This window comes from Salvelinus namaycush, chromosome 15 (genome assembly GCF_016432855.1).
Source record: "Salvelinus namaycush isolate Seneca chromosome 15, SaNama_1.0, whole genome shotgun sequence".
Taxonomy (NCBI): Eukaryota; Metazoa; Chordata; class Actinopteri; order Salmoniformes; family Salmonidae; genus Salvelinus; species Salvelinus namaycush.
In genome coordinates, this window is record NC_052321.1 from 29,722,564 (window position 1) to 30,010,921 (window position 288,358).

The window sequence follows — 288,358 nt, forward strand, 5'->3', positions numbered from 1 at the left end:
CATAAACACTCTAGTTGAAAGTCTCCCTCGTACTGTATATCTGATAAACAAATGAGCTACCATGAGCCGACCTGAGAGGGAGCATGACTTTGCTTGGGTTGCAGAGGACGTTACGTTAGTGATCAGTGGAGAATAGCATATTAATTATTTCCTTTCTCTCTCCTCACAATAAGAATGATTGAAGGGGCTCAAGGGAAATTAAATGGTTTCTACTCCAGAGACAGAGAAGACAGAGGTTACAGTTCCATCCTATTTCCCTGTTCTCATAACTGTCCCCTAGCTCTGCAGTCTGTCTGTCGGTCTGTTTCTGACACCGCCCAACTCTTTGACCTCTGACCCCTCAACATGGGTTCTCTATCTTGTCAGCCAACAAACACACACACACACCAACACCGCACTGCATGACTTCATGTCCTGAAATGAGGATGTTGGAAGGGAGGGAGCACACCCATGTAGACTAACTGATCATAGATGAGAGAGTGAATTTCAGGAATGCCAGCTGACAGCTTTATTTAACTCCTAGCTGCTCCGCCTGCCACGCCTCTCCCCCTGCACTTAGCCCCTCCTTAAAACACCCCTGCACCCTGCTGCCCCCAACCCCCTACTACCACACCAAAATGGGTCAACCCGATGAGGGAAACTAAGGCTGTTAGCTAGGGGATAGGGTTAAGCCAGGGTGTGGACATGAGAACTCAGAGGGGTCACATGCAACGGTTCAATGACAGGGAAACAACAATAAGAGGAAGACCAGGGTTAAATAAGTGCTAAGGGGGAAACAAGTAGAAACAAATAAATAATAATAAAGCATGCAAGCTGGATCAATAAATTAATAGATAAATGATAATAAGTAAAGAATATAATGAAAAATCATACCAAGGGAAAAGGGGATTAAGTGATGCAAAAGTAAGTGCTATGTTAAAGTGCTTAATATAAGAAAAGAAAATCAGGGAGTGAACTTTATTTATAATAAGGTTTACATGGAGAAAAACAGACTTCTATAAACCCTCCCTGGACGCTTAAAAACAAATAAGTGACATTTCTCTATTCTCAAAATAATAATTAAAACAAAGTGGATAGCAGAGAACATGTCTACTGTTTACCCTCACTTCTTGGTGTCACGCCCTGACCATAGAGAGCCTGTTATTCTCTATGTTGGTTAGGTCGGGGTGTGACTAGGGTGGGTCATCTAGGTAATTATATATCTATGTTGGCCTGGTGTGATTCCCAATCAGAGGCAGCTGTTTATCGTAGTCTCTGATTGGGGATCATATTTAGGCAGCCATTTCCCCTTTGTGGGATCTTGTCTAGGTATAGTTGCCTGTGAGCACTACTCTGAGCTTCACGTTTTGTTTGTTCGCATTATTGTTTTTGTTATTTGAGTTTTCTCTTCCTAATAAAAAGGATGGAAACTTACCACGCTGCATTTTGGTCCACTGCTTATGAAGATCGTGACAGACCAGAGCCTTAGATATGCAGTTTTAGAAACTAAGCATTGCATGGCAATACAGGACTTTTGTTGTTATGGGTTTGCAGACCACTGTAGACAACAGTAGGGGTGGAAAGATCTCCTTTATAGTAAAAGCATTGCATGAATCGATCATTGTATTTGCAGGTCAGAGAAAAAAAATTGCCTTTAATAAACATTTCATGCAATTCTACTTAATTTGACATATTAGCAGAATCGTTTTTTATAGCACACAAATTACCGAAATTCCAGGCTAAGAATGGACAGAGAGATAGGCCTATGTGTTCATCTATTCATATTTCTCCAATGCCACATCAGTATGTCTTGTTTGCGATGAAACTGTCCCTGTTGGCAAATAGTTCAATCTGAGATGTAATTAAGAATCTGAGCATGGCCTCCTGAGTAGTGCAGCGGTCTAAGGCAGTGATAGATCAGGGTTTGATCCCAGGCTGTGTCACAGCCGGCCGCGACCGGGAGACCCATGAGGGGCACAATTTGCCCAGAGTCATCCAGGTTAGGGGAGGGTCTGGCTGGCCAGGATGTCCTTGTCCCATCGCGCTCTGGCGACTCCTGTGGCTGGCCTCTCTTCTTCCGTGGCTTAACCCAACGAGAGAAGGTCACAAGTGTTTCCCTAAAATATTTATGGGTTTAAACATCTTCTATTGTATAGAAAGTGAATAGCTTAATCAATTAATAGTGACAAAATTAGATTACTTTCCAAGCAAAGTCTCCTCGGCTATAGAAGGTTGTAGATCAGCCTCTGAATGTCAAATAATCAAAACAATGATATCCCTTTATGCATCAGAGTCACGTATTTCCCGGGTATTTTACAGCTTGTTTCTAGCATAAAGTTATAGATCACTTTATATGATCAGATGTTTTATTTTCTTCAAAATATTAAAATAACAAGGATCAGGCCTGTTTTTATTTATACATTTTTAATTTCACCTTTATTTAACCAGGTAGGCTAGTTGAGAACAAGTTCTCATTTACAACTGCGACCTGGTCAAGATAAAACAAAGCAGTGCGACAAAAAACAACAACACAGAGTTACACATGGGATAAACAAAAGTACAGTCAAAAACACAATAGGAAAAATCTTTATACATTGTGTGCAAATGGAGTAAGGAGGTAAGGCAATAAATAGGCCACAGTAGTGAAGTAATTACAATTTAGCAAATTAATACTGGAGTGATAGATGTGCAGATGATGACATGCAAGTAGAAGTACTGGTGTGCAAAAGAGCAAAAAAGTTAATAAAAACAATGGGGATGGGGATGAGGTAGGTAGTTGGATGGGCTATTTACAGATGGGCTGTGTACAACTACAGCGATCGGTAAGCTGCACAGATAGCTGATGCTTAAATTTAGTGAGAGATTTTTGCAATTCGTTCCAGTCATTGGCAGCAGAGAACTGGAAGGAAAGACGGCGAAAGGAAGTGTTGGCTTTGGGGATGACCAGTGAGATATACATGCTGGAGCGCGTGCTACGGATGGGTGTTGTTATGGTGACCAGTGAGCTGAGATAATGCGGAGCTTTACCTAGCAAAGACTTATAGATGACCTGGAGCCAGTGGGTCTGGCGACGAATATGTAGCGAGGGCCAGCCGACGAGAGCATACAGGTCGCAGTGGTGGGTGGGGCTTTGGTGACAAAACGGATGGCACTGTGATAGACTGCATCCAGTTTGCTGAGTAGAGTGTTGGAGGCTATTTTGTAAATGACATCGCTGAAGTTGAGGATTGGTAGGATAGTCAGTTTTACAAGGGTATGTTTGGCAGCGTGAGTGAAGGAGGCTTTGTTGCGAAATAGAAAGCCGATTCTAAATTAAATTTTGGATTGGAGATGCTTAATGTGAGTCTGGAAGGAGAGTTTACAGTCTAGCCAGACACTAGCCTGTGCTTTTTGCCATTTTCTTTAATAAAAGGTAGGCATACCCTCCCATACCCCCTCAATTCAAGTCTTGGTTTTAACAGACATTCACATGGAGGTAGGCTATTTAAAGAGTGCATGGTGGGTGGAGGAATTTACCTACAAATTTGGATATAGCAGCTGGTAGCCTAATTCCGTCTGTCAAACAGGTAGGCCTACCTCTTATTTCTTAAAAAGGAAGAAATAGGCTCCAACACAAAGCCCTCGTTGTTACTAAAGTCAAATTAAAATGAAGACGGTTTAAATGTAAGTAAGTTTGGCGACTCTCTTCTTTATCTCCAGCTCTGCTCTCCACTACTCTGCTAATCTGGGCGGTGCTCACTGCTCAGAGCCCTTCCTCCTCTCTCTCTCCGTTGTCTGGGCTCCCATAGGATTCCCTTGCCCCTCCCCCTCCCTCCTCATATCCCTCCCTGTACTCCTCCCATCCCCCTACTCGTCCATCTGCTCATCCTCCTCCCCTGTCCCCCGGCGTCCTTCCGGGATAGGCATTAGGGCTTGAGTCGCTCCGCATCACCAAACCCACATATGCCTGGAAAGGGCAGTCCCACACCCAGCACACCATAGCCCCCCAGGGAAGGGGGTTAGTTAAGGAGGGGAGACCGGGCTGTAACATCCATGTGTGTCAGTGTCCTTAAAACTTCTTGTCAATAGGGGGCGCTGTTTTCACTTTGGAAAAAATCGTGCCCAAATTAAACGGCCTCGTACTCTGTTCTAGATCATACAATATGCATATTATTATTACTATTGGATAAAAAACACTCAGAAGTTTCTAAAACTGTTTGAATTATATCTGTGAGTAAAACAGAACTCATTTGGCAGCAAACTTCCATACAGGAAGTGAAAAATCTGAAAACGAGGCTCTGTTTCAGGGCCTGCCTATTCAACTGGCTTTTATTTATCGATATGTATGCACTTCATACGCCTTCCACTAGATGTCAACAGGCAGTGGAAGGTGGAATGGGGTGTCTAGCTTGATCTGAGGCCGAATAAGAGCTTTTGGAGTGGCAGGTCCGGTATTTTGTTTGTTGTCGACGGCGCGCGGGGGACCTCGACATTGTCTTCTGAAGAGCGTTCGGTATACACGGCGAATTGCTCCGGCTCTGATTTTATTTGATACATATGAGAGAAAAACATCATAAAGGATTTTTCAACCGAGTTGTATCAGTTTATTCAACGTTTATTGGGACTTTTGGAATTTTCCGTTCTTTGCGCCAAGAGTTGATGGGCATGTTCGCGCCACATGGCTAGCCAAGGTTGCTAATTCGACAGAAGAAATGGACATTCTAAAACCAAACAACGATTTATTCTGGACCAAGGACTCCTTGCACAACATTCTGATGGAAGCTCAGCAAAAGTAAGACACAATTTATGATGTTATTTCGTATTTCTGTGGAATATGTTGACCCAGGGTGGAGAATATGTGAGCGCTGTCTCACAATAATGCATTTTGTATGTTGTAGTAAAGTTATTTTTTAAAATCTAACACAGCGGTTGCATTAAGAACCAGTGTATCTTTCATTTGCTGTACAACATGTATTTTTTAGTAAAGTTTATGATGAGTTCTTTGATTAGATTAGGTGACTGTCCAAAATATCTCCGGAGATTTTGGTGAATTGTTGCTACATATTCACAATGTATAACCACGATTTGCAGCTCTAAATATGCACATTTTCAAACAAAACATAAATGTATTGTATAACATGATGTTATAAGACTGTCATCTGATGAAGTTGTCCAAAGGTTAGTGATTAATTGTATCTATATTGCTGTTTTTGTGAAATCTATGCTGGCGGTGGATAAATAGCTTTGTGTGTTTGGCTATTGTGATGAGCTAATATAATTCTATATTGTGTTTTCGCTGTAAAACACTTAAAAAATCGGAAATATTGGCTCGATTCACAAGATGTTTATCTTTCATTTGCTGTACACCATGTATTTTTCATAAATGTTTTATGATGAGTATTTATGTATTTCACGTTGCTCTCTGTAATTATTCTGGCTGATTTGGTGCTATTTGTGATGGTGGCTGCAATGTAAAACCAGGATTTGTAGCTATAAATATGCACATTTTCGAACAAAACATAAATGGTATAACATGATGTTATAAGACTGTCATCTGATGAAGTTGTTCAAGGTTAGTGATTAATTTTATCTCTATTTGTGGGTTTTGTGAAGGCTACCTATGCGGTGGAAACATGGTGAAAATATGCCGTTGTGTGTTTGGCTATTGTGGTTAGCTAATATAAATATATAGTGTTTTCGCTGTAAAACATTTTAAAAATCGGAAATGATGGCTGGATTCACAAGATGTTTATCTTTCATTTGCTGTATTGGACTTGTGATTTCATGAAATTATATTATATGATATCCCTGTCCCGTTAGGCTAGGCTATGCTAGTCAGCTTTTTTGATGAGGATGCTCCCAGATCCGGGATGGGTATGAAGTAAAGGTTAAAGGGTAGGTAGCATAAACGTAACCACATGTAACATATGGATTTGCATTAGTATACGCATCAAAAGTCCCAATGCAAAGTTCACTTCAATTTTCAAGTTATTACATAAAATTCCAAAGAATGCCAAAGTCATGTCGGAAAATGTTTTCCCGGGTGTGATGTAATATAGAGGACCCGGCAAGCCAGCCTATTCTCTATAATGTAAACTCCAACAGAAATAACTTCAAATGTATAACTTCAAATTAAACCAAATCGTTTGTATCGATGACTACTGGTTTCAATTACATTTTCAGCCAACTTACAAGAAAATACTTTATACATTTATTGTTACAAGCCCTACCAGTCTGTGCATGAGTCAGCCAGTTGCTATCAACATCTAGCTTATAGCTACAATTAAGTAAACCAAAGTTTTGGAAACCAAAGTTTTGGAAATACATAATGCCATCTAACCAGCTTTCAAAGAATGTTAGCTATATACAGTTATCTTAGCCAGCAAGCTAGCCAGCCAGCTAACGTTAGCTATTTAGACAACTAGCTATTAGCCTAGCCAGCCTAGCCAACCACCACGGTTACAGTCGAGTCAAGGGTAACTGCATATGTGGAGTGTGTCTGGAAGTGGATGTGTCAACAGAAGTGGGAGGATCAACAGAAGTGGAAGGATCAAAAGTAGTGGGTGTATGGAAAACTAATCAGCTAATTGGGCAGATTTGTTGCCACTCAATACCGTTTTGCGTGGCTGCTGTGTTTTGTTGAGTGTGGTCTTGGTCAGCAGAGATGGAATTTCAGTTAGGCTAACATTTTTCCATTCACTTTGAGCTGTGTCTTTGGTGTAGCTACCTAAGTTATTCGTAGATATTCATAGTATACTAGCTTTTTATTGCTGTTTATCATTGATGTGGCTATAATCTACCAAGCTAAGGTTAGCTAACCTAGTTTGTTAAAGTAGTTATCATCACAGAGGGTCCTGTTTGCTGTGAGTGACTGTTAGCCAACATGATCAACTCATCTAACTAACTAGCTAGCTAGCTTACTAAACTATTTCTCATTTATGTGTGTGTTTGACAGCATATCACAGTTTTTAAAGCTGCCTCTTGGCTGCATGGTTTTATCCCAGTGCCAGGAGTGCCGATTGTATAATTTCTCCATTATCAATCCCCGAGACTATACCAGTTTGTGGGCACACATTGAGTCTCACATATTGAAGGCTGTGCTGCGTAGAGGTAAGCACATGTAGCTACAGTAATTGCGCCATCCTATAAAAAAAATGGAATATGACAATGATGATTTCCCAGTGGGGGGTGGGTAATGATGTTACAGATAGCTACACATAGGCCTACTAGCCACATACAGCCGACCATTAGACTAGGTCAGCACCTGTCATCACATGATACCATGATTAATATAGGCTAGCCAGGCTATTTGCATCCCCTTCTATGAACACTTACTTAGTGGGGTTTTTTCCATTTCAGAGGGATCTGTGGATGCTGGTGGCATTTCTGCGTCTGAAGCCGTTCGACATGAGAGAGTGGTGGAACAGAGTCATACAGAGACCTGTCACACAGGGGGACAAGACCGGCCTTCAGAACCTACAAGCTCTGGTGAAGTGTATCACGCTGCATCGTACGAAGACCAGACGTGTGTGTGGGCAGCCTCTGGTCTCTCTGCCGGAGAAGAGCGTTAGTGTAGAAGAGGTGAAGCTGACAAAGAGAGGGAGGAATACGAGCTGGCATGCACAGAGGGATGCACCACCATCAGCAGGTATGTTGCGGAGGGGACCGTCATCAGGAACTGTGCGGATGTTCTGGCTATCCTGATCAGGCTGAGACAGTTCTGCTGCCACCATGACCTACCGGGCAAGACCACTACACACACAGGTGTGGTAGCTCTGACTCCTGCAGAGTTGAGAGAATGTCTGATAGAGAGACTGAGGCTAGTGCTAGGCAGTGGCTCTGATGAGGAGTGTGCTGTGTGTCTGGACTGTCTGTCTGCCCTTCATCACATCGCAGAGGTCATATGTGCCGAGCAGGTGTGCCTTCTGTGCAGAGGGACAGATCAAGTAGAGAACAACCTCTCAGAGAACTGGAGGAGCAGCTCCAAGGTGGAGGCTCTAAAGCAGGGCTATCCAACCCTGTTCCTGGAGAGCTACCGTCCTGTAGGTTATCATTCCAACACTAATCTAGCACACCTGATTCTAATAATTAGCTGGTTGGTAAGCTGAATCAGGTTAGTTACAACTGGGTTTGTAGCAAAAACCTACAGGAGGGTAGCTCTCCAGGAACAGTGTAAGGACTGCACAAGACAACTGCATCAAGAGTCTGCTTGTCTCTGTTCACACGCTTCCTCACTCTAACTGGAGGTCCCACTCAGGGAGGAGGGTTTCAAGCTTGTGAGTCTGGACGACACTGAGCCAGAAGAGGCTGGCTCAGGTGATCCAGGAGTTCCAGAGCGATGCACCTGGCAGCTCATTGATCATGCTGCTGTCATTCGAAGCCGGAAGGGTCGGGCTAAACCTCACAGCCGCCTGGGGCGTCTTCCTCATGGACCAAGCTTGGAACCCAGCAACAGAGGACCAGTGTGTCACTGCCTCGGCCAGAAGAGAGACGTTGTCATCACTAAATTCATAGTGAAGGACTCCATAAAGGAGAACATGGTGAGGATTCTTTCGGCCTCCCCAGCGAGAGGAAGACGTCATGCATAGATGATATAATGGAGCTCTAGACGTCTGGCTGTTTAAAGACCGTTTAGAGACTGCTTAAAGACTGTTTAAAGACTGTTCTCACTGTTCTTTTGTACTTTAATATCCTTAAAGTTTAGAAGGAATGTTTTCCCATTTGTGGAACCAAACATAAATACATACACACACACACACACAACAATGCCCATATTTTAGAGCAGTTGTTTCTAAAAATGTGTATGTGGGAATACAGTTTGTGACAAACCAGTAAAAAAGAGGGGAAAATCATGACATTCTTCTGGGAATCACCAGGGACCTCACAATACCATATCACGACAGCCAATACAATATGTATTGCGATTCAATACTGTGATTCGATGTTCCAAACATTTTGCACGCTGTACTGTATGTCTGGTGCAGAGGGACAAGAGAGACACATGAGAGAACAAGTGTTGATAAGTCATGGAAATGCTATAAATATTGCACAGTAAAAAAAAACTCTTTCATTATTTATTTCTGGCGTTCATGATTGTCATGTTGCCATGCTAAGCTAGAATTTGTACTTTGTATTGTCAGAAATGTCAAGTGTATAATAAGAGGTCTGTGACGAGGGGTGGGTTTCTTTAGGATTCAGTTTAGGCATAGACGCTTGTAATCTCCAACTGGTTTAGTCATGATGATAACACTGACATAATAACACCATGACACCTCTCCAAGTCAAGACCTAGTACCTCCTCAAATATACTCTAAATGCCATTCTGTTGGGGCGGTATTTTGTTTGATGAATATCTCCCATTAAAATGCCCTCTTCCATAATTTAATTCTGTCCTTCATTATTGTCCTACATGATACGTTTGGCTGCTGTTCACATGGGAAACCATCAGACCAAGCTAAAAATGGATGTGTGATTTTGAGAGTCCATCTATCGTTACTACATGCAAAATCTGTGGTTCAGGATTGTCCAGCTTAAGCTGGATAGGCAATGTAAACATGACAACATTATGGACAAACACATTTAAAACCACAGACACATTTTAACAACATTTCATCAGGTGTAAAGCGTATCTCAGTAGCTAATCTCAACCATCTCAATTGAGTTGAGGTCGGGTGATTGTGGAGGCCAGGTCATCTGATGCAGCACTCCATCACTTTCCTTCTTGGTCAAATAGCCCTTACAGAGTCTGGAGGTATGTTGGGTCATTGTCCTGTTGAAAAACAAATGATAGTCCCACTAAGCACAAACCTGATGGGATGGCGTATCGCTGTGGTAGCCATGCTGGTTAAGTGTGCCTTGAATTTTAAATAAATCACAGTGTCACCAGCACAGCACCCCCACACCATCACACCTCCTCCTCCATGCTTCACAGTGGGAACCACACATGCAGAGATCATCTGTTCACCTACTCTATATCTCACAAAGACATGGCGGTTAGAACCAAAAACCTCAAAATCAGACCAAAGGACAGAGTTCCACCGGGTCTAATATCTATTGCTCGTGTTTCTTGGCCCAAGCAAGTCTCTTTTTATTATTTGTGTCCTTGTTAGTAGTAGTTTCTTTGCAGCAATTCAACCATGAAGGCCTGATTCATGCAGTCTCCTCTGAACAGTTGATGTTGAGATGTGTCTGTTACTTGAACTCTGAAGCATTTACTGGGGCTGCAATTTCTGAGGCTGGTAACTCTAATGAACTTATCTTCTGCAGCAGAGGTAACTCTGAGTCTTCCCTTCCTGTGGCGGTCCTCATGAGAGACAGTTTCATCATAGCATTTGATGGTTTTTGCCACTGCACTTGAAGAAACTTTCAAAGTTCTTGAAATGTCCCGTGTTGACTGACCTTCATGCCTTAAAGTAATGATGGACTGTCATTTCTCTTCGCTAATTTGATGGACGTGTTTTTTTTAACCTAATCTTCTGTATACCAACCCTACCTTGTCACAACACAACTGATTGGCTCAAACGCATTAAGAAGGAAAGAAATTAACAAGGCACACCTGTTAATTGAAATGTATTCCAGGTGACTAACTCATGAAGCTGGTTGAGAGAATGCCAAGAGTGTGCAAAGCTGTCATCAAGGCAAAGGGTGGCTACTTTGAAGAATCTCAAATATACTTTAAAAAAAAATTTGTTTAACACTTTTTTGGTTACTACATGATTCCATATCTGTTATTTAATCGTATTGATGTCTTCACAGTTATTCTACAATGTAGAAACTAGTAAAAATAAAGAAAAACCCTTGAATTAGTAGGTGTGCCCAAACTTTTGACTGGTACTACAGTATATATTATATATACTGTAGACAATATAGACAATATATACTGTATATATACTTATTCTAAAATGGCGCCGGAAGAAATGGCAGCAGTTTTACGGGCGCCCAACCAATTGTGCTATTATGTGTTTTGTTTCGCGTTATTTGTAACTTATTTTGTACATAATGTTTCTGCCTCCATATCTTACGGCAAAAAAATAGCTTCTGGATATCAGGACAGCGATCACTCACCTGGGATTAGACAAAGATTTTTTCTACAACAAAGAAGACGCACAAGACATTCTCCAAACACCCCACAGGACCAACATCCTCGGTATTTGCAAGAGGAAGCGACGCAGGTACAGAGGACAAAGAGCAGGATGCCTGGTCAGGACCCGGCGAAGGCGACTGGGAAAGCTGCCGTTACCGTCAATATTACTCGCCAGCGTGCAATCATTGGACAATAAATTAGACGAGGTACGATCATGAATATCCTTCCAACGGTACATCAAAAACTGTAATATCCTATGTTTCACGGAATCATGGCTGAATGACGACATGGATATTCAGCTAGCGGGATATACGCAGCACCAGCAAGATAGAACAGCACACTCCGGTAAGACGGGGGGTGGGGTGTGTCTGTGCATATTTGTAAACAACAGCTGGTGCACGAAATCTAAGGAAGTCTCTAGATTTTGCTCGCCTGAAGTAGAGTATATTGTTATAAATTGCAGGCCACACTACTTGCCTAGAGAGTTCTCAGCTATACTTTTCGTGGCTGTTTATTTACCACCACAAACAGATACGGGCACTAAGACCACACTCAGTCAGCTGTATAAGAAAACAAGCAAACAGGAAACCGCTCACCCAGAGGTGGTGCTCCTAGTGGCCGGAGACTTTAATGCAGGGAAACTTAAATCAGTTCTACCAAATCTCTATCAACATGTTAAATGTGCAACCAGAGGTAAAAAATTCTAGATCGCCTGTACTCCACACACAGAGACGTGTACAAAGCTCTCCCTCGCCCTCCATTTGGTAAATCCGACCACAACTCTATCTTCCTGATTCCTGCTTACAAGCAAAAATTAAAGCAGGAAGCACCAGTGACTCAGTCTATAAAAAAGTGTTCAGATAAAGCAGATGCTAAACTACAGGACTGTTTTGATATCACAGACTGGAACATGTTCCCGGGATTCTTCCGATGACATTGAGGAGCACACCACATCAGTCACTGGCTTTATCAATAAGTGCATTGAGGACGTCGTTCCCACAGTGACTGTACATACATACCCCAACCAGAAGCCATGGATTACAGGCAACATTCGCACTGAGCTAAAGGGTAGAGCTGCCGCTTTCAAGGTGCGGGACTCTAACCCGGAAGTTGACAAGAAATCCCGCTATGCCCTGCAACGAACCATCAAACAGGCAAAGCGTCAATACAGGGCTAAGATTGAATCATACTACACCGGCTCCGACGCTCGTCGGATGTGGCAGGGCTTGCAAACTATTACAGACTACAAAGGGAAGCACAGCCACGAGCTGCCCAGTGACACGAGCCTACCAGACGAGCTAAGTCACTTCTATGCTCGCTCTCCGTAGCCGACGTGAGTAAGACGTTTAAACAGGTCAACATACACAAGTCTGCGGGGCCAGACGGATTACCAGGACGTGTGCTCCGGGCATGTGCTGACCAACTGGCAGGTGTCTTCACTGACATTTTCAACATGTCCCTGATTGAGTCTGTAATACCAACATGTTTCAAGCAGACCACCATAGTCCCTGTGCCCAAGAACACAAAGGCAACCTGCCTAAATGACTACAGACCCGTAGCACTCACGTCCGTAGCCATGACGTGCTTTAAAAGGCTAGTAATGGCTCACATCAACACCATTATCCCAGAAACCCTAGACCCACTTCAATTTGCATACCGCCCAAACAGATCCACAGATGATGCAATAACTATTGCACTCCACACTGCCCTTTCCCACCTGGACAAAAGGAACACCTATGTGAGAATGCTATTCATTGACTACAGCTCAGCGTTCAACACCATAGTAACCGCAAAGCTCATCACCAAGCTAAGGAACCTGGGACTAAACACCTCCCTCTGCAACTGGATCCTGGACTTCCTGACGGGCCACCCCCAGGTGGTGAGGGTAGGTAGCAACATATCTGCCACGCTGATCCTCAACACTGGAGATCCTCAATCCTCAACACTGGAGCTCCCCAGGGGTGCGTGCTCAGTCCCCTCCTGTACTCCCTGTTCACCCACGACTGCATGGCCAGGCACGACTCCAACACCATCATTAAGTTTGCAGACAACACAACAGTGGTAGGCCTGATCACAGGCAACGACGAGACAGCCTATAGGGAGGAGGTCAGAGACCTGGCCGGGTGGTGCCAGAATAACAACCTATCCCTCAATGTAACCAAGACTAAGGAGATGATTGTGGACTACAGGAAAAGGAGCACCGAGCACGCCCCCATTCTCATCGACGGGGCTGTAGTGGAGCAGGTTGAGAGCTTCAAGTTCCTTGGTGTCCACATCAACAACAAACTAGAATGGTCCAAACACACCAAGACAGTCATGAAGAGGGCACGACAAAGCCTATTCCCCCTCAGGAAACTAAAAAGATTTGGCATGGGTCCTGAGATCCTCAAACGGTTCTACAACTGCAACATCGAGAGAATCCTGACCGGTTGCATCACTGCCTGGTACGGCAATTTCTCGGCCTCCGACCGCAAGGCACTTCAGAGGGTAGTGTGTACGGCCCAGTACATCACTGGGGCAAAGCTGCCTGCCATCCAGGACCTCTACACCAGGCGGTGCCAGAGGAAGGCCCTAAAAATTGTCAAAGACCCCAGCCACCCCAGTCATAGACTGTTCTCTCTACTACCGCATGGCAAGCAGTACCGGAGTGCCAAGTCCAGGACAAAAAGGCTTCTCAACAGTTTTTACCCCCAAGCCATAAGACTCCTGAACAGGTAACCAAATGGTTACCCGGACTATTTGCATTGTGTCCCACCACCCGCCAACCCCTCTTTTTACGCTACTGCTACTCTCTGTTCATCATATATGCATAGTCACTTTAACCATACCTACATGTACATTCTACCTCAATAAGCCTGACTAACCGGTGTCTGTATATAGCCTTGCTACTCTTGTTTTCAAATGTCTTTTTACTGTTGTTTTATTTCTTTACACACACACACACACACACACACACACACACACACACACACACACACACATCTCCGCTTACTGCCCCCACTGCGCTGAGCATTGCTGCCCTAAATGTAAAATATTGATGTCTATCCACCAGGCTTAATTTAACCCTGGGAGGAAGGTGGGTTGTCACTCATCCAACAGACCCCGCCCACCTCCCCTCTCCTGGACCTTTTTTTTCACATTATTGGTAAGAGCCTGTAAGTAAGCATTTCACTGTAAGGTCTACTACACCTGTTGTATTCGGCGCACGTGACAAATAAACTTTGATTTGATTTGAGATTAATTTGTGAATTTAAGGTAACAGACAAGTTGCCAAACCAGGCTGAAATGCCATAGAATAGAATGCACTCTATGACAGCCTGGTAGAATATGAACATAACCTTCTGTTTGAAACCCTGAAGCTACGCAGAAAATAAAGGCGTTGTTGGACCCTTGAGCATTTGGAAGAGTGGACCTGAGTAATGTCTACATTATAGACCACCACAGGTGAGTGGTCACCAAGAGATTTGGGGTCAGAAACCATTTCCTCTGTTTCCTTGACATTTAGGATGAGGTGGTGGTCATCACACCACTGCACAAAGCTCTGTATCTCTGACCTCTGACCTATACACAGTAGTGTCAGGGTCTATACATTAGACCCAGAATGGCAGTATACTCAGAAAACATGACAATGTAGTTATTAGTGTGTGTACTTGTACATTCCTTTGTATACAGTTGGGGGGACCTTTGGGGGGACCTTAATGACCTTGGGCTCAGGCAAGGTCCCGTTCCCTCGGACCTGCTTGGTCCTGTTGAGTAAATGAGTAATACCACCTGATGGTATAGGGGTTCACTGACGCCTGTCTGAGTTTACTTAGTAGGATGTGTGTCTTCAAGATGTTCAATGCTGAACTAAAATCCACAAATAGCAGTCGTCCATAGGCCATGGGGTTCTCCAGATGAGGAGCATGAGATGCACTATGCTGAGGATTGATACATCAGTGCCACATTTGTGTTTGTAAGCAAACGGATACGGGTCCAACAGCGTGTTATGTATGTAGGACTTCATTATAACGGAGGTCAGAGCAACAGGTCTACAGTCTTTGTTTTCTTAGGGAGAAGGCTTTTGGGGAAGAGGGGTGATGATCGCCTTCTTCCGCATGAGTGGAACTGTGTGGGAATGTACAGACCTCTGAAAGACAGGGACCTCGACTGGTGGAAGTTCCTCTGCACAAAGTAGAGACGCCAAGGGGGCCTGTTGCTAGTTTGCTTAAAGACTCTTGTGGCCTCTCTAGGGTTAAACTCTAACTTGGGGTCACAGCCATCAATAACAATGGTGTTGAGCATGTTAACACACCTGTCAGCAAAGTAATGTCAGCCAAACTTTATGTAAAAGTCATTAAGTTCATTTGCCGTTGTCTTTTCGTCTGTTTTCTGGTGGGAGTCATATTAGTAATGGATTTTATTTTTAACCCTTGTCCTTGAATACTTTTCATTCTAAGCTGGCTTGCTGCCCAATTCTACAAGAGTAATTATATTGAGCCAAACACAATTTATTGTCATCATTTGATGATAGATGCCATGAGTTATAATAATCAAACATACATTTATTGGTAAATGAAAAACCTGAAGGCTGTTTGCTGCCAAATTATACAAGAGTAATTATAATAAGTCTTATTCACAAAACACATTTATTGTCATCATCATATGATAGCTGAACAGACGCCATAATGCGTTTTGGCCTAATAATTCAGATGTATTTATTTTAGTAAATGAAAAACTGGTAAATAAAGAGTTCATATTTAGGCTATAAGGGAGGTGTTTGTTGTTTGTTTTGTTAACATTCAAATGGCACATTATGATTCTCTATCAAGAATGGAACGCCTTCTAGCTCTTCCAGTCTTGTTTCACACGGTCGGAAACTGATCCAAAAATGTGTTAAGGAACGAAAAACAACATGCTCAATCAAAACCATCTAACCAATTAAAGAGCGCTGGTGTAACGCCTGTTGTTGATCCTCCCACTTCTGCAGACATGCACACTTTCAGACACACTCCACGAATGCAGTTACCCATACTTGTTATGGTTGGCAAGCTGGAGCCCAACTATTGGAGACCAGCTAGAACACAACACAACCAAAACATAACTGCAGATTAAAATCAAAGAGAGAGCAGATATACAGATTAAAACAGTGCAGGCTGAGTTACCTACCAAAGTGAGGGGGAGGCAGGCACATCGCCGGGCTGAGAGAGAATCAGGGAAATCCAAAATAGATAGATTCCAGATGTCCATCAGCTAGACCACTAGCACTAAGCCAAGGTGGAAAAAGTTACAAAACTCCTGTGGGTTTGGCAGATGCCAGGAGAACGCTACCTGCCCGAATGCATGGTGCCAATTGTAAAGTTTGGTGGAGGAGGAATAAGGGTTAGTTCAACTGAAGGGAAATCTTAAAATTACAGCATGGAATGACATTCTAGACAATTCTGTGCTTCCAACTTTGTGGCAACAGTTTGGGGAAGGCCCTTTCCTGTTTCAGCATGACAATGCCCCCGTGCACAAAGCGAGGTCCATACAGAAATGGTTTGTCGAGATCAGTGTGGAAGAACTTGACTGGCCTGCACAGAGCCCTGACCTCAAACCCATCAAACACCTTTGGGATGAATTGGAACGCTGACTATGAGCCAGGCCTAGTTGCCCAACATCAGTGCCCGACCTCACTAATGCTCTTGTGGCTGAATGGAAGCAAGACCCCGCAGCAATGTTCCAACATCTGGTGGAAAGCCTTCCCAGAAGAGCGGAAGCTGTTGTAGCAGCAAAGAAGGGACCAACTCCATATTAATGCCCATGATTTCGGAATGAGATGTTCGAAGAGCAGATGTCCACATACTTTTGGTCATGTAGTGTAGCATACGAACTCGGTAGCACAGAGTAAATACTCCATATGACGTTGAGAAATAGTGCATTGTGGTTAGTTTAGAAGATATCCAGAAGTAGATGAATAAATATGTAAAAACCCCAAAACATTATTATGTTTGTACTTATAGGTAATAGATTGTGACTACAACTAAGTTACGAGTCTTTGACTACACTGGGTTGTTACATTGGTGAGTAAAAACTCATGCTTCCTACCATTTAACTCACATCTACCTTAATAAAACCTGGCTGTTGACATTTGACCGCAATATACAAGTGTTTGAAAACAATAGGTTTTTCGGTGTCTAAAAGGGCCTAGTGTGAGTATGTCTGTGTGAATGTGTGTGTGTAATGTATGCGTGTGTATTAGAGAGAGATAGAGAGAGCTATACATGGGGCACACATCCATAGGGCTATAGACATAAAATGGTGGCAGCTTTACTGTAGCTTGTGGCTTTTCTTAAGTGTTATTGTACGACTCACTGGGCACTCTCTACAGGGCCGGGGGAGAGGGACAGTGAAAGGGTGATGCTGTTTTTAGTTTTATTTGAAGAGGGACCATAAGCGCAGACGAAGGATATCAAGGATCTGGAAAGATTGTTTATGGAGGAATGGTCTAAGATTCCTCCCAATGTTGTTCTCCAACTCATAAAACCTTTTAGAAAAGGCTCAGTGCCGTTATCCTTGCAAAGTGAAGTATTAAAAGGTATTGAAAACAGGGGTGGCAACAATTTTAACCCCTATGTTTTTTTGGGAAAAAACTATGACTTATTAAGCTCTCTCTCTAAGCAATTGTATTAGTATAAAATGTTAGGATTTCCTCATTTGTTTTGCATACAAAATAACTCAATATTTGTATGATTTATTTGATACTGTGTTTTTGCTCATCTTTATCAAGGGTGCCAATCATTTTTGACCTGACTGTACATACATCCAGTACACTTCAATCTGTCTGTAATCAGTCTCGAGAGGCGGGAGGGCAATTAAGGATGTGGCTCTAAGCGGATGCAGGGTAGGGTTGGTTGGTGTGAGAAGTTCATGGCCCTCAGGGCTGCAGTGTCACTGTGCTCAGGGGGAAATCTAAAACCTGGGCCTGGTGGTCAGGGCTGTGGCGCACACACACACACGCAGGCAGTGTGTGTGGCCCCAGCTTGACCCTGCCTCCCTGATGAGGCTGTATCCTAGGTGGTGGTGAACCAGCCAATGTGGCTACAGTGGGGGCCGTCACAGCCGTCACACAATGGGCGTCACGTCAGCACCGTCACAAACAGCGTGCTAATCCACTGATGACAGTGGCAGCGACCGCCAGGACCAGGTGCCATCCCCTGTCCATCCTCAGGTCGCGGGGTCATGCACTATGGGGTCTGGGGGGGGGATCTACTATACCTCACACACACAAACAGGCACGTGTGCGCGCGCACACACACACACACACACACACACACACACACACACACACACACACACACACAGTATGCTTGCAGTGTTTATCTTCTGCTGCTCAGAAGACCCATGGGTCTAAACTAATGGAAACACACGTCACCAACTAGCACACATAAACACTGCTCTGTTGTCAACAGGGCACAATATCTATTATCACCTAAAACAAGAGGCTGCCCACTCAGGTGGACATTTTCTAAATTAGATCATTGTACTTTACTGGTAATTAAGTTGGTGTAATAATGAACCTGTTTTTCATGTTAACTTCCATTCTGAGAAAAATATGTGTCCATCCGGAGGGATGTTGCTAGGCAGCCACTTTGTCAGATATCTTAGAAAGCAGCACTTACAGGAGGTGAGAGAGAGAGAGAGAAAAAAGAAAGAGAAAGGTAGAGAGGCGTGAGAGAGAGGAGAAAAAGTGAGAAAGAATGTGAGCGAGAATAGAAAGAGAGCGACAAACGGCGAGAGAGAAAACAAGAGAGCAAGCAAGAGAGAGACAGAGTAAATAAAGAGAGAATAGAGAGAATAGAGGTCTCTCCTGGATTCTCCTGGTTTTGCGGCTAGCTGCTCTGAGAAGCCCAGATAGAACAGCTCTATTAATACCTGGCTCAGCTCTATTCTTAGTTCACTTCTGGCTTCACACAGAGATTACATTAGAGCCTGGCTTTTATTCTCTCAAAAAGACACAAACTGCCCATCTGTCATTAGATAAGCTCATCTTTAAACCACTTCACAGGCCAAAGATCATAATACACATTTTCTCTGTAGAAGTCTTTGACAATGATTGCTATGTGTATACTTGTATATCTCCAGTCTACATGCAAGAGTCTAAATGCTTGTTAGCGGTGTTATCCATATCACTTGTCTTGATGGCAGTAGTGAACTGTTGAGGCATCAGTACAGACTGTGACACTGCAGTGACCCCAAGCAGAGATATGCACATTGTACACATGCATGTGTGCATGCGCGCACACGCACTCGCTCGCTCGCACGCACAGACACAAACAAATACAAAACACACACCATTTTGAGACATTTACTGAAAAGGCTGTATGGGGTTCCCAGGAGAGAACATATTGATCAGAAATTCCCTTTAAACACATTGATGGGATCTGAGCCGTAGGCTATCAGTGACACACAGTACTAGCACCACTATGGTTGAGCACGCACGCACGCACGCACGCACGCACGCGCACACACACACACACACACACACACACTCTGATGTACGCACAAACCCTGCCTTCTCCTCATAAAGATAAACTGTGCAGGGCCATTTCCCTGTTGAACCACTTTGTGAAGACCGCTAACATTGCAAGGCCAAGATGACGTCCCTTTGATTGTCACTCAATTACAGTACATTGGGTACTTTGTAACCAAATAAAAGAGAAGTGAGAGGGAGGGAGGAGAGAGTAAGGAGAGAGAGGGAGAAGAGAGAGAGGGGGCAGCCTCTGACTGTGGGAATATTTCAGCAGCTTGAAGATTGATTCCATAATTGTGTCCGTGATATATTTCCGGAGTGCCAGCCTAACAAACCAAAATTGTTTCTGTAAAAGTTACCAGAACATTCGTTATGTTGTGGCAAATGTTCTCATAACACAAAAGCTGTCCAGTTGTGCTGATGATTCAAGAATGTTTGTATTAGGTTGTGGGAACAGTCTGGTGAAAACATTGTGGGGACATCACAAAAGATATGGTCTCAAAACACAAAAACTGTACAATTGTGTGGATGACTCTACAATGTTTCTTTTAGTGTGCAAAAAACATTCACCTGATGTTACAATAACGTTCCCAGAACACATCTAGTCTGTTTTTTAAATGTTCCCAAACTCAGTTGCCAGAGAGGAAGGAAACCGCTCAGGGATTTCACCATGAGGCCAATGGTGATTTTAAAACAGTTACAGAGTTGAATGGCTCTGAAAGGAGAAAACTGAGGATGGATCAACAACATTGTAGTTAATCCACAATACTAACCTAATTGACAGAGTGAAAAGAAGGAGGCCTGTACAGAATAAAAAATATTACAAAACATGCATCCTGTTTGCAACAAGGCACTTAAGTAATACTGCTAAAATTGTGGCAAAGAAATGTTACATTTTGTCCTGAATACAAAGTGTTATGTTTGCACCAAATCCAATACAACACATTACGGAGTAACACTCTCCATATTTTCAAGCATAGTGATAGCTGCATCAAGTTATGGGTATGCTTGTAATCATTAAGGACTGGGGAGTTTTTCAGGATAAAACTAAACATAATGGAACTAAGCACAGGCAAAATCCTAGAGGAAAACCTGGTTGTCTGCATTCCACCGGACACTGGGAGATGAATTCACCTTTCAGCCGGACAATAACCTTAAACACAAGGCCAAATCTACACTGGAGTTGCTTACCTAGAAGACAGTGAATGTTCCTGATTAGCCAAGTTATTTTTTTTATTTTTTATTTTTTATTTTTTTTATCCCCTTTTCTCCCCAATTTTCGTGGTATCCAATCGCTAGTAATTACTATCTTGTCTCATCGCTACAACTCCCGTACGGGCTCGGGAGAGACGAAGGTCGAAAGCCACGCGTCCTCCGAAGCACAACCCAACCAAGCCGCACTGCTTCTTAACACAGCGCGCCTCCAACCCGGAAGCCAGCCGCACCAATGTGTCGGAGGAAACACCGTGCACCTGGCCCCCTTGGTTAGCGCGCACTGCGCCCGGCCCGCCACAGGAGTCGCTGGAGCGCGATGAGACAAGGATATCGCTACCGGCCAAACCCTCCCTAACCCGGACGACGCTAGCCCAATTGTGCGTCGCCCCACGGACCTCCCGGTCGCGGCCGGCTGCGACAGAGCCTGGACGCGAACCCAGAAACTCTGGTGGCGCAGCTAGCACTGCGATGCAGTGCCCTAGACCACTGCGCCACCCGGGAGGCCCAGCCAAGTTATTTTTTATTTAAATTATTTATTTAAGGGATGCGAATACTTTTTGAAGGCACTGTATAGGCCTCAATAGCATCACTGATGATATATGAGTAACAAATTATGGTTACATTTCATTTTCTATGTTAAACCTACCCTTTGGAATGACTTGGATAGCAATAGTGACTCTATTTAGTTTTTAAGTGTAGATCTCTCAACAATCATTCTCACGATATCACATTGGTAATAGTCAGTGACAAATATCATAGCTAATAAGGGCTGGGCTTGGTTAAAACCCTGCATGAGAGATCAAAGGGTACCTGTAGATCAATCAATTCTCTAGTAGGAGGTGCTGCCCAGACAAAAGAAAGTCTGATTGTGGATATAACGTTGAAGATCTGACGTTGTTTTAATGGTAGAAAATTCGACATATTTTACACAAGGGTTGTCTACGTTGAAATTTGGTTACCATGATGACATAATCCTGTGGTTGAAATATCACCCTCAAAACACAACACCCACAGAGGATCCAGGAATTAATAAATAATTACGATGTGTAGCTGTGACATTCCACAAAGATGATGAAAGGATATTCAGAGCCATATTGTTAGAGAGATTCAGTATATTATGACTGAGGATATACTGTGGGCCTGTGTGTGTCATATGTCAATGAGATTTAAATAGTATTTTATTACAGAGTTCTCCATCCAGATTAAGTGGTACCAACTTCTCTCTTTCTAAGTATACAGTACCAGACAAAAGTTTGGACACACTTACTCATTCAAGGGTTTCACTTTATTTTACTATTTTCTACATTGTAGAATAATAATGAAGACATCAAAAATATGAAATAACACATGGAATCATGTAGTAACCAAAAAATGTTAAACAAATCAAAATATATTTTATATTCTTCAATGTAGCCACCCCTTGCCTTGATGACAGCTTTGCACACTCTAGGTGTTCTCTCAACCAGTTTCACCTGGAATGGTTTTCCAACGGTCTTGAAGGAGTTCCCACATATGCTGAGCTCTTGTTGGCTGCTTTTCCTTCACTCTGCGGTCGAACTCATCCCAAACCATCTCAACTGAGTTGAGGTCGGGCGATTGTGGATGCCAGTTCATCTGATGCAGCACTCCATCACTCTCTTTCTTGGTCAAATAGCCCTTACATAGCCTGGAGGTGTGTTGGGTCATTGTCCTGTTGAAAAACAAAATGATAGTCCCACTAAGCGCAAACCAGATGGGATGGCATATCACTGCCGAATGCTGTGGTAACCATGCTGGTTAAGTGTGCCTTGAATTCTAAATAAATCACAGACAGTGTCAAAGGCAAAGCATCCCCACACCATCACACCTCCTCCTCCATGCTTCACGGTGGGAACCACACATGCTGAGATCATCCATTCACCTACTCTGCGTCCCACAAAGACATGGCGGTTGGAACCAAAAATCTCTCATTTGGACTCATCAGACTAAAGGACAGATTTCCACCGGTCTAATGTCCATTGCTTGTGTTTCTTGACCCAAGCAATTATCTTCTTATTATTGGTGTCCTTTAGTAGTGGTTTCTTTGCAGCAATTCGACCATGAAGGCCTGATTCACACAGTCTCCTCTGAACAGTTGATGTTGAGATGTGTCTGTTACTTGAACTCGGTGAAGCATTTTTTTGGGCTGCAATTTCTGAGGCTGGTAACTCTAATGAACTTATCCTCTGCAGCAGTGGTAACTCTGGGTCTTCCTTTCCTGTGGCGGTCCTCATGAGAGCCAGTTTCATCATAGCGCTTGATGGTTTTTGCGACTGCGCTCGAAACTTTCAAAGTTCTTGAAATGTTCCGTATTGACTGACCTTCATGTCTTAAAGTAATGATGGACTGTCATTTCTCTTTGCTTATTTGAGCTGTTCTTGCCATAATATGGACATGTTTTTTTTAACCAAATAGGGCTATCTTCTGTGTTCCAACCCTACCTTGTCACAACACAACTGATTGGCTCAAACGCATTAATAAAGAAACTCCACAAATTAACAAGGCACACCTGTTAATTGAAATGCATTCCAGGTGACTACCTCATGAAACTGGTTGAGAGAATGCCAAGAGTGTGCAAAGCTGTCATCAAGGCAAAGGGTGACTACTTTGAAGAATCTAAAATATATTTAGATTTGTTTAACACTTTTTTGGTTAGGACATGATTCCATATGTTTGATGTCGTCACTATTATTCGACAATGTAGAAAATAGTAAAAATAAAGAAAAACCCTTGAATGAATAGGTGTCTCCAAACTTTTGACTGGTACTGTATGTAATGAAAAAAAAAAAAAGTATGTGAACCCTTTGGAAATACCTGGATTTCTACATAAATTGATCAGATGACCTACATCTAGGTCACAACAGACAACAGTTACAACAGACACAGTCTGCTTAAACTGGTAACACAAACAATTATACGTTTTCATGTCTTTATTGAACACACTGTGTAAACATTCACAGTACAGGGTGGAAAAAGTATGTGAACCCTTGGATTTAATAACTGGTTGACCCTTCTTTGGCAGCAATAACCTCAACCAATTGTTTTCTGTAGTTGCGGATCAGACCTGCACAATGGTCAGGAGGAATTTTGTACCATTCCTCTTTACAAAACTGTTTCAGTTCAGCAAAATTATTGGGATGTCTGGTGTGAACTGCTCGAGGTCATGCCACAGCATCTCAATCGTATTGAGGTCAGGACTCTGACTGGGCCACTCCAGAAGGCATATTTTCTTCTGTTGTTGATTTACTTCTGTGTTTTGGGTTGTTGTCCTGTTGCATCACCCAACTTCTGTTGAGCTTCAATTGGAGGACAGATAGCCTAACATTCTCCTGCAAAATGTCTTGATAAACTTGGGAATTCGTTTCCCGTTGATGATAGCAAGCTGTCCAGGCCCTGAGGCAGGAAAGCAGCCCCAAACTATGATGCTCCTCCACTGTACTTTACAGTTGGGATGAGGGTTTGATGTGCTGTGCCTTTTTTCCTCCACACATAGTGTTGTCTGTTCCTTCCAAACAACTCAACTGTAGTTTCATCTGTCCACAGAATATTTTGCCAGTAGCACTGTGGAACATCCATGTGCACTTTTGTAAACTTCAGACGTGCAGCAATGTTTTTTTTGGACAGCAGTGGCTTCTTCCGTGGAGTCCTCCCATGAACACCATTCTTGTTTAGTGTCTTTAGCTGACACACTAGGATTCTTCTTAACCTCATTGAGCATTCTGCGCTGTGCTCTTGTAGTTATCTTTGCAGGACGGCCAGAGTAGCAACAGTGCTGAACTTTCTCCATTTACACACAATTTGTCTTACTGTGGACTGATGAACATCAAGGCTTTTAGAGATACTTTTGTAACCGTTTCCAGCTTTATGAAAGTCTATGTCTTCTGCGATCTCTTTTGTTCGAGGCATGGTTCACATTAGGCAATGCTTCTTGTGAATAGCAAACTCAAATGTTGTGTGTTTTGTATTGGGCAAGACAGTTCTAACCAACATATCCAATCTCGTCTCATTGATTGGACTCCAGGTTTGCTGACTCCTGCCTCCAATTAGCTTTTGGAGAAGTCATTGGCCTAGGGGTTCACATACTTTTTCCAACCTACACTGTGAATGTTTAAATTATGTATTCAATATAGACAAGAAAAACACAATAATTTGTGTGTTATTAATTCCAAAGGGTTCACATACTTTTTCTTGCCACTGTATGTAGAGCAGCCTGACACTACACTGCTAACCCAGCTCAGATTGGATTTGAAAAAAGTAACCAACAGTGCAATGTATTTTTCACATAGATTCCACGTCACAATGCGTTGACAAATGACACTGTTTGTGCCCAGTGGGTTGTTCCTACAGACACGATCTCAATGTCTTTAATGCAGCCTGACACAGAACATCACCATAAAAAATAAAGTACATTCTCATCAGTACTGTTAGTGTCAAGGGCAGGTTTCTCGTTTCTTTTCAGCAGCCAGGATGCATTGTTGCTGTGATCTGATCATTTGTGTTTTTGAGGGGGTAGTGGAAACAGAACCAGGAACAGACTGCCACGGAGTGATCACGAGACAGCTGCCAAGTCCTCTGAGCTGCCCACTCCGTATCCCAGGGTGCCCCTGGCACCTCCAACACAACACCAGCCCCTGCCAAAAAAATACTAGGCCCATCCAGCCCCTCTCTCCATAGAGACCTGGCCCTCTGAGATAACTAACAAGCAAACAAAGGAGGACCAACGTGGAGGACGGGTAGTGGTGAGTTGCTCCATACATACAGATGGGAATTCCCAAGATGGTACACAAACAGAACCCACCACAGTTATATCCATCTCAATACAAGACTCTGGTGCACACAGCACCCACAACGGATCCAGAAATGAATAAATCATTATGACATTTCACAAACATGATGAGAGGATATTAAGGGGATACCTATTCAGTTGCACAACTGAATGCATTCAACCAAACTGTCTTCCACAATTAACCCACCCTGTCAGAGCCATATATAGAGATCCAGTACATTATGACTGAGGATATACCGTGGCCATGTGTGTCATATGTCAATGAGATTTAATCAGTCTTTTATTACAGAGTTCTCCATTCAGGGTAAGTGGTACCGACTTCTCTCTTTCTAAGTATATGTAATGAACTTATCCCAGAGGGCTTGTATGTAGAGCAGCCTGTCACTGCACTGCTAACCCAGTTCAGATTCCACTGTGGAGCACTGTGATTGGGCAAGAGGTTTTTAGTGTGCCACAGTGTGGAACGCTGTGATTGGCTGGCAAACTCACGAGACTGAGCTGTGGTGTACCAGTAATCAGTCCAGGGCTGCAGGCAATCACTGTGATTGGTCGGGACGTAACGAAGCAGAGTGTGAAAGAGCTGTGATTGGTGGGTAAGCAGTTCAGCTGTACATCTGAGAGAGGTAGTTGGCAGGTGCCCAGGTCAGGGACGGACGATGGGGGAGTGGTGTGCGTGTTTGTGGGTGGGTGTGTGCGTGTGTAATTGGCTGTGTGGCTGGAGGAGACCGCCGTGCCGCATTAGCGTTGGTTCAGCGGGGAGGAAGGCAGGCAGCGAGGGAGGGAGAGAGTGGCAGCTGACAGAAAGGGATGAGCCAGCAGAAGTGATGTGGATTGGACTGCAGGGTGGGGAGAGGAGGGGTATGTGTGTGTTGCAGGGATGGAGGTCAGAGGGGAGGAGAGTCCGGTCTACGTTTCACTCACCATTCCCTGTTAGCAGCAAAGACCTGTGGGGATAGGAGGGGGGACTGCAGCAGGGCCTCTCATTCAGTCAGTCTTTCTCTCTACCCCTTCCTTGTGTTTTTAGGTTGTTACCTCAGCATAAACCCAAGGTCACTACTCTTAGTTTCCCATTTCCTTACTTACAAATAAATGAACAGATGATTGTCCAGCTCAACTGCAGCTGCTTGTGTGAGCTACAGAGAAAGCTCTAGCCACCTCTGAACTGAACTGCATTACAACCCTGTCTGGTATGTAGAAGGAAGGAAGGAGAATGAGGGAAAGGGAGAGTGAGGACGACAGGAGGAGGAGGGTTGCAGTGGAGGGAGAACTGAGTGTTGCTGTAGTGTTGCTGTGACAGGCAGGGACATGGGTGCTTCTTCTCACCTAGCAAGAGCAGCCAGGGAGGAGAGGAGACAGACTCAGTGGCACTAAATGGGCTGTCTGTATGGTTGAGGCTGCTGCCGTCTTGAGCAAGCCCACTGAGTCTATTCCAGTGTGAGTTGAGCTGTGAGGTGACTGAGTTTGAAGTCCTGGGTAACTCTGGGCAGACGAGAGTGCTGCACTGCACTGCCGCACTGCTCTGTGTGTGTGTGAGTCGCCGTATCAGATTTAGAGCAAACAGCCAGGCAGTGGGGTCTCCCAGGGGCCTTGGCACTGTAATAACGCTGCTGTCCTCACCCCCACCGCACTCTCTCTCTCAATGTTCTTAATAACCTCCTGCTCAATCACTTCTATACATTTTCAATTACAGAACACAGCCCGGCATTCCCCTGGAGATTTACTACACAGCGCCACGCCGCATGCTCCGTCCTGAGCAGAGTCGAGCCAGGCAGGGAACTCTCATTTGTTTAAGGCAGGGCTGTTGTGCATTAAATCATCCCCTTCCTCCCATTTCCTTCATTCCTCTACTCCGTCCCTCCTTTCTCCTGTCAGCCCTTCTGGTTTAATAACCCTCCCTCATCCATTATGTTCCTCCTTCATTGTTTTTTTCTGGAAGCGCTTCCTCGTCTATCCCCTCGGTTTGTACTTATTTTTGAACTCCTGAAATGCCTACATCAATCTATGATATTTTTTTAGAACTTATAACAAGGTATGCGCAAACGTACGCGTGCACATACAGTACATACACATAACAAATCAGGGAGACTCAGAACTCATCCAATATCCATGAATGGTGATGATGCTTCTCTTCTTGAAAGAGTAAAGATTAGGGGAAAATAAACAAGAGGCAACTCACTCTGCCATCACCATCTAACATGTAAGCCATTCATTCCCTGTTGAGATGGACTGTTTGTTCTTATCCAGACTGACTGCTCTGGTCTTTCTAGTACAAAACAGACAACAGTGCAGACAGAACCTGGCTGCCACTAGATCCCCAAACACACAGGCCTACGTCTTCTTAGTCCAGCAACACACAACACTGAAGTCCTGGAAATGTCTCACATCACTAGATGTTACCGTAACAACAGGCCCAAGAAGTGTCTTGCTCTCTGATGTATTTCAAAGGGCAAGGGATTCTCAACATGGATGATACACTGAATTTGTGTGTGTCCGATACATAACCATACCTGATCACATTAGTGTATATTACATTACGTCACTGTATTTATTCCAATCACTTTTTTATTGACATCATTATAGTTTGTCCAGTTGTATCATATATGTGCTATAGGACCAGACAGACAGACATGCTGTCTCAATGCTGCTGTTGGTTGGACCATATCAAACCAGAGGCCTGGGGCATACTGGCCATTCACAACGGGACATGCCATGCAGGCTCCTATTGTGGTTGCTAGGTAGATTCTGCATTCAGAGAAGTACTACAGCAGACTAGAAACATTTATATATTTACCCTATAACTGAGCTGAAAACAGTCAGCTCCTCTCCGTTGTATACTTCAAGTACAATCTACTCAAAGAAACATATTGCAGTGTTTGTGACGCCTCCGTAATGTCATTCACTGTAAAATCTCATTTAAACGTCTAAAATAATGAACATCTAATAATTACCAGTTAGAAATAATAATAATAATCTGCACTTATAATCAAGGGTAATGTGAAGAAAAAAAAGGTCCTTTGTTTTGGACAGAAAGAAACCATAGACAAGACATTAAGTGTTTTAGAATCACTGTTTTTGGCATTCACATCAGTGAGCTTGTGACCTAACTAAATGATAGAAGGTTACAGTAACTGAAATAACTACATCTGATGTAACCTAACGTAGCAGGCATTAAACACTTGCCTGAATGGGGTCCCCACATCCTGTTTCCAGGGGAAAAGGAAGCGAAGTTGAAGATACGGTAAATCAGATGTTTCCGGTCATACCGAACCCGCTGAGGGTGCATCTGATGAGCTCCTCCTCCTCGATAAACTTCATTTCAAACACAGTAGCATCACCTGTTTTTAAACTGTTGCATTTTGGGATGCAGAGGAACAGCAAAAGGACACAACCTCACGACACACGTGTGTGTGAGGCCTTCCACACTCAGAGTGTGGGATATCATGTAAACTATAGTTTCACCATAAAATATACATCTTTCAAGTGACAGTGTGTAACTTCTTTAACAGTTTTTTCCCCATGAACAAATAACGAAAAGCCTTTTGAACACACAAATGTACAAACGCACATACAAACAAGTGCATATATACACACGCACAGACACGCATACCGTACATACATACAAGCATTGTCAGGTTAAACACAGTCAGCATCATTTGGGTTGAAAGCTACAACAATGCACCAGCACAGACATGGGGGGGGGGGGGGGGGGGGGGGGTCTGGTGATGGTATGTACCACTGTGGCCAGCCATTGTCCGCTGCATAGCACTACATTGTCCATGTCATCTGGAATGCAAACCTCTGCAACTCTGTCTGCCTGAAAGTCCCTCTGCACCCTCCGTCTCCTCTCCCATCAATCAACAGCCAGAGAAAACAGATGGATCAGTGAGTAGACAGCCTGTATGGCTAACTCCCCCCCTCTCCCCACCATGTATACTGAACAAAAATATAAAATGCAACATACAACAATTTCAACGATTTTACAGTTACAGTTCATAGTTTACAGAGTTACAGTTCACACCTGTCAGGTGGATGGATTATCTTGGCAAAGGAGAAATCAGTCAATTGAAATAAATTCATTAGAACCTAATCTATGAATTTTACATGATTGGGCATGGGCGCAGCCATGTGTGGGCTTGGGAGGGCATAGGCCCACCCACTTGGGAGCCAGGCCCAGCCGATCAGAAATAATTTTCCCCCACAAAAGGGCTTTATTACAGACAGAAATACTCAGTTTCATCAGCTGCCTGGATGGCTGGTCTCAGACGATCCCACAGGTGAAGAAACCGGATGAGGAGGTCCTGGGCTGGCGTGGTTACACGTGGTCTACGGTTGTGAGGCCGGTTGGACCTACTGCCAAATTCTCTAAAACAACGTTGGAGGTGGCTTATGGTAGAGAAATGAACATTCAATTCTCTGGGAACACCTCTGGTGGACATTCCTGCAGTCGGCATGCCAATTGCACACTCCCTCAACTTGAGACATCTGTGGCATTGTGTTGTGTGACAAAACTGCACTTTTTAGAGTGGCATTTTATTGTCCCCAGCACAAGGTGCACCTATGTAATGATCATGCTGTTTAATCAGCTTCTTGATATGCCACACCTGTCAGGTGGATGGACTTTCTTGGCACAGGAGAAATGCTCAATAACAGGGATGTAAACAAATTTATGCACAACATTTGAGAGAAATAACCTTCTTGTGCAATTTCTGGGATCTTTCAGTTCATGAAACATGGGACCAACACTTTACATGTTGCGTTTATATTTTTGCTCAGTGTAGATTAGATAAAGGCTGGAGTGCAGGAGTCATAGTCAGGCACAGCAAGGGGTTGTGGTATACGATACAGTGGTCACAGCAGAGACTAGGGGGCGGAGACAGCACATTGGTGTTGGCATGGCAACAACAGTTACATTGATGTACATTATTGGACCAGATAATCAGTGTTTGGATTTTTTGTCCATGGTCCCTCCCTCCAGCTCATCTAGCTAGGCCTATGAATGGCCTCAAGAGGAGAGAGGTAGTTGTCTAATCTCATTGGGATGAAAGAGGTGGGCCCGAGACATCACAGGGTGGTTGATGGTGGCGCTTCTGAGGAAGGTTTTTGGCACCTTCACACTGGGGGGATAAAGCAGCTTGTGTGTGTGTGTGTGTGTGTGTGTGTGTGTGTGTGTGTGCGCGTCTCTCTCCCAGGTCAGAGTTGTCGTGGTATGATGGTGAAGGGGAGTATGGGGCTGGAGGCCTCTAGCTCCAGGGCGGTGAGGAAACACTCTGTAGCGGCAGCAGCATTGCCCTGAGCCTGCAGCACCTCCCCCAGGCTGTTCCACACGTCGTGGGCCGTCGAGTTCACCTGCACCGCATCCCGAAGGATCTTCTCTGCCAGGCTGTACCGCTGCAGCTGGTGCAGGATCAGACCCTAGGAGATAGGGAGAGAGAAGGAGTGAGTGAGTGACATAGTGAAGGAGTGAGAGAGGGGGGTGAACGATGTTCTCTGCCAGGCTGTACCGCTGCAGCTGGTGCAGGATCAGACCCTAGGACAGAGGGAGAGAGAAGGAGTGAGTGAGTGACATAGTGAAGGAGTGAGAGAGGGGGGTGAACGATGTTCTCTGCCAGGCTGTACCGCTGCAGCTGGTGCAGGATCAGATCCTAGGACAGAGGGAGAGCTAATACAGCCTGTAACACTGACTCAGAGAGGAGCGAGGAGTTTAAACCCTTCTGTTTATCACTGCCCAGCTGACTCCATCCTAGTGACACACACACGAGAGATAGAGAACTGTACAATCACATACTCCATTTAGTCACATCCTACACTCATGTAATCTCATCCTTTCAATTAACTTCTCAAAGCAGCCAGCCTTTAAAAACCAGGCTAAGTAACTGTTAATCTAACACAAAAGGTCAGCCGTTGTCGCTACAGTAGACAGCTAAATCATTCACAGAGCAACCTTGAGGCTCTTTCCCCAAGGCTACATGGAGAGAAAAGGGCTCAAACGGACAGACACACACACACACACAGAGAGAGAGAGAGAGAAAGAGAAGAGAGAGGAAAGAGAGATTGAGAAGAGAGCGAGACAGGGAAATAGAGAGGGCGAGAGAGAGAAAGAGCAAGAGAGGAGAGAGTAGTCAGCACAGTTAGAGGCCAAGGAGAGCCATCTCCTCCACCCTGTACCTCTCCACAGAACTCTGGCTGAATGACAGAAAGAGGTGTGTGTGTGTGTATATGTGCCCCCTGTCGCTCCCCCGAGTTGACAGGCTGTTGAGATGTGACAAGCCTGCTTATTGCAGAGACCAACGAGACAGACGCCAAAATAAATCCAAAATGAAAAGCTCAGATACAGCAGAACTGACACAGAGTGATGTGTGGCTGTGGTCCCGGCCGCAGCAAGCTGCTCTGAGCTGCTACGCTGCTTAATTAGTCAAATGTGTGTGGGAAAGCAGGACCGGCACTGTAGCCAGAGACAGACACCCCTGGGACACGCCACAAGGATAGATGGAGAGAGTGATGTGGAGAGAAAAGGAAAGAGAATACAGAAATAGGAGAAGTCTGGACCCTGCCCTTCCTGCATTAACACCAACTCTATTTAAATGGAACATTTTGAGAGACAGAGAGAGAGAGAGAGAGAGAGAGAATAAAGAAGGAGTAAAAGTCATTGCCCCTTTAACAGCATTAACTGTTAAAAAATCGTTGGCTGCTGCTGCCAGTGCGGCGCATCGTTGGCATCTTCTCAGTAGAAACAGTGATAACTACATCTAATAACTGTCCCACTGCATCAAAGAGCTGGCACACCACTGCTACAGCATCAAGCTACCGGTCTGGTCCCAACAACGTGCAACAGCTCAACTGATACCACTGTAACCTGATCGATCAAGTAGTGGTTTGCAGCGAGTTAGCATTAATGGAGAAACCCTACCCGTATAATACCACCGCCAAACTGGAAGACGTGCAGCACCATCACTAGATAAGCCCGTCTATGCCTATCAAAGAGCTCAGTAACACAGACTAGTTGGGGGATACAGGATCTGTGTTACTGTTGTTGCGATACCAGAATTTTGACTTCAATACCGATACCAGATTTAGTATCACGATACTCGCTACCATCACAATACTGGATACCAAAACGATACCAGGGCAAAAAAAGAAAGGGTTATTAGCCAAAGTCACAGAATAGAACTTGATCCAGACATAGAGTACCAGTCAAAAGTTTGGACACACCTACTCATTCAAGGGTTTTTATTTATTGTTACTATTTTCTACATTGTAGAATAATAGTGAAGACATCAAAACTATGAAATAACACATATGGAATCATGTAGTAACCAAAAAGATGTAGATTTTAGATTTAACAAGTCTAAATATATTTTAAATTTCAGATTCTTCAAAGTAGCCACCCTTTGCCTTGATGACAGTGTTGCACACTCTTGGCATTCTCTCAACCAGCTTCATGAGGAAGTCACTTATTTTAAAATGGTACTGATCAACAACATTTGCATAGAATAAGCAATCTCTTCTTTTATAAAAGTGTGTACTGTCTCTTCAAGACCCATGACGTCATTCACAAACACAGTTCGAGGTACAAGCAAATATGATCTTGCCTGGAAGAGATGTGAGGCGGGGGAGACGGAGTGAATGAAAAAGGTTTTGGTCACAATCAGCTTTGAAATCAGCAATATTTTGCGTTATAGTTTGCATATTATCCCAAACAAGGTACTAGGGTAGTGAATTGACGGAAAGTTATCCTACAAAGCTGGAAGCTACTGGTATCTTCTTGAATTTTAGTGTTCCAGCCTGTAATGGACATTGTTTTGTTAACAGTAATTAACAGTTTCAACCTTTCTACATGCCGTGTTGCATTATTGATGTGTGTTAACTTCTGTGCAGCATAAGTGGTGATGCAGCCCAGACTCCCAGTGAGGGCAGTGGTTCCTCAGGACAGCCCAGACTCCCAGTGAGGGCAGTGGCTCCTCAGGACAGCCCAGACTCCCAGTGAGGGCAGTGGTTCCTCAGGACAGCCCAGACTCCCAGTGAGGGCAGTGGTTCCTCAGGAAAGCCCAGACTCCCAGTGAGGGCAGTGGCTCCGCAGGAGAGGCCAGAGCTGGCAATGAGTAAGTGGAGCAGACACGGAAGAGGCACGGAAGGAGACACGGTGGAGACACGGAGGAGGCACGGAGGAGGCGTAATTTCTTTTATAATAATAAAACATTTGAACCGTTTTTAATGTTCTAGTATCGAAAAAGAACAGAAGTTTTGGTATACGGTGCAACACTAATTTGTGTTACCACATGGACAGACACAGTAGATCCAAGGACAGTATGGTCGTAGCCGGTCCGGAGAGGAAATGAATATCTCATGAAGATTTGAGGGATGAAATGTGGAGAGGAATCTCTAAGCCTGATTCTTGGATCCAGTCAAGAAGTCACAGCTGTATCAGCAGGACCCCTCCCTCCCTCCCGCTCTTTCTTGTGCTCTCTCGCTCCATCCCTCGCCGCGTCTCTCGCTCGCTTTCCGTTTGTCAATCAGAGTGCTGGAGTGATGCACAGCCCTCCACAAACTGGCCTGTCAAGGCAGAGGGATGGAAAGAGTGGTGGATGGAGGGAGAGGAGTATATAAGAGTGTATAAATCGTGCCATACAGTGTGCAAGACCCATTACCACGTCGCTTTATGAGCTCTGACAGACTGACTGACAAACATTGTGCATCCCAGAGGCGACACCAACGCGATACACGGCGGAACAATCACACCACCCAGCAGCCAAACACAGCACCCAACGTCATCCATCACACCAGGCAAACTAGTCCAGTCACCATCACACCAGGCAAACTAGTCCAGTCACCATCACACCAGGCAAACTAGTCCAGTCACCATTACACCAGGCAAACTAGTCCAGTCACCATCACACCAGTTACAAACTAGTCCAGTCACCATCACACCAGGCAAACTAGTCCAGTCACCATCACACCAGTTACAAACTAGTCCAGTCACCATCACACCAGGCAAACTAGTCCAGTCACCATCACACCAGTTACAAACTAGTCCAGTCACCATCACACCAGTTACAAACTAGTCCAGTCACCATCACACCAGGCAAACTAGTACAGTGACAGTCACCATCACAACAAACTAGTCCAGTCACCATCACACCAGTTACAAACTAGTCCAGTCACCATCACACCAGTTACAAACTAGTACAGTGACAGTCACCATCACAACAAACTAGTCCAGTCACCATCACACCAGTCACAAACTAGTACAGTCACCATCACACCAGTCACAAACTAGTACAGTGACAGTCACCATCACAACAAACTAGTCCAGTCACCATCACAACACAAACTAGTCCAGTCACCATCCCAACACAAACTATTCCAGTCACCATCACACCACAAACTACAGTCAGAGAGACGAGGCTCCACTATTCAGCTCAGTAAGGGATGTGTGTGTCCCCACTATGGCAGCAGTCAGGACTGCTCTCCTTAGTGTTTCTCTAGAAGAAAGAGGCTTATTTATAATTCAACAGGCGTTGGAAGGAGGTCTCCACCCAGTGATCAGCTTAGCTTGGTGTAGAAGACAAAATAAGGCATTGAAAACAGACTCGCGCATGGACACACACATTTTTAGATTTGATTTTCAGCAGGATACAGGAGCACGGTCGTTCTACTAGAACACAGTTAAAGCAGAGACTTTGAACTGGGAAATCGAACACAGAGCGAGAAGAGTTATCAGCAGAGAACACAAATCAGGTCATGGTGAATAAGGACTATTTCTTCAGTCAGTCAGCCAATAAAGCTGCTCTGCTCTTTGCTGCTAGAGGACTAATCCTGTTCCTGTCTCAGCACCACCTCATCCTAGAAACGCAAGGACACAGATCCGCACGCGCACACAGATCCACACGCGCGCACAGTTGAGTGAACAGGCACACACAATAAGACAGTTCTCCACTACAGCCCCATGCATTATCCCATTCTAGCCAGACTGTTTACAGTCACAACACAGTAGAGAAGCTCTAAACTTCTCACTTTTGCGCCAAGCTGTACAGTATATGAGAGAGAGAGAAAGAGCAAGAAAGAGTGCGAGAAAGAAATAGCGAGGGAGAGAAAGAAAGTGTGAGTGAGTGAGTGAGTGAGTGAGTGAGAGAGAGAGAGAGAGAGAAAGAGAGAGAAATAGTGAAAGAAAGAGTGAGAGAGAGAGAAAGAGTGTGAGAGAGAGAGTAAGAGTGAGAGAGCGAGTAAAAAGAACAGATTGGACAATCCCCCTGCTTGAGGTGCTGACACAGCACAATGTGGTGGTTTATTCTGCATTCACCACCAACCAATCACAAGCTTCCATTTTCAATTTCCATAATTGGGTTTTTACTATGAGCTCATCAGATAGAGAGATGCTGTGTCTCTTGTTCTTGTTCTCTCTCGGTATCTCTCCTTCTCCTCCAAAAGGCCCTTTTCATTAGGCTCAATGCAGCCTTTTCATCCCAAAAGTGTCTCGTTTGTAATAAACAGAAGGGAAAGCTAATCTGCTAACAGCATGAGTCAGACCTGCAGTCTCTCCATTCAAAGTGATGAGCAAGCAGCATGGAGGTTTACAGGGTGACAGTAACAATGGGCTTCCCCCCTCTGTCTGCACCACTTGACTATGACCTGAGAGAGCGACTCTATGGGAGGCATTATGGATACGGGACTGTGAGGCCCATAAGAGTGACAGAATGTCAGCTGTCAGACTGCATGGTTGACGTGGCAGTAGTAGGGAAGATGAGAGAGAGGGAAAACAGAACAGATGTGAACAGAGGGCTGTAGAGGTTCAGGACTCACCAGTCTCTGCATAGTCTTGATGTGGCTGGGGCTGATGATGGAGAGAGAGATAGCGAGAGACATAGAAGAGAGGAACAGAAGAAAAGAGAGACTCACCAGTCTTTGCATGGTCTTGACGTGGGTGGGGCTGATGGAGAGGGCCTCCTCGTACCAGCGTTTGGCCTCGTCCACGTTGCCCCGCAGCTCAGCCACCTGGCCCCGCATAAACAGCACGTTGTGGGACATGGGGAACAGGTTGGCAGCCTCCTGGGTGCAGGCTGTCGCCTCCGCAGGCTTGCCCATGCCAATGTACACCTCCGCTAGAGAGAGAAAGAGAAAGGAGAGAGTAGATAGGGGAGAGGAGGACCGTGAGGTGACACACTGACACAAATAACTAGGACATACACTGACTGACTAACAGAAACCGTTTCAGACAGACCCACAGACACACACTTCCTATGGTAATGGGAGGTGCAGCAGACAAGAGAGGTGATAGCTGTCTTTTGACTTAATGATTTCATCAAGAGAGGAAATGAGAGCTTCTAGCAGGTGGCAGCCAGCCTGAAAATAGGGATTTAAAGTAAAGCCCATAGATTACATTCAGACAGAGACTTGAAAGTGAGTTTTTCAAAAGCAATAAAACACAGACTTATATCCAAAGATCATATCATGTCTTCTATTTGTCTTCCTTTTGGGTGAAATAGCTGAAAAACTATAATAATTATGAGCAAACATGACCTTACAGTGGCACTGATGTGTGTGTGTGTGATTCTGATTGTGCAAAACTGTGTCTGTATTTGCCTGCCTGCCTGCCTGCCTGCCTGCCTGTCTGCCTGTCTGTCTGTCTGTCTGTCTGTCTGTCTGTCTGTCTGTCTGTCTGTCTCCAGGCAGGCTGTTCTCTAAGCAGCCAGCTAAGCCTCCAGTGCTGTCCTCATTTGTTGGTCCCAGAGAAAGGAGGTTATATCCAGGACACCATCCCCCATCTCTCTATTCTCTGGCATTTTGGAAAATGTTCATGGAGTGCCACAGCCTCCAGCAGCGTGTGTGCGTGTGGACGAGACTGTTTGGGGTTGGTTCACAAAGCCTCAGCAGCACTACTAGATAGGCAAGCAGTAGCAGCTGGCTGAGGGAGGGAGGGGACCTTGCTCTGCTCTGGCCTCCGCTTCTGTCATTTCAACGCTCGGCAGTGAGAGCAGGAGCGGATTTATCTCCCTCTCCCTGCACCCCCCCCTCCTTCTCGTCTTCTCTCTACTTGCCTTCTCCCCATTTCTCTATCCTCTCTCTACCTTCCCCTTCTTTCTCTCACCCCATTTCCTTCTCTCAATGCCCCCCTCTCCTCTCACAATGCCCCCCCCCATCCATCCTTATATCTCCCTTTCAGAGCTGATTCAAAGAGAGGCAGTTTTATTGGGAGGTGACGCCCCCTTGGTGTTATCATCAGTGTGAGTATCTAAGTATCTAAGGCTGGCAATAAGGATAATGACCAAATAAAGCAGTCAGTGTGTGTGTGTGTGTGTTCTTTCCCACCCATCGCAGGAGGACTGCAAATGAAAGGCAGTAGCAACAGTCCAGGAGGCCCTGCCTGTGATATGTTAACACTTAACAGTCAGACCACCTCACAGGAACATATCGATTCCATTAAGCTGCTGTCTGCTACCCCACCTCCCCTGAGTCAATGGATTACCACTCCCACACACACCCTGCCAATCACTAACACCACACACATGCATGAACACAAGTGCACACACAACACAAGGATATCATTCTGGATAATGGATATCATTTTTGGTACACATAATTAATGAGAGTAGGATAAGGGTAGAATACAATAACAGCAGGATAGTACAGCAGCATTATATTAACTCCCCTCTGGCTGTCCAGCCTGTGTGTTACTTACAGAGGTGTAGTGACTCAGTGTACTACCATAGCTGTGTGTTATAGTGGTATAGTGTACTACCATAGCTGTGTGTTATAGTGGTATAGTGTACTACCATAGCTGTGTGGTGTAGTGACTCAGTGTACTACCATAGCTGTGTGTTATAGTGGCGTAGTGTACTACCATAGCTGTGTGGTGTAGTGACTCAGTGTACTACCATAGCTGTGTGTTATAGTGGTATAGTGTACTACCATAGCTGTGTGTTATAGTGGTATAGTGTACTACCATAGCTGTGTGTTAGTGGTATAGTGTACTACCATAGCTGTGTGTTATAGTGGTATAGTGTACTACCATAGCTGTGTGTTATAGTGTACTACCATAGCTGTGTGTTATAGTGGTATAGTGTACTACCATAGCTGTGTGTTAGTGGTATAGTGTACTACCATAGCTGTGTGTTATAGTGGTATAGTGTACTACCATAGCTGTGTGTTATAGTGTACTATCATACCTGCGTGGAGCCAGATCTGAGCCAGAGTCATCCAGGGGTGTAGGGGTCCATGTTTGGGGGCACTGCTCTGCATGGAGGATGCCACCTCTGACAGGGCCTGTTCCACCCGCGACGCCGCCATGGATGTGGCGTGGACCGAGCCTGCAGAGAGAGGGGGAGGAGGAGAGGACGACAGGGGAGAAGAGGGGGTAAGCACAGCAGTACCAGCACCTCCTCATGGTAAAAGGATGCAACTGTAGGCTAATGTTACTCCACTCATTCTGCATCCATCGTTCAGGACATTAGCTGCACAAAACTTTACACACAGACGGCTTCATGCCTTCACAAAAAGCTTCATGTTATATAGGCTACTAGTGACAGGCAGCGTTACTAAGTCAGCAGCTATTAACTGTCTATTATCCTTGCAAACCACTGATTCACATATCCAGACGTATAGACGTACAATAACCTGGCTGTAGCTGTACAAACTAGGCCAACTGATTTGGGACTGGAGTTGGTTGAAAATACTATTTGGAGTGGATACTACTTTCCCCGGGCTCTAAAGAGCAAGAGAGCTTTCATTATTGGCTTTAAAGAGCTTTAGATTAAAGCACAAATGGTCCCTATCTTCAAATCCTGTCAAGAAGATCTAGTGAAAGCACCGGGGCAAAGAAAAGTCCTGTGATGAATTTAGGGGGGAGAAAAAATATCCCTGGCTATAAAGAGATGTTTTTGATAAGGTCTTGCGAGTTGGGAGGAGAGATTTGATTTGTGTTTAAGCTGGAATGCTGCTAAGAGGATTTAGTGAAATGGGAATCAGTCTCTGGGTTCTCAATCTGCATGGCAGGCTTTTGGTGAGGCACACACGGCCACTTCACACACACACACCACACTTTCTGCATACTGGAGCTAAGTGACTCTTTTACGCTATAGACCCTTTAACAACCAGTAGCATCCATCTATGGTCCACATGAATGCTTTAACACGTACTCTTCTCCTTAACACACGTCACTCACCATTACTACCGACTGGCCATAAAACACAACACTGACTCCTTTTATTACCTCAACACACTAGTGATGAACACAATCTGAACCAGACATAGACCGTTCTATATGGTTATAGCTCTATGATCTGAACACAATAGCTCCTCTAAGAACTCTCTCTCCTACCACTACACATCCTCATCCTTCACTCTGTCTCTCTGAACACCCACACCACAGGATTACAGGCAGGCAGGCAGCCTTTCGCGTCAAACTGCTTCACTCTTCTCTATTCTCATATCAGAAAAATAACACGTTTGCTTTCTCTCTGGCTCCCTGGTTATTGACTGAAGTGACAGTCACACAGTATGCATCTAAAAACCCTGTCAGTGTCCCAAATTGCATCCTATTCCATATATAGCGCACTACTTTTGATCAGAGCCCTATGTACCCTGGTCAAAAGTAGTGCACTGTAAAGGGAATAGGGTGCCATTTGGGACTCATACCCTGAGATCGATACTCTTCCCTCCCTCACAGCAGCACTAAGCCTACAGAGCCCCAGTCTCAGCCCTAGCGCCCACATTTAGCATGCAGACTGGAGACACCGGCTCTGTTCAAAAGTAGTGCACTCTATAGGGTGCCATTTGGGATGGATACAGCATCAACCATGGAACTCCACAGCCATAGACCACGTCAGCCAAATTGAGCGTATTGGCAAGGTCTGAAGGGCTTTACCTGTTCTAGTCATTCTATTTCTATGGACACACCAACTTGATGTGGCTGAAGAAGATTTATCGCAGAAGGAAGGAACACCAGGTTGAGTGGAGCGATTGATTGTTTTAAAAGGTCCCTGGATAGATGGAGAAAGAGCACCAGGAGCTGTACCATCAAGACAGACAGCTGTGTCACCAAGCAGGCTGTAGATACTCATTTTATCCAATGAAGTCAATTAAATGGCACCCACTGCAGGTGAATGCGTCAAATTAAGCCTGGATTAAACCGGTGTGATCTTAACCTGGATGAGTGAAAATGGTAATCCATGCAGTTAGGAAAAAGTACACAAACACTCTCTCACACGCACACACACAGCGGCCTAAAAGGGTAGCCAAAAGTGCCTTCATGCAAGGTACAAAGCGCAAGGCACTAATGGAGAGCGATGTGGAGGGTGGGTTGTCAGTTCACAGCAGCACAAAAAGAATCTACATGTTCTTAAAGAAACAGTATCCATTTCACCGGGGCATGAGAGGACAGAGCTGCTTCCTCCTCATCCATTCCCCTCTTTTGTTTTGTTTCTAGTGAAGTCCAAGAGAATGTCAAAGAACACCGGGCTGGCCGTATGACAAGAGAGTGGCCTGTGTGTGTTTGCTGTCAGGGAAGCTTAAAGGAAACCTATTAATAGTCTGTGAAAGCCTAGAGGCCCAGCAGTGAAACTAACTGGTCTCCACAACACAACAGCCAGTCATGGACAACATAGTCCATAGCCCTTTAACTAAACACAAATAAAATTACAAATGAAAAAACAAAAACAAAGCTAGCCCGTCTGGGACTGGTCTGGCTAATGAGCTCTGTATTGTATGGTGGAGGGAGCCCATACGATAAGGCTGTGTGTCTGGTGGATAGAATAGAGCAGCCAGCCAGGGGAAATGATACTGCCTCTTTAATTATGGAGCTGCCTACTCCATAGCTGGCCCACCGAGTCAGGAAGCTCAGTGAGCTAATTGTTTAGCTGTAGCACAAAGGGCCTGAGGACAAAAATAAATAAATTAAACAAAAAACTAAACAAAAACAGAAAATAAGGTGAGCTAGCGAATAGCGGCCGGACAGCCTCCAGTATGGTCCACACATGGTGGATGACTGACTGACTTTAGGAGCACAGACAGACAGAGGGACAGGCAGGTGGTTGGTGGTGACGGATGGATACATTGACTGTGGAGGAAAAATCAGGCCAAGGCCAGGAGGCGTGATACATCAGTCAGAGTCCAGCGTCAGTGGGCAAAGAGAGAGGGAGCGGAGGGAGAAAAGCGCTACTTACAAACTGAAAACATGGAGTAAAAACCATGATACTGATGAAAGTTAGCATCTGGAGGGCTGCCTTTAAAATAACAAATCAACAAACAACAAAGAACAAAGATTACTTAAAAGAGAAAATTAATTAAAGAGGGAAAATTAAAGAGATACAGCTAGGAGAAAACTTTAAAATCACTTCCACTCAACAACAAAACTGAAGTATACTTAACAGAAACATTTCAAAAGACACTAACATTAGTGAATGCTGAAGTTATTTATGCTAAGTTAGTGCCAGTGAAAATGGATCCACACAATGATTCACTATCAATGTGTCAATCCAATCCATCCTAAACTGCTTCACCCCTGCACGCGTTTGTGGTTGCTATTGCCACCAGTGCAAGCTTTTCCTTCCTTAAATCACCTTTATCATTTTCCTTATTTAAACATCAAACATACATTATGATGGCAAACACAAAAACCTTGGACCTCTATTGCAGGTGTAAATACACTGTGGTTATTTGAAATGCCTCAATCCAGCCCTTTATCGAGCAGTAAAACATAAAATGGTACAATGGAAGGTGGCGAGGGAAAGATACTAGAACGCCAAAGGACAAATGAACAGAGTGATGAATAGAAAGAGAAAGCCAGGGGACACAGAGAGCTAGATAGAGGAGAGAACATAACAGGAAGTACTGTGACGTGTGTGGAGAGTGAGCGTGCTTGAGCGAGTGCGGGTGGGTTTTTACCTGTATTGCCGGTAGAGTGTACCTGTAGTTCTAGTGCCTAGTAGTTCTAGTGTAGTGTACCTGTAGTTCTAGTGTCTAGTAGTTCTAGTGTAGTGTACCTGTAGTTCTAGTGCCTAGTAGTTCTAGTGTAGTGTACCTGTAGTTCTAGTGCCTAGTAGTTCTAGTGTAGTGTACCTGTAGTTCTAGTGCCTAGTAGTTCTAGTGTAGTGTACCTGTAGTTCTAGTGTCTAGTGCCAGAACCTCTCCTCACACTCTGTATCCTACACTTCCTCTGTTAACCCCAAAACATACAAACTCCATGCTAACTGAACTGACATCTTGTTTGTCAGAGGTTGTTGTTTCATCTGTCTTAAAACCCAGTCAGTCAGATAGATAGATAGGATACGGGGCCGTTCATTCGCCTCTCTTTCACTCTTTCTTTCTTTCCTTCTCATATCCTCCGTGTCTGCTGACTCACTCAGTCGAAGCCGGACAGGGTGGCCACTCAGGCAGATTAGGGACTTAACGTCGTCCACTCAGTGTCTCCGTGGCGATGGGATGGTGATAGGCTGACAGGATCCCGTTATGCCCACAGGACTGGACACACCTGACTCACTATTGGGCCGACCCAAATCCTACTGTGCTGGCTGGCTATGATATGTTTTCACCTTGTCCTTTCCAGCATGGTTTTTAGCACTGTTAAGGAACTATACATAGAACACACACCACACCACAGCACAGAACACTAGTACACTACTGTATCTAGGGCTTAATCAGTGAAGTCACTTTCTAAATGGCACCCCATTGCCTATAGTGCACTACACCAGAGTCAAAACTAGTGCACTATGTAGGGAAAAGTGTGCCATTTTGGACGAGTTAAAAAACGCACACTCAGCAAGCATTGTTGTGATTGGGCAGTGAGTCACGCACACCACAACATGCCATTGGCCGCACGTGGTGCAGAGGAGCATTACTATTGGTGGACTGTCGCCGAGGGGTGTGGTCACAGAAAGCATGATGGCCGCCGGCCGGCTTCGGGGGGTGCAGAGGGGGGTCGGCCTTGGGGGGTGTGATGGGAGGAGGGTGGTGGGAGGGGCCGGCGTGAAAGAGAGGGGAAGAAGGGGAGGCGGGCTCGGACCCCGAGAGAGAGGAGGAGCCAGAGACTAGAAACAACAGAAAAGTAAAAGATGACACAGATATATAAAACACAGAACATATGAAGACTGCAGCCTTTTCTTAGCAACAGCTAACTGAAAGTAGAGAAAAATGGCATAGCTGACTTAGAGAGACCTTTCGGTTGATCAGTCTGAGGAGTATTTCTGTCTTTGTGGGGAAAAACTAATTCTGATTGGCTGGGCCTGGCTCCCCCACCTCTACCCAGTCATGTAAAATAGATTAGGGCCTAATGAACTGATTTAAATTGACTGATTCCTTATATGAACTGTAAAAATGTTGTGTTTATATTTTTGTTCAGTATACTCTGATACGGTATGGTGTAACACACAGATAAAAGCCTTTATTGTGATAGGAAGGAAAAGCTGTTGGACATTGAACACTGCAGTAAAAAACGTTAATATTTAGAAAATGAAAGATGTTGATCAACGGTCACACACTTTGACAGGATGTAGTCTACAGGGTGTGTCTTCACACCTCTGACAGAGACAGAATGGGGAAATACAAGATATGATGTTAAAATGTCGGGACAGACTGCTTTAGTGACGTTTTCTAGCTGCAATGACAAGAGACCTACATCTAATCCATATGTGTGTGTGTGATTATATATATATAAAAAATTATAGAATGCTGAGGAGGCTGGTGAGAGGAGCTATAGGAGGAAGGGCTCATTTTAAATGGCTGGAATGGAATAAATCACATCAAACAAATGGAAACCACATGTTGAACTCCATTCCAGCCATTACAAAGAGCCCGTCCTCCTATAGCTCCTCCCACCAGCCTCCGCTGCTAGAATGGTATTCCTTGGCTGAATCTCCAACCCACCACTTCTACTGCTCTGATCACTCAGTAAAAGGCTGAGTGGTTGTTCGGAGGTTCAGCCCTTAACAGCAGCAGCTTGTAGTTTACTCCAGTATGGCCATAAACCCTGTAGCCATGGAGACAAAGAGCAATATACAGGTGTGGTTGTAGATACAGTAGTCATGTTGAGACAGACACAGTGTGACTACAGTGACTTGGACATGGATGTACAGTCACCGTAGTAGATACTGTGAATTTATGGAGCTGCTGCTAGAGAGGCTTTAACCTGCATGTCCCTGGGATTAATTGTAATACATTTACATGACCTACAGGCATTTGAAGGTTTCTGCTTCCCTCATAATGGGATAGCGACCATGTTAAGTAGCCTGGTCACATATCTGTTTGTTCTCTTGCCAACTCCACTGCTGTCACTGTCAAGCCCATGATGGCACAAACAGACACACACTCAGGCTACATGTTAAGTGTCCTGGGGTGAGCTGGTTTCTGCTTTATAACTCCTCTCCATTTCTCTAATGTTGTGAGGTAGTGGTAGTGAGGTGAGACTTACCCGTCTCTGGATCACTGAAGTCAGGCAGCGTCATGGCATTGAGCGTCCTTCGGTCTGCTATGGCTCTGTCCAACAGGCTGCTGCCTCGACCTGAATCACTGGACACACACACAGAGAAAATAGGTAAAACACCAACTAGACCGCTAAGTTTCCTGAAAACCCTCCCTGCCAATCTATTCTCTTAGCATGACTGCTGCGCAGGTTAAGAGCTGTGTTTTTGTCTGTCTTAGGTAAGATTTACAGTTACTGCATGGGATAGGTGATGAAACCGAGAGCAACGCTCCACGTTTAGGAAGGGGTAAGGTAGCAGGCAGCGGACTGAGTCTGCCTCTGCTACAAAGACTAATGCAAAATCCAGTTCATGAAACAGAAGGATGGACTGGATAGTCACGAATTTGGAGATATCCCCTAGTCAAATGTCACAGGGACAGTTAAACATTCTGATGCATTGGTCTGGGTGGATTACTGGTCCCTGTCTGAACTCCTGTATCTTTCTACTCATTCTGTCATATCCAGGAAATCACAGCCACGAGCGAAAGGAGAGTTCTGTTCTGTCGTTTGTTCGGGATGGTATATTTCAACAGCATTGACGGGAAACTTCTACGCACGCAGAGGCAGTAAAACTCAAAATGCGAGACAGAAGAACAGCCATAAAACAGAGCTCCTGACGAACTTTAACACAGCAATATGTTAGCTTCCAGTATATTCCTCTCCTGTAGGGTTTGGCTGAGGTAAACGCTATTTCACCGTCTATAATGACCAGCGAGTATACACAGACAATACAGTATAGGAATAGTAGGGCGACAGTAGCCTCGGCCCCTGTCTATGGGGTGTGTGGTGGGTGCAGCAGAGGACCAGGAGGAGAGGAGTCTGGTTACTTGTAATTGATCTCCGTGGACTAAACTTCTTCAGTTTAACGAGAGTCTGACACGGAAGTGAGGGACTGATCTGTCCACGGTGATTCGCTGTCTCTCTGCTGCATGGCTACCATTAGCTGCAGACGGGCTGTGTCCCAAACGGCACCATATCCATATTGTAGTTCACCACTTTTGACAGGAGTCCTTAATGTAGTGCACTAACTAGGGAATAGGCACCATTTGGGACGCAGACTCTGGAGATGTTGGGTCATGGCTAGACGAGATTCACTAATAGTAAGGAAGGGAGTCCAGTGATGTAATACGTCATTTAGCTCAATCAATCATTGTATTTATAAAAACCTTTTTATATCAATAGTAGTTACAAAGTGCCTTCCAGTACTCTGCTCTCAGGCCTGTGTTTCTCTAAGCAAAGCTTTAGTGGATTTTTTAAAGCGTCTTAAAAAGCCATGGATAAAAATCAGGGAAGCAGTGCTGCTCGATCTCTCGTGATAGTTAATTCCAGTGTTTTGCAGGAGATTGTGGCTAAAGTCGGTGCACATATTTACAAAAGGAGATCGGGATAATGCACATTTGGCCCCAGACTCAAGCCAGTCTCACTCGCTCGTCCTTTTCTGACATTCCAAAACACTACATTATACGCCATAATATTCCTGAAGGTGGTTTGTAATACTGCAGGTTGCAATGGTAGGTCTGTCCAACATATTTTACTGCTATTTTCATACACAGTTCCGTTCTATCTAGCGGACAAAACATGTTGCCTGTGTAATGGGTACTACTATACTGTACCTGGGGTTGGTGAGGTTGTAACAGGACTTCCAGATCTGCAGCATGTGTTTGCAGGTGAGCAGAGCCTCCTCAGGTCCTCGACACAACGTCTCCAGCTTCACCTTGGTGAACAACAGGCTGCGGGGAGACACCCAGGTGACGCAGTTTGAGACACGGGATGACACACTTTAAAACACAGCGACAAACAGTTATCTACAGAGTGGACTCTCTGCATCTCTCTATAATGATACAACCCAGATAAAAAACGTTGTAGTAATACAGGTGGTGGGAGAGAAATGTAGTATTTTCCACCCAGCACCTAAGCTATGTGTACACAATGTTGTGAGGTTGCAGAGAGAGGAGAGCACCCTTCACCGCCTGCTACACACTCCATCGTCAATGAGTAGCATTAGAATTCTATCTCCAGGGTGCCTGGGAGGAGCTCTAGTGGAGGAGGGGTGCATTCACCAAGAGAAGAGTAGCATTTGATGAAAGCCTATGTGGACACTAATTCGCTCCCAGAGAGAGAGCAGAGTGCGAGAGTGAGAAAATTCCATTGGTCTGGTGTGGTGGGGGTGGATAGTGCTGTGAATTAAGTTTCCATTTATAGACCCCTCCCCCATCTCACCCACCCTTTTCTCCTAGGCGAACGCGTTCCTCCCAGTGCAGCACTGTGATATAAATACAACATGACCTTACCGTCACCTCTCCATCTCCTCCTCATCCCAACATACACACAACCGCCCCCCCCTTCCCAATTTGTATTTTTTTATGAAAATAAAACACTAATATATATTGAATACATACAGCTGAAGTCGTAAGTTTACATACACTTAGGTTGGAGTCGTTAAAACTAGTTTTTCAACCACTCCACAAATGTCTTGTTAACAAACTATAGTTTTGGCAAGTCGGTTAGGACACCTACTTTGTGCATGACAAGTCATTTTTCCAACAATTGTTTAAAGACAGATTATTTTACTTATAATTCACTGTATCACAATTCCAGTGGATCAGAAGTTTACATACACTAAGTTGACTGTGCCTTTAAACAGCTTGGAAAATTCCAGAAAATTATGTCATGGCTTTAGAAGCTTCTGATAGGCTAATTGACATCATTTGAGTCAATTGGAGGTGTACCTGTGGATGTATTTCAAGGCCTACCTTCAAACTCAGTGCCTCTTTGCTTGACATCATGGGAAAATCAAAAGAAATCAGCCAAGACCTCCAAACGCCTGAAGGTACCACGTTCATCTGTACAAACAATAGTACGCAAGTATAAACACCATGGGACCACGCAGCTGTCATACCGCTCAGGAAGGAGACGCATTCTGTCTCCTAGAGATGAACGTACTTTGGTGCGACAAGTGCAAATCAATCCCAGAACAACAGCAAAGGACCTTGTGAAGATGCTGGAGGAAACAGGTACAAAAGTATCCATATCCACAGGAAAACGAGTCCTATATCGACATAACCTGAAAGGCCGCTCAGCAAGGAAGAAGCCACTGCTCCAAAACCTCCATTAAAAAAAAATCTCAAGACATCAGTCAGAAAGTTAAAGCTGGGTCGCAAACGGGTCTTCCAAATGGAAAGTGACCTCAAGCATACTTCTAAAGTTGTGGCAAAATGGCTTAAGGACAACAAAGTCAAGGTATTGGAGTGGCCATCACAAAAAGCCCTGACTTCAATCCTATAGAAAATGTGTGGGCAGAACTGAAAAAGCATGTGTGAGCAAGGAGGCCTACAAACCTGACTCAGTTACACCAGCTCTGTCAGGAGGAATGGGCCAAAATTCAACCAACTTATTATGGGAAGCTTGTGGAAGGCTACCCGAAACGTTTGACCCAAGTTAAACAATTTAAAGGCAATGCTACCAAATACTAATTGAGTGTATGTAAACTTCTGACCCACTGGGAATGTGATGAAATAAAAGCTGAAATAAATCATTCTCTATACTATTATACTGACGTTTCACATTCTTAAAATAAAGTGGTGATCCTAACAGACCCAAGACAGGGAATTTTTACTAGGACTAAATGTCAGGAATTGTGAAAAACTGAGATGAAATGTATTTGGCTAAGGTTAATTGTAAACTTCCGGCTTCAACTGTAAGTATTCATACACCTGAGTCAGTACATGTTAGAATCATCTTCGGCAGCGATTACAGCTGTGTCTTTCTCGGTAAGTCTCGAAGAGCTTTCCCCACCTGGATTGTACAATATTTGCACATTATTCTTTTTAAAATTAATCAAGCGCTGTCAAGTTGGTTGTTTATCATTGTCGACAGCCATTTACAAGTCTTGTCATAGATTTTGAAGACGATTTAAGTCAAAACTGTAACTACGCTGCTCAGGAACATTCAACGTCATCTTGTTAAGCTACTCCAGTGTATATTTGGCCTTGTGTTTTGGGTTATTGACCTGCTGAAAGGTGAATTTGTCTCCCAGTGTCTGTTGGAAAGCAGACTGAACCAGGTTTTCCTCTAAGATTTTGCCTGGACTTAGTTCTATTCCGTTGCTTTTTATCCCCCCAAAAACTCCCTAGTACTTGATGACAAGCCGATGACAAGCATACCCATAACATGATGCAGCCACCACTATGCTTGAAAATATGAAGAGAGGTACTCTTGGATTTGCCTGAAACATAACACTTTGTATTCAGGACATAAACTTAATTTCTTTGCCAAATGTTTTGCAGTTTTACTATATTGCCTGACAAACAGGATGCATGTTTTAGAATATTTTTTATTCTGTACATGTTTCCTTCTATCATTTCGGTTAGTATTGTGGAGTAACTACAATGTTGTTGATCCATCCTCACTTTTCTCCTATCACAGCCATTAAACTCTGTAACTGTTTTAAAATCACCATTGGCCTCATGGAAAATCCTTGAGCGGTTTTCTTCCTCTTTGGCAACTGAGTTATGAAGGATGCCTACATCTTTATAGTGACTGGGTGTATTGATACACCATCCAAAGTGTCATTAATAACTTCACCATGCTCAAAGGGATATTCAATGTCAGTTTATTCAGGTGCCCTTATTTGCGAGGCATTGGAAAACCTCCCTGGTCTTTGTGATTGAATCTGTGTTTGAAATTCACTGCTCGACTGAGGGACCTTAACAGGTAATTAATTGTATGTATGGGGTACAGAGACGAGGTAGTCATTCAAATATCATGTTAAACACTAATATTGCACACAGAGTGAGTCCGTGTAACTTATTATGTGACTTGCTAATAACCTCTTGACGCTAGGGGTCAGATTTATTTTTATTTTTTAAATAACGTTCCCAAGGTAAACGGACTATTTCTCAGGTCCAGATCGTAGAATATGCATATAATTTACAGATTAGGATAGAAAACACTCCAAAGTTTCCAAAACTGTCAAAACATTGTCTTTGAGTATAACAAAACTGATTCTGCAGGCGAAAACCTGAGAAAATCTAACTCGGAAGTGATTTTAAAAATCTGTGTTTCCTTGCCCGTCTTTCTTCCATTTAAAGGGGTATCAACCAGATTCCTTTTCCAATGGCTTCCTCAGGCTGTGACCAGGCTTTAGACATAGTTTCAGGCTTTTATTTTGAAAAATGAGCGAGATTTTTCAAAAGTAGTCAGGTTATCAAAGGTAAGCGATTAATTTTATTGCTTTTCTGACTTTCGTGACCATGCTAATTTGGGGCTAACTGTTCTAGCATTGATTGATACACTCACAAAAGCTTGGATTTCTTTCGCTGTAAAGCATATTTTCGAAATCTGACACGATAGGTGGATTAACAACAAGCTAAGCTGTGTTTTGGTATATTTCACTTGTGATTGCATGATTATAAATATTTTTTGTAATATTTTGCGCCCTGCAATTCAGCGGTTGTTTAGGAAAATGCTCCCGCTAAAGGGATCCGTAGCGCAGAGAAGTTAAGTATAACAAGGCTTGCCATAACAAAGGGGTTAAAGAGTCAAGACATTTCAACTTTTCATTTTTAATTAATTAGTTAAAACAATTCTAAAAACATAATTCCAATTTGACATTATGAGGTATTGTGTGTAGGCCGGTGACACAAAATGTCAATTTAATCCATTTTAAATTCAGGCTGTAACACAAGGCACAGTAAATATTCACAGAACTCACCCTCAGCGTCATGTTTTTACACGCACTCACAGGCGCGCACACACACACACACACTTCACTCTCCCCCAGGGAAAGCCGAAGCTCAATCAAGCTTGTGTAAAAACAGGGAAAAAAAAGAATACAAAATTGGAAAATGAAAAAGCGTGTTCTTTTTAATGTTATGTAAGTGGCTGAGGCAGAGATACTGAGGCACAGAAGCCAATACTGTGGTGCCCTGAGGGTACAGCAGACTAAATCTATTAGATATTGTGAAATTCAAACACCGGAAACAAACAGAGCAGGGAAAAGAGAGAGAAAAAAATTGGGATCTCAGAGTTACGTAGAGTCAGGAGTGTGAGAGGGGCAGGGTTTGTGCACAAATTAACCATCAGACAGAGGAGATGGAGAGACGGCAAAGGAAAAAGCAACGAAGAAATCATCTGTATAGCTACCACTGATTTCTATCAGTAACTAACACACAGCTCTGAAAATACAATTAATTGGAAATTGCTGTCTCTCTCTGCTGCCAAAATAACCAAGCGGATCTGTGTGCGGGTCTGTGTGTGTGTGTGTGGATGGCTGGCATGCCGTACCCACTGCCCACTCCCTCTGCCCGTCCTGGTAGCAAACCCCCCCCATCCCCAGTCATCACACTGGTCTAATTAAGGATGCCAGGTGCTGATCTCCCTGATGCCCAGGACAATGTTAATAACACACTGAGCAGAGTGGCACGCTGACTGATCCTTTGGTTAATGTGTTTGTTCACATGCCAGCACCAACGCTATAGACTAAGGCCTCTGTGATGGCCTGTGTGAGTATGAGGAGTTTAGAGTGAGTATGAGAGTCCGATGTGGAGAAAGATTCCAGACTCACATGAAGCTTTCTGGGTACTCGCTGAGCGCCATCTCGATGATGTTGAGAGCGTCGTGGTAGTGTTTCTGGGCCGACAGCAGCAGGGCCAGCAGGTGGAGAGAGTGCACGTCGTCTCCCTGCAGCTGCAGAGCCTGACGCACGTACCCCAGAGCCTCCGGGATCTACAGCACACAGATCACATACACCACCAGTCATCCACAGCCAGAGGTGCTGCTATCTGGCCATGCTGGAGAGGACACAAGTATATAGGTACCCTAAACTTCACCCCTACTACATCTGAAATCTTTATCTGGCTAAAGTTACAGTAGAAAGCACTTTCTGACCACAAATTAGAGGTCGCCCGATTAATCGGAATGGCCGATTAATTAGGGCCGATTTCAAGTTTTCATAACAAATCGATATTTTTGGACACCGATTTGACGTTTTATTTTTTATTTTTTACATCTTTATTTAACTAGGCAAGTCAGTTAAGAACACATTCTTATTTTCAATGACGGCCTAGGAACGGTGGGATAACTGCCTTGTTCAGGGGCAGAACGACAGATTTTTACCTTGTCAGCTCGGGGATTCGTTTTTGCAACCTTCCGGTTACTAGTCCAACGCTCTAACCACCTGCCTTACATTGCACTCCACGAGGAGCCTGCGTGGCAGGCTGACTACCTGTTACACGAGGGCAGCAAGAAGCCAAGGTAAGTTGCTAGCTAGCATTAAACTTATCTTATAAAAAACAATCAATCTTAACATAATCACTAGTTAACTACACATGGTTGATGATATTACTAGTTTATCTAGCGTGTCCTGCGTTGCATATAATCAATGCGGTGCCTGGTCATTTCTCATTGAATCACAGCCTACTTCGACAAACGGGTGATGATTTAACAAGCGCATCTGCGAGAAAACCACTGTCGTTGCACCAATGTACCTAACCATAAACATCAATGCCTTTCTTTAAAATCAATACACAAGTATATATTTTAAACCTGCATATTTAGTTAATATTTCCTGCTAACATTAATTTCTTATAACTAGGGAAATTGTGTCACTTGCGTTGTGTGCAAGCAGTCAGGGTATATGCAGCAGTTTGGGCCGCCTGGCTCATTGCGAACTGTGTGAAGTCCATTTATTCCTAACAAAGACCGTAATTAATTTGCCAGAATTGTACATAATTATGACATAACATTGAAGGTTGTACAATGTAACAGCAATATTTAGACTTAGGTATGCCATCCGTTAGATAAAATACGGAAACGGTTCAGTATTTCACTGAAAGAATAAACGTTTTGTTTTCGAAACGATAGTTTCCAGATTCGACCATTTTAATGACCTATGGCTCGTATTTCTGTGTGTTATGTTATAATTAAGTCTATGATTTGATAGAGCAGTCTGACTGAGCGATGGTAGGCACCAGCAGGCTCGTAAGCATTCATTCAAACAGCACTTTCGTGCGTTTTGCCAGCAGCTCTTCGCAATGCTTCAAACATTGCGCTGTTTATGACTTCAAGCCTATCAACTCCTGAGATTAGGCTGGTGTAACCGATGTGAAATGGCTAGCTAGTTAGTGGGGTGCACGCTAATAGCGTTTCAATCGGTGACGTCACTCGCTCTGAGACTTGGAGTAGTTGTTCCCCTTGCTCTGCATGGGTAACGCTGCTTCGAGTGTGGCTGTTGTTGATGTGTTCCTGGTTTGAGCCCAGGTAGGGGCGAGGAGAGGGACGGAAGCTATACTGTTACACTAGCAATACTAAAGTGCCTATAAGAACATCCAATAGTCAAATGTATATGAAATACAAATCGTATAGAGAGAAATAGTCCTATAATTCCTATAATAACTACAACCTAAAACTTCTTTCCTGGGAATATTGAAGACTCATGTTAAAAGGAACCACCAGCTTTCATATGTTCTCATGTTCTGAGCAAGGAACTTAAACGTTAGCTTTCTTACATGGCACATATTGCACTTTTACTTTCTTCTCCAACACTTTGTTTTTGCATTATTTAAACCAAATTGAACATGTTTCATTATTTATTTGAGGCTAAATTTATTTTATTGATGTATTATATTAAGTTAAAATAAGTGTTCATTGCCTCCCGGGTGGCGCAGTGGTCTAGGGCACTGCATCGCAGTGCTAACTGCGCCACCAGAGTCTCTGGGTTCGCGCCCAGGCTCTGTCGCAGCCGGCCGCGACCGGGAGGTCCGTGGGGCGACGCACAATTGGGCTAGCGTCGTCCGGGTTAGGGAGGGTTTGGCCGGTAGGGATATCCTTGTCTCATCGCTCTCCAGCGACTCCTGTGGCGGGCCGGGCGCAGTGCGCGCTAACCAAGGGGGCCAGGTGCACGGTGTTTCCTCCGACACATTGGTGCGGCTGGCTTCCGGGTTGGTGGCGCGCTGTGTTAAAGAAGCAGTGCGGCTTGGTTGGGTTGTGCTTCGGAGGACGCATGGCTTTCGACCTTCGTCTCTCCCGAGCCCGTACGGGAGTTGTAGCGATGAGACAAGATAGTAATTACTAGCGATTGGATACCACGAAAATTGGGGAGAAAAGGGGATAAAAAAAAATAAAAAAAATAAGTGTTCATTCAGTATTGTTGTAATTGTCATTATTACAAATACATTTTAAAAAACGGATTAATCGGTACCGGCTTTTTTTGGGCCTCCAATAATCGGTATCGGTATCGGCGTTGAAAAGTCATAAATCGGTCGACCTCTACCACAAATGTCATTCTAATCACTAACCCCTAACCCAATGGTTCCCATCTCCAGTCCTCCAGTACCCCAAACAGCAGTCCCGGGACAAATACCTGATTCAACTCTTTGAGGACCTGATGATTAGTTGACAAGTTAAATAGAGGTGTGCTTGTCCAGGGCAACAATGAAAATGTGTACTATTGGGGGTACTGGAGGACAGGAGTTGTGAACCACTGCCCTAACCTAATTTAGGGCAAACATCTCATATACTTGCTCAGCAGTTTTTATATACACCCCCCCCCCCCATGCCCATCTTGTGAAAACCAATTACAGACATAACACGGTTATATCTATGCTCTCACAGCTCGGGCCAATCACACTTCTGATGGAGTAGATACATGCTCAAAAACAGCTTACTCGTTAACACCTGCTTCCATCTACCCGGTAATGACTAATATAAGGTCCTTTACATTTGTCTTCCACTTCCGAAAATCAATGGTATATGTTAGCTGTGAGTGTGTGTGTGTGTGTGTGTGTGTGTGTGTGTGTGTGTGTGTGTGTGTGTGTGTGTGTGTGTGTGTGTGAATCAATACTGGCCAACAGATGGAATCTAATCAGAGACTACATTTGGTATTAGAGGCACCTGGGGGTTTTATAATAATACAGTACAATGGTTGTCCATCACTGAATGTAATTACAATTCACAATCCCTCTCTATCCTCTCCTCTCCACTCCCCTCTCCAGACCTGCTCCCGTCAGAAATGCACCCTTGACATTTCCGTCTCATGGTTTTTAAATCAATTTTAATGTCACATTATTTCCAGACTCCCCGTGTCTCAAACCAACACTTTATTTGGGTCTTTATCACCATGGAAACAGTCCTGGTCTCTGTATCAGTGGTTAGATTTCATCTATCTCCCACTCTCTGATGGGAGGATCGAGGAGAGATTACAGAGGAAGGACAGAGAGAAGACAAAGAAAAAGGAGAAAGATACACGGGGGGGGGGGGGGGGGGGGTATAGAGAGGAGAGTATAGCGTTGAGAAAGAGACAAAATACATGGAGAGAGAAACTGAATGAGACAGAAGAGGGAGAGAAAGAGCAAGATTACATTGACCTTAGATTGACCCGTGTGAAAGATGAGCACCTAAACCTCGTAGGGGGTTGAGGCACTGAGCGGACACACACACATCTATCTACAGGGAGTATCAGTGTTGCTAAACCAGCTCCGACACGCAGCGAAGCTCATTAGTCCCATCCTGACTCTGAGCCACAGTGTGTGTGTGGCCTTACCTGCCGTGACACAGCCAGCTGCAGGGCCAGGTAGAAGGCAGCCAGGTGGTCTGTGGGGGACAAGCTCTGGGCTCTGAAACAGAGATGAGGAGTAGTGAGTGAGTAGGTACATAGTGTCCTTCAAATACTATCAGCAGGCACCACTGATCCACTATGGCATTATAAAAATATATATATACACTTGCATGGCTGCTGCTGAGAATGCTGATTGCTTGCAGTTTCATAAAGCAGGGAAATGAATGCACTCACCGGGATTTTTTTTAACCACTATCCTACAGTATCAGGTCCTATTACACTGGAACCACCAGGGGACTAACCTAGAGTGAGGTATCCATCCATCCAATCCCCTACTGAACCAGCCTCCCCAAGCCCTGCCCTGTCTTGGCCTGCCCCAAACCACTTGAGGTGGGCTTACATGGTTCTCTCCAAATGATCTCTGTGCTTAAACTGGCTCTTTTACACCAGTGCCTAGTTAATGTGTCAGGAGAGGGGTGTGAGACTGAGGAGGATTCAACCTCCATTATGGGAGCCAGGGCCGAGAAGCCACAGAGGGGAGCAGAGGCAGGGACAGAGACAGGAAAGAGGAGACACGGGGATGGGATGGGGTACAGGGGACAAGGAGAGTGGTGTCAGACGACACCACCATTAGAGAGACAGCAGGGGCAGGGAGACAGGGACAGGGGAGACACAGAGAGAGGGGATGGGAGACAGGGATATCTATATTGCTGAATTCTTTAAAAACTGAGAGGTATGGGGACTCACCTCTGGAATGCACCCAGGGCCTTCCTTTGATACTCCTCCTGCATCCCCCGTAGGGACGCTGTAGGCAGAAAGAGGGAGAGAGAGAGGGAGAGACAGGAAGGGGATGAGGGGTGTGGGAGATGGAGAGGAAATGAGAGAAAAAAATGAAGAGAAAGTGGACAAACAGCAGGAGAGAAAGGAGTAAACAGAGCAGAGAACAGAGAAGGCAGCAGATGGGAGAGCCACATCAATTGAGTGAGCATTTAAGAGCGAGTGAAATGGAGAGACAGAGAGAGGGAAATGGAGTGAAGAACAGACGGGAGGAGAGGAAGGAGATTGAGAGAAGGCAAGAGAATGAGAAACAAAAAGGGAGAGAGTGATTAGGTTCAGGAGGAAGGGAAGGGTGCTTACATTAGGGTTCGTTAAGTCATAAATATTCAGCTTGTGTACGCCATATGTTACAGTGGAGATAAGCTGAATGTGGGAGTGAGAGGAGGGCAATGTAGGACTGTCATACACCAGAGATAGTCAGTGGCTGTTAGTGTGTCTGGGTGAGGTGTGACTGATAACTGTGGACATTAATGTGTTATGGGCATGTCACATTAACAATCCTTCCCCTCCTTACCTCACTCTGATCTAAAAGAACTGAGCAGATGAAAGCAATCCTACTGATTTTCCACCATTGCTTTTACCCGTCCAATCAGTTCAAACGAAAGGGAGGAGACGAGGAAAGGACATGTTTTTAAGCAATTGAGACAGAGCCCTGGCCCTAGGTGGAATACTGTACGATGTCAGTGGCTGAAAGTGGGAGCGGTCCCTCACCGTCTGTAGCCTTGAGGCTATACACCAGGCCGATGGCTAGGTAACCTTTAGCTCGGAACTCTGAGGCCTTCTCCCCCATGTCCACCACCATCTTAGCAAAACACTCTCCTTCCTCCAGCTAGACAGAACGAGAGAGAGACTATTAGAGTCCTATAATGGAGAAAGTTAATCACATGGGAAAAATAATGTAATGATTTCTATGAGAGATATGCGAGGGCCGTTGCTGGGCTTGTTGTCTCTCACCCAATGGAGTGCTCCGATGCACAGCTTGACGGCTAGCAGGGGAATGGTTGGGTCGTCGGGCTTCAGACGGATACACTCCTTCAGTACCTTTACCGCTCGGGCCGACTGTGCGCGCGCACACACACACACACACACACACACACACACACACACACACACACACACACACACACACACACGCACACACACGCACACACACACACACACACACACAAACACACGGTCAAGGACAGAGTAATGCTGTACATAAATGAAATAAGCATGATGTCACAGTAGTGATGTCAGACTTACCTTCCCAGCAGCCATCAGTGAAAGGGCCAGCTGGTACCAGAGATGGAACTCCTCAAAGGCAAACTTCATGGCCCTCTCAAGACACTGCAGACGCAAGACAAAGATCAATAACACTCACTTGATATCACATTTACATGTTAATTAAAATTGAGAAATATCTGAATTCAACATTACTCAGGCATTACAATGCTACTCAAGAAAGTAAATACATTTTGAGAGTGTTAAAGTCAAACCCATGAAAGGCTTTATTTGAACAGCCTTTGGAGCCTTAGTTTTGATGTCTTCATGTAGAAAATAGTAAAAATGAAGAAAAACCCTTGAATGAGTAGGTGTGTCCAAACCTTTGACTGGTACTGTATATGAAAAAATAAATAATAAATCACCTCAAGGAACAAGGCGAAGTACCAGGCAGGGAGACATATTTAGATCAACCCAGAGTGTGTTTGTATTTGCAGTATGTTGTGGTTGGAGGACGGCAGGCTGTGGCCACAGTAGATTGTGGCCGTAGTAGGTTGTGACTGCAGGAGGTTGCGGCAGCAGGAGATTGCGGCAGCAGGAGGCCGTGTCTGCAGCATTGCAAGGAGCTGATCTGAAAGGGTTTCTAGGCAGGCTGTGGGGGTATTAGGACTAATCACACACAAAGAGCTTACTGGGGACATTTTAATTGAACAGGGTGGCAGGGTGGCCCAGGCAGAACAATCAAAGGCAGATTAAAAGGCAGTGTAACACACACACACTTAAGAAAGCCAGAGGAAGACAAGCAAGGAAGGAGACAGGCCTGTATAATGCTCCAAGTGTGTTTCAGTACAGGCAGATGACTAAGGGCAGCATTTTAAGACACAGGGCTAACACAAACAACACAATGTTGATAATTCAAGACCATACTTTACAGAGTGTTGGCACAAAATACTCCCCCAGGCTGCTTGTTGTATTCACAAGCCAGACCATTGGCTTTCTCTGCTATCACAACCTTGATCAACACAATTCTCTCTCTCAAGGAGAAAGACAGGTTTAAAAAAAAAAGTGTTTTGGATTAGTGTTTCTGATGACTGCAGTAACAGTAGCAGTGTCTTGGAGTCTCTGCAGTTAGTGAGACTTTGTGCTTTATCTCTTGTTCAGTAAGAGAGAGAGAGCAGCGCTGGGGGATGGAGGGATTGACTTCAGAGGGCCTCCAAATCAATGAGATTAGATCCATTCAGCCATCGACCGGACCGAAGGACGGCTCCCGGTTCCAGAGACACGGTAAATGAAGAGTGGCAGCTAAGGTGTCCAGGGCAACGATAGGCCGTGATTGGTCCCAGTGGGCCCTTTCGAGTGTTCCCACGGTTACTGATGGGGTGGTTAGGGGATAGGTGTGTGTGTATGTGTAGGATAAGTGCACACACACACACACACACACACACACACACACACACACACACACACACACACACACACACACACACACACACACACACACACACACACACACACACACACACACACACACACACACACACACACACCCACCCAGTCAAAAGTTTGGACAAACCTACTCATTCATGGAGTAACCAAAAAAAGAGATTCTTCAAAGTAGCCACCCTTTGCCTTGATGACAGCTTTGCACACTCTTGGCATTCTCTCAACCAGCTTCATGAGGTAGTCACCTGGAACGCATTTCAATTAACAGGTGTGCCTGGTTAAAAAGTTAATTTGTGGAATTTAAGCCAATCAGTTGTGTTGTGACAAGGTAGGGGTGGTATACAGAAGATAGCCCTATTTGGTAAAAGACCTAGTCCATTTTATGGAAAGAACTGCTCAAATAAGCAAAGAGAAACGGCAGTCCATCATTACTTTAAAACATGATCGTCATTCCATGCAGAACATTTCAAGAACTTTGAAAGTTTCTTAAGTGCAGTCGCAAAAACCATCAAGCTCTATGATGAAACTGGCTCTCATGAGGACCGCCACAGGAAAGGAAGACCCAGAGTTACCTCTGCTGCAGAGGATAAGTTTATTAGAGTTACCAGCCTCAGAAATTGCAGCCCCAAAAAATGCTTCACCGAGTTCAAGTAACAGACACATCCCAACATCAACTGTTCAGAGGAGACTGCATGAATCAGGTCTTCATGGTCGAATTGCTGCAGAGAAACCACTACTAAAGGACAGCAATAAGAAGAGAAGACTTGCTTGGGCGAAGAAACACGAGCAATAGACATTAGACCGGTGGAAATCTGTCGTTTGGTCTGATGAGTTCAAATGAGAGATTTTTGGTTCCAACCACTGTGTCTTTGTGAGATGCAGAGTAGGTGAACAGATGATCTCTGCATGTGTGGTTCCCACCGTGAAGCAAGGAGGAGGTGGTATGTTGGTGTGGGGGTGCTTTGCTGGTGACATTGTCTGTGATTTATTTCGAATTCAAGGCACACATCAAATCAAATGTTATGTCACATGCGCCGAATACAACAGGTGTAGTAGACCTTACCATGAAATGCTTACTTACAAGCCCTTAACCAACAACGCAGTTCAAGAAATAGAGTGAAGAAAATATTTACAAAATAAACTAAAGTGGAAAAAAAATGATCAAAAAGGAACAAATAAAGAAGCTATATACAGAGTCAATGTGCGGGGATACAGGTTAGTCGAGGTAATTTGTAAAGTGAATATGCATAGATAATAAACAGTGAGTAGCAGCAGTGTAAAAACAGGGGGGGGGGGGGGGGGGGGGGGGGGCGGGCAATGTAAATAGTCCAGGTGGCCATTTGATTAATTGTTCAGCAGTCTTATGGCTTGGGGGGGTAGAAGCTGTTAAGGAGCGTTTTGGTCCTAGACTTGGTGCTCCAGGACCGCTTGCCGTGCGGTAAGCAGATAGAACAGTCTATGACTTGGGTGACTGGAGTCTTTGACAATTTGTTGGGCCTTCCTCTGACACCGCCTAGAATATACAGTTGAAGTCAGAAGTTTACATACACCTTAGGCAAATACATTTAAACTGTTGTGTCGTATGCAAACTTGATGATTGAGTTGGAGGCGAGCGTGGCCACGCATGTCATGGGTTAACAGGGAGTACAGGAGGGGGCTGAGCACGCACCCTTGTGTGGGCCCCTGTGTTGTGGATCAGTGAAGTGGGGATGTTGTTTCCTACCTTCACCCCCTGGGAGCGGCCCGTCAGGAAGTCCAGGACCCAGTTGCACAGGGTGGGATTCAGACCCAAGGCCCAAGCTTAATGATGAGCTTGGAGGGTACTATGGTGTTGAAGGCTGAGCTATAGTCAGTGAACAGCATTCTGACATAGGTATTCCACTTGTCCAGATGGGATAGGAGAGTGTGCAGTGCGATGGCGATTACATCGTTTGTGGATCTGTTGGGGCGGTAAGCACACTGAAGTGGGTCTAGGGTGTCAGGTAAGGTAGAGGTGATATGATCCTTAACTAGCCACTCAAAGCACTTCATGATGACTGAAGTGAGTGCTACGGGGCGAAAGTAATTTAGTTCAGTTATGTTTGCTTTCTTGGGTACAGGAACAATGGTGGCCATCTTGACGCAAGTGGAGACAGTCGACTGGGATAGGGAGAGATTGAATATGTCCGTAAACACTCCAGCCAGCTGGTCTGTGCACGCTCTGAGGACGCAACTAGGGATGTCGTCTGGGCCGGCAGCCTTGCGAGGGTTAACACGCTTAAATTACTTACTCATGTCGGCCACGGAGAACGAGAGCCCACAGTCCTTGGGAGCGGGCCGTGTCGGTGGCACTATGTTATCCTCAAAACGCGCGAAGAAGGTGTTTAGCTTGTCTGAGAGCAAGATGTCGGTGTCCGCAACATGGCTGGTTTTCCCTTTGTAAGCCGTGATCGTCTGTAGACCTTGCCACATACGTCTCATGTCTGAGCCATTGAATTGTGACTTGACTTTGTCTCTGTACTGACGTTTTGCCTGTAGGATTGCCTTACGGAGGGAATAACACACTGTTTGTTTTCAACCATATCCCCAGTCACCTTGCCATGGTTAAATGCTGTGGTTTGCGCTTTCAGTTTTGCGCGAATGCTGCCAACTATCCACGGTTTCCACGTCAATGTTATTCTCTGAGGCTACCCGGAACATATCCCAGTCCACGTGATCGAAACAAGACAACGCAGTCACCTTCCTGACCAAGGCCCTTCTACCCCGATTGCTTCGTTTGGCCGGGCGGCCAGCTCTAGAAAGAGTCTTGCTGGCTCCAAACTATTTCTATTTAAGAATGATGGAGGCCACCGTGTTCTTGGGGACGTTTACTGCTGCAGAAATGTTGGCGTACCCTTCCCCCAGATCTGTGCATCGACACAATCCTGTCTCGGAGCGCGAGGGACAATTCCTTTGACCTCATGGCTTGGTTTTTGCTCTGACATGCACTGTCAACTGTGGGACCTTATATAGGTGTGTGCCTTTCCAAATAATGTCCAATCCATTGAATTTACCACAGGTGGACTCCAATCAAGGATGATCAATGGAAACAGTTGAGACTCATAGCAAAGGGTCTGAAAACTTGTAAATAAGGTATTTCTGTTTTTAATTTGTAATACATTTTTAAAAACCTGTTTCGCTTTGTTATTATGGGATATTGTATGTAGATTGATGAGGGAAAACATTTATTTAACCCATTTTATAATAAGGCTGTAACCTAACAAAATGTGGAAAAAGTCAAGGGATCTGAATACTTTCCGAATGCACTGTGTGTGTGTGTGTGTGTGTGTGTGTGTGTGTACAGTTTGCATACACCTTACCTTAGCCAAATACAATTAAACTCACTTTTTCACACAATTCCTGACATTTAATCCTCGTAAAAATTCCCTGTCTTAGGTCAGTTAGGATCACCACTTTATTTTAAGAATGTGAAATGTCAGAATAATAGTAGAGAGAATGATTTATTTCAGCTTTTATTTCTTTCATCACATTCCCAGTGGGTCAGAAGTGTACATCCACTCAATTAGTATTTGGTAGCATTGCCTTTAAATTGTTTAACTTGGGTCAATCGTTTCGGGTAGCCTTCCACAAGCTTCCCACAATAAGTTGGGTGAATTTTGGCTCATTCCTCCTGACAGAGCTGGTGTAACTGAGTCAGGTTTGTAGGCCTCCTTACTCGCACACGCTTTTCCAGTTCTGCCCACAAATTTTCTATAGGATTGAGGTCAGGGCTTTTTGCCATTTTGCCACAACTTTGGAAGTATGCTTGGGGTCATTGTCCATTTGGAAGACCTATTTGCAACCAAGCTTTAACTTCCTGACTGATGTCTTGAGATTTTGCTTCAATATATCCACATCATTTCCCTCCTCATGATGCCATCTATTTTGTGAAGTGCACCTGTCCCTCCTGCAGCAAAGCACCCCCACAACATGATGCTGCCACCCCCGTGCTTCACGGTTGGGATGGTGTTCTTCGGCTTGCAAGCCTCCCCCTTTTTTCTCCAAACAAAACGATGGTCATTATGGCCAAACAGTTCCATTTTTGTTTCATCAGACCAGAGGACATTTCTCCAAAAAGTACGATCTTCGTCCCGATGTGCAGTTGCACACCGTAGTCTGGCTTTTTTTATGGCGGTTTTGGAGCAGTGGCTTTTTCATTGCTGAGCGGCCTTTCAGGTTATGTCGATATGGACTCGTTTTCCTGTGGATATAGATACTTTTGTACCTGTTTCCTCCAGCATCTTCACAAGGTCCTTTGCTGTTGTTCTGGGATTGATTTGCACTTTTCGCACAAAAGTACGTTCATCTCTAGGAGACAGAATGCGTCTCCTTCCTGAGCGGTATGAAGTCTGTGTGATCCCATGGTGTTCATACTTGCGTACTATTGTTTGTACAGATGAACGTGGTATCTTCAGGCGTTTGGAAATTACTCCCAAGGATGAACCAGACTTGTGGAGGTCTACAATTTTTTGAGGTCTTGGCTGATTTCTTTTGATTTTCCCATGATGTCAAGCAAAGTGGCACTGAGTTTGAAGGTAGGCCTTGAAATACATCCACAGGTGCACCTCCAATTGACTCAAATTATGTCCATTAGCCTATCAGAAGCTTCTAAAGCCATGACATAATTTTCTGGAATTTTCCAAGCTGTTTAAAGGCACAGTCAACTTAGTGTATGTAAACTTCTGACCCACTGGAATTGTGATTCAGTGAATTATAAGTGAAATAATCTGTCTGTAAACAATTGTTGGAAAAATTACTTGTGTCATGCACAAAGTAGATGTCCTAACCGACTTGCCAAAACTATAGTTTGTTAACAAGAAATTTGTGGAGAGGTTGAAAAATGAGTTAATGACTTCAACCTAAGTGTATGTAAACTTCCAACTTCAACACACACACACACACATATATATATACATATACATATACATATATATATATATGTCCAGTGTGTGTGTGTGTGTGTGTGTGTGTGTCCTAACCTCAGAGAGCATCTCGTACTGTCCCCGTCGGCCCAGGGCGATGGTCAGTAGGTCGTAGACCACAGAGGCACTCTGCAGGCTGATGATGCGGTCGCTGTTGTGCTCTGGAATCCTGCTCAGCACCGCATCTCTGTTGGCCTGCAGGGAGAACACACACATCATCATTTCACACACACACAGTGACAGAGAAGAATAGAAAGAGGAGCTTGTGTGCGTGTGCGTGTGTGTGGTATTACTTAACTCATGGGTACCAGAAATCCCCACAAGGATAGTATACAAGGAAAATTATCTGACGAGGACAAACGCTATTTTAAGCTTAGGGGTTAGAAGTTAGGGTCATGTTGAGGTTTAGGGAAAATAGGATTTTGAATGGAAATCAATTTTAGGTCCCCACAAGGATAGTAAAACATGTGGTGTGTGTGTGGTGAGGAGGAGAGTAGAAAGACGAGTGTTGTGTTTGACTGGGCAGAAAACAGGATGATTGGGGCCCCTGATTTTAAAAGCACCCATTAGAAGGGAAAAACTAACAGCATGGAAATCTAACACCCAATTAACTAATGGACCAAAGGAAAGAAAGATTTTTTTAAAGTAGGCCTTCCAAACATGGACTTCAATGCATTGCTTTGCCTTGCTTTGGGAGTGTGATGGGGAAACTCTACTGAATGAAACAGTTGGTGACGGAGAAAAAATAAATTAACTTTGAATGCATTAACATTTGAACAAAGGGATTTCGGTTTTTATTGTTGAAAAGGTGCGTGATCTGAAAGATTAATCAACCTGCCAGGATAGCGGGATAAAAGATGTGTGTGTGTGTGTGTATAGTCTTACCATAGATTCACTGATCAGCAACAGGAGCAGAGCCTCTTCTGTGTTTTCCTGTGGACAAAACAGACTGAGGGGAGGGAAAGAGAGCAGGTGGGAGGAAGCAAAGATAGTGAGAGAGACAGAGAGAGGAGACAAAGAGAGCAGAGACAAAGACAGTGAGGGGGGTGAACAGAGAGAGAGAAAAATAGGAAAGAGGGCAATAGAAAGAGAGGGAGAGATAGTTAGCAACCGATTGTAGGTAAACTGCCTAGAAGTGTCACATTTTGCCAATGTAGATACACACAACCTCTTCCTAACCGAGTCAGTAATACCGACAGGTTTCAAGCAGACCATCATATTCCCTGTGCCCAAGAAAGCAAAGGTAACCTGGCTAAATGACTACAGCCCCGTAGCACTCACGTCTGTAACCATTAAGTGCTTTGAAAGGCTGGTCATGGCTCACATCAACACCATCATCCCAGAAACCCTAGACCCACTCCAATTCGCATACCGCCACAACAGATCCACAGATGATGCAAATCTATTGCACTCCACACTGCCCTTTCCCACATGGACAAGAGGAACACCTATGTGAGAATGCTGTTAATTGACTACAGCTCAACATTCAACACCATAGTGCCCACAAAGCTCATCACAAAGCTTAGGACCCTGGGACTAAACACCTCCCTCTTCAACTGGATCCAGGACTTCTTGATGGGCTGACCCCAGGTGGTATGGCTAGGCAACAACACATCTGCCACGCTGATCCTTAACACTGGGCCCCTCAGGGGTGCGTGCTCAGTCCCCTCCTGTACTCCCTGTACACCCACGACTGCGTGGCCAGGCATGACTCCAACACCATCATTAAATTTGCTGACGACACAACAGTGGTAGGCCTGATCACCTACAACAACGAGACAGCCTATAGGGAGGTCAGAGCCCTGGCTGTGAGGTGCCAGGACAACAACCTCTCCCTCAATGTGAGCAAGACAAAGGAGCTGATCGTGGACTACAGGAAAAGGAGGGCCGAACACGCCCCCATTAACATCGACGGGGCTGCAGTGGAGCGGGTTGAGAGTTTCAAGTTCCTTCGTTTCTACATCACCAACAAACTATCATGGTCCAAACACACCAAGACAGTCATGAAGAGGGCACGACAACACCCTTTCCCCCTCAGGAGACTGAAAATATTTGTCATGGGTGCCCAGATCCTCAAAAAGTTCTACAGCTGCACCATCGAGAGCATCCTGACCGGTTGCATCACCGCCTGGTATGACACCAGCTCGGCATCCGACCATAAGGCGCTGCAGAGGGTAATGCGTACGGCCCAGTACATCACTGGGGCCAAGCATCCTGCCATCCAGGACCTATATACTAGGCGGTGTCAGAGGAAGGCCCAAAAAATTGTCAAGGACTCCAGTCGCCCAAGTCATAGACTGTTCTCTCTGCTACTGCACGGCAAGCGGTACCGGAGCGCCAAGTCTAGGTCCAAAGGGCTCCTTAACAGCTTCTATCCCCAAGACATAAGACTGCTGAACAATTAATCAAATGGCCACCCGGACTATTTACATTGACACCCCCCACTTTGTTTTTACACTGCTGCTACTCGCTGTTAGTTATCTTTGCATAGTCTCTTTACCCCTACCTACATGTACAAATTACCTCGACTAACCTGTACCCCCGCACATTGACTCAGTACCGGCACCCCCTGTATATAGTCTCGTTATTGTTATTTTATTGTGTTATCTTTTATTTTATATACTTTCGTTTATTTAGTAAATATTTTCTTACATCTATTTCTTGAAGTGCATTGTTGGTTAAGGGCTTGTAAGTAAGCATTTCACGGTAAGGTCTACACATGTTCTATTTGGTGCATAAAATCTGAAAAATAAAATTGGATTTGGCACATGGATTGTGTTGTCTGTACACAGGCTAGTATTATGATATGAGAATATCAATTCAAGTCTGGACAGGACTTTTTAATGCAACACAGTAGTGAAAAAGACAGGCAGAGCGAGAGAATAGAGAGAGAGCCAGTAGACAGGCAGAGGTTGGTCCATACTTCTCTCCGGAGTAGACACGTGGCCTGCGGCTGAGTGCGTAGTCCTTGGTGTAGGGGGCTCCCTGGCGTAGTAGGGGGTCATCCAGGGGGGACTGGCTGGGCGGGTCCTCCAGAGGACTCCAGTAGCTCTGCTCACACATCCCCCTCAGCAGGATCTCTGCTAGCTGTCGCGCTATGGTCTACAAAGGGTAACAGAACACACATATAGTGTTACAGCACATGGGTGCACGTGCGGGCAAGCACACACTCACACGCAGGAACAACGCACACAGGCACACACTAGTACCCACCATTCGTAGGTTCTGTGTGGTCCTGGTCTCTACAGCTCGGAGGATCTCCCGGAAGCGGCCCACTCCCCGGGTCAGGTTACTGCGGCAACAACAAATATCTTAAGGTCATGATCTGTCTCTAAAGTATGGAGGAATGTTCTGGAAATCTGAGGCCACAGATTATATATAGTACCAGTAAAAAATTTGGGACACACCTACTCATTCAAGGGGTTTTTCTTTATTTTTACTATTTTCTACATAGTATAACAATAGTGAAGACATCAAAACTATGAAATAACACACATGGAATCATGTGTAACCAAAAAAAAGTATTTAAAAAAAATCTAAATATAATTTATGTTTGAGATTCTTCAAAGTAGCCACCCTGTGCCTTGACAGCTTTGCACAAGCTTGGCATTCTCTCAACCAGCTTCATGAGGTAGTCACCTGGAATGCATTTTAATTAACAGGTGTGCCTTGTTAAAAGTTAATTGGTGTAATTTCTTCCGTTCTTAATGCGTTTGAGCCAATCAGTTGTGTTGTGACAAGGTAGGGGTGGTATACAGAAGATAGCCCTATTTGGTAAAAGACCAAGTCCATATTATGGAAAGAACAGCACAAATAAGCAAAGGGAAATGACAGTCCATCATTACTTTAAAACATGAAGTTCAGTCAATGCAGAACATTTCAAGAAAGTTTCTTCAATTGCAGTCGCAAAAACCATCAAGCGCTATGATGAAACTGGCTCTCATGAGGACCCTCCACAGGAAAGGAAGATCCAGAGTTACTTCTGCTGCAGAGGATAAGTTCATTAGTGTAACTGACAATTAACCTGTAAGTCTGTCGTCGTTTGAATTGTTTGAATTGTTTACGTGTTCGCTATGTGGGGGAAATGATAAGACAAGCGGAACTACGTGGCTAATAACTGTTGTAACGGGGATCATTATCGTAGCAACACACCTTTGGAGTGAAGGCAATCCCGCGCTGTGTTAGCTAAGTTTTCATGTCTTCGGGTGTAGTTCGTCAAGGTTGAAGTGTGTATGTTAGGATGGTAACGTTATAATAAGTAAGGATGAAGCGTGAATTCATGCCAGGAATAATAAGTGTTACGTTTTGATTTCCTCCCTTCTGTAATAAGCAGCCAATTAGGTATTCTTCCTTTATTCATGTGTTTAATCTGATACTGTTATAGCTCCGGCTAAACTGTTTATGTATGTAAGCAATTCAGAGTTATTCCAAGCTAATAAGTCACTCGTAAGACAAGAAAGTTGTACAAGTGTGCTTAACTGTATTTTCATTTACTTTATAGTTCTCACGGTGTGACGACCCTCCCACTCTGTCTGCACTATTCTCGATCTTCGCTCTTGATTCCTTACTAGGATGCCGGTTGGCGGAGCCGGGACGGTCGTCAGCGACATGGGAAACACCTGGGCCCGGGTGTGTCCCAGGATAAATAGACCTCTTCCACAGGATAAATAGACCTCTTCCACATTCACTGGGAGACTCTCTCCACGCAGACACACTATTGTTTATTTGTATATAGGTTACCTTAGTTAATAAATATATTTTTTTATTCCTTATCTCCACGTTGTCTCCTTTTTTGTTACGGGCTTCGAGCCGGTTCGTGACAACGGAAGGTGATAATTCTGACTAAAACTACAGAATAAAGCCGCCAGTTAAAATCAAGGAACGGTTGTGCTCGTGGTTACTGGAGGGAGCTACAATTAGAGTTACAAGCCTCAATAATTGCATTCCAAATAAATGCCTCAGAGTTCAAGTAACAGACACATCTCAACATCAACTGTTCAGATGAGACTGCGTGAATCAGGCCTTCATGGTTGAAATTCTGCAAATAAACCACTACTAAAGGACACCAATAATAAGAGACTTGCTTGGTCCAAGAAATGGCAATGGACATTAGACCGGTGGAAATCTATCCTTTGGTCTGATGAGTCCTAATTTGAGATATCCGGTTCCAACCGCCGTGTCTTTGTGAGACGCAGAGTAGGTGAACGGATGATCTCCACGTGTGGTTCCCACCGTGAAGCAAGGAGGTGGTGTGATGGTGCTTTGCCTTTGTCTGATTTATTTAGAATTCAAGGCACACTTAACCAGCATGGCTACCACAGCATCCTGCAGCAATACACCATACCATCTGGTTTGCGCTTAGTGGGACTATCATTTGTTCTTCAACAGGACAATGACCCAACACACCTCCAGGCTGTGTAAGGGCCATTTAACCAAGAAGGAGAGTGATGGAGTGCTGAATCAGATGACCTGGCCTCCAAAATCACCTGACCTCAACCCAATTGAGATGGTTTGGGATGAGTTGGACCGCAGAGTGAAGGAAAAGTGCTCAGCATATATGTGGGAACTCCTTCAAGACCATTGGAAAAACATTCCTCATGAAGCTGGTTGAGAGAATGCCAAGAGTCTGCAAAACTGTCATCAAGGCAAAGGGTGGCTACTTTGAAGAATCCAAAATATATTTTGATGTGTTGAACACTTTTTTGGTTACTACATGATTCCATGTGTGTTATTTCATAGTTTTGATGTCTTCACAATTATTCTACAATGTATAAAATAGTAAAAATAAAGAAAAACCCTTGAATGAGTAGGTGTGTCCAAACTTTTGACTGGTACTGTATAGTGGCGATAGCAGATACAGATGCTATACAGTGGCAATGGCAGATACAGATGCTATACAGTGGCGATAGCAGATACATATACTACACAGTGGTGATAGCAGATACAGATGCTATACAGTAGCGATGGCAGATACAGATGCTATACAGTGGCGATAGCAGATACTACACAGTGGTGATTGCAGATACAGATGCTATACAGTAGCGATGGCAGATACAGATGCTATACAGTGGCGATGGCAGATACTATACAGTGGCGATGGCAGATACAGATGCTATACAGTGGCGATGACAAATACAGATACTACACAGTGGTGATGGCAGATACAGATGCTATACAGTAGCGATGGCAGATACAGATGCTATACAGTGGCGATGGCAGATACAGATGCTATACAGTGGCGATAGCAGACACAGATGCTATACAGTGGCAATGGCAGATACAGATGCTATACAGTGGCGATAGTAGACACAGATGCTATACAGTGGTGATAGTAAACTCAGCAAAAAAAGAAACATCCCTTTTTCAGGACCCTGTCTTTCAAAGATATTTCGTAAAAATCCAAATAACTTCACAGATCTTCATTGTAAAGGGTTTAAACACTGTTTCCCATGCTTGTTCAATGAACCATAAACAATTAATGAACATGAACCTGTGGAACGGTCGTTAAGACCCTAACAGCTTACAGACAGTAGGCAATTAAGGTCACAGTTATGAAAACTTCAGACACTAAAGAGGCCTAATACTGACTCTGAAAAACATCAAAAGAAAAATGCCCAGGTTCCCTGCTCATCTGCGTGAATGTGCCTTAGGCATGCTGCAAGGAGGCATGAGGACTGCAGATGTGGCCAGGGCAATAAATTGCAATGTCCGTACTGTGAGACGCCTAAGACAGCGCTACAGGGAGACAGGACGGACAGCTGATCGTCCTCGCAGTGGCAGACCACGTGTAACAACACCTGCACAGGATCGGTACATGCGAACATTACACCTGCGGGAGAGGTACAGGATGGCAACAACAACTGCCCGAGTTACACCAGGAACACACAATCCCTCCATCAGTGCTCAGACTGTCCGCAATAGGCTGAGAGAGGCTGGACTGAGGGCTTGTAGGCATGTTGTAAGGCAGGTCCTCACCAGACATCAACGACAACAACGTCACCTATGGGCACAAACCCACCGTCGCTGGACCAGACAGGACTGGCAAAAAGGGCTCTTCACTGACGAGTCGTGGTTATGTCTCACCAGGAGTGATGGTCGGATTTGCGTTTATCATCGAAGGAATGAGCGTTACACCAAGGCCTGTACTCTGGAGGGGATTGATTTGGAGATGGAGGGTCCGTCATGGTCTGGGGCAGTGTGTCACAGCATCATCGGACTGAGCAGGTTGTCATTGCAGGCAATCCCAACTCTGTGCGTTACAGGGAAGACATCCTCCTCCCTCATGTGGTACCCTTCCTGCAGGCTGATCCTGAAATGACCCTCCAGCATGACAATGCCACCAGCCATACTGCTCATTCTGTGTGTGATTTCCTGAAAGACAGGAATGTCAGTGTTCTGCCATGGCCAGCGAAGAGCCCGGATCTCAATCCCATTGAGCACGTCTGGGACCTGTTGGATCGGAGGGTGAGGGCTAGGGCCATTCCCCCAAGAAATGTCTGGGAACTTGCAGGTGCCTTGGTGGGAGAGTGGGGTAACATCTCACAGCAAGACCTGGCAAATCTGGTGCTGTCCATGAAGAGGAGATTCACTGCAGTACTTAATGCAGCTGGTGGCCACACCAGATACTGACTGTTACTTTTGATTTTGACCCCCCCTTTGGTCAGGGACACATGATTCCATTTCTGTTAGTCACATGTCTGTGGAACTTGTTCAGTTTATGTCTCAGTTGTTGAATCTTATGTTCATACAAATATTTACACATGTTAAGTTTGCTGAAAATAAACGCAGTCGACAGTGAGAGGACGTTTCTTTTTTTGCTGAGTTTATAGTGGTGATAGTAGATAGATGATATATAGTGGTGATAGTAGATAGATGATATATAGTGGTGATAGATGACATATAGTGGTGATAGATGATATATAGTGGTGATAGATGATATATAGTGGTGATAGATGATATATAGTGGTGATAGTAGATAGATGATATATAGTGGTGATAGTAGATAGATGATATATAGTAGTGATAGTGTGGATACATATTGTACCCGTATCAGATACAGACCAAGCAGAAAATAGGTTATTCTGAGAAAATCTGTTCTCAGAATTATAGACCTGTACAAACAAGCAATAAAAAAAATCTATAGATTTCCTATAAATACTGTGAATATGCCCATATCAGTGTGTGTGTGTGTCACTGAGCTGAGGGAGTCAGTTGATGGTAGGTGTCAATACCCTGGCTCAACACTTCTCTATGGATCAGACACACAGCAATGCTGACACACCTACTCAGCTAACACTCCCCCTGCTGAACTGACAACACACACACACACACACACACCTTTCACATGCATTATCTGACTGCATCACAGCATCATGGGATTGTGTTTTTGTGCGTAACGCAAGAAAGTATCTTATGTGCCCGTGAGCATTTGTTGTGTTGTCGATGAGTCACACTGTAACTTTGGAGAGCTGCTGACTAGGGTTCAGATCAGAGTGCTAAACTGCCCGGTAACACCAGACGAGAGAGCGGCCCAGCTCCAAGCGGCTCCTCTCCGCTCTTCTCCTCCCCCATCTCCCTGTCCCAATGACCAGAGAGAAGAGAGGAGGGGTGGAAAACAGTATACAGCCCCAGGCTACGGAGGAGGAAACGCAAATAGAAGCAGAAAAATGCTGAATAAATAGCTCCAACTAAATGTGTGGTGAACAGGGGGTGATGCTGGGAGAGAGAGAGCAAAGTGTCAGCATCACTTACTGACTGTCACATCTCTGTAGAGCTAACCGATAGCTTGACCACCGCTCACACTAGAACCGCAATGTACACTTCTGAAGGGGTCATGTACAGCCGCTAAGCTAGCTTTGGTTTTGGTCGATCGTCTTTGTGTGTGTGTCTCATGAGTAAACTAGGCAATTTCTTATAGTGTGAGTTAACGTGGTGGGTAGGTTTTGCGGTCTTTCATTGGTGTGCTTGGCGCAGCTGTTCATTACATGGGAGTACATCAGAATCATTGGTGGCTTGTGTGTGTGTGGTGTGTAACGTGGTGGTGCGTATGTGTTTGCAAATGAGGGCATCACAGGCTTAATGCGTATTTGCTGTCAGGCCTCATTTTCATAAATCAACTCAAATCAACGTAGCACAGACAGTAAGGAGATAGGCAGGAAGGAATGTGCGTGTGTGTGTGTGTGTGTGTGTGTGTGTGTGTGTGTGGCTTGATAATAAGAAGTGAGGAAGCACAGACCAAGTATTCATCCCAAATAGCAACCTATTCCCCATGTAGTGCACTAATTTTGACCAGGGCCCACAGGCCTCTGGTGGAACGTAGTGCACTATATAGGGTACCATCTGGGACTCACACCTTGCATCCATCCAGTTGGTTCATTTGTACGCTAGACAAACTCTTATCCAACCAACCAAACCTTTTCCCTGTAGGAAATCAGAAATCAATCCCTGACCAAGGACAAGATGCATCAGATTTAACAACAAAACAATCTGTTCTATTTAACATGACACTTCAATAAAGGCATATTATTAAAAAGGCATAGTTTGAAGAATTGGCTTGGTCCATGCCCAGTCAAAAAGGCCGCCTCCTTATGAACTACAAAAAATGCTGGAAGATTTGTTTTATTATTTCGATCCTCAAAAATCTACGAGCAGAGAGAGCAGCACGAGATTCACAGGCAGGAACGCTACCGCATTATTCATGAGCTTAGCAGACACCTTTAGCCACAGAAAATGACCGCTACTCACAGCCTACACATTAGCCATGTACGCAGCTGGCTATTTAGTGAAGACGTTTCCTTTTTAGCGTTGGCATTCTCGAGGATAGGAAAAGCACCTTCCCACTTGAAATACTGTGGGAACTGTGTGTGGACTGTGTGAGAGATTTGTACGTAGGGTGTTTTTATGTAGTGTATATGTCTTTACACCACTATACCAGTGTGTGTGTGTGTGTGTGTGTGTGTGTGTGTGTCCCATGTTGTTTCATTAGTGAGAGTGAGCGAGAGAGAGAGCTGTGTGGAGGGGGAGGCTGAGTGTAGGTGAAGATATGTAGCTTTCAACATGAAAGAGACTGTGTTGCATCATCTATTAACTATTAGCTTCAGCAGCAGCCTTTTCTTTTTATCTCTTCTCTCTTGCTTTGAAGTGGGAAACCGTTCTCTCTATTTTCCATGGGAAAAATCGACCTTGCTCTAGAACAGTGTCCGTGTACAAAATGGCACCCTATTCCCTATATACAGTAGTGCACTACTTTGGACCAGAGCCCTATGGGCCCTCATCAAAAGTAGTGCACCATATAGAGTATAATGTGCCCTTTGGGACACAGCCAGTGTTTCCCAGGCAGACTGTGGTAAGGATAGGTCCTCCCAGGAGAACCAACCAGTCCAAATGGATGCTTGAGGAGAATTTAATGGTGGATTTAATATGTAGCTGTATTAAAATGAGAAGATCAAGTTCCGCATAACTTCCATGAGAGATAAATAATTAATGTATGGGAATTGGCAATAGCAAAAAGAGCGATTAAGAAAAGGGTTGATAATGGTGTGCATACTAAATTGCACAAGTATCTCTTTAAGGTGCATTACTTTCATCCAGAGCCCTATAGGCTCTTGGCCTTTGTGAGATGAGCTCTAAGCATGCTGGGATAGTGGAGGTCATGATGTCAGTATGGGGGCGGGGTTACGAAAAGGAAGAGGTCATCATCCACCTTCAGGTTTGATTGAAACACAGCCAGCACACACGCAGACTCAGCCTGCGCACGCACGCACGCACTCAGCCTGCGCACGCACGCACGCACTCAGCCTGCGCACGCACGCACGCACTCAGCCTGCGCACGCACTCAGCCTGCGCACGCACGCACGCACTCAGCCTGCGCACGCACTCAGCCTGCGCACGCACTCAGCCTGCGCACGCACGCACCCTGCGCACGCACGCACCCTGCGCACGCACGCACCCTGCGCACGCACTCAGCCTGCGCACGCACGCACGCACTCAGCCTGCGCACGCACGCACGCACGCACTCAGCCTGCGCACGCACGCACGCACGCACTCAGCCTGCGCACGCACGCACGCACGCACTCAGCCTGCGCACGCACGCACGCACGCACTCAGCCTGCGCACGCACGCACGCACGCACTCAGCCTGCGCACGCACGCACGCACTCAGCCTGCGCACGCACGCACGCACTCAGCCTGCGCACGCACGCACGCACTCAGCCTGCGCACGCACGCACTCAGCCTGCGCACGCACGCACTCAGCCTGCGCACGCACGCACGCACTCAGCCTGCGCACGCACGCACGCACTCAGCCTGCGCACGCACGCACGCACTCAGCCTGCGCACGCACGCACGCACTCAGCCTGCGCACGCACGCACGCACGCACTCAGCCTGCGCACGCACGCACGCACTCAGCCTGCGCACGCACGCACGCACTCAGCCTGCGCACGCACGCACGCACTCAGCCTGCGCACGCACGCACGCACTCAGCCTGCGCACGCACGCACTCAGCCTGCGCACGCACGCACTCAGCCTGCGCACGCACGCACTCAGCCTGCGCACGCACGCACTCAGCCTGCGCACGCACGCACTCAGCCTGCGCACGCACGCACTCAGCCTGCACACGCACGCACTCAGCCTGCACACGCACGCACGCACTCAGCCTGCACACGCACGCACGCACTCAGCCTGCACGCACTCAGCCTGCACACGCACGCACGCACTCAGCCTGCACATGCACGCACTCAGCCTGCACACGCACGCACGCACTCAGCCTGCACACGCACGCACGCACTCAGCCTGCACACGCACACACGCACTCAGCCTGCACACGCACGCACTCAGCCTGCACACGCACGCACGCACTCAGCCTGCACACGCACGCACGCACTCAGCCTGCACACGCACGCACGCACGCACTCAGCCTGCACACGCACGCACGCACTCAGCCTGCACACGCACGCACTCAGCCTGCACACGCACGCACTCAGCCTGCACACGCACGCACTCAGCCTGCACACGCACGCACTCAGCCTGCACATGCACGCACGCACTCAGCCTGCACACGCACGCACTCAGCCTGCACATGCACACACAAAACTTTACCACCACACCCTAGGAGCATTACTTCCATATCAACAGATCTAGATAGTCACACACACGCTATTGCTCTAACCTACAGGGGAGCTAACCGGCAGGTACCAAACTATGGCTAACTAGATCAAACCACAGCAGCTATGGACCCTGTCTCAAATCCCATGTTCAAGCCATTGAGCCTGCTGAGTCCAATCACTCTTCTTCAGGCAGGCTTGAGGCTTAGCATTTTGGCTTTGAGCTGCAAGTCAACTTGAGTCTCTATGGTACCACAAGGGCATTCATCTCTATGGGGGCTGAGGGGCAGAGAGGAGTGGAGCAATACCTACCATCTGTCCTGAGACAAATGGACCCTTGGATTGGATGAAAGAGTGTGGAGCAGAGAGGGAAGAGTGACAGTGGAGCAGCAACACACACAGTGGGTTAGTGATGATTATTATTACCAGGTGTATTCCACACACACGCTCACAAAAACGCCCACAAACACGCCCTCTGTCTCAGACACAACACGCCCTCTCTCCTACCCGTTTTTGAAGTGGATGACATGTGCCCTCTGAAGTCCAGTCTCCAGGAAGTATCCCAGCTCCTGTTCCTGTGCCACTGGGCCTGGCTTTGGACTGCGGTTCTGCATCCCCGCACTGAGGGCCTGAAACACACAAAACTGACCTGAGAACACGCAGCACAGGCAACACACAGGTCTAAGAACAGTCTGCTGTGAACGCTTGACGACGCAGAGAACAAAGTCAGCCTAGTGTTCACACTGGGCATCAACAATAGAATATCACACTGTATACACAATACATAAAATCAGCCTGCAACGCTCCAATCAGAGAGATAAGAAAACACAACCAAGATAACATGAGATAATAATAGGACTATAAGGAAAGAGAGAGAGAAGAGGAGAGTGGGCAGATTGAAGAACCTTGGCTGCTCCTCTCTTCTCACCATCCCCCTCTCCTCCCCCTCCTCTCCCTATTTTCTCTCCATCAGTCCAACCAGACGGGCCCCATTGTGTTCCAACTCTTCTCTCATCCCTGTCTGTCAAACAGATGAAATCATTTAATCCAGCAGCAGGTAGCTAGTGTCCTCACAGTACCTTGTGCTGCCTGCCTGGCACATGATCGACTGAGAAGGAGAGAGATACAGAGAGAGAGATACACAGAGAGAAATACACAGAGAGAGAGAGACAGAGACAGAGAGAGACAGAGACAGAGAAAGAGGCAGAGAGAAAAGCAGAGAGAGGCAGAGCGCTTAGAGCAGCCTGGCCTTATGTAAGCCAAAAAGAGTAGAACAGAACACAGCAGAACAAAGCGGCACTAGCCTGGTTCTGTGGAGATGAGGAGTGATAGATAGCATTACAGCCAGGTGTTTATCTAGGGCCTGTTGCCCTATTCATCTCCTGGGTGTTGTACCAGTGTCTCTCTGCATGCTGTATGGAATCCGCTGCTGGTTCAGTTACAGGGAGGCAGAGGGAGGGGTCTATTTGGGGGAGTGAATCGATGCCACTAGATTAGAGTTTCAATATTGAATTCAAATAGCCGATACAGTTTCATGAAATTTTGGAGCAACAACACAGCTCTATCTGGAGGCTTGGTCACTAAAATGACACCATGAGCCCAAAATGGGCCAAATGAGTCAACTAAGGACACAGGCCATCAATTTTTTTATATTTTGTTACAGAGAAAAATCAGTTGTCACATTTTGTTGAGTCATCACTTGCCATTAAGAATCCCATTCTGAATGTCTTGGCACTCAATGTTTAGAAAAAAATTCCACTGTCCCATAAATCCATATTTGCATCTTGTTTTAGTAAACAGCATCATTCATACATGGATTTATGGCACAGTGGAAAAACATTTCTAAAATTGAGTGCAGAGATATCATTCAGAATGGGATTCTGATGTAACATGAGTTTGTTTGGGATTGCTTTGGAGCGTTTTCAACCAAGCTTTAGACACATGTTCATAATGCATTGTAGTCAATGGCAAGTGATGACTCAGCAAAATGTGACAAACTATTTTATCTGTGACAAGGCAGAATGAGGGGGGGGGAAAGCAAGAAAGAGAGAGAGAGGGAGAAACACAGAGCATTGTCTGCATCATTTCCCATATATGGGGGATTGGAAATGATGCAGACAATTACATTGATGGAAGCAACAATCTGTAATATTAAAGCTGATCCACCCCCTAAATTAAAAATATATATATATATATTAAAAAAAACAACAGCACACAGAAAGAGAGAAAAACAACTGTAGGGGAAAAACGTGTTGGCAGAACAAATCAGAGTGGAGAAAAAAAGTTGCTGATTTAAACAGCAGCCAAGGTCAGAAAACAAGATCATCAAACCCTGGGGCAGTCTGTCGATGCTGCTGGAGACTGGAACAGCTCCAGGACCTGCCTGCCTGATGGACCTGGGCCCCTTCCACCACTACGGTACTAATACTACAGACACCAGCACTACAGATGGAGTATAGCACTACTACACAGGCAGATCAAACTCCCAAACATTAGCGGATGTGTGGTGAGCATTCTGGCACAAAATGGTTGCAGCTTTGAGCACTGAAAAAGCCCTATTTAAATCCAATCAATCAATTAATTAGTTAATTACAGCCAAATCCAATCAGCTTATTGGGGACACCAAGAATGGATAGCTATTCATTAAAAAGGTCAAACAGAAACTATCCGAGAACATTCGTTTTTTATTTTACCTTTATTTAACTAGGAAAGTCAGTTAAGAACACATTCTTATTTACAATGACGGCCTAGGAACAGTGGGTTAACTGCCTTGTTCAGTGGCAGAACGACAGATTTTCACCTTGTCAGCTCGGGGATTCAATCTTGCAACCTTCCGGTTACTAGACTAAACGCTCTAACCACTAGGCTACCTGCCGCCCCACTACTTAAGTTGCTGGTGGCTGGTCTTGGTATTTCGTATTGCGACTTAACTGTAATTTTAAAAGAGGGTGCGTTATTTTGTTAGTATTAGCCTAGATCCCCTAAAAATTATTTGGTTTGGTCAAAACTATTAGAGCATCTCCAGCTTCTCCCTCCTGTCAACACATCCAGAAGTAAAGCCAATGTCAGCCGGTTGCTAGGTTACCTTCTCTACTTCCTGTAGGTAGAGCAGGGCGATGTCTCCAGACTTCTCATAGCAGGTAATCACTTCTTGGTCTTTGTCCACGTTACGATTGGACAGGGACGGAGACGCAGCAGGGACTTTCTCTAGACACAGACCTGGAGAGAGGAAGTTCATTATGCTGTATACTGTACACACATTGTGGCCACAATGCAGCCTACCAAGGGTTAAAGTTCATGCTCAAGCTTTAGTGTGTGTGTACTTGTGTGCGTGCATACTGTACACTCATCTTTCCTCTCTAGCTACTTCAAGCCTGTCCTCAGCCACGGAAAACGTTACACACCCGGGCTGGGCCCCTGCTGCAATATGAATCAGTAGGTGATCAAGGCTCCCAGACAGCCAGCAGAGAGCCCCTGAATGTTTTATCACACGCTCAGAGGACAACGCACTAGCCTGACAGACGTCTGGAGGAGCAACCAGAAACTCAGGGTTAGGTGGCAATGGAAGTGTCTCGTTGCTCTTCTCTGTCTGGGGCCTCTAGGAGCAATGGAAGTGTCTCACTGTCCTGCTCTGTCTGGCCCTGGGGCTGGCTGGGCTCTCCAGGAGCCAGTGTATGGGATCTGAGTCAAGGACACCTCACATCAGCCAAGGACTGAAGGAGATACCTGAGACAGATTTATTTTATAGCAGTCCCCTTCCTTTCTTCTAGAGGACATTGGGACAACAATCATCTTCCACTTCTGGCTGCTGCTTGTTTTGGTTTCACAAATAAAGGCTCTCACTATTTTCTCTCATGTAGTTTCCCTGATTTTGTAACCGGCAAGGAAACAAAACTGGGGCTTTGTTGTAGCCTGGGCCCCTCGTTATAGGCAGTTTTATTTGTATACTCAAGTGGTAAGGAAAAAATAAAATAAAATCGGGGCCCTAAAAGGATACTCTTTGGCATGGGAAGAGTATCCCTGTCTGACCTTTGGGTAGATTGGGCCGTGTCTCTGTCAATCACCAGACCATTCTGTTTGTAATGAGATAATATGGAGGAAAGCAACACTTGCATTGTGGCTACACACACCTCATTGTTATGAAATCCAAGCTGCAGTTTCCGAAGCCCCCTTTTAAAACGACCATTAATAATAGATGATAGCCTTAATAACGAATTAATTATAAATAGCTCTAGTCTCTGGAATTACACAAGACTACGGCAACTGTGTGGCACTCAAATGGAGCCATTCACTAAAAGGGTCCAAACAATAAAAGCCAAACGGTTCATCCATCAACTCCCCATGATTGCTTTACACACCCTGAAACCTCCAGTACCATAGAGGTGCAGACGTCTTCTCATTATAGGACATGACTGGAACATGAATACTGCTGTGTTGAGAGAGCGATAAATGGAGGCAGAGAGGGAGATGGGGAGAGAGAGGTATACGTAGATAAACAGGAGAGCCGGCAGAGACAGAGAGATGGAAAGATGAAAATGCTCGATCACCAACTCTGGCAAGAGAGAGAGAGCGATTGAGAGAGAGAGACAGACAGAAAGACAGCGAGGAAGCAGCAGAGGGACGTCAGCGGCCAGGCCTGTCTTTGCCTTATAAAGATATACCCTTGTGGTGGTGCGGGTGGGTGGGTTAAAGACTGGAGCCTGTGGATCTTCTTGTCGTTGTGGGGTTCTGCTCTCGCTGCTGCCGTGCCACACATAACTTATTCATACCACTGTGGCACTTTAACAGCCTAATGGGCTCCTGTGTTACTCTAAACAGGCCCAGCCTGAGCTCCTCCTCCCCTCCACTCCTCTCGATTAGGACGCTCATAAAAATTTTACAGCAGTAAAGTCTTCCCATTAACCCCCATCGGACAAACAAAATGGCTGGTCCAGACAAAGTAACACAACTGACTAATGAACTCCGATGATGTGGTCAACACTGCCTCGCAAAGCCAATAAAGGACTGTATAAGAAATGACGCTGTTAGCATAAAATAGAGCTTTATCTGAATAGACTTTCATTCAAGATGTTTCAGGCTTTAGAAAAACAGTCAGCTTTTCTACATTCAGGTCAAGCCCTAAGTGTGCATCTGTGTGTGTGCCTATTTGGGGGTGGGGTTGCCTACGCAAAGCAGTCGTTCCACAGTGATGTATGCTGTATGGGCGACTGCTTGGCTTGCATCGTGCGGTGGTCTGTGTAAACCCTAGGGTATGCTGGTGTATGTATAGAGGGGGACAGGTGTGTGTGTGTGTGTGTGTGTGTGTGTGTGTGTGTGTGTGTGTGTGTGTGTGCACACAAGGCTGCTGTATTGAGGTGGACAGGCTGAGGCTCCACACTACGGCAGTGCTTCTTCTTCTTCTTCTTCTCAGCTCACAGTCAATGTAACGCTGCTGGTCTGTCAGAACTCTGATCAAAGCTCTGCAGTCCTGGCTGACACATCCACTGTGCTCTGCATTAGAAATTGAGAGAGCAAGAGTGTGTGGTATGTATGGTGTGTGTGTTTGCATGAGAGCGGAGGACTCCTCTCGCCACAACAGTGAACCTCTACCGCCACCACATGGCCAAACAACACATTGCAGGGGATACGAGGTCAAGCTGCGAGTACTGGTCCTGCTGTGTCAGTTTCCTCATTTCAGAGACAACACATTTTCCCTCCATGTCATGTACATTTTCAAATACACACTGGTAATAATGTTGTTCCAAAGCATGATTAGATGACCTATGTCACAGCTTAGGAACAGATTCAATCAAGCTTTAAAAAGTACACTCACTGTATACAGCAACGGACATTTAAATGCCGCCACTTCGCCGTCAAAACCGTGTGCATTTTACAGCAGGTCAATCCAACACATTAGCTCAGAGTTCTAAAAGGAGAGGTCTGAGAGCATCCACAGACCTGCTTGATGAGGAGATGATGGTGAGGTCACATTGTGTTCTCATCTACTAAACTAAGCGTCCCCCCCCGGTAGGCATACATCGACAGCGTCCTGGGGTGCCACGGAAGGGCAGGCACGAAGTTAGCTAATACAGTCACCCCAGCCTCAGCACTTTCTCAATGACAGGGGAAGAACAGAGGGATTCAGCACCACATATTACGTTGAAAGTTTTAATGTCACAGGCACAAGTACAGTGAAATGCCCTCCTTGACAGCTCTAAACCCAACAATGCAGTTATCAATAACAATGCAGTTCTAAAAATGTGTTCACTAATATGTGTTTTAAAGTAATAAAAAGTTGTGTGTTTGGTCCCATATTCATCGCACGCAATGAGTACTTGTGACTCCACACATTTGTTGGATGCATTTGCTGTTTGTTTTGGTTGTGTTTCAGACTATTTTGTGCCCAATAAAAATGAATGGTAAATAATGTATTGTAATTTGAGTCACTTTTATTATGACTAAGAATAGAATGTTTCTAAACACTTCTATTTTAATGTGGATGCTACCATGGTTACAGATAATCCTGAACGAATCGTGAATAATGATGAGTGAGAAAGTTACAGATATCATACCACCCTAAAATGCTAACCTCCCCTGTTATTGTAATGGTGAGAGGTTAGCATGTCTTGGGGGTATGATATTTGTGTGTCTGTTACATCTCCTCATCAAGCACCAATTCATTTCTATTGGGCACAAAGTTATCTGAAACACAAACAAAACAAACAGCAAATTAATCCAAAAAGTTTGTACAGTCACAAGCTTGATGTAATTATTGCATGCCAGGTATATGGGACCAAATACCTAACTTTTTACTACTTTAATACACATAAGTGAATTTGTCCCAATACTTTTGGTGGCCTAAAATGGGGGAACTATGTACAAAAAGTCATAGTCATTGTACCATTTCAAATCCAAAGTGCTGGAGTACAGAGCCAAAACAACAAAAAATATGTCACTGTCCCAATACTTTTGGAACTCACTGTACATACAAACAGTCAGTTCCAGTACCATATTTACAATGTGCAGGCATACTGGAGTGATAGAGGTAAATATGTATAGGGGTAAGGTGACTAGGTATCAGGATATACACTATATATTCAAAAGTATGTGCACACCCCTTCAATTAGTGGATTCGTCTATTTCAGCCATACCCGTTGCTGACAAGTGTATAAAATCGAGCATACAGCCATGCAATCTCCATAGACAAACATTGGCAGTAGAATGGCCTTACTGAAGTGCTCAGTGACTTTCAACGTGGCACCGTGATAGGATGCCACCTTTCCAACAAGTCAGTTCGTCAAATTTCTGCCCTGCTAGAGCTGCCCTGGTCAACTGTAAGTGCTTTTATTGTGAAGTGAAAACGTCTAGGAGCAACAACGGCTCAGCCGCGAAGTGGTAGCCCACACAAGCTCACAGAAGCGCGTAAAAATCGTCTGTCTTCCGTTGCAACACTCACTACCGAGTTCCAAACTGCCTCTGGAAACAACGTCAGCACAAGAACTGTTCGTCCGGAGCTTCATGAAATGGGTTTCCATGGCCGAGCAGCCGCACACAAACCTAAGATCACCATGCACTATGCCAAGCATCGGCTGGAGTGGTGTAAAGCTCGCCGCATTGAACTCTGGAGCAGTGGAAACGCATTCCCTTGAGTGATGAATCACACTTCACCATCTGGCAGTCTGACGAATCTGGGTTTGGCGGATACCAGGAGAACGCTACCTGTCCCAATGCATTGTGCCAACTGTAAAGTTAGGTCGAGGAGAAATAATGGTCTGGGGTTGTTTTTCATGGTTCGGGCTAGGCCCCTTAGTTCCAGTGAAGGGAAATTTTAATGCTACAGCATACATTGACATTCTAGACGATTCTGTGCTTCCAAATTTGTGGCAACAGTTTGGCGACGGTCCTTTCTTGTTTCAGCATGACAATGCCTCAGTGCACAAAGCGAGGTCCATACAGAAATGGTTTGTCGAGATCGGTGTGGAAGAACTTGACTGGCTTGCACTGAGCTCTGACTTCAATCCCATTGAACACCTTGATAAATTGGAACATCGACTGCGAGCCAGGTCTAATTGTCCAACATCAGTGCCCGACCACACTAATGCTCGTGGCTGAAAGGAAGCATCCCCGCAGCAATGTTCCAACATCTAGTGGAAAGCCTTCCCAGAAGAATGGTTGCTGTTATAGCAGGAAAGGGGTGACCAACTCCATATTAATACCCATGATTTTGGAATGAGATGTTCAACGAGCAGGTGTCCACATACTTTTGGTCATGTAGTGTATAATATGTAGAGTAGCAGCAGCATATATGACGATTGTATGCGAGTGGGTGTGCGTGTGTGTAGAGTCAGTATAAATGTATGTGCATATTATGTGTGTGTAAGCAAATTATGGAGTGAGTGTTTTTGTGTGTGTGTTGAAGTGTCAGTGCGCACGAGTGTGTTGGGCCATGCGAGTGTGCATAGAGAAAGTGCAAAAATCTAATTAAATACAAGGGTCAACTCTTAGAGTCCATGTAGCCATTTTGTTAGCTATTTAGCAGTCTTATGGCTTGGGGATATAAGCTGTTCAGAATCCTGTTGGTGTCAGACTTGATGCACTGGAAGCAGAGAGAACAGTTTATGGCTTGGGCAGCTGGAGTCTTTAACGATTTTCCTGGCCTTCCTTTCACACCGCCTGATATAGAGGTCCTGGATGGCAGGGAGCCCAGCCCCTGTGATGTACTGGGTTGTCCACATCCCCCTCTGTAGCACCATGCGATCGAGGGCGGTGCCATTACCATACCAAGCAGTGATGCAGCCAGTCAAGATGCTCTCAATGGTACAGCTGTAGAACTTTTTGAGAGTTTGAGGGCCCATGCCAAACCTTTTCAACCTCCTGAGAGAGGAGGCGCTGTCGCGACTTCTTCATGACTGTGTGCGTGTGTACCATTTTAAGTCCTTTGTGATTTGGACACCAAGGAACAAGAAGCTCCTTGGTCTTACTGACGTTGAGGTTGAGAGGTTACTGAGAGGTTACTGACGAGAGGTTGTTGTTCCGGCACCACACTGCCAGGTCATTGACCTCCTCCCTGTAGGCTGTCTCATCGTCGCCGGTGATTAGGCCTACCACCGACGTGTCGTCAGCAAACTTGATGACGTGTGTTGAAGTTGTGCGTGGCAACGCAGTCGTGGGTGAACAGGGACTTCAGGAGGGGACTAAGCACACACCCCTGTGGGGCCCCTGTGTTGAGGGTCAGCATGGCTGAGGTGATGTAGCTACCCTCATCAACTGGGGTCAGCCCATGAGGAAGTCCAGGATCCAGTTGCAGACGGAGGTGTCCCATCCCAGGGCCCTAAGCTTGGTGACGGGCTTGGAGGGGACAATGGTGTTGAACGCTAACCTGTAGTCAATGTGAAAATGCTGTTCATAGGAATTCCTCTTATCTAGGTGGGTGAGGGCAGTGTGGAGTGCAATTGAGATTGCGTCATCTATGGATCTGTTGAGGCAGTATGCAAATTGGAGTGTGTCTGGGATGATGGAGTTGAGGTGTGGCATAACCAGCCTCTCAAAGCACTTCATGATTACAGATGTGAGTGCTACAAGGCGGTAGTCATTGTGGCATGAAGCCTTAGAGTACTTGGGAACAGGAATGATGGTGATCATTTTAAAACATGTGGGGATTACAGACTGGGACAAGGAGAGGTTGAAAATTATAGTGAATATGCCTGCCAGCTGTTCGCACATGCTCTGAGAACGCTCCCCGGAACACCGCTGGGCCCCGCAGCCTTGTAGATGTTAAACTGATTAAAGACCTTACGTCAGCCTCGGAGCACAAGATTACCCAATCCTAAGGGGTCGGTGGCGGCCCTCACACCCGACACGATGTTGCTATTGTCGAAGCGTGCATAAAAATGCATTGAGTTTGTCTTGGAGAGAGGCATCGTTGGGCAGATCACAGCTGGGTCTTCCTTTGTAATCTGTAACGGACTGTAGCTCTGCCACATGCTGCGGGTGTTGGAAGCCTTGTCCTTTTACTCATTTGATGACTCCGCGGAGGTCATAGCGGGACATCTTGTACTTGTTCCTGTCCTCGGTCGTAGCCTCAGGTTTGGTTTCGGATTAGGCTCAACGTCCTTGGGAATTGACTGATGACACTTCCTATCGAGCTAGTCACCAAAATGACAGGAATGGAATGTGTAAAGTAGAGTAAAGCACTGAAGCAGAGTTGAGATGGAGCTGAGGCTTGGCGGTTGAATAGAAACTCAGGCTATGCAGTGTTTTCCAGAAGCGCTGGAGGTCGGCTAAACAGCTGATAGACTAATTGTCAGCCGGTTACTTTTTCCACTTTTCATTTTAAAAAAGTTTACATTTGCTAGTCAGAAAAGTCTGTATAGCCTTCTCCCACTAGAATGAACAATATGCATCTTTTAGTTATACAGTATATTGATAGGATAGGCGCCTGTCAGTCACAAAGCAAGCGATGACAGAGAAACACTGCTGGTTTGTCAGTCTGTTGTTGGTCCTGCCTCTCAGTACCGGTGTTATTTTTGTGCACTGTGGTTGGCTACAGTCAATTTTATTTTCACAGAGGGAGCCTCCGCATGATGCTTTATTGACTCCTGGTGAGTGGATTTACACGCAACTAGCAATGAGTGGAAATCCACTTCATTATTGTTTTGTGGCACATTCATTTATTTTCTTTTGCGTGTTTCATAGGCCTACAGCCAACCACGGATTCGGGGTGCATAGGCTATTTACTGTTGCTTGTGTTGACTAGTTTATAAGAGGGGACGAACTGAATAAAGTCCATCTCCTAGATCCCTTTGCTATTCATAAATCATACAACGTAGGTATATGTCTGTTGTATCGTGTCGGGACAAGTAAACTAAAGATCTTGTTTGTATTTTGCTAGGATTCAAAGACCATGTCGAGACTTGCCAGTGTCCGCTAAAGTGACTCGTCAGTGTAGACTAGTGATGGGTTGTTCGGCTCTTTTTGATCAGCACTTTTAGGTGAACGGAACCAAATTGCATCGGTGAGAGAGCCATTCATTTGGCACACTAATTTGAATACCGGTAGGCTATTACTGCTTTTTGGTGACTATCTGCAGATAAATAATGAAAACATTAGATGAAGATGTTTAATCCTCACTGTAGGAACAATAGGTAGTGGAGAGAGCCTCATTCTGGTCCAAAATATGATACAAGAAAACAGATTGAAGGTTATAAAAGCTAATGGCATGAAACTTATATGGTATTTTAGATGTTGATATAGGCTTCTGATTTAATTAAAGTGTTGACAATGGAGTAGTCAACTGCTGCTTTCTGAGTAGTAAAGCCCATGTTTAACACCTGCTTCATTCTTCAAATCATACCTGTAGGTTTATTCTTGGGTACCTGACTTTTATATATTTTTTAACTAGACTTGGGGGTGCACAATCTGGCAGAGGTAACTAAATTGCTGCAATTCTATATTGTTTCTCAACAGGGAATCCATGTTTACTTACCTTTTTTCTTAGGTCTTTGCCACAATAAATTAACTTGAAAGATAACACTACTATTTATAAATAGATTACTAATCTACTGCCTTCCTTCCGCCAAAGTCCCACCCACAGTGATTGATTGACAGGCCAAATTCTAAGGGATAGTTCAACCAAATTACATTGGTTTTCCTGTGTCCACAGCAGCAGAGACAATAAAATACATAATTTGAAGAACAAACATCAGTGGCAATTCATATCTTGTACTAACGCTGTAAAAATTACTTTAATCTCAAGATAAGACAGATTGAATGTTAAAAAAGGTTATTTTACTTAGAAAATAGTCCTGATCATATAGGTCTAAACGATATCCAAAAACACACTGAATTCATACATTTTCAGTAATTGTTATTGTAAAGCCTTTCTACTCAATACCACAACCAATTTTACCAATCTGTGAAGTAAAGTCGTTAAAGTATTCAGTAATTCACCTGTGTATTTCGGATGGAATCAAGGCATTAGAATGTACCAGCAGCCATCAAAATAGAGCACATTCTGCAACAACAACAAAAAACGGACCCCCCCCAGCCCGGAACTCCCTGGCTGGCTCGTTTTCTTATTTGGCTGGCTACTCCATGTATTAACGGGAAACACCCTAACCATACCTCTGTCCCCTTGAAACAGAAATATGTGTCTAGATTTTGATTTGGGAAATACTTGCAGGGTTATTCATGCACAGGGTATTTTGTGGCGGGCCACCCAGAGGTTTTATCACGCCTATACCACCTATGCCTCTTTTAGCCAGGAAAAACGCAGACTGGTGTAATGTGAAGGCATACTACAATTGGTACCCAAGGCTCTTACCTTTGGTAGCGTATGCCTCGGCGATCATGGAGAGACGGTAGACAGGGGCTCCCACCAGCGCCAGCTCGTCCAGGGTCACTTTGCCATACTGGTTGATGGCTTCACTGTAGTCTCCCTCCACGTAGGACAGCTTGGCCATTAACATGCTGGCCTCTTGCATGTAGTCCGGCTAGGCACGAAAGGAAAGAGACAGATAGTGTTGTTTTCTCCTGAACACAAAGATGTGTAGCTAAATGTACACGCTTCAGAGAAAAAGAGGGCATAGAAGCTGCACGAGGGAGTGATGCAGCGTTATGAGGTTATATAATTCAAAGGGGATTTGGGAAGGCAGTGAGTGTAAAGCCAGATACTGATTAAACCAGTGTTACCGTTTGTAGTATTAGAATACTGTTATAAGTCTGGCAGTTCTGAGCAATTAACTGGAACTTCAGTTATTTTTCGTTTTTTAAACAACCAATTGACTGACATCAATTCCATTTTGGGCGTTTGTTTTCTGTGAGCTCAACGCGCACATTGCACAGTTTCTCTAGAGATAATTCAGATCCAGCTTGAACTGTGAGATGTGAGATGTAGTAGGGAGTTATAGTTTCCAACAGGCCAATATTATAGGTAATTTAGTGAATAAAACCTGGTAATTAACTACAATGACAATCCATTATGCATCTCCTTGTCTGGTCTGTTTGTTTTACACCAGCTACGTTAGGTACGTGTGGGGCAGACACGGAGACGGAGAGAAGAATGCGCAATCGTGGATATAGAGCAGCTGTTGCTTCGCGAGGTATCTCTACATGAAAATACATGATCTGAGTGATTGATAGTTGGTATTCAGCAGTCATAAATGTATGCCTTATTTACTTCGAAAAATTACTAAAAGATTGATTTTGTCAGGCAGCATAGACAGGAACTCTATAGAGATTAGACAATGACTTGGAATGAAATAATAAAGTTATCAAATAAAATATCTTATTCAAGTAATGCAAATAAATGATGGTTAATAAGTGATAAGCAGTAATGGGCAGTCACTACCATCATAGGGCTTTTAATAATTGTTTTATTCTGTGTTGTTAAAGCATTCAATCCAAATAATCGAAACCAAAATGGAAAACCGTGATTACTTTTTAATAATCGAACCGAAACAGACCTCAAAAAGCACTAATCGCTCAGCATTAAAGACTGCACTACACTGTTAACACTGTTACAAGACTGAACTAGACTGTTATAACACTGTTACAAGACGGAACTAGAATGTTATAACACTATTACAAGACGGAACTAGACTGAAAAGTAGACAGATGATGTATACTAATATAATGGTCATAGGTGAAGTCTACTGTGTTACATCAGCTACCTTGAGGTTCCCTCGGTCCAGGGCAGCGGTCAGGTGCTTGTGGACCTCCACTAGCCTGGGTCTTGGGCCCCTGGGGCTGGCCCCCTGCTTGATGGGGTTCTCCTTGATGTACTGCTGGAGCTTGGCCTCCCCCAGCAGCAGCTCCCCCAGGTCATCTGAAACACACAGTTTAGACTACACCTCCAGTATGCTTCATGACATGGTACATTAGACTACCCTCCCAGTTCAACAGGGTCTTGTATTCAATAGGCACCAAATGTAAGGAAATGGACTGAAACCGGGAAGGACTACCCGACCTTGTCCAATAACATACGTGTTTTTGTTTTCCAGCGCATAAAGTTTGAAAAAAAATTCTATGATGTTCACTAATGAATATGACCTAGAACAAGCCACTGATTTTTTACCAACTAGGCTAACTACCAGAGTCATAGGTGGAATGACAACACACATCATGTTCCAATAATATATCACAGTAAAGACAGATCAGTCAACCCTGACTAACATGCAGGTTCTCTAACAATCTGTACAATACTACAGCATCAGTATCAGAAAGTTGATAGGGGGGGCAAGCCATGACACCCACCATCTCAGATTGTTCTGAAATCTAATTTGATCTCTGAGAAATCAAGCTAATTGATTGCACCCAAACTGTCCCTTTTAATTTAAAGCTTCACATAATATTCAACAAATACAGTACCCAACATCTAATTTGGACCAAACTTATTCTTATCATTGAGTAAAATGGTCAAAAGCCACCTAAGGGATAGTGACTAAAATGTTGTGACAACCCTAATAAAATAATACAATTAAAAACCATTGCATGGCAGTAGCATGATTCTCAATAAGAAAACATTTCTATATGTAGTGTGATGAATGACATTTACCATTAAACCCAGCCCAATACCATTATTTCAATTGTTTTGTTGTTGTAAAAACACCAGCAAATCAGCTCCAAGTGGTTTTAATTTAGGAACTCTGTTCCAAAGCATTGCCACGCATAATACAGAGATATACTGTATGTGACTGTATACAAACATAAGCAATGTTTGAAATGATTAGGTTTTAGTCAAATATTCTGTTTGGTCTTCTTGCATTCAATTTGCAGTCTGAGTCTATGTTCTGGCCCCTTAACCATCTGCTCCCAAAAAATATATAATTGTCCAGCAGCTGAAACTAGTTGATGATCCCTGCAATACAGTGTGTGTTTGGGACTTTCACTATTTGAAGACCATTAGAGACCATAACATTGAAACCATTAGAACTGCTATAGCCTAATGGTTTGCTTGTATGCAAGGAATGGTCTAACTTATCCAGACCTTTTTTTTTACGGAATAAACCACACACAGAGGGGTTGTTTCCTGGACACAAATTAAGCCTAAGAGAAGGACAAACTGAATTGCTTTCAGGGCGGACTGGCTTGAATTGTGAGGATGACCATACAATTTATTTTCATCATGAGCAAAAGCTATTGGTTTTCTACCCAAAGTTGCAAAGAAAATGTTGTGATCCATTTAATAAACACAAGAGACCAGTAAAATGGATGTGGTGGCAGTATCATCAACAGTGGCATCTAGTGGGCATAACGCAGTACTTTCACACTATGGTAAATAGTGGCTAATTTCTCTGAACAAGGGAAAAACCCATCACTAGATTCACAGGGAATAAATTACAAAAAAATGAAGAAGCAATACTACAAGCAGCATCTCCATACTACTTGTCAGACATAGAAAACTGAAACTGTATATAGGTTCTTGGGATAGGATTGGCGTGGGGTGGTCAGTGGGTGGCTTCTGATAATTTTATTGGATTCCTCATGTCTTAAGGGGAAAGGGGGGTACCTAGTCAGTTGTACAACTGAATGCCTTCAATTGAAATGTGTCATCCGCATTTAACCCAACCCCTCTGAATCAGAGAGGTGCGGGGGGCTGCCTTAAATTGACATCCATGTCTTCGGCGCCAGGGGAACAGTGGGTTAACCGCATTGCTCAGGGGCGACTGTGTTCGACAGACAGACAGAACGACAGATTTTTACCTTGTCAGCTCGGGGATTCAATCAAGCAACCTTTCGGTTACTGGCCCAACGCTCTAACCACTAGGCTACCTCATTATTAGGAGGAATTATCGGATGTTAGGTACTATACTTATTGAAGATTATATGAATCCTATATATTAAAATGGCCAATTTGGGGGCAATCAATTAGTTTCATTTCTTAGAGATCAAATTAATAATACAAAATAATATGTTTCAGGAATGCTAATCTTATCTGTTTCTAACTACAGAAACAACTTCAGAACAATCTGAGATGGTGGGTGTCGAAATCCTCTCGCTTGTCCTTTTTGAGGTGGAATGGCTCAGGGATAAGAGCGAAGAGAGAGCAATAGTAATGGCGTCTTTTTGTAGGCACTAACTTCGCCATGATTCGTTGGACAAAGCCATTGGGGAAATTAATGGAGTTTTTGTACGGTTTTGGGATAAATGCCGAAAATAAGGTCTGTGTTGAACCCAGGTTTAGGAGATCTTACACGTTTTGTTCTACGAGATCATTTTCATCAGCAAGCCTCACTTTTTTTTGTGAATTATGAAGCATTTACTGTATGTAATCAAATTTTAAAAAACTAAGCACATAAAGGCTTCATTATTCATGAATATCATGTTAACTGACTGATACCATAGCAAAGAACAAAACGTATAATATCTCCTAAGCCTGTGTTAACCTCAGACCTTATTTTTGCCGTTGATCCTAAAACCCTGTTCTTTTTCCATAGGAATGGCTGAACGAACCAGAAGTAACTAATTTCCGGTTATTAGGACTACAAGTTGGCGAGCTCTAAATAGGGAGGACCAAAACTGCTGGTTGGAACTGGGCAGGCTAACTCTCTCATTCTCCTTGATGCAAAAAGACAACTCACTACACATTGAGAAGCCTGGTGTGGTGCAATGTTTGTTAGACTAGAAGAAGATTATAGGCTTAGATTTGTAAAAGATTAGTAGGATTAGTGTTATTCAACCCCTAAATGCCACGCTTTTTATGATTTTAAGGTGACTTGTAGGCTAATCCAGTATGTTACGAGTTTAACTGGCCCATTATGCATGACAGGAGAGTGTGACCCTCTGGTCTGACTGACATAGGTATGCCTGTCAGTTTACATCAACAAACATACATTAATTCCAAAATAAGATATTTCAAGGTGAAGTCAGCAATATGACATCATCATACCATCTCAGTGACTTCCTGCTTACAGGTTTTCCACTGGTTACCACAGCCACAAAGTACAAATGTCTATCGTAAAATCTATGAAAACATAAACGTATTTTTAGTCTTCATTTAGGGTTAGGGTTATGCATAAGGTTAGCAGTGTGGTTAAGGTTAGGTTTCAAATGAGATTTTAAGAAGATACATTTTAGAAATAGGCAGGTTCATGACTTTGTGACTGTGGTAACTAGTGACGACCAACAAACACCAACGGAACCCAAATCTGCCAAGACCGCAAATATTTCTCACCTCCTTGAGGGATACTCATTGCTCAAAGATTTCAATTTAGTTTTTTGTTGATTTCATTATGTAGTTAGTCGCCCGATGTTATGATGATGTCATTGATATGGAGCCAGGAGTACAAGTAACGTTAGATTCTTAAACTATGTTTATGGAGTCTACCTTATGCAACTGGTAAGACTGCTAGTTAGCTCAGTAAAATATTTTAGAAAATTTTCCTGGGTGAGAACGTTCAACCAGTATGCATAGCGCCAGGAATACTCTCTGCCCAAGACAAGTTTAGCTAGGCACACGGTGGTAGCTATGCTGGCTAGCCCTGGCTTAAATTACAGAAAACTGTCAAAACAAGAAATAGGAAGTGAGCGCGCATGCACACTCAAATGAGCTTTGGCGTTTTCGCTAAATAGTTATAAACCATTACGGTTTTTCAAGATAATTATTACGTTTTTACAGATGACCTAGAAATGGCTGGCTAGCTGGAACCGACTCGCAATGGAAATTGCATTCACGTTGACGTGGTTAAGAAAGCCCTTGGATTCTGTTCCCTGTCCAGGCCCCAAATCGCTGAATGAACCGCAGAGCAAAAGTAAATCACGAATCGTAGACATATTTCTTACCGTTTGATATTAGTTTGGCAGACAGCTGCCGTACAAGCTCTGGTATCTTGTCCCATTGCCCTTCCGAACGGCATCGTTCTATCTCGGTCTCGAGTCGTGATCCAGACTTTCTCGCTGTCATCTTCAGACTCCGGCGTTAGCAGAGACCAAAACACGACAGCCACGAATCATCAGCTGCGGTACGGGTTGGAATGGAAACAGCGACACCCCCGGTAGCTGTCACTCTCACATCTGTCAGATGTTGAACTGTCAATGGTTTTATTCAGGTTTTATTACCATTTTCAAAAACGCATGTAAGGACATATTCATAGCTATGTATTATATCACCATGTTTGTTTTGTTTAGCCAACGGTTCTAATGTTTACAATGTCCAACCAGGCAGTCATGATGAAATACAAATACTTTAATACCACACATTCATATTGATACTTTATCCCAAAAGGCTTTAGGACAAGAACAGACATGCTGAAATCTTGCTTTCAAACATATCCCTTCCAAGTCAGTTTTAAGAACAAAACAGTTCATTATTTTCACACCATTCACATTAGTGCCCTACAATACACATTGCAAATATTGAGCTTATTCTTGGAAGTAGAGTTTGGGCAAGTAAAAAAGCTTTCTAACCCAAGTCATATGAATAATAACACTTGGCTGTTTAGGTAGAAGAAACTGGCTGTGGTAGATGGTGATGGTATTGCTAGAATTTGTATCTATTGGAATCTCCAAACTACTCCAGCTACTACTCCAGCTCTCTATGGTTTAGGGGCATATCTTTAGTAAAACCTGCTCAATATAAAGGTTAAAACATGCAGGCCCACTTTATTTTGTACATTAAAATGATGCTCCAGAGCTTTGTATAATTTGAGCCAGTAGTTTTAAAAGTACACTGCTCAAAAAAATAAAGGGAACACTTAAAAAACACAATGTAACTCCAAGTCAATCACACTTCTGTGAAATCAAACTGTCCACTTAGGAAGCAACACTGATTGACAATAAATTTCACATGCTGTTGTGCAAATGGAATAGACAAAAGGTGGAAATTATAGGCAATTAGCAAGACACCCCCAAAAAAGGATTGGTTCTGCAGGTGGTGACCACAGACCACTTCTCAGTTCCTATGCTTCCTGGCTGATGTTTTGGTCACTTTTGAATGCTGGCGGTGCTTTCACTCTAGTGGTAGCATGAGACGGAGTCTACAACCCACACAAGTGGCTCAGGTAGTGCAGTTCATCCATGATGGCACATCAATGCGAGCTGTGGCAAAAAGGTTTGCTGTGTCTGTCAGCGTAGTGTCCAGAGCATGGAGGCGCTACCAGGAGACAGGCCAGTACATCAGGAGACGTGGAGGAGGCCGTAGGAGGGCAACAACCCAGCAGCAGGACCGCTACCTCCGCCTTTGTGCAAGGAGGTGCACTGCCAGAGCCCTGCAAAATGACCTCCAGCAGGCCACAAATGTGCATGTGTCTGCTCAAACGGTCAGAAACAGACTCCATGAGGGTGGTATGAGGGCCCGACGTCCACAGGTGGGGGTTGTGCTTACAGCCCAACACCGTGCAGGACGTTTGGCATTTGCCAGAGAACACCAAGATTGGCAAATTCGCCACTGGCGCCCTGTGCTCTTCACAGATGAAAGCAGGTTCACACTGAGCACATGTGACAGACGTGACAGAGTCTGGAGACGCCGTGGAGAACGTTCTGCTGCCTGCAACATCCTCCAGCATGACCGGTTTGGCGGTGGGTTAGTCATGGTGTGGGGTGGCATATCTTTGTGGGGCCGCACAGCCCTCCATGTGCTCGCCAGAGGTAGCCTGACTGCCATTAGGTACCGAGATGAGATCCTCAGACCCCTTGTGAGACCATATGCTGACACATGCACATTTGTGGCCTGCTGGAGGTCATTTTGCAGGGCTCTGGCAGTGCACCTCCTTGCACAAAGGCGGAGGTAGCGGTCCTGCTGCTGGGTTGTTGCCCTCCTACGGCCTCCTCCACGTCTCCTGATGTACTGGCCTGTCTCCTGGTAGCGCCTCCATGCTCTGGACACTATGCTGACAGACACAGCAAACCTTTTTGCCACAGCTCGCATTGATGTGCCATCCTGGATGAACTGCACTACCTGAGCCACTTGTGTGGGTTGTAGACTCCGTCTCATGCTACCACTAGAGTGAAAGCACCGCCAGCATTCAAAAGTGACCAAAACATCAGCCAGGAAGCATAGGAACTGAGAAGTGGTCTGTGGTCACCACCTGCAGAACCATTCCTTTTTTGGGGGTGTCTTGCTAATTGCCTATAATTTCCACCTTTTGTCTATTCCATTTGCACAACAGCATGTGAAATTTATTGTCAATCAGTGTTGCTTCCTAAGTGGACAGTTTGATTTCACAGAAGTGTGATTGACTTGGAGTTACATTGTGTTGTTTAAGTGTTCCCTTTATTTTTTTGAGCAGTGTAGTTCCCAAACAGGTCCCTGAAAATTGTGCACCATTGTGTATTAAGTCATCCACATAAGATCCCGGACTACATCTTTAAGACGCATATTGGTTCTGCTCTCAGCAACACACAGCATCTGGAAGTGCAGTATGAGTGTCATTAAGATAGACGGCAAGAAACAAATGAATACTACATTGGAAGGTGTAAGACATTTAGCCAACTTAAAGATATAGACAGTCATTTCAGGTACCCTACTAGTAATATAATAATAGGTGATTCAAAAATACAAGAAGTAGAACTGGCAGAGACAGGTATGGCAAGAGAGAATAATGGATATTTGGCAAGGTTACAGTACATTGGAGGCTGATGTACTGTAACTTTCTATAGATCTAACAGTGTTGGTCCATTTATATTGTGCATTTATCCTATGGCTTTGAGCTACTTACTGTTAAGGCAAACCTGTAGAAAATCAGAGTCTGGAAATTCATTTTCTCCATATCTGTTTTTATCTTGCCCACTAAAGATGGTATTGGAACATACAGTGAGCTCCGAAAGTATTGGAACAGTGACCATTTCTGTTGTTGTTTTGGCTCTGTACTCCAGCACTTTGGATTTTAAATTATACAATGACTATGAGGTTAAAGTGCAGACTTTCAGCTTTAATTTAGTTACGGATAGTCCTGAATGAATCGTGAATAATGATGAGAAATATCATAACCCCCCAAAAGAAATGCTAACCTCCAGTTATTGTAATGGTGAGAGGTTAGCATGTATATTTTTTCATCTAACATTCTCATCATTCACGACTATCCGTAATCATGGTAGAGTCAACATTAATGTAGAAGTGTTTATAAACATAAAATTATTATTTACAATAAAAGTGACTCCAAAATGACACAATACATGATTTACCATTGATTTCTGTTGGGCACAAAATTATCTGAAACATAACCAAAACAAACAGCAAGTGCATCCAACAAGTTTGTAAAGTTCCAAGCTTGATGTAATCATTGCATGCTAGGAATATGGGACGAAATACAAACATTTTGACTACTTTAATACACAAGTGAATTTGTCCCAATACCTTTACCTCCCTTCTCACGTCATTTGCTCACATTGTATATAGACTTATTTTTCTACTGTATTATTGACTGTGTTTGTTTTACTCCATGTGTAACTCTGTGTTGTTGTATGTGTCGAACTGCTTTGCTTTATTTGGCCAGGTCGCAATTGTAAATGAGAACTTGTTCTCAACTTGCCTACCTGGTTAAATAAAGGTGAAATAAAAAAATGAAAAAGAAATGGGGTGGACTATGTACAAAAAGTGCTGTAATTTCTAGACTGTTCACCTGATATGGATGAACATACCATCAAATTAAATCTGACAGTCAGCACCTCATTGTATAATGTTAAATCCAAAGTGATGGAGTACAGAGTCAAAACAACAACAAATGTATCACCGACCCAATACTTTTGGAGCTCACTCTAGTTATATTTACACCTACAGACACACACGTGACATGATACAGTTCAGAGGACCCGAACCCATCTCATCAAATTAACCCCCCCCCCCCCATAAAAGAGAGTATTTCATATAAATTGTCTTTTAAGTATAGATAACACTCCATTCAGACTTCCTTGTACTATAGAAAATACAAAACTGGGCAAAAGATGACACCGTGGGGGTCTTTGAAGAGCTCCTCTAAACTTTGGAGAGGGACTAGGAGTGGTGCAAGTTGACCTGTGGAATTAGGAGTGTTTGATGGTGTATTTTCCTTTCTGGAGCAGAGATATGAACAGTGTAGATTTGCTGCTGTCAAGTCGTTCAAACCACACCTCGTCGTGGTTATTATGACACTGTGGGCAGAGGGGGGAGGAGAAGATTAAAGGGATTTGGCAATTTATCTACTTGCCCATAGTCAGATGAATTCATGGATACCATTTTTATGTCTCTGCATGCAGTCTGAAGGAAGTTGTTAACTAGCGTTAGCATAATTGCTAACTAGTGACTGGAAGTCTATAGTACCTGCTAGCATGCTAGTACATACCATACACTTTCAGTCATTGCACTAACACTAGTTAGCATTGTTTTGATGCAAACTGGTGAGGGCCCAAAAAGGTGACACTTTTTTGTTGTTGCACTGAAACATGCAAAAAAAATCCTGCTAGGGGGAAATGCAGGTTTTAACTAATTAAACAACAAAGAATATGATCTACATGATCAGTCTCTGTGTGTAAAATAAAAAGTGGTTAATGTGAACCTAACTCACAGCTAAAAAATTTAAAGAAAGCAATCCAATGTTATTTGTTGCCTAGACTTTACTGGAAATGACACTCTTGAGAAAAAACAAGACACTAATATTGCAGTTAGCCATGACAGCCTTTATAATAGAATGCTTGTGACCACACACATCTAAATATTGCAATTGGGGGAAAAACACCTTAAAGTAAAAATAGAATGACACAAACAGACATTATATTTTTTCTCTATTATAATGGCACTATAGTAGACGTCGATCAAGTGCACAAGGCTACATGTGTGCAAAAATAACGTTCACTGAGTAAAACATTTTATAATCCCCCCTCACTCACACACAAGTGTTAATGTCAAATTCAACATAACAAAAGCAATATCTTTGGGCTACACTGCACATTATTACATTTACACTTTCTGCCTGTGGACATCTGTTCTACAATGTGCCAGCAGAGCATGATACCGTTTGTTGGCATAATTGATCTATTTCACGCGGAGAGTACACCCAGCATACCCCTTTTTATCCACTGTATTGAAACATACTGTAGAGGGGAAACATTAGTTAACAGATAGTGGTTAGTTCGTTAGCTAGTTAACATTTCACACAGATTGCCAGGGTCCAGTAAGCAACTAACGCGTTATAACTTGAGGAACGGCAAGGAGTCATATACCAGTTAATACTATAGCGAATTGGTTAGGTCACTAACGTTAGCTGTCTGACTTTATTAGCCAGTGAATTTTCAAAACTCAATAATTTGATCAGATAAGTTGGCTAATGTTGTTCAACATTTCTCTGGCTGGCTAATGGAGAATTCGATCCAGCTAAGTTAGCAAGATTCTTAACAATGCTAACAATACTTGTTCCACCACACTTTCTTCCTCACTTCAAATGTTCCAAATGCCAGTTGTTTTTCAGTTACAGCTTATGAAGTACGCTTCATCACCTTCTCACCTCCGTGGTCAGGCTTCTCACCTAACGTTACCTCTACATTATTGTTCAGGGGATGCGCTGCTGTAACTGGCAAGCTGCCTTTCCACTCTCCACTGTCTTTCCAGTGTGCGCGCTGATGCTGTAAACAATTTGGTTGTCTCTTCTTCCTTCAGTCGCGTACTGCGCTGCATTCTGTTGTTATGTGAACGATTGGATGAGCCTTGGATACAGCCAGTATTGCTCCACACACGCATCACTCGTTCGCTTACTACAGCCAGTGGTGATCCAAAGCACCCTCTTCCCAAACTTTTCTCCTTGGATCTACACAAATCACATAGGTCACCTATTTTGGGTCCAAAACGGCAAATTTCGGCAAAAGGTAACTAGCTTGCATCCCTGGGACATGGGTAGATCTATGAAATGTGGACTTCCCAGCAGCAATGCTCACCTCCCAGTGCTGGAAAACAGCTTGGATTTCACAGTCGTACTTGTTTTTTTACAGACTCTACACAGAGTCCCCAGTAGATCCCTGGGAAGGAAAATAATTTTACAGTGAGACATGTCAGTATACTGTTTATGCAATTTGCTTCATCAACTTTTGGATGACAACTAGGAAACCTTTATTTCTCTGGTGTTCAATGCCACAGCAATTTGTGAAATCAGTTTAAGGCTACATAAATAACGTGATCCAAAGATTAGCTTGCGACAGACTTACCAACCTTTGTTCTGATCTGCATGTTCTCCTGCAGATTTTCCAGGGGTCCAGGTACTCCGAAGCCTTGCCTACAATCAACTCCTGGAGTTTCGCATCCACCTGACTCAACCTCTCCTTGTACAACCTGAACAGAAACAACATCGGTTGCAATTGGTTAACCTTAGACACACTGATGGAATTTAGAATAATATTTCTAAGTTCAATGCCAATCAGTGACTTAATGGTCTTTCAGGTCTCCAAATTGTTTCTCCAGATTTGTCATTTCACCGAGGTACTCTATCCTTCTCCTTTCACAGTCCTCATCGTCCATCTCTACTATGCATGCATGATGTCCAATATACCAATGAAACACATTAGCTGCATTTATAACATCTGTAGCTATGCAAATCACGTGTAGCTTACAAACTAGGTTGGTAAAACAATTCTTACCCGAGCTATCCCCATCATCTGACACGGACGAGCTCAGTGTCATCCTCGTCTGAACTCCCCTCTTGTTCAGGATAATCGACTTCCATCTCCTCGTGCCGGTTACTCTCTTTCTTTTCTTGAGAATGTACCGGCATGTTGACTTCCTTGCGTGGATTTTTATCAGAATGGTTGTATCAATGCCAGATAAAATGTGGACCTAATGGTTAACGTTAGCTAATTCAAAGCTTGAACTTACGTTACCTTTTAACTGGTAGTAGAGTAATTTAGTAGCTACAAATCATTGTAAAAACGGGTAACTAGGTAACGTTAGCTAGAGAATAAAACCGACAAAACAGAATCACCAAAAATGTACGTTAGCTAACGTTAATAAGATAATTAACACTAGCTAGTTTTCGAAAACCACACAGGAGTTCATCGGGTGACATTGATGTGGTAAAAAAATAAAACAATCAAATGTGTAGCATAAAGAAAGATAAATAAGAAATAATATAGTTTTATGTCTGATTAAATAATATCGGTAAGTTTTGACAGGAAAGCTAGCTAAACTTAGCCAGCAAGCGTCCAAGCTAAAAACAAACAATAAATGTGGTCCACACTGGGGGTCGTCACTGACTAATTCTCACAGCCACAACGTTATAATTATGTCTATAGCCCGCCTATTTCTACAATGTATCTTCTTAAACCCTAACCTTAACCCCAACCTCAATGCTAGCCTTATGCCTTACCCCAAATTAAGATCAACAACCTATTTTCTTGTTTTCATACATTTTTACGGTCGCTGTGGTTGACGTAGATTTCGATGCTAGGGAATTGTAGTTTCTTTAAAACGATTTCCCCCTAATGTAATCGACGTATATTGCGATGCTAGGGAATTGTAGTTTCTTTACAACGACTTCACCATTAAGTAATGGAACAAAAAGGGAGGAATCAAACTACACGCCGCAGGGTTTGACAAAGCAGCGCACCTCGTTAGACCATACAAATCAAATCAAGAATAGTTTAGATGAGAAAATTGTCTCGAATTTTCAATTAATATGCTGATAATTCAAGCCTACGCGAAACCTGATGTAAGTACATATCTAGTTACACTACTTTCACTTTACTAAATTAGCTTTCAGATCATAGAACAGGGGAAAACAATGTGTTGCATGGCTTCAGTAATGTGCTGTTACCTGTCCAGTTCCAATCAAATCAGTGCATTTGGAGAAAGGGAGTCAGGGACCCTCTTCTATCCACTCCCCCACGTCCTAATTACTGTTGCCTCCACTGTCAAGCTTTTGGCACTGCTTTGGTCACTCTTTCTCTCTCAAATTCAATATGCTTTAATGGCACGAATGACAAGGTCAATGTTGTCAAAGCGGAGTGATACACATACAAATATAAAAACAACATCAACAACTCTCTCTCTCTGAATTCAATTAAATTCAAGGGCTTTATTGGCATGGGAAACATATGTTAACATTGCCAAAGCAAGTGAAATATATAATAGATCTCTCTCTGAGACATAGATCTCTCTGCCTCTTGTTTGACAGAACACAGACAGAAGTCTGACAGATCAGCATGATAAACACTTGAAGAAAAAGCCATCGATTCACTTTTCCATATAATATGAAACTTTAGCGTTTTCATTGAGTGGTCTTTGAAATTACAATTACAGATTGCTTTCTTGCTTGGTCAACATTATGTCATTTATTATGTTCTGAATGTCATGTACAGTGTTTTAATGAATCAAACCAGCCACTACATTATTTCGCTACCCTATTACGTAGTTGAATTGCTCTGATTTCCATTACCTTGTTTTTCATATCTCAAACTCCGCCATGTTTTGAGATTTTGCGGAGAGGTGTGTTGGTTGGGTTACGGAGAGTGTAGCAACATTTTACATACGCTTTTTTTTCTGGAAAATGCACACCTCTCAACTAATTTTATCTATTTATATACATTTTATCGTCCATAAGACTGTTAGGTCGCAGTAACGTTACATCAAATGACAACGGTCCCACAGCTCACTTGTGGTTAGCTATCGTTTGAAGAAGATTAGAAGGGGCTTGCTCCCTACAAATTCTTTCGTCTTCTGCTTTCGGAATGTTTTCCAAAAAGCCTCATGGGGACGTCAAAAAATCTACACAGAAAGTGTTGGATCCAAAAAAAGATGTCCTGACACGTCTGAAACACTTGCGGATTGTTAGTGGTAAGTCGAAATGAGACATTTTGGTCGGCTAGCTAGCTAGGCTATACAGTAGCTTGATGCTACAGCTAAACCAAAGCTCCCGAAGCGAGCTCGCGACTTTTTCTGTTGATGCAGAGTAGCTAACATGCCTTGGCTTGTTTCTACTCCATCATTGTAAGCGTACAGATTGTAAGCGTACAGTTGTAGCTAGCCATTATATAATATCATATTTTGTTGTATTGCAACGCTTGAAATGAATTTGCTGTACTGAAATGTGTGGCAAACAGTACAAGTTATGTCAAAGCAATATGGTTGCATACCGATTGTAATCAGTGGTTTAGGATGGTTCATATCTATTCTATTCTGCAAAGAAATCGAGATGTCATCCATGTTTTGATATACGTTAATCACATTTGTCAGCAGTCCTTGATTTCTGTTTTGCCACTTGCCTTATTCTCTATTTGTGGACTAAAGATGGGACATACAGTGCCTTCAGAAATGATTAATACCCCTTATTCCACATTTTGTTGTTACAGCCTGAATTCAAAATTGTTTAAATATATGTGTTTCTTAACCATCTACACACTACCCCATATTGTCAAAGTGAAAACAACATGTTTTTAGAAATGTTCAAACTTTCAATGGGATTCAAGTCTGGGTTTTGGCTCGGGCCACTCAAGGACTTATAAATTCTAGTTCTGAAGCCATTCCAGCGTTGCGTTGGCTGTAAGCTTGGGGTCATTGTCCTGTTGGAACTTCACTCTTTGCCCCAGTCTAAGGTTGTTTGCATTCTGAAGCAGGTTCTCATCGAGGATTTGCCTGCATTTGGTTCCATTCATTGTTCCCTCTATCCTTACCAGTCTCTCAGTCCCTGCTGTGGGAAAAGCATCCCCATAGGAAGCGCCAGTGTCTGTAAAAAAGTGGTCAGATGAAGCAGATGCTAAACTACAGGACTGTTTTGCTAGCACAAACTGGAATATGTTCTGGTATTTTTCCAATGGCATTGAGGAGTACACCACATCAGTCACTGGCTTTATCAATAAGTGCATCGAGGAAGTCGTCCCCACAGTGACTGTACGTACATACCCCAAACAGAAGCCATGGATTACAGGCAACATTCGCACTGAGCTAAAGGGTAGTGCTGATGCTTTGAAGGAGCGGGACTCCAACCCAGAAGCTTATAAGAAATCCCGCTATGCCCTCCGACGAACCATCAAACAGGCAAAGCGTCAATACAGCAGACCTGCCAACATGCATGCATTTTGTGTACCAACTACGCAATTCTCTGTCTATGTACGCAGGTACGAGATCAGAGTTAAAAGTATGCAGAAATTAATAGGGCCTGATTCTTTTTCTTTTTTAAACACTTTTTTATAAAAAAATACATCCACTGAGTAAATCTAACATCCTGATTCTCGAGCTGCAACACACAGACATTTACGGAGTTTGTGTCAAGATTTAATAGAGATTAATACATTACTATTTGACGTAACTACCCAGTGTCAGCCCCTCTTGTTTGTTGTGATGCTGAGTTTGCTGACTGTCAGCTGTACGTTAACACATGGACAAATCCCTTTTCGACTCTGTGTTGTTGTGGAAAGGTAAACACTAATTGTTTTAAGCTAACGTTAGCGAGCATAAGATGGACATTCAGTGGGCTCTAAAGTGCCAACACTTCACTTGCATTTGCTAGTGAAAGAAATTAAATGCAAATACGAAAAATAACTGGTCGCATTTGTGCGAGTGTGATATACATTTAATTCTGCGTCCCATTAGTTGTATTTTCCATGTAACATTACGAGGATCACGCAACCTGGTAGACTGTAACTGTAATTATGATCCATGTCACAAAAAGCATTACAAAAGTATAATCAAAAATGTATATAATAATCTTGGCATTAAATGGAGTTGGGAGTTTAGAAGACTGCGTGATGAAGAATGAGTGAGTGTCCGGTATTGGCTATAGAGGCAATGCTTCTAAAATGTCTTTGTACTAGATTTGAGATTTCATCAATTTCGATAATCTGAAATGATGTATACGCTGCAAAGAAATACAATAGACACTTACATAGGCTGAAACAGCGGACTCTTCTAGGGAACAGTGTAGCCTACTTAAGCTTTGCACGGCCAGGCACGACTCCAACACCATTGTGACGAGTTGCATCAATGCCTAGTATGGCAACTGACAATTTTTATGGCCTTCCTCTGACACCGCTTGGTATAGAGGTCCTGGATGGCAGGAAGCTCGGCCCCAGTGATGTACTGGGCCGTACGTACTACCCTCTGTAGTGCCTTGCGGTCGGAAGGCGAGCAATTGCCATACCAGGCAGTGATGCAACCCGTCAGGATCCTCTCGATGGTGCAGCTGGAAAACCTTTTTGAGGATCTGAGGGCCCATACCATATCTTTTCAATCTCCTGAGGGGGTATACGTTTTGTCGTGCCATCTTCACGTCTGTCTTGGTGCGCTTACACCATGTTAGTTTGTCTGTGATGTGGAAACCAAGGAACTTGAAGCTCTCAACCTGCCCCACTGCAGCCCTGTTGGTGGGAATGGGGGGGCGTGCTCGGTTCTCCTTTTCCTGTAGTCCGCAATCATCTCCTTTGTCTTGATCACGTTGAGGGAGAGGTTGTTGTCCATGCACCACACGGTCAGGTCTCTGACCTCCCTATAGGCGATCTCATTATTGTCAGTGATCAGGCCACTGTTGTCATCAGCAAACTTAATGATGGTGTTGGAGTCGTGCCTGGCTGTGCAGAGTGAACATGGAGTACAGGAAGGGACTGAGCATGCACCCCTAAGGGGGCCCCCGTGTTAAAACTTCTTATGGCTGCAATCCCGGTAACGGGATCGATATGACAACAGCCAGTGAAAGTGCAGGGCGCCAAATTCAAACAACGGAAATCTCATAATTAAAATTCCTCAAACATGTATGTGTCTTATACCATTTTAAAGGTAATCTTGTTGTTAATTCCATCAGTGTCCGATTTCAAATATGCGGACTCAGACAGGGAGAGGTTGAAAATGTCAGTGAAGTCACTTGCCAGTTGGTCAGCGCATGCTCGGAGTTCACGTCCTGGTAATCCGTCGCCCTGCGGCCTTGTGAATGTTGACCTGTTTAAAGGTCTTACTCACATCGACTACAGAGAGCGTGATCACACAGTTGTCCAGAACAGCTGATGCTCTCATGCATGTTTCAGTGTTACTTGCCTCAAAGCGAGCATATAAGTTATTTAGCTCGTCTGGTAGGCTCGTGTCACTGGGCAGCTCTCGGCTGTGCTTCCCTTTGTAGTCTGTAATAGTTTGCAAGCCCTGCCACATCCGACAAGCGTCGGAGCCAGTGTAGTACGATTCGATCTTAGTCCTGTATAGACACTTTTCCTGGTTGATGGTTCGTCGGCAGCTCTGCCCTTTAGCTCAGTGTGAATGTTGCCTGTAATCAATGGCTTCTGGTATGGGTATGTACGTACAGTCACTGTGGGACGACGTCATCGATGCACTTATTGATGAAGCCAATGACTGATGTGGTGTACTCCTCAATGCCATCAGAAGAATCCCGGAACATATTCCAGTCTGTGCTAGCAAAACAGTCCTGTGGTTTAGCATCTGTTTCATCTGACCACTTTTTTTATAGACCGAGTCACTGGTGCTTCCTGCTTTAATTTTTGCTTGTAAGCAGGAATCAGAAGGGACACAATGAGAACACTCTGATCATGTTACTCGCCCTAGCAGAGCTGGTTAAGCAGTTTTCATGTTATCCAGAGCGTTGATGACTGTAACTGTGCTGCTGGCAACAATTTAATTACAATTTTTTTGGCGAAGTTTACTGATACCAGCCATATTCAACGGGTGTTGAGCGCTCGTAAATTCATTATTCTGCGCTCTGGTACTCTCAGACGAGTGCTCTGAAATCAGAGTAGATAGCCAGAGTGAATTTACGAAAGCACCCGAATGTCCATTGAGAACGCACAACGACTATGCCATTTAGCTAAGCTAAGAATGATGGGAATAATCAAGTCAATAAACGTTAAGTAGTTAGTTAGCCTGTAGTTAATATACTGGCAAGTTTGATGTATAAGTAGCCAACTAACCTTACCGTTAGGTAGCTAGCTAACAAATGGTACATACTGCTGTAATGATATGTTATGTGGTTCGTAAAGACAGCGTAGCTAACAAATTGTAAGCCAACATAACGTGTAAGGTAACTTTATTTTAGAAGTCATTACATTACTCAATATTTTCTTAACATTTGTCATAGTTACTTAAAGCAATGAATTTGTATCCACTCTCGTTGTACTTCGGCTGCATATTTTCCGCCAATTTCTTCAAATCTAAAAACAATGTGAAGCCTACGCGTATACGTCATATTTTGACGAATTTAGTATGACATCCGGGAACTTTTGACATACTATGATCAATAAGCATACTATGTACTCAATTCACGTCACAAATAGTACAGTTAGTGTGGTTAGTATGAGTATTGAAACACAGCTCAAGTCCCAGAATCACTCTTATCATGGAATTGCAATACTATATTCCAAAGGGTCCTGAGTTTAAAGCCACAGGCCCCCTTGTTGCATGGTCTGTTCAAAGGCTTTTTTTAAAAAATGCTCTTGAGTGGAAATAGAGTAGATGGTTGAATGATGTTGGTTTTGCAGTAGCTCTGAAAAATATGAAAGCTTCATGGCATTGTGACTTGTGAGTGAAACATTGCAGTTCCATCTCATGAACCCATTTCCTCTATTGTGTTCAATGCCGTTACCAGGTTTCCTGTTTCCATTGTCCCCCAGTACAGCAACTACTGTGGGAGCACAGACTGTCATCGTGTCACTGAGGCTGCTGTGCCAATAGCAGAGGTTGGAGAGGCGTGTGTGCTGCTGAGAAACAACAGCCACATGCTGTGTAATAATGTAATGTTTTAAATTAGATGTTAGGCCTAGCGTTTCATCTTATTTGTTGTTGATGAATTAAGAAAACATTGTGTAGGTTAATTCATGTAAAACTATAGGCTAATATCACAACTGTAGTATCTAGCAAAAATACGTTAATTGTGACAGTCTAAAGACATGACTTGAGTGCTGTGCTTTAGCTAGGTAACTGTAAATGCACATTTTATTTCAAAAGTAGTGGTATTGTTCCCTGGTTTTTAGTGCTGCACACAGTGTACACCTACAGTGGCTTCAGTTTACCCAAGGAGGAGGGAGTAGCCTAGGAACTGCACTCTGTGGAAAGTGGGATGGGTGTGCCCTGACACGCACACTATCCATGGGGAATTTCAGGCCCAGATAAGAATCACGCAAACATGTTGAGGATATAGGCTCGGCCTAATAGAGAGAAGTGTGGCTACCTGACCGTAATGGCAGCTGAGCAACAGAGGACAAGCTTCAGGCATGACGCCACACATGATGTGTAACCTATGTCAGTGTTTCCCGTAGCTTAATCCACATCCAGGGCTTCTTTAAAGTAACTGTCCAGTGTTTCCTGATTTCTATGAAATATGAACCTACAATAAATAACAATGTGAGTGAAATAGTTTTCTTCCAAAATATTGCAATTAACTATGTTTAAAAAGTAGCTTTTCTGTGTTGGAATGGTGTGGGTGTACCCCAACAATAGAATGGTGTGGGTGTATATCGGTCATTGAAAACATTTGTGCAAGTGGACTCCTCATCAGACAGCATCCTCCTCAGGAGGATGACATCATCCTTTTAGGAAATAGCAAGCTTTTTTAGAATCTCTCTGTTTGAGATATAAATTTGAGGTGGGGAACTTGAAGTGTTTTTTTGTTCTCGAATTCATGCTTTGGCCACATGCGTATGGGATGAGTCAACAACATTCGGGTATGCATTAACAGAGTATAAACTTTTTTAAAGTGAGATTTTCACAGAACAGTTTCTTTAACCAAAATCTTCAATTGAAAGAAACTAATAGAGGGGTGGGGGGTCTAGTTATCAAATGGCGATAATTTCAAGCAGCAGTAGGCTAAACATTATGGCAACTGGCAAGTGGTAGCCTAACTCAGAAAAACATCTGCCTGTCTGTGTCTTTGGGAATGAGGAGTTGATAATGTCAAGTCAACGCCCTGTCCTTTATTGCCTTTTAATTTACAGTCAGATGCTGTTTAATTCTATTAGCCTATCAGAGAGCAGCTCTAGACAACAGTGGACATCACGCTACCAAAATGAGGCTATAACATACAATCCAATGAGCTCAAGATTATTATTATTAGGATATCTTGAAGTTAGCTATTTCATCAAATGAATGGGGCCCTCTTCTGTTGTAACTACCATAATCTGTGTACCAAATGTTGCCCTATTCCTATACAGTGCAGAACCATATGGGCTTTGGTCAAAAGTAGTTCACTGTATAGGCAATAGGGGGGCATTTGGGTGCAGCCATAGTGTTGTCGGAGCCAGGCACTGGTCTGAATGCATCATTTAGGTTTGAATGGTACTAGTACTACCACCATGTCAAAAGAACAAATCCAGACAGACAATGTGTATATATTATATTATATTATATATATAGTATATTTGTGTGCTATAGACAGAGGCTTAGTGCTGCTGACTACATTCTTCATCTAAACATGACCAGGGAGAGAGAAAGAGAGAGAGGGCCATTAGTCTCTCCTAAGTGTTCTTACCCGCCTGACGCTGCTCTCTTCCACAAACTGTGTGCTTCCCAAATGGCACACTATTCCCTATTGTGCACTACTTTTGACCAGAATTCTAGGTCAGAAGTTATGAATAGGGTGCCATTTTAGATGCAGGCACTAGCCTATCTGATAAGGAGACTTTTCTCTTCCGTGTGTTCTATTTTGGAGGTGGAATAGTGGTTCTGCCTGTTGCTATCTCTGCAGAGAAAGTCAACAAGAACATGTCCCCTTCCCTTCCCCAAGCTAGGCTATTGTTCAGGACGGAACAGTTCTGGCACACAACTGGGCCAGCTGAGGAAGCTGGATTTTGAGAGCGGGGTTCCGTTTTAAATCAAACCAAATGTATTTAAATAGCCCTGCTTACATCAGCTGATATATCAAAGTGCTGTACAGAAACCCAGCCTAAAACCCCAAACAGCAAGCAATACAGGTGTAGAAGCACGGTGGCTAGGAAAAACTCCCTAGAAAGGCCGAAACCTAGAGGAACCAGGCTATGAGGGGTGGCCAGTCCTCTTCTGGCTGTGCTGGGTGGAGATTTTAACAGAACATGGGCAAGATGTTCAAATGTTCATAAATGACCAGCATGGTCAAATAATAGTAATCACAGTGAACAGGTCAGGGTTCCATAGCCGCAGGCAGAACAGTTGAAACAGGAGCAGCAGCACGGCCAGGTGGACTGGGGACAACAAGGAGTCATCATGCCAGGTAGTCCTGAGGCATGGTCCTAGGGCTCAGGTCCTCCGAGAGAGAAAGAGAGAATTAGAGAGAGCGTACGTAAATTTACACAGGATACCGGATAAGACAGGAGAAATACTCCAGATATAACAGACTGACCCTAGCCCCCTGACACAAACTACACACCACTAGAGGGATATCTCAACCACCAACTTACCATCCTGAGACAAGGCCGAGTATAGCCCACAAAGATCTCCGCCACGGCACAACCCTAGGGGGGCGCCAACCCAGACAGGAAGACCACGTCAGTGACTCAACCCACTCAAGTGATGCACCCCTCCTAGGGACGGCATGAAAGAGCACCAGTAAGCCAGTGACTCAGCCCCTGTAATAGGGTTAGAAGCAGAGAATCCCAGTGGGGAGAGGGGAACCGGCCAGGCAGAGACGGCAAGGGCGGTTCGTTGCTCCAGTGCCTTTCCGTTCACATTCACACTCCTGGGCCAGACTACACTCAATCATAGGACCAACTGAAGAGATGAGTCTTCAGTAAAGACTTACAGGTTGAGACCGAGTCTGTGTCTCTCACATGGGTAGGCAGACCATTCCATAAAATTGGAGCTCAATAGGAGAAAGCCCTGCCTCCAGCTGTTTTCTTAGAAATTCTAGGGACAATTAGGAGGCCTGCGTCTTGTGACCGTAGCGTACGTGTAGGTATGTACGGCAGGACCAAATCAGAAAGACAGGTAGGAGCAAGCCCATGTAATGCTTTATAGGATAGCAGTAAAACCTTGAAATCAGCCGTTGTCTTAACAGGAAGCCAGTGTAAGGAGGCTAGCACGAGTAATATGATCAAATTTTTTGGTTCTAGTCAGGATTCTAGCAGCCGTATTTAGCACTAACTGAAGTTTATTTAGTGCTTTATCCGGGTAGCCGGAAAGTACAGCATTGCAGTAGTCTAACCTAGAAGTAACAAAAGCATGGATGAATTTTTTTGCATAATTTTTGGACAGAAAGTTTCAGATTTTTGCAATGTTACGTAGATGGAAAAAAGCTGTCCTTGAAACAGTCTTGATATGTTCGTCAAAAGAGAGATCAGGGTCCAGAGTAACGCAGAGGTCTTTCACAGTTTTATTTGAAACGGCTGTACAACCATCAAGATTAATTGTCAGATTCAACAGAAGATCTCTTTGTTTCTTGGGACCTAGAACGAGCATCTCTGTTTTGTCTGAGTTTAAAAGTAGAAAGTTTGCAGCCCTCCACTTCCTTATGTCTGAAACACAGGCTTTCAGCGAGGGCAATTTTGGGGCTTCACCATGTTTCATTGAAATGTACAGCTGTGTGTCATCCGCATAGCAGTGAAAGTTAACATTATGTTTTCGAATGACATCCCCAAGAGGTAAAATATATTTCACAGAGACAAACTGATATCTTTCTGACAGATAAGGTCTAAACCAGGCCAGAACTTGTCCGTGTAGACCAATTTGGGTTTCCAATCTATCCAAAAGAATGTGGTGATCGAGGGTATCAAAAGCAGCACTAAGGTCTGGGAGCATGGGGACAGATGCAAAGCCTCGGTATGACGCCATTAAAAGGTAATTTACCACCTTCACAAGTGCAGTCTCAGTGCTATGATGGGGTCTAAAACCAGACTGAAGCATTTCGTATACATTGTTTGTCTTCAGGAAGGCAGTGAGTTGCTGCACAACAGCTTTTTCAAAAAATGTTGAGAGGAGTGGGAGATTCGATATAGGCCGATAGTTTTTTTATATTTTCTGGGTCAAGGTTTGGCTTTTTCAAGAAAGGCTTTATTACTGCCACTTTTAGTGAGTTTGGTACACATCCGATGGATAGTGAGCCTTAATCATGTTCAACATAGGAGGGCCAAGCACAGGAAGCAGCTCTTTCAGTAGTTTATTTGGAATAGGGTCCAGTATGCAGCTTGAAGGTTTAGAGGCCATGATTATTTTCATCATTATGTCAAGAGATATAGTACTAAAAAACTTAAGTGTCTCCCTTGATCCTAGGTCCTGGCAGAGTAGTGCAGACTCAGGACAACTGAGCGTTGGAGGAATACGCAGATTTAAAGAGGAGTCTGTAATTTGCTTTCTGATGATCATGATCTTTTCCTCAAAGAAGGTAATGAATTTATTACTGCTGAAGTTAAAGCCATCTTCTCTTGGGGAATGCTGCTTTTTAGTTAGCTTTGTGACAGTATCAAAAATACATTTTGGATTGTTCTTATTTTCCTCAATTAAGTTGGAAAAATAGGATGATCGAGCAGCAGTGAGGGCTCTTCGATACTGCACGGTACTGTCTTCCCAAGCTAGTCGGAAGACTTCCAGTTTGGTGTGACGCCATTTCCGGTCCAATTTTCTGGAAGCTTGCTTCAGAGCTCGGGTATTTTCTGTATACCAGGGAGCTAGTTTCATATGACAAATGTTTTTAGTTTTTAGGGGTGCAACTGCATCTAGGCTATTGCGCAAGTTTAAATTGAGTTCCTCAGTTAGGTGGTTAACTGATTTTTGTCCTCTGACGTCCTTGGGTAGGCAGAGGGAGTCTGGAAGGGCATCAAGGACATTTTGGGTTGTCTGAGAATTTATAGCATGACTTTTGATGCTCCTTGGTTGGGGTCTGAGCAGATTATTTGTTGCGATTGCAAAAGTAATAAAATGGTGGTCCAATAGTCCAGGATTATGAGGAAAAACATTAAGATTCACAACATTTATTCCATGGGACAAAACTAGGTCCAGAGTAGGACTGTGGCAGTGAGTAGGTCCGGAGACATGTTGGACAAAACTAGAGGTCGACCGATTTATGATTTTTCAACGCCGATACCAATTATTGGAGGTGCAAAAAAGCTGATGCCGATTAAAAAAATTATAATAATAAAAAATAAAACATTTTTTTATTTGTAATAATGCCAATTACAACAATACTGAATGCACTTATTTTAACTTAATATAATACATCAATAAAATCAATTTAGCCTCAAATAAATAATGAAACATGTTCAATTTGGTTTAAATAATGCAAAAACAAAGTGTTGGAGAAGAAAGTGAAATATGTGCCATGTAAGAAAGCTAACGTTTAAGTTCCTTGCTCAGAACATGAGAACATATGAAAGCTGGTGGTTCCTTTTAACATGAGTATTCAATATTCCCAGGTAAGAAGTTTTAGGTTGTAGTTATTATAGGACTATTTCTCTCTATACGATTTGTTTTTCATATACCTTTGACTATTGTATGTTCTTATAGCCAGTGTAACAGTATAGCTTCCATCCCTCTCCTCGCCACTACTTGGGCTCGAACCAGGAACACGTCGCCAACAGCCACCCAGCGTTACCCATGCAGAGCAAGGGGAACAACTACTCCAAGTCTCAGAGCGAGTGATGTCACCGATTGAAACGCTATTAGCGCGCACCCTGCTAACTAGCTAGCCATTTCACATCGGTTACACCAGCCTAATCTCAGGAGTTGATAGGCTTGAAGTCATAAACAGCACAATGTTTGAAGCATTGCGAAGAGCTGCTGGCAAAACGCACGAAAGTGCTGTTTGAATGAATGCTTATGAGCCTGCTGGTGCCTACCATCGCTCAGTCAGACTGCTCTATCAAGTCACAGACTTAATTATAACATAACACACAGAAATACGAGCCTTAGTTTCCGGATTCGACCATATTAATGACCTATCATCTCAAACAAAACATTTATTCTTTCAGTGAAATACGGAACCGTTCCGTATTTTATCTAACGGGTGGCATCCATAAGTCTAAATATTCCTGTTACATTGCACAACCTTCAATGTTATGTCATAATTGCGTAAAATTCTGGCAAATTAGTTCTCAATGAGCCAGGCGGCCCAAACTGTTGCATATACCCTGACTCTGCGTGCAATGAACGCAAGAGAAGTGACACAATTTCACCTGGTTAATAGTGCCTGCTAACCTGGATTTCTTTTAGCTAAATATGCAGGTTTAAAAATATTTTCTTCTGTGTATTGATTTTAAGAAAGGCATTGATGTTTATGGTTAGGTACACGTTGGCGCAACGACAGTCCTTTTTCGCGAATGCGCACTGCATCGATTATATGCAACGCAGGACACGCTAGATAAACTAGTAATATCATCAACCATGTGTAGTTATAACTAGTAATTATGATTGATTGATTGATTGTTTATTATAAGATAAGTTTAATGCTAGCTAGCAACTTACCTTGGCTTCTTACTGCATTCACGTAAAAGGCGGGCTTCTCGTGAGGCAGGTGGTTAGAGCGTTGGACTAGTTAACCCTAAGGTTGCAAGATTGAATCCCTGAGCTGACAAGGTAAAAATCTGTCGTTCTGCCCCTGAACAAGGCAGTTAACCCACTGTACCTAGGCCGTCATTGAAAATAAGAATGTGTTCTTAACTGACTTGCCTAGTTAAATAAAGGCCTAAAAAAATCGGTCGACCTCTAGACAAAACCCACTGAGTCGATGATGGCTCCGAAAGCCTTTTGGAGTGGGTCTGTGGACTTTTCCATGTGAATATTAGTCACCAAAAATTAGAATATTATCTGCTATGACTACAAAGTCCGATAGGAACTCAGTGAGGAACGCTGTATATGGCCCAGGAGGCCTGTAAACAGTAGCTAATAAAAGTGATTGAGTAGGCTGCATAGATTTCATGACTAGAAGCTCAAAAGACGAAAACAGCGTCTTTTTTTGTAAATTTGAAATTTGCTATCGTACATGTTAGCAACACCTCCGCCTTTGCGGGATGCGTGGGGGATATGGTCACTAGTCTAACCAGGAGGTGAGGCCTCATTTAACACAGTAAATTCATCAGGCTTAAGCCATGTTTCAGTCAGGCCAATCACATCAAGGTTATGATCAGTGATTAGTTCATTGACTATAACTGCCTTGGAAGTGAGGCATCTAACATTAAGTAGCCCTATTTTGAGATGTGAGGTTTTAGGATTCTTTGTGTGTGCGTGCGTCTGTGTGAACTTCAATTTGGTAGATGGGTAATATTCCTATTGACAAGAATACTTTATGACAAGTGTAGCTCATCAGCCAGGTCATGTCAAAATTAGTTACCGGTGTCACCTTTGGGCCAAGATGTTTTTTTCTTCATCTCAGCCGTTCTTTGTCCTGCACCCGTCTCAAGCTGGACCTCCGTCTGTCTGGCTTTTCTCTGAAGGAACGGAAGGCTTATGACCCAGAGGAAGCGACAGCAGGCTGGTAATGGGATGCGCGGAGAGGTGTTGCAGGGATAGAAATGGACTGTCATAGAGAGTGGCGTTGGGGTTAGGTTGTTTAGGAGAGGTGTCTGAGCTTTGTGCAGTGTTACTATAATGGTAGCCTACACATATTAATCAAATCAAATCAGTTTATTTGTCATGTGCGCCGAATACAACAGGTGTAGACCTTACAGTGAAATGCTTACTTACAGGCTCTAACCAAAAGTGCGAAAAAAAGGTGTGTGTGTGTGTGTGTGTGTGTAGGGAAGTAAAGAAATAAAACAGCAGTAAAAATACATTTGAAAATAAGAGTAGCAAGGCTATATACAGACACCGGTTAGTCAGGCTTATTGAGGTAGTTGGTACATGTAGGTATGGTTAAAGAGACTATGCATATATGATGAACAGAGAGTAGCAGTAGCGTAAAAGGAGGGGTTGGCGGGAGGTGGGACACAATGCACATAGCCCAGTTAGCCAATGTGCGGGAGCACTGGTTGGTTGGGCCAATTGAAGTAGTATGTACATGGATGTATGGTTAAAGTGACTATGCATATAAGATAAACAGAGAGTAGCAGCAGTGTAAAAGAGGGGTTAGGGGGGACACACAATGTAAATAGTCCGGGTAACCATTGGTTACCTTTTCAGACGTCTTATGGCTTGGGGGTAAAAACAGTTGAGAAGCCTTTTTGTCCTAGACTTGGCACTCCGGTACCGCTTGCCATGCGGTAGTAGAGAGAACAGTCTATGACTGGGGTCTTTGACACTTTTTAGGGCCTTCCTCTGGCACCGCCTGGTGTAGAGGTCCTGGATGGCAGACAGCTTTGCCCCAGTGATGTATTGGGCCGTACGCACTACCCTCTGAAGTGCCTTGTGGTCAGAGGCCGAGCAATTGCCGTACCAGGCAGTGATGCAACTGGTCAGGATGCTCTCGATGTTGCAGCTGTAGAAACTTTTGAGGATCTCAGGACCCATGCCAAATCTTTTTTTGCTTGTTTCCTGAGGGGGAATAGGCTTTGTCGTGCCTTCTTCACGACTGTCTTGGTGTGTAACTTGTTCAGTTCAGAGTAGAGGTCGACCGATTTAATCGGAATGGCCGATTAATCGGGGCCGATTTCAAGTTTTCATAACAATCGGAAATCGGTATTTTTGGGCGCCGATTTGCCGTTTTTTAATTTAATTTATTTATTAATTAAAAAAAATATTTTTAACACCTTTATTTTATCTTTATTTAACTAGGCAAGTCAGTTAAGAACATTTTCACCTTGTCAGCTCGGGGGATCCAATCTTGCAACCTTACAGTTAACTAGTCCAACGCAATAACAACCTGCCTCTCTCTCGTTGCACTCCACAAGGAGACTGCCTGTTACGCGAATGCAGTAAGCCAAGGTAAGTTGCTAGCTAGCATTAAACTTATCTTATAAAAAACAATCAATCATAACCACTAGTTAACTACACATGGTTGATGATATTACTAGATATTATCTAGCGTGTCCTGCGTTGCATATAATCTGACTGAGCATACAAGTATCTAAGTATCTGACTGAGCGGTGGTAGGCAGAAGCAGGCGCGTAAACATTCATTCAAACAGCACTTTCGTGCGTTTTGCCAGCAGCTATTCGTTGTGCGTCAAGCATTGCGCTGTTTATGACTTCAAGCCTATCAACTCCCATGAGACTGGTGTAACTGAAGTGAAATGGCTAGCTAGTTAGCGCGTGCTAATAGCGTTTCAAACGTCACTCGCTCTGAGCCTTCTAGTAGTTGTTCCCCTTGCTCTGCATGGATAACGCTGCTTCGATGGTGGCTGTTGTCGTTGTGTTGCTGGTTCGAGTCCAGGGAGGAGCGAGGAGAGGGACGGAAGCTATACTGTTACACTTGCAATACTAAAGTGCCTATAAGAACATCCAATAGTCAAAGGTTAATGAAATACAAATGGTATAGAGGGAAATAGTCCAATAATTCCTATAATAACTACAACCTAAAACTTCTTACCTGGGAATATTGAAGACTCATGTTAAAAGGAACCACCAGCTTTCATATGTTCTCATGTACTGAGCAAGGAACTGAAACGTTAGCTTTCTCATATTGCACTTTTACTTCTCCAACACTTTGTTTTTGCATTATTTAAACCAAATTGAACATGTTTCAGTATTTATTTGAGGCAAAATTTATTTTATTGATGTATTATATTAAGTTAAAATAAGTGTTCATTCAGTATTGTTGTAATTGTCAGTATTACAAATACATTTTAAAAAACGGCCGATTAATCGGTATCGGCTTTTTTGGTCCTCCAATAATCGGTATCGGCGTTAAAATCATAATGGGTCGACCTCTAGTTCAGAGTCTGTCCCATCAGTTATGTGAGATATGCGCCATATCCCTTAGAGGTCAGAGAAGAGCTCTTGGAGCCTGTTGATGTGTCTGTGCGTGTGGCACCAGTGAGAGCGTTTCCAGAATTTGTCCTCAAGAAAAATTGTTTCTCAACTCCTGAATGACGTTTGCACATTATATGAGAAGGGAAGGCAACACTCACTGTGTGGCTTTTAATAGTATTTTTCTAATTATTCAGACGAGGAAAAAATGACTGTTGGAAATATTTTACAAAAGGTTCGCTAAATCACACATCCTCTCTTCCTGATTTGTCCATCCTCTCCTCTCTGGGTCTGTTCAGGATTACAGGGGTAAATCATGTCATGGGGGCTTTAAAAACCTCTTTGCTGAGATTCTCCAGTGTTCAGTAAGACTGGAAAGGAAGGGAGGACGGATGCTTCCATGTGTCTCCCTATTCCTGTAGTGTTTTCCCACTGGCAAACTTCTCAACACTGTCCTGGCAACGTCCTCCAGAAGACCCTCCCTGGCTGATTAGTGTGTCAATTCATTTTGGATAGGCAGCAGGCAGATCCTCAAGGCTAATTCATTGTTATACTGACCATCTGACACTCAGCCAGGGGTCAGAAGCCTCTGAGCTTCTCTCCCTATGATATGTGTGTCAGGGTTTCCGTTAGCAAAATGTGGCACCGGACATTTGACCGACAGCATTTTAATTTACTGGACATTTTGAGAAATGTACTTGACCCCATATGCATTGGGTGCGTAACCAGATTACCGCATCCACCAACTGTACTCAGATAATGTCAGAAATCACATTTAGATTATAGTAATTCATATTAACAGAACATGCAAGTCAAGGATGCAACAATGTGCGGTCCGTCTTACCGAATTCTGATGCGCACTTTGAAGGTAATAGAATAACTGTCCACATGAACTTTTTCTCAGCCAACAAGATGAGTAACAAACAGAAAAATAAGTAGCTTCTGTCAATGTACTATCCCCCATAGTAGAAAAGTGTACCTATTCTATTGGTCAGCTTGTCGAGAAAGAAATTCCAAATAGACTCTGGGACAGTTGTGGGGCGATAGCCTAGATCCCAAATGCGTACAACCAGTAGGCCTAGGCTACATAAAGAAAAGTTAAAAGCGACGAGTCGGATGCAAAAGATTGGAACATTTAGCTTAAAATGTTGATCAACTATTATTTCTTCACATAAGCGCAGCAATGCGCACAAGGCAGTAGGCTTTGCGTGAATGTTTGTTCCATAATGCAATTAATGGGAAAACACAGGTGTCAAAGCGCACAGCACATGCCAGCGGTTTCCTGTGACAGAGATGAAAAGATCCGATAGTAATTTAGAAAGAAGTGAGATCCAATATGCAACAACTAGCATGGGTTGCTAATATGACTAGGATTGTGCATTTGGCTACTGGATGGTAAAATAATTGCCTCCATGGAAATGGTCTGATTTTGGCTAGGCTACTTTGAAGCAAAGTAAGAAATGCCTCATATGTAGTAAAACGTTCAGGTTTCAAACAATTAAAATAGAGGTCGACTGATTAATCTGAATGGCCGATTTTAATTAGGGCCGATTTCAAGTTTTCATAACAATCAGAAATTGGTAATTTTGGATGCCAATTTATTTTTAAAAATGTTTTATTTTAATTTTTGTACACCTTTATTTAACTAGGCAAGTCAGTTAAGAACACATTCTTATTTTCAATGACGGCCTAGGTACAGTGGGTTAACTGCCTTGTTCAGGGGCAGAACGACAGATTTTTACCTTGTCAGCTCAGGGATTCAATCTTGCAACCTTAGGGTTAACTAGTCCAACGCTCTAACCACCTGCCTCACGAGAAGCCCGCCTTTTACGCGAATGCAGTAAGAAGCCAAGGTAAGTTGCTAGCTAGCATTAAACTTATCTTATAAAAAAACAATCAATCAAAACAATCAATCAATCACAATCATAATCACTATCACAACACATGGTTGATGATATTACTAGTTTATCTAGCGTGTCCTGCGTTGCATATAATCGATGCGGTGCACATTCGCGAAAAAGGACTGTCGTTGCGCCAACGTGTACCTAACCATAAACATCAATGCCTTTCTTAAAATCAATACACAGAAGTATGTATTTTTAAACCTGCATATTTAGCTAAAAGAAATCCAGGTTAGCAGGCACTATTAACCAGGTGAAATTGTGTCACTTCTCTTGCGTTCATTGCACGCAGAGTCAGGGTATATGCAACAGTTTGGGCCGCCTGGCTCATTGAGAACTAATTTGCCAGAATTTTACGTAATTATAACCTTACATTGAAGGTTGTGCAATGTAACAGGAATATTTAGACTTATAGATTCCACCCGTTAGATAAAATACGGAACGGTTCCGTATTTCATTGAAAGAATAAACGTTTTGTTTTCGAGATGATAGTTTCCGGATTCGACCATATTAATGACCTAAGGCTCGTATTTCTGTGTGTTATGTTATAATTAAGTCTGTGACTTGATAGAGCAGTCTGACTGAGCAATGGTAGGCAACGGCAGGCTCGTAAGCATTCATTCAAACAGCACTTTCGTGCGTTTTGCAGCAGCTCTTCGCAATGCTTCAAGCATTGCGCTGTTTATGACTTCAAGCCTATCAACTCCTGAGATTAGGCTGGTGTAACCGATGTGAAATGGCTAGCTAGTTAGCAGGGTGCGCGCTAATAGCGTTTCAATCGGTGACATCACTCGCTCTGAGACTTGGAGTAGTTGTTCCCCTTGCTCTGCATGGGTAACGCTGGGTGGCTGTTGGCGACGTGTTCCTGGTTCGAGCCCAAGTAGTGGCGAGGAGAGGGATGGAAGCTATACTGTTACACTGGCTATAAGAACATACAATAGTCAAAGGTATATGAAATACAAATCGTATAGAGAGAAATAGTCCTATAATTCCTATAATAACTACAACCTAAAACTTCTTACCTGGGAATATTGAAGACTCATGTTAAAAGGAACCACCAGCTTTCATATGTTCTCGTGTTCTGAGCAAGGAACTTAAACGTTAGCTTTCTTACATGGCACGTATTGCACTTTTACTTTCTTCTCCAACACTTTGTTTTTGCATTATTTAAACCAAATTGAACATGTTTCATTATTTATTTGAGGCTAAATTGATTTCATTGATGTATTATATTAAGTTAAAATAAGTGTTCATTCAGTAATGTTGTGATTGTCATTATTACAAATAATTACAATTACAAATAAATTTTAAAAAATCGTCCGATTTAATCGGTATCGGCTTTTTTGTCCCTCCAATAATTGGTATCAGCGTTGAAAAATCATAATCGGTCGACCTCTAAATTAAATACATGTTTTCAAAATGGGTACTGCCTCCAGCTCATTGCAAAGTGTTTTGTGACGCACTAATGAAGCCTGCCTTCCGTTCCCTGTGCATTTGCTGTTTAAAATGCTGCAGCAGCAGCACTCGCGCTGTCTGACAGATCTGTATGCCGTACAAATGTGATAAATAGCCTACAATATGTAGTCTACAGACACGGCAATTTAATTCCCCCAAATTATTCAAATGAACCTATAGACTGATAAGCATGACCAGTCAAATGTATTTCCATCAATGGATAGGCCCAAAAAATATTATTTGGCTATTTAATGTTTTTCTTCTTCTCTCTGACAATTGGCTGGCGGAAATTTTATTTATCTGCTTTTCTATAAAAAAATATTGTCCAAAAGCCAGCTGTTACCGGTTAACGGAAACCCTGATGTGCGTGTGCCCACTCAGCCAGGACAGTGCCAGGGGTCCGGTGCCTCTGAGTGTTCACCGCTATTATCACCGTCTGTGTGTGTCACATGAGACCATAAACACTCGTCGGTCAGTCGGAATTCTCCAAGCCTTGGCTTAAGATGTCAAGGTCACATTGCTAAGTGTTTGTCCACCACTACCGTTGTTGTGGAAGTGTTGTGTTCTTTATTTGGGTTAATAGCCCCTCGAGGCGGATAGCTCTGAAGTAATTGATAACGGGCGGGAAAATGGCTGAGAATAAGCAGTGACTGGCTGACTCCACTTCGAAGTACAGTTACAGCTACAGTAGGGCCATAAGCTTGTTCTGACCATGTGACCTGACCCCTCTCCCTCTCTCTCGCTCTTTCTCTCACTCTCTCTCTGCAGAAAATGCTGAGTCGGGGGATCTGAAGCACTTCTTTGACCAGTACTACTCTCACATCTACTATGTGTTCTTTGAGAACTTTGTCACCATTGAAGTCAGTCTCAAACAAAAAGGTGAGAATACAAGGTCAAGAATACTCTGGTTGGTTGGCCTGACACAGGTATTGTTTCAGTGACTTCCTCACATTCACTTTTCTTTTGTAGGTCACAAATCGCAAAGGGAAGAACTTGACTCCATTCTATTCATATTTGAGGTAAGACTGTTACTTCTGAAATATTGAGGGGTTGTTTTAAATGTCACAATTCTTGAGTGATGGCATCTGACTTGATTGGTCGATAATGCACAGAATTCCTAGAAAGTAGAATGGAGTAGGTGTAACGGAGGGTTAGCCTAAGCAGGTTAGTGTGTAGGCTACTGTAAATCAGAGATTAGGGTGCTTCTGAATGTTTTCTAAAGTTGGCTTGTTAACTCCTCAATCCCCATGTGTGAAATATCCCCCAGACCTTGAGTGTGGAGCCATTGAAACACACACACACAGGCATATGCCTGGCCACGGGATGTTATTAGACTGGAGGCTACATTCACTGAGGCCTCAAGGCTTGTAGCAAGATGTTCTGTTTAGATTTCAAGGATCTACATGATCTCACACTTTGACAATAAGTATTTAAGATGACTTAGGCACGTGTGTGATATTTATGGACACATGCGTTGAACTGAGAGGCTGGTTTTTGGTCCAAACAAAATGGGTTTGTTTGCCAAACAGCTAATGGCCTTTTATCAGTTGACATGGGGTGTGAACGAGTCATGTGGCATTACATCTTCATAAGTCTACTTACAGGGAGGGCCAAGTCCACATGCTGCAGTTGAGCTTGCAAGTAAGCATTTCACTGTGCTGTTTTACACCTGCTCTATCATGTGCACGTGACAAATAAACTTTGAAACCTCACAACTAAGATCACTGCCAATTCCCTGAGAGAATTGAGTGTCAGAGTGACAGGGCTTAAGTACATTTACATTGTAGTCTTTTAGCAGACGCTCTTATCCAGAGCGATTTACAGGAGGAATTGGGGTTAAGTGCCTTGCTCAAGGGCACATCAGCAGATTTGTCCCCAAGTCGGCTCGGGGATTCGAACCAGCGACCTATCAGTTACTGTTCTGGCCTCTTAACCGTTAGGCTGCCTGTTTCGGGTGTTGAAATGTGTGGGATTAGTCAAACTATTGTAATGTAGGTTTATGTTCACCCCTCCCTTGTCTTTCAAAGATGTCCATGGGAAGGTGTGTCTTCAACTCACCTCTCCCAGGTTGCCTCATGGTCTTCTTCTTGAGATATCTACCGCTTAGCTGGTTACCTCATCCATGACAGAGAGGCGAGGCGTCTGACAGACTACTTGGATAATTGCCCATATATTCCACAACGAAGATAGATTATTTTGTTTCAACACGGTAGTAATACCGACACTGGCTTAAATACCGTTTCTGACTGTTGTAATTTATGTTCTGTTTACAGAAGATTCTGCAACTCCTACCAGAGCGAATACACGGACGATGGCAGTTCCACAGCATAGGTACATTTATACTAGGCCCTTGTACATGTTGTGCCATTGTGAGTGTGGACGTCTTTATCAGCTACCGGTAAGTGTTCACGTTAGTGGGAGTGCGAGTGTGTTTTTTATTTTTTTTGGTCTCTAGATTTTTACCTCATCAGACATTTGGTCCCATCATGTGTTTGAAATCAGGTTAAGCCAGTTACATGGGTATCGGGCCCACACACTCCTCCCTTGCCAATGTCTCTTAGTTCTGGCTGTAGTTAATTCATTTCCTCCATGATTTGTAACAAACATGTGTTTGGAGTGAGAACGGAAGGAGAGTAGAGCGCAGCGCTGCCCTCTCCTCACCCCTCCACTAGGTGGTCTCTCCTTTTCCACTGCACTGAGACCACTGTGCAGTTGGATACAAAGGCCACCCAGAGAAAGACAGAGAATGCCATGGACCTGGGGATGAGGGTCTCCTAGGTCTGACCGAGTACTCTGACATGTGCTGTAGTACTGGGGTGGGGGGGGCTTGCTGGTTATTCATATTCTGGTTAATATGAATTGTTCTCCCCTCACAGGCCTCATCCTGAAGAAGCTGTTGCACACTGGGAACTCTTTAAAGGTATATCATATTGGTCCTTCACTCGTCAGTAGCATCGCCAGTAGCCAACTTGCCTCTGATTAATGTACAACTTTTGTTTTTGTAATAGTCTTCCTGTTTTTCTGTTCTCTTCCTATTTTGCAATGGTGTTAACTGCTGTGTGCATTTGGTAATGGTATGCTCATAGAAATAGACTGACTAGAGTCGATTTCTATGAGAATGTCCCTGACTCTCTCTCTTTCTCCCCTGTAGATCCGAAGGGAGGGTGTGCGTCTGTTCCTGCTATGGATGCAGGCCCTGCAGGGTAACGCACTGAGAGAGCAACTATGGATATTTGCCTGTCTGATCCCTGGCTTCCCATCCCCTCAGTCAGAGCTGGGACCCCGTACCCTGGACAACCTGGTGAACCCTCCTCTCAGCTTTCAGGAGAGTCAGTATTAATGCTTTGTCTCTAAACCTGTTACCTTGTTCATGACATGTTATTAGGAAGAAGCTTGAGGGCAACCCAACAAATATTTCATATTCAAACTGATATGGCCAATTTCAAATTTAATAGTCATACAGGTACCAAATTATTGAACACATAACTGTGGGTGTACCGTTCAAGGTGCTGATTCTGCTGCTTTTGTTCCTTTCTCTTCCATTCCTTCAGCTCAAGTGACTCCAGAAGAGATCATTCCCCTGGTTCCTCCACAGTCAGGGGATAAGGGCCAGGAAGACCTCACAGGATACTTTCTAGAGGCTCTTCTGAAATACATGGTAAACCAGGTACTCTTCCCTTTATTACTAACACTGCTAACATGCTTGGCGTGGATGCAGCATTACCTACTACCTACCGGCAAGCCTTTTGACATGGCCTTCTGTCTGTTTGCAAGTGCAAACGACGGTAACCCCCTGAAAAGTGGCTTACATCATTTTAAATAAGCTTGTGTAACGGAGTTAAGAACGTGCCGTAAAGGCCCACTTTACTGCTAGCTTGAAATGTTGCGGATGGAGCCATCCAATCAGTACCGTTTTGGCTGGCTCAACCCATTACAACGTTGTCAAGGAGCACGGTCACGTGTGTTGCGAAGCAGAGGATCACTGGTTCAAGCTCAGTTTGGGGAGGTTGGACAGTGGAATAAGCTAAGCTGTTAGCAACACACTGACCCACATTACATTTTGCATCTGCATGCTTTCGCTGCAGTGTACTGTACACTGACACACACTCACTGAGCTAATGGCTGTGCTGCTTTCTCTCTCCGTGGCTTTCCCAGACAAAGCCTCCTCTCCCTGCTTGTCTCTTGTCCTGTCTATTATTCTTTGTTAACAGTAGTCTCTTGTTGTTGTGTTGAGGGTGTTCTCATGAAACCAGTTGTAACCATGGCAGTAGCAAATAGTGTTAGAAAACCATGATGCATCTGCAACAATCAACTATCGTTCTGAAGGCTAAGATGCTTAGTTTATGGTACAGTGTCTTATTTTAAATACACCTCAATTTTGTACATTTCCACCTCTAAATTCTCATTACCGAAATGCGTCCAGATTAAATTCTTCAGTTATTTTATACAATTTTACTTTCGAAAAACACAATGTTGCTGTGGTTTGTCCATAAATCATACAAATTGTATACTAGTTGAAGTTTACATTAAACTATAATTTTTAAGTAAAAAAAGTCTGGTCATATTTCTCAATACCGTAACACTTTTTCAAGTTGCTTTATAAAGTTTTATCCATGATGCATCTTCTAGAGAAGTAGTCCTTAGATGAGCACAAGTTAATGTAATTTCTTCACTTATATGCCTCCAGAATTATTATCTTATTCTCAAACACCCACTTGGGGAAAAACTTAGAGAACCATTACCTTACCAACATGGAGGCACGAATGGGCTTTAGTAATGTGGTCAACTGTTTGCTGACTAATAATGGCTGTCTCCTATTACTTTCAGATTGAGCTAAGGGTCTCTCATTACCGAAACACAACTTTCTCATTACTGGATAATTTTAAGTCCATTTCGGTAATACGAACCTTCATTTCGGTAATGATAATAAGCTAATTCTAGTAAGATATAATCAGTGGGTGTGCTGTGCTGGTAACTTCAATTATTTACTAGGACCACTGCTTGCACCTATTGTATACATTTTTTTGTAAAAAATCATTTGATTGGTTGTCAATAAATATGGGTATATAAAGCCACAATCTAGAGTTTGTGTTTTCAGCAAAGAGCAACCCCACCATTTAAAAATAACATCTGTACACAAGCTATTATAACAGAAGAGATTCACAAAAGGTTGTGGTAATAAGAGAAATGGCAAAATACATTTTAAATATACACTGAACAAAAATATAAACACATGCAACAATTTCAAAGAGTTACAGTTCATATTTATATAGTCAATATAAATACATTCATTGGGCCCTAATGAATGTATTCAGACCCCTTGACTTTTTCCAAATTATTCTAAAATGGATTAAATATTTTTTTCATCAATCTACACATAATACCCCATAATGACAAATCATAAACCCGGAAATATCACATTTATATAAGTATTCAAGCCCTTTACTCAATACTTTGTTGAAGCACCTTTGGCAGTGATTACAGCCTTGAGTCTTCTTGGGTATGATGCTACAAACTTGGCACACCTGTATTTGGGAGTTTCTCACATTCTTCTCTGCAGATCCTCTCAAGCTCTGTCTGGTTGGATGGGGAGCATTGCTGCACAGCTATTTTCAGGTCTCCAGAGACGTTAGATTGGGTTCAAGTCCAGGCTCCGACTAAGCCACTCAAGGACATTCAGAAACTTGTCCCGAAGCCACTCCTGCGTTGTCTTGACTGTGCTTAGGGTTGTTGTCCTGTTGGAAGGTGAAACTTCTCTTCAGTCTGAGGTCCTGAGTGCTCTGGAGCAGGTTTTCATCAAGGATCTCTCTGTACTTTGCTCCGTTTATCTTTCCCTTGGTCCTGACTAGTCTCTCAGTCCCTGCCGCTGAGAAACATCCCCACAGCATGATGCTGCCACTACCATGCTTCACCGTAGGGATGATGCCAGGTTTTCTCCAGACGTGACACTTGGCATTCAGGCCAAAGAGTTCAATCTTGGTTTCATCTGACTAGAGAATCTTGTTTCTCATGGTCTGAGTTTTTTTAGGTGCCTTTTAGCAAACTCCAAGCGGGCTGTCATGTGCCTTTTACTGAGGAGTGGCTTCCGTCTGGCCACTCTACCATTTAGGTCTGATTGGTGGAGTGCTGCAGAGATGGTTGTCCTTCTGGAAGGTTTTCCCTTCTCCATAGAGGAACTCTGGAGCTCTGTCAGATTGACCATCGGGTTCTCGGTCACCTCCCTGACCAAGGCCCTTCCCTGATTGCTCAGTTTGGCCGGGCAGCCAGCTCTAGGAAGAGTCTTGGTGGTTCCAATCTTCTTCTATTTAAGAATGATGGAGGCCACTGTGTTCCTGGGGACCATCAATGCTGCAGACATTTTTTGTTAACCTTCCCCAGATCTGTGCCTCGACACAATCCTGTCTCGGAGCACTACGGACAATTCCTTTTGACCTCTTTGTTTTTGCTCTGGCGTGCGCTATCAACTGTGGGACCTTATCGGCTGGTGTGTGCCTTTCCAAATCATGTCCAATCAATTGAATTTACCACAGGTAATCAAGTTGTAGAAACATCTCAAGGATGATCATTGGAAACAGGATGCACCTGAGCTCAATTTCGAGTCTCTTAGCAAAGGGTCTGAATACTTATGTAGATAAGGTATTTCTGTTTCTTATTTTGAAATAATTTGCGAAGATTTCTAAAAACCTTTTTTTGCTTTGTCATTTTGGGGTGCTGTGTGTAGATTGAAGAAATGTTTGTCTTTAATCCATTTTAGAATTAGTCTATAATGTAACAAAATGTGGAAAAAGTCAAGGGGTCTGAATACTTTCCGAATGCACTGTATGGATTTCACATGACTGGGCCTGGAAGGGCATAGACCTACCCGCTGGGGAGCCAGGCCCACCCGCTGGGGAGACAGGCCCAGCCAGTCACAAAGTTTTCCCCACAAAAGGGCTTTATTACAGACAGAAATACTCCTCAGTATACTGTGTGACAACTGCACATTTTAGTGGCCTTTTATTGTCCCAATCACAAGCTGCACCTGTTTAATGATCATGCTGTTTAATCAGCTTCTTGATATTCCCCACCTGTCAGGTGGATAGATTATCTTGTCAAAGGTGAAATACTCACTAACAGGGATGTAAACAAATTTGTTCAGAAAATGAGAGAAATAATATTTTATAATATGGACCAACACTACATGTTTCATTTATATTTTTGTTCAGTATATTTGTTTTCCGTGTTATGTTTAACTCAGGCCTTTTCATTAGGTGAGCAATGTTAAAAATATTAGAAATTGATTCGGATAACTTTTTGGGACTTTAAACTGTTGTGGTAATGATAATTTTGGCGTCGGTAGTTGTAGAAATTGTTGTAAAATGCATAATATCTGATCAGTAAACATAACAATAGTTATGAATTCGATAAATACAGATCGTGATCCACGAGGTATTATGGTAAGATCTTTTAAATTTTAGTATTTATTTAGTATTATTTTTTGTTGTCAAGTACCAATTTCATGAGAATCACCCTGTTGTCTTACACCCTGCAGGCCAAAAGTCTGGAGTGGAAGTGCAAAGACAACCACGAGAAGGGCTTCGCATTCCTGTTTGGAAACTTCAAGAAATATTACCTGCCGCACATATTCCCTAACTTTTCCAAGGAGACCAGTTTGTACCATCCCATACTGGGTGAGGAGAACATCTGAATTAGTATGAGATAAACAAACAGAAACTGATTTTTGTTTGTTTTGCATTATACTATAGTGGTGCAGTGTGCATAGAAGTCAATTGATACCCTTTTTGACACTACTGAGCCGTGTTATACATACATTTTTCGACGTTGCTCGTCCTAATACTGCTATATATTTTCTTTCTTTTCATTTTAGCTTTATGTGTTGTGTATTGTTAGATATGACTGCACCATTGGAGCTAGGAACACAAGCATTTCGCTACACCCGCAATAACATGTGCTAAATATGTGTATGCGACCAATACAATTTGATATAACCATATGCTTAAACCATGCTGGTAAGAAAATATCAGAGCCAGCATAGTACGGGTAGCACAATGGTGTGAGAAGGGGATTAGCGTTACATCCTTATTCTCTATTCACCCTCTCTGTCTGTCCCCCCTCCAGAGGTTCCATCAATGAGACCAAAGCCTTACTACAGTGTGGTGAAGAAAGACCCAGAGACCAACGAGGCAGTGTACTGCACTAAGGAGAGCCTCCTCAATGCCCGGGTCATCTTCATCCGCTGGCTGGTGTCCTTCTGGCTGGAGCCACGCTCCAACACTGGAACACACATCCCTGGGGTGGACGGAGAGAGGGAGAGTGTGCCAAAGAACATCCAGGTAAGCGCCATATACACACCCGAGGAGAGTTCACCAGGGTTAGCACAATGTATAGTATCTAGGTACATGGATGGAACTTTTGGGCACATGGCAGCCGGGCTACTGGACAACAATTTCTACTAGCCCGGGTCCAAGATTTGTGCCATGCGATATTTTCCATTCCTGTCTAGTTATCATAGAGAGAGTGTGCCAAAAAACATCTATGTAGGTCATGCAGGCATCATCACCTGAGGGAAGGTAAGAGGTATGAAGAGTTAGCATAATTATATCTTCACATTAAACACAGGCTTTGGGACAGCTTTTGAGTTGTGATATTGCTCGGTCTGTGGGTTATACTAGTGAATCTCCAACACATGCATTGTGTTACATATATATATTTGCCAGGCCTTATCGAAGCTGTAACGGTGGTCACTAATGATTTGTGTTTCTCTGGTTGTCTCCCAGAGGGCAGCAGCTGGGCTGGCAGGGCGGGGACATGGGCTGGGGGATGACTTGGGCCCCAGGGCAGACAGCCTGGATGGAGGGATAGGGTGTGAGCAGGAGCAGTCCCACTCCAACACCTCCACCTTGACAGAGAGGGAGCCCAGCTCCTCCAGCCTGTGTAGTATGGATGAGGAGCACCTCACTGACATGGAGGTTGTGAGAAGAGTCCTCTGTTCCTCCAGGACCAATGTCAACTTCATCACTGAGATTTTCCGACAGGTACAGCACACTTACTCATACAGTACATTGTGTTTGGCTGGTGCTGTTTGTAATAAATACATTTTAGTCCTTGGGATCAATACATTTCTACTACTACTACTGGGTCATTCCACAAAATCCCCTTTTGGTCCCTTGTTATATTTTAAGTAGAAATTGTGCACCAATATTGAATTGTAAAATATATTAAAGCTGCACTATGCCGAAATTGCTCCGACCATTTCCTTGTTGCTAAAATTGTAATTGTTCCCCTAATTTCAGATTACGTGACAGTCTAGAGAATCATTGTACCATCTAAACCGCTGTGAAATATATTTCCCAAAACCAAAAATGTATTTTCAGCTGTTTGAAGCTGGTGTACTAAACTGAAAGTAAAAGACACACAAAATGTATTTATGAACGGGAAGCATAGGAATAGCGCACAGAACAGATTTACTGCTTCTTAGACCTGCTTTCAATGCGAACGACAGATCTATAACTCACATTTCCATGTGAATTTGGTCATGTCACCCAAAAAGTTACCGATGTTGCAGCTTTAAATGAAGTGCCCTTTAATATGAACCACATGGAAAATTCAGTAAGTCAGATTTCTTTATATGAATGAGGACTTGCGAAAGTGACAAAATTCAGCAGTTTGACATGTACCTCTGTGCCCTTTCTGTGACTTCTAGAAAGGTTTTAAGATACTTAACCCCCAAATTTCTTAATGTTCATGATTATTAGCTAGGTTTCATGCGACTATTCTAAAATCTGAATAAAGAAAATATGCGCATTTTCCCACCAGTGGTTTGTTTCCAAAAAAATCTGTACGTGATTACGTAGTGCACACAAAATGTACTTTTCTGCTTAAGTTTTCATCTACCAAATAAAATAGTTTTGTCAATCTGCGTATAGCAAATGTGCCTGCTTTGGTCTTGGTATGTGCACTCTAGCCAACAGCTCGCAGATGGAGTGCGAGAATGCTGTGCAGGTAGGCTTGTCTCCATAATGAGATTATTATGGTGTTTTATTTGTCAAACGTCAGTCAAGCATGTCACCAGAATCAGACCCTCAATATTTTTTCGGAAAGGAGCATCAAGATCACTGTGCACTTTCACCACACTGTGAAGTTCATCATAAATTATTTCTTCTGTAGCCTAATAAACTGCATGGTTTCCCAAGTTGTAGTGGGAGGACCACACACCATATCGCGTGATTCCAAGTTTACTTCGATACGATGGTTTTTATATCAATATTTGCGCATGAAGGTGTTTCCACCGCCATTTCTCACTTAATAATTTTACAGATACAAAAAGATACCACCATGTCGAACGAACAAATTATCTGCCAGCATTTATACAATTGTATTGAAACTTCCTGTTTCCATCACAGATTTGTTTCTTTTTTCGGTATGACTTTATTCGAATAAAACTGGATGGAAACGAGGTTAGTGGAAAGCCCTTGTTTGTTGCTTTGAGAGAGTCATTTCTAAAGATTTATTTCATGTGATTAGTACTTCATTGTAGGGTCAAAAAAAACTCCCTCATTTTAAGGTCACGTGAACTGATTTTTTTTATTTTTATATGTTTTCAAAAAAACATTGAACATTAATAGTCAAATCAAAGTGTAAAAGCAGTTTAGCTGGTTCTACTCTTTGTTTTTTTCTTGGTGTTTTGTGGTGGAAAACTGAGTGGGTCGAGCATAACGCGTCAACTCTATTACTCATAGATAGACAGGCTAGAAATGTATATAAAAAAGACAACTATTGTGAAGTTTGCATTCAATTGCCCCTCCCTGTTGCACACAAGCTTCCTTTCCATGTCACAAGGAGATTTGTGGCAGATTTAAGATGAAATTGCCATCCCTGTTACTTTTTTTGGCACTTAATAGGCACTTATTATATTTATTTATTTATTTAACCTCCTTGAGATTGGAAAACATGTTTTTTTTAATAAGTTGAATGTGCTGTTCATGACAATGTTAAAATTAGGTGAAATCAAAGTTTTCACCAAGTTACACTACCCAAAAGGGACTCATTTCGTGGAACGACCCTACATCTACTAGTACTACTACCCACTAAATATCCCTGTAAAAGTCTGTTATTGTGTGTCTGTATGCTCCACAGAGAGCCGCTAGGATAAACAAGTCTGCTCCATTTGAATCTAGCACAGTGACGTTGTTGTATTGTCCTCAGGCCTTCCTGTTGCCAATGTGTGAGGCTGCAGCCATGAGGAAGGTGGTGCGGGTGTACCAGGAGTGGTTTGCCCAGGAGGACAAGCCTTTGTTTATGAGGGAGCCGGAGGAGGAGAGGATATTTTCCACCGCCGGAGAGGTTAACCTGGAGCCTGTACCCCAGCAGGGCCCAGAGAAGGAAGAGGTGAGGGCTGGAGCTAGGGCTATGGGTGGGTGAGGATAGATGCACCAGGGGCCTATTCATTAGGACATACTAAAGACAAAAATGAGTCTAGGTAGTCACTCATGTTTCAGTCCGTTTTCTTACGTTTGGTAATGAACACGACCCTCAAGACAAAGAAGTAGACAGGCTACATCATGTCTTCATGGTCTCTCAGTCTAACATATGTTGTGTATTTGCGCTTCTTTCTGTGTCCTCAGAGGGTGAATAAAGTGTCTGAGAAAGAGCTGCTGGAGTACAGTGTGCATGCAGGTGTTCAGCCCACTCTACAGGTATATTCTATTGGCCAACTCACACATTATGCACAATAGGCAACCATATTAAGTAATTATGTAACGATCACTAACTTCCATACGGTACTGTCCAGTTCAGTGCCTTTCTTCAACACCGTCATCTCCCTCTCTCTTCCACCCCAGGTGTTTGTCACCAACTCGGCCAATGTGTTTCTGCTGGAACCAGCCAATGAGCTGAAGATGCTGCTAGAGGAACATGTTGACATGTGCAAGAGAGTCCTTAACATCTACCGTAGCCTGGTCATGCATGAAACCATGGACCAGAAGACATGGTATAGCACAACACTAACTGAGCAGCCCATGGATTTTAATGAGGAAGCATAGCATACATTTACAGCCAGACCCAATTTGTTCCCCACAACTCCCATTAGCCCTAACCCTTCAATGTTTGCAGATCTGAAGGGTCTGGATAGGTATAAGCAGTGTAGTGGGGGAGCTTAAATGTTTTTCCTTATACCTACAGAAGGGTTAGGGCCAAGGTGGAGAGGTAGGGCCTTTCTACTTTTTGTGCAACATATCCCTATGTGACCACTTCTCACTTGTGGTGCATCTGCTTGTCTGTCTGTCTGTGCAGGGAGCAGATCCTGCTGGTCCTGCTGAGGGTAACCGAATGTGTGATGAAGAGACCTCCCTCAATCATGCCCCACGGCAAGAAGAACATGACCCTCTCAGGGAGACTGGCTGGGGCAGTCTTTCAGGTACCCAGCGTAGCACTCACAACATACAGTGGATGTGCCCTAAATGACACCCTATTCCCTATATAGTGCACTACTTTTCACCAGGGCCCATAGGGCTGATGTCAAAACTAGTGCACCATATTGGGAAGACGGAACCATTTGGGACACATACTGTGACTAACCACATGAGGGTGCTTTCTCAATGGTTTTCTCTTGATTCCTTGAATCCTCTCCTTGCTTCCCACTGACAATTTGAAAATCATTTGGGAAATGACAGAAGAGGAGGACACAAGGAATTGAGCAAAGACTTTTGAGAAAGAGCCATGGTGCCGCCACAAACTTCCTCCGCATGAAACCTAACAAAGGGAAGTTTGTAAAGGACGTTTCTACTTTTCATGCTAGTCTTTCTGCCTCTTCCTCTGGTAGACCCTGATAGTGGCGTGGATCAAGGGGAACCTGAACGTGTACATCTCCAGGGAGCTGTGGGACGACCTGCTGGCCGTGCTGTCCTCGCTCACCTGCTGGGAGGAGCTGGTCACAGAGTGGTCCCTCACCATGGAGACGCTCACCAAGGTTCTGGCCCGCAACCTGTACAGGTAAAAACATGAGAGAACGTGCTCATCACACACACACACACTGAGGAAGGCAAAAGCCGAAGGGTTTTGTTAAGACATGTTGAAAATAAAATAATATTAAATGGAGGTTGAAATTGTAACCAAATCTAAGTGAGTGTGTTAAGTTCATGTTTTAAATATCCCTATATTTCTGTTATTACGGGGCTATCACTCAGTCAAGAGTGCGCCTGCGCAGGGAGTCTTGTTGTTGATGGACCTAGCCTGGAGTGGAATGGCTACCTTGTAGTGTGTTCATATAGTATAGTAAACTTTGTTAAACTGGAACCTTGTCGTTGTGTCATTTCGAGTTAACAAGTGCTGGCCCCTTTTAAATGTTGCAGTCTGGACCTCAACGAGCTGCCGCTGGACAAGCTGAGCGAACAGAAACAGAAGAAACACAAAGGAAAAGGTACAACTCTATCACTGCTTTACACTCTCTAAGAGACACACTGCTTCCACTCTCTCTAGCTCTCCCTCTCTTTCCCTCTCCCTTTCTATTTAACACCACAGAGACGAACCAACCTGTACCCGATCTTTCCCTTCTCTGTGTTGGTCACTAGGGGGAGCTCACGAGGGCCAGAAAATGGCTGTGGACCGTTCATTCTCTAAGGGCTGGAGCAGGGACCAGCCTGGGAGTGGGAGCGGCCAGGCAGCAGCCATGAGGCAGCGCAGTGCCACCACCGCTGGCTCCCCGGGCATGGAGAAGGCCAGGAACACTATACGCCAGAAGACTGGGGGTTAGTGTCACAACCATCATATTTATCAGACTACATGTCTATATACTGGAGGGTTGGTTGTCTTAACCTCGTGTCAAAGTGTTTATCTTTTATGCATTGTTTAAAATGCTGTATGTAGTGGTTCCAGTAGATTTATACATGGTACATTTTAAGGTTTTGGTGTGATGATCAATGTTGCCATTAACTGTCATCAAATTGACCAAGGCAAGTTATTCTTATTTTAGCCATTTATACATAATCAATGAAATGGGAAATCGGTACTGTGTAGGCGTCCTCCAGTGAAGAATCGTTAAACTGAGCAGGAGGATTGTGTTGGCTCACGGAGGGCTCTGTGACCTGGCTCCTGAGAGACAGACAAGCAGACAGACAACCACACAGACAGCCACCTGCCTCCACACAGCAGCTTGTCACCTTTGCCTTTTCCTTGTCCTCCTCTCTCTGAAGGTCACTGCTCTCTACCTTGCTGTCACCGTCTTCACTTTTTCCCCTCACTTTCTCACCTTCTCTCCTTCCTCCTTTCCCCCTTTTTAACTCCCCCTTTTCTATCCATTTCCTCTCTGTCCCTCTTTCATGACCCCTACTGTTCTTTTATTCTCTTCCTTCCCCCCGTTATTTCACCTCTCCTCCCTTCTCTCCTTCCTCTCCTCCCTTCTCTCTCCTCTCTTTGGCGGCCATCCGTCCCTCAGCCCTGCGTAGCTGCTCTACGGGCGACAGCCTCCTGTCCCAAGCCTTTATCCGCAGCGCTAAAAGTGCCCCTGTCCTCGTCCATCACCACCACCCTCTCCTGCCTGACTCTGTCCTCACTCCCCTAGCTGACAAGCTGGCAGGTAGAGCCCACTACTCTACGCCTGTACCTGTGTCTCTATCTGTATCTCCACCAACTTCACTTCTTCACTCACTATCTGTGTGTACTTCTTGTCTGTCTTTGCATATGTGGGGGGGGGGGGGAATCTTGTTTGCTGCCACACCATTTCATAAACATCTGAAAGGATATTTCTCTCAGGCCTAGACTCTGGGGGTGTGTTTTTAGTTTTTTTTTAAATGTTTGTCCTGCATGTGGTTTGGTGTGCCTCCCTATTCCCTATCATTGTATGGTTTTGATGACATCTGCTCCAAATGACAGATATTGTCAACCCAGAGCCGATTTTTGGATGAATTCTCATTTGGTATTATTGATGCATTCTAATTAGTCTTTTTCCTCTGTGGCAGCTGTTTTGTCTTTTGATATGGATATTATTTGATGCAACTGAAATATTCGTTTATTATCCATGAAAAGGAATGCTGTTTTTGCCATGTTTTGTCTACCATTGTTTTTGTATCCGTGAACATGCATACATAACATGTTTGGTGCTCCTGGTTCCAGCGATATTGGGTTAGAATAAACCATTGATACAAGCTCGCCTACCTTCTACCACCTGACCCTCTAATCCTATACACATATATTAGATGTATAGGAAATTATAGACATGCAATTGATTTGATTTTGCAATGCCCACAGAAGCTGCATATGGACATGTCTGCAAACTATATAAGATCATATCGCTGGACCACATTGTTGTGTATTTTACTGTTTCCATTCCCATCGCTGTATTTCCTGCATGTGGAGTTAGTAGGACCCATCTCCAGTGAGCTGTGCTCTGTGTCCCCCCCCCTCTCTGTCCAGACATGGACGATCCCCCGATGGCCTCTCGGACCCCCAGGATCCGCCACTGCTCCCAGAGCGAGGATACCCCGGCCTCGGAGTTGTTTTCGGCGTCTGGCGACCTGGACCCCCAGGGGTCCACGCTCCCCCGCAGCAGCAGCGCCTCCGACATCATGGAGCCCTTCATCGCCGAGAGGGTCAAAGGTGCACTTCCTGTCCCTGACAGTCCCCCCTCTCACCCCACCACTGCTGTCTCTGTCCCCCACCTCCACGCCCTGCACCCCTCCAAAAACCCCACTACCCTAGGTAGCAGCGTGGCCTCTCTGGAGGTGGGGGATAGCATCTATGACCACCTGTGGCAGATGATAGGCCCCCGCCCCCTTTCCCCTGACTGGACGTGTGGTGGAACCTCCTTCTCCTCCACCCTCACCCAGTCCTCCGAGAGAGAGGAGGAGGGGGAGACTGAGGGTGAGGAGGACCTGCTTAGCTCTCTCAGGGAGTATCTGATGCAAAGAAGCCTGGAGGAGGGAGGTGGGGAGAGGGGTGGCCCTAGTGAGGCTGTGGAGGGTAGCGCTGTGGCTGTGACGGTACAGTCAGGGTCACAGCAGGTCAGGAGACAGGTCCAGGTAAGGCAGCAGAGCAGCTTGGACTCAGCAGAGGAGGACAGTGCAGAGGCAGAGCAGCAGCCTCCTGAGAGGAGCATTTATGAGTGTCTGGAGCAGAGTGATGACTGGGAGCTGGCCAGCAGGGGGCACTCTAGTCTAGACCAGCAGGTAACTCCTCAGGGCACAGAGAATAGAGGAGAGCCCCACTTGGTCAGGCAGGATGCCACAGAGTGTGAGTATAATAACGAGACAGGAGGTTCAGGCTTACAGGCCCCTCAGCCCCGGCAGCAGTCCCATTCCCTCCACCACGCCCTCAAGCCCAGGTTGGTCCGGGGCAGGCTCAAAAAGCACCACGGGGGAGGGGTGCACGTCAGTTTCCGGCCCTCCACAGAGTCTGTCCAGTTCCACAACCCTCTAGACTCCAAGGAGGCCCACTGGAGGACCAGGCTGCGCCGCCTCAGCCACTTCAGCAGCCACTCTGTAGGAGTGGGGGGGTCTGGAGGGGCAGGAGTGGGTGGGTCAAAGGGTAAAGAGAGATCAGGAGGGGAGGGGGTGAGCGGAAACGGGGAGCAGCCTGATGGGGAGGCCAGTGGAGTGGGGGGTCATGCGACAGGGCAAGGGCGTGTCCGTCTTGGGCGCTCTGCCCTTCGGCCCCGTGGGACCCGGTCCAGATCCCAGGATGCGGAATCGGGGATCAGTCCCTCTCGGCAGCAGCAGGGGGCTCTGTTGGGCGGTGTGTATAAATCTGTGGTCCATGCTCTCTCCAAGCCCAAGGCCCACGCCTCCGGCTCCGCGTCTCCCCAGCGGCACAGCAAAGCCCCCGGCGGGGCCACAGAGGCGCCCCTGAGGGACCTGTACACTCATGTATTGGGCTATTTTGGAAGAAAAGCACCAGGTGAGAGACTTCAGTTGCGTCGCTGTGCTCCAAGGCACTACCACAACATGGAAAACAAAACGACAAAACAAAAACACAAAGCACCACCGTTCTATCTCCTCCGTCTTTTCCATTTTTAATTAACAGTTTTTTGCTGAATGTGGATTGAATTCAAGCTTTTTTTTGTGTTCCCTGTTTTAAAGTACTGTAGCTGACACAATCCAAAAAAAGAACCAAAGCCCGGCCGAAGGCCCCCCTTCCTCTCCTCCTGGGACGGCTCCCCCCTCCTCCTCTTCTTCCTCCAGCTTCTGGGACTAAATCTCTGCTGCCCCTCCCCTTCCCTCCCTGGATGCTGCATGCGGCCTCACACGTCCCCCTCAGCCTCCTCAAATCACACAACACCATACAGCACAACACATTCACTGCACACACACCGGACAATTCTACAATCTCATCAGGCCAAAACAGGCTAACAAATTTCAATAATACATTGACATATAACACACACAGTGTAGCATTATACTGTCCTCTGAAGTCCATTGCTTTCATTTATACAGGAACATGAGCCTGGGAAATGTATCTGTCCTCTAGTCTGTGCTGATGCTCTGACATGTCATTATACCTCCAACCAGGTGGAGGCAGTATAGCCCTTCTGATGGAGAATAGGATTTCAGCACTACCAACTGGCAGGAAAGCTTTAAGCTGGGTCCTCTTGAGTCACCTCAATGACACACTACCGCAAAGTCCCATGTCTCTTCTTTTTTCTTCCCATAGGTTTTACTGATACTATTTTAACAGTTAACGCAAAGATTTAGTGGCGTCTTAGGGCAGTAGACACTTTTTTTTAATGGCAGGTCACTAGAACTAAAACCAATTTGGAAGCTCAGACTAACCAGAGAAAGTCACAGGGCGTGATGGGGACAAACTCTTTGCTCTCTGCTTCTCTCTGACAATCCAGCCCAACGGAGAGAAAAAGTACATATAATAACCACTACCACTCTGTTTTAATAATGTGTCATGGCCTTTTTTGTGTATGCTGCCTCATCTTTCAGTACCTCTTGGCTACCCAGTTAACACACTGGCTACCCTCTCACCTAACCACAGTTGAGTTAACATAGCTTGACTAATCTCTGTTCTGTGGTGTGCTGTACTCATGGCCTCTCTCTCTGGGAATGCATGTGAGTAACTCCTGCATCGCTTCACTGGTTGTACCCCGTTGTGTTGGTTGGCTTTTCTTTAAGGTTGTTCTGTTGAGCTTTGTGCATCAGTTACCTTAATTCTTGTTCTCTATATAACATCACATACAACACCACCATCACCTTACTGTGTGGACTGATACTTTTACACAGGCACACATTTCTGAACTTAACATTCTCTACAGCCTATAGGAATGACATGCGTTCAAGATTTTTTTCCCAATGCTATTGTGTTGATCTGTATGCTAGTGAGATGAAGATGCTAGTAGTTGTAGTGCTGTGTGTCAGTTTCTAGAACGGTGGTGTGACGTGTAGTTCCTTTGCTCTCTGCCTGAACAAAGCCAACAAAGAGGAAACTTGTCAGAAGATGCGGCCTGTGTCCAGTGACGCAGGCAACAGCAGCCAAAACTTTGGAGACCTGATGGACGAGTTTATCCAAGAGCGTCTGCGAGCGGGAGGCACCTCTGTAAGTCGCCGTTCTATTCTCTATTTTCTCTATCTCCCGCGGTCTCTCTCTCACTCTCTCTCTCAAACATATACACACACACACACACACACTTAGTTTATCAGCTGAGTGAGTAAGTGAATGTCCTCAGCCATGCTCCCTGAGTGTTAACTTTATTCCTAACATCAGAGTACTATCTTCTCTCTACCCCTTTCTCTCACTCACATGTCCTAACTACCTCTCTTTGCAGGGTATGACCAGGCGTGGCAGCAGCCCCGGTAGTCTGGAGATCCCTAAGGACCTGCCAGAACTCCTGAACCGTCAGAACTCCACACGACCCGTAGACGACCCCGGCGTGCCCTCCGAGTGGACCTCCCCAGCCAGTGGCAGCAGCAGCGACCTAATCAGCTCCGACAGCCAATCGGACTCATTTAACGCCTTCCAGTACGCCAACTGCAAGTTTGAAAGTAAGTCTGACGTCACCACGGCTGCTGCTCGCTCACAGTGTAAAAAAACATGGCGGTGTAACTAAGTAACATAGTAGTGGAGTGGATTGTAGCTTGCTCTTGACATGCTGGAGGAGGACTATTTCTCTGACCGTTGTGGCGCTGTTAGATTTCAGCTTTGGTCCAGATGGCTGTGGTGCGGGGTCGTTGGACCAGGATAACACCAGCCTGGGAGGAGTACCCCAGACTGCAGAGGAACCGGAGCTGTCCAGTCTCACCACCCTGCACATTGACTCAGAGACCAGTAGTCTGAGCCAGCTTGGCCTGTCTGCAGATACCGTCACCATCACAGGTCAGAGCTGCAGATAAACAAATCAGAATACATCGCCTTTCAATGTCCACATCACTCATCCTTTTCTACATCTTAGTGACTTTCCTACTTAACCAAATCACTTGAATCATCTGGAAAAACCCATAGAAATCCATAATAAAATATGGATTAAATCCAATCAACTATTATTACTACCTAATTAATGACATTCCTTTGTTTGTGACTCCCTCCAGGTTCAGAGAGTGCGTCCCCGATGCATTCCCTGGGGGGTTCCCGCTCTCAGACCCCGTCCCCAGCCACGCTGACCGCTGAACATGTAGCTCTGCAGCACAAGGACCTGCAGCTGGATGAGAAACTACGTCACTCTGTAGTACGGACTCCGGATGACCTGGGTAATACACATACACACTGCTCTCATCACCTAACGCACAACACAAACGCACAACACACTCAGCCTTTTTGGATACTAAAAGTGCCGTCCCTCTTCTCTATCCTCTCAGAAACCAGTGAATTTCCTACAGAGGACTGCAGTGTGATGGCTGGTGGCTCGCTGACTGGTTGGCACGCTGACGTTGCCACGGTGATGTGGCGGAGAATGCTAGGAATTCTGGGAGATGTGAACACCATTAAGGACCCAGAGATCCACGCGCAGGTCTTTGACTACCTCTGTGAGCTGTGGCAGAACCTGGCCAAGGTAGGGAATCATACGGGAACCAATCCGACTGTGTACTCCATACATTGACAGGCCCTTAGATCGCGTCACACATCAGACTGGTTCACACAAGATACTCACTCTGTCTGTCTCTCTCTCCCCTCTCTCTCTCTCTGCCTCTATCATTCATTGTGTCTCTCTCTCGCATCAGATCAGGGATAATCTGGGGATCTCTCTGGACAACCAGTCGTCTCCTCCTCCCCCGGTCCTCATCCCTCCCCTTCGGATCCTCACCCCCTGGCTCTTCAAAGTACGTACCTCTCACCGTTCCCTTATATAATCCATTCTGGAAAAGTTACTTCACTTCTTCACACGTTATCCTCTGAATTTCAGGGAAACAAATGCGCAGATGCAGGCGAGCTTTCTTTTTACCATGACCCTGACGTAAAAGTGAACAAAGTTATACTTCTACTCTTGTATCTGTGTCACTGACTGCTTGTTGTCCACTGTACAGGCGACCATGCTGACTGAGAGGTACAAACAGGGGAAGCTGCACGCCTACAAGCTCATCTGTAAGATCATGAAGAGGAGGCAGGACGTATCGCCCAACTCGGACTTCCTCACACACTTCTACAACATCATGCACTGTGGTCTCATGCACGTCGACCAGGTGTGTGTATGTGGCAATCTGCCAATCTCCTCGCGTCATGGTGAATATTGGTCTCCCTCTCTCTCTGTCACACTCTCACTCTCTGTGTTTCTCAGGACATAGTGAACACCATCATTAAGCACTGTTCTCCTCGGTTCTTCTGCATCGGCCTTCCCGGGGCCACCATGCTCATCCTGGACTTCATCATCGCAGCCAGCAGAGTCACAGCCTGCTCTTCGCTCAACGTGAGAACATCACCACCATTCACCCTTTCTGATTCCATATACACAAAAATAATCAGGGCTCAAAACTGTCACCAAAACATACTCATTTGCGACCCTTTGACTTTGCAATGCGACACTCATTTTTAACTTCTACTTGGTACTCATCCCGGATCCGGGAGCACCCTCATCAGTAAAAGAGCTGACTAGCATAGCCTAGCATAGCGCCACAAGTAAATACTAGCATCTAAATATCATGAAATCACAAGTCCAAGACACCAGATGAAAGATACACATCTTGTGAATCCAGCCATCATTTCCGATTTTTAAAATGTTTTACGGGGAAAACACTATGTATTTCTATTAGCTAACCACCATAGCAAAAGACTGCATATTTTCACCATTTTTTTTACCGCATAGGTAGCTATCACAAATTCGACCAAATAAAGATATAAATAGTCACTAACCAAGAAACAACTTCATCAGATGACAGTCTGATAACATATTTATTGTATAGCATATGTTTTGTTCGAAAAATGTGCATATTTCAGGTATAAATCATAGTTTTACATTGCAGCCACCATCACAAATCTCACCAAAGCAGCTAGAATAACTACAGAGACCAACGTGAAATACATAAATACTCATCATAAAACATTTATGAAAAATACATGGTGTACAGCAAATGAAAGACAAACATCTTGTGAATCCAGCCAATATTTCAGATTTTTTAAGTGTTTTACAGCGAAAACACAATATAGCATTATATTAGCTTACTACAATAGCCTACCACACAACCGCATTCATTCAAGGCAACGTTAGCGATAGCGAATAAACCAGCAAAATATATTAATTTTTTCACTAACCTTCTCAAACTTCATCAGATGACAGTCCTATAACATCATATTACACAATACATATATGGTTTGTTCGAAAATGTGCATATTTAGCGGCACAAATCGTGGTTTTACAATGTGAATACGTAGTGAAAATGCAGAAATATTGTCCGGAGAAATCTTGGAGAGGCACCTAATCTAATCAAATAACTAATCATAAACTTTACTAAAAAATACATGTTGGACAGCAAATTAAAGATACACTAGTTCTTAATGCAACCGCTGTGTTAGATTTTTTTTAAATAACTTTAGTACGACATACAGCTTACGTTATAGCGAGACAGCGCCCAAAATCCTGGCGGAATATACGTCTAAACATTTTCGACAGAAATACGAAATAACATCATAAATGGTTCCTACTATTTGATGAGCTTCCATCAGAATCTTGTACAAGTTGTCCTTTGTCCAGAATAATTGTTGTTCGGTTGTAGAATGTCGTCTTCATCTCTAGAATTAGCAGCCAACGCTAGCCATGTGGCGCAGCAGTGTCCAACTCACCATAACGCAAGACAAAGAAAATCCAGAAAATCGAAATAAACTGATATAAGTCGGTTTAAAATAACTAGTTTATGATGTTTTTAACACATATATCAAATAAAATCAGAGCCGGATATATCTAACGTCTATAACGAAAGCTTTTCAGAACGCAATCCTGAGGTCCCTCTCGCGCCAAGCGGAACGGTGAAAAGACTGGACCCACCGTTCCAAGAGGTCTTGTTCGGCCTCACATAGAGCTATACACCCCATTCCAACTCTCACTGCCTACTGACATCTAGTGGAAGGCGTATGCAGTGCATGTAGACCCATAGATTCCATGCAAATTAATAGGCTGACCCTGGAACAGAGCCCCCGATTTCAGATTTCTCACTTCCTGACAGGAAGTTTGCTGCAAAATGAGTTCTGTTTTACTCACAGATATAATTCAAACGGTTTTAGAAACTAGAGAGTGTTTTCTATCCAATAGTAATAATAATATGCATATTGTACGAGCAAGAATTGAGTACGAGGCAGTTTAATTTGGGAACGATTTTTTACAAAGTGAAAACAGCGCCCCACCTATTGAGAAAATGAAGTGGTAGCTTGGGTGCCAATAAAAAAAAATTTTTGGGCTGTCACGTTAGTTTTTCGCTCACAATAAAAATACAAAAAAAAGTATTATTATGACATTATTCTGACAGTAATGTGCAATTGACCAAAAATAAACCATATGAACGCATCTGCCTGTCCCTGTTTCGCTGTCGGCTGCTGTGTGAGCTAGCCACTCCCTCTTCCTGCTGTGCACAACGACGTTCATTCTAAAAATCACAACCATGTGACTGTTGTTCAAAATGCAATTGGATGAAAAATATACTATTCTATTTACAGAGAGGGGAGTTACAGTTGTATGTGAATATCATTTATCACATCTCAATATTGAGTTAATGGCACCACTTTACAGCTGGAGTAGGCTATGTAGTACACTATATATACAAAAGTATGTGGACAGCCCTTCAAATGAGTGGATTCGGCTATTTCAGTCACACCTCTTGCTGACAGGTGTATAAAATCGAGCGCCCAGTCATGCAATCTCCGTAGACAAACATTGGCAGTAGAATGGCCTTACTGAAGAGCTCAGTGATTTTCAACGTGGCACTGTCATAGGATGCCACCTTTCCAACAAGTCAGTTAGTCACATTTCTGCTCTGCAAGAGCTGTCCTGGTCAACTAAGTGCTGTTATTGTGAAGTGAAACGTACTTTTATAAGCCCAATCATTGCACAACAATTCGAAAAGGCAATCGCGTGTTAAAAACAGTTTTGATGGCCACAATTAAGTAGGGCAATTTTTGGTAATTGAAGCGCACTTCTCATTCAAGTGCATAGGCAACCGTAGGCAGGCTTCAGGCATAGTAGATTGACATAGGCCAGTAATGAGATCCAACGGGGAATAATTTTTTGTTATCAAAGCTCTAGTTTTGAAATATAATATGGTCTGAGAATAACAATATTGGCAGGCCAGACATATAGCCAATATGCTGTGATAATCTATTTGGCCTACTGCCCAAACCTCATTCCTACAGAACTGTTTTCATTAGGTTAATGTTACATTTCTTTTAAGTAAATATATAAATCTGAGTGTTAGATCTCGGCTTGCTTTTTGACTGCGAAAGTGATCTTGACTCAGAACATTTTGCTGACCACTGCTGTACACACTTCTGAATGCACCACACTCCACTGACGCCCAGTACAGTTCAATAGTCTGTTTCAACACCGTCGTCTTCTGTGTTTGCCCATGACTGGATTGCAAAGGATAGTGTTGTGATATGGATTTTAACTGTGGATGTGAGTTGACACCCGTCCGTCCGTCTGTCAGGCCCCGCGGGTGGAGGCTCAGATCCTGCTGGGTTCTCTGGTGTGTTTCCCTAACCTGTATGAGGAGCTGCCCGCCCTGCACCCCACCACCGCTGACGTGGTCATGACCAAGTTCAGAGACGTCAAGGTAACTGTCCTCATGTGGGGTGGTTGCTTAACTCTTGTCTTCAACCTGCTTTACTCTATAGCTTCAACCTGTAGGAACCGGTTCCAGAGAAGTGGTCATTTTGTACTATTTTACAAGATGGTCAGAGAGAGGGGTATATTGAAAAGATAGGAGGGGGACAGAGTTTGTCAAAGGGCAGTGGGCATTGAGTTTATTACCAATACTGACACGGGCATTAATGACCTGGAGGTGGCGTCATTAACCACTAGATCACTAGTAACCGTTAGACCACCTAACCCACATACTGTTTGATGTTGTATCAAACGCACATTAAACCTAATTACCTTTTTTTATTTCTATCCCTGTGGTACTGAGGGAGCATCAACGCCAGCCTAGCTAACTCTCTAATGGGTGATTAGCTATGCCACAGGCGCCCATTCACAGGACCTTGTTGTTATTGGGTCGCTTTTGGTTGATTGCTGGTTAAAGAGCTAATTCCATGCATGAGAGCGTTTCATATTTGGACAGAGAATTTCACACGATGGCATCTGATAGCCTGGGTCTGGCTATGAATGACAAAGCACTGGTTAATTCAGCCAATAGGGAGTCTGTTTTGTCTGTGTGTGCATCTGTGTTTTCAGCAGACCTACAGATTTTGCTGAAGCCCGAAGAATAAAACCGGCTGATTCGTACATTCATCTGTCGATTGATTGATTGACTCTGTTCTCTGTTTCAGGAACACATCATCAAACACATCCTGAGTTCAGCAAGAGATGAGCCTTCAGCCCCAGCCAGGTATTTTTCTCACGTCACGAGCTCTTGAATTAAACGACAATCAACACTTTACACTGACATAGATTATACGAAAAACATACATAGACATTTGTGAGGTAGATTACTAGCATATGACAGTAAGCAGTCTTTGTCTCTCTGACCTGAGGAAGACATCTGCCCAGCAGATTAATGTAATAATAATGGTGATAATGGTTGTGGCAGACAATAGGCCATGAGAGCTGGGGTTTTGGAGGGGGAAATAATCAATGCTGTCAGATTTGCCTGGTCATCCATACTGTAACCTAGCCAGACAGACAGATTAAGCCAAGTGTCATCTGAAGTAATCCACTGACTGTAGGCTTATGGGGGAGTGAGGAGTAGTGTACTCCCCCTGCCGTCTACTGTGTCCCAAATGGAACCCTATTCTCTATATAGTGCACTACTTTTTGAGCCCTATGGGCCCTGGTCAGAAATGTTACACTTTATATGGAATAGGGTTCTATTTGGTGGACAGTCTCTGTCTTCTGCAGGACCTGGCCCCCTCGGTGGAAGAGGTGCTAGTTTGGGTGTCCGTGCCACGGTGTTAGACAGCTAAATACTGAGAGACCTGGGGGGCTGGACGTGAGGGAATGGGGAGGACATTGGTGATATTTAGAACTGTCCTTGGTTATACTGTAGTCTACACAGCATATTGTCCCTGTTCGTCTCATACAAGGTCAGACTGACAATGACATTACCAGTTGATTAAGCGTTTACATTGCATTCGGAAAGTATTCAGACCCCTTCCCTTTTTCCACATTTTGTTACATTACAGCCTTATTCTAAAATTGATGAAATTCATGTTTTTCCTCATCAATCTACACACAATACCCCTTAATGACAGTGAAAACAGGTTTTTAGAAATGTTTGCAAATGTATTAAAAATAAACGGGTACCATATTTACATAAGCATTCAGACCCTTTGCTATGCGACTCGAAATTGAGCTCAGGTGCATCCTGTTTCCATTGATCATCCTTGAAATGTTTCTACAACTTGATTGGAGTCCACCTGTGGTAAATTCAATTGGTTGGACATGATTTGGAAAGCCACACACCTGTCTATATAAGGTCCCACAGTTGACAGTGCATGTCAGAGCAAAAAACAATCCATGAGGTCCAAGGAATGGTCCGTAGAGCTTCGAGACAGGATTGTGTCGAGGCACAGTTCTGGGGAAGGGTACCACATTTCTTTTGCAGTATTGAAGGTCCCCAAGAACACAGTGGCATCCATCATTCATAAATGGAAGAAGTTTGGAACCACCAAGACAATTCCTGGAGCTGGCCGCACAGCCAAACTGAGAAATCAGGGGAGAAGGACCTTGGTCATGGAGGTGACCAAGAACCTGATGTTCACTTTGACAGAGCTCCAGAGTTCCTCTGGTGATGGAAGAACCTTCCAGGAGGACAACCATCTCTGCAGCACTCCACCAATCAGGCCTTCATGGTAGAGTGGACAGATAAAAGCAACACCTCAGTAAAAGGCACATGACGGCCCGCTTGGAGTTTGCCAAAAGGCACTAAAGGACTCTTAGACCATGAGAAACAAGATTCTTTGGTTTGATGAAACCAAGATTGAACTCTTTGGCCTGATTGCCAAGCGTCACATCTGGAAGAAACCTGGCACCATCCCTACTGTGAAGCATGGTGGTGGCAGCATCATGCTTTGGGGATGTTTTTCAGTGGCAGGGACTGCAAGACTAGTCAGGATCGAGGGAAAGATGAACAGAGGAAAAGTACAGAGATATCCTTGACGAAAACCTGCTCCAGAGCACTCAGGACCTCAGACTGGGGCGAGGTTCACCTTCCAACAGTACAACGACCCTAAACACACAGCCAAGATAGCGCAGGAGTGGCTTCGCGACAAGTTTCTGAATGTCCTTGAGTGGCCCACTTGAACCCGATCTAACATCTCTGGAGAGACCTGAAAATAGCTGTGCAGCGAAGCTCCCCATCCAACCTGCCAGAGGTTGAGAGGATCTGCAGAGATTGTAGCGTCATACCCAAGAAGACTCGAGGCTGTAATCGTTGAGGTGCTTCAACACAGTACTGAGTAAAGGGTCTGAATACTTATGTAAATGTGATATTTCAGTTTTTTTTATACATTTTGCTAACATTTCTAAAAAATGTCATTATTGTGTGTAGATTGAGAGGAAAAAAACTATTTAAGCAATTTTAGAATAAGGCTGTAACGTAACAAAATGTGGACAAAGTCAAGAGGTCTGAATACTTTCCAAATGCACTGTATGTATGTGTTAATGTGGGTTTATGGGTTACCAACTTTAACATGTGACATAAATTATTATGGGCTAAGATGTCTGTTAAAAAAACAGCCCAATAGAAAATGAATAGTAGTTGTGTTTGCCCCCGTCAGGTGTGTGGCCCTGTGCAGTCTGGGTATCTGGCTGTGTGAGGAGTTGGTCCACGGCACCCAACACACTCAGATCAAAGAAGCCCTCAACGTCATCTGTGTCACTCTGAAGGTAGCTATATATAATATGCCACTTTACTTAGCAGACGCTTTTGTCTAAAGTGACTAATAGTTCTGTGAGTGAGTGCGTACATTTCTAGTATGTGATTGCTGCAGGAATTGAACCCTTAACCTTGGTGCTTGTGGCGTCATCTGCCATGCACAGTGACTTGAATTTTGAAATGTGTTGCCTTGCCTTCATCCCTTGCCATGGGAAGTGTTCTGTTGCAGTCCCTGGTTAGAAGTAGCACAGCAGCAGCAGTCTCCCTGGGGGCTGCCCTGGTCTGTGTGGTGTTTACTGGCACACTTAGTTTTAGCCTGCCTGGAGAGAGCGATGGGCTGCACTGAGTAGCCAGAAGAAGCTTACTGACAGTACCGACTGGTCTGGTCTGGTCTGGTCTGTGCCCCCCCCCACACACACACACACACACACACACACACCACCAAACTCTAACCCAGCTAAATCTGGCCTGACTGTCAACATGTTTTGGCTTCTCCACTGCGCTCCACTCTCCTCAGACAGAAGGCTAATCCAGTGAAGAATGCATGCTCCACCGACCTCAAGGAATTATTATATTTCTATCATCTGAAATGAGGGCGCCTGCCCAACGGGCCCCCCTTCTCTCCCTCCTCCTGTCCATACTGTTATCCAATCAAATGGGATGGCTGGTGATCCGGCCCATTGTTTTGTGTGGGCATTGGCACTGCTGGTCTGGAGAAGCACTCTGCAGTCTTCCTGAGCCAGGGTCACGGAGAGGAGGAGGGTTGTCTCCCTGAGCCCCTCGCACACCCCTCACACACTCACAATGGCTCTTCCTCAATTGTCGAAAATGTCCGTCCTCTCTTCACTTCCTTTCCTTTATTGCACTGATCTGAAATAACTGACCAGGTAGTAGCCTGTCACCTTTTCACCTGTCAAGTCTTTCCCAATTGGTGCAGATGAAGGGGAGGAGATTTTTAAGCAATTAAGATGGTGCCAGAAGGAGGAGCAGGGAATAGGAGGGTTGCCTCTCCCTGAGCCCCTTCAGCCTACACCTCTCACAGTGAGAGGAGGGTCGAGCCCCCCACCCTCCCTCTCAATGAGTGTTTGGGCCTCTTCCGGTCAGCAGAATTAGGCTCATCCACACCTTAATCCTGATCACAGATCAAGACAGTCTCTTACACAATGTGCTGTTTTTCTCCTGTCAGCTTGGCTCTACAACAGGGATGGGCAACTTTGATGGGGGGTGGGGGCCACAAAAAATTTGAACTCATCATGAGGGGCTGCAGTGGCTCATGGGTCTGCGTACCCACATTCATACCCACACATGCAGTCAGAGCCCTAGTCTTTTGGGGGCCCTAAGTTAAGTTGTGTTGAGGGAGGCAGTTTTATAGCAAGTTTGCTGCAATTCTACCATTTTGCCATGGAGGGGAGAGAAGATTTAGCAATTTTTATAACTAATTTCATGCAGTTCTAGAAATTATGCCATAGGGTGGAGAGAAATGTTTGCAGTTTTTAATATGATATCTAAGTGAGTGACTAACAAAATAAATGGACGCCCCCGGTCGCTAATTCGACCATCTTCACTACAATCTACAAAATGTTAGCTGACAAGTGCTTATTAAGTGGCTGTCATTTACTGACAAAACAAGTGAAAAAATGCTGATGCAACCACATTTCAAAATGGCACATAGTGTATTCTACTATTCTAACTCTCAACAGTAAGTTGAGATGTTTTTTATGTGTTTTTGGCGGGGGGATTGATCTGCAGACCTACAAAAGGGGGGGCCTGCGGGCCGCAAGTTGCCCATCCCTGCTCTACACTACTCTACATCTGCTGAGAGTAGTGAGTGTTTTTGTCTGTTTTTTGTTTTTCAGTTTCCAAATAAAACTGTCGCGCTGGTGGCCTCCGACATTCTGCACTTGCTCATAAACTATGTCGATGACCTTCAGAAATTCCCCCCAGACACTCCAAAGAAAATAGTTGAGGTAAATTTGCGTGTCCATTTTATTTATGCGTTAAGGTATGTGAATTATTCCTGGAACTTTTCAAGAGTATCCTTTTTAAATTACAAAACAATACAATATATTTTTGCTTACAATTTTGTTTTGACTCTTGTTTCAGATCCTCATAGCGACCGTAACTCACCTGCTCCCCACTACAGAATCTTCCCCTCATGAACTGGACAAGAGGGTATGTCACCTCACCTCATACACAACTCTCCTAGTCAAATGGAGACATATTAATAATACAATGTTACTGTTAGTTTTCTGTTTACAGTACTGGCCTGACATGTTTTTTTGCAGAAGCACAATTCATTTTCTGTCATGATCCAGTATTTTGTTCTCTGCTTTATTGATGTAATCAAACTGTATTTGTTGTGGTCTGTCTGTCCCTAGTTGGTGGTGTCTCTGCTGTTGTGCCTCCTGGACTGGGTGATGGCTCTGCCTCCTAAGACTCTGCTGCAGCCTGTCCAAACACTCAGCCCTGACAAGGACAAGCCAGACAAGTCTGTCATCAGCTGTATCTATAAGGTATGCCCAATCCAAAAATGGAACATTCTATATGAGCTTTCTGAAGTAGCATTGTGAATTGATTGACTTCAAGACAATATATACAGTTTGTCGGAAGTTTACATACACCTTAGCCAAATACATTTAAACTCAGTTTTTCACAATTCCTGACATTTAATCCTCGTAAAAATGCTCTGTCTTAGGTCAGTTAGGATCACCACTTTATTTTAAGAATGTGAAATGTCAGAATAATAGTAGAGTGATTTATTTCAACTTTTATTGCTTTCATCACATTCCCAGTGGGTCAGAAGTGTACATACACTCAATTAGTATTTGGTAGCATTGCCTTTAAATTGTTTAACATGGGGCAAATGTTTCGGGTAGCCTTCCACAAGCTTCCCACAATAAGTTGGGTGAATTTTGGCCATTCCTCCTGACAGAGCTGGTGTAACTGAGTCAGGTTCGTAGGCCTCCTTGCTCGCACACGCTTTTCCAGTTCTGCCCACACATTTTCTATAGAATTGAGGTCAGGGCTTTGTGATGGCCACTCCATTACCTTGACTTTGTTGTCCTTAAGCCATTTGGCCACAACTTTGGAAGTATGCTTGGGGTCATTGTTCATTTGGAAGACCCATTTGCGACCAAGCTTCCGGACTGATGTCTTGAAATATTGCTTCAATATATCCACATAATTTTACTTTCTCATGATGCCATCTATTTTGTGAAGTGCGCCTGTCCCTCTTGCAGCAAAGCACCCCCACAACGTGATGCTGCCACACGGTTGGGATGGTGTTTTCCGGCTCACAAGCCTCCCCCTTTTTCCTCCAAACATAACGATGGTCATTATGGCAAACAGTTCTATTTTTGTTTCATCAGACCAGAGGACATTTCTCCAAAAAGTACAATCTTTGTCCCCATGTGCAGTTGCAAACCATTGTCTGGCTTTTTTATGGCGGTTTTGGAGCAGCGGCTTCTTCCTTGCTGAGCGGCCTTTCAGGTTACGTCGATATAGGACTCGTTTTACTGTGGATATAGATACTTTTGTACCTGTTTCCTCAGCATCTTCACAAGGTACTTTTCATACCAAAGTACGTTCATCTCTAGGAGACAGAAAGCGTCTCCTTCCTGAGCGGTATGACGGCTGCGTGGTCCCATGGTGTTTATACTTGCGTACTATTGTTTGTACAGATGAACGTGGTACCTTCAGGCCTTTGGAAATTGCTCCCAAGGATGAACCAGACTTTTTATCTCTTGGCTGATTTCTTTTGATTTTCCCATGATGTCAAGCAAAGAGGCACTGAGTTTGAAGGTAGGCCTGGAAATACATCCACAGGTACACCTCCAATTGACTCAAATGATGTCAATTAGCCTATCAGAAGCTTCTAAAGCCGTGACATCATTTTCTGTAATTTTCCAAGCTGTTTAAAGGCACAGTCAACTTAGTGTATGTAAACTTCTGACCCACTGGAATTGTGATACAGTGAATTATAAGTGAAATAATCTGTCTGAGAACAATTGTCATGCACAAAGTAGATGTCCTAACCGACTTGTCAAAACTATAGTTTGTTAACAAGAAATCTGTGGTGGTTGAAAAACGAGTTTTAATGACTTCAACCTAAGTGTATGTAAACTTCTGACTTCAACTGTAATGCCGACGTATACGATTTTACTTGTACATATGCTAGCAGGGATCTCTGCTTCACGTTGACCGCAGCATCTAGTGGGGGTGTCGTACACAAACCATGTAGTAATATTTCTTTGTGTTTAGTTTTTTTTTTTTTTTAGTAATGGAGCTATTAGCAGAGGCTTTCTGTGGCAGGGAGTATGTCTATCTGTCTCTGGAGTCATTAATGGTGGAACAGTTCAGGACTGCTTCGTTACATCTTTAATACAGACTGGGGGGACTCCTTCCTAATGCATGCCACAGCTGGCACTCAGTGCACCCAGACTCACTCACTGCTCAGTAGTCAGTCCTCGGTAGTCAGCACTCAATCACAGCATTCTCTCTTCCCATTACCACCCTCTCTGTCTCCATGGAAATGCACAGTGACGGGATTGGCAGATAATTTAATTACTTTCTCTCTTTCTTTCTCTCTCTATAGAAAACTACAGTCATGTGAAATACGGTAGTGTTAATTGATTGATTTCTTGGGGCTTTCTCCGATCTCCCCTTTCTTCCCTTCTCTACTCACAGGTGCTGCATGGCTGTGTGTATGGGGCCCAGAACTTCAACAGCCCCAGGTATTTCCCCATGAACCTGTCAGACCTGACCAGTCCTGACTACGACCCCTTCCTGCTGCTGGAGAGTCTGAAGGAACCAGAGCCCCTCCACTCCCCTGACTCAGAACGCTCCTCCAAACTACAGCCGGTCACCGAGGGTAAGAACACTACCTGTTCTGTTGCTACTTCTCCTTTTCTCAGTCACATTGTCATCTCTACATATCCTACTCGTTCATGTTTTAGTCCATATAATCTCGTGGATATTCAAAAGCCCCTTTTTAGAAACATATTGGTTGCACTTTACACTACAGAGTAACTATAACCATGTTTTTACCGTTATTCCGATCCAGACATTTTTGTTGCCCCACTGAAATAATACCAACTATCTGATGAGGAGAGGGAACATGGATGAGCTGAGTCCAGTCAGTGTGGCTGCTCTGCCTTAGGTCTGGCCTAGCCCTGATATGTCTGTAGCCTTCTTCATCATGGTGTCTAATGGAGGGTACCACTATATCAGTGCTAGGTGTGGCCTGGCTTGTTAAAGGTAGCAGTGCTAAGGACTGAATGTGATGTGAATGCAGCTAGGTTCCTCTGTGTCCTGACTCCTGTGTTAGATTCAGAGCAGCAGGGAGCCTCTGTACCTGGGCACCTGCAGCTTTTTCCATCAGGAGAAAATGACTAATCATTGGAGCACTTTGTGAGGCATGCTGCTTTCCTTCCAAAGTTGTTAGCAACTAACTGTCTTTCTCTCCGGTGGGTCCTCTATCTATAATCCTCTATCTATCCATTTATTTGTTTATTTCACTCATTTTCTTTTGGTGTGGCAGAGGATGGCTGGATGGAGAGAGGGAAGGGAAGATGTTACCTTTTTATTTATACAGGTTTGCCTCATTGAGATCAAAATTGCTTATGCAAGAGAGACCTGTACCTGAAAGGGCACCTTCGATTTTGTTGGAGAGAGAGGGAGAGAAACCTGTCATCATGTTCTGTCGATAGACACATTCTTTTTTCCCTGTAATGGCTCGCTCAGGGTTTGTGCAGCTCTGTGGGACTGTAATTATGCTTATTGCAAAGGGATGGCTGCTAGCACACGGAGTGTGATGGCATTGGCTTGTTCTCTGCATGGTGCCACACAGAAATGTAAAGAGATTCTCAGTTGGAGCAATTGAGGTATCTAGTGTTCTAACTGGAATCTAGCGCTCTACTACACAGACCTTGATTTCTTCATCATACCCTAAATGGCTAGATTCCACAGACAGAGTCCTCTCCCTCATCCCTCTACACTCTGTTGGAGATAAACTCTGACACTACAAATACCTGGTCCCACTGGGATGAGCTGATACCTACATGTTATTGACTGGCTGACTGACTGACTGGCTGACTTCTCTTTTTCTATTTCTTCTCTGTTTATTGACACTGGCCTTGAAACGTCAACATTAAACAGATTCCAATACATACCCCTGTTCTAATTGTAGAGCTCTTCCTCTCTTTATCTCCTTATTCTTCCTCTCTCCCTGTAGTACGGAGCCGTATCCAGCATGGTCTGATCTCCATCGCAGCCAGGACAGTCATCACCCACCTCGTCAACCACCTTGGCCACTACCCCATGTCTGGAGGCCCTGCTACCTTGACCAGCCATGTCTGTGAGAACATGGACAACCCCTACAGCGAGAGCCCTGACCTGGCCCCAGAGCTCTTCGACGGGCCCAACCTACAGTTCTTTGTCCTGAACGGTACCACCCTCCTGTCCTGTCTCCAGATCCGGGCTGAGGACGGTGTGCCCGGAGGTGGGATGTCTGCAGGCCTCACCACTACCAGCGCCTGTGTGAGGGTTATTGTTAGGGATATCTCCGGCAAACACTCGTGGGACTCGGCTGTACTGTACGGCCCGCCTCACTGTGGTGCTCCTAACCAGCCCCTGCACCTCTACAGTAAAAGACCTACAGAGAGAACGAATACAGATGGGGAGAAGAACCGAGCAGGGGAGCTTGGCGAGAGGGAGGAGAGGGAAGAGGGGGCTGCACTGGAGGAGGAGGAGGAGGAGGAAGAAGAAGAAGAGGTGGTTGTGGTGCTGGGAGAGGATGAGCTGGGAGAGGAGGAGCAGGGGGAGGCTGTGGAGGAGGAAGAAGAGGGGGAGGAGGAAAGTGCCTTGGAGCTGATGGCCCCGCAGGCCAAGCGTGTGTGTCGGGAGGTGGTTCCGTCCTGGGACTCCCTACGAGAAGATGACGTTCTAGATGAGATGCTGCAGTACCTGGGCTACTCCAGCCCCGAGTGTCTGCAGCGCGCCGGAGCCCCCCTCAACATCCCCGCCCCGCCCCCTGTCTGCGTCTCGGAGAAGCAGGAGAACGACGTGATCAATGCCATCCTGAAGCAGTGTGCTGAGGAGAGGGACTTTGCGGTGCACAGGGGGAATGGGCTGAGCATGAGGGCTGTGGAGCAGGGGGAGCCGGAGCCCCACAGGCCCCAGTCAGCCTTTTACTACTGCAGGCTGCTACTCAACATCCTGGGCATGAACTCCTGGGAGAAGAGGTGAAAGAGAGACCAACCACACCACAAATTAGGGTCCTGTTCAGTGGGGCATGAAGCAGGAGAAAACTTTTTGAAACTGAGTGAAAGCGAGGTACTACCTTGTCCAAAATGAAAAGCCCAATTTCAGTTTCCATTTCAAACCGTTTCAAAAAGTTTTGCTACACTATGCCCTACTGAACACAACCAAAATCATAGTTTACAGTTGATTTAAGTTTTTATAATGAAATAGATGTATTCTGTTGGTATTAATTTAGAGAACTGGGACATTTGATGACAATGTTTTAGAGATCCAGTAGATTCAGGTAGAGGATGGGTATGTGATGATTTAACTTTAGCTTGTTGTCGGCTTTGGCTTGTTTTCCTAGCTTGTTCTAGGTACTGTGCTAAATTCAGATAGTGGGAAACTGCATTCTGTGTCACTGCTACCGCAAGCCTTGTTTGTCTCTCAGCCCGTTAGATTTAGTATAATCAGCTTAGACTAGTCCAGCTCTCTCACTCTCTCTCTCGCACTCTCTCTCTTTGTCTTTCTGTTTATCTCCCTCTCTGTCTTTCGCTGTTCATCTCCCCCCCTCTCTCTCTCTCTCTCTCTCTCTCTCTCTCTCTCTCTGTGTGTCCGTCTGTCTGTCTCTTTCTGTTTCTCTCTATAATCTCATCCACCTCATTATCACCACACTTCACTTAAATTACTTTACTTAGATTCATTTCCGAAGCAGCTATTTCTGATGGCTTTTCCCATTGCATTGATGTCTTTGAAGTATTATCTCATTGTATTACGAGAGATGGATGCTGGGTCTTTATTGATGAGAACTAATTGAGCTAAATGGAAACCGCGCATCACATCGAGCCCTAATGGCCGTGTTTATCAGTGAACACATGTTTTCTCCATCCATCTATCCAGGAGCAGTGCTCGACATAAAAATAGCCCCTTCCATTAATTTCTCCCCTTCATTACTCGTCCGAAAATATATCTTTAACAGGTTTATGTGTTTTGAATGGGGGGGGGGGGGGGGGGGGGGTTTATGAGTGTGATGGGGTTTATATGAAAGATCTCTTATCTTATGAGTGGAATGGAGGGTCAGGCACTAGAACATAGAACATACTTGCCGGAGATATCCCTAACAATAACCCTCACACAGGCGCTGGTAGTGGTTATTAGCCTACTCCCATCACAGAAAGGGAGAATAAAAGGACACAGACTTTTAAAAACCCTGCCTCTCTCTCCTTTAAAAAAAAACATTTTATTAAATCATGATTTTAAATGGGGAAAAAATGCATCACTTTCCTTCCCCTGGCATTCATACCACATTCAGTGTTTCCCCTTGGGTTGTTTTCAGCAGCTGTGGCAAAGTTGGGGCGGCAGGTAGCCTAGTTGTTAGAGCCTTGGACTAGTAACCGAAAGGTTGCAAGATCGAATCCTTGTACTGACAAGGTAAAAATCTGTCGTTCTGCCCCTGAACAAGACAGTTAACCCACTGTTCCTAGGCCGTCATTGGAAAAAAGAATTTGTTCTTAACTGACTTGCCTAGTTAAATAAAGGAAATTAAAAACTTTTTTTTTTTAAGTTAGCGTAGTGGGCGTAGCCAATTGCGGGGTCTTAAACCACTTGTCGCTCTCGTCAAAGCTGCTAGTGCCTTCACACACGAGGGCGACAGCCACCGGTGACCATAGCAACAAAATAAACAAACATTATCAACGTGCGAATAAATAATCGGTATAAGACTATAAGCATGCATAAAAACGTATATACATGCAACATAAATTATTCATCCAAAATGGATTAGAAAACTATTATTTTTGTTCAAACGTGACTCTGTAAACTGATTGTGTTAGCTAGCTAGAGTGGGCAAGTGAGCTGGTGCTGCTGTTGGACATGCGTGCAGACGTATCACCACGCAGGCAACGTTTTCTACTGTGATTGGTCAACAACGACAGCACAGCTTCAAAAATAGAGCAGAATCCTATTTTCTCCGCCTCGGCTGCTTTGCTTCCTCGGGCACGAGCACCACTGACCGCTCCGCCTGGATAGAATTTTGCCCCGGTCTAGGCTTCATTGAAAATGAATGGGCCAACCTTTCTAGTGCGCGCTGTGATCTTATCAAAAATATATAGCTCCTTTTATCTTTTCTACATACTTTATCTGGTTTTAGTAGTTTAAGTTTACACTGACAGCATTTTCCATCATGAAAATTATTTTGACTAGTGGAAACACTGCCGTTTATTCCTCGTTAGACTAATATATTGCAATTCACTCTCGGGGGTAGCGAGCTTGCAGGCACTGTGTAATAACGGCCTTTCATGCTGTTCCCGCTTGCCGCCTCTGAAATGGCTCACTTTCAATGGAGAAAATGAAGACCATTACGTTGTAACAAGCTAATAAAGAGGCCCATACTCAAATGGTGAAAGGGTGGGAGGAGGAGAAACACCACGAAACAAAGTCCTTTCATGAAAGTAGTTGTGGCTTTTACACCCCCCACTTGATGACCTCTCGTCTACACTAAGCTGCTAATGTTCAAGCTCCAGATGGGAGAACATAATGCACAATTTTAAAAACTCCATATCTCATGTTGTGACGCTGGTAACTAAGATCTAAGCTTATTGATTTCTCAGGATCATCTGTGCAATGCTTGCTATAAAGTAGCAGAGTAGTTGTGTTTTTGGCTAAAAATCTTGAGTGATTTTTTTGGGGGGGGTCTCAGAGTTACTGCCACCACTGCATGCGTCTTGTTTGGCTGCGGTTTGACTCGATTGGTCTGATTTTCCAGGAAATACTGTGACTAAAACGAAGAGGTGGCCATTTAGTGTGGGCCTGTTCATGGCGGAGAGAGTCTGGAGGGAGAGGTCTGGGGCTACTTAGTGAATGTATGTGGACTATAGCCCTAATCACCTGATCACTGTCTGCCTGTAGGGAGTGAGGATGCAGGGCCTTGTTGTTGTAGAATAGACTAGAATAGATACTTTGTCCATACTCCGTGTGTTGTTGCAGTCAAGCTTGATAATCTTTAGAATCTATACCAAGACCTCATGGTGTTGTAAATATAATCTGTAGGCTCTGTAGAATCTATGCCACAATTATTTATGCCAATGGCATATACACTTGTTTTCGGTCATAGGAGTAACTTCCATCTCCTGAAGAAGAACGAGAAACTGCTTAGAGAGCTGAAGAACCTCGACTCCAGGCAGTGGTAAGTTACTGTTTCTCTTTCAGACTGAAAAAGTGACTGTTTTACTTTTAGGGAACAACAAAAATATGTCCTTATCTTTCTCTTCTTGTTCATTGTCTTTTCTCCCAATGCCCCTCTTTTCCTCTAGTCGAGAGACTCACAAGATAGCCGTGTTTTACGTGGCGGAGGGGCAAGAGGACAAGCACTCTATCCTGTCTAACACCAGTGGTAGTCAGGCCTACGAGGACTTTGTCTCTGGGCTGGGCTGGGAGGTAAGACAGACCCCTACTCTCTGCACTACAACCTTTCAGCATCACTTTATATAAGCCTTATATGTATCATTAATAGTGAGTTATATTAATATTACATTGTATTGTTTTCTGCCTCTTGGAGGGACTTTGTGACGTGGGTGGTTGTTAGGGTTAATGTATGGTTGTGTCCAGTGATGATGGTCCTTTGTGTGTGTGTGTGTGTAACAGGTGAATCTGACCAGTCACTGTGGCTTCATGGGAGGTCTTCAGAGGAACAAGAGCACGGGTCTGACCACGCCTTACTTCGCCACCTCTACCGTCGAGGTCATGTTCCACGTCTCCACACGCATGCCCCCCGACTCTGACGACTCACTCACCAAAAAGGTCTGTTATGATGTTCCAGGAAATGGTAGTTGACGTCTTTGTGGAAAAAAGTAATGTCCGACTGCAACCCTGTTATGCTCTCTTATTGAGATGCGCACAATCTGTCTGTACCGCTCACTCCCTTTTCACCCAGTCAGCAGGCTGTAGGTTATTTTGTGTTGCAACCTTAGATGACCACTGATCCCCTACAGAGAGAGATACCCAATGTCTGCTCTGTGTCTCTTACACAGACATCACTCTGTAGTGCTTGTCTGTACCACCCGACTCCTACAATGCGGAACAAAAAGACAGTCTCAGACGGCGCTGTTCGTAGTCCGCTACTAACCATTATATGACCAGCTCTCTCAGGTGGCTCACATTTCTACCTGCAGAGAGCTGTTTCTGTGTGAACTTGAGCCCCACAGAGAAACATGCCATGTTTTGCTACAGAAAAGTAGAGGAAATGAAATGTCCTTCCAGCAACAGGGGGAAAGGGGGAGAAACAATATTCTCACCTTAATCCCCCTCTCTCTTATGTCCTCATGAAGCCCTTTCTCCTTCCGTCTAGCCTCCTCTCCCTTTACCTCACTCACCTAATTATTTATCTTTTCTCCTTCCCGTTGGAACACGGCAGCGTTTCTCTCTCTTTCCCCCTCCGTCACTTTTACCTCAGACTTCACCTCTCTCTGTTGTTTTTGTCCTCTTCTACGAATGTCCATCTGCATTGGTATTATTTTTCAGCAGGCAGAAATGGAATAAGAGAGCAGAGGGCTTGGGCTGTAATGAGTTTGTCTGTGAGGCCGGCCCATGATACAGCCTGTAGCCATAGATGTCCGCGGCGATGAACAATGAAGTATCTTTAGAGCTGTCCCCTCACTTCCCCTAGCATCCGTCTTCAACAGTGGCATTACACACACAGCCCTGGCCAGACACTAAGGTGCTGCTTATACCAACAACAGACTCATTAATGAACGCAGACCGACAGGAGGGGAATATTGAAATGGGGTGTGTACAGTGAGGGAGAAAACTATTTGATCCCCTGCTGATTTTGTACGTTTGCCCACTGACAAAGAAATGATCAGTCTATAATTGTAATGGTAGGTTTATTTGAACAGTGAGAGACAGAATAACAAAAAAATCCAGAAAAACGCATGTCAAAAATGTTATCAATTGATTTGCATTTTAATGAGGGAAATAAGTGTTTGACCCCTCTGCAAAACATGACTTAGTACTTGGTGGCAAAACCCTTGTTGGCAATCACAGAGGTCAGACGTTTCTTGTAGTTGGCCACCAGGTTTGCACACATCTCAGGAGGGATTTTGTCCCACTCCTCTTTGCAGATCTTCTCCAAGTCATTAAGGTTTCCAGGCTGACGTTTGGCAACTCGAACCTTCAGCTCCCTCCACAGATTTTCTATGGGATAAAGGTCTGGAGACTGGCTAGGCCACTCCAGGACCTTAATGTGCTTCTTCTTGAGCCACTCCTTTGTTGCCTTGGCCGTGTGTTTTGGGTCATTGTCATGCTGGAATACCCATCCACGACCCATTTTCAATGCCCTGGCTGAGGGAAGGAGGTTCTCACCCAAGATTTGACGGTACATGGCCCCGTCCATTGTCCCTTTGATGCGGTGAAGTTGTCCTGTCCCCTTAGCAGAAAAACACCCCCAAAGCATAATGTTTCCCACTCCATGTTTGACGGTGGGGATGGTGTTCTTGGGGTCATAGGCAGCATTCCTCCTCCTCCAAACACGGCGAGTTGAGTTGATGCCAAAGAGCTCCATTTTGGTCTCATCTGACCACAACACTTTCACCCAGTTGTCCTCTGAAACATTCAGATGTTCATTGGCAAACTTCAGACGGGCATGTATATGTGCTTTCTTGAGCAGGGGGACCTTGCGGGCGCTGCAGGATTTCAGTCCTTCACGGCGTAGTGTGTTACCAATTGTTTTCTTGGTGACTATGGTCCCAGCTGCCTTGAGATCATTGACAAGATCCTCCCGTGTAGTTCTGGGCTGATTCCTCACCGTTCTCATGATCATTGCAACTCCACGAGGTGAGATCTTGCATGGAGCCCCAGGCTGAGGGAGATTGACAGTTCTTTTGTGTTTCTTCCATTTGCGAATCATCGCACCAACTGTTGTCACCTTCTCACCAAGCTGCTTGGCGATGGTCTTGTTGCCCATTCCAGCCTCGTGTAGGTCTACAATCTTGTCCCTGACATCCTTGGAGAGCTCTTTGGTCTTGGCCATGGTGGAGAGTTTGGAATCTGATTGATTGATTGCTTCTGTGGACAGGTGTCTTTTATACAGGTAACAAACTGAGATTAGGAGCACTCCCTTTAAGAGTGTGGTCCTAATCTCAGCTCGTTACCTGTATAAAAGACACCTGGGAGCCAGAAATCTTTCTGATTGAGAGGGGGTCAAATACTTATTTCCCTCATTAAAATGCAAATCAAATCAAATCAATTTTTATTTGTCACATACACATGGTTAGCAGATGTTAATGCGAGTGTAGCGAAATGCTTGTGCTTCTAGTTCCGACAATGCAGTAATAACCAACAAGTAATCTAACCTAACAATTCCACAACTACTACCTTATACACACAAGTGTAAAGGGATAAAGAATATGTACATAAAGATATATGAATGAGTGATGGTACAGAACGGCATAGGCAAGATGCAGTAGATGGTATAGAGTACAGTATATACATATGAGATGAGTAATGTAGGGTATGTAAACATAAAGTGGCATAGTTTAAAGTGGCTAGTGATACATGTATTACATAAAGATGGCAAGATGCAGTAGATGATATAGAGTACAGTATATACATATACATATGAGATGAGTAATGTAGGGTATGTAAACATTATATTAAGTGGCATTGTTTAAAGTGGCTAGTGGTACATTTTTACATAATTTCCATCAATTCCCATTATTAAAGTGGCTGGAGTTGAGTCAGTATGTTGGCAGCGGCCGCTAAATGTTAGTGGTGGCTGTTTAACAGTCTGATGGCCTTGAGATAGAAGCTGTTTTTCAGTCTCTCGGTCCCTGCTTTGATGCACCTGTACTGACCTCGCCTTCTGGATGATAGCGGGGTGAACAGGCAGTGGCTTGGGTGGTTGTTGTCCTTGATGATCTTTATGGCCTTCCTGTGACATCGGGTGGTGTAGGTGTCCTGGAGGGCAGGTAGTTTGCCCCCGGTGATGCGTTGTGCAGACCTCACTACCCTCTGGAGAGCCTTACGGTTGTGGGCGGAGCAGTTGCCGTACCAGGCGGTGATACAGCCCGACAGGATGCTCTCGATTGTGCATCTGTAGAAGTTTGTGAGTGCTTTTGGTGACAAGCTGAATTTCTTCAGCCTCCTGAGGTTGAAGAGGCGCTGCTGCGCCTTCTTCACAACGCTGTCTGTGTGGGTGGACCAATTCAGTTTGTCCGTGATGTGTACACCGAGGAACTTAAAACTTTCCACCTTCTCCACTACTGACCCGTCGATGTGGATAGGGGGGTGCTCCCTCTGCTGTTTCCTGAAGTCCACAATCATCTCCTTTGTTTTGTTGACGTTGAGTGTGAGGTTATTTTTCTGACACCACACTCCGAGGGCCCTCACCTCCTCCCTGTAGGCCGTCTCGTCGTTGTTGGTAATCAAGCCTACCACTGTAGTGTCATCCGCAAACTTGATGATTGAGTTGGAGGCGTGCATGGCCACGCAGTCGTGGGTGAACAGGGAGTACAGGAGAGGGCTCAGAACGCACCCTTGTGGGGCCCCAGTGTTGAGGATCAGCGGGGTGGAGATGTTGTTACCTACCCTCACCACCTGGGGGCGGCCCGTCAGGAAGTCCAGGACCCAGTTGCACAGGGCGGGGTCGAGACCCAGGGTCTCGAGCTTGATGACGAGTTTGGAGGGTACTATGGTGTTAAATGCTGAGCTGTAGTCGATGAACAGCATTCTCACATAAGTATTCCTCTTGTCCAGATGGGTTAGGGCAGTGTGCAGTGTGGTTGCGATTGCGTCGTCTGTGGACCTATTGGGTCGGTAAGCAAATTGGAGTGATATGGTCCTTGACTAGTCTCTCAAAGCACTTCATGATGACGGAAGTGAGTGCTACGGGGCGGTAGTCGTTTAGCTCAGTTACCTTAGCTTTCTTGGGAACAGGAACAATGGTTGCCCTCTTGAAGCATGTGGGAACAGCAGACTGGGATAAGGATTGATTGAATATGTCTGTAAACACACCAGCCAGCTGGTCTGCGCATGCTCTGAGGACGCGGCTGGGAATGCCGTCTGGGCCTGCAGCCCTGCGAGGGTTAACACGTTTAAATGTTTTACTCACCTCGGCTGCAGTGAAGGAGAGCCCGCAGGTTTTGGTAGCGGGCCGTGTCAGTGGCACTGTATTGTCCTCAAAGCGAGCAAAAAAGTTATTAAGCCTGTCTGGGAGCAAGACATCCTGGTCCGCGAAGGGGCTGGTTTTCTTTTTGTAATCCGTGATTGACTGTAGACCCTGCCACATACCTCTTGTGTCTGAGCTGTTGAATTGCGACTCTATTTTGTCTCTGTACTGGGACTTAGCTAGTTTGATTGCCTTGCGGAGAGAATAGCTACAGTGTTTGTATTCGGTCATGTTTCCGGTCACCTTGCCCTGGTTAAAAGCAGTGGTTCGCGTTTTCAGTTTCACGCGAATGCTGCCGTCAATCCACGGTTTCTGGTTTGGGAATGTTTTAATCGTTGCTGTGGGTACGACATCGTCAATGCACTTTCTAATGAACTCGCTCACCGAATCAGCATATTCGTCAATGTTGTTGTTGGACGCAATGCGGAACATATTCCAATCCGCGTGATCGAAGCAGTCTTGAAGCGTGGAATCAGATTGGTCGGACCAGCGTTGAACAGACCTGAGCGAGGGAGCTTGTTGTTTTAGTTTCTGTTTGTAGGCTGGAAGCAACAAAATGGAGTCGTGGTCAGCTTTTCCGAAAGGAGGGCGGGGGAGGGCCTTATATGCGTCGCGGAAGTTAGTATAACAATGATCCAAGGTTTTACCAGCCCTGGTAGCACAATCGATATGCTGATAGAATTTAGGGAGTTTTGTTTTCAGATTGGCCTTGTTAAAATCCCCAGCTACGATGAATGCAGCCTCAGGGTGTGTGGTTTCAAGGGCCTCCCGGGTGGCGCAGTGGTCTAGGGCACTGCATCGCAGCGCTAGCTGCGCCACCAGAGACTGGGTTCGTGCCCAGGCTCTGTCGCAGCCGGCCGCGACCGGGAGGTCCGTGGGGCGACGCACAATTGACCTAGCGTCGTCCGGGTTAGGGGGGGTTTGGCCGGTAGGGATATCCTTGTCTCATCGCGCACCAGCGACTCCTGTGGCGGGCCGGGTGCAGTGCGCGCTCATCAAGGGAGCCAGGTGCACGGTGTTTCCTCCGACACATTGGTGCGGCTGGCTGGAGGCGCGCTGTGTTAAGAAGCAGTGCGGCTTGGTTGGGTTGTGTTTCGGAGGACGAATGGCTTTCGACCTTCGTCTCTCCCGAGCCCGTACGGGAGTTGTAGCGATGAGACAAGATAGTAATTACTAACAACTGGATACCACGAAATTGGGGAGAAAAGGGGGTAAAATTTTATATTAAAAAAAGCATATCAATTTATAACATTTTTGACCTGTGTTTTTCTGGATTTTTTTGTTATTCTGTCTCTCACTGTTCAAATAAACCTACATTAAAATTATAGACTGATCATTTCTTTGTCAGTGGGCAAATGTACAAAATCAGCAGGGGATCAAATACTTTTTTCCCTCACTGTATGTTTTGGGAGGAACCTAGTTTGACCTGAGAAAGACGTTCATGGGGGGACGTTCTAATTGGTTTATAGCGATGGCCAATAATACACACGCATAGATGCAGTGTTTTCATATTGAGTATAGTAGATGAGAGGATTGGGATTGTACCAGAGGAACATTGTGGTGTATAATGACCTGTAATAAGCAGATGGATCGTTAGCTGTGATGAGCGGTTTAGAGAGAGGAGGGGTGTCTTTTATCACAGTCTGATTTGAGGGGTTGAATAACGACCTGAAACACCACTGATTGCTTGCTTCCTGTGAGCACTGTCTGGTTCCTCACTCACACTGCTGATAATGTGAACTAACATGCATCCAGTCCGTCAGATGACCTCTAAGATATGACCCTAAAATGAAGGAAAATTCTAACCACCGTATCTCACATATGAGCCTCCCATTTCATTGCTCAAATCACTCATTCCATCCTCCAGCCCCCCAAAACGCCTGTCTGTCTTCATGTACTGCACCAGTCCTCACCGCGCTACTCATAATTCGTTGCGGCAATTTAGGTGGGTATGTATGGCAGCAAAGCAAGGTTTGTACACTACATTGCCAAAAGTATTTCAAATTAGTAGATTCATCTATTTCAGACAAATTGAGCACACAGCCGTGCAATCTCCATTGACAAACATTGGCAGTAGAATGGCCTTACTGAAGAGCTCAGTGACTTTCAACGTGGTACCGTCATAGGATGCCACCTTTCCCACAAGTTAGTTCGTCAAATTACTTCTCTGCTAGAGCTGCCCTTTCAACTGTAAGTGCTTTTATTGTGAAGTGAAAACGTCTAGGAGCCACAACGGCTCAGCCGTGAAGTGGTAGCCCACACAAGCTCACAGAATGTCACCGCCGAGTGCTGAAGCGTGTTGCACGTAAAAATCGTCTGTCCTCTGTTGCAACACTCACTACCAAGTTCCAAACTGCCTCTGGAAGCAACGTCAGCACAATAACTGTTTGTCGGGAGCTTCATGAAATTGGCTTCCATGGCAAAGCAGCCACACACAAGCCTAAGATCACCATGCGCAATGCCAAGCATCGGCTGGAATGGTGTAAATCTCGCCGCCATTGGGCTCTGGAGAAGTGGAAAAACGATCTCTGAAGTGATGAATCACTCTTCATCTGGCAGTGCGATGAACGAATCTGGGTTATTGGGATGCCAGGAGTACGCTACCTACCCCAATGCATAGTGCCAACTGTAAAGTTTGATGGAAGAGGAATAATGGTTTGTGGTTGTTTTTAATGGTTCGGGCTTGGCCCCTTAGTTCAGGTGAAGGGACATTTTAACGCTACAGCATACAATGACATTCTAGACGATTCTGTGCTTCCAACTTTGTGGCAACAGTTTGGGGGAAAGCCCTTTCCTGTTTCAGCATGACAATGCCCCAGTGCACAAAGCGAGGTCCATACAGAAATGGTTTGTCGAGATCGGTGTGGAAGAACTTGACTGGCTTGCACAGAGCCCTGACCTCAACCCCATCGAACACCTTTGGGATGAATTGGAACACCGACTGCGAGCCAGACCTAGTTTCCCAACATCAGTGCCTGACTTCACTAATGCTCTTGTGACTGAATGGAAGCAAATCCCCGCAGCAATGTTCCAACATCTAGTGGAAAGCCTTCCCAGAAGAGTGGAAGCTGTTATATCAGAAAAGGGGGGACTAACTCCCTATTAAAGCCCATGATTTTGGAATGAGGTGTTCGATGAGCAGGTGTCCACATACTTTTGGTAATGTAGTGTATCTGTGGGTGGTGGGGGCCCCCCAAACCCCCTTGTTTGTCCCAAATTGCACCCCTTCTCCTATGTAGTGCACTACTTTCGACCAGAGCCCAGTAGTGCACTATATAGGGAATAGGGTACCATTTTGGACCCATCACATGTCTGTCATAGTGAGGGGCCTGGAGCGTAGCTCTCGCTTCTGCTCCCCCTTCACCCGGCGGTCCGCGCTGCACATGGCCATAATGTAGCCAAATTAGATCTGGCCGTTGCTGTCCCCCTGGTTAAACTCATATCATGACTCCTCAGCAGCTGATTGGATTTGGAGAGGCTGGAGGAGATGCTATCCAACAGAGCAATCTGCAGCTAGACACTAAACCATGTTAACCAGACACTAAAGCGTGTCAGCTCAGCCAGCGAGAGAGCGGCCAGCAGGCACACACACACACACACACACACACACACACACACAAACAGAGTCAGTCTCACACACATACACACTCCAGCCCCGCATATTTATTTGTTGTTTTGACTAGTACCGTTCCCCCATCTCCCCACAGACAGTGACAGGCGTATCGAAGGTTGAAGGCTGAGAATACATCCACACCCTCTGGGTCTTAAGATTTATGAATGAGGGCTGCTGATGTGATATGTGAAGAGGGAGATGTTTCATGCAGCAGCTAACAGCTATCTGCTCTGCAATGGATAAGGATTACATTTTGTGAATTGCTCGGAGGAAAAAATTTGTTTCCTATTTATTGAGAGCAGAGGATGAGAACAAGGTGCTATACAGGCCAGGGTCATGTTCATTAGGGCACACAACAGAAACATTTTATGAGCTTTTCTTATTAGATAAGTCCATGTACTCCCTCCTGTTTTCGTCAGTTTTTGTATCTAATGAACACACTGTGGCCCTCAGTGATTGAGTGAACGGTAAGATGGAGAAAGCTTTAGAAAGATGGAGTGAATGTGAGAAGATGGAGTGAGCTGTGGAAGACGGATGGGTACTGGGGTCTAAAGCAGCGTGTGGCGGGGCAGCTCCTGTCACTCTTCAAGGTTAATGATAGAGGAGTCTTAGGCATCCAGCGACCTCTCTGCCTGCCCCACACAGGACACAATGTGTTAGAAGATCCTGGATGAATGAAGGAGCCTTAGACACTTTATTCAGAGTTTCACAGTAGGAGTGCTGATATAGGAACAGTTTTGCTTTTTAGAACACAATGAAAAAGATTACATGAACAGGGGGTGGAAACTGATCCTAGATCAGCACTCCTACTCTGAGATGCTTTTTGAATAGGGGGCCCTGAGAGAATGAGTATCAGACAAAGACGGCCTTAGTTTTGACATTCATCGGGGATGCCAAGCTCCAGGCTCTCACTTAGTGTGACTGTGTTCAATCGTCCTCTGCCATGTGAATGAATTACATGAACTTGAACACTATTTTTGAAAACGTCGACATTGACTAGACGGGGACACTCACCCTGTTGCTTTCTCTCTCATCTCTTCCCCTCTCCTCCTCTCACCTGTCCTCCTAGCTACGCCATCTTGGGAATGACGAGGTGCACATCGTGTGGTCGGAGCACTCCCGAGACTACAGGAGAGGCATCATCCCCACGGAGTTTGGAGACGTCCTCATCATCATCTACCCCATGAAGAACCACATGTACAGCATCCATATCCTCAAGAAGCCAGAGGTAGGTTCAGATCTGTCCCACATCCACCCGAATCTCCCATGTCTGTAGATGTTTTCTTCATCACATTAACATTAAGGTATCCTAGATCCCATTTCCTGTCATTGCCCTTGAGCAAGGCACTTAACTGCTAAACTGCTCCAGGAGCGCCGCATCTTGACTGACCCTGGCTTCCAACCCACTTTTTTGTGTGTGTTTCTCATGGGGGGGTTGGGTTAAAAGCAACAACAACAAAAAAAAAATTGTTCTGAAAAATTACAATGGACAATAACAGCTATTCCTGCTGCAGTGTTCTATTTTATATATATTTATATAAACCAAATAAACATGTCTCGTGGCACTCCTGCTTCCTGCTCAGTTATGTCCGGACTAATCGGGTCAACAGGATTCTTAGAATTAAATTGTGGTATAGATATGGCTAGAAGATGGGTCTGTCCCTTCAGAGTCTGGGGAAATGTGGAAAGATGGCCAGATAAGGACAGAAAGGAGGTCTGGCTTTCATGAAAGTCAATTCTGGCACTGAAACGACATCAGCCATAAAGTGCTTTTATGTTATTTTATCAAATGAACATTGCATTCCCTGGGATCTGATAGATGAAGACCACTATTTACTGTTATTGGTTTATAAAGTTTCTTATATCGTTCTGGCTTTATCTAATCAATGGTAACTTCCATAGTTGTTTTCTTTTTCTCACTCTACCCCCCACCCATCCCCCCTCTAGGTCCCATTTTTCGGGCCGCTGTTTGATGGAGCCATAGTGGATGAGAAGATCCTTCCCACCATGGTCCGGGCTACAGCCCTCAATGCCAGCAGGGCTCTAAAATCCCTCATCCCCCTCTACCAGAACTTGTATCCTTTCCCATCTCTCTACCCTGACTCTGCCTACCTCAGCTGTCCAGCACACTGCCTGTAGGGGGGAGATAAAACCACAATACACTGCGTGATCTGTTACGCCTATCCTCGCCTGTGGCTAGTGCTGTCACGTTAACGTGTTGTTTGTTGAGCTTGTTATTTTTCACTAGCAAGGGAGATCAGTAGTGTGTGTGTGTGTGTCAACTTGCTGTAGAGACGGGCAAAGGAAATAGGTTGACAGACAGACCAGCTCCTGACTGCACTGCAAGCTAAAGAGACGTAATGGTAGAACAGCGTCTCTCTCGCTCGATAATTATCGATGTCTCATCCCCTTCCGCACTGTATTTTTCAACATGTAGAGCTTCACATTCTGCTTGGTGCGAAGAGGTGACAGCATTTTTCTCCAATAAACCGCAGGAGCCTCTGATCATTGCCCATCGTCTCCTAACGATGATTCAGAGCAATTTGCTTTTGAAATGGTTTGGTAGTGATTTCTATTTTGCCTCCTCTACTTTGACTCACACCAGCGCCAATATCATGGCTACTCTTAAAAACATTAATTTTACTTGATCCCTTTGAATGGCACATTTTTGGGGTGATTACGTAGCTTAATTTTTGCCAAATTGTTTCAATGTTCAATAATGAAATGCTTCAGTAGCAGTTTCTTTCTCGTGGCCTCTCCTCTTTCTTCTCACTTTGACTCAGTCCATCACTAATAGCATGGCTTTTAAACTCAGTCCATCACTAATAGCATGGCTTTTAAACTCAGTCCATCACTAATAGCATGGCTTTTAAACTCAGTCCATCACTAATAGCATGGCTTTTAAACTCAGTCCATCACTAATAGCATGGCTTTTAAACTCAGTCCATCACTAATAGCATGGCTTTTAAACTCAGTCCATCACTAATAGCATGGCTTTTAAACTGTCCATCACTAATGTTGATCCTTTTGAATAGTAGCATAATTTTGCCAAATAGTTTCAATATTATCCAATAATAATATCGCTGTAACAATGTTACAAAATGTATGTAATGTCAATATGAACGTTAATGCTTCAGTATATTATACCTTGACTCAATAGAGAAAGCCTCCAGCAGTTTCTATGCCATGTAGAAATAAACTCTAATCTATAACCAAGTACCACTTTGCCCTCCAGTCCAGTTTGCTTCTAGGTACTGAAGTGAATGTGTAATTTCACCTATACTTTCTTCCCCATTTGTCATTTATTTTATTCCTCCCTGGAAAGTGCTACTATGTTGACCACTCAAGCTCGCATGCTTCAAATCCCCACCTCTAAATACTCTATCTCAAACCTCTAACCCCTCTTTTCAAGCTCTTCTCTTTTCAAAAAAGGATAATACTGCTCGAAAACAAAGCAAAAAATAAGGGGGTGAAAAGCCATTCGCATCTGCCATGTTCTCGGAGCGAATGATTGTTTGGCTCGGCTTGAGACTGCTCGCAGCAATCTCACCCGTGTGTGTGTGGGGGGGGGGAGCAGAGCAGGGCTCGATACTGGACTGGGCTATTGATTGGCGTGAGTTGCACCGGTCGATGGGCCTGACAGCCAGAATTACAGTAATCTGTCATTATCGACGGATGTCTTTCCAGACTATCTCTCTATCTGCCTCCAGCCCCTCTTTGTTTTGTTTCTTTCCACTCTTTTTTTTTTTTTTTTTTTCTTTTACTTCAGGTTTTCTCACTCTTGACAAAATGTGTGTGAGAGGGGGACAGGGAGATCTTGTCTTTCAGCAGGCAGCTAATTGAAGTCTGTGTAAGGGATGATTCATAGTGATGTTTTAAGCCTGTGTGTGCGCGCGGTTGCTGCTTTCGTGTTTGCGTGTTAAGGGAGATGTTCTCTAAATGCCTTCCACTGAGGGGCTTTTAGGGAGCACTGAGGCAGAAGGAATTGAGTGGTCCCACTGGACCAGCAACACTGTGACACTGAGCAGTACTTAGTTACCTGTTGATAGAGCAGCAGAGCACAGCCAGTAAACGGTCGGTCGGTCGGTGGGTGGGCGGGCGGGCATGTTGGGCTATTCTCTCCTTTCATTCCTCAACAGTAGATGTACAATGGTTCTGCAACAACAACACCCCCCCACCACAACCACACCACCACTTCTGACGGATCGTTCTTGTACAATGTGAACAAACAACATTATTGATTATGATGATTGTAATGGCGTTATTAGTGAAATCCACTGGAGAAAAGGTTTTCCTGTTTTCCTCTAAGGAAGATTGGTTATTTCCTGTGTTCTGCTGTGTTCTGGAATGAGTCCTTGTTTTGTTTTACGGAACAAATTTAGCATTCAGTGCTGTAATTTTCCTTTTTCGATTAGGAAACAGGGTGCAGCGGATTGGAAATTGAAGACTCAACCGATATACTATTGAATAGTGGACTCATAGAATTACATATTGAGTCCCTATTTAATAATGTATGATCTTTGTGAGTGGACTTGAAATCAGGTCAAACTGCGTTACAGCAGCAAACTGGAGCTTGTAGTGATGGTGTGACGTAGGTTAGTTCCCCCACAATCCCCCTGGAGTGCTGCGGTGCCCAACCCTAGAGCAGCTAAGTGATCCTGTTCATAAAGGAGAACACTGGGTTCTTTATCTCCTCCAGAGGCTGCCCGCCTGCCGACCGCCTTGCTTTGTGAAACCACATCAAAAGAGCCTTTTCTCCTCTTATTCTTCATCCTCTGCGTACCTTTTTCTGAACGGAGCAGCGCCAGGCGATGAAGCCTGCCTTTTTTGTTTGAGTCGTGGTTTTAGATGTTGCGAACACTCTCTCTGTCCGCCATCTATCCCTTTACCTCTTTTCTCGCTCTCCTCTGCCTCTTCTCCCCTCCTCCTGCACGCGCCCGTCGACCCCACTCTCTCCTCCACACTAAGTTTCAGTTCATGCTCTTGGCCCCGGGGCTCGTCCATCTGCCGCCACTCACTGATCCCTCATTTGCCATGACTGTGAAATCAGTGCTTGGAAGGGAAAAAAGGGCCCCTTTTTCTGCTGCTGGTCTTAATGTCTGGTGGACTCAAATAGCAGATAGCTGCTACAGTACCTGGCGTCAGGCAGCGCTGCGAATCATGGCACGTCATGGAGCTGCTGGGCAAACACAGCCAGAGAGAGGCTCAGGGTAACACAGGCAGCGTAACCCAGGCCTCTATCCTATCGCAGATATCAGGCTTTTGTTGCTACATCGCTAAGAGTAATCCAAGGGTCATGTAAACAGCCATTCAAACAGCCAGTTTGGAGATCTGTTCTGTGGCAGTCACACATACACACAAATGCACTCGCTCCCAGTGTGTTTGGGGGCAGTGTGATAAAATGCTTTTAGCGTACCGGCTTGCAAAGTTGTTAGCTCGCATTGCACAGGATAAGTTAACCATATGCCTGAGCGGCACAGCAAACGGAGTGACCACGCTGGTTAGTTAGTGTTAGAATGTTTGGATGTGATTAGAGCTAGGTTGACCTCTCTGGCCGTAGGGCCAGGGGCCCGACCATCTACCCTCTAGACCACCTCAACAGCCGGTGGACCATGTGGTCTGTCCAAGGTAAGGCCCCTTGATAACGTTCAACAACACAGCCTCTGGTCTCCCTCTGTTTTTGCCTATCTGGTATGTGTGTTTAGGAGAATAGGGGACTGTCAAGCTGTTTGGAAGGCAGACTAAAATGTAACTGTGTGAGCCGCGGCCATCTTCCATCTGTCAGTGGCCGATTGTGGAGCCGGGGAGACAATGTTGGTTGTGGAGGAGGAGGGGGGAGAGGAGAGTTGCTAAGCGGCTTCCCCATTGGCCCTGCCAGTCCAGTGGTTTGTGTGCGAGCCAGTGAGAGAATGGCGGTAGGGACAGCCACACACACACACACTGGCTTCTGATTGGCAGCAATCACTGCCCTGCTGCTGGGGTCAGCATATGGTGGATCGTGATAGAGGGAGCGTTGGGTCAGTGCCTTCCTCCCTCTGCTCTGACTCTGCCTTTTCCAAAGGCAACCGAGCTGATGAGAGCTTTGTGCTTGGGCTCCTTTTGTCCCTTCACTCTCCCCCACACACAACCAGGCCCAGCCAAATGCCTAACGAGCAGCGCAGCCACACACAGCTAGCTCCCACAATGGGGCCCATTGTGTCCCAGTAGCACTGCGGCCTGCTGGACTGTGTGTGGGGGGGGGGGGGGGGGGGGTTTAGCTACTCGCTAATTGTTTCCTGTCAAAGTATAAAAGGGGGGAGTAAATAAACGTAGGCGGGGTCACAACTAATCGCTCTCACCCACTTTGTTTATTTTCTGGCTGGCTTTGACTCTAGCTGCTCTGTCCTCCTGACCTCTGTGATGCTGATGATGACTCTGGCTGCATGGAAATATACTTATTTATTAATTTAGCACAGACAACATAATCTGTACACTAATTCAGATATATCTCTCGACTACCGTGCTCTCTCGTACATTGTCAGCCAATTGAATTTAGATAAGAAGTAGATCTGGTTATCGATCTAATTGCAGTCTAATGTGAAATTATATATCAAGATGCATCCATGAGCACATTATTATTTTCCTATGCATAATTATTTTCTTAATGTCGTACTATTTATACAGTTGATATCAGTCAGTGTTTATGGAACGTCTTCAACCTTGTTGTTTTATCTCCTAGTTAATCATTTTCTAGTTTTCCAGCTATGTTGTTGTGTTGTCTCTTTCGTGCCTCAGCATCAGAACTGTGCTCACACATAAGCTAGAGGCATAATGGGGATTGTTTTTATAAGAAGGTTTGTTCTTTCAGCCCCCCTCCTGGTTGGGGAAAGTGGGTAAACAAGCTAACCCCTCGGGGGGCTGGGAGGCACGGATGTGGAGAGCGGGCTCTCTGACAAGGTGTTTAGGATTCGCCGCAGGTTGGCTACAGGCGCTGAGGTGTGTGTGTGTGTGTGTGTGTGTGTGTGTGTGTGTGTGTGTGTGTGTGGGCCACGGGTCAGTTGCATGCCGTATGCTCGTAGATGAGCTGTCTGACTGGTAGCCCACAGCCTGAATCAATGCAAACTACCTGTGACCCATCTAGGCCCAAGACCACCAGCTGCCTGGATAAACACACTAGAACCACATCAGAACCAGTCTTCACCCAGTAACTGTTGTTGCTACTATAGAGCTGACTGTCCTAGATCATTATAAAGACCGTCTTTTTAAGAGCACACATCTCCTCTTAGTGGCTTTCAATCCTCAACAACAAAAATATTTCAAAAGGTTAATGTGACGGCGTTGAGTCCTCACTGTTGCATCCTTTAGGAATGTGTTTTTAAACCAATAGAGAACTGCACTATAATAAGGAAATGTATCATCTGATATGTGGCTGTACAGTTCAAATTAATAGAATATATACTGAATATATAATGTATTGGCTGTATAAAACGATTTATAAATGATTCTCCTACATACAGAGCACAGTCCAGGGAGAAAACCATTGACAGAAACGCATGTAAACTGCCCCGCTTTCTGCAATTCATGAATCATAATTACCAGGTACGAGTGTGTATATGCGTTTGTTCATGCCCGGGATAACATTAGCACTCCCTCCTCTGTGCCCTTAAATGTTACATAATCGTTGAATTTGCGTCAGCAGGCACACGGCGTGAGCACCGTCTCACCATCGGACGGGGGGGAGAGGCAGAACGGGCGACAGATAAATCAGGGCTGCAGGTCAGGTCCGCGAGCAATATTTCACAGGCAGGCCTCCAATTGGGTTTGGTAGGAGATTAATAGGAATGGATCTGACTCCAGAGGGCCCCAGATCTATGTCTGTGTGGCCCCAGGCAGAGAAGCATTAGCTGGGCTATCTCTCCTCTCATCTGGTGGCTGGGGATGGAGCGAGGGGGGCATTGGCTGTAATGACAAGGAGGGCTATGGCAGCCAGCCGCAGCACCCTCCATCCCTCCGTCCTCCCAGTAATAAAATCACTGTTAGGGCTTCGATATCACAGCCATCAGATGGGGGAATAAACCGATTACCCTGCACTTCAGGGCACACACAGATTTCTGTAATCATAGTCTGTAAAAGTCCTTAAATTAAATTATTTGTGACGTTTTTTCTTTCTCTCTTTCTGCTCTGTTCTCTCTACCATTGCCCTGTGGCGCAGAATAAAGCAGGTAGCTATACGAACGCTGCCAGTCAGAATCACTGATGTTGGGCCCATTTCTGCTACCCCATATTATTATTTTTTACCATCATTCAATTTGATCATTCTCGTGCTGTGAGATAAGCAGTGGAGTCCTAGGATTCTTGTAGTCGCTGGTCCGATGACTAACGCTAGTCACGCAGGGGTCTGTGGTTATTTCAAAGTACCGGAGCTACGTCCAAAATAGCATCTTATACCCTATATAGTACACTACTTTTGACCAGAGCCCAGAAGAAATGTAGTGTCAAAAACCCCGACCTTCACCAAAACCCTATTGTTGGGCCATTTTACTGTTCGGGATGCTTCAGTCGATGAGCCTAATTGTCAGATGTTGAATGTAATGTGCGTTCTAAACTGGGTTGATGATCATGTCCATATTGGCTCTCTGCTATTCTAGTGGGGCCCCAGTGGCCTGGCTGGCACATTGCAGAGCTGTATTGAGGCAGTGTAGAGGGACAGTAACTGAGACATTGGGAAATGTGTCCTCTCTCTCTCTGTAGCTATGCTCTCGTCTCACAATAGAGCAGTGGGCTCTCCACATTCTGCATGCGTTTTCTTTCGGAAGATGCCAGCAGTGCAACACCCCACTGAGGACTGCTAGGTTAAAATAATAGAGCTAGATGTGGTGTGAGAGGAGGAATGAGCAAGTGTACAATTTAAAAAATCCTCTCTCAGCTGGTGTGTGTCTGACACCCTGTAGGTGTCAGTTCGGTCCCCTGGCTAGGCTTACACCTCTCCCCTCTCGTTTACAGTTGTAAATACCAAGGGTCCATACGGTTTGGAATAGTGCTGCGTTAAAAGAATTCAATGCTAGCCTAATATGTGCCCTCTGTACAGCTCATGCGTATTGTCTGCATTAACTGATGGGTCAATTCTCCCGACTCCTTCTCTTCTTTTTACAGATGAAGTGTGTGTTTTGGATTCTTCTTTTTTTTTTTCATGTTCAGTTGTCATTGTGTGTGAGCTCTGAGGTTTGTAGCAGGTCAGTGATGGGCCTGAGTTCTCTCTGTGTAGCAGGTCAGTGATGGGCCTGAGTTCTCTCTGTGTAGCAGGTCAGTGATGGGCCTGAGTTCTCTCTGTGTAGCAGGTCAGTGATGGGCCTGAGTTCTCTCTGTGTAGCAGGTCAGTGATGGGCCTGAGTTCTCTCTGTGTAGCAGGTCAGTGATGGGCCTGAGTTCTCTCTGTGTAGCAGGTCAGTGATGGGCCTGAGTTCTCTCTGTGTAGCAGGTCAGTGATAGGCCTGAGTTCTCTCTGTGTAGCAGGTCAGTGATGAGCCTGAGTTTTCTCTGTGTAGCAGGTCAGTGATGGACCTGAGTTCTCTCTGTGCAGCAGGTCATTGATGGACCTGAGTTCTCTCTGTGTAGCAGGTCAGTGATGGGCCTGAGTTCTCTCTGTGTAGCAGGTCAGTGATGGGCCTGAGTTCTCTCTGTGTAGCAGGTCAGTGATGGGCCTGAGTTCTCTCTGTGTAGCAGGTCAGTGATGGGCCTGAGTTCTCTCTGTGTAGCAGGTCAGTGATGGGCCTGAGTTCTCTCTGTGTAGCAGGTCAGTGATGGGCCTGAGTTCTCTCTGTGTAGCAGGTCAGTGATGGGCCTGAGTTCTCTCTGTGTAGCAGGTCAGTGATAGGCCTGAGTTCTCTCTGTGTAGCAGGTCAGTGATGAGCCTGAGTTTTCTCTGTGTAGCAGGTCAGTGATGGACCTGAGTTCTCTCTGTGCAGCAGGTCATTGATGGGCCTGAGTTCTCTCTGTGTAGCAGGTCAGTGATGGGCCTGAGTTCTCTCTGTGTAGCAGGTCAGTGATGGGCCTGAGTTCTCTCTGTGTAGCAGGTCAGTGATGGGCCTGAGTTCTCTCTGTGTAGCAGGTCAGTGATGGGCCTGAGTTCTCTCTGTGTAGCAGGTCAGTGATGGGCCTGAGTTCTCTCTGTGTAGCAGGTCAGTGATGGGCCTGAGTTCTCTCTGTGTAGCAGGTCAGTGATGGGCCTGAGTTCTCTCTGTGTAGCAGGTCAGTGATTGGAGTGCTGCTCTGCTCTGCTCAGTGGAGAGACCGACGCTCTTGGTCCTGAATCTCCAAATTGAGCAGAGAGGAGAGCAACGGCTTGTTTAGAGCTACACAGTGCTCTGGGGAGGCTGGCAGCTCTCTCCTCCTCCTGGCACACTCACTCCTTCATAACGGGCAAGGAGAGAGGGAGGGAGGGAGGCAGGGCACAACAACAAAAAAAGTGATCCATTTGGAGGCTATCAGCAGCAGCATGTTCTGTGTGCTGAATTAACACAACGCCAGGGAACTGTTCCTGTAACCCACCACGCCCCCCCCCCCCCACACACACACACACACACAGCATCCGCCACACGCGCACACACACTCTCCACCACTGATAATGTGCTAACAAGCTCGCTTCTGGTGTCTCTTCACTGGCAATTTGTCCTCTTTCCTCCGAGAGCCGGGAGTTGAGCGCGGTGACTATGACAAGCTCGGTAGGAGGGGGGGAGAAGCCAGGTGCATTTTTCCCTTGTTGTCTTTTTGCCTTTCATCCACAGGGAAAATTAGTTTCTGGTGATACACAAAAGCCCCCTTTTCCCCCTCTCTCCTCCTGCTCCACTCCCCACTCGAGAGACTGGAAGGCTGGAGAGAGAACCATGCACATTCTCTAAAGACACTTTTCTTCTTTAACAAGCTGTTAAAAGTAATGCCCATCAAATTCAATTACAGTATATTTGTAGCCGGCCAGGGCATGTTTGATGGTTGAAAGATGTGTAATGCAAAAATCTGTTTTTTCTCTTCACCTCGTTGTTTTTTTTTGAAGACACAAAAGAGCATCTCAAGTCAACAGTGCAGAGGATTAGTTGTCGTGGTGACAGGGTGGCATTAGTGACGCAACACCAGGGCGAGTTGGCGGACACACGCAGAGCAGGGACAGGCGAAGAGGAGAAAAGGAGGCTGAAATGATTACCATTAAATAACGCAGCAGTGGCGCTTCTATGGCTCACTCCTCCTCTCAAAACTGAGGTCAGCCACAGCTACTGTTGTCCGACAATGCATGTTGGGCTACCTACATACAGGTCCCCCAACGCAGCACTTCACACAGTAACATTTGTGCAGTGAATGAGGGTTATGTACAGTACTGATACTATACACTCAGACAGGCATGTGTCCTAAGAAAAACAGGCTCTGCTATTGGGTTCGAACGTACTTCATACAGTAACCAGTCTGGGTGGCGTTGAATGAATCAGGGTGATGCACTGATGTCAAGACCCAATTGACACACACACACACACACACACACACACACACGCACTGATATGTTTTTCATTTCATTGGAGCGGGTAAACTGTAGAAAATCTGTTGACTTGATGAAGCACTGTGTTGCAGAATCTGCCTTTTCCCTCCATCTCAGACATCCATCCAGATTGGTTGTGTTGTTTTCCTCCCAGTGTTAGTGTGCCCTTGTGTCAGAGTGACGTGTTGTGTTGGAGCCGTGTGGGGCGTCTTTCTCTCTAAGCGGCATGAAGAGGTGAGGTGTTGACGTCTCATCTGGTGGCTGCTGGCTGACGTGCATTAACTTGTTCCTTCATTATTACTGTGACACACACACACAGGCACTCACACAGAACACACACCCTGCTCCAAGGCCTTCTCACAGCCCTGAGCGGCATCTTTGATAGCTTTAACTGTGAGCAGGAAGTGGGGTGCTGGGAAAATACAGGTGGCAGATCCACTGGAGTGCTGTCCTCCCCCCGCTGTGCAGCCTATCACACTTTACCATGTTAGATGTCAAACTGTGTGTGTGTGTTACCGTTTAACAATGTTTTGCTGCTGTTCCTTGTGTCAGCGTTCGCCAGGTGGCTCCTCACCCTGCGCAGTGAAACACTCGGCTGCTCCCAAAATATCCTCTCCCCTTCCTCACTCCAGCAGGAGAGGGTCCTCACCCTTTCTGTCTCTCTGTCACATGCTCTCTCTCTCTCCCATGTTCTCTCTTTCTCTCTGGTCTTTAGCTCCCTCTCTCTCCACTTCTCTCTAGCCCATCTGCCTGCCGTATTCATGTGGGAAAGCCATATGCAACATTCTAACTAATCCAATCCAATCCATTAACAGAATACCATCATTTTTACTTAACTGGATAATAGAGACAGTAAAAAGGCCACTCATGCCAAATGTCATGATATTGAAAAGCCAATGTTGGATTCCTAACACACTTTTGATATTATGGGTTGGACGGAGATGGTTGTGTCTTTCGTCTCTTTTTACCTAGGAGCTTCTAATGGCAGTGGATGGTTGTCATTATGACCAGAGAGTCTCTGATTAGGGAGACTTATTTGGTTCACACACACGGGGAGAGAGGGTAAGATTTGATCATAACTCTGTCGAATAAGTATGTGGGTACAATGCTGCACAGGTAATGCAGTCCCGAAGGGCATTATTGCCAACCACTTTATTTTTTCCTCCTGGTCAGTTTCACATTTTCTATGAGATTGTACCTCCCTTTTGTGAGAGAGGTCCTGTGCCCTATTGTCTTCCATACTGAATGACCGTTGACCCTTGACCTGTGGACCAGCTACGAGGAGAGAGCCCGTTACCTGGAGACCATCGTCCAGCACCACCTAGAGCCAACCACCTTTGAGGACTACGCAGCGAGGGTCTTCTGCCCCGCCCCCTACCACCACCACCTCTCAGACCCCGGTATGACACTCCCTCTACTCGGTCTGTAGCCCATCACAGTTTATCTTTCATATATTGCAACCAGTGGTGGAAAAAGTACCCAAATGTCATACTATTAAGATACCTTAATAGAAAATGACTGAAGTAAAAGTGAAAGTCACCCAGTAAAATACTACTTGAATATAAGTCTTAAAGTATTGTGTTTGAATATGCTTAAGTATCAAAAGTATAAATAATTTCCGATTCCGTATATTAAGCGAACCAGACGGCACAATTTCCGTGTTTTTTTTGTTTATTTTACGGATAGCCAGGGACACACTCACACTCCAACACTCAGACATCATTTACAAGTGTGTGAATTGTACCATTTTCTTGTCCTGCTAAGCATTCAAAATGTAACGAGTACTTTTGGGTGTCAGGGAAAATGTATGGAGTAAAAATTACATTATGTTCTTTAGGAATGTAGTGAAATAAAAGTTGTGCAAATTATGCGTACTCTAAAAAACTAAGTAGGTCTTTAAAGTGTTTTTACTTAAGTGCTCTTGTAGTGTTAGTTAGCAGTAGAGAAGTTTGGCCTATTTGAGAAATTATCCGCAAATTCTTCTGTGTAGTTACGAGTTAGGAGGTATTGGCATTGAAAACCTCCTTCACTTACTGCAATAACCTTAACCGCACTAGTTCTGTCTATGCACCTGTTGTTTCTTTATGTATTCTTGTAGCAATGCACACTAAGTGTTTTCCCTGGATAGACCCCCCCTACACACACACACACACACACGCATACGGAGCAGTTAGCCACGTCTCACACTCCCCTCCATAGCGTAGTGCCCTCTCTCCCTCCCCAGTTAGGGCCCCTCATGGAGTGATAAGTGCTCTGCCAGGACCTGGGCTTGTTTGGCTGACACACCTGGTCTCATGGTCCAACATCACATTGATTCTCTCTCCAGCTTCATTGTCTCTGCTCGGTGGCGACAGGCTACATCACATGCATGCCGGAAATGAAAGGGTCAGTCACCCGGAAGACTTGTCCTTATATCCAATCTTAAAGGAGAGCATTATACTGTGACACAGAGCAGTTCTCTCTGTCCTCTTCTTTCTAATGTTAGTCACGGATGTAAGAAGGTGTGTGCTTATTAAAAGCAGTAGCTTACATTAAGAGTAAAATAAATACAATCTTGAATTTTTTTCAAAAATCACTAAAGATTTTCAATCTGTCCATGACATTGCTTTTTGACAGTTTGAATTTGTGACCCTTTCATTTGTAAAAAGATGCATGTGTATTGTACACGGTTTTTGTTCTGCACAGTGAGAAAAATGAGCATGTTTTGTGGCTGAAAAATACCCCAATATTATTATGGTAATGTAATTATGTCATTGACCTGTGCTTTAGCATACATTAGCCTCCTAGTACAGAATGTGATGAGTATCTTTCAGCCCTAAAACCTTGCCTTAATTCTTGCCTTTGTGTTGATAACACCAGTCCACGACGGACTCTGTTCCTCTTAACCCCAAATGATCATATTTCTGTTTTGTTTTTTATTTTTTCCTTTTTTTGGTTTTCCATTTTTTTTTTTTTTTTTTCCTTTATGTTTCCCCCTTTAGATCATAATCTATCACTTGTGTATATCTAAAGGTAAGACTCCTGGAAACCCCCGCTCCCTTCTGATTCACTTGTAACAATGTTATGAGCACCCTACTTCTCCCCATCCTTATGTCTCTCTCTCTCCACTGACCAAATCTGCTGATCTCAATCGTTCCCTGTTTCTTGTTTCTTCTCCATCATGTTGTCAGATGAGTGTCTTAACTTTAACATTGAACCTCAGACCTTGCATGCTTCCACCATGACAGGCTCAAGCCTTTTCTCGTGTTGTCCTCTGTTCATCATCACTCCCACTCTGAATCCTGTGTTTGATTTTAACCACTATGTTCCTCTGTTTGTTCCTGAGCATGAATTTACTGGAGCTCTGCTTCTTTACCTCTTTACATGTGTGTTCACTACATCTGAAATGTTCAGTAAATGTTAGGCAGTCAAGTCTGTTTTATGAGCCCAGTCAGAGCACAGTACAGTTGCTCTCTTTACTCATGGACTGACAGACGCACACACGTTATGTAGCCATTGAAGATGGCTGGCCCTGAAGATCAATATTTAAACCGCATAAATGTTGGTAAGTAAGTGGAATCATTGCATTAATGCGCCAGTTACAGTGTGTGTGTGTGTGTGTGTGTGTGTGGTGATGTGTTTAGGTGGTGCTTCTGCTGTCTTTGTTCTCTGTGCACCTTCTATTGATTCCCCCTCTGCTCACACCTCTTATCTTTTCTCTCTCCTGTTGTCTTTGTCTTCTTCTTTTTGCGTTTTTCCAATCCTTTCCTTGCTTGCTCTACCCCGCTGTACCGCTCCTTCCCTGCCTATTCCTTCAAACTGCTTCATTACTTCCTCTTCCCTTTTCCTCTCCTTACCCATTTTCCAATTCACCTCTACTGACCTCCGTTGTCCTGTTGTCTCCTCTTCTACTTTCTTCTCCTCCCCTCTCTCTCCCCTGTGGCTTTGTGGCTTCTCTTCATCTTCCCCACCAAAGAGAGCTTGATATTTCTGCTCCTTCCCAAAACTCCACTAGAAAACATTGGGCTCGGCAAGGTAAAGGGCAAAGGCTTGAAACGGAAGGTCTTTCATGCTAGCTGTGAATGGTACGCTAAAACATGAACACGTCAAAGTACCTTTTTTTCTTGTTCCTTCTTACCCCGTTTCCTTCTTTCTTTAGTGTCCTGTGCATTGTTCTCTGACGGTCTAGGTGTCATATTCCTGTGTTTTAATAGTACCACCATAGTTGTTTGGATTCATTTCATGCACATTGATGCTTTGATTCATCACAGTTAAAAAGAGGTAACTGTATTCTCTGTTTAACATAGTCACTAAAACACAAGTCAAAACAATGATTTTCAAAGAGATGTAACACCTCTACCACTGTAGTAGAAACTAAAGTGCATGTACTGACTTTCCCCTCGCTTTCCTTAGACTAAGGCTAATATGAGCTGGGGACTAACCTCAGAAAGGCAGGGTGTAGACTGGAGGAGTAAGATCCAGTAGTATTGGGGGGGCAGCAGCTGGCCCTACCTTCAGCATTGCTGTTTTATTATTGACTGTAGTGGGTTGTCTGGGCAGGTACGGGGGGACTCTAATGCCTGTGCTCTCCTTCCCTCCCTCTGTTTCTTCCCCTATCCTTCATCCCTCCCTCTCTCCTTCCACAGGCTCATGCCTCGAGAGTCAGGAGGGAGAAAGTCCAGCAGCAGTGCAGCTAGACGGGGCCGACCAGTTAGCCTCGCCAATGTCCCCTCGTACTAGCAAGAGCCGCATGTCCATGAAGCTCCGACGCTCCTCCGGCTCGGCCAATAAGACCTGATCGGACTTTCCCTCCGCTGATCGTCCTCCATGCAACGCCCTGCATGAGGTCACAGCCTTCAGACAAACCGACTGACTCTCTGTACTGTACAGCTAGGACTGCACTGCAACTACCAGCCTTTACCTGCTAACAGTGCTGCATCGCATGTTGTGTACCCCCACTATATGGACATGGACACGCCTGCCCTGCAGGGTCAGAATTAGCATCAACCCTACTGCACCACCCTTCCAAGATGCAGGATAAGGCCTTGAACAGAGCCAGACCCTCAGGGGCCCCCAGAACTCAGCTTGTGCTAGCAGGGCCTCCAACAGAATAAACAAGTCCCCTGGGCAAGGTTAACTATGCTCACTACCACCTCAAACTTTACACAAAATATAATATACATAGATATATAAAAGAAGCAGCATCGGTTTGGTTTTGTACAGAAAGCATAAAGGCAACATGCGAGATGTGTTCATTGTAAGTAGCATTGTTGATGGTTGAAATCACTTGATATTAGACTGAGATGAACTACAGTGTGGTCTTTCTCTGCTCTTGTAGCTGAGCAGAGTGGCTAATATCCTGTCCTCCCTGCTCTCTGGGCCCCTGTCTCTGGGCACCTGTCTCTGGGCACCTATCTCTGGGCACCTGACTCTGCACCCACTAGGAAAGGGATTGTAAGAGTTTGTAAGAAAGAACAAAGAAACACGAAGTAAGAAAAGCTTATTTGTCATATTTGGTCACTGTGTCCACCGTGAGACAAATTTATATATATATTTGTACTGTATTCTGTATATACAGGAGTTGTCACTTTCTTTATGGACTGAAGCAATGTCAGCCAGTGTTCAAAGATGAGATGAACGTTTTGAAGTTGGAAGATGTTTGTTTCTAGAATTGTGAGATGGAAATTGTTTGGTTAAAGTGAAGCACTTAAATTTTGGTTTTGGTTTTCACGCTAAACTTGCAACTGAGTTTGACATTCTGAGTTCACTACTGTTGTTCTTTTGAGGGTCACATGTATTTTTTTTAATCGAGATTGTAAAATTGTTTTTCACCTGATAAAGAATGTTACTGATTATTTAGTTTTGTTCATATACAATGTGTTGTATTGAACCAGCCCTTTTTTCACTTATGATGACTATATTATATATATGAGAATACATATTTAAGGTGTATAGTGTTGAGGACCATATCTGGTCTGTGTACATATTTGAATATAGCTGCCAAAAAAAAACTAAACGTCGACCAACGGTTGGATGTGTGATCAGATCTTCTGCTTGTGTTTCATGTAAGAGGTCTTCTGCCTCGGACGTCATCACAAAGCTTGCCTCCTGAAGTTGGCCAATACAACGCTGTACTGTAGCTTTGTCCACAGCTAGAAAAAGCTCATTGCTGTTATGGTCGAGTGTCTGTCTGTGCAACAACACAAATGAGGATGGAAAGAGGACCATCTCCTATGATATGGAGACATTCCCTCCTGTAAAGTATTGGTATTAACACAGTATGTACTGTATAGGAGCTTAAACAACCATATACCGTTTCTTCACTGTCCAGCTCGCTAATAATCACCTAAATTAAATCTAGACAGTCAGGAAGTATCGAAAATTAGCGAGACTGTTGTCTATTTTTTGCAAATTTGGACTGCGAGGGAATATAAAACATTTTCAGTGTGGCCCTCTGGACCTCGTTGAAGACCGAATGCCATCCCTTGGGCAAAATGAGTTTGACACCACTTATTTATTTGGGTTCTATTGAAACTCCAGCTAGGTTCTCTGCAGGTGGGCTTCACAGCAAGCTAATGTGCTATTTGTCTAGAACACTTCTCTCCTGTCCGCTTCATGTATTGTAGCAGGTCTTCATCGTGGTCTTCCACCCTTGCCTGCTTCTCAAACAACACCTGTACCTGGGTCGTTCTTGAGTTCTGATGGCGTTTTGGGGGGGGGGGGGGGATTAATTTTTTATATTTTTTATTTAAATGTATTTGGGTACATCTTTCCATTCTAAATCAACTAATATGGCAGCTTAATGACTTTAAATAATGTTTACCATTATGATAGCATTGTGCCACCAATAGGAGTAGTAACACCGATGAGACATTTTAGGTTGAGGATTTTCTTGTAAGGTCATTAAAAATATAAATCATTTACTAAAGTGATATGATTAATAATTTTGCTCACAATGTAATTTCCCTTCATTTAAATTGAGTAATACCTGTTGGATTTAAACACCAAATTATCAATGGAATCCTCATATTTATGACATACTTAAAGGGTGTGATTAGCTAAACATTTTCTTTAATATAGACCCCTCCCCGATAAGTTTGCCACTGGAGGGAATGCTCAAGGTCGTTGTATATCTTTGCAATGAGTGATTTTCAAGGCGGTAACACCAGTGACATAAAACTGATGGACAGTTTTTTTTTTTAATGGCCTGTTTTTATTTATCTATACCCGGGATGGGCAACTCCAATCCTCGGGGGCCTGATTGGTGTCACATTTTTGCCCCCACCCCTGCTAACACACCTGACTCCAATAATCAAATAATCATGATCTTCAGTTTTGAATACAATTAGTTTAATCAGCTGTGTTAGATATAGGGATGGGGGAAAAGTGTGACAGCACTCCGGCCCCTGAGAACTGGAGTTGCCTATCCCTGATCTATACAATCTATTAAATACTTTTGTTCACTTTCTAGTATTCAAAATAATCTATCACTAAATCCCCAAAACATGTCAATACAACTCTACATCACTACTGGAAAAAGCCAATTTCCTTATCCTTAGTACTTTAAACAATGCATAAACATAAAGTTTTGCAGTATAAAGGACTTACATGATGTTTTAGTATTGATAAACTGTTCCCTATAGACAAAAACATGTATGATGTGTAACTATATTTGTCATTTTAAAGTGTGTTTCGTGGTTGCGAAGGCAAGGGAGGCATTCAAGAACGACCCACCCCTTTGTCACTCCAGTTGCCAACTGTGTCCAACTTTACGACACACTAACAGAGCAAACACTGCATTTTTATCTTTGAATTCTGCTATTATTTTGTGCTATACTTTATCGTTATTTGCTTTCAGCTATAGGTTCTCTGCTAGAGAGGAAAGGGATTGTAAATACCTGTTTTGGACCTTTTTGGTTGTAATATCTTTTAAAAGCTGCTGCCATGTCTAAGGTCAAATCCATGTTATTTTTGTGTTACGTTTGAATATATGAGCTTGAAATCCGTTCCGATAGAGTTATTATTATTATAAGATGACCGAGGATGAGAACTAAAAACTTGCCAGAGAGAGTGAGGAAATCATGCTGCATCGTTACTTAAAGCTGAGGAGATTGGATAAGATTGGTTTGCTCTCTCCCTACACTCAGACGGGACTGAAACTTGTACATACTGTAAAGTTTAAAAAACATTTAAAGAAATGACTTGCTCATTTATGGAGTTATACTGTATGTTACTACTGACCAAATACTGCATGATGCCAGTAGGCCTACTAACTGCATGTGTTGGTATAACATCTACACACAATCACACAAAATGAAATAGTATTGGCATACTTGTATCTATACATTTGTAATGGCTGTCCAGAAAGAGAGTGGGTGTGCAATGGAATTTGACAATAAAAAGTATTCTTACCACCTGCTTGTTATTGGAATAGCTCTGTGAGAATCTCATCAAATACTGTATAGTAGCCATCATTAGTATGCACACAGACTTGTGTTTATTGACAATCAAAGTAAGTTTTTTTCATGTTCGCTAGGCTACATATCAAAATACAACGTAATTGTAACCATCGTCATCATGAAGGCATTTATTGAGCAATTACATTTTATAGAATAAATACATTTTTAAACTCACTAAAACAGTTTTATACTCTAACAGGTAAGCTTGATTTTCTGTATGAAAATACTAATCTTGATAGCCTTGCTGGTTTAGAAATCAATTCCACAACTATACTGAACAAGCACATTCAATTTCCATAGGAACTACATTTAAGATAAAGGTGGTGAGGTCTGATACTCTTGAGATGGCCCATTCACAGGATCAACCTCTTATTTTCATTACATGCTTAAAATGACAGCTCTTGAATATTTAAAACATTTTTATATACCCATTTTCACTGTTAAATGTTTCAACAATCATTACACTGTAAATCAATCAATAATGTATATTAGTGAATATAGGCCAAAAGCAAGTGTTAAAATGTGGTCATAGTGGGCTGTAGGCTAATCTGTCATTGCAACAAACACAAAAATACTATCTTGTAATGAAAATAGGTGAATGTTTTTGACCTGATCAGGTAGTATAATAAGTTACAATACAATCACATGTAGTACAAAGAAAACACATTCATACTTTCATATGTAGTAATGAATGAATCCACTTGTTGCTCATGGGTTACAGTGTTGCAGTAGACTAGGCTATTAGCAGCCGGGCCGGACTGCCATCTGTAGCAGCATCACCTGCCGGTTCTCTGTAGGGTGAGACTTGTTGATATGCCTCGTGAGCCCAGGAGAACTGAAGAAGGTAGAGGGGCAGTGCTTACAGGTGAATATCTGTTGATCTCCCTGTGTAAGGTCTGGTCTAATTAATTCTGGTCTACCCGCAATCTTCCCTGGATTCATTAGAATGTCGTCTCTCATTGCATGCCAAACTCTGTGCTTGTCCCGAATTTCAGCGGATGGGAAATGGGCACCGCACAAGTGACAGGGAAACGTGATTTGCCCACTCTCTATCTGGTTATAGGGCGAGACTTTGATTGTCTCGTGCGCCGCAAGATGTTTCCTCAGATACGCTTGTCTTCGGAACTTCTTGCTGCAATAGCGACATTCGTAAATCTCCTCAACTGTCCCGGGGTTCTGTAAGAAGGGAGAGGCAACGTCAGTCTCCGGACAATGCATTGTGCTTGAGCTGTCACCCACTCTGATGTGCAGGTCCATGCTTTTCTCTGTGACCCGGTAGCGCGGATCGAAGGGCGGCGGGCTCTCCTGTGCCCTCCTGAGTATCTGTTCTTGTCTGTGGGAGCTGTCCACCGTGATGGACCGCTGACAAATGGAGCTGTCCAGAGAGACGTGGTGCTGATTGTTAACTCTCAACTCGCTCGCATTCTCTTTCCCTTCCACGGATGTCCTCTCGTGCAACTGTGCCTCTGGTTGTGACTTTTTTGCGCTCTGTGTCTCTCCGTTGTTAACCGGACGAGGCTTATGCCACCTGCGATGAGAGGCCAGGTTGGCAGGACAGCTGAAAACTTTGTCGCACTCTGGACAGCGGTACTCTATGCGCACAATCCTGGAGCACTTGTGTTGTGCGAGGGAGAAAGGGTCAAGATATTCCTCTTTGCAGAGTTGGCAGATGAATTCTCCCAACGGTTTCTTTTTACCAGAAGATGCTGTTGCTGCTTTAAATTCAGGGGTCTCCTTCTTAATTCTCAGCCCAAGCACTGGTGAGGTGAAGATTTCATCCTCTAAACTGAGCTTCCTGATCACTTTAGGCTTTTTGGGTGCTGGCTTGGTCTTTCGCTCCGGCTCCGTGTACGTGCGTTTCATAGCATGATGGAGAGATGGGTAGAGGTGCACAGGTGGGTCGAATTTCATATCAGAGTGTCCAAAGGGCGCGTGATTTAGTAGAAGTCTTTCTATTGAGGACACGGGCGTGCTCATCGGGAACGTCTCTGTCACGGTTGGTGAACTCATACACCGGTCGAAGAAAGATTTTTCCAGCTCAGTGCCAACTGGTTTTATCGGGCTATAGGAGAGGTCAGCCCGGCCAGGAGACCCGTCATGGTCCGGTTCAGTGAGGGGATAGTGTAGGGGGTATTTCCCAAAGTCCTCCCTGATCTCCACCTTGTCTGCGCTCTCCGGCAGCTGAACCTGATCCGCTTCAGCCGGGTCGCTGGTCCATGGCTCTCCAAATGTACCATCCTCGGATAACGGCACAATTGGGTACGCATTTGGCACACCAGTTCGCCCCTCCGGTGTATGCACATGCATGTCCACTTTTGGCAGTTCGTTGTCATTACGAGTTCTGTAAGAAGCCGCTGAGCCGCGTTTACTCCTCTTCACTAAAAATCCTCTGGGCATTTTAACGCCGGAACGGAACGGTTCCTGGGTCAACTTTGAAGTGCCGTTACGCGTGAAGGAGCGCTCGCGGTCGCTTTCTGATAGGCGCGCGGGCGAGGTGACTACTGACAGGTGAAAGGGACGGAGGACACTGCCACATCGATGAGCGTGGCTTGTTTTTTATCTTTGGGGTCGCCTTCTGTTTTTTTGTGAAGTCACCGTTTGTGGCCAAGCCCTGTCCAATCAGCACGGACAGTGGAGTGGGCGACGCTCGAGCGTTTAAGAGACTATCCAGTTACAAAGGCATTACTAATGTGGAGTGGATTATTATAAATCAGTTACACACTTAACATTTTATCATCCCATTGGTTTTCCATGTTCTCCTTAATAACCCATCAATAACGTTACAACTTGCCTAGTGATTCACGATTTGCAAGATCGGATCAGAAGATGTCCTAAAACGTTAAATTAATGCTATCCATATTACATTGACATTAGTGATGTATAACAATAAAAAAAAACTGACCATGCAATTAAGATATGTTTTGTGATTTTTCAATGTTTTCTCTGTGATACCGAGATGCGTAGGACTATACTATCTCGTAGACAGTCAAGTTTCTGCAAATACATGAAAGTCCTTTAGGAACAGTATGTGTTTAATAAACTGGCCAAATGCAAGAAAAAACAGACTGACCTCCAGAATTTGATCAAATATTGTTGAAAATGTCAAAATAAGAAATAGCCCATAACATTTTTGTTTAATCCTAATAATGTCATTGCATATGACTAATATTAATATTATGCCACAAATACAACAAGGATAGGTCGTTATTTCCTAAATCATGTTGATTATAATAGAGTGACTCCCTCTCTCCAAGCAAAGTGCGTAATGAATGAATGATTTGCTTCCTCACGCGCCTAACCTTTCTGGGAATTCTTTATTCGGATTTGAATTATCCTGCTGTTGATAAGCGACTAGCAATTAAGATGACATGATTGTTTTGGTTTTCTGTTCTGTTGGCATGCCGCGTAATTTATAGCATTTATGAGAAGTCTGTTGTCTTAATCTGTCCATTTGATGCACTTTACCTGCTTTCTCATTTGTTTTGTGGGGCTGCAAGCTGTGCGCGCAGTAACGAATGTAACCGCGCGATTAAGCCGTTTAATTTGAGAGGCAGCTCTTCCAGATGCAATCTTTCAACAGCCATTAGTAGGACCTAACCTATGCCAACAATGTTACAGAAACATCCATTAGACTTACGAATGCTCCCCTTGAGTAGCCTATATACGTCTCCTTAACAGACATCTTCATGTTTTACATTTGTGCGTGATTTTACCAACTGTCATTAAAACTGGGTACAGTGACTCGGATTGGAGGAGCCCAATTAGTCCTATCAACAATAAAACACAGATGTTGTCTCTCCACACCTTTTATCTGTCGCCTGAATGCAGATTGTTTTTATTCAAACAGATCCCCTTATCAGAATGATATAGCCTAGGTAGTGCCTAAGGTGGTAAGTATACCTACGTTCATCGATAGGCCTGTCCTTCATGTTAATTTATTCAGGCTTTAGGTCTACTGTGCTTTTACAAATGGCCATCCTAATTTGTCAGCATTCAGAACCAGCCTGTATAAACCTGTAGCATATTTTATCAGTTACGGTCATACGATAATGAGATGTGCTATAGCCTTTTTCATTAGGGACGTAGCACCCTATCTCCACTAGGCCTATCTGTTCTCTCTTTGTTGCGTTATCGATGGGAATATCTAACAGAATATCTCCGTGTCCGTTTTCCCTAGTGAGACCAACGCGCTATCTCCGCTGCAGAAGGTTAGTGATGCTCACGGCACTGACAAGAGAAGATAATTGGTGGCGGAGACCCAACCCACCGATAACCTGCCAGCGGGAAAGAGGGCATTTACGTTTCTCCTGCCCTCCTTGCGAAGCTGGGGACGCAGATAAGAGATCAGAGAAGCAAATGCATTCTATCCCGAGGGAGCGTATCGCTCTGGCCCTGGTGGTTTACAATATGTTGTGCCGAGTTGGTTCGTGGTTAGGGGGCGTCCCTGGAAATTAATCAAAGCGGATGAGCGTGAGAACCGGTACTTCCTTTTGACGTGCGCTTGACAAGGGCCACCTCGGGAATTAAGAGGTGTCTCTGTACAGAGTGTTATAACATCCAATGCACATTCAGTGGAAATCACAATTAGGCTTTGCATCAAGTAGTATTAAAAACATCTAATACATTTTAATTGTGGGCCTAGCTTGCATTATTTATTATAGGCTATTTTAGCAGGCTATGTCATGCATAGCCTACGCCTTGTTTAATGAAAGGAATCTAATCAACATTAGGGAAACATTTACAACACTATTTGTTCATGGCACTCATAGGCCTATGCTACTTCGTTCAGAAATGGAACTTTTGAAATATTTTTAATTGTCAAAATGTAAACAACATTTGTTTAGACCTTGGCCGGATTTTTGAACGTTTCATCTTGCTAGATAGACTTACTGCTTTGACAAGATTAGCCCCGATGTCAGATTATTGAGATGTTATCTGTGTGATCAATGCCTTCCTCTAATCCCACAGACTGCTAAAAATGAATTTATTGATTTTTCTTTTTCATCCGTTTTAAAGTATTACGTCTGGACTACAGCCTGGCATGTGGTCACAGTGGCCTATAATCGCTTATTCCTTATAATAATATGCATTTTTTCTGATGCTTTTTGTTTTTATTTAATCGCTGTTGGGGACCTCGTACTACTAAGCATTATACGATGTTTAAGTGTGTGTGTTGGATTCATGGTCGGCTCTCTTGTTAGTGCGTGGTGCGGTGGTGTTTCAGCACCGCGGGAGACGGACAGCTCCAGCCTCAGCTCCAGCCCTGCAAGATTTGGCAGCTCCCTGGCCGACAGATTGCTCAATAATTACATTTTTGATTGTTCTTAATTAGCACTCATGTTCTGCCCCGGCCCGTTAGAAAGAAGACATGGACAGTCTTGTTTATGACTTAAACGGAAACATCTTTCGTTCTTTCTCTTTTTTCATTATTTAATTATTTCTCTCTGTCTACATGTAATCCTACCTAGCTAGAATAATATAGGCCTACTGCTGTAAAGGTCGACTGGTAAATCAAAGTCTTCAGAACATGCATAGGCTTTTTTTCTTCTTCGTGAACTAAAGGAATGTCTGTCCTCTGTCGCCATCTTCTGGTGTCTTGTGATTAGTTCGTGCTCAAATTAGTGCACGAACTAATCAGTGTGTAAGTATCATCAATACTTACACTCCTATTTAAAGAGTTTATCTATATGACATTTTTCTCTTTATTTCAGAATGTCAGATTCTTATGTTTCTTGTGCTGTGCTTGAACTGAGATGTTGCTGTTGTGTAGCTAGTGATATCGTTTCAACCCAATATATCACATGTATCCAAATCAGGTGTTTTCAGTCTGCCTTTAACCCTGTGTGACCCACGGTTGCATTTGTCCTAAACTGCATTCCGTACAGGTCCTAAACTAAAGAATTATGTCAAACATCACATAGTGCATCTCTTCTGACCCAGATGTATCTCTTAGTAATATTTGTTGTGTGTCAATATGATTATTGTGGCATCAGTAGCCTCTGAAACATTAGAAACTGTCCACTTGTCTGAGACCACACTGGTCCCCTACACAAGCATATGTTGTAAGCCATCCATGCCAAGTACATGACTTAAAGAGATGGCTGAAGAGATGGAGAAACAAACATTCTGAGCTAGAGCTAGAGAGGTAGTTCTGTAAGTGTTGGAAAAACACATCATTGGGCTTAAAGGGTTGCCAAACTGAGACTTAAACCATGTTTCCATCCACAGTTGTATTTATGTGAGTAAAGTCATACCCGTATATTAAAAAATAATTATGACAGCTGTGATAAAAAAAACATTTTAAAAATAAATAACATTTCGGTAGAAGTTTATAAATGCAGACAGATCATTTGTTCATTTGACATGGTGGGACCATTTTTGTGTCGCTACAACTAATTATGCGAGAAATGGTAGTGGAACCCCTTTATGTGCAAATATTGATATAATCACCATATTGAAGTCAACTTGGAGTCACGCGATGATATGGTGTGTGGTTCTCCAACTCGGGAAACCATGCTTAGGGTACAGATGAAATAACATATGATGAACTTCACAGGGTGGAGAAAGTGTACAGTGTTGAGCTTGATGCTATACTTTACAATAAATTTCAATGGTCTTATTTTGGTGACATGATGATCGACGCTTGACTGCCATTTTACAAATAAAAATATTATTGTCCAGAGGACATATTAATAAAAAAACTAATATTTCCCTCATTATGTCGAGATCACGATTTATCTCATGATCACTACAAAGGTTGTTTTGTTCACAAGATCATTTTGTTGTGATCGCGACGTAACAAAAGTTGTGTTGTGGAGATCATGAGATAATCAAAAATAGGCTACCACGCATCATCCATTCATTTGTTCAGATGCACCATGCACTATAACCACCTCATCATGGAGTCCCGTGGCTGCTGCTGCATTGAATGCAATCAGCTCGTGGGGCATTTAAGCCCTGAAAGATGCCTGCCTGACAAGCGGCACTGTCTCCCGGGCTGCAGGCCCCAAGACCACAGCCAATCGCATACAAGGTACAACACAGCTAACTTGGCTAGTCTTGTGAGCTATCTGATTAACTAGGTAGTTTTGTTAGCTATCTAGTTTGTTATCTATGCTGTTTGTAATCTTCCATAACTGATATGTGTATGGGGACACTACATGTTTTGTGGATAATATTAACATTTACAGTGGGTGAGCTGCATTCCTGGCAGGTGGATGAGACTCAATTTCAGCCTTAGAGGCTCACCCACTCTGTACATTTGAACATTATCCATAAAACACAGTGTCCCTTACAATTATACACATATCAGTTATGCAAGCTGACAACCAGCACAGATAACAAGCTAGTTAGCTAGCTAATAATAATACCTAGCTAGCTAGCTTGCTCACAAGACTAGCCAAGTTAGCTGCGTTGTTGCTTGCATGCGATTGGCTGTTTGTCTTGGGGGTGGCAACGATCAGGGCTTAAATGCCCCACGAGGGCACAGATGCCCCAAATGCTCTTAGCTCAAGGTACGGGACATTTAGCTTGTTAACATTGTGACTTATTAACTGATGAGCTCCAACCACAAATGAAAGCATGATGTTAGCATGAAATGTACCATCCCTTAGTGTAGCAATCAATAAAAATGTGTGCGTGATCCACCGTGGGCTCTGCCGCCTCAGCCATACTGTCAATCCATCATCAATACTTACACTCCTATTTAAAAAGTTTATCTTGTGACCTAGACAAAACAACTTTTTTTCTGTTGTGATTATGAGACAAAGAAGTTGTGATCTCAAGGGATTAACTGTTTAATCCATATGTCCTCTCTGGACTTCCGTAATAATAACCTCATCATGTAGACTAGCCTACCCGCAATGTATCTGATAGCTGTTGGCTAGAGTGTAGGTGCCAAGACCAAAGTAGTCAAGTTTCCTATTTAACGCTTCTGTGTTTATGACAAAACTATCAAAAGAGTTGAAAGTGCGATGGAAACACATTGAACTTGAGATTTTTATTCAACACATGAAGACCTAAGTGAAAAAGAACATTTTGTGTGCACTACACTCCAAAAATGTCACAGATCCCTCCGGAAATTTCATCACACACACACGTGTCCCCTATTCCCACTGATTAGTATTTGTATATACAGTCGTTTTTCAACCACTACACACATTTCTAGTTAACAAACTATAGTTTGGTTAGGACATCTAATTTGTGCATGACACAAGTCATTTTTCCAACAATTGTTTTCAGATTATTTCACTTATAATTCACTGTATCACAATTCCAGTGGGTCAGAAGTTTACATACACTAAGTTGACTGTGCTTTTAAACATTTACAACACTATTTGTTCATGGCACTCATAGGCCTATGCTACTTCGTTCAGAAATTGAACTTTTGAAATATTTTTCATTGTCAAAATGTAAACAAAAATAGAAAAGTTTGGCCATAATGACCATCGTTATGTTTGGAGGAAAAAGGGGAAGGCTTGTAAGCCGAAGAACACCATCCCAACCATGAAGCACGGGGGTGGCAGCATCATGCTGTGGGGGTGCTTTGCTGCAGGAGGGACTGGTGCACTTCACAAAAGAGATGGCATCATGAGGTAGGAAAATTATGTGGATATATTGAAGCAACATCTCAAGACATCAGTCAGGAAGTTGAAGCTTGGTCACAAATGGGTCTTCCAAATGGACAATGACCCCAAGCATACTACCAAAGTTGTGGCAAAATGGCTTAAGGCCAACAAAGTCAAGGTATTGGAGTGGCCATCACAAAGCCCTGACCTCAATCGTATAGAACATTTGTGGGCCGAACTGAAAAAGCGTGTGCGAGCAAGGAGGCCTACAAACCTGACTCAGTTACACCAGCTCTGTCAGGAGCATTTCCTCTTATTCCATGTCCGACTAGAGAGCTGATGGTATGAAAATGTTTGGTCACTGTTGTTAACATGCCACAATTATATCAGAAAGCAATGCAATCTGTAAAGACAAAGTTCACACAAAATACACAGTCATCCATTTCATTAACACACTTTATTGTTTTGCATTGGGTTGTATTGGGTTAATGTTTGACAAGGCAGCACACTCATCACTACTGTACAATTTCCTTTGTATTTTGATTCAGTAATTCACTAGTATTAACTATGAGTCACCATTCTTGTCTGCTCTCGGCTCTCAGTGTTTCAGAAACTCTTGTCCTGTGGAGTTTTAGGTATTCCCATCAATGCCCACCCCCACCATTGTCATCCTCTACCAGTGAGATGCAGATTATAGGTTCTTACCAGTGATATGTATTCACTAGATGACTGACAGGGGGCGCTGTTCGAAGACGCCATCCACCATTACGAAACTCTCCATAGGTTTCATGGGATTTTACAGTATTTCAACGTAATGTTTCAAGGACAAAAATACATGCATTTATTTTGATCTAGTGGGGACTGCAACATAAGAACTCTATTGTAATATATGTGTTGTGGAGAAATGACCAGGCAGGAGACGGGAGTACAGTTAGTTTTCCCGCTAACTCCATGTTGAGATAGATTCCATCTTTTTGTTGTTGAGCTGTGTACACTGTGAACAGTTCCAATACTGTTTCAGTTGTACCTTCCTCTTCTTGTGCTGCGTCTGACACTTTGTGCACTCTGCTGTGTGTTTTGAGGCTTTACACACTCTCTGTAAATGTCCAACCTTTCCACAATTGTGGCACTTTTCATTTTGGAATCGACATTCACTGTGCTGATGATTATCTCCCCCACATCTGTAGCAACTTGGCTTAGACCTTTGAGATGTGGGCTGCTTTGTTCTTGTGTAACCTTGAGGACGGGACTGAGAAAAGTGTGACTTTTGTGAGCCTTTTTCACCACGTGCATCACTGACCTTGTGAACACCTTTCTGACGTTCTGCATGTCCCAATAGCTCAATAGTATCCCTGTGGGCAAGCTCGAGTCCAAGTGCGATATCACAGGCTTTCTTAAAGGTCAGGTCCTTCTCTGACAGAAGCCTTCTGTGATATGCTTCACCTGTGAGACCACATACAAACTTGTCTCAGAGCATCATCAAGAAATTGTGCAAACTCACATGTACTTGCCAGCCTTTTCAAAGCAAGGATGTAGTCAGCCATGGTTTCCCCTTGACTCTGGTGACGTTGGTAACATCTGAAACGTTCTGCAATGAGAATTGGCTTAGGCTTTAAATGGCTTGAAAGAGTTTCAGTCAGTTCTGCATAGTTCAACTCCACTGCTTTTATTGGTTCAATGAGACCTTTCAGCAATCCATACTCAGTTGGACCCAAAACACTGAGAAATACGTCTGCTTTCTTTTCATCTTTGATTTTATTTGCAGCCAGCCAACGCTCAAAACGCTCCACATAGGAATCAAAATCCTCTTTTGTAGCCTCAAACTCTGGTACTCGACCAATGGTTGCCATTTTCACAGTTAATTGTTCAGTTTCCTTATTCCTTGTATTCCTTAATTTTCATCTAATTCTTCACTTCAGAAGTTTCTGCAATTACTTCATTCACTGCACTCATTTGTAATAATGTACACACCGTGTTACGTTCCTTCTTCCTTTTTTTTCCTTCTTCTTGACAATATTTCTCCACTGAGATCGCCTAATTTCAATGGGTTCAATTAGTTTTTTTTATTTAACCACCAGAGGGCAGTGTCGCTATTCTGGACTCCAATAGTCTTGCTGCTAAGTAGCAAGACTATTGGAGTCCAGAATAGCGACACTGCCCTCTGGTGGTTAAATAAAAAAAACTGTCATTAAACCCATACTGTACAGTTAGCAGTGCTTAGCCTTTTTTACTGGCGAAAGAAAATAAAAAACAACTGACGAATTACATAATTATTTTGAGTTTCATAACTCACGCAACATTCTTCCCTTCAAACAATGTCCGTTAAAGAAGTTTAATCACCTCGTCGCCACTGTAATATTTGTGTTGTGGAGAAATGACAAGGCAGGAGACGGGAGTACAGTTAGTTTTCGTTTAGTCAAAACCTCTCGTGCTCTACAGTCGCCGGGCACAATAGTGCGCATGTGCATTTCCAATTAGGTGTAGTAACTGTCGTAATACATCACCGCTTAGTAACAGCATAGTAACTAATATAAACAGATGTAGATCACAGATACTACATCTATAAAATAAAATAAAACTATTTTCTTTTGAGAAAGAATTGGGTTCTATTCAGCTCATACAATATTGGCTTATATTCAGTTCATACAGTACTATGTATTGTTTAAGAAATGTACTTATTACAGTGTCTGTAATTATTATTTTTTTTAAACATATTCATCTTCCAAAACCTGTAGCCGTTGAAACGAAAACATGTAGCTCATCTCTATACACTACAAAGCAACACAATGTAGATTACTGTCATGTACAGCTGGAGAAGTTAATGCATTATACCAAAATAATATGTTTTTAATATTGCTGACCAATTTAAGATCCATCTTGTTACTCCCCCGTGAAGCCAGTAAAAAATAAATCGCATTAGTTAAGATCAATAAATGACTCTTAATACAACAAACTGTTCACTCAGACTGTAAAAAACACTTGCTTCACTGATGGCCTTTTTGTATACATCATTTCATGCTAGGTTGGCTGCTAACGTTAACTACAGTACATTCATTGTCAATGCACTATTTGTTCAACAGTTGTGAAAGGACTATTAGAAAATCCATAAGAACCGTTCAGTTGTTATGTATCACCACTTCATCCACGCTTAATAACATCACCAATGGGCTATCATTTTGTAAACTAGAATAGCATACATGGACATTTGCTTACATGCGTTGCTATGGTTACACAGTACCACAAGCTGTCATGAGTTCGGGGGTCTGTCTCTCAAAACAGACCAAAAAAGTAGATTTTCTACACTATTAATTGCGATACTTACATTACCAGTCAAAAGTTTGGACACACCTACTCATTCAAGGGTTTTTCTTTATTTTTACTATTTTCTACATTGTAGAATAATGGTGAAGACATCACAACTATTTTAGACTCTTCAAAGTAGTCACCCTTTGCCTTGATGTCACTTTGTACACTCTTGGCATTCTCTAAACCAGCTTCATGAGGAATGCTTTTCCAACAGTCTTGAAGGAGTTCCCACATATGCTGAGCACTTGTTGGCTGCTTTTCCTTCACTCTGTGGTCCAACTCATCCCAAACCATCTCAATTGGGTTGAGATCAGGTGATTGTGTAGGCCAGGTTATCTGATACAGCACAATCACTCTCCTTCTTGGTCAAATAGCCAATTACACAGCCTGGAGGTGTGTTTTGGATAATTGTCCAGTTGAAAAACAAATGATTGTCGCACTAAGCGCAAACCAGATGGAATGGCGTATCGCTGCAGAATGCTGTGGTAGCTATGCTGGTTAAGTGTTCCTTGAATTCTAAATAAATCACCAACAATGTCCAGCAAAGCAACCTCACACGATCACACCTCCTCCTCCTCCATGCTTCACAGTGGGAACCACACATGCGAAGATCATCCGTTCACCTACTCTGCATCTCACAAAGACATGACGGTTGAAACCAAAAATCTCAAATTTGGAATCATCCAAAGGACAGATTTCAACTGGTCTAATTGCTCGTGTTTCTTGGCCCAAACAAGTCTCTTCTTATTATTGGCATCCTTTAGTAGTGGTTTCTTTGCAATTCGACCATGACGGCCTGATTCACACACGCCTGATTCCTCTGAATATTTTAATTTATTTTTGACTTTTACCCATTTCTCTCTGAAATGTTGTGTTATCCAATTGGTAGTTACAGTTACAGTCTTGTCTCATCGATGCATACAGACTCGGAAAAGGCATGCATCCTCCGAAACACAACCCAGCCAAGCCACATTGCTTCTTGACACAATGCTGCTTAACCCAGTAGCCAGCCGCCCCAATGTGTCTGAGGAAACACTGTACACCTGGCAACTGTGTCAGCATGCATTGTGCCCGGCCCGCCACAGGAGTCGCTGCAAGAGCATCCCTGCTGGCCAAACCCAGACAATTGTGATGTTCTTGTAGCAACTCCATGGGCCTGGACTTGAACCAGGATCTCTAGCGGCACAGCTAGCACTGCGATGCAGTGCCTTAGACCACTACGCCACTCAGGAGGCCCTCCCCTCAACAGTTGATGTTGAGATGTGTCTGTTACTTGAACTCTGTGAAGCATTTATTTGGGCTGCAATCTGAGGTGCAGTTAACTCTAATTAACTTATCCTCTGCAGCAGAGGTACTGTTGAAGTCGGAGGTTTACTTAGTTTGGAGTCATTAAAACTCATTTTTCAACCACTACACAAATGTCTTGTTAACAAACTATAGTTTTGGCAAGTCGGTTAGGACATCTACTTTGTGCATGACACAAGTAATGTTTCCAACAATTGTTCTCAGACAGATCATTTCATTTATAATTCACTGTATCACAATTGTGTGTCAGAAGTTTACATACACTAAGTTGACTGTGCCTTTAAACAGCTTGGAAAATTCCAGAAAATGATGTCATGGCTTTAGAAGCTTCTGATAGGCTAATTGACATAATTTGAGTCAATTGGAGGTGTAGCTGTGGATGTATTACAAGACCTTCCTTCAAACTCAATGCCTCTTTGCTTGACATCATAGGAAAATCAAAAGAAATCAACCAAGACCTCAGAAAAAAAGAAATGTAGACCTCCACAAGTCTGGTTCATCCTTGGGAGCAATTTCCAAATGCCTGAAGGTACCGCGTTAATCTGTACAAACAATAGTACGCAAGTATAAACACCATGGGACCACGCAGCCGTCATGCCGCTCAGGAAGGAGACACGTTCTGTCTCCTTCCTTGGTATATTAAGTGTACTGTATACTGTATGTCATTGGTTTTTACAAGGTTGAGTTTCCTCTGAAACTCCCATCCACCCATCACACATTCTACCTGCAGCAACGCTTGTTGTTATCTATTACAATGTCAGGTGAGACATTTTCTCTTGAAAATGAATATACTGCATTTCTTATACTTAGGCTGCAACGTGTGTGTGTGTGTGTGTGTGTGTGTGTGTGTGTGTGTGTGTGTGTGTGTGTGTGTGTGTGTGTGTGTGTGTGTGTGTGTGTGTGTGTGTGTGTGTGTGTGTGTGTGTGTGTGTGTGTGTGTGTGTGTGTGTGTCTTTCTGCGTGCACACTCATTAGTGTAACAAGAGAGTCTCCCATCCCCCTTGTTGTTTACACACATTTAGCTAGAGACAGACATTCTTGTTGTTCCTCAAAAAGTACTCCATGTGCCGGGAGTTTCCTACCACGTCTGGTCCACCCAGTCATGTGTCTCAATAGAATATCTCAAGAGAACATTCCATACAAGGCCTCTCATAATAGGAGATCAAAAACTTGATGGCCTCCCGTACCTAGACTTTAAAGTCAGATTTAACACACGGTCTTGTGTCACAGGGAAGTAAACATGACTTCTTTCCTTCGTTGCAAATCAGGTATTTTTCTGCCACCTGCCTCGTCAAATGATTAGTTGTCTTGTTATACTGGTTATTGATCAAATCATGGTTCAACCATAGACAGACACTCAAAAGCACCATTTATACCTGGTTGTGTCTTTTGTCCTGATCTTGTCGACATTCTGATTGTGCCCACGTTTTTAGACAGGTGTAGACAATCAAAAGGAACATTGTGAAATGTTCATCCTGCCCACCTCCCGAGGTACAGTAGTCAGACACTCATTGTGTCTGGATATCTTACAAGTGTAGACTGAACTGAACAGAGAAAACAACATTTAAATCATCATTATTCGGTTCTCTAAAATCATTGACAGGTGGCACCATTGACTGATAACATCAATGTGTCTTACAATAAATATGATTTAGAAAGAATAGTTGTGAAATAATTTGCATAAAGGAATAGACCAGGAAATCTGGTCACAATGCAGACCCAGTGGATAGACAACAGACACATTTTAATACCATATGTAGACAAATTTCTGGAAATGTGGGCACAATCAGAATGTAGAGTAGATCAGGACACAGGACCCATGTTAGCACCAGGTATACACAGGGCTAGAATGTCAACAAATGGGTTTTCTTTTAATTGTATTTTTTCCCCCAGTTCAGTTGGGTCCTGTCAGAGGTATCAGTCATTAGTCATGTTTTGTCAGTCTATGAAGTCAGATGAACAGTGGTTACCACTAGAGTGCATATGTTCCTGCCAGTGTGGTCTGGTAACATGGAGATAGTTGCTATGTTTATGTTGCTTTGATTCGAAGAGAAATGTACCTTGATGTGTGTGATTGTGTTTCATCCCCTGTGTTATGCAAATGGAAAGACCCCTAGAATAACTTGTTTTGTTCAGAACTGCACAATTTGAACAGTAAAGTAAATTGGCACCCAGGATAAATAAGCAAACACAGGACTTTCCCTTAGAACTGCATTACAATTAGGAAATATTATGTCTGTCATTAGACATATCATTGCAGAGGGACAAAATATTTAAAAATAAAAACATTTGATAGGTCTACTCAGCCAATAGGCTACTAGCAGAATAGATCATAGCCTATAATCTCAATGCACAAAATCAAATTTTGTTTTCTTGACACAATTTAATTTCATGAGTGAATTTATTTGTTTTGTTTTTCATTTAGGCTATTCTTTGCTTTTATGTAGGATTATGCAAAAATATCCAAGCCCCTTTGCAGTGTTCTAACATAAACCTAATCTGTTGAGGCCACAAGTATGAAAATGCAGAATTGAAATATGTGGGGCCCATATTTCCCCATGGAGACCGTTTGGAGTCCTGCGTTCCGCCTGGAAATCCCCCACCCTGTGTTGACTCCTCCCCCCTCCGACACTACTGAGAATTTAACGCTGGTGTATGTCAAGTTCCGAATTACAACCAGCACAGCAGCCAGTGTCAACAATGGACCTTCATCGAGCTAGTATCCTCAACCACATGGATTATAACACTGATGGTCGACATTCTAAGGATAGGAAAGTGCAATCTATCAACGAAGAGCGGCTGGACAGCGGCCTTGACTCTCTCAAAGACGAGGAATATGAAGTTGTCGCCAGTGAGCTCGAGTGTCTTCGTGTGGATTGTCCCTCACCGCAGAGAGACGAATGCGCCAATGAACCCTGGAAGGAACACGTTTTAGAGGACGGAGACACGTATGTTGAGATACTATAATCAAATCAACAGACATTCAAGTTTTGTTTCCAGAGTTACATTAAATCGACTGTTATTTCTAGGTTATATAATTAGCAAATTTTTGTAGTCGACTAATTACAGCGCAATTGTGGTTGTCTTCCTGTGTGCAAAAGTTACGTTTGCATTTGCATGCAAAGTAGCTCCAATCTAAACAATGCACAAGGAAGGTATTGGGGGAGAGTGATTATGGCCATTGTGGGCTTTACGTAAACAAACCTTTCAGAACGGAATGTACTATGGCTGGGGGTCAAACAAGGCGGCGCTCACACTCCGCTGGTCGGGAAAGTCCCGGGCCTCGTGCCAGAAACCAGATACGCTGCAACGTGCGCCAGTGCGTCAAGACACCACTAGTAGAAATAGCTTGAGGGAAAGGTGTGACGACTGAAGTGCTGCCTGTTTTTCATTCTAAGTGTTAACCTTATGTCGTATTCAGGAATCATGTTCATTTATTTTTGAGTAGTCTGAGGAGTTAATAATTCCCCCTTGTCTTCTATGCAGGCTTCTCCACCTTGCCATTATCCATGAAGCCAAGGACTGTGCAAGGAAGTTAATAGAGCTGTCATGCAATGAGCCTTTCCTCAATCAACAGAACTACCAGAGACAGGTACATACAGCTAAGACCTGCACAATTACAGTAAATGCTTAGATGGAGTACAAGGTGTGTGTATGAGAGAGAATTAAGTAGATACACAAATACAGTAAAAGGTGTGTGTGAGAGAGATCGAGAGAGGGGCAGAGAGAGACTCATACTTCCAGTTCCTAACCATACCCGTCCTGCTCCCCTATACAGACTCCGCTCCATCTGGCTGTGATCACAGAGCAGGCTGAGATAGTGGAGCGTCTGCTGAAGGCTGGCTGTGACCCAATGCTAGTGGACGACAGTGGCAATACAGCCCTCCACATCGCCTGTAGGAAGGGCTCTCTCACCTGCTTCAGTGTCCTCACCCAGACCCAGGGCTGCTCGACCCAGCTCCCAGCCATCATGGCCACACCAAACTACAGTGGTAAGACACTGAAAAACATAGTTTATTTTCTGTTTCTTATTTCAGCTTGTGGGGAACCTGTGGCCATTACTAGAACTAAACAATTACAAAAATAATGTCTAACAACAATGTTACTGTAGTAATTACACAGGTATAAGAGTAACTTAACGTAAAGTATTATTACCCTGTTCTCTGACCATTGGTCTTCCTCTGCTCTCTGTTTCAGGTCAGAACTGTTTGCATCTGGTCTCTATCCATGGCTTTCTCTCGCTTGTGGAGAGCCTTGTTGCTCTCGGAGCTGACATCGATGCACAGGTAGGCTATGCAGCAAGTTAGCCTTTTTTCAACCCCACCCTCGAAATAGTCCATTTGATTATGTCATTCACATTTCCTAAAAAGCACCCAAATGCTGTGTATTTCCCATTAACTTATTTGACACTTGTTTGGCATTCCAGGAGCAGTGTAATGGCCGCAGCCCTCTCCACCTGGCTGTGGACCTACAGAACCTGGACTTGGTACGGCTCCTGGTCAGTAACGGCGCTAACGTCAACAGCCTAACCTATGGAGGTCACACGCCGTACCACCTGACCTACGGTCGCCAGAACGCTGCAATCCAAAGGGAACTGTATGAGCTGACGGCTCAGGAGTTGAGAGAACTGCCAGACAGTGAGTCTGAGGACAGTGAGGAAGAGGGACAGTCTGATGAGGAAGAGGTGAGTGTGACTGAACTGATGTGAGTATGTGGACTGTAGGTGTGTGTGAGGCATCTCTACTGTGTGTGATTGCTTATGCAGCGTAGAGTTTTTCCATATATTCTCTGGTGAAACAGCTGTGAAAACTGTTCAGCATATCTAGCTGTATGTCATGAGTGAACCTAGCAGATTGGATGTTTTAGATAGTCATAAATTAACTTTGGCTCTAATCCACCTTCTCCTTTCCTTTCGCAGGTAACATGTTGGTATGATGACATTCAATGGAATATGCACAAGTAGGAAGTAGACCAAAGAACCTGTAGAGAACAGTAGTACAGACAGGGAGAAGCTCTTCTGCCCACAGGCTCTAGCTATGGTACAGTGGCATGCCCAGCAGTGGTGCCAACCTCAGAGGTTGAGGATGGCAGAAGGCTGGGGTACACCCTAGGACTGACATAGTGATGATGGACAGTGTGAACCAATGAGAAGATGCCAAATAAACTAAATGGATGCCAATAAATAATGCTCTTTATGGCTCTCTAAAAGATACTCATTATCACAAAGCTTACATCCAACCAACGATGTAATAGCATCAGCATGTATTATATTGTAAATGGCTGTGAATACAAATACATATTTTTTTTTATAACTGTAAATGTATAAAGTTTGACATTACTGTAAATGTTATCCATTGCATGTGGAAGGGTAAAGCAAGCCACAAACTCCAGTAAATTAAAACATGACATTTAACTTCGCCTTGATTTCTGGTGTTTTTCCATCAGTGTGGGAGATGGTGATGAAAAATGAGTTTTTTTTTTTTCTTCTCCAGTACTTGAAAGTGCAGGCAACATGCCCAATGGACTATTTGGAATGTGACCATATCTGAGACTGAATTATTTAATTATGTTAAATAAATCAAACAGATCCTGAAAGGTCAGTGTTCAAGACAAACACATTATTATGAAGATATAATGGCAAATCACCAATGCCTTAACAGAATAAGGGACTGAAGTGTAAAGATGCTGGTGATCAGGCTTCAGAATGAGTCGCAGGCATAGGATGAGCCGTAACATATATCCATAGACTTGTAGAGGTCTGTATCTATATTATTATAGATGAGTACACTGGAATTTCCTGTAAGGGAAGGGCCAATACAGGCAGTGTTGAAAATTCCGCTGGGGAGTCATAGTTCCCAGACACGGTATTCCAGACATGAGGAACTTCACGGAATTCCTCACTTAGAATTAGTCAGAAGGGATTCTCCAATGTAATTATGGTCATGTGATGTGAAGATGCAGTATAACTAACTGCGTGTTTTAACAGTCTGCTAGAAATCTGAGACTAGTGCCAGTGTGGTTGTACAAGCTAAAAACCTCACGGGATTCTACCATAGCGCTACTAGTGTTAATACTACAAAGATGAGTAATATTGCCCCTGTCGCTCTACTTTTCAGTGATATATTCTCAAAGAAACCTCTGCAAGTGAAGGCAAATGATTTAGTCATAGCATGCTCCCTCAAAGCCCCAAGTGAGCAGGAAACACAGAGGGGCAGTCAGGCAATTCAGAAAAGAGCCCCAATGGGGGATAAGAGGGACTCGTATGACTCAGCATGACAAGGAGAAATGACAAAGCCTTCAGATGGAAAATCCGGACTGTCTTCATGAAGACAGTATTCAGACCCCTTCCACTTTTTCAACATTTTGTTGTTTCAGCCTAAAATGTATAAAATAATGTTTTCCCTCAATCTACACACAATACCCCATAATGACAAAGAGAAAAGAGGTTTTTAGAAATGTTTGCAAATGTATAAAAAAAAAAGAAATGAATAATATGAGACTCAAATTATTATTTATTTTATTTAACCTTTATTTAACCAGTTAGGCCAGTTGAGAACAACTGTGACCTGGCCAGGATAAAGCAAAGCAGTGCGACAAACACAGAGTTACACATGGGATAAACAAATGTACAGTCAAAAACACAATAGAAAAATCTATATACAGTGTGTGCAAATGTAGTACGATTAGGGGGGTAAGGCAATAAATAGTCCATAGTGGCGAAATAATTACATTTTAGCAATTAAACACTGGAGTGATAGATGTGCAGAAGATGAATGTGCAAGTAGAGATACTGGGGTGCAAAGGAGCAAATAAATAAATAATATGGGGATGAGGGAGTTGGGTGGGCTATTTACAGATGGCTGTGTACAGGTGCAATGATTGGTAAGCTGCTCTGACAGCTGATGCTTAAAGTTAGCGAGGGAGATATAAGAATCAAGCTTCAGTGATTTTTGTAATTCGTTACAGTCATTGGCAACAGAGAACTGGAAGGAAAGGCGGCCAAATGAGGAGTTGGCTTTGGGGATGACCAGTGAAATATACCTGCTGGAGGGCGTGCTACGGGTGGGTGCTGCTATGGTGACCAGTGAGCTGAGATAAGGCGGGGCTTTACCTAGCAAAGACTTAATAGATGACCTGGAGTCAGTGGGTTTGGCGATGAATATGAAGCGAGGGCCAGCCAACGAGAGCATACAGGTCGCAGTGGTGGGTGGTATATAGGGCTTTGGTGACAAAACGGATGGCACCGTGATAGACTACATACAATTTGCTGAGTAGAGTGCTGGAGGCTATTTTGTAAATGACATCGCCGAAATCAAGGATCGGTAGGATAGTCAGTTTTACGAGGGTAGGTTTGGCAGCGTGAGTGAAAGAGACTTTGTTGAGAAATAGGAAGCTGATTCTAGATTTAATTTTGGATAGGAGATGCTTAATGTGAGTCTGGAAGGAGAGTTTACAGTCTAACCAGACACCTAGGTATTTGTAGTTGTCCACATATTCTAAGTCAGAACCATCCAGAGTAGTGATGCTAGATGGGCGGGCGGGTGCGGGCAGCGATCACATGCATTTAAGAGCAGTTGGAGGCCACGGAAGGATTGTTGTATGGCATTGAAGCTCGTCTGGAGGTTTGTTAACACAGTGTCCAAAGAAGGGCCAGAAGTATACAGAATGGTGTCGTCTGCGTAGAGGTGGATCAAAGAATCACCAGCAGCAAGAGTGACATCATTGATGTCTACAGAGAAAAGAAATTGAGCTCAGGTGCATCCTTTTTCCATTGGTCATCCTTGAGATGTTTCTACAACTTGATTGGAGTCCACCTGTGGTAAATCCAATTGATTGGACATGATTTAGAAAGGCATACATAAGGTCCTAGAGTTCACCGTGCATGTCTGAGCAAAATCCAAGCCATGAGGTCGAACGAATTGTCCGTAGAGCTCAGAGACAGGATTGCGTCGAGGCACAGATCTGGGGAAGGGTACCAAAAATGTCTGCAGCATTGAAGGTCCCCAAGAACAGTGGCCTCCATCATTCTTAAATGGAAGAAGTTTGGAACCACCAAGACTCTTCCTAGAGCTGGCTGCCCAGCCAAACTGAGCAATCGGGGGAGAAGAGCCTTAGTCAGGGAGGTGACCAGGAACCCGATGGCAGTCTCAATGTCCTTGAGTGCCCGAGCCCGGACTTGAACCCGATTGAACATCTTTGGAGAGACCCATCCAACCTGACAGAGCTTGAGGGGATCTGCAGAGAAGAATGGGAGAAACTCCCCAAATACAGGTGTGCTAAACTTGTAGCGTCATACCCAATAAGACTCAAGGCTGTAATCGCTGCCAAAGGTGCTTCAACAAAGTACTGAGTAAAGGGTCTGAATACATACGTAAATGTGATATTATAGTTTTTATTTTTAATACATTTGCAAAATAATTCTAAACCTGTTTTTGATATTGTCATTATGGGGTATTGTGTGTAGATTGAGGGGGAAAAACGGCTGTAACGTAAGAAAAAGTGGAAAAAGTAGAGTTCTGAATACTTTCCGAATGCACTGTATCTTACATTAGTTATCTTTTGTTGGTATTTCGTGCCAGCCTTCAGCTACCCTCAACCCCTCCCATCTATATCTGAAGACCATCCAGTCACAGCATTCAGCTACCCTCAACCCCTCCCATCTATATCTGAAGACCATCCTGTCACAGCATTCAGCTACCCTCAACCCCTCCCATCTATATCTGAAGACCATCCAGTCACAGCATTCAGCTACCCCCAACCTAAGTGTATGTAAACTTCCGACTTCAACTTCCGACTTCAACATACACAAATTTCTTGGTAACAAACTATAGTTTTGGCAAGTCGGTTAGGACATCTACTTTGTGCATGACACAAGTCATTTTCCCAACAATTCTTTACAGACAGAGTATTTCACTTAATCACAATTCCAGTGGGTCAGAAGTTTACATACAGTAAATTGACTGTCTTTAAACAGCTTGGAAAATTCCAGAAAATGATGTCATGGCTTTAGAAGCTTCTGATAGGCTAATTGACATCATTTGAGTCAATTGGAGGTGTACCTGTGGATGTATTGCAATGCCTACCTTCAAATTCAGTGCCCCTTTGCTTGACATCATGGGAAAATCAAAAGAAATCAGCCAAGACCTCAGAAAAAAAATGTGTAGACCTCCACAAGTCTGGTTCATCCTTGGGAGCAATTTCTAAATGCCTGAAGGTACCACGTTCATCTGTACAAACAATAGTACGCAAGTATAAACACCATGGGACCATACAGCCGTCATACCAATCAGGAAGGAGACGCGTTCTGTCTCCTAGAGATGAACATACTGTAATGAAACAGCAGGGAGCAGGTCTCGAACCCTCGACCTTCTAGCCCGAGGTCCGGAGCGCTATCGACTGTGCCGCAAAAGCATGCTCGTGCGGCAGAGTCAATTTCCGCGCTTATAAACCCAGGGTCGTTACAGTACTTTGGTGCGAAAAGTGAAAATCAATCGCAGAACAACAGCAAAGGACCTTGTGAAGAAGCTGGGGGAAACGGGTACAAAATTATTTATATCCACAGTAAAACGAGTCCTATATCGACATAACCTGAAAGGCCTCTCAGCAAGGAAGAAGCCACTGCTCCAAAACCGCCATAAAAAAGCCAGATTACGGTTTGCAACTGCACATTGGGGACAAAGATCGTGCTTTTTGGAGAAATGTCATCTGGTCTGATGAAACAAAAATAGAACTGTTTGGCCATAAGGACCATCATTATGTTTGGAGGAAAAAGGGGGAAGCTTGCAAGCCAAAGAACACCATACCAACCGTGAAGCACGGGGGTGGCAGCATCATGTTGTGGGGGTGCTTTGCTGCAGGAGGGACTGGTGCACTTCACAAAAGAGATGGCTTCATGAGAAAGGAAAATGATGTGGATATATTGAAGCAACATCTCAAGACATCAGTCAGGAAGTTAAAGCTTGGTTGCAAATGGGTCTTCCAAATGGACAATGACCCCAAGCATACGTCCAAAGTTATGGCAAAATGGCAAAAAGCCCTGACCTCAATCCTATAAAAAATTTGTAGGCAGAACTGAAAAAGCTTGTGCGAGCAAGGAGGCCTACAAACCTGACTCAGGTACACCAGCTCTGTCAGGAGGAATGGGCCAAAATTCACCCAACTTATTGTGGGAAGCTTGTGGAAGTTTACCCGAAACGTTTGACCCAATTTAAACAATTTAAAGGCAATGTTACCAAATATTAATTGAGTGTATGCAAACTTCTGACCCACTGGGAATGTGACAAAAGCAATAAAAGCTGAAATAAATCACTCAACTATTATTCTGACATTTCACATTCTTAAAATAAAGTGGTGATCCTAACTGACCTAAGACAGAGCATTTTTACTCTGATTAAATGTCAGGAATTGTGAAAAACTGAGTTTAAATGTATTTGGCTAAGGTGTATGTTAACTTCCGACTTCAACTGTATATACGCATAGATTGCATTTGGATTACTAAAAGTGTTATTTCGGTTAACTGGATTCGTTCTGACATTTGTGATTTATTATTTGTGTACTTGTTTGACATTTTTGCTGCACTGATAGGAGCTAGTAGCAATCAATTAATTATAATATTCTTGTGTTGTTGCATCACTAATGTATTGAGCTGGTGAGTATCTCTCATGCTTAATACTAGAGTGGCCCACAATTTATTCCAGAAGAGCTGAAACCACTTATGTCGGTTAGTAAGTTAATTGAACCTTTATTTAACTAGGCAAGTCAGATAAGAACAAATTCTTATTTAAAATGACGGCCTGCCCTGGCCAAACCCGACACTGAGCCAATTGTACAGCTCGGGATCAACCAGGGTCTGTAGTGAAGCCTCTAGCACTGAGATGCAGTGCCTTAGACAGCTGTGCCACTCTGGCGTGTAAGTAAGTAACAGAGGAGTTTCAGAGATTTCTATAGTCAGCATTAGGCTTTGGATATATGCACCATATCTATATGGGAAAATAATCTCAAAAACATTATCTTTAATTGAACAGCGTAAATGTACAGCAAGTCAGGGCTTTTGTTCTGAAGATCTGTGGTAGTGCTCTCATTTCTCTAGGGTAGTCTCCCCTCTAGGTTGGAACACAAGGAAACACTCAATCTCGCTCTGACTGGGACACAAGGCGGACATCAATTTCAGTCTCTGTCAGGATCCTGCAAAGATATATATATATATATATATATATAAACTCAGCAAAAAAAGAAACGTCTTCTCACTGTCAACTGCGTTTATTTTCAGCAAACTTAACATGTGTATGAACATAAGATTCAACAGCTGAGACATAAACTGAACAAGTTCCACAGACATGTGACTAACAGCAATTGAATAATGTGTCACTGAACAAAGGGGGGGTCAAAATCAAAAGTAACAGTCAGTATCTGGTGTGGCCACCAGCTGCATTAAGTGCTGCAGTGCATCTCCTCCTCATGGACTGCACCAGATTTGCCAGTTCTTGCTGTGAGATGTTACCCCACTCTTCTACCAAGGCACCTGCAAGTTCTGGGGGGGGGGGAATGTCCCTAGCCCTCACCCTCCGATCCAACAGGTCCCAGACGTGCTCAAACAAATCAAAATATATTTTATAATTTACTTTTTTCAAAGTAGCCACCCTTTGCCTGGACGACAGTCCATCATTACTTTAAGACATGAAGGTCAGTCAATACGGAACATTTCAAGAACTTTGAAAGTTTCTTCAAGTGCAGTCGCAAAAACTAAACAGAACAGGGGAAAATGATGCATCACTCCAGACTTTTGTCAAGGTGAGAGATTAACAGCTTCAAAGCTGTCACTGCATGTCATGATGAAGGCTATTCACCACATTGACGTGCTCAGACCATGAACGCATCTGTGCCAAGACACTCAAAGAATAACAACTCATTACTGGACAGCTAGTTGCTACTAAGTTAGCCTCCTATGGCAATGGTGTAACGGTCTACTTCTGTCAAATAACTTGACAGGAAAAGCTAGTTCTAAAAGTTAGCTTACTATAGTAACTGTTTCAAACTCAGCATGAATAGTGGCAGATATGAATTTGATCAGCTTGCAACGTTAGCTAGGTTAACTGGTTAACTAGCCAACTTAGTTAATTGCCTAACTGCTGTAGTTAGCAAACATAATCAATAAACTAGCTGTTAGAAATCTGACAATATTAACATACTTTATCCATTCACTGACATTATAAAGCAGCTAGTTAGCTTTAATATTTTACAACTGAGCTAACGTTAGCTATGGCCAGGTTAGATAACGTTAGCTATGGCCAGGTTAGATAACATTAACGTTAGCTACCTACTATAGTTTGGCTACAATAATGACTGGGCAAGTTGGTATTTTAATTTCTTCAGAACTATCCCATACTAACCGACTTTGAGTCTGCTCTCCAGAGAAGATGGTAATATGTCGTTCAAATCCTGCACTCGACCCTCGGGACATTGTGTTGGTAAACAAGTAAATGTGTATAAAAGTTGAAAACTGAAAACAGAACTACTGAGGAAAAAACATCAGGAAAAAACATGCAAGATAATGATCCCGGAATTGGTTTAGGAACAGTAGTTGATGTCCGGGTCAATCCAACAAACGTTGTTTTAGACACCTCTTGGTTTACTGAATGCATTTTGAAAAAAATATTCTAGGACTACAAGAAAAGTACAAAACTTTTTTTTCAGTCTTTTATTCTTTTCCACATGCTATAGTTTCATTAACGAACACTGTATTGACAGGTTTGTGAAGATCAAACAGTTCTAAGTGGGTCCTTATTTTGCCTTGGTAAGACACAGCCACTTCTGTGGAACTTCATAAGTGCATCTCTCTGCCCCATTCTCATCATAGGGGATGTGCCAGGAGCCTCCATTTGTCTGGACAATGGTGTCATAACTTAATATCCTCTGGAAAAAATTTACAGAATACAAGAATTGTAATAAACATACACATGTCATATTTATTTGTTTATCAATGTGCCTTTTAGGTCCTCATGTAGACAACAGATACTATACTATGCATTGATGTGTAATAAATAAGCAAGCTCTATCTCCCTGTTACTCTCACCTGGAATCGTACTCTCTTTCCTGGGGTGTAGCTGCTCAGCACCAGCTGGTGGCCTCTCTGCCACTTGAAGAAGAGGCGTCGGGTGGCACCGTCTGGCAGGCAGGCCTTGTGGTCCCTCATCAGGTCCCGGCTAACAAAGTTGCAGTGGTTCCCAGAGTGCAGTGTGGCATACAGCAGGAAAGGGTCATCCTCAGAACTGACAAACAACCAGAGGTGTCAACATCCAAACAAACCCAAAGAATCCACATTGGTTACTTTAGCCAATGTATTGCACAAAAACATATTTTTTCTTTCAGCCTTTAGTTATTCTCAATGAGATAAAGTCTCTTTTGCAAGAGTGACCTGTACTCTTATAATATGGATATGAATGATCTACCAGAAAGCTATGGTTTGCAAGACACATAGGGCTGAACTCACATGTTGTCAGTGAAGAAGCAGTGGGCCTTCTGCTGGACCAAGCTCATGTCATGTCTGTCCCAGCTGCGTGAGGGCCGCTGCATGTGCTTCCTCCCCAGGACCAGGATGACCAGGCCCTGGCGCTCAAGCTCCGACACCACCTCCAGGAGCTGCATAGAAACACCAACACAATTAGTCATCATCACATACAGTGCATTCGGAAAGTATTCAGATGCCTTGACTTTATCCACATTTTGTTACGTTACAGCCTTTTTCTAAAATGGATTAATTTGATTTTTCCCCCTCATCAATCTACACACAATACTCCATAATGACAAATTGAAAACAGGTTTTTAGACATTTTTGAAAATGTATTAAAACTAAAATATAGAAATACCTTATTTACATAAGTATTCAGACCCTTTGCGATAACACTTGAAAAATAGCTCAGGTGCATCCTGTTTCCATTGATCATCCTTGAGGATGTTTCTACAACTTAATTTGAGTCCATCTGTGGTAAATTCAATTGATAGGACATGAAAAGGCACACACCTGTCTATATAAGGTCCCACAGTTGACAGTGTGTCAGAGCAAAAACCAAGCCACGAGGTTGAAGGAAATGTCCGTAGGGCTCCGAGACAGGATTGTGTCGAGGCACAGATCTGGGGAAGGGTACCAAAACATTACTGCAACATTGAAGGTTCCCAAGAACACAGTGGCCTTCATCATTCTTAAATGGAAGAAGTTTGGAACCAGCAAGACTCTTCCTAGAGCTGGCCGCACAGCCAAACTGAGCAATTGGGGGAGAAAGGCCTTGGTCAGGGAGGTGACCAAGGACCTGATTGTCACTCTGACAGAGCTCTAGAATTCCTCTGTGGAGATGGGAGAACCTTCCAGAAGGACAACCATCTCTGCAGCACTCCACCAATCAGGCCTTTATGGTAGAGTGGCCAGACGGAAGCCACTCCTCAGTAAAAGGCACATGACAACCCACTTGGAGTTTGGCAAAAGGCACCTAAAGACTCTCAGACCATGAGAAACAAGTTTCTCTGGACTGATGAAACCAAGATGGCCTGAAACCTGGCAACATCCCTACAGTGAAGCATGGTGGTGGCAGCATCATGATGTGGGGATGTTTTTCAGTGGCAGGGACTGGGAGACTTGTCAGGATTGAGGCAAAGATGAACGGAGCAAAGAACAGAGATCCTTGATGAAAACCTGCTACAGAGCGCTCAGGACCTCAGACTGGGGCAAGGTTCACCTTCCAAAAAGAACAATGACCCTAAGCACACAGCGAAGACAGAACAGGAGTGGCTTCGGGACAAGTCTCTGAATGTACTTGAGTGGCCCAGCCAGATCCCGGACTTGAACACGATCGAACATCTCTGGAGAGACCTGAAAATAGATGTGCAGCAATGCTCCCCATCCAACCTGACAGAGCTTGAGAGGATCTGCAGAGAAGGGGAGAAACTCCCCAACTGTGTGTGCCAAGCTTGTAGTGTCATACCCAAGAAGACTCGAGGCTGTAATCACTGCCAAAGGTGCTTCAACAAAGTACTGAGTAAACGGTCTGAATACTTACGTTGGTCTGAATACTTAAGTAAACGTGATATTTTATATAAATTTGCTAACATTTCTTAACACTTATTGCTTTGTCATTATGGAATATTGTGTGTAGATTGATGAGGGACAAAAACAATTTAATCCATTTTAGAATAAGGCTATAATGTAAGAAAATGTGGAAAAAGTCAAGGTGTCTGAATACTTTCCGAAGGCGCTGTATATGGCGTCATATGGGTGAGTGGTTTGCTGCCTTCAACGTTATGAACAGAGTGTCCCATGGTGGCAGTGGGGTTATGGTATGGGAAGGCATAAGCTACGGATAACGAACACAATTGCATTTCATCGATATCAATTTGAATTCAAAGATACTACGATAAGATCCTGAGGCCCATTGTCGTGCCATTCATCTGCCGCCATCACCTCATGTTTCAGCATGATAATGCACAGTCACATGTCGCAAGGATCTGTACACAATTCCTGGAAGCTGAAAATGTCTCAGTTCTTCCATGGCCTGCATATGGGATGCTCTTGATCGACGTGTACGACAGCGTGTTCCAGTTCCCGACATTATCCAGCAACATCGTACAGCCATTAAAAGGGAAAGGGTGATACCTAGTCAGTTGTACAACTGAATGCCTTCAAATGAAATGTGTTTTCCGCATTTAACACAACCCCTCTGAATCAGAGAGGTGCGGGGTCTGCCTTAAACGACATCCACGTCTTCGGCGCCTGGGGAACAGTGGGTTAACTGCCTTGCTCAGGAAAAGGAGTGGGACAACATTCCACAGGCCACAGCCCGATGAACTCCATGCAAAGGAGATGTGTTGTGCTGCATGAGGCAAATGGTGGTCACACCAGATATTGACAGGTTTCTGATCCATGCATCTGTGACAGCCGCACCACGAGCCACACAGTAAAAACCCCTGCCTAACAAATATTCCTTTCATTTTATGTACTCAGTTTGCACTATATACTGTATATGGCGATACAAATAATATATAAATGATGACGTGACACATAGCTTGTTTCTTATAACCCATACATAACTTCATTGCAGAAATACTGTTTGACATTTGCTATCATTGTTTATATGTTGAGTTCATGCTCCATAGTTTACGTGGTAACAGTCATTGGTATAATTTAACTCAATTCTCTAACTTTATCATTTAACCATTCTCAAGCAAGTAGTCACAGTTCAATGTAATGTCTAGTTTTACCTCCGTGTCCCAGCAGTCTTAACGGCGTTACATGGTCAATCTGACGTTTGCATTTACGGTGATATGGCCTCTGCAGAAGTCAGGGCATTCATACTTTGTGCGCTTCGCTGAGCAGTGCAGAGCTGTTGTGAAGGAAGTTGTCAAGGAAGTGAGTTTGTGTTTATACAGGACCTCCCACACTCGCCTACCGTCAACCAATCATGTCATGCGGAGCTATACGAAGCTTTCCACATTGTTACAACATTTAAGAGGCGCACAGCGATGCCGTACAGAGCTCGATTTGGCCTCTGCGTGCCTTCGGAGGCCCCGCTATTGCGTCACACCATCCACACGGCTTCCGACCACATTTTTGGATCAAACATAAATGGGCTTTAACAGCCTCATGTCGGCAGCATGGATGCCGCGGTGTTCTGGTAAAGGAGGCCCAAACGGAATCCCAGGCTTAAAATGGGGTTCCGGCGGAGCGTTGGGAAATGCCAACGCTCTGTTCACCCCATTCTCCGTACTGGCCAATGATTATAACGGTGATTCTGATCCAACCACTAATTCATACATTGTTGTGCCCCTGGCCTGAGAGGATGGAAGTTCAATATGCACTGTAGCATATGTATGTAGAAGGCTAATGTTAACTAGCTAACGTTGCCTATGAATGTAAGTTAGGCTAGCGAGCATGCATTTTAGCCAGGTAGCCTAGGACAACAAAAAATAAAAGCGTGTACCTAATGACTGAGTGATAGTCCGTTTCGTCAACGTTAAAATATTTTTATCTTTGCACAAACGAGCACGCACACACAGAAATCAGAACCATGGGCAGCCACATCATATTCAGCTTACGTTGATTGGGCTAAATTGTTTTTGGTATCTTTTAGTTGTCACTGTATTAGACTAAGCAGAGGTGATTTGATGATGTTGAAGTTGAAATGGTGCTGGAATAGTGGAGGCAGCTCCTGTTTTCTTTGAGACTTGCGGTAACTTTCTGTGGTTCTAAATCAATAGTTGTTTTGTGGCCCGAAAATGTCGGAAACATTAACTTGCTTGACCATGCTGTAGGTCATGTAACGGTCTGTTACATGCAATATGTTTTTGAAGACTAAACCAGACAGAGGTTGCTATCCGGTTTTGTGATAAAATAAAGGTATGGTTGAATTTATTCTGCCACTGCCACTGTCTTCTTACTGTCTGCCTTTAGGCATATGAATTATCAGGTTATAGAGCAAACAACGCAATTATCACAACACATATGTTATAATATGGCTTTTTTTCTGGTTTCCCCAGTGAATTTACCCACACACCGTTACACACACCCTTATATTGTTTGCGCCCTAATAAGTTGTCTCTCGTTGCCTGCTTGGTCATCCCGGACAGCCCTTTCCTTTTTTTTTAAAGGTATCTGTGGCCAATGATGCATATCTGTATTCCCAGTCATGTGAAATACTGTAAAATCTTTGAAATTGTTGCATGTTGCATTTATATTTTTGTTCAGTATAATAACTAAGTGCAAATATCTGTTGGTAGAGTCATAGTTTCACACACATGCAAAAACTCAGACATGTATGTCTGTCTGATGTGGTTGAGAATGCAGACGAGTGGGTTGGGGAGATGTGACATTTAGCTGATAACTAGGACAGAAGTCAGCACCACAAATACACAAATACTGATTTTAGTCATATTACAATGGAAGAGAAATCCCCTCAATAAGGCATCAGAGTCTGTAGGTGTGCTGAAACAAAGCTACTTGTGCTGCATTTATACAAATACAGAACTGCTGTATTTGAAAGCTGGGAGCAGGTTTTTCATATCTACTCTATGCAGTCAGTGCCCTGAGGCTACAGTCCCCCCTGCTCCTCACTAATGCTTAGCTCACCTGTCAGAGAAACGAGATGCTAAACAGCTGTGGGGAGGTGGAGGGATTATTCACACTGTGTGTGTTTGTGTATGCATGGCAGACTGCTGGCCAGACTCTGTGGTGACTGAGGGTTCTGCTTACAGAGCACAGATATAATACTGTGTGCGTTTCTTCGGCTATGAGCCCATGGTTAAATAAATATACACAGCACAAAAAATATACCCATCTTTCCCACATGAAAAAGTGTTGTCATTTGTTAACAGCCTCCCACAGCACCATGCAGCTGTGACAATGCCATCTCCTCTGTGTCTCAAGTGGGGGAAGCACATGGGTAACTTATGTGGACTGGCATTACAACTTATTCACTTCATTGGAATTCAAGACGGATATTTGTATTTGGCTCTTTCCGAGGGGTCTATACATGCTGGCGTGGCTGTGCTGTGCACTATATCATCCCCTAGTAGCAACCGGAGAGAGGGAGCAGACATACCGTACATCCTGTCCAGAATTACTTAATTGTACTGAGTTACAAATACAAGATAGGCACCCTTTATATTCCATTACTAGGAATTCGTAATATTGACAGTGATTCCAGCCTTAGTCATCAGTGGGGGAAAAAGTAATTTTCTCCCACCGATTCAACCCAAGTCTGAGATGTTCGAGAGTATTTGCTTTCATGATGATGACTGATGCTCGACCACTCAAGTAGTAAAAAAGTTCAGATTTAGGAAACATCCCCTGCATTGGGATATTGCTTTTGATTGACGCTGACTGTGGTTTGGTTAGTGTGGAAGACTGAGTGAGACTAACAGTGAGTCAGTATGAACCTAAACACACTGAAATGGAAGTGGTAACACCAGCTGTGCATGTGCATTAGATTCTAATAGCTACTGTAGATAGGTTGCAGTCTAATTGCAATGCAGAAGCCACATCACTAGTAGTGCTGGGAATTGCCAGTGACCTCACGATATTATCACGTTACTTACGTGCCGATACGATATGATTTGTGATTCACACAATGCTATATAAACTCAGCAAAAAAAGAAACGTCCTCTCACTGTCAACTGCGTTCATTTTCAGCAAACTTAACATGTGTAAATATTTGTATGAACATAAGATTCAACAACTGAAACATAAACTGAACAAGTTCCACAGACATGTGACTAACATAAATTGAATAATGTGTCCCTGAACAAAGGGGGGGGGGGGTCAAAATCATAAGTAACAGTCAGTATCTGGTGTGGCCACCAGCTGCATTAAGTATTGCAGTGCATCTCCTCCTCATGGACTGCACCAGATTTGCCAGTTCTTGCTGTGAGATGTTACCCCACTCTTCCACCAAGGCACCTGCAAGTTCCTGGGCATTTCTTGGGGGAATGGCCCTAGCCCTCACCCTTCGATCCAACAAGTCCCAGATGTGCTCAATGGGATTGAGATCCGGGCTCTTCGCTGGCCATGGCAGAACACTAACATTCCTGTCTTGCAGGAAATCACACACAGAACGAGCAGTATGGCTGGTGGCATTGTCATGCTGGAGGGTCATGTCAGGATGAGCCTGCAAGAAGGGTACCACATGAGGGAGAAGGATGTTCCCTGTAACACACAGCGTTGAGATTGCCTACAATCACAACAAGCTCAGTCTGATGATGCTGTGACACACCGCCCCAGACCATGACGAACCCTTTACCTCCAAATTGATCCCGCTCCAGAGTACAGGCCTCGGTGTAACGCTCATTCCTTCGATGATAAACGCAAATCCGACCATCATCCCTGGTGAGACAAAACCGCGACTCGTCAGTGAAGAGCACTTTTTGCCAGTCCTGTCTGGTCCAGCGACGGTGGGTTTGTGCCCATAGGCGACGTTGTTGCCGGTGATGTCTGGTGAGGACTTGCCTTACAACAGGCCTACAAGCCCTCAGTCCAGCCTCTCTCAGCCTATTGCGGACAGTCTGAGCACTGATGGAGGGATTGTGCGTTCCTGATGTAACTCGGGCAGATGTTGTTGCCATCCAGTACCTGTCCTGCAGGTGTGATGTTCGGATGTACCGATCCTGTGCAGGTGTTGTTACATGTGGTCTGCCACTGCGAGGACGATCAGCTGTCCGTCCTGTCTCCCTGTAGCGCTGTCTTAGGCGTCTCAGAGTATAGTATGGACATGGCAATTTATTGCCCTGGCCACATCTGCAGTCCTCATGCCTCCTTGCAGCATGCCTAAGGCACGTTCACGCAGATGAGCAGGGACCCTGGGCATCTTTCTTTTGGTGTTTTTCAGAGTCAGTAGAAAGGCCTCTTTAGTGTCCTTAGTTTCCATAACTGTGACCTTAATTGCCTACCGTCTGTAAGCTGTTAGTGTCTTGACGACTGTTCCACAGGTGCATGTTCATTAATTGTTTATGGTTCACTGAACAAGCACGGGAAACGGTGTTTAAACCCTTTACAATGAAGATCTGTGAAGTTATTTGGATTTTTACGAATTATCTTTGAAAGATAATGTCCTGAAAAAGGGACGGTTACTTTTTTCCATATATATATATATATATATATATATAGTGATTCGGGACAGTGATTTTATTGTGATTTGATGTTCTAAACATATTGCTCACCATATGTCTGCTGCAGAGGGACAATAGAGAGCCATGATAAACGGAATGTTGATCAGTCAATAAAATAAAAGTGCTGAAAACGAATTGGCTCCCTATTTAAAAAGAAGATGGAGAATAAGCTATGAAGGAAAAATACTGGAGTTTTGGTGCAGATACAGCCAACTTCCGCAAAAATGATACTGCGATATTGTCAGAACAGTACAATATATCGTCAAAAATAATATCCCCGTCGTCCTCTCGAGTGGCGCAGTGGTCTAAGGCACTGCATCGCAGTTGCTGGCTGTGCCACTAGAGATCCTGGTTCGAGTCCAGGCTCTGTCGCAGCAGGCCACAACCGGGAAACCCATGGGGCGGCACACAATTGGCCCAGCGTCGTCCGGGAGGGGGGAGGGTTTGACCGGCAGAGATGTCCTTGTCCCACCGCGCTCTAGCGACTCCTGTGGCGGGCCAGGCGCATGCACGCTGACACGGTCGCCAGGTTTACAGTGTTTCCTCCGACACATTGGTGTGGCTGGCTTCCGGGTTAAGCGGGCATTGTGTCAAGAAGCAGTGCGGCTTGGTTGGGTCGTGTTTCAGCAATCAGACAATTGGATACCACAAAATTGGGGGTAAAAAAATTACATCAAATATTATCCCAAAATGTAACTATCGTCCCCCCCATCACTAATCAACACCACATCCTTACATGTCAGATCAATGGTGCCAACTCAGAACATTTCATACACTGTGATTGTTGTTCCAGTGAGTTTGGCAGGTCTGTTGCTTGCGAAAATAGGCATGACAATGATGTATTCTGGACTTACATTCGCAGAGAACTCACCGTCTGCGACTGGTTCCCTTTGATGCCAATGTTGGCCACGTTGAGTCCATCTATGACCACGTCAAAGGCCGGCTTCCGCTTGACAAAGTTCTTGAAGCTCTCCAGCTCCTAGGAGAGGGAGAAACACTTGGTTACCCAAGCTTCCGGTTTATGTGGTTGAATGTTTTATGCTTCCATTTGAAATGTTTGTGCATGCCAAGTCCATATTATATTTAATATTTTTTTAATGAAATGTCTCACAGCTATCAGGTGATCTATGAGGGGGTGGGAAATTCACATACTTATTCACAAAGAAATACTCGAAAGTCTTGAGCACCAGCTCAGGATGCATGCTGGTCTGTACATAACAAGGATGAACTTCAGTAGCAGGGCAAGATAAATCAAACATGGCATGGTCAATATTTACTTAACTCGACAGCCAGGACTTCCCTCTCGCTCTTGTTTTTCTTTCATTGTTTCCGTTTCAATGGGAACCTGGACTGGCTCCAGATATAAATCTGGCAGTACACAGTACAGTGCAGAATTTCTGGATAGGCCACATGCCAACCCAGGCCACACCTCCACCTGTCTGTCTGTCTATCATGTACATTCTACACTGCATGTATGCATAGGTCTCATGTTGCTGTCACTGCTGCTTAGTACATAGGAAATAGAGATCCACTGACACATGAACGTTATGAGTTTGGTAAATACTTTTTTCTCGATTGCGACATACATGGTCAGTCTTGTTTGCATTCTCAGGAAACATGGTGTATATATTAGCATCTATATGTGATGAAAAAAATGGGGAAAAATGGATTGCGACATATATATTTTTATTAATTTCATCACATATAGATGCCAATATATTCACCATGTTCCCTGAGAATGCAACAAGACAGACCAACTACAGCCTACAAACCAACAAATAATGTGGTATAAGTGTCCATTATACAATACTGTAGCCCATGGAACAGGCCAGAACTTTCACTTCTTTGTCTCTGCTAGCAAAGAGCCTGAAAAATCCCCTAACACCCCCAATACAAACCTAAAAGTCCACCAGAACAACCGTAAAGTACTGTATACCCCTGAGAAAAAAAAAGAACTGTAGCAAATTTAGCTAAAGCTTTGTAAGCAACAGCATCGCAATGAGACATCTGTATGGGACGGAAAGAGGAATAATATTTGGGGAATCCCTCTGTGGTGCAGAAGGGAGAACGATTTCTGCAACTAAAGGACATTAAGTATTGAAGAAACATTCAGGCCCTGTTTCAGGCCATAGACATTCACATACATCTTGTTAACTAACAGCCTGGGGACGAGCTTACTTTCCCCTTTACTTCACCTCTACCTTATTAACACAGCTTGTTGTGTTGCTATCTGCTCCCCTGCAGCACTAGCAGTTGTCATGGCGAGTTGAGGTACACAATGGGACTGGAAGAATTGGGAAATCCCAGAGGTTGTAGGGTCACGTGACTTGTGCCTAGATGTCATTTTTGATGGAGTCAGAGACAATGGATCTCCACTCTAGTTCCATTGTGGAGGGAATGGGTTTAGCTGAGCACAGCATGGCACCCACCCAGTTACACTTGATAGGATGCACCTTTGCATCTCTCCAGAGTTTCTCCCTGGTAGGGAGAGATGATTTTACCTTTGATGGCTCTTCTTCATTGTTCTTGCATAACTGAGTTTTCCACATGGAAAAAGGAGACAATGCTGAGAAACAATTTTATCAACTGCGTATCTGCAATACTGTCTGGAACCAATAAAATGTCTAAATCACCAAGGAGCCTACATTACCGTTCAAAAGTTTGGGGTCACTTAGAAATGTCCTTGTTTTTGAAAGAAAGCTAATTTTTTGTATATTAAAATAACATCAAATTGATCAGAAATACAGTGTGGACATTGTTGATGTTGTAAATTAATATTGTAGCTGGAAACGGCAGATTTTTAATGGAATATCTACATAGGCGTACAGAGGCCCATTATCAGCAACCATCACTCCTGTGTTCCAATGGCACATTGTGTTAGCTAATCCAAGTTTATCATTTTAAAAGGCTAATTGATCATTAGAAAACCCTTTTGCAATTATGTTAGCACAGCTGAAAACTGTTGTGCTGATTTTAAAGAAGCAATAAAACTGTCATTCTTTAGACTAAATGAGTATCTAGAGCATCAGCATTTGTGGGTTCAATTACAGGCTCAAAATGGCCAGAAACAAAGACCTTTCTTCTGAAACTCATCAGTTTATTCTTGTTCTGAGAAATTAAGGCTATTCCATGCGAGAAATGGCCAAGAAACTGAAGATCTCATACAATGCTGTGTACTACTCCCTTCACAGAACAGCGCAAACGGGCTCTAACCAGAATAGAAAGAGGCCCTGGTGCACAACTGAGCAAGAGGACAAGTACTAGTTCAAGTCGCTAGAGCTCGATGAGCCAAACCCTCCCCTAACCCGGACGATGCTGGGCCAATTGTGCGCCGCCCTATGGGGCTCCCGGTCACGGGATCGAACCCCAGGCTGTAGTGGCGCCTCAGTACTGCGACTTCACAGACAATTTCAATCTCTCCTTGTCCTAGTCTGTAATCTCAGCATGCTTCAAACTGATCACCATTGTCCCAGTTCCCAAGAACTCCAAGGTAACCTGCCTAAAATACTGTAATCATCCTGGCACTCACATCTGTAATTATGAAGTGCTTTGAAAGGCTGGTCATGACACACATCAACACCATCATCCCAGACACCATGGACCCAGCCCAATTCGCATACCGCCCCAATAGATTGACAGATGACGCAAAATGTCAATTCACACTGCCCTCTCCCACCTGGACAAGAGGGGAAAAAACTATGTGAGAATGTTGTTCAGACTACAGCTCAGCGTTCAACACCATAGTCCCCTCCAAGCTCATCGCCAAGTTGGGGACCTTGGGACTGAACACCTTCCTCTGAAACTGGGTCATGGACTTCCTAACGGGCTGGCCCAAGGTGGTGAGGGTAGGCAACAACACCTCTGCCACGCTGACTCTCAACATGGGGGGCCCTCAGGGGTGTGTGCTTAGTCCACTCCTGTACTCCCTATCCACCCAAGACTGTGTGGCCACGCACGACTACAACATCATCAAATTTGCTGGCAACACAACGGTGGTCGGCCTGATCACCGACGGCAATGAGACAGCCTACAGGGAGGTCAGAGACATAGCATTGTTGTGCCAGGACACCAATCTCTCCCTCAACGCTAGTAAGACCAAGGAGCTGATCGAGGACTACAGGAGAAAGAGGGGAGAGCACGCCCCCATCCACATCGATCAGGCTGTAGTGGAGCAGGTCGTGAGCTTCACGTTCCTTGCCTTCCACATCATTAAGGACTTAACATGGCCCACTCACACCTGCACAGTAGGGTGACCACATGTCCCAGATTGTGCAGGACAGTCTTACATTTTGGTCCTTGGTCCCGTGTCCCACAACCAAACAATCATGTTCCACATTTAATCAACAAATTCAAACACTACTAATTTAGAAAAAAAAGGTTGAGGGGGGTCACACAGACAGACTACACTGTCCAACAAAATCATCATGTTGTCCCGCATTTGGGTATTTTAAATGTGGTCAGCTTCTACCCCCACGCCATAAGACTGCTAAATAGTTAATCAAATGGTTACCCGGACTATCTGCCCGGAACCTACTGTCTCTATGCAAACTCACAAGACTATATATACACACTATATACACACACTACACTGACACTTTCACACAAAACACAATCACATACACTACATAAGCACACAAACACAAACCGACACAAAACAAACACACAAACATACACTCTTACACTATATGTTGCTGCTACTCTGTTCTTCATTTTACTCTTACTATTATATATCCAGATAATGTCACTTTACCCTGCTTCATGTACATACAGTGCATTCGGAAAGTATTCAGACCCCTTGACTTTTTCCAACAACAAAAAAATCTACATTAACACAAGTATTCAGACCCTTTACTCAGTACTTCGTTGAAGCACCTCTGGAGCGATTACAGCCTTGAGTCTTCTTGGGTATGACGCTACAATCTTGCCACGGTATTTGTGGAGTTCCTCCCATTCTTCTCTGCAGATCCTCTCAAGCTCTGGCCGGTTGGGATGGGGAACGTCACCCAACAGCTATTTTCAGGTCTCTCCAGAGATGTTCGATCAGGTTCCGGCAATGGCTGGGCCACTCAAGGACATTCAGAGACTTGTCCCGAAGCCACTCCTGCGTTGTCTTGGCTATGGGCTTAGGGTCATTGTCCTGTTGGAAGGTGAACCTTCGACCCCAGTCTGAGGTCCTGACCAGGTTTTCATCAAGGATCTCTCAGTACTTTGCTCCGTTCATCTTTCCCTCGATCCAGACTAGTCTCCCAGTCCCTGCCGCTGAAAAACATCCCCAAAGCATGATGCTGCCACCACCATGCTTTACCGTAGGGATGGTGCCAGGTTTCCTCCAGACATGACTCTTGGCATTCAGGCTAAAGAGTTCAATCTTGGTTTCATCAGACCAGAGAATCTTGTTTTTCATGGTCTGAGAGTCCTTTAGGTGCCTTTTGGCAAACTCCAAGCAGGCTGTCATGTTCCTTTTACTGAGGAGAGGCTTCAGGCTGGCCACTCTATCAAAAAGGCCTGATTGGTGGAGTGCTGCAGAGATGATTGTCCTTTTGGAAGGTTCTTGGGGACCTTCAATGCTGCAGAAATGTTTTGGTACCCTTCCCCAGATCTGTTCCTCAACACAAACCTGTCTCGGAGCTCTAAGGACAATTCCTTCGATCTCATGGCTTGGTTTTTGCTCTGACATGCACTGTTTTAAAAACCTGTTTTCGCTTTGTCATTATGTGGTATTGTGTGTAGATTGATGAGGAAAAACGATATTTAATCAATTTTAGAATAAGGTTGTAACGTAACAAAATGTGGAAAAGGGGAAGGGGTCTGAATACTTCCGAATGCACTGTATCTATCTGAAATACCTCATCCAAGCAATCATTTCATGGTAAATTCTATACCCGTTGTATTTAGCACGTGACAAATAACATTTGCTTTGATATCTTAATAGCATTAGGCTATACAGTGACATTCCACATAAATGTATTCAATCCAACCTCCCAAAACAAAAATTGTAGATAAAAATACATGTGGCTGTTCCACCGGTCTGTCATCTCCCTCTAGTCTAAAGCGCGAGGAACAGGTTGTTATGTTATGTTCTATGGCTGGGTCTATATTCTAAAACCCTGCAAGCCAGGGTGTTCCCTGTCAACCTGCTGCAAAATGTTGCCCTTTATATCCTGGTTAGTTACAGAGCAACAATAATATCTTACTTCTCAGTGCAAGACTATGTTATGCTTATTCTAGGAATTTACCTCTGAAAGTATTAATTGGGCCAGACCGAGAAATAGGCTAATATAAAGCAGTGCTGCACCGCAGACAAACCATAACGAGTGGGTTCTAATTTTAATCTGTGAATCATAGACAAAATGATTTAATAAAAAATGGTACCGTTGCTTTTCAATTTGTTCTATATGCATTTTTCTTGCACTCTTTCATGTGATAGACTTTACAATAAAGTTGAACCTTGCAAAGAAAACACCAATGCTGCATAGGAGCAAAGCTCCTGCCCCAGGACTGAGGGCGTTATTTTTCAGTGCCTCACACTGGTTTCACATCATAAACTACTCACTCATGTAACCATGGGGGGTTAGAGTCTGCGCAAGCACACACACACGCACACACACACACACACACACAGGGACTTTCCAAGGTCACTCATGTGAGAGCCTGTTGAGGGTTGAAATGTGAAACTCTTTTGTGCAGCTTATATGACTGCAGCAGGCCAGAAAATGTCCAAGCTATGCCCAGATATAAACAAGACTAGTGTTACCTAAAGCAACAAAGAGGGATTACAGCTCAGAACAGGGACTTCACAATGTATTACAGTTCATCCTGACATGCAATTGAGTAATCAAAGGAAATTGCATTTCCCAAATAAACTGCCATGAAATAGCATATCACTTTATTATCCGTGGGGCGACGCACAATTGGCATAGCGTCGTCCGGGTTAGGGAGGGTTTGGCCGGTAGGGATATCCTTGTCTCAGTATGTAAAATGTAATATGTAATATGTAAAAAATGTAAAATGTAATAAAATGTATGCACTCTACTGTAAGTCGCTCTGGATAAGAGCGTCTGCTAAATGACTAAAATGTAAATGTAAAAATTATACAATATACACTGAGTGTACAAAACATTAGGAACACCTGCTCTTTCCATGACGTACTGACCAGGTGAATCCAGATAATATATGATCCCTGATTGATGTCACTTGTTAAATCCACTTCAATCAGTGTAGATGAAGGGGGAGACAGGTTAAAGAAGGATTGTTAAGCCTTGAGACAATTGAGACATGGATTGTGTATGTGTGCCATTCCGACGGTGAATGGACAAGACAAAAGTTTTAAGTGTCTTTGAACGGGGTATGGTAGTATGTGCCAGGCGCTGCTGGGTTTTTCACACTCAACAGTTTCCTGTGTGCATCAAGAATGGTCCACTATCCAAAGGACATCCACCCAACTTGACACAACTGTGGGAAGTATTGGAGTCAACATGGGATAGCATCCCTGTGGAACACTTGACACCTTGTAGAGTCCATGCCCTTAACAAAGTAAATCTGTTCTGAGGGCAAAAAGGGGTGCAACTCAATATTAGGAAGGTGTTCCTAATGCATTGTACATCTGTACAAAAATTATATTTCCCATGCTACAGTATCTATAAAGGATAGTTCCCATTGCGCTAACACTAGTTAGCATTGGCTTGTGAAACTACCTCTAACTTCCTTCCTACTCGACAGACACAAAACATTCATCCACGAGTTTATCTGACTCTGGGAAAGTAGATACAGGGCCACATTGCCAAAATCCCAAACTATCCCTTTAAGCCAAAACAGATTTAACACAGTAGTTCTCAGTGGTGGAAAAAGTACCCAATTGTCATACTTGAGCAAAAGTAAAGATACCTCAATAAAAAATGACTCAAGTAGAAGTGAGTCAAGCAGTAAAATATTACTTGAGGAAAAGTCTAAAAGTACTGCACAACAACAACAACACTTTCTGTGGCAAACAGAAGCAGAAGGATCTCTGCACCCCATTCAATGAGAGTGCAACAGAGGTGGTTTGGTGTTCCATGCATGTGATGAGCAACCTTGCCTGAGACCGGAATTAGCTTGACTGATGCGCTTTCTAACCCAGATATCCTGTGTGCCAGACAATGCAACTTTTCAGGTCTCAGACAAGTTACTCATCACACAAACATGGTCACTGATCCACCTGTGTTACACTTCAACCCCTTTTGACCTACTCCTTGAAGAGACCCATCCAAGCCACAGGACCAATGCCTAAGCTTTAGCTCAATAGGCTAACACAGTCAGAAACATGTTAACCTTATAATGACTACCCTTGCCGGAGACTTAAAACGTACACGTCTAACACAAACCAACACATGTCAAACTAACACGTCTTCAGGTCTCAGGCAAGGTTCTCATCACATAAGCATGGATCACCAAACCACGCTCTTTTGATGAGTAACCTTGCTGGATCTTGAATACTTGTATTAGTGTAGCAGATTGGGATCTGTGAAACTCACTCCTCAGTCTGCGCAATTTAAGAAGGCCTCTCCATATGAGCTGAATCAGGGGGAAGCAGTACTCGCTAAGCAGTCAACGTGATGTCCTTTACAATTGTGCCACTGGACTTGGATCTACAGATGCGCTGGTTCAACAAATGGGGTCGCTGTGGAGTGAGTTTAGGGGGTGAATGTAGCAGATAGGGATATGTGAAAAGCCTGAAGCTTCGACCCTTGTGCAATTGAAGAAGGCCTTTTTAAATACCTTGGTGGGTTGGAACACTTCAGGAGGGCGGTCAAGTATGTTTGCAAGGCAGAGGTCCTGTGTTCGAGTCTCGGTATGAGCTGAATCAGGGGGATGCGGTACTCGTTAAGCAAGCAATGTGTCATCCTTTACATTAAACTCATGAACGGATCCCTATAGGCTTTAGCTAAGTGGGCTAACACATAGAGCAGGGTAATATGGGTATAAATCCATATTGTGATCAACTGCCTGAATTGATGCGATAACGATAAATAGAACGATATGTTTATAACAATGTGCAATTGTTTTGTTTGTTATTATCCTTTAAACTACTACAACTAGTTTGATGGTTGTGGCCATCAATTGTCCCATTAACAATCAGCCATATCAGCAAACTTATTTAATTTCAAACTTTACATTTTTATGGTATAGGCTACTTACCGTAATGAACGATATCAGCAAAATGCCTGCAATAAGTGAAAGATATGGACGGTGTCGATCATTTTCGGTTTATCGTCCCAGCTCTACTAGCAAAGTCTTGTGACATGCAAGAGCCCTGGTTCAAACCCTGTCAGTCACAAGAACAAGATTAAATAGGGAGTGGAACGGCTATCCTTAGAAGGGCTATGACAGGGCTATTCAACTATATTCTAATGTGGGCCAAACTGTTGACACTCCTAACACGGCCTGTGATCATCATAGCAGGAAACAGAAGGCACGTCCACGATCCAGAAAGTCTTAACTTTGAACATAAATGACCACATATAGGACAATGACAAATGGAGGTAAGCTAGTTACAGTACACTTATTTTGACCTGAGAAGAGCCTACAAGCAGCTAACATCAAATAACCTTACAATGAGGTGAAACGGGTCTTCGCCAGTAAAGGGTCAAATGTATTTTGTCACTTACATATTGACCAGCCTTTACCAATGTTTGAAATGTGTGGCTGTGCTGACTGACTCTAAAAGCGGGCTCAGTGCAGATGCAGAGAGAGAGACGGGGAGATACATGTTCTGCAACTGGAAATCCCCATCATCTCATCTAATTGTGGAACAGGCCTGATCCCTTGAAGGACGACTTGCTATTTTAATCAGTAGACCCCCAAGCTCATACAACTGGCCCTCATGCAGCAAAATATCTTGTTTAATTCAGAAGATAAACCCCTAAACAACAGCAAACCCTAAGAGTAAAGCAAGATCAGCCCTGAACAACACTGAATCATGAAACACTGCATTTAATGGCTGAAAAGTTTGACCAATACTTTAAAAATGTAGCCCCAAAACATCCAGTACCAAAGGAATAGTTCAATCAAAAATAAAACTTTGCCATAGGTTTTTCACATTTCTTGTGCAATTCTCAATGTGTGCATGTGGAGAAATCTGCAGTGCTTGTCATTGAATTCACATGTGCAGATTTGGTTTGATACGACACTAGCACTATCTAGTGGCCATTGTACTCAACTATTTTCTGCTGTCGAACTACACACTGAACAAAAATATAAACGCAACATGTCAAGTGTCGGTCCCATGTTTCATGAGATTAAATAAAAGATCCCAGAAATGTTCCATAAGCACAAAAATCTTATTTATCTCAAATTTTGTTCACAAATTTGTTAACATCCCTGTTATTGAGCATTTCTCATTTGCCAAGATAATCCATCCACCTGACAAGTGTGCAGTGGTGGAAAAAGTACCAAATTGTCATACTTGAGTAAAAGTAAAGATACCTTAATAGAAAATGACTCAAGTAAAAGTGAAAAAGTCACCCAGTAAAATACTACTCGAGTAAAAGTCTAAAAGTATCTGGTTTTAAATATACTTAAATATCAGAAGTAAATACATTTGCAAAAATATACTAAAAATATACTAAAGTAAACGTACAAGTGTAAATAATTTCAAATTCCTTAAATTAAGCAAACCAGACGGCACAATTTTCTCGTTTTTAAAATGTATGGATAGACGGGGCACACTCCAACAGTCGGACATCATTTACAAACAAAGCATTTGTGTTTAATGAGTCCTCCAGATCAGAGGCAGTATGGATGACCAGGGATGTTCTCTTGATAAGTGCGTGAATTTCACCATTTTCCTGTGCTGCTAAGCATTCAAAATGTAACAAGTACTTTTGGGTGTCAGGGAAAATGTATGGCGTAAAAAGTACATAATTTTGTTTGGGAATGTAGTGAAGTAAAAGTAGTCAAAAATATGAATAGTAAAGTCAAATACAGATACCCCAGAAAACTACTTAAGTAGTACTTTAAAGTATTTTTACTTAAATACTTTACACCACTATCAAGAAGCTCATTAAATGGCACGATCATTACACAGGTGTATCTTGTGCTGGGGACAATAAAAGGCCACTCTAAAATGTGCAGTTTTGTCACACAACACAATGCCACATATGTCTCAAGTTTTGAGGGAGCGTGAAATTGGCATGCTGACTGCAGGAATGTCCACCTGAGCTGTTGTCAGATAACTGATTGTTAATTTCTCTACCATAAGCCACCTCCAACATCATTTTAGAGAATTTGGCAGTATGTCCAACTGGCTTCACAACCGCAGACCGTGTGTATGGCATCGTGTGGGCAAGCGGTTTGCTGATGTCAAAGTTGTGTCAACAGAGTGTCCATGGTGGTGGTGGGGTTATGGTATGGGCAGATATGAACTACGGACAACGAACACAATTGCATTTTATCGATGGCAATTTGAATTCAGAGATACCGTGACGAGATTCTGAGGCCCATTGTCATGCCATTCATTCGCAGCCATCACCTCATGTTTCAGCATGATAATGCACGGCTCAATAGCTTCGCACAGCCATTGAGGAGGAGTGGGACAACATTCCACAGGCCACAATCAAAAGCCTGATCAACTCTATGTGAAGGAGGTATGTCGCACTGCATGAGGCAAATGGAGGTCACACCAGATACTGACTGGTTTTCTGATCCACACCCTTACCTTTTTTTTAAGGTAGCTGTGACCAACAGATGCATATCTGTATTCCCAGTCAAATCCATATATTAGGGCCAAATTCATTTATTTCAATTGACTGATTTCCTTATATGAACTGTAACTCAGTAAAATCTTTGACATTTTTGCATGTTGCGTTTATATTACAACCAACTGTACTCAAAAGGATTGGCTGACCAATTACATAAAGCTGATCTGTAGTGTAGACAATTTGCATAATGTGTGTGGACACTATCAATGCAGAGACAGAGGACAAGAGGGAGACAAACTAAGAAAAAGAGGTTCCCAAACCTCTGGAGTGGTCTTATTGAAGATGTCTCTGCCTTGGATCACGTCCCCCATCACCCTGTCTTTGAGCTGGGCGTACTCCTCCCGACTCAGCTGGATGGACTCCAGCTCTGCCTGGCAGCTCCGACACACTCCCCTGGTTAAAAAGGCAAAGGTAACAGGGTCAGAGGTTAATAAATAATTTACATTTTCCAGCCATCTAGATTTCGAATAGAAGTAGAAGAAGTATAGAAGAAGTAGTGTATGAAGTGCTGATTCAAACTCTAAATTCATTAGGTCTAATGGTTTAATGAAGAAAATGAAAATAAAGTTTATGTTGTTACCTGGGGTCTACGGGGGACCAGCTGCCAATCCACTTCTGTTCTGGAAGACTGGCAGGAGAAGATATCATAATCAAACCAAAATAGGCACAGCCCATGCTTTGTCCCAATAACATTGTGTGATTGTAGGCCTATTTAGTAACCTATATTCAGGACTTACCTCTCAAACCAAGCTTTGATATCTTTAGCCAGAGTCTCCTCGGGATAGATTTGGTTGTCCCTCATATGGAGGAGGATGGACTGCAGCCCGTCCTCGTGGCCCTGATGAGAGAGACCACACTGGAACAGGGCCTGCCATGTCTCCTGGTTGGGAATGAGGCCCTTCTCCATCAGCTCAGCATACAGGGCCCAGGCAGTGTCACCGTCACCATGCAGCACCGCCCCAGCGATGGTATCGCCGTAGTTACGCGGTGATGGCGTGATGGCCCTCTTGATGTTCTCCAGGATGGTCAGCGCCTCCTTCCAGCGTTCTGTCCTGCTGAAGCCCTTTATGAACAGGCTGGAGGCTCCAGTGTCTAATGTCCTGAACCGGCTCCTCATGATATCATACATGTCAAACACCTCAGAGTGGTGGCCGCTGCCGACACACAGGGTGAGGTACCGCAGTAGCAGCTCGTAAGACAGCGTACCGGTATCCATGGCAACATAGGCCAGCAGGGACTTGGCCACGTTGATGTCTGTCCCATCAGCCAGCATTGATGACATCATCCGGACATCAAAGCGATCAGGATTCGGTGAAATCAATTTTAGGCTCTTCCACTCTGAGGCAGTGAGAGGGTGGTCTGGGGGTTCCACTCTCTTGTTCTTTCTGGGGAAGTTTGGTTCCTCCTCAGCCCTCTTCTTTTGGTATTCAGCAGTTCTCTTGGCTGTCCCTGCAGCAAACACTGACTTGGGAAAAGGGAGCCTCTCTCTGATATTGAATTCCCTCTGTCTGTCCTCTTTCCTGTTGTTACCTGCATGTCTACTCCCTCCTTTAGTGCATAAAAGTCTGGAACTAACTGATAGCTTGCTAATCACATTATTCAGGGGAGTAAAGCCAGCAGTGCTTGGATTAAAGAGTGGGCTAATGTATTTCAGACATATTCTTGTTTTTAATATCAGGAGGGAGCTCATAATTAGTAACAATATACTACTACTGTACACTGTCAGATGTGCTGTCTCATGTCTGTGTTGAAAAAAAAAACAGTCAAGTGAAGTCAGGGACACTAAGAAATGAGCTTCAAACTAATTAGCTAGCTAGAGACTTTAATTGACATTACCTATAAACAAACAACCAGCTTGCCGGTTTTATTATTTCGATAAGGAGTCAGGAGGCCCAATATCTACATGCACTTGTTTTGGAGGATAATTTGGCTAAATAAATGTAGCTAAATAACACTTTACGGAGTATTCACCTGCAGAAGAAGGCATGCCTGTGATCAGAAAGTCGCATTTCATGACGTCACAATCATGTGACATTGCAGTTCAGAGTTCACGTCGATAGCCGACCAATCCCAAGCGAGCTACGATTGTTTAGAAATTTTAGAGACGCTGGAGTTAGAAGTTATCATAACTTTGGTTAGGTAGTTTTCCTGTTATTACGAATAAACAGAAGTAAAATGTCAAACGATAAGGTAGTGTGGAAAGAGCTTTTGAAAAGAAGATTGGCATCCTCCATGAATGGTTTGCTGCATCCATATATTGGTTGTGTTTATTTAAGTAGCTAGCTAGGCAAATTTAATAGAAACCTGAATAGCTAGTTAACGTTACTTCTTTATTTTTGAGTAAGAAGTAGCTATCCAGCTAGATAACTAACTACCGGTAGCCACACTAGCCATCTACCCACGTATTTCAATGATTGAACCTTCATGTTACGTTGACTTATCAATTTCTGTTCACATGAGAGGACTGAGGAGAAGAAAGTAGACGAGACAATACTCTTCACTAAATACTACACCGAGTGGAGGGGAGGAAGCAGCACAGAGAACTACAAGAACATTCCACGCTTCTACTACAGGGCAAGCAATTGCATTTTCTGACAATCTCTAACATTCTAACTAAACATTTTAACTAATCAACCATTTTTAACAGCTTTATAGCCTACAATAATTATGATATTATTGACGTGTGTCATGTTTAATGAAGTCTTTTATCTTTGTGACCCATATAGCTTCCTGCAGAGGATGAAGTTCTCTGACAGAAACTGCGAGAGGAGTCCAGAGCCATCTTTCTGCAGAGGAAGAGCCTGGAGCTTCTGAACAAATGAGGAGTTACAGGTGAGACTAACATCTGGCAGAATCAAACACATGTTTATTAAAATAGAAAGCTTTACAAGCACCAGAAAAGTGCATAAGTCTATTCAAGTAATCAAACCTAATTATTTGACCTAAATCTTCTTTCTGTTATATAGATCCTTTGGTTTCTGCTGGACCAAGTGTCACCCATGACAGGAGAAGAGGCAATTATAAGCTATGACTGTTTTCTGAAGTTTGGAGACAAAGCAGGAGTAAAGTGCAAGTGAGTACTCTGCATATTAGTCATTTTGGAGCCACCACTTTTTATTTTATTTTATTTTTTTCAATTTTAAAAATTGATCCCCTAATTCTCCCCAATTTCGTGGTATCCAATTGTTAGTAGTTACTGTCTTGTCTCATTGCTACAACTCCCGTACGGGCTCGGGAGAGACGAAGGTCGAGAGCCATGCGTCCTCCGAGAAACAACCCAAACAAGCCGCACTGCTTCTTAACACAGCGCGCATCCAACCTGGAAGCCAGGCGCACCAATGTGTCGGAGGAAACACCGTACACCTAGCGACCTGGTCAGCGCGCACTGCGCCCGGCCCGCCACAGGAGTCGCTAGTGCGTGATGAGACAAGGATATCCCTACCGGCCAGACCCTCCCTAACCCGGACGACGCTAGGCCAATTGTGCGTCGCCCCATGGACCTCCCGGTCGCGTCCGGCTGCGACAGAGCTAGGGCTCGAACCCAGAGTCTCTGGTGGCACAGCTAGCAACCTGGTCTTAGACCACTGCGCCACCCGGGAGGCCCTGTTTTGTGCTAACACTCCCTCAGCTGGATGGCCTGGAGACGTCCTTCTATTCCTTCTATGTCTGCACCGCTGTCCGCAAGTTCTTCTTCTTCCTGGATTCTTTACGGATTGGTTAGATAACTAACCAGAAACACTAGTCAAATGTGCAGACTTATACATGTATAAGAGACGCTGAGGTTTTGAATTCCTATCTGTAAGATTCCGATGATTGATCATGCCTACAACTTGTTTGCCTGTGCCCACTCTTACAAACAAACATCTTGCTCCATTTATTTATGTTAATTTCCAGGGAAAATTAAGATTCAAAACATCTTGGCCTGCAGTTTTTTTGGATGATCTACTTAAGCTAAGAGATGAGGAGCTTTCCAAGAAGAGCCAGGAATCCAACTGGTTCTCTGCACCCTCTGCTCTTCGAGTTTATTGTAAGCAGCAGCTATTTGATTTCAACATTTTGCCTAATAGACATCGGACTAATCTGAAGCCGGTAATACCTGAATGTTAAAATAAAAAAAGGTACTCTAGATGTCTTTGTTCTGTCTTGGTAAGATGGTCGATCATCTGTTTCCTCTTGCAGGTCAATACCTGAATCTGGACAAGGACCACAACGGCATGCTCAGTAAGGAGGAGCTGTCTCGCTACGGCACTGGCACTCTGACCAGTGTCTTTCTGGACTGCGTGTACCGGGAGTGCCTCACCTACGACGGAGAAATTGTAAAAACCTTATCTGCATGGGGTCTTCCCTTGGGAGTTTTTTTTTGTTAAACTACTGTGAGAAGGTCACTTCCGCTAACTTTTTTAAAGATCATTCTACTCAAATTCATGAAAATGAAATTATGTTCTCTTCCTTTGAAACTCATCTCAAAATTGAGGACAGTTTAATTTTATGTCTTGATCTCAATGACATCATAGCCAATTCTATATTAACTCCAAAAATGTTTTTGCTAGCGTAACATTACTGTATTTTAGCTAACAACTATTACATACAGTACATCTATTAATAGGGTTGGCTACACTTCCAGGATTACAAGCTAGCTAGCTAGTTACCTTGGAGATTTCTCAGACAATCATGAGAATCTGAGGAAGATGTGTAACTTGTCACTCTTACCTTTAAAATTATTATTATTTATTTGTATACATTTTTTGGTGTGGTGGCAACGATATAGCAGCCGCCACAAATATAGGGGAAACATAGGACCTGATTTAATACTAAATCTGGTCTTGACTCTGTGTGTATCTCTCCCAGGACTATAAGACGCACGTGGACTTGTTCTGGCTCTGGAGAACAGGAAGAAGCCTGCAGCGCTGCAGTACATCTTCAAGCTGCTGGACATGGGGAACAAGGGCTACCTCAATGTCTTCGCTCTCAATTACTTCTTCCGGGTGAGATGGACATCTGACAGAACATGCCACATTGGGCCAGAGATAATAGAAGTCAATGGAGACAGCAGACAGCGGGACCTTGCTATCCTGCTCACTGTATAAAAAGTGTTGTCATCTATTATGTAAAAATAAATAAAAAATCTACCAGGCCATTCAGGAGTTGATGAAAATCCATGGGCAGGAGACGATATTCTTCCCCGGATGTCAAGGTAAATAGACTTTGCCCCATTACCATATTCACCATGGATGAAGTAACTGAAGTGTTCTACTGGTTACTGTAAAATCAGCTGGAAGTATCCGGAAATAAGTCTCATCCAGAAATGTTGTGGAGGGATTAGGTTGTGGGTGTCAAGGATTTGTATGGAGTTAACCATAACTCATAGTGCTCAGTAGGAGTTCAGTGCTGCTGCTTTTGTTTCCCCAAGATCTAATCTGAGTTTGCTGATACAATATTTAATGCTAGCTAGGTTTCCCTCCAGTTGGTGACAGATTTTCATGCGAATATACAAAAATGTGCATAAAGAAATTTTTTATTTTCCCACCAGTGGTGTGTTTCCACCAAACAGACTTCAGTGCATGAGATAGAGTACACAAAATGTATTTTTCGTGTAAATTTTCATGTACTGAATACAAATCTAACGTTCAATGTGTTTCCATCGCATTTTCAACTCTACCAAGAGTTTTGTTACACGGTTATCAAAACTTCACACCAGGGTTAGCCTACACAAAACACAGCCCTTAATATAAGTCTTTCTAAAATACCCAATGGGAAAAGTGAATGGTGGAAAAACGATTGGAAACATTTCTCTGTTTGACCGCTAGGTTTTATGGGTATTATGACACCTCCACTGTGGGGCTCTATGAAATAAGTAAATTAACTTAAATATGAATAGGCTATAGTTTACTACAGTGTCTGTAAATTAATATTGATAATGGAAAGAAGTGGAGGGCGCTCAACTAACTTGAGTTGAGCTGCAATCCAAAAATTAGGTCGCTATTGACAGGTCAACACGCTTATTGGCTACCATGGTGAGCGAGCATTGCACCTTTTTTATTTTCAATAAATATTGATTACCCATTTAATTGTCTTTGCCTGCAAATTGTCCTCCTAAAAGGTAGGCTATATCCTATATGCAAAATGACTGTAGCTCAAGAGAAAGATCAAGTGTTCGCTCTCATCATTCTTGCTGCTTCAAGTTCAGTAGATAGGTACAAGATCAGGTGTGGTTAAAATAGTAGGCTAGCCTATGCATGGGCGGAGAAGCATGGGGCAGTTATCTTTCCAAGGAAATTAACTTCTTAAATATGAATAGGCTATAGTTTACTACATTGCCTAGAAATACACATTGATCACCCATATTTGTCTCTGTCTGAAAATTGTCCCACTCTTAAAAAGTAGGCTATCAAACATAGCTCAAGAGAAAGTGCAAGTGTCTGCTCTCGCTCCAAACTCTGCTCTCTTCAAACTATATCTAGCCTATTGGCTGATATAGCCCAGTAATGCCAGATGTCCACCAGATACATATGCATTTTGTTTGGCCGAATGTCTCGGCTGCATTTTCCATACTGAGACACATGTGCTTCGGTTTTCAAGTAGCTAAAAGCTAGCTACATTGAACAAAAATATAAACGCAACTTTAAACAATTTTACAAAGTTACAGTTCATATAAGGAAGTCAGTTAATTGACTTAAATTCATTAGGCCCTAATCTATGGATTTCACATGACTGGGCAGGGGCACAGCCATGGGTGGGCCTGGGAAGGCATAGACCCACCCACTTGGGAGCCAGGCCCAGCCAATCAGAATGAGATTTTCCCCACAAAAGGGCATTATTACAGACAGAAATAATCACAATTACCGCGGTTGGGTTCGGGACCAGTTCTTGCAGTAGTGGGTGGGAGTTGGACAGCAAGCAAGCGGGTGCGGGTTGAAGAAATCAGTCTCGTGCAGACCTCTACATCAAGGTCATCACTGTTCACTTTCACCACCCTGTGAAGTTTGTATGACTTTACTCACATAACTGTGAATGAAAATGTAGTTAGTAGCTAGGTTTCCATCCATTTGGCGACAGATATTCATGCGAATGGCCTATTCTACAATCCGCATAAAACAATTTGTGCATTTTCCCACCATAAGCTATCCAATTGGTGACAGATTTTCATGCAAATATTTTTTTAAATGAGCATAAATATGCACATTGACATGTTACGGATAAAAGACAGTGTGTGATGACATAGTGCACATAAAACACATTTTTGGGTTAAATTCACAGATATCAAATAGAAAACACAAGTTAAATGGGTTTCCATCGCATTTAACTCTACTGATGGTTTTGTCAACAACAACAAAATTGCGTTGTATAGCGAATGTGCCCACTCTGGTCTTGGCACATGGGCTCTAGCCAACAGCTCAGATACAGTGCAGGTAGCCTACTACATGATGATATTATTATGGACAAAGGGCGAAAATATTTGCATTTGTCAAACAGCAGCCAAGCATCGATGATCACCAGAATAAGACCCACAGTATTTGGAAAGGAGCATCACATCTCTTCACCATGCACTATCACCACCCTGTGAAGTACATCATTTTTAAAATCTGTAGTCTAATAAACTTTATGCTTTCCAAAGTCGTAGTGGGAGGACCACATAACATGCCATCGCATGACTCCCAAGTTTACTTCGATATGATGGTTATTATATAAATATTTGCGCATTTAAAGCGTTTCCACCGACATTTCTCGTATAAATAATTTGACCGACACAAAAAGAGCCCACCTTGTCTAGCGTATTTTGTTTTGTCGACAATTGGAAAGTTTACCAACAAATTTTTCAATAGGACCTGTCATAATTTTTATTTATTTATCCGACGTAAAAAAAAAATAGGTAATTTGTTCATTCGACATGGTGGGATCTTTTTGTTTCGACGGAATTAATTATGTGAGAAATAGCGGTGGAAACCTTTTTTTATGCGCAAATATTTATATAATAACCATCCTATTGAAGTAAACTTGGAGTCACGTGTGTGGTCCTGACTCCTACTACGATTATGGAAACCATGCAGTTTATTAAATTACAGATTAAATCAATTATGATGAACTTCACAGTGTGAAAGTGCACAGTAATATTGATGCTCATTTCCAATAAATATCGAGGGTCATATTCTGGTGACATGATGATTGATGCTTGACTGCCGTTTGACAAATAAAAATATTCTCGCTCTTATCCATAATAGTCTCATGTAGAATAGCCTACCCGCACAGTATCTGCGAGCTGTTGGCTAGAGTGGAAGTGCCAAGATGAGAGTAGTCATATTTGCTGTTTGTGACAACTATCGATAGAGCTGAAAATGCGATGGAAACACATTGAACTTTAGTTTTTTATTCGGTACATGAAAACGTTAGCAAAAAAAGTATAGTTTGTGTGCACTACATCATCACACACATATGTTTCTCTTCAAGTCAGTTTGGTGGAAACACCGCTGGTGGGAAAATGTGCATATTTTCTTTATGTGGATTTTAGAATATTCCCATGAAAATCTGTAGCTAATTGGATGGAAAGATGGCTACTGATGTGTCATGCCATTAAATCTTATGGTTCCCTGACAACTTTTTACAGACCCAACCTGCATTCTCATTTGTACTAGTTGGGATTTGAATGTTTTACATAATGATTTGAATAATTAATTCAATAATAAGTAATTTTAAAACAATTTGCAATGTTGTGCCTTCAGGATAATATCTTTGACATGGTGAAGCCAAAGGATCCATACAGGATCTAGTGAACAGCACCCAATGAGACACAGTAACCAGCATCCTCATTGATTTCAACGGCTTCTGAACTTTTGAAAACAGAAGTTCTGGTTGCTAATGACAGCGACACCGCTGACCTTGACAATACATGAATCTTCTGTCAAACTGGGAAGGACTGCAAGACCAACATTAAGAGGATATACAATGCATTCGGAAAGTATTCCTACCCCTTGTTTTTTCCACATTTTGTTACGTTACAGCCTTATTCAAAAATGTATTAAATAAACTCATCAATCTACACACAATAGCCCATAAATACAAAGCAAAAACAGGTTTTTAGACATTTTTGCAAATGTATTAAAAATAAAATACGTATTCAGACCCTTTGCTATTTGACTCGAAATTGAGCTCAGGTGCATCCTGTTTCCATTGGTCATCCTTGAGATGTTTCTACAACTTGATTGGAGTCCACCTGTGGTAAATTCAATTGATTGGACATGATTTGGAAAGGCACACACCTGTCTTTACAGTTGACCATGTATGTCAGAGCAAAAACCAAGCCATGAGGTCGAACGAATTGTCCGTAGAGCGCCGAGACAGGATTGTGTCGAGGCACAGATCTGAGGAAGGGTACATTTCTACAGCATTGAAGCTCCCCAAGAACACATTGCCCTCCAACATTCTTAAGTGGAAGAAGTTTGGAACCACCAAGACTTTTCTTAGAGCAAGCGGCCCGGCCAAACTGAGCAATTGGGGGAGAAGGGCCTTGGTCAGGGAGGTGATCAAGAACCCAATGGCCACTCTGACAGAGCTTCAGAGATCCTCTGTGGAGATGGGAGAACCTTCCAGAAGGACAACCATCTCTGCAGCACTCAACCAATCTGGCCTTTATGGTAGAGTGGCCAGATGGAAGCCACTCCTCAGTAAAAGGCACATGACCGCTTGCATTGAGTTTGCCAAAAGGCACCAAGATTGAACTCTTTGGCCTGAATGCCAAGCGTCACATCTGGAGGAAACCTGGCACAATCCCAGGGTGAAGCGTGGTGGCAGCATCATGCTGTGGGGAAGTTTTTCAGCTGCAGGGACTGGGAGACTAATCAGGATCGAGGGAAAGCTGAACGGAGCAAAGTATAGAGATCCTTAATGAAAACCTGCTCCAGAGCACTCAGGACCTCTGAGTGGCGAAGGTTCACCTTCCAACAGGACAACGACCCTAAGCACACAGCCGAGTCAATGTAGAAGTGGCTTTGGGACAAGTCTCTGAATGTCCTTGAGTGGCCCGGCCAGAGCCCAATCTAACATCTCTGGAGAGACCTGAAAATAGTTGTGCAGTGACGATCCCCATCCAACCTGACAGAGCTTGAGAGGATATGCAGAGAAAAATGGGAGGAACTCCCCAAACACAGGTGCGCTAAGCTTGTAGCGTCATACCCAAGGCTGCGATCGCTGCCAAAGGTGCTTTAACAAAGTACTGAGTAAAGTTTTTTTTTTTTCATTTGATATATTTGTAAATATTTCTAAAGGTCTGTTTTTGCTTTGTCATTATGGGGTATTATGTGTAGATTGAGGAATGTTTAAAAAAAATCCATTTCAGAATCAGACTAACGTAAAAAAAAAAAAAAAAAAGTGGTAAAGTCAAGGGGTCTGAATACTTCCCAAATGGACTGTATGTTACAGTTGAAGATTCTTGACACACACTACTGTGGACTTGGCAAGACAGTTGTATGTAATTTAAATGTTTATTAATGTACAGTTCATATAGAAAAAGAAAATACTATGTATTTTACACAAATTATTATAAAAAGCTTTCAAATGAAACCGGTTTACATTAATAAATTAGAAAATATTTGTTTTCTTCAGTATGTTGGACTCTAAGATTTTCTTTCCTTGTGTGTACATAGTACAGTAGGGTGGGAAAATAAATTGTTTAACATCTGTCTTAATAAAGTGTCTCTTGGCATTTCAAACTCTTTGGGCAATCTTATACACGGTAAAAAGTAGTTATCTTGACAATACTGCATTCCAAAAGAGAGTAGCAGATTTTAACATTAATTTATCATGTTTGACTTTACCTTAGGCATCCCTCTCAAGCCCTGTACACTGAGAAGGGACAATAGCAGATAAGCTCAGCTCTAGCAGAGATACAGTGCGCTCCAAAAGGATAGGGACAGTGACACATGTTTTGTTTTGGCTATGTACTACAGCACTTTCGATGCAGACTGTCAGCTTTAATTTGAAGGTATTTTCATCCATATGAGCCGTTTAGAAATGACAGCACTTTTTGTACATGTTCTCCCCCCCATTTTAGGGGCCCAAAAGTATTGTGACAAATTCACTTGTGATTCAAAGTTGTCAAAAGTTTATTTGGTCCCATATTCTTAGCACACAATGATTACATCAAGCGTATGACTCTACAAACTCGTTGGAGTCATTTGCTGTTTTGTTTGTGTTTCAGATTATTTTGTGCCCAATTTGTGTTAGGAATATCGGACCAAATACATTGGTGAATTTGTTCCAATACTTTTAGTTCCCCCATTTTAGGGGACCATGTACAAAAAGTCAGTCATTGTATAATTTCAATTTCCAAGTGCTGGAGTACAGAGCCAAAACAACAAATAATCACTGTCCCAATACTTTTGGAGCTCACTGTATTTCTAATATACGGCCCTGGACAACAGTAATGTCTAAAGTCTTCGCACAGATGCCAATGAGCAACGTGTAAAGTTATTACATTAAAGGCCTGGGGACAGATCACAACATTAAATTGATGGACTCTGAAAAGCACTGTGCATAACTTCTCATAGTAACACAGTAACATAATTGTGGGCATTCTGAAATGAAAATAGATTTTCATGGTTGGCCATTAATATAAATAATTTTCCATTCAAATAAATCTTTACTATTCCTATAACATTGTGCACATCTGGAATGGTTTTAGAAAAAGGTAACTTATATCGCCGCTAACTGGTTGAAAATAGCTGCTAACTTATTATGTAACAATATGTACCTGAAAAAATAAATCAAAGACCTTTCTTAAGGTCTTTGATTTAACCTGCAAATAGTTAAAATCAGCATCAGATATCATCCGTGTGCTCATTCATTGTCACTGACACACAGCACAGCAATGTTCATTGCACACAAAAGTTCATGCATATTTACAACGCAGCAACTAAAAAATGTATATATATATTTTTTTTTTAATCCGTGACTTACATAGAACATAATCATTTAGGCAAAAATAAGAAAAGTACATTGAAAAAATGTTGAGGATACATCATTAAATCAATATGATAAAAATAAGAATTCTATGCTGTAGCAAAAAAAAAAGGCTGAGCAGGCAACATCGGGAAATGAGAAAAATGGAAACACCTATTTAATTGAACTGTTAGGTGGGGATGGGGGCAGGACATCTGTTGGCATCAGGTGTGAGATCTTGATCCAGCTCGAAGCTGACGAAGGAGGCTTTGCCCTCCGGCTGCTCCATGGCTGGCTGCTGGATCTCCTGGTTGTGCTCCTCCTCAAAACGACGTTCTGCCTCCTCAGACAGCCGGTTCTCCTCCTCCTCCTCATCCTCCTGTCAGTCACAACATGAATGAGAAGCAGGAATATTACAAAGTAGTAGTAACAAATTAGAAGTAATGAAGCATTCCAAGGTCTGTAAACAGATGCTTTCCACAAAGACAAGACAACAACGTACCTCCTTTTTCATTCTGTAGTACTCGTCAATAGCATACTGGTACTTGGGTGAGGTAATTCCGAACAATGAGGCCATTCTCTCCCCAAGATAGTCACAAACTGAAAGTAAAAAGCACAAGGCAGAGGCACAGTATTAAAAACACACAGAACATTCAATTTATATAGGCTACATTTTAAGTCACTCATCATACATGTTTATCTTTAGAGTGTAGTATACAAAATACCACATTTACCTGAAATAGTGGAGGTTGCCACTCTCCAAATGTGAAACCAAAAGTATGGACCCCAATTCAACTTGGACTGTATCAAAAACATGACACAATAAGAAAACAAAGTTAACAAAATGTGGGAATTATTCATTATATTCAAGTGCATGTCATGGAGTAAAGGTCAGAGAAACCAACCGGGTCAGCTGAGGTCTTAACAGCGATAGAAACTTGCACTTCCTCATCTTCATCTGTGCTGTATTCCGCCATGGTCTCGCCACTGGCAAAGTAAATCGTTCTACGGGGCACCTTCTGCTTCTTCATCCCCATGTCTCCCAGCTCCACACTCTCAAACTCCTTCACCATATTGGAGCTCTGTCAATCATCATAACAACAGTTCATTCTCCAGACGTGTTTGGTTACATACAGCTGGTAGAAACAGAATTTTACTATCATAATTTAACTACTAGAAAGAATAGCAGCTACATTATGGTTGTTGACATTTGTCACACATTTGAATGAAAACATTCCAACGCAGCATGTTTATTCAAGCAGTTTCTGTGAGTGTTTAATTCGTACCGTAGCGAATGAAAGCGTGCTAGTGGCTGTTACTATGGTAGCTAGCTATGCATGTCGTATAAATATACAATTGTGAACGAATTGGCAACAGAATGCACATATTTATTCCTGTTCGAGACAGCTTCCTACTAGCTAGATAGCTACTAGCCAGCTGCTGAGGCTAACGTTACAGTACAATGAAGTAGCTAGCCAGCTAGCTAAAAAAAACACACAGTCGTTTTTTTGTTGGCTAAACTCATGAGAACAGGTATAACATTTGAATAATCACACCTTTTCAGTGTCCATAGCTTGCCACAAAGAGATGATGACATTAGAGAGATACAGCGACGCCGTTCTTATGCCGCGTTCAAATCAACTCGGAAGTGTCCTTCTTCCAACATCAGTTTCTTCAAGACAACTGATCTTGCAAAAAATCGAAGCACTGTTTCCTGAAGCATTCTGCCCTGTTCTGAAAGAACTCCCTGGGTTTACCGTCATGTTGTGCCTGGATGTTTGGTCGTGTCGTTTTATTAATTTGTTCGTTATGAGAGACTCATTTCTAAGCACTTCCCCACATAAAACACATTGTGGGCGCTCCTCGTTATTTCTCAAAGTTTGTATGAATGAGACAAAAAGTAATCACTGTATTTGCGTTTCATGACGATTGAGCTCAGTCAGAACTTGTGGCTAGCATGAGTCCATTTCGTGACAGCGGTGAGTGATGGCGAGTGGGAATAATAAGTCAGTGGCATGAACGACAGCGCTGCAGCATGTGGGTCGCGGAGTGATCTTCAACAAAACTCCAGAAAAAAATATCTGGTAAACCGCGAAGAACACGGGCATCTCCCTCTACCTCTCCCACTCGCGCAGCTGCCAAACTGAGCAGAGACCGCTGCTAAGCAGAGAGCGCAGTTGCACTTGGCCAAATAAATTCCAGTAATTAATGAAATAATTATACATTTACGTGGCGACTCACCATTAACAGGTCCGCTGCGACCCATTCTTTAAGAAACGCTGCTGTAATTTATACCATACACTTTTACAACATTCATTTCATTTTGATAATGTTAAAGTACTAACTAACAATGGAATGTTCCTCAATAAAATTGAAGATGGGACTTTAAATGGGTGTCCCAACTCTATGGTCACTAAAGAACCGAGGTAAAGTTGGTTTTATATTCACACATTCGAACATTCAACAGACATTCGCCAAAGGCCATTTACAAATGTTAAAATCAATAACTAATTAATCGTTTGTCACATAATCATCAAACTAGATATGATTTATTCTATAAACGTCTTGCATACTTTTACAACCTTTGTTTTGAATACAAATTCCAGTTTTGATTTTATAGAAATATGTAAATATATTTTATGTATTTCTATAAAATGAAAACCTGGAATTTTCCCCTAAAACAAAGGTTGTAAAAGTATCCTAGACATTTATAGAAAAATAATACCTAGTTTGATGTTTCTGTGACAAACGGTGAATTAGTTATTGATTTATACTTCTTTAAATGGCATTTTATAGATTTTATGTATTTCTATCAAATCAGAACTGGAATGTTTACTCAAGGCAAAGGTTGTAAAAGTATACTAGAAATTTATAGAATAAACCATACCTAATTTGATGATTCTGTGACAAACTGTGAATTAATTATTGATTTATACTGTTTAAAATGGCATTTTATAGATGTTATGTATTTCCATCAAAACTAGATTTATTTTTTCAACACAAAGGTTGTAAAAGTATGCTAGAAATGTATAGAATAAACTATATCTATTTTTATGTTTCTGTGACAATGAGTTAGTTATTGATTTTTACTTTTGGCGAATGTCTGTTGAATGTGTGAATATAAAAAGTGCCTTTTGGCAAATTCCAAGCAGGCTGTAATGTGCTTTTTACTGAGGAGTGGCTTCCGTCTGGCCAATCTACCATAAAGGCCTGATTGGTGGAGTGCTGCAGAGATGGTTGTCCTGGAAGGTTCTCCCATCTCCACAGAGGAACTCTGTAGCTTTGTTAGAGTGACCACCGGGTTCTTGGTCACATCCCTGACCAAGGACCTTCTCCCCCGATTGCTCAGTTTGGCCAAGCGGCCAGCTCTAGGAAGACTCTTGGTGGTTCAAAACTTCTTCCATGTAAGAATGATGGAGGCCACTGTGTTCTTGGGGACCTTCAATGCTGCAGAAATGTTTTGGTACCCTTCCTCACATCTGTGCCTCGACACTATCCTGTCTCGGCGCTCTACGGACAATTCCTTCGACCTCATGGCTTGGTTTTTGCTCTGACATGCAGTCAACTGTGGGACAATATATAGACAGGTGTGTGCCGTTCCAAATCATGTCCAGTCAATTGAATTTAGCACAGGTGGACTCCCAAGTTGTAAAAACATCTCAAGGATGATCAATGGAAACAGGATGCACCTGAGCTCAATTTTGAGTCTCATCGTAAAGCGTCTGACTACTTACAGTATGTAAATAAGGTTTTTCGGTTTTTGCTTTGTCATTATGGGGTATTGTGTGTAGATAGATGAGAAAACATTTTAATACATTTTTAGAATAAGCCTGTAACGTAACAAAAGGTGACATCGTTAAAAAAATATGTGACATCATTAAAAAAAACAGACTGACAGGCTACAATTTACCGTCTTCGAGACGCCAAACTGATTTCCCAGATAATCACCCTTTTCAAAAAATCGCATCCCAACAAGAAACGAATCCTTGTCTGATATACTATCATCCCCTACAATTATCGACACTTATTTTTCATTCCATTCTTCACCACTACTTTTGTCCATTCTTCTTCGGTATTGGGTTGGCGGATCGCAACCAACTTTTACGGGAATACACTGCCACCTACTGTACTGGAGTGTGAGGCCAGTCATGCCCTACCTACATTAACTTCCGGTAATACAAAATTGGGAAAATGGAACATTACCCTGCCAACTATTAACCCTCACTAAAAAACTCACCACCCCATTCCACTATTTAATCCTACTCTAGGCCAATGGTCTGGGAGGACAGAACACCCCCTGCAAATCTTCTGCAGTACAACCCCACAATCCTAAGTACTTCTCTGCAGCTGCCACCACCACCTTTATTTTATGTGACTTATGTTCCATTTCTACAGTACAGTTGACAACCATGGCTATGAATGCTAAGAAACCCACCTTACTGAAGCACATGTTATTCCCATCCCTCTCTGTTGGTCTCTGCCTACTCACAGGAATCCCCTCAGGATCTCTCACCCTGTACCCATCTTTCTCTACAACTTTCTTCACTGCTTCAGCATATGACACTTTCTGTACTACTCTGACGTCTGGAAACCTCAACCTGCCTTTCTCTCACCGGACACCTCCGATCTCCAGTGCCATGGGCACCCCCACAGCTTACACACACAACTTTCTCCACCGATACTACACATTCCTTAATCTCATGCCCTCCTGCACACTTCTCACATCTAGGAATCTCCCTCCTACACACTGCTGCAACATGACCATAAGCTTGGCACCTATAACACTAGTATTTTCGGAACAAAAACTCTCACGGGATAACTAACACATGCTAACTTGGTCTTGTGCAAAGACTCTGCATCAAAACTCAGCAGAACAGCCAATGTCTTCTCCATTTCACCACGCTCTCCACCGGGTCTGCATCGCACCAAACGGCGGGCCTCACAGACACCAGGAATCTACCATTTCAGCTGATCTTCCGCAATACTTAATGCCACCCCATTATCACGCCTTTCAACAGCGCCCTGCTTCGAAGAGCAAAGCAAGTCACAGTTCTTGTCCCTAATCGCATGGTCCGGAGTGCCCTCTCCCTCTGGATGGAAGAAACACAATAAATCACTGTTGAGTTACTTTCACCAACTCAACAGTTCCAAACCTCTTTTTCCATCCAACCTGAAACCACATATGGATCAGCCAGAATACAAGTATCCATTCTCTCCACACTGGGCCGGAATCATCCTTGTCATCATCGGGACGAGGCTCCAACTCGGCGGTCTTCACCGCAGGTACTTCATCCTCACTCTCGTCACATTCAATTTCCTTCTGTAGCTCTTCCAAAAGTTCTGTATGGTCCTCTTTTCCATATTCACTCAAAACATGTTCCACTTTTCTCCTTGTCCACCATTTTCTCCCTCATCAGATCTTGCAGGCTTGTGCAATCACCCACTCCATATTTACTCATATGTTCCACTTTCCTCATTTTTTACCGGTCCTTTATCTTACAGGCCATCCAGCCCAAAGATGCCATTTTCTCTCCTTCTCTACATGATGCACTTCTCATTTCAAACTCGGCATTCAATTACACCATGATTCCTGCCTCGACTTGATTGGTTCTTTTTTCCCATTCCATCAGTTTACAGATAAGAAATTGTTGGATGCAACCAAATATGTGAATATGGCATTCAATCAAATACCCCTAAATGTGATGAAGGTATCTGCTATTGGATATTGTCCTTGAAAAATAATTCATTTTAAATTTCTACAGCATTGGCTGTGCTAGTTAGGTCAATAATATGGTATCCTACACTGTAACGGTAAAGAGAGTGTGCAAAGAGAAAACGAGGTGGTCTTGTCGTGGGCAGAGAATTCAATAAAATGCCCCCTTATGTGGGGGACTCAACTGCAGTAAAAGTTCCCCCCCTTGCGCACTTGAGAGGTATGGCGAAAATAAGTAATTGGGCCAAACCACTACTGCAAATGGTTTGATAAAATAACTATATTTGCAGATGACAACTAAATTAACAACATATTCTACAGAAAATGAAAGTATATCAAACATATGAATATATAAGTTAAACAAATTATGATCTAACATATGAATATGTAACTTAAACATAAATGATGTCGGCCTGTTTTCAAATGTGGAACGTTGCAGAGTATTGTTTTCATCCCCACGTAGTCATAAGTGGTATGATCCAATAGTATTGAACGCAAATCTGCTGGCTGTTTAGTTTTACTGAGAGCGAGTACCGGAACTGGACTTTTGTCGCACAATCTTACAACGGTTATATTTACACTTTCTGTCCGCGATTAATACAGTAGTTTAGTGGTCTGCGCCATGGCTTTGTACGGGTGTGTCGGAGCCATGGCTTTACCTAGCGAGCTTATCGTCCATATATTTTCATTCTTGTCCGACCGTGACAAGCTTCGGGCCTCGTCCGTGTGCTCTCGCTGGAGGGAGTGTCTGTTTTACCCATCGCTTTGGACGGAGCTGAAGTTGCGTGTCGGAGGTGGTGCAAACCGGGAAGGCTCTGGCTCCGAACAGACCCCAAGATTAGAATTTCTCATGAGGAACTTTGGCTCTTTCGTGCGGGAGCTACATCTCGAGGTTACCCCTGTGGACGGATATCTAAGCCCACTGAGCGGAGTGGAGGGCAGGATAGAACCTGTAGAACGCGACCCTCAATTGCTTGATCGCTGGAAAGACGCAATGATCACCTATTTGGAACAGGTGTTGTGTGTGCTCGGATGTATTCGAAACAACAGGTAGTTGGATAGTTACTACAATTATTCAATACATGTTTAAAGCAAATTGAGTCAGCAACTCCGTACATGTCAATTTGAGTGTTTGTTGGGTCGTAGTCAGCTAACGTTAAGTAACTAGCCTAGCTATAAACAAACTATCGTTACGTAATCGGGTCATGTCGTTACTCTAACGATTTCTGCTTAACGTTATACTGCTTGTGTGGTTTTCAGTCTGTTCAAGCTGTAATCTAACTACTTGGAAAAGGCATGTCAGTTTGAAGTCTGTTTTTCTGCTTGCTGTGCGAAGAATGTTGCAAGGAGTTTTTTAAATGACATTTGAACAACATTGCAGCAGTGGTGGTCATGCTCAGGGAATCTAGCTAGGCTCAACCACTGAGGTCAACAATGACATTGGCAGCATGCTGTCATTCAGGGTTGGGTGGGTTACTTTCTAAATGTAATCCGTTACTAGTTACCTGTCCAAAATAGTAATCAGTAACGTGACTTTTGGATTGCCCAAACTCGGTAACGTAATGTGATTACATTAAGTTACTTTTAGATGACTTCCCCTTAAGAGGCATAAGAAGAATGCAAAAATGTATGTTACCAATTGAACGATATCTATTGCAGGATAAATCAATGTTATAGTTTACATAGCTGGCCTTATATGGATGCTACATTTTACTTTATGGGTTGGTTATTTAGGCCTCTTCTAACCCATTGCTTTCTACTACATAATAATAATACGATTAAATTATATCTTTACATTAATAACCGAAGTTCAGTCATTCCAATAAATGTTATACTACGTGATCTTCAAGAATAGGATTTGGAGGTATAGATTAGCCAAGTTGTTTTACTTGAGCATAACCCCAAAACTAAGGATTTATTAGCCATCCCTACTGTTGTTTATGCTTTTGTTGTCATGGAGGATTGATTGGGCTCATTGATTCGAGTTGAAAAATAAATGCTGCGCTCATGGAACGGCATGCTTTGAGCACTATTGACAGTGCTGTTTACATTTGAAAAATGAATGCCATATGCTGCATTTGCTATAGGCCTATTGTTTACTTTTTTGTTTGACACTTTGATATATTCATAATATGCAGCTGTGTTAAGAGCAAATCCAGATGAAACAATAACAAAACGGTGGCCCCGCCTCTGTTTTTGGTAAAAAGCTGAGGGATGGGCCTGGAAAAATGAAACCACTCTCAGATTAATAGACAGAGCTATTGATGCAAGAACTGACCATCCATGATATCAAAATAGTTTTATCCAGCGTTTGTTTACATTTCCAATGTTTACAAACATTGGTGAAAAACAAGCTTATATTTTGTTGGGTTCTCATGGAGTGTGACAGATGAACTAAGCTCATGAGGCATTTAAGTTATATTCTTCAATAATCAATGGATATACACTACCGGTCAAAAGTTTTAGAACACCTACTCATTCAAGGTTTTTTTATTTTTACTATTTTCTACGTTGTAGAATAATAGGGAAGACATCAAAACTATGAAATAACACATGGAATCATGTAGTAACCAAAAAAGTGTCAAACAAAGCAGCCACCCTTAGCCTTGATAACAGCTTTGCACACTCTTGACATTCTCTCAACCAGCTTCACCTGGAATGCTTTTCCAACAGTCTTGAAGGAGTTCCCACATATGCTCAGAACTTGTTGGCTGATTTTCCTTCACTCTGCGGTCCAACTCATCCCAAACCATCTCAATTTGGTTGAGGGATTGTGGCAGCCAGATCATCTGATGCAGCGCTAAATCACTCTCCTCCTTGATCAAATAGCCCTTACACAGCCTGGAGGTGTGTTGGGTCATTGTCCTGTTGAAAAACAAATGATAGTCCCACTAAGCCCAAACCAGATGGGATGGCGTATCACTGCAGAATGCTGTGGTTTCCATGCTGGTTAAGTGTGCCTTGAATTCTAAATCGAACATTGACAGTATCACCAGCAAAGCACCATCACACCACTTCCTCCATGCTTTACATTGGGAAATACACATGCAGAGATCATCTGTTCAACCACACTGCATCTCACAAAGACACGGCAGTTAGAACCAACAAGCTCCAATTTGGACTTCAGAGCAAAGGACAAATTTCCACCAGTCTAATGTCCATTGTGTGTTTTTCTTGGCCCAAACAAGTCTCTTAGTCAGGATGCTCTCGATGGTGCAGCTGTAGAACCATCATAGCGCTTGATGGTTTTTGCGACTGCACTTGAAGAAACTTTCAAAGTTCTTGAAATGTTCTGTATTGACAGACCTTTATGTCTTGAAGTAATGATGGTCTGTCGTCGACCTGGTCTTTTACCAAATAGTGCTATCTTCTTTCTAACAACCCCCCCCCCATACTGTGTCACAACAAATTAAGAAGGAAAGAAATTCCACAAATTAACTTTTAAGAAGGCACATATGTTAATTGAAATGCAGTCCAGGTTGACTACCTCATGAAGTTGTTTGAGAGAATGCGGAAGTGTGTAAAGCTGTCAAGGTAAAGGGTGGCTACTTTGAAGAATCTCAAATATAAAATATATTTTGATTTGGTTAACACTCTTCTGGTTTCTACTAGGGATGCACGATATATTGGTAAGCATATCGGAATCGGCCGACATTAGCTAAAAATGCCAACATCGGCATTGGCCCGATGTCCAGTTTAACGTCGATGTGCAAAACCAATGTCAAAGCTGACATGCATACCTATATAACATAGGTGGATGACGTAATGACGCCACGAAAAATACAGCGTTACACGTGCAACACAGCATTCCTAACCTAGCCCACAATGTCTGCTGTGTGAATCTATTTTGAAGTTTCAAAGGAAGATAACAAAGGCTATATGCAACGTTTGTGATGCTATTTCCCGAGGAGAGGAGAAAGTGAAATCGTTCAATACCACAAACCTAATTAGTCATTTGAAAGTGCATCACCCCCAGACATTCAGCAACTACTTAGAACAAAAGCAGAAAAAAACTAGGCACACACTTCCAACAACTAAACAAGTTGAAGTCCAGCAGTCATTTGAAAGAGTAAGAACATTTCAGCGAGACAACTCAAAGGCAAAATCCATTAACGCCAAGATAATGGAATTCATTGCCCTTGACAATCAACCGTTCTCTGTCGTGGATGATGTTTGCTTTTGCCAACTGGTCGAGCACCTCGAGCCCCGGTGCACACTACCAAGTAGGCGCTATTTTTCAGATGTTGCCCTACTACAGTTAGTTTTGTTTAAACGCACATCCATGCTATTAGCTTCACGACTGACAGTTGGACCAGCTATGTCAGCCCCATGAGTGCGCTTAGTCTGACAGCATAGTGGGTCGACAAAGATTTCGTACTGAGAAAAGCTGTATTGCATGCTCAAGAATGTGCTGGTTCTCATACCGCTGCTGCCATTTCAATGGCATTTGAGAACATGTTTGAAACTTGGAAACATGAACACACTCCTAGCGCCATTTGAACAACTGACTCGAGAAATAAGCTCATCAACTGCATCTGCAGCAGACGTGATACCATCTGTCATGTCATTGAAACGCCTGCTCAACAAAACTGCCAACACAGACCGCGGGGTTAAAACGTGCAAAAGTACTCTACTAGAGGCTGTGAACAAGCTTTTCGGTGGCATTCTCTCTGAGCCTCTTTACTGTGTCGCCACCATGCTCTGTGCTAGGTACAAGGACCGCTACTTTGTTAACAGGCATTCTCTCTGAGCCTCTTTACTGTGTCGCCACCATGCTTGATGCTAGGTACAAGGACCGCTACTTCGTTAACAGACATTCTCTCTGAGCCTCTTTACTGTGTCGCCACCATGCTCGATGCTAGGTACAAGGACCGCTACTTCGTAAACAGGCATTCTCTTTGAGCCTCTTTACTGTGTCGCCACCATGCTCGATGCTAGGTACAAGGACCGCTACTTCGATGCAGACAAGAAACGGGGTTTACGTGAAATGTTAGACACAGCTGGACAAGATGGAAAAGAGGTTGAGAATATAACGACTGAACAAATGAACAACGAAATGGCACAGCAATAAATGAAATAGGTTTTGATTATGGTTTACTGGTAATGGGGACATGCGTATATGCCAACAAAATAACTTATTTGTGTGTGTTTTCAACAATTTAACTGTACAAGAATGCTTAAAATGGCGCCAAAATTTAATATCGTTTATCGGTATCGGGTGTTTTGGCAAGGAAAATATCGTTATCGGAATGTCATATTGGTGCATCCCTAGTTAATACATGATTCCACATGTGTTATTTCATAGTTTTGATGTCTTCACTATTATTCTACAATGTAGAAAATAGTAAAAATAAAGAAAAACCCTTAAATGAGTAGGTGTTTTAAAACTTTGACGTGTTTGTGTGTCATACTACCGTTCAAAAGTTTGGGGTCACTTAGAAATGTCCTTGTTTTTGGACAAAAAATTGTCCATTTAAAATAACATCAAATTGATCAGAAATACATTGTTAATGTTGTAAATGACTATTGTAGCTGGAAACGGCTGATAGGCATACAGAGTAGAGGTCGACCGATTAATTCAGGCCGATTTTCAAGTTTTCATAACAATCGTTTTTTTTGGATTAGTTAAACCGATTTTGCAGATTTTTTTTTTCTTTTTTTAAATGTTTTCTTTGTTTAAAAAAAACTTACTTGATACATTTTTTACCCCTTTTATTTAATTAGGCAAGTCAGTTAAGAACTCATTCTTGTTTTCAATGACGGCCTAGGAACGGTGGGTTAACTGCCTTGTTCAGGGGCAGAACGACAGATTTTTACCTTGTCAGCTCGAGGATTTGTTTTTGCAACCTTCCGGTTACTAGTCCAACGCTCTAACCACCTGCCTTACATTGCACTCCACGAGGAGCCTGCGTGGCAGGCTGACTACCTGTTACGTGAGGGCAGCAAGAAGCCAAGGTAAGTTGCTAGCTAGCATTAAACTTATCTTATAAAAAAACAATCTTAACCTAATCACTAGTTAAACTAGTAAATCATCAACCATGTGTAGTTATCTAGCATGTCCTGCGTTGCATATAATCGATGTGGTGCCTGTTAATTTCTCATTGAATCACAGCCTACTTCGACAAACGGGTGATTTAACAAGCGCATTTGCGAAAAAAGAACTGTCGTTGCACCAATGTACCTAACCATAAACATCAATGCCTTTCTTTATCCGTTTGACAGCAGCTCTTCGCAATGCTTCAAGCATTGCGCTGTTTATGACTTCAAGCCTATCAACTCCCGAGATTAGGCTGGTGTAACCGATGTGAAATGGCTGGCTAGTTAGTGGGGTGCGCGCTAATAGCGTTTCAATCGGTGACGTCACTCGCTCTGAGACTTGGAGTAGTTGTTCCCCTTGCTCTGCATGGGTAACGCTGCTTCGAGTGTGGCTGTTGTCGATGTGTTCCTGGTTCGAGCCCAGGTAGGGGCGAGGAGAGGGACGGAAGCTATATTGTTACACTGGCAATACTAAAGTGCCTATAAGAACATCCAATAGTCAAAGGTATATGAAATACAAATCATATAGAGAGAAATAGTCCTATAATAACTACAACCTAAATCTTCTTAACTGGGAATATTGAAGACTCGTGTTAAAAGGAACCACCAGCTTTCATATGTTCTCATGTTCTGAGCAAGGAACTTAAACGTTAGCTTTCTTACATGGCACATATTGCACTTTTACTTCTCCAACACTTTTTTTTTGCATTATTTAAACCAAATTCAACATGTTTCATTATTTATTTCAGGCTAAATTGATTTTATTGATGTATCAAGTTAAAATAAGTGTTCATTCAGTATTGTTGTAATTGTCATTATTACAAATTTAAAAAATTGGCTGATTAATCGGTATCGGCTTTTTTTGGTCCTCCAATAATCGGTATCGGCGTTGAAAAATGATAATCGGTCGACCTCTAATACAGAGGCCCATTATCAGCAACCATCACTCCTGTGTTCCAATGGCACGTTGTGTTAGCAAATCCAAGTTTATAATTTTAAAAGGCTAATTGATCGTTAGAAAACCCTTTTGCAATTGTTAGCACAGCTGAAACTGTTGTGCTGATTAAAGGCCTTTAGACTATATGAGCATCAGCATTTGTGGGTTCGATTACAGGCTCAAAATGGACAAACAAAAACTTTCTTCTGAAACTCGTCAGTCTATTCTTGTTCTGAGAAATTAAGGTTATTTAATGTGAGACATTGCCAAGAAACTGAAGATCTCGTACAACGCTGTGTACTACTCCCTTCACAGAACAGCGCAAACTGGCTCTAACCAGAATAGAAAGAGTGGGAGGCCCCGGTGCACAACTGAGTAAGAGGACAAGTACATTAGAGTATTTCTCAAACTAGACAGACGCCTCAAGTCCTCAACTGGCAACTTCATTCAATAGTACCCTGCAAAACACCAGTCTCAACATCAACAGTGAAGAGGTGACTCCGGGATGCTGGCCTTCTAGTCAGAGTTGCAAAGAAAAAGCCATATCTTAGACTGCCAATAAAATTATGATTAAGATGGGCAAAAGAACACACACTGGACAGAATAACTCGGCCTAGAAGGCCAGCATCCCGGAGTCACCTCTTCACTGTTGACATTGAGACAGGTTCATTAAATAATACCGGCAAAACACCAGTCAGTTGGAGACTTGTGAGGCGTCTGTTTCTCAAACTACACACTCTAATGTACTTGTCTATTTTTCAGACGCCTCACAAGTGTGATTGATGTGAATCACACTGCTGCTATGTAGATATCAATAAGTGATATCTTTATCGTTGTAGACTACACCTGCTGTCATCCTCACCTCCAAGCATTTATTCAAGTTGGATGATCTTTGGATGCCGATAGCAGTCACATCATTGGAAGACGTAGCTTGGACTGTAGCCTACAAACGTATATTCCTGCTGTTTTCCCGCGATCCATCAAACACATTTGGTTTGTCATCATAGTGGTCTCTGACTTATGGTCAGACTCGCACACGTTGAATACATTTAAACTTGCACCCTTTTCAATGCTGATTTGAATGTCATTGAGAACAGAAGTGTCCGATTTTTTTATTTTATTTTTCCCGCAAACATCCTTTCTGAATTCAAAAGTAATCCTTAATGTAATCCTTAAAGTAATCTAGTTTTTTCAAAAGTATCTGTAACCAGATTACAATATTTTTGCTGGAAACGGATGGCAGTTCGTTTTTTCGTAGTCACTTACATGTAATGGACTACATGTAATCCGTTACTCCCCAACCCTGGTGATATGCAACTCTGTCTTTTCGAACGTGTACTTTCAATATGCTAATATCTTTTGGACACATTTGTGTCCTGAAAAGTTACACTTGCACTGCTGCAGAGATGGCTTAAAGGTGTCTTGAGGCATTTCTTTGTTGATAAGTAATTCCAGTGTTCATTCAATTACAACACACTTGTTTGAGATATTTAGTGGCACAATCAAAGGCGGGAAGCTGGGTTTGTGGTAGTGGACCAAACTCCGTTCAATGGTGAAGGAAGTCACCATGGAGTGGAATTTAGTCCGCTAGGTTTGTGGTGGACACCAGTGTGTGATGTTGAAAGGTATTTATTGTCAGAGGCCTTCTGGCAAATTGGTGAGGACATGTATACTGTTTGATTGTGTTTGTTCTAATTGTGGTCTGCAACATACTATCACTGACCTCCACTATGGCTGATTTGTGTCCGGTTTTGACTAAAGCTCATATCTCTCTCTCCCCGCCCCCCACCCACCTCTCTCGGCCCTCTCTCACTCACTCATTCACTCACTCACACACACACACACCCTCTCTCTCGGCCCTCTCTCACTCATTCACACACACACCCTCTCTCTCGGCCCTTTCTCTCTCCCTCCCTCTCTCAGAAATCTCCAGAAGCTGAGTCTGTATGGGGATACCTGCATTCTTCAGGATGAGGGCATTCTGGACAGTGCCGATCTCCAGCAGGTTGACCAAGGAGGCAAGAAAATCAAAGAGTGAGTAGCTTTTAGGCAAGGCTACATCTTGCCCAGGGCAACAAAAGGGCATACAGCAGGGCTCTACACTTTTTTTACCAGGAACATTTTTGCGCCTAAATTGAAAAATGTCAGCACACAAAGAAATTTAAGAACACAATGAAAATGATTTGAGTTAATAAAGCTAGGATCCTGATTTTTCTTCGAGGTCGCACAGCAAAATACTTAGGTTCACAATCATTCAAAATCACAGTACAAACTGTCATCAGTTGAAATTCTGCCTCATATAATTACATAGAACACACAGGTCATTTTAATAGGATCTCTGGTCTGCCCATACAGTTTTTTTTAATGTATTCATTGTCAGTGAGTAGGCCTTTATTTGCAGAAATGGAACAGAACAAATGTCTAAAGTTTTCAAACTTTCTTTCTGTGTTTTCCTCTGGGCCGGGGTAGGATCCAACAGCTGTTAGTGGAGGTTCTGTCTAACAGCAGGAAGATAAAGTGGCTGTCGTCCGCCTTCATGCTGGGCGTGGTGACCCCATGCTCCCTGGCCTCTCTGTCCAACCACAGCGCAGGCTCCCTGGAGCACCTCGGCTTGCTGGACAACCAGCTGCCTTGCCTGGTCTCCCCTGTGGAGCTGGAGCGGCTGGTCCACCTGCGTTCCCTGGCCCTCAACTTCTGTGACTTCACCTCTGAGTTGAGCCACCTACTGGCTGGTGGAGACCGTGCTCCGCTACACCGCCTCTCCCTGATGCTCAACGGTGCTGCTCTGGAGGCTAAGCCGCTCGATGGCACCGCCAGTGAGGACGACTGGAAGGCCCTGGTCGAACGCAGCGCTAACCTGCGGGTCTACGTGATGGCACTGGATGTGTGCAGCCAGGACCTGCTGAGGGTGCTAAAACCAAGCCTTCCCCTGGAGAGGATCCACCTGGACAGCTACTCCACCTTGGTCACAGACGGAACCCTGGAGCTCATTGCCCAGCAGTACAACAAGACCCTGAGCCACTTCGTCCTGATGAGGGATGACACCGGCTTCCCTGACCTTGGCATCAACCGAAACGAGGACCCGCTGGTCCTACTGGCCTGGCGCTGCGTACACCTCTCTGTATTGGTCATCCACGGTGAGCCTGGCCCAGATGTTAGCATTACATAGCTCACCACTCTTTTAGTGTAGCCTAACATTTTAATGGGAATTATTGATTTCCAGTGGCATGGGTTCTATAAGATTTTCTGATAGAAATATTTATTACTGGTTATTTCTGGGAGTAATGTTATGTGCAGCGGCAGGTAGCCTAGTGGTTAGAGCGTTGGACTAATAACTGAAAGGTTGCTAGATCGAATCCCCGAGCTGACAAGGTCAAAATATGCCGTTCTGCCCCTGAACAAGGCAGTTAACCCACTGTTCTTAGGCCGTCATTGAAAATACGAATTTGTTCTTAACTGACTTGCCTAGTTAAATAAAGGTAAAATAAAATGTCTAGTACGGCTGACCCCATTTAGTCGACTGGTTGATTGATTGTTTTGGGCGATAGGCTGTTGGTCGACCGAGTAGCAACAACAACAACAAAAATCATGGTGTACAAGACATCTGTCTGAGTGGACTGATCCATTGTGGAAGCCGTGGGGATGACACAGTCCAGCAGTCTAAGAAATGTGCTACTGAAACTGTATATGGTTATATTATGTAAGAACAATGGTGCAACACAAATCAAACATTTTTAACAACTGCGCCCTCTCACACTTTGGAATGTAGTCACTGTCCGCAGTTCTGAAACACATCAGTACACTGTTGAATTGGCGCCTTTTACTAGACCATGTTGCTAAGTGCGTAATAGTTAACCAGCATGGTGTTGAGAACAATGCGGTGGAGGCAGCAGCGAAGTTAGGAGAGATGAGAAAACAGACTTTGCCTTAATTGTCCAAGAAAATTGTGCCTGACTTTATAAATCATCCATAAGCCTCCCAACTGGTGCAGCGGTCTAAGGCACTGCATTGCTGTGCTTGAAGCGTCACTACAGACCCTGATTCGATCCCAGGCTGTCACAACCGGCTGTGCCCGGGAGTCCCACAGGGCGGCGCACAATTGGCCCTTTTTCCTTGATCTCCTTCTTATTGTTATTATTATGATCATAAGTAATTTCATTCTCATTAGTTGGCTTAGTAGAGCAGCCTTGTATATCCACTATTGAGCTGTAGGTCTAAGAGCACATCCTGTCTAGTATAAATATCGTAACTTGGGCCTATATTTCAGTTCTTACAGGGCATTCGGAAAGTGTTCAGACCTCTTGACTTTTTCCACATTTTGTTACGTTACAGCCTTATTCTGAAATGGATTCAATAAAACATTTTCCTCATCAAGCTACACACTACCCCATAATGAAAAGTGAAAACAGGTTTTTAGAAGTGTTTGCAAATGTATAAAAAATTTAAAAACAGATGGCTTATCTACATAATTATTCAGACCCTTTGCTATGAGACTCGAAATTGAGCTCCGCTGTCAACTGTGGGACCTTTATATAAACAGGTGTGTGACAAAGGGTCTGAATACTTATGTAAATAAGGTATTTTGTTTGTTTTTTTGGGGGGGGGGAAACATTTCTAAGAACCTGTTTTCGCTTTGTCTTTTTGGGGTATTGTGAGTAGACTCCCGAGCAAATGTTTTTATTTAATCAATTTTATAATACGACTAACGTAACGGGGGGATAAAGTCAAGGGCACTATTAATAGGCTACTGCATGAATCAATAATTTATTAATTCATGTCATCACAGTCATTCATGATTTGAAATGCATTCAAGCATTTAAGTTAAGAATTTTCAACCAACTCTCTGGTCCACTTATAATGTATTTAGTGTAGTTTACATTGTTCCAAACGGTCAGAGAAATGATATTGTAATCTAACAGCACTTGTTTGGGACACATAATATGCACGCAGCACTTGCTCCTTACCTCATTTTTCTTGATCTTCAGTATTTTCCACAACTAGTCAAATTTATTCCACACATCTGACTTCCCCTTTACCAGTAAGCAACAAGTAAACATTATCCCGTTTCGAGTTTACCTGTCAGTCCTCTGCATCCAATTTGCTGTCACGTGTTACTGTGTTCAGAGTTTCTAACCAATTTATTGATGTTATTATGATATGCTGTAGGTCAGGCCCTATTGGTTACGTAAAGAGAGCAAGGGTTGAGGGAATAGGGAATATTTAGGGATTAGGGATTTCGGTAACACAATTTTTCATTCAGATGGCAAATTATGTTGCAGCTTCTGCAACACGGACAGCGCGATACACTGTTGATGTTCTGTGGTGTCGATGCAGCAGTGAGGAGAGCGAGACAACGGGAGCTAGTCAGTCACTCGCTGTCTTTTTAAAAATAATTATTTATTTATTTTTTACACAGCGCGGCATGTCTGAGCCAGGTCCGGCACAATCAAATCAATTGCGGTCAAACTCCCTCTAGTCATTTGTGTCTTAATTATTTCAACAAATGGTTTGCTTAAAACATCAGACAAGCTCAGTGCATATAGTTGATTTGATTAAAACTCATAGGATGTGTCAGTATATGGAAAAATACATGTTTTAAAACTGACCTATCGATTGGTTGAAAGAACAGTATCTTGGTCGACTAATAAAAATTAGGGGACAGCCCTAATGTCTTGTGTGTGTATTATAGAGGTCATATTGGCAGCATGTTGATATGTATAGCACAGATCAAATGGAGTTGTTTTACATTCAGTATCCAGTATGTTCTTTCTACAGTGGCGTTCAATGTGATTCTCCTCTGTCTGAACACTACAGGCTACACTGTGTGGTCCCACAACCTGGTGGCCATCTCCCGTCTGCGTGGCTCCAGCCTCAAGGTCCTGGCTGTGTCCGAGGAGAGCATTGACTTCGACCCAGACCAGAGGGTCTTCATGGAGGGTGACCCCGTCCACAACCTGGTGAAGGAGGTGTCGCTGGGCCTGGGGCGTGTCTGGCACCCTTCTATGGACTCCAACCTGGTCCTCAGCGAGCCCACCCAGCACTTCCACAGGGAGATGCAGAGCTTCAGCTTGGGCATGTAGGCTAGAGCTGCAGCCGCCAGACCCGGGCAGCCATCTGGGTCGTGTTCATTAGGCGTCAAACAAAAGAAAACAAGACCTAAACAGGAGGGACCCCACTTCACCAATAAGCAACGCAAATTTTCTGTTACAAAACGTTTTCCATTGAATGACCTAATGAATACAACCCTGGTCTGGTCTTGACTGCTGCACATGCTCAGTGTTTGTCTTGGGACCTATAAGGTGGTTAGATCATCATCTCATTTACATACGTTTATCTTTTAATTGTGTTTATTTTCTTCTCTGTAGCATGAACTTATCCTTTGTGCCGTGTTTATCAGTATTAGCTCTATATTTATATCTATCTATATATATCCTGCTTATGATTAGGAGAGTATAGTCGAATATTTGTTTAGTAGCTAAATGAGCGATTGGTGTTGCAAGGAGGCTTTTCTACACAGCTAGCTTAGTTAGTTGTATTGCAAGTTTTCTTTTATGCTTTTTGTTTTGTCTGTCAGCAAGTGCTGAGTTAAGCGGTTAATCCACCTTGGCTTTTTGCAATGATGGAATCCTGTGTACTTGTTCGTGCACATTTTTTTTTAAATGGGAGATTAGTCTTGTAGTCTTCCGGCAGAGGGAGGGACCGTGCTGATGGAGTGTGTGGTTAGGCCCCCCCCCCCCCCCCCAGCCCAGCAAGATCCTGTCTGCTCTTTACTTTTGTGTTTTGGAGATGATATTGTTGCTATGTTACGGGACTAAGATCCTGCTGGTTCTTCTCAACCCAGAGGTGGGATATGATAGGTTTCCACACTGAGTTTCCTACGTTCTGCTGCAGTACTTAAGTCAGGGGTTAGCGTTGCGAGTCGTACGCTGCAGTTTGCTCTCAGAAAAATCCTCTCAGGTGGGCAAAACATGATTATATGAAGATGATGAGGATGTATATACTATGAAACAATCAGCTAGTCTGTCGGTCTAATGCAGTTTTCTTCACATTTGCCTTGGAAAACCCCTTGTTTTCTAGTATCAGTAGTTTTTGCCATCCAATCTGCCCCTTTTACCATGTGGGGTAAACAAACTTAGTCGTACATTTGTTTTAAGATTAAGGTGTTTAAACAATGGCCAAAAGCTACTCCTTGCACATGTTTCTCTTGTTCACAGCTATGTTGGCTGACTCCAGGGCCACAGTGTTTCACCAGCTGAACGTTGGATGGAGGGAAGCATTTGCTTGCTTGCTTCCAAATCTCAGGATTTTTGCACTTTCAGTAAATGTGTCCATTTTGAAGGCTTTCTTTTAATATAAAGCTTTCTGTTGATCTGCGGGCCAGTGTGCGTGGTGGTGTGACTGGATACTAATACTGTGGGAAGAGCTCTTCCAACACTACGCATACCAGAGGTTGTTGGTTTTATTTTTCTAGACACGCCTTCTCGTTTCCTCTTAACTTTTAAAAAGGTTAACATCCTCGATGTGCGTCTGTGAAAATACTTTTAATGGCGTTTTCTATCGTGTATTTGACGTTTTAGAGCTCAGAGTAGTAGAGGGAATCTGAGGTTGATTGCTCAGTGGTAGAATGTAAATATGAAGCTAACAACCTTTTTAATGTGTAAAGTTGTCTGCTATCCAGAATTCCCCTTATATCTTTTTTTGTTGCTTGTAAAGCTTCGGGAGCCAGTCTTGACTGATAACGCAGTAGTGTGTGGGGCTTTGAATAGGTGACCTGTGGTTGTTCTGTGCTGCTGAGATGTTGGAACATTCTGGAAAAGAGGAGTGTAGGTTTCTCTTGTTCTTGTGTGATTTGTGAAGCTGTCGGTCGGCTATTACTATTTGTAGTGTTCCTCCGTGCCCATAACTTTCATTGGTACTACCAAAGCCAGCCATTTTAGTCAAGGAAGAGAAACACAGTATGCAAAGTTCTGTATATTGAGGGAACAATAAGTTTGCCTAGAAACAGCTGGCATCGGATGGCAAGGTGTGTGTGATCCATGGTTCAAACAATGTAACGATCAGCCTATGGGATCCACTACTAACCTGTTTAGTTGTGGCAGTAAGATATGAGCCTGCATGCAAGGTTCCACTTGGGTTAAACTTACGAGTCTATCGACGGTTGATGCATGAGAAGTGATAAAGGAATATTGAAATTATATACATGTTAACAGAGGGATTCTTACGTTTTTTTTGTTTTTAGTACCACACCAAAAAGGATGTAGATAATATTCTATATTTGGAGTTAACTTGTTTATGCTGAACAGGGGTAGTGTAAGACCTTGTTAGAATATGACAAATGCCAGTCAATTGTTACAATGTGTAAAACATCCTAATGCTGTGCCTAAATCCAGTGTAGCTTTTTTTTTGTGTGTGTTCAGTTCTAGTACAGCATTTCACTACCGTTAAAGCATTTCTGCATTTTTTTGTTGTTGTGGGGGCTGGTTGTGTGTGTAAAGTTTCAGAAGTGCATACATCAAAGAAGGGGGTGTATGGTGTGCTTGAAGCAAAGCATGGTGTACCTCTTTCTCACCCGTGAGCAGGAAACAACCTTTCCATGAGGTGTTCCATACCTAAAAAATAAATGATGAAAGTTAGGAAGAATCTTTTTCCCAACAAGTCACTGGTTTCAACAAAACGGTCTGTCAGCGTGTCTGCATCAGCTGCCAAAGATAACTGTATGAAACGACCCTTATGAAGTGCCAACGTGCTGGCATAGGGCAGGGCCAATGGCTGATCAGCCAAAATGTACTACTATGACTGCTCCTCCACAAATACTACTAGAAATATACCTACTGAATATGGGGTGAAGTTGGACCACATGTGGTGCACAGCTGTGCTGTGGCTTGGTCAACAACAGAGCTCTCGCTCACCAGTTTCATTGTGAAAAGTGAATGTCATTTAAGTATAGATAAAATCAAGTTTGGTTGATTCTTTCAGCCCTGTACGCTGCTATGAGACGTGTCAGGAACATTCCACTGGGGAGTTAAAAACCAACAGAAAATGGCCAAATGTCTGTATAAAAGGATTTTTTTTTTATTTAAATGTTTTTTTTTAGGGGTAATTGGATCCAGTAAATGATGCACAATTGGTCTTTGCTGAAAAAATTGTTTGATGTGTGAAGTCATATAGAAGTGGTTGTGCAGCCCAGTCTCACTTTGCATGTTAACAGGCATAGCAGTGGAGGTATTTTATTTTTATATTCTGGAGAAAAGTTATTACAGTTTACAAATCGGTTGGATCCCATTTTTTATTTTATTTTCTTGACATTTTATATGCCATCACAATCCACATCTCTCTTGTAGAAAAGGAGGAAGCTATATAGCGACAGTGAGCTGCTTGAGGGCAGGTCCATCAGAGTTAACTGTTACCTGTAGAACCTCATTGTGCTGCGAAAGCTACAGCTAAATGACCTCGTACCAGCCTTATTAAGAGCGTAAATGCTTGAAGAGACCTGAGTGAGGATTCTGTTTTGTTTTATTCCATTATTAAAAACCTGCACCACTATCATACCACAGTTCACTGTTGTGGGGGTCAGGAGGGAGGTGAGCTTAAAACATGTCACATCTCTTAATGGCTTGCTTGCATTACAGCCAAGTCAAACGCATATAATCCAGTGGCTTTTATTTTTCTGTCACTTACAAATGGAAATAACAATGTGATTGTTTTAAGATCTTGATTCTTTGGAAGCGAAACTCTGTTTCAAAGGCTACCGTGGGTTACAGACATGGTCTCTATGAGACTGGCCAGCAGGCCCCAGTTTTAAGTGGTATGAATGTTGTGCATTTGTTTAAAATCAGGATATTTTAATGCAAAATAAGTCATATAAGTGGCCATGGGGCACTAGCAGTGCGAACACCTAGGCTGTGTCCTTATAAGCTTCCGGGGAAGAAAATAACTGCGTATTTGTATATATCAATACATAATGTATACTCTTATGCAACATATTTCCGGGGTTCTATTTATGAACGTTTAAGCTTTAAGATGGTTTTACCATTTTTGCTAAATGTTTAAATATTTGGACAGCTGTTATGTCAACTATGTCTCAAGTGAGCGCATTGGATATGTACAGTACATCTGCAAATGGGAAATCCACTGGTGCAGGTGTGAAAATGCCAAGTGTAGAGAATTTTGATTTGAAAAAGTGATGCAAGATAGCTAAAGAAGGAAAAGCCTAAGTGACATATTGGGTAAACCAGCTGAATGTTGAATGGTTCTTTTTTAAACCAGTGAATAAAAGCATTACAAAAGACAAACATGGGCTTTGTTATTCATGTTGGCTTAATTTGAATTACAATAATCCTGTGCTGATCCTAGTTTATGGCAGTGCTTTACCTTTGGTGTAATTGTACCTCCCATTAACCCAGTGTACAGTTGAAGTCGGAGGTTTACATACACTTAGGTTGGAGTCATTAACTCGTTTTTTAACCACTCCACAAATTGTTTACAAACTATAGTTTTGGCAAGTCGGTTAGGACATCTACTTTGTGCATGACACAAGTAATTTTTCCAACAATTGTTTGGAAAGGTTTACATACACTAAGTTGACTGTGCCTTTAAACAGCTTGGAAAATTCCAGAAAATTGTCATGGATTTAGAAGCTTCTGATAGGCTAATTGACATCATTTGAGTCAATTGGAGGTGTACCTGTGGATGTATTTCAAGGCCTACCTTCAAACTCAGTGCCTCTTTGCTTGACATCATGGGAAAATCAAAAGAAATCAGCCAAGACCTCACATTTTTCTGTAGACCTCCACAAGTCTGGTTCATCCTTGGGAGCAATTTCCAAATGCCTGAAGGTACCACGTTCATCTGTACAAACAATAGTACACAAGTTTAAACACCCCGGTACCACGCAGCCATCATACCGCTCAGGAAGGAGACGCGTTCTGTATATCAATCCCAGAACAGCAAAGGAACTTGTGAAGATGCTGGAGGAAACAGGTACAAAAGTATATCCACAGTAAAACAAGTCCTATAATCGACATAACCTGAAAGGCCGCTCAGCAAGGAAGGAGCCACTGCTCTAAAACCGCCATTAAAAAAAAGCCAGACTACGGTTTGCAACTGCACATGGGGACAAAGATTGTACTTTTTGGAGAAATGTCCTCAGTTCTATTTTTGTTTCATCAGACCAATTGACCATCGTTATGTTTGGAGGAAAAAGGGGGAGGCTTGTAAGCCGAAGAACACCATCCCAACCGTGAAGCACGGGGGTGGCAGTATCATGTTGTGGGGGTGCTTTGCTGCAGGAGGGACTGGTGCACTTCACAAAATAGATGGCATCAGGAGGAAAGAAAATGATGTGGATATATTGAAGCAAAATCTCAAGACATCAGTCAGGAAGTTAAAGCTTGGTCGCAAATGGGTCTTCCAAATGGACAATGACCCCAAGTATACTTCCAAAGTTGTGGCAAAATGCCTTAAGGACAACAAAGTCAAAGTATTGGAGTGGCCATCACAAAGCCCTGACCTCAATCCTATAGAAAATTTGTGGGCAAAACTGAAAAAGCATGTGTGAGCAAGGAGGCCTACAAACCTGACTCAGTTACACCAGCTCTGTCAGGAGGAATGGCCAAAATTCACCCAACTTATTGTGGGAAGGTTGTGGAAGGCTACCCGAAACGTTTGAGCCAAGTTCAACAATTTAAAGGCAATGCTACCAAATACTAATTGAGTGTATGTAAACTTCTGACCCACAGGGAAAGTGATGAAAGAAATAAAAGCTGAAATAAATCACTATTATTGACATTTCACATTCTTAAAATAAAGTGGTGAGCCTAATTTTTACTAGGATTAAATGTCAGGAATTGTGAAACTGAGTTTAAATGTATTTGGCTAAGGTGTATGTAAACTTCCAACTTCAACTGTACATGTCAGAGCTAGATGTGTAACGGCACAGCTGATACGGTCCTTTTTAGGTTATGTAAGGGTTAGTTCTACATGAAGAGGACCAATATGGCATGCCAGTTGTAAATATGACTTGAGCAGAAATTCATTTATTCTATAATATTGTGATTCTATCCTTATCCCCCAAATCATTTGATCTATGAAAATGTAAGACAACTAAACACTTGAACATAATTTATTAGACTTTTACAATATCTCATTCCCTCAAGGCTAACACTACTGTAATTTCTTGATCAAACTATGGACGGTCAAGAACTCACAGCTAAAAGGTAATGAACATCTTTCAGGTCAATTGACAGAAAATGTGAATGGATTAAGGGTGATACACTTCCTTTCACAATATCTTAATATATACACATGGCAAGTATGCAAGGGAGAAATTAGGAACTTATTTCAAAGTAAAATTAAAAAGCCTTTGACATTGGAAGAAAACACAGCCTTCCCAAGTCACAACTCCAAAAAAGGCAGTCTCACAGGCAGTTTACCATCAGCAGATTCACACAACTATGGAACTTCTTCAAAAAGACACTGCATTCAACACCAGAAATACACATAGCAACAGTGATGATCACTCAGTAGTTCCAGTTGTGTAAAATTCATGGTGGTATTGTATTCTCTCAACAGTCACTAATCTATTTTTTTGTGTGTGTGACAGACTGTGGGGAAACAATTCCACTGTCGGCCTCTAAAAAAAGGGAAGACAGTCAAATGACTTAAAGTTACACTTCATGAAACAGTCCTTGAGCACACCCTAAGTCGCTCACTACCAGCACAACAGGAAGTGAAGTGCCACACAGGAAGCAGGCGGGGAGAGATGGCTCAGATGACATCATGTGGAGAAGGGGACTGGTCAGGAGGCTGTTCGCTGTCTGGTGGGGAGGGCCTTGGAGGGGGTCCAGGGGGAAAACTGCCTGGGTGGGGCCTCATGGGAGGATAGCCCATATGCAGCAGAGGTGGAAATCGCCCAAACATTCCCGGGGGAGGTGGTCCTCGCACTTCAGGGGAAAACAAGGGGGAAAGCTTTACGTTTAGTCAGTCTAACAGTATACATGCAGAGTCATTTAACCTGCAAGATGTACTGAATGTGGTATAAAATGATATTCCTCATCTCCCACCCATAGCTTGTTAATAGAACCAAATGATTACATAAAAACCTTCAGTTATAAATGCATTATAAGTACAAAGCACATAAGCCTTTAATATGTAAGGGATACAGAGAATAATACTTACTGCCTATGGGGGGCCCTGCTGGACCTCGTGGGGGGAAGAAGTCTGGGGGTCCGAAAGGGCCTGGGGGGCCTCTGCGTGCAAAGTAAGGGTCCATGGGGGGGAGGGGACCCATACCAGGAGGTCCTAAGGGAGGAGGCCCCATCCTCAGATCTCCAGGTGCTGACATGTGGGACTGCGGAAACATTTTAAATATAGATGTAGGATCTTAATTTGATCACCCCGTTACAGGAAAATGTTCAGGTAAAAAAATATATACTAATAATTTTAGTTAGTCAGGGTCTGAACTGTCAAATACAAGTGCAATTTCAAAATGTGGTAGAATGTGTAGAATTGCAGAAAATCTGTGAAACTGCTAATTTTTCTCTCCACCCCATGGCAAATAAGTAGAATTGCAGCAAAGCGCTGTTTTTCTCTGGGGGGGGGGGGATTTCTTTCACCCAGGGCCCCCAAAATGCTAGGGCCGGCTCTGACTGAATGTGTGGGTTTGAATGTGGGTACGCAGACCCGTGAGCCACTGCGGCCATGATGACAAGCTCAGATTTTTTGTAATCCCACACCCCCGTCAAAGTTAACCATCCCTGTAGTAGAACATTTTATTATCCCCAATGGGAAATTGGTTTTGCAGCAAAATATGCACCTATGGACAGAGAGACAGTACATGAATGAGCCAATGTATTAATATAAGGGTTAGAATACTTACATCTCTTTCATTTTCACCAGGACCCATGCTGTTTTCCATAAATGACGAGTCTGCAAGAACACAAGAGAAAAAACACAGTAAGAACCTAGCTACATCCACTTCAATCTTTGGTGGGTTTATTTCATTCAATCCTTAAGAACTTGATGAAAAGAGGGTTCATTCATGCTCTTTAATGCTATCAGCTCAACTCTGTCAAAACAAGGGAGTTTCCACATTGGGCACAGTGTTCTGATTAATATGTATTGCTTGAAAAAGTAATACATTACATATTATGCATTACTTTGTGTTGAAAGTAACATGTTACAGTACTTTGAGTTACTTTCATGAAAAAAATCTCAAACTCAGTTTGTTTGACTGTCAGAGGGAGCAAGGCGAGCTGCGCACGCTCTACCAAAGATAGTAAGTAGCCTAACTCAAGTTTGATCACAAGTTTCTCCTTTATTCTGTGGCGCAGCTTTTGTAGACTATCATATGGGCTGCTTACACACACACACACACACACTGCATTCGTTAAGTATTCAGACCCCTTGACTTTTTCCACATTGGTACCTTAGTCTTATTCTAAAACAGATTTTTTTTATCCCCTTATCTACACACAATAACAAAGCAAAAACAGGTTTTTAGAATTGCTTGTCAAAAATAAATAACTTGTGGAAATGTGATATTTCAGTATTTGTCAGACCCTTTACTCAGTACTTTGTTGAGGCACCTTCGGCAGCGATTACAGCCTCCAGTCTTCTTGGGTATGATGCTACAAGCTTGGCAAACCTATATTTGGAGTTTCTCCCCTTCTCTGCAGATCCTCTCCTCAGCTCTGTCAAGTTGGATGGGGAGTGTCGCTGCACAGCTATTTTCAGGTCTCTCCAGAGATGTTTGATCGGGTTCAAGTCTGGGCTCTGGCTCAAGGACGTTTAGAGACTTGTACCGAAGCCACTCCTGCATTGTCTTGGCTGTGTGCGTAGGGTCGTTGTCCTCTCTAAGCAAGGCCCTTCTCCCTCGATTGCGCAGTTTAGCCGGGCGACCAGTTCTAGGAAGAGTCTTGGTGGTTCCAAACTTATTCCATTTAAGAATGATGGAGGCCACTGTGTTCTTGGGGACCTTCAATGCTGCAGACATTTTTTGGTACCCTTCCCCAGATCTGTGACTCGACACAACCGTCTTTGAGCGCTCTTCCTTGGACCTCATGGCTTAGTTTTTGCTCTGACATGCACTGTCAACTGTGGGACCTTATATAGACAGGTGTGTGGCGTTCCAAATCATGTCCAATCAATTGAATTTACCCCAGGTGGACTCCAATCAAGTTGTAGAAACATCAAGGATGATCAATGTAAACAGGATGCACCTGAGCTCAATTTTGAGTCTCAGTTCTGTTATTTTTTTAAAAATTAACAAACATTTCTAAAAAAACGTTTTTCGCTTTGTCATTATGGGGTATTGTGTGTAGATTGTTGAGGAAAATGTTTCATGGATCATGGAAACGCGTGCAGTAGGGATATGAATCTGAAAGTAACGCACACGTTAGTTGACGAAGTATGTTATAATATCACCCAATTTAAAAAATGTACTCCGTTACTCATAAAAGTAATCTGATTACATAATGAGTTACCCAACACTGGGCAAAATATCCTGCTCATTCTCTAGCTAACATTATATTATTCTTCAGAGGTATACTAATCATCTACACTCCTACAATTCAGTGTGCTGCTGACAAAGGAGCTAGGTCCGAATCACGTCAGCATTAAAACGATCCTGTCCTGAAATGTATTTCATCACTTCAGTTACATACTCCAAGCACTAAACATCATTTTGAAGTTTATTTGACAGAGTGGCTATGGTGCAGAGATACAGTATCAATCACTTTTTTTAAACTAACTATACGGCGCTGTAATACAGAGAGAAAATGTCAAAAAGGAGGATTCTCACCAGATTGATCTCCAGGGTGGGGCCCAAAGTTGTGGGGCTCAGCAGGACCGGGGCCCCTGGATGGGGGGGGGCCCATTGGCCCGAGGGGAAAGGCTCCGGGCAGGGGTCTCCTGTAGGGAAGGCCTGGGTCTGGATACATATACCCTTTATGAGCAGTGAGAGAGAAAGTGCACTGTTTCAGCAGCCTTATTCAGACCAGCTGCACTGAGGATGGGGATCAGAACAGAAATGTCCAAATCAAAACAACCAGTGTGCTGTCCAAAGGGGACTGGAGCCAAAAGCAGAAGCCTCTTTGCAGTTCACAAAAAAACAAAAACAAGCATAAAATCATGATGCATTTACGTCGTACACAACAAAACAGTGACAGTAGTAGAATGGGTATGATGGAATTGTCGTTGACTAATCAAAATACAGTGATGCCACATGCTAAATCGCTCCCCCATGATAACGGAAGTAAATGGTTAAAAGGTTCCTAGTTCCAGGGCCTCCTGAGTGGCGCAGTGGTCTAAGACGCTGCATCGCAGTGCTAGCTGTGCCACTAGAGATCCTGGTTCGAGTCGACACAAACCAGTGGCGGCTCAGGCTCCTCAATACATTAGTGAGGTTGGGCGATTAGGCCTGGCTCGCAGTTGGCGTTCCAATTCATTCCAAAGGTGTTCGATGGGGTTGAGGTCAGGGCTCTGTGCAGGCCAGTCAAGTTCTTCCACACCGATCTGGACAAACCATTTCTGTAAGGATCTCGCTTTGTGCACAGGCGCATTGTCAGGAAAGGGCCTTCCCCAAACTGTTGCCACAAAGTTGGAAGCACAGAATTGTCTAGAATGTCATTGTATGCTGTAGCATTAAGATTTCCCTTCACTTGAACTAAGGGGCCTAGCCCTGAAACCTCAGACCATTATTCCTCCTCCACCAAACTTTACAGTTGGCACTACGCAGTCGGGAAGGTAGCGTTGTAAAAAAAAAAAAAACATTTCATGAAGCTCCTGACAAACAGTTCTTGTGCGGAAGTTGCTTCCAGAGGCTGTTTGGAAAATAGGTAGAGTGTTGCAACAAAGGACAGACAGTTTTTACGCACTACAGCACTTGGTGGTCCCGTTTTGTGAGCCTGTGTGTCCTACCACTTCGCAGCTGACCTGTTGTTGCTCCTAGACGTTTCCACTTCACAATAACAGCACTTACAGTTGAGCGGGGCAGCTCTAGCAGGGCAGAAATTTGACAAACTGACTTGTTGGAAAGGTGGCCACATTGAAAGTCATTGAGCTCTTCAGTAAGGCTAAGGCGGTGTGCTCAATTTTATACACGTGTCAGCAAAGGGTGTGGCTGAAGTAGCTGAATCCACTAATTTGAAGGGGTGTCCACATACATTTGTATATATAGAGTAGTCATACACTCACTGCCCACGACTAGGTCTGCACCTCACAGACTGACAACAGTGATTTGAACCAATAAAGAGAATCTCAAACCTCTCACAGGGCCGGCTGATCACAACAGTAACTAACTGAGGGGAATTGTTTAGCTGTGAAATAATCTGACAGTCGATTAACAAATATAACTCACTCTCACCCTATAACTAATTATATTTCTCTACAACCCAAAAGAAAGTCTGGACATTTTTATATAGCAAAAGATGGTAAAACATACTGATGTAAATAAATAACGAACACACATCCTTTAGGGCTGATACTGAATGCAAATTAGTATTTTTCCACACACAATATAGTAGACTAGAAGATTAGAATATCTTCTGTCTCTAGTGATTAGAGGGGCTGCTGAGATCATAAGGGGGGGGGGGGATAGCGGGTGGTCATCACTGTACCTGGAGGGGGTATAGGTGGGCCCCTGCGATCCCTCTCCCAGGTGGGAGATATCGAGCCACTGTCAGAGTGAGGACCACCACTCCGATCAGAGTCCACCCCACAATCGGTGGGATCTACTAGGCCTCGAGATACTGGTTATGCGAGAGAGAGATGTGGGAGTGGTAGGTGAGCAAGAAAGAGAGAGAGACAGCATGTCAATGAGTTCATGGAGCAAGGATGACAAGACCAGAACAATACGTCATGTGCAAAGACAATGCTCCCTCTGTAGGTGATACAGCTGCACATCATTCCCTATTTTGCTGGTGCATGCTCACCACCAAGGCAATTTAGACTATAAAGATAAACATCTCTGTAACAGATGTATCAACCTTCTAGCAAATTAAGATTCAGCATGTATTTGTATCAGGTGATTAAGAACAGACTTCAGCATTGCTTTACTCAATAACTCAATTGACAGGAGATTAAATAATAATCAAAACTTAATTAAATCTATTTATCCTGCTTTCTTAATGGCATTTTCACCATGTCATGGCACATCAGTTGGTACTAAATAGAAAACGTAAATAGAATCCTAATTATAAACTCATGACATGCCAACGATTAGAACATGATGCTCTGCAATGCTTCAAGGACACACGTCTCAAGCCATGTACATTTGGCTGCGGTGCAGTGCCACATGTTGCACTGAAGAGGGGGTTTGAACTGGAGAAGTCACCTCTGCCTCCCGGTCCCATGGGAGGGAAGTTTGGAGAGAGGTGTGGCTGGCCATCCATCAGGGTGGGCGGAGACAGGAAGGCTCTGTTCTCGGCGGCAGGGTGACCCAGGGGGGAGGGGCCATACGGTGACCTTTCACCTGCAGGACAGGGAGACAGAAAGTTCAAATATCAGAATAATGACCTATTCAACACCTAGTCCCTATTACACGATAGGCACTCCTGTAGATCTGAGAGGATTGGATGGATATACTGTAAGTAGTTCTGTTAATAACTTAATCTTGACTTTCGGATTGTCGCCATATTGCTTTCACCTATCCAATCGTCTCAATGTAGGGAGTAGGAGCGAGTTGGGATTCAGAGGAGGATATGATTATAGTTAGGGTGATAGGAGGGTTATTGTAGACTCACCTCTGAACGGAGGTCTGCCCATATTGTCCAGAGCATAGGGGTCTTTCTCCACCAGATCTAGCTTGAACTGAGTATCAGTCAACCTGCATGGAGACACCACAGCTGGAGAATACTTTCCACACGGCAGGGAAATACTATTTTGTAGCAACACGTCTGGTGAAACTGACTGTATTCTTTAGTACTTACTTTTGCCTGAGGTGTGCATTCTCTCTTTTAATGTAAGCCAGGTCACGGTCAGCAGCTCGTGCTGCTAGCTACAATGCAGACAACAGAGATTACAGATGAGTCGCCAAGCTGAGGAAATCCCATTTAAGCTCCGATTCCGCATGTGTCTTTCTGCTGCTCATCAAGAAAAATGTATGTGGGTCTTGGGGGTGTGGCTTGATGTGGGTCGTAGATCGTAGATCGTACCATGGCAGTTACTGTTGTTTGTCTCTCTTGAGACACCGTGGCAACAACATAGCCACTATCACTTCCTCAAAATAGTCAGAATTGATCTAAGGTCTTAGCTAGATGTAAAATTGTGTGACTAAGGTGTTGGGTGCAGTATTTCTCAAGTTAAAAAAAGACATGTATGTGGGTGTGTTATGTTCGTATATATTGTACCCTGGCAAGTTACTGTTGTTTGTCCCTCTTGAGACACCGTGGCAACAACATAGCCACTATCACTTTCTAAAAATTGTCAGAATTGATCTAAGGAGGTCTTAGTCACACAATTTTACATCTAGCTAAGGTGTTTGGTGCAGTATTTCTCAAGTAAAAAATAAATACATTTTAAAAAACTAGTCAGTGCACTGCAAAGTGTATGAGTACTGAGTCAGCTGCTGCTGGCTGCACTCAGGACTGATTTCGGAGAACATGTCTACAACATCATCATCAAATTGTCAAACTATCTTAAATAAATCAAAAGCTTCACGCTGTTTATCAGTGCCCAAACATCACTAGCTAGCTAAGTTCCATGTAGTAGTAGCCAGCAGGCACATTGAGCAGGCAGGCCATGTTAGCTAAATCAGCTTATCAAGTCACTGGCGAGTGGCGACGTGTGCGCTTCGGTGCCGTTTAAAAAACAATCTATTACCAGAGTTTGCATCTGTCTTGCAGTGTTTGGGCAAGTTTGTCTCACTTCCTGGAGGTTCTGCGATTGGATAGAGCGCAATCAGAGCAGATTTTTGGCGTTACCGTCTCGTGTTAGTGGGCATGGTTGCAATCCAAACCCAGCCCTTATGTAAATTGTGATGACCTCAGTTACACAAATCTCACAAAACTCAGTTTAGGAATATACTGACCTTATGACCAAAATTATCCTACTTACACTTTAGTCAATTTTGGCATTGGAATAAACATTTCTAATATCGACGCCACATAGGCTGTTTTCAACCAGAAATGCATTCAGTTGCTCTTTAACATGACTATGAGCTGAGGTGTGCGCCATAGTGTGTTACTACTATGTACTTACCCAGTTATTGTGTGCCTTCTTTTCCTGGGAGGTTATCTGAAAAATGGAGGGAGAATGACATTTGTTATTGGCCATACATCAGATAATTGCATGTGGTTTATGTTTTCCCCCCTCTTCTAGTCTCTTATGACAGACTGTCAGATCTCCAACCTGGATCTTGTAGGCCTGGTTGGTCTTCTCCAGCTCATCCTCCAGGTCTTGTGCTCTTTGCCTTTGTGTGGAAACAAAACAGCACCTTGATGCAAGCACTCGCAATACAAAACGCCCTGCGAAAATTTTGGACATGTGCAACTCTATGTTTCACAAAATTAATTGGATGTATTCGATTGACAGCAAGTGTACTGAAAGTATACCTTTAAATTTCAGGCCTGTATGAAAACACCGTAAACAAGAGATTTGCAGGGTAGGTTTGGAGACAGGTGATATCTGGAGTCAGGGATGGTTTGTTTGTGTGTGTGTGTGTGTGTGTGTGTGTGTGTGTGTGTGTATGTCCAGTAGCCGACCTGTAGCTGCTGAGCTCCTCCACGGCCAGGCTGATACTCCTGTCAGCCTTGGTCAGCTTCTCCTCCTTCTGCAGACGCTCCCTCTCCTCCACCGTCAGCATCCTGACACCAGGGAGAACACCCATTATATGCATACCACAGAGTGGAACAGCCATGATCAGACAAACATTACCAGGCCATGTGTGGTCCAGTGCATCTCAGTTGGTAGAGCATGGCGCTTGCAATGCCACAGATAGTGGGTTCGATTCCCATTGGGGACACCCTTACATAAAAAAGGTATGCACACATGACTAAGTTGCTTTGCAAAAGTGTCTGCTAAATTACATATATTATTATATTACCAGGCATGCAGCAGTTCAATAGTCCCACTTATTGAATAGTTATTATGAAGTGTAACCAAACTTTCATAAATCAGCCATTATAAATGCTTATAAATCCTTCATAAATGTGTTTTTGTTTGTTATGATCAGCCTGTATAAAATGACAAAGTTCATGGATGAAGCTGTGCATTTGGGTCAGCCTTAGAGTGGCTCCTGTATAGTACCTGTGTAGTTTGAGCTCATTCTCCTGGTACATCTCTGTCATGATCTGCAGTTTCTGTTGTAGTTTCTGCACCTGGCCCGTGTACTTCTCACTCTCGGTCTGCAGAGAGTCCTTCTCATTCCCAAGTTTCTTAATCCCCTCTGCAACCCAAGTTTCAACCTGGTGTTAAAAACTAGACATGGTTTTTCATTAAATGTCAGAGGTTTACAGCAGTTTAGGCTGGTTTCCCGGACACTGACGCATGTCCTTTTTAGTCCAGGAGGACACGGCTTAATATGCGTCTGGGAAACCAACCCCTTGGGTCTGTTGTATCATGAAAACAGCAACTGAAGCTCATTTCAATATAACCTACAGACATTTTATGTACATTATAAAATGTACTTTGTTATATTCTTGTTTTGTTCTCCGCAGTGAAAAGTTACTACTGAACAGCATAATACTCTGCTTACCTTGGAGATCCTCCATGGCCTTGACTTCATCTGCTAGCTTGGCAAACACCCTGTCCTTGTCTTCATCCACTGACTTCAAGTCTGCATTCATCTAAAAATGTTAAAAAACAAGTCTCATTTCCCATCTATTGCTGACAAGAGTTTTGTTTGTAAAACTGAATTTTATTTACCGTAAGTGAAGACATACCTTGGCTGCATGAATTAGTTTCTGTATTCTTTGTCGTTGATGGTTATCTGTGTATAAAAAAAACAAAAGTTAAATCTGGGAAGACACAGATATCCCACTTCCTCAATATCCTGACAAATGTTTTTTTTTAAATCCAATCGATGATCTTGCATAATAATACGAAGAGATGGTGAGCGAAAGCCAGTTGATCATACCTACTGGCGGTTATAGTCTTATCTACCGTAACCTCACCTGGCCCCTCTCCATTTTCCGCCCCTCGTGTCCCATTTCTCTCCTCTCCGTTGGCTCCGTCCTCCAGCACTGAGTCCCAGTCCTTTATCTTCAACAGGCAGTCTGTCAGGGACTAATGGAGAGAGAGAGTGAGAGCGAGAGAGCGTGAGAAGGCTTTACCATTTAAATAACTATAGTTTTTCCCCCAAGGAAACGTATTTTGTTGAGTGATACATACAACAAAACACAGTATATACCATTTACAATAATTAACAGGCAATAGAGGATTACCATTATGACCATAGCCACTTAGGGTGTCAACTAACTAATTGTTAGTTGACACTAGGGCTGTGGCAAAATGTCATCAGCCGGTGATTGTCAAGCAAATAAACTGTCGGTCTCACGGTAATTGACCGTTAATATAAGAACATTAAGCATCTCCTGGCTTCCACACATTTTTTTAATTTATTAAACCTTTATTTTTTTTATTTTTTTATTTATTTTTTTTAAATACATTTTACCCCCTTTTCTCCCCAATTTTCGTGGTATCCAATCGCTAGTAATTACTATCTTGTCTCATCGCTACAACTCCCGTACGGGCTCGGGAGAGACGAAGGTCGAAAGCCATGCGTCCTCCGAAGCACAACCCAACCAAGCCGCACTGCTTCTTAACACAGCGCGCCTCCAACCCGGAAGCCAGCCGCACCAATGTGTCGGAGGAAACACCGTGTACCTGGCCCCCTTGGTTAGCGCGCACTGCGCCCGGCCCGCCACAGGAGTCGCTGGAGCGCGATGAGACAAGGATATCCCTACCGGCCAAACCCTCCCTAACCCGGACGACGCTAGGCCAATTGTGCGTCGCCCCACGGACCTCCCGGTCGCGGCCGGTCGAGACCTATGCAATAAAATGCTAATTAATTACTTCAAAATCATACAATGTGATTTTCTGGATTTTTGTTTTAGATTCCGTCTCTCACAGTTGAAGTGTACCTATGATAAAAATGACAGACCTCTACATGCTTTGTAAGTAGGAAAACCTGCAAAATCGGCAGTGTATCAAATACTTGTTCCCCCCACTGTATATGCCAGTTAGGGTCTACACCGCTTGTAAAGCTGATCAATGTGCTTAATTTTAAGAAGTTATTTGGCCACTTTAGTTGTGATACAAACCATATTAAAACATATAGACCTATGGGCTAGGCTACATGAGGTGTGCGACTATGATTCGAACAAGTCGCAAAAAAAAGGCATATTTTCTTATGATGGGCATCATTCACAAATGATATATAATTCACAAGTGATAGGCTAATATTGTCACCCATCAGACTATTCTTTGATTTAATCTTGTCTTTACATATACTAAATAATATATGTGTGACATTTGTCTTGATTTCAAATGGACCATTATCATGCACCTGCAAACAGAGGATGCTTTTCCCCGTGGTTTATTTTCATGCCAGCCAGGTAGGCTATACTCCTGTTGTAAATATAAGCAATGTGCTTAACATTAGGAAAGTTTAGAAATAAATATAGTATTCCTAGCCTATAGAAAGCTGATAGGATCCTCTTTTTATTAGCGGCCATCACTCGGTTTTCTCCTGCAATTGCATAGCCTATAGAAATGTTGCGCAACATGAGCTCCTATGAAGTGTTTACATTGATATTAGAGGGACAACAGAGAACTGAGTACCAGGCAGTTAGCAAGTTTGGTAGGCTACTAATGACCAGCAGCAGCCCTTGGAGAAGCTTAATTACCGTGACTAAACAGTCATCTGGAATTTGACTGCCTTCATGACTGCCGGTGTGGCAGTAATACGGTCACCGCAACAGTCCTAGTTGACACCCTCAGTAATCTTCAAAGTGTGTGGTGATTGGTTTTTCCCAGTACATGAAGAATATGCAAATGTTTGTTATAGGCACACATTTAGCTGCATGTGGTTTTTGCCAGTGCAGTAATATGAATGCAAACCTTGATGCTCTCGTCTTTGGTGGCAGCATCCTGCACCATTCCAGTGTAGGAGCTCTCACACATCCTCATCTCCTCCTCCAGTTCACTCATCCGCTCCCCCCAGTCCTCTGCTTCCTGGACCAGCTGTGGGAAGAGGGGGAGAGGGTGAGGACCACACCAGAATATAGGACAATTTCTGCTTTCTCTTCAGCACAACCCATGCAGGTTCTTTGTATAAACGGCAACCAAGCCTGATATGGAACTGGAGTATAAAACACTATAAGTGACAGAGCCATACATTCAGATATCAGTGGCTCTGATTCGTGGGTACTGTATACAGTGAGGGAAAAAAGTATTTGATCACCTGCTGATTTTGTACGTTTGCCCACTGACAAAGAAATTATTAGTCTATAATTGTAATGGTAGGTTTATTTGAACAGTGAGAGACAGAATAACAAAAAAATCCAGAAAAACGCATGTCAAAAATGTTATAAATTGATTTACATTTTAATGAGGGAAATAAGTATTTGATCCCTCTGCAAAACATGACTTAGTACTTGGTGGCAAAACCTTTGTTGGCAATCAGAGGTCAGACGTTTCTTGTAGTTGGCCACCAGGTTTGCACACATCTCAGGAAGGATTTTGTCCCACTCCTCTTTGCAGATCTTCTCCAAGTCATTAAGGTTGAGGCTGACGTTTGGCAACTCGAACCTTCAGCTCCCTCCACAGATTTTCTATGGGATAAAGGTCTGGAGACTGGCTAGGCCACTCCAGGACCTTAATGTGCTTCTTCTTGAGCCACTCCTTTGTTGCCTTGGCCGTGTGTTTTGGGTCATTGTCATGCTGGAATACCCATCCACGACCCATTTTTAATGCCCTGGCTGAGGGAAGGAGGTTCTCACCCAAGATTTGACGGTACATGGCCCTGTCCATCGTCCCTTTGATGCGGTGAAGTTGTCCTGTCCCCTTAGCAGAAAAACACCCCCAAAGCATAATGTTTCGACCTCCATGTTTGCCGGTGGGGATGGTGTTCTTGGGGTCATAGGCAGCATTCCTCCTCCTCCAAACACGGCGAGTTGAGTTGATGCCAAAGAGCTCCATTTTGGTCTCATCTGACCACAACACTGTCACCCAGTTGTCCTCTGAATCATTCAGATGTTCATTGGCAAACTTCAGACGGGCATGTATATGTGCTTTCTTGAGCAGGGGGACCTTGCAGGCGCTGCAGGATTTCAGTCCTCCACGACGTAGTGTGTTACCAATTGTTTTCTTGGTGACTATGGTCCCAGCTGCCTTGAGATCATTGACAAGATCCTCCCGTGTAGTTCTGGGCTGATTCCTCACCGTTCTCATGATCATTGCAACTCCACGAGGTGAGATCTTGCATGGAGCCCCAGGCTGAGGGAGATTGACAGTTCTTTTGTGTTTCTTCCATTTGCGAATCATCGCACCAACTGTTGTCACCTTCTCACCAAGCTGCTTGGCGATGGTCTTGTTGCCCATTCCAGCCTCGAGTAGGTCTACAATCTTGTCCCTGACATCCTTGGAGAGCTCTTTGGTCTTGGCCATGGTGGAGAGTTTGGAATCTGATTGATTGCTTCTGTGGACAAGTGTATTTTATACAGGTAACAAACTGAGATTAGGAGCACTCCCTTTAAGAGTGTGCTCCTAATCTCAGCTCGTTACCTGTATAAAAGACACCTGGGAGCCAGAAATCTTTCTGATTGAGAGGGGGTCAAATACTTATTTCCCTCATTAAAATGTAAATCAATTTATAACATTTTTGACATGCGTTTTTCTGGATTTTTTGTTGTTATTCTGTCTCTCACTGTTCAAATAAACCTACCATTACAATTATAGACTGATAATTTCTTTGTCAGTGGGCAAACGTACAAAATCAGCAGGGGATCACATACTTTTCCCCCCCTCGCTGTAGCTGTAAATTGACATCTTATATGTCAGGTTACATACCTGTGCATTGTTCTCCTGGAGCAAGGCCTTCTCTTCTTTTGCTGCCTCCAGATTATTCTGATTCCTCTCACTGTTCATGTCATATATTTTCAGGGTTGTCTGTGCCTGAAAAGAGCAAAATGTGTTAAATCTATCCTGGCTCTAAGTGTGTGGATATTATTAACATGCCGAACAGGAAGGAATTACAATTAACGTGTTGTTCATGATATATAACACTGTAATGCGGACATGTGTCAGCGTCATACTTTACCTGCTCTGTCTGGGACTTGAGGTCCCTGGTTTCTTCTTCTACAGTTGTCAAGGTTTCCTGCATATCTGCAATCTGTAAAATCACACAAATCACCACATCTCAAAAATAAAAGAACTGTGAAATATGAGAGCAAAGAGTGAAACTGAAAAAATAAAAGATGTCAACGCATAAACATCAAAACACAGGAAAAGGTGAAAAACTGTCCAGTCCAAAGTCAAACTCACCGTCTTCTCCTGCTGCAACCTCCTCGCTCTCTGGATATGTAGGTCCTCCTTTAACTTTTCTATATCATCTCCAAGCTGTGTATTTGACTGTTTCAGTCTCTGGAACATCACCTGAGTAGGAGACCATTATAGGTTTACTCGGACTTGAAATATGAGAATGTTCATTCAGTATTGAGAACAATTATACTGTGTAATTTCTGTGTCTTACCTCCAGATTCTCCCTCTCTGCGGCTTTAGCCAAAACGCCACTATTCCGCAGGGCAGATTCCAGTTTTTCATACTAAAAAATGTACATAAATAAACATAAACAAACAGTAGCAAAGGCATTCATAACACACAGGTCTATACAAAACATGTAATTTCCGAGGGCATTGCATTGAATAGTGTGCGAATCCAGTGAGTCAGAAACACACACACACTGCATTCTTTGACATAGGACTCACTTTTTGTTGAACCTCACTCAAAGTCTTAAGTACTTTGCACTTTTCATCTAATAGTTGAGCCACCTTCAGGCCCATCTGCCTCTCTTTGCCAGAATATAGTCTGCTCTTTATCTGGAAACAAGAACAATTGTGTGAGCTTGGTCACGCCCCGATCAAAAGAAAGAATGCTGTTGTTCATCTCTATACTTGCATGCTGGTATAAATATCAGACAGTCAACTTACACATTGGTAGAACCTACAGGTGAACAATAGGAGGGTGCCCAACCCCAGCAACACAGTGACGATGACAGCTTCCCATGGTAGTCCATACAGGTCAGGACCTGGCCTTATGTCATCAGGAAGGGATGACACAACCTGGGTAGAAAATCAGATAAATTGCTTACAATCAAAAGACTTGCTATAGTATTTTTATTCAGGTTTCAGGCCCTGGATTGCGAGTACGTAACAGTCAAAATGCAAACGTCCAACTTCCTCTAAACACAGACACACAGCTAGTTGTTGTGAGTGATTGAAAAGTAAAGTGATTGTCATTGCAACAAGGAGCCACAGCAAGCTCGCATTTAACCCCATTGTCTACTCCAATCTCGTCACCAAGCTTAGGACTCTGGGTCTGAACACTTCCCTCTGCAACTGGATCCTGGACTTCCTGACGGGCCAACCCCAGGTGGTGAGGGTAGGCAACATTACCTCCGCCACGCTGACCCTCAACACAGGGTTGTGTGCTTAGTCCACTCCTGTACTCGCTCCAACACAATCATCAAGTTTGCTGACAACACAACGGTGGTAGGCCGGATCACCGGCAACGATGAGTCACCCTACAGGGAGGCGATCAGTGACCTGGCAGTGTGGCACCAGAACAACAACCTATCCCTCAACGTCAGTAAGACCAAGGAGCCGATCGTGGACTACAGGAAACAGGAGGAGTGAGCATGCCCCCATCCACATCGACACAGTGGAGCAGTTCGAGAGCTTCAAGTTCCTTGGTGTACAAATCACAAAAGACTTAATTTGGTCCAAACACACGCGCACAGTCATGAAGAAGCTGCGATAGCATAGGCCCTCAAAGTTCTACAGCTGTACCATTGAGAGCATTTTGACTGGCTCCATCACTGCCTGGTATGGCAATAGCACCGCCCTCGATCGCATGGCACACAGAGGGTGGTGCGGACAGCCCAGTACTTCACTGGGGCAGAGCTCCCTGCCATCCAGGACATTTATATCAGGCAGGAAGGCCCGGAAAATCGTTGAAGACTCCAACCTCCCAAGCCATAGACTATTCACTCTGCTTCTGCACAGCAAGTGATACCGGTGCATCAAGTCTGGCACCAACAGCCTCTTGAACAGGTTCTATCCCCAAGCAATAAGACTGATAAATAGCTACTACTCTATCTTATATCCTGATGCCTAGACACCTTACCCATATACATATCTACCATCACTCCAGTATCTCTGCACATTGTAAATACGGTATTGTAAATGACCCTGTATATAGAATGCTTACTTACTTATTGTGTTGGTCATATTTCTTGGGTGTTTATTTGTATATATATTTTTTGTATTACATTGTTATTGAATTGTTGGGTTTTGAGTTTGCAATAACTGTATTTCACTGTACTTGTGTATGTGACATAAAAACGTCAAACTAACTAGGCAGCTATCTAGCTACTTAGGGTGTTTTAACACTTGGTCCATTTCAGTCAATTTTTGTGAACTCAGTGCGGTTGGCTTATTTTTTTGTTTTTAGTTCGGTTTGCATGAATTCTGCAGTCCGGTTCACTTTTTTTATGGTAATGTGAACAGAAAGCTTCCCAGGTTCGCTTGTCAGTATTCCCGCACCACACACACTATTTTTGAATTTCCGCGCATCCTTGACAATCGTTAATCAATATCTAAAAACAGCACGCTTTTCCCCCGCGAATCTGCATATCATCTTCTCTCTTTTGTTGTACCAATGTGAGGGTTTATGGTAGGGGGCCAGGTGTTGCAGTAGTCTAGTGTGTGGTGCAGGAATAATTACAAGTGAACCTGGGAAGTTTTGTGTTCACATTACCCTAAAAAGGGAACCGTACCTCTGAATTCAAGCGAACTGAAATCAGACCACCTCTCGAGAGGGTATCGGTTCGCTTCGGGGGCTCTTCTGAGGGGTCTGAGTTCCTTTGGCGTGTTCACACTGCAGAAAATAAATAATTAAGCGTACCGCACTGAGTTCACAAAAATTGACTGAAAGGGACAAAGTCAAGTGTGAACACACTTACATTAGGATACAACAGATAGCTAACGTTAGTTAGCTGGCTAAATTAACTAACATGTCATTAGTTTACGTTATCTTACCAGGAAACAGTGTTCTCGTGGACAACAAGACAAGACACTAGCTAGCTAGTTAACTAAACAATGTAGATAAGCCATATTTGACAGTCCTACACAATGAATCATTGAATTCACAGAAATTACAAAGTTGGGTAACGTTAGCTAGCTACACCATTTGATGTTTTTAGCATTGACTAGTCCAAGTTAGCTATCTAGCATGGTAACTGGATTTGACACTCACATCTCTCACTTTCTCCACGGCTAGAGTGTAATAGGTCCTTGCTGTCATTTTAAAATCAGCCAATTGGGTAGCAACTGCCTCACCACTTGTTTGATCTTCCATTTGTCGAATATTTCATTGAAATATTATTTCCATGATTATATTAACATTGAAAAAACGAATGCCCAGCTGTCATCCTGAAGTATCGTTGGCAACATGAAACTAGAGAGTTAGGACACGTATGACGCTCAAACGTGCGCAGGTTGATGCTATTTTATGCACCCAGAACTCGCTAAAACGACTCACTTTCGTTTATATTGTCCTAAAACGAATATTGGTTGATTTGTATAATTCTAATCCTACACAATAATGTGTTTTATTTGACTTTTCACTCAAAAGGAGTATTGGTAAATGTTACAACGCCCCCACTTCCTGCCTTAATGTTGAGTTGGTATATTCTCAACGTCACCAATTGTAGAACTATCCATGCTATCTTGCATCATTGGGACGCCCCTACCCCATGACGTTGCCATTTAAAATGGTTAAAGTTAGAGTTTGGTTAGAGTAGAGGTTAAGGTTGGGGTTAATATTTAGTTTAGGGACGTCCAAGGGATTCCAAATACCCCAAAATCGGTCCACGAAGTGAGGAATTTTTGTATGGAGGTCAATGAGAGTGTCTAATTTGGTGAACAACACAATCTAATTGCTAATTTGCTATGTGAGTCTTATTTGATCGAATATAAGTTTCGTAATGGTTAGTTTGTTACAAATGCACTGTTATAAGTGAAGGCACGTGGCATTTCAGCATCTTTGGGGGAAAAAACTATAGCGTAGCTGTTGGTGTTGTCATAGAGATATGTTATTGGTCATACACATTTTGCAGATGTTATTGTAGGTGCTTATGATGGATATAATCAGTTTTAGCATGGACATAACCCCTTTTAGCGTGGGTAAAGGGGGATACCTCGTCAGTTATACAATTCTGCATTTAACCCAACCCTCTGAATCCTGGAGGTGCCGGGGCTGCCTTGATAGACATCCACATCATCACCCGGGGTACTGTGGGTTAACTGCGTTGCTCAGGGGCAGAACGTCAGATTTTACCTTGTCAGCTCGGGGATTCGATCTAGCAACTTTTCGGTTACTGGCCCAACGCTCCCATTGAGGGTTCCACCATTTTAAAGTAGTCAACTGAATTCGGAGCAATTAGCCAATGAAGAAGAAGAACATTGAATACTTTAAAATGGAGATAGCCTCAATGGCGCTGCCCGTGCTGTCACAGATGCTATAGTGGCACAGA

At 43.5% G+C, this 288,358-nt stretch overlaps 8 protein-coding genes, 1 long non-coding RNA gene and 1 pseudogene across 14 annotated transcripts; 4 read left to right on the plus strand and 6 right to left on the minus strand.

Annotated features, from left to right (window-relative positions):
- Nucleotides 1–30,230: 30,230 nt before the first annotated feature.
- On the minus strand, nt 30,231–93,996 carry ttc7b (tetratricopeptide repeat domain 7B). 2 transcript variants are annotated; one of them, XM_039009715.1, is made up of 20 exons: nt 93,838–93,996; nt 89,727–89,881; nt 88,379–88,547; nt 79,163–79,296; nt 76,585–76,706; nt 67,190–67,268; nt 66,900–67,078; nt 64,862–64,925; nt 64,034–64,171; nt 57,636–57,719; nt 57,345–57,449; nt 57,102–57,219; nt 56,301–56,358; nt 55,539–55,611; nt 51,564–51,724; nt 46,612–46,728; nt 44,948–45,045; nt 38,712–38,852; nt 36,445–36,647; nt 30,231–30,963 (listed from the first exon to the last, which is right to left on the minus strand). In XM_039009715.1, exons 1-20 carry the CDS (start codon nt 93,956–93,958, stop codon nt 30,742–30,744), a joined length of 2,541 nt encoding a protein of 846 aa, XP_038865643.1. In that variant the 5' UTR covers nt 93,959–93,996; the 3' UTR covers nt 30,231–30,741. The 2 variants fall into 2 exon arrangements, with proteins under 2 accessions (XP_038865643.1, XP_038865642.1); XM_039009714.1 differs by having other exon boundaries at nt 46,612–46,776.
- Nucleotides 93,997–98,631: 4,635 nt separating this feature from the next.
- Nucleotides 98,632–101,390, minus strand: LOC120059922. 5 transcript variants are annotated; one of them, XR_005478179.1, is made up of 4 exons: nt 101,319–101,390; nt 100,594–100,736; nt 100,169–100,288; nt 98,632–99,978 (listed from the first exon to the last, which is right to left on the minus strand). It is a non-coding gene; the product is annotated as an uncharacterized LOC120059922 (long non-coding RNA). The 5 variants fall into 5 exon arrangements; XR_005478178.1 differs by having other exon boundaries at nt 98,632–99,770; nt 99,898–99,978; nt 100,594–101,377; XR_005478180.1 differs by having other exon boundaries at nt 98,632–99,792; nt 99,898–99,978; nt 100,594–101,377.
- A 1,052-nt stretch (nt 101,391–102,442) lies between these two features.
- LOC120060412 (ral GTPase-activating protein subunit alpha-1-like) lies at nt 102,443–184,992 on the plus strand. Its single transcript, XM_039009717.1, has 42 exons — nt 102,443–102,784; nt 121,806–121,916; nt 122,007–122,056; nt 123,311–123,368; nt 123,914–123,957; nt 124,189–124,366; nt 124,589–124,695; nt 128,569–128,707; nt 129,156–129,370; nt 129,815–130,072; nt 132,243–132,425; nt 132,662–132,733; nt 132,878–133,026; nt 133,329–133,452; nt 133,858–134,027; nt 134,387–134,454; nt 134,606–134,782; nt 136,446–136,628; nt 137,834–137,924; nt 139,484–139,565; nt 139,795–140,011; nt 140,160–140,342; nt 140,555–140,713; nt 140,822–141,015; nt 141,185–141,283; nt 141,488–141,643; nt 141,739–141,867; nt 145,091–145,216; nt 145,932–145,990; nt 148,380–148,488; nt 150,334–150,444; nt 150,581–150,649; nt 150,856–150,990; nt 153,164–153,347; nt 154,710–155,718; nt 158,829–158,900; nt 159,028–159,151; nt 159,359–159,514; nt 168,560–168,718; nt 169,438–169,565; nt 180,269–180,393; nt 183,619–184,992. The coding sequence occupies exons 1-42, from the start codon at nt 102,679–102,681 to the stop codon at nt 183,768–183,770; spliced, it is 6,420 nt and encodes a 2,139-aa protein (XP_038865645.1). The 5' UTR covers nt 102,443–102,678; the 3' UTR covers nt 183,771–184,992.
- Nucleotides 184,993–188,172: 3,180 nt separating this feature from the next.
- LOC120060038 (insulinoma-associated protein 2-like) lies at nt 188,173–189,828 on the minus strand. The gene is made up of 2 exons (XM_039009102.1): nt 188,872–189,828; nt 188,173–188,634 (listed from the first exon to the last, which is right to left on the minus strand). Exons 1-2 carry the CDS (start codon nt 189,826–189,828, stop codon nt 188,173–188,175), a joined length of 1,419 nt encoding a protein of 472 aa, XP_038865030.1.
- Nucleotides 189,829–203,231: 13,403 nt separating this feature from the next.
- On the plus strand, nt 203,232–206,028 carry LOC120060413 (NF-kappa-B inhibitor alpha-like). The gene is made up of 6 exons (XM_039009718.1): nt 203,232–203,557; nt 204,096–204,201; nt 204,388–204,601; nt 204,807–204,895; nt 205,036–205,293; nt 205,528–206,028. Exons 1-6 carry the CDS (start codon nt 203,265–203,267, stop codon nt 205,570–205,572), a joined length of 1,005 nt encoding a protein of 334 aa, XP_038865646.1. The 5' UTR covers nt 203,232–203,264; the 3' UTR covers nt 205,573–206,028.
- A 7,263-nt stretch (nt 206,029–213,291) lies between these two features.
- On the minus strand, nt 213,292–234,992 carry LOC120060414 (mitochondrial ribonuclease P catalytic subunit-like). The gene is made up of 7 exons (XM_039009719.1): nt 233,728–234,992; nt 233,571–233,618; nt 233,251–233,383; nt 222,127–222,234; nt 214,099–214,247; nt 213,682–213,877; nt 213,292–213,521 (listed from the first exon to the last, which is right to left on the minus strand). The coding sequence occupies exons 1-7, from the start codon at nt 234,678–234,680 to the stop codon at nt 213,390–213,392; spliced, it is 1,719 nt and encodes a 572-aa protein (XP_038865647.1). The 5' UTR covers nt 234,681–234,992; the 3' UTR covers nt 213,292–213,389.
- Nucleotides 234,993–235,069: 77 nt separating this feature from the next.
- On the plus strand, nt 235,070–239,142 carry LOC120060039 (annotated as a pseudogene).
- A 4,315-nt stretch (nt 239,143–243,457) lies between these two features.
- On the minus strand, nt 243,458–246,584 carry LOC120059923 (protein FAM177A1-like). The gene is made up of 5 exons (XM_039009001.1): nt 246,478–246,584; nt 245,827–246,003; nt 245,656–245,722; nt 245,424–245,521; nt 243,458–245,300 (listed from the first exon to the last, which is right to left on the minus strand). The coding sequence occupies exons 1-5, from the start codon at nt 246,490–246,492 to the stop codon at nt 245,112–245,114; spliced, it is 546 nt and encodes a 181-aa protein (XP_038864929.1). The 5' UTR covers nt 246,493–246,584; the 3' UTR covers nt 243,458–245,111.
- Nucleotides 246,585–251,173: 4,589 nt separating this feature from the next.
- LOC120060415 (F-box only protein 33-like) lies at nt 251,174–267,620 on the plus strand. Its single transcript, XM_039009720.1, has 4 exons — nt 251,174–251,684; nt 259,531–259,641; nt 260,077–260,744; nt 263,422–267,620. The coding sequence occupies exons 1-4, from the start codon at nt 251,257–251,259 to the stop codon at nt 263,685–263,687; spliced, it is 1,473 nt and encodes a 490-aa protein (XP_038865648.1). The 5' UTR covers nt 251,174–251,256; the 3' UTR covers nt 263,688–267,620.
- Nucleotides 267,621–269,712: 2,092 nt separating this feature from the next.
- LOC120060416 (melanoma inhibitory activity protein 2-like) lies at nt 269,713–287,471 on the minus strand. The gene is made up of 23 exons (XM_039009721.1): nt 287,080–287,471; nt 284,754–284,885; nt 284,532–284,642; nt 284,297–284,368; nt 284,089–284,199; nt 283,865–283,936; nt 283,615–283,719; nt 281,665–281,787; nt 279,717–279,828; nt 279,486–279,532; nt 279,299–279,389; nt 278,851–278,989; nt 278,307–278,408; nt 277,954–278,014; nt 277,804–277,839; nt 276,534–276,601; nt 276,348–276,430; nt 275,939–276,076; nt 275,223–275,354; nt 273,407–273,550; nt 271,484–271,533; nt 270,784–270,955; nt 269,713–270,548 (listed from the first exon to the last, which is right to left on the minus strand). The coding sequence occupies exons 1-23, from the start codon at nt 287,179–287,181 to the stop codon at nt 270,373–270,375; spliced, it is 2,379 nt and encodes a 792-aa protein (XP_038865649.1). The 5' UTR covers nt 287,182–287,471; the 3' UTR covers nt 269,713–270,372.
- Between the last annotated feature and the right edge of the window lie 887 nt (nt 287,472–288,358).

What these genes read in the sequence shown, in the direction of transcription:
- LOC120060038 (XM_039009102.1), bottom strand. Translation starts at nt 189,828, where the DNA reads ATGCCCAGAGGATTTTTAGTGAAGAGGAGTAAACGCGGCTCAGCGGCT. An exon ending in AGTTGCACGAGAGGACATCC is followed by an intron (nt 188,635 to 188,871) that starts GTGGAAGGGAAA and finishes CATTGTCCGGAG; the next exon opens with ACTGACGTTGCCTCTCCCTT.
- LOC120060413 (XM_039009718.1), top strand. Translation starts at nt 203,265, where the DNA reads ATGTCAAGTTCCGAATTACAACCAGCACAGCAGCCAGTGTCAACAATG. An exon ending in AACAGAACTACCAGAGACAG is followed by an intron (nt 204,202 to 204,387) that starts GTACATACAGCT and finishes TCCCCTATACAG; the next exon opens with ACTCCGCTCCATCTGGCTGT. An exon ending in GACAGTCTGATGAGGAAGAG is followed by an intron (nt 205,294 to 205,527) that starts GTGAGTGTGACT and finishes TTCCTTTCGCAG; the next exon opens with GTAACATGTTGGTATGATGA.
- LOC120059923 (XM_039009001.1), bottom strand. An exon ending in TTAAGACCTCAGCTGACCCG is followed by an intron (nt 245,723 to 245,826) that starts GTTGGTTTCTCT and finishes TTTTTGATACAG; the next exon opens with TCCAAGTTGAATTGGGGTCC. An exon ending in GGCAACCTCCACTATTTCAG is followed by an intron (nt 245,522 to 245,655) that starts GTAAATGTGGTA and finishes TTTTACTTTCAG; the next exon opens with TTTGTGACTATCTTGGGGAG.
- LOC120060416 (XM_039009721.1), bottom strand. Translation starts at nt 287,181, where the DNA reads ATGGAAGATCAAACAAGTGGTGAGGCAGTTGCTACCCAATTGGCTGAT. An exon ending in CCTGTAGGTTCTACCAATGT is followed by an intron (nt 284,643 to 284,753) that starts GTAAGTTGACTG and finishes TCTTGTTTCCAG; the next exon opens with ATAAAGAGCAGACTATATTC. An exon ending in GGCCATGGAGGATCTCCAAG is followed by an intron (nt 278,990 to 279,298) that starts GTAAGCAGAGTA and finishes CTTGGGTTGCAG; the next exon opens with AGGGGATTAAGAAACTTGGG.
- LOC120060415 (XM_039009720.1), top strand. Translation starts at nt 251,257, where the DNA reads ATGGCTTTGTACGGGTGTGTCGGAGCCATGGCTTTACCTAGCGAGCTT. An exon ending in GGAGGCAAGAAAATCAAAGA is followed by an intron (nt 259,642 to 260,076) that starts GTGAGTAGCTTT and finishes GGGCCGGGGTAG; the next exon opens with GATCCAACAGCTGTTAGTGG. An exon ending in CTCTGTATTGGTCATCCACG is followed by an intron (nt 260,745 to 263,421) that starts GTGAGCCTGGCC and finishes TGAACACTACAG; the next exon opens with GCTACACTGTGTGGTCCCAC.
- ttc7b (XM_039009714.1), bottom strand. Translation starts at nt 93,958, where the DNA reads ATGACAGCGAGAAAGTCTGGATCACGACTCGAGACCGAGATAGAACGA. An exon ending in TGCTGATCAGTGAATCTATG is followed by an intron (nt 64,172 to 64,861) that starts GTAAGACTATAC and finishes TTCTCCCTGCAG; the next exon opens with GCCAACAGAGATGCGGTGCT. An exon ending in TAGCCTCAAGGCTACAGACG is followed by an intron (nt 56,359 to 57,101) that starts GTGAGGGACCGC and finishes TTCTGCCTACAG; the next exon opens with CGTCCCTACGGGGGATGCAG.
- LOC120060414 (XM_039009719.1), bottom strand. Translation starts at nt 234,680, where the DNA reads ATGAGCTCCCTCCTGATATTAAAAACAAGAATATGTCTGAAATACATT. An exon ending in TGGTCCCCCGTAGACCCCAG is followed by an intron (nt 233,384 to 233,570) that starts GTAACAACATAA and finishes CTTTTTAACCAG; the next exon opens with GGGAGTGTGTCGGAGCTGCC. An exon ending in AAGGGAACCAGTCGCAGACG is followed by an intron (nt 214,248 to 222,126) that starts GTGAGTTCTCTG and finishes GTTTCTATGCAG; the next exon opens with CTCCTGGAGGTGGTGTCGGA.
- LOC120060412 (XM_039009717.1), top strand. Translation starts at nt 102,679, where the DNA reads ATGTTTTCCAAAAAGCCTCATGGGGACGTCAAAAAATCTACACAGAAA. An exon ending in TGCGAGCGGGAGGCACCTCT is followed by an intron (nt 139,566 to 139,794) that starts GTAAGTCGCCGT and finishes CTCTCTTTGCAG; the next exon opens with GGTATGACCAGGCGTGGCAG. An exon ending in CAGCCTGCTCTTCGCTCAAC is followed by an intron (nt 141,868 to 145,090) that starts GTGAGAACATCA and finishes TCCGTCTGTCAG; the next exon opens with GCCCCGCGGGTGGAGGCTCA.